Source organism: Chionomys nivalis, chromosome 6, assembly GCF_950005125.1.
Source record: "Chionomys nivalis chromosome 6, mChiNiv1.1, whole genome shotgun sequence".
In the NCBI taxonomy this organism is placed as follows: domain Eukaryota; kingdom Metazoa; phylum Chordata; class Mammalia; order Rodentia; family Cricetidae; genus Chionomys; species Chionomys nivalis.
Window position 1 is genome coordinate 13,079,930 of NC_080091.1, and position 265,802 is coordinate 13,345,731.

The 265,802-nt window shown below is 42.5% G+C and overlaps 2 protein-coding genes and 1 pseudogene across 2 annotated transcripts; 1 reads left to right on the plus strand and 2 right to left on the minus strand.

Annotated features, from left to right (window-relative positions):
• Nucleotides 1–81,243: 81,243 nt before the first annotated feature.
• On the plus strand, nt 81,244–238,341 carry Acyp2 (acylphosphatase 2). Its single transcript, XM_057773208.1, has 4 exons — nt 81,244–81,428; nt 101,708–101,724; nt 102,843–102,952; nt 237,207–238,341. Exons 1-4 carry the CDS (start codon nt 81,293–81,295, stop codon nt 237,319–237,321), a joined length of 378 nt encoding a protein of 125 aa, XP_057629191.1. The 5' UTR covers nt 81,244–81,292; the 3' UTR covers nt 237,322–238,341.
• On the minus strand, nt 169,684–171,281 carry LOC130875583 (astrocytic phosphoprotein PEA-15-like; annotated as a pseudogene).
• Nucleotides 196,583–197,488, minus strand: Tspyl6 (TSPY like 6). The gene has a single exon (XM_057771612.1). The coding sequence runs from the start codon at nt 197,486–197,488 to the stop codon at nt 196,583–196,585; it is 906 nt and encodes a 301-aa protein (XP_057627595.1).
• Nucleotides 238,342–265,802: the final 27,461 nt, after the last annotated feature.

Below are 265,802 nucleotides of genomic sequence, written 5' to 3' on the forward strand. Positions count from 1 at the left end.
GTGGGTGAAGGGGAGGGAGTGGGAAAGAAATAAATAAAATTTTCAATATTTTTTTAAAAAGAAGAAATAATAAAAATGAAAATGATTTCTCTTTTCCCCTTCAAAAATGTAGATTTATACACATAAAAATGTAAATCTTCACTCCCATATGAAACCAACCCTAATATCTTTCTTACCTTTTGCTTTTATCTTGTATTTGTCCAGGTAACCTATCAAAAGGTGATATAGAATTTAAATAATGTTTCTTTCACCTCAAATTATTGGAATTTACTACTGCAGTCTCAACTGTGCTTATAATAGTGTTAAAACTGGCAGACTTAAAAAAACTGAAGTTACCCACACTTGGTATTTGTTTGGAGCTTTTTAAATTCTTATTATGCACATTGGTGTTTTACCATGAGTGTCAGGTCCCCTGGAACTGGAGTTTCCGACAGCTGTGAGCTGCCATGTGGGTGCTGGGAATTGAACCTGGGTCCTCTGGAAGAGCAGTCCGTGCTCTTAACCAGAGCCATCTCTCCAGCCCTTGTTTGGAACTTTGAAAAGGAAGAATTCGCGATGTACAACTTAAGCCCCTGTTTCAAACTGATCCTCTTCCTTCCACTTGCAAATGGTGTCCTTCTAATGAAGCAAAGTGCAGCAGAAGACCCTCCCCAGTTGGGGTTCCTCCTGAAGTCAGCAGGGCAGCTGCATCCTCGGGCTTCTCCGTGCGGAGTCTGAGGAAAAGTAAAGGAAAAGCAGCCTCTCCATTCCAAACCATGGAGGTATCTGCACAGAGACATACACACTCCACTAGGAGAAGCAACTGGATTCAAGAACCAGACTTCCCCACTGATAAGACAACATAGAAACTCTTGCTAAATCCTGAGTTCAGAATTCTGAGCTGAATATAAAAGCACCTGAGGTCACGAAAATATTTAACCTATGTGCTAAGGTTTCTCACATGGTCCCTCACAAGGTCCCACACAGCTCACAGTTGGTCTGTCCCGAGCCCAGAGGCTGGACCACCTCACTCTGCCATCTTTGCTCCTTCCTCATATTTATCCTTCAGGGCCAGGGTCCCCCTATATATTTCAGGTTGGCCTTGAACTCTTGGCCTTCCTGCCTCAGCTTTCCAAGTGCTGAGATTACAGATATGCATTATGACATCTAGCCTCTGTTTTAATTCTCTATTGTTACTATACCAAGTAACCACAAGCTTGGTCACTCCACTCAACATAAATTTAGTCTCTTAATAACCCAGGAGGTCAAGAGTCCCAAATGAGTCTTACTGTCTTCAGTCAAGTTAAGCTGGTGGCAGCTAGGTCATGAGGCCTAGTTGGTCAAAGTATGCTGTTGGTTCACGCCTTTGAAGAAATCTTTGTAATAGGCCCCAGACCTTAGTAGGCCCCACAACTGACTCCATAAAAAAGCACCACTCAGGTTATAAAACTCAGCATGCAGGTAGCACCACCTGCCGCAAGGAAAACAAAGACCTACTCCATCAACGTCTATAGTTCTGGGAAAGTCTCTAAATGTGCTAAACTTGCTTTTTGACTCCTGTTCGTAGTTCCACTTCTGGCTAAATGTTCTTGAAGTAGGTAAGCCCAGGATATGTTTTTGGTTTTTTGTTTATTTCATTTTATTTTGTTTTCCCTAAAAGCAAAGGTCACCTTGAGAAATGCTTTGGGCTTCCCTGGGATTATGAACACTTGGTATAGTTGCCAGCCTGCTAATAAAAGATGTTCTAACAGTTTCAGCCTCTGTCCAAGAAGTCTTCTCTGGTGGATAGCCCATGACGTTTTGTCCTGGCCTCTTGCCTTCCACTTCCTATTTCCTGTCTGCTGTGGAGTGAGCCAGCTTTTCCCTTGTTCTCTGCTTCACCCTGCGTGGGCTCAGAAACAGCGGGTCTAAGTTACAGCTGAAAATGAAATGGACTATTCCTCCTTTTTATGAGTCAGGGTTTCTCTTTATAGTGCTGACTGCTGGGCAGTGGTGGTGCATGCCTATAATACCAGCACTCAGGAGGCAGAGGCAAGCGGATCTTTGTGAGTTCGAGGCCAGCCTGGTCTATAAGAGCTAGTTCCAGGACAGGCTCCAAAGCTACAGAGAAACTCTGTCTTGAAAAAAACCAAAATAATAATATAGTGCTGACTGTCCTGGAACTCACTCTTTACACCAGACTGGTCTCAAACTCACAGAACTCTGCCTGCTTCTGCCTCCCAAGTGCTGGGATTAAAGGTGTGCGTCAGCACTGCCTGGCCCCATTCTTCCTTTTAAATAATGTCTGCCATATGTTTGGTCATATTGACAGAAAGTGACCAACAGTCCAGAACAAACGGTCACTCATGTAAGGGGAAATATATTTTTACCTACACATTCACACGCATTCCATATGATAACAGGTTCTAACTACATAAACTGGTGTTGATCTTGCTAGATAACCAGGCTGCCTTGAACTCATAATCCTGCTACTGTCTCCCAGCGCTAGGGTTACAGGCATGTACTACCATGCCCAGCTGTCCCCACACGCTTTTAAATGTAGAAAAAAGAAGCCTTTCGGATAGATTTTTAGTTACACTAGGCATAGTGGCATATACTTGTGTTCTTAGCATCTGGAAGGTGGATTGGAAGTTCTTTTAAATAGTGCGTACAAAGCCACCCAGGGCTACATAAGGCTTTATCTTCAAAAATGGTTCTGTAACTATTAGAGTTGAGTTTTTAATCCAAAGAATAATTATTATGAGCTCATATTTCTGGTAATTAGACAAAAAGTTCTTCCATGCACTGTAGTTCATACCTTTAATCCAAGGATTTGAAAGGATAAGGCAGGAAAACAAAGAATTTGAAGGTAGCCTGGGCTGTATTGAAAGACCTTGTCTTAAAAGCCAGGCGGTGGTGGCGCACGCCTTTAATCCCAGCACTTGGGAGGCAGAGGCAGGCGGATCTCTGTGAGTTCGAGACCAGCCTGGTCTACAAGAGCTAGTTCCAGGACAGGCTCCAAAACCACAGAGAAACCCTGTCTCGAAAAACCAAAAAAAAAAGAAAAAAAAAAAAAAAGAAAGACCTTGTCTTAAAGGACAAAAGTAAATAAATAACTAAAAGCTTATGATTTAAGTAATTATATTTTGTTTACTCATGATGCAGGGAATAGAACAGATTTATTCATATCTGCCCTTATGATTGCTTTTCATGTGGTGGCCTAGTCTTTCAGAGTTAACAAGGCCAGTTTCTCAAGTACCTGGAATCACATGGTTGCACATTTAGGCCTAACTAAAACACACACTTTTCTTTGTCTTCACTGTTGCAATGAAACCCAAAGTCTCCTGCATTGTAGGTAAATGCTCTACCACTGAGCTCTTACGGTCCCAGCCCGAACCCATGCTATTTCCTAATTAACAAAGTAAGTTAATAAAGCATGTGACAAAATTGAAATCAGACCTCCAAAGAATTTTTAGGTAGGTCTTATTGGCCAGGTTGGTCTCAAACCCATGTATTCAAGAGTTTGAAACTTTTAATTCAGCCTCTGAATGGTATGTGGGGTTGTAGGTGTGTACCACCATGCCCAGCATGGGGGTGGGGTGTGTGTGGGGGGGAAGGTGCTGGAATTTGGATCTAAGCCCTTAGCTGTTGTAGTAGGAGCAGCGGGGCTGTGTCCGGCCACCCGGCTAGCTTTACACCCGAAATAATTGCACGGAAACTGTATTCTTTTAAACACTGCCTGGCCCATTAGTTCCAGCCTCTTATTGGCTAATTCTCACATCTCGATTAACCCATTTCTAATAATCTGTGTAACACCACAAGGATGGTTTACCAGGGAGGATCTTAACCTGCGTCTGTCTGGAGTGGGAGAATCATGGCGACTGCCTGAGTTGGCTTTCTTTCTCCCAGAATTCTGTTCAGTCTACTCCGCCTACCTAATTTTCTGTCCTATTAAAGGGCCAAAGCAGTCTCTTTATTTAGCCAATGAAATTAACACAAAACAGAAGACTCTCCCCCATCACTTAGCATGTTAGATAAAGCTTTCTACCACTGAGCTGTACTGCCAGGCCTCAGAAAACTCTTTAAACAAATGAAATTTATTGTAACTCATTACATTAAACTGTTAGGGGTTATCCTAGAAGACTGGAAGTTTGGACATTTAAGAACCTGAAATTCTTTCAGGAATGTCAGGTGACTTACAGAGGTGGGTTTGTTTGTTTGTTTGTTTGTTTTTTCCACCAAGTAGACCAAGTGAATTGGGATAAACATTTTCTCAGGGTGTAAAAATTTCCAGAAGTTTCTCTCCTATACAATGAAATACCTATAATTTAATGTTCAAAGTTACCAGTACCTTTCCTTATATGAGGAAATTAAAACATATAGCAGGAAAAAACAAGCTGCATTTACTGAGACAACTTTGGATCCTCACTTCCTGCAAGGCAGGAGGACAGGTTTCTTTTTACCTCCGAACCTCCTGATTCAAGCATTTGCTCTTTGTCCTCTGCCTAGATGCAGGTAGCATATTTGTTACAGACTGTAGCTAATCTTATGCTGAAGGGCAGAAAGAATCAAGAGACTGAGTACAAGACCAGCAGCCAACCTTTCTATGGAGCCTACCAACATCATTTCTACATCCCTAAAACTTAAATATATCCCAAAATGTAACTTTGTATATCTCACTCTACCAACAGCTCATGCGTATTATGGCTGCTCCCTGACCAACATTTGGTTTTATGTGGTCAGGGAACTTAGTGAAAGTGGAGTGTGTGTGTTTGTCCTGTGGGATAATGCTCTTGTACACTGTGAAGACTGTTACTCATATAAGTTCAATCAATGCTGATTGGCCAGTAGTTAGGCTGGAAGTATGGGGGGGTGACCAGACTAAGAGAATTCTGGGAAGAGGAAAGGCAGAGAGTCAGTCGTTATCCAGAAGCACAGGAAGCAAGATGAGAATGCCTTACTGAGAAAAGGTACCAAACTGTGTGACTAAACATAGATAAGAATTATGGGTTAATTTAAGTTGTAAGAGCTAGTTAATAATAAGCCTGAGCTAATAGGCCAAAAAGTTTACATTTAATATAAGCCTCTGTGTATTTCTTTGGGACTGAACAGCTGCGGGGCTGGGCAGGACAGAAACATTTGTCTACAAGTTTGTGTGTGTTATTTTAAAATATTTGTCACCTAAAAAGAGATGTGTACAAATAGAAAATACATGCTTGCTAAGTTCAGGCTTGCCAAGCCCTAAAACTCGACTCAAGAAGATGGCAAATACATCTTGTACTAACACTGGGAAAAACGACCCAAGGAAGAATCAAAAGCAATTCAGTGTGTAGGTAGCCATTATTCATTCCAGCAATCTTCAACAACCCTGTGTTCTGTCCCTTTTTTGGATGTTGTTTGGGATTGGCGGCTGTATTTTTGGTTATCACAATGATTGAGTGCCTCTGAACTGGCATTTGGTGGCTGAGGATTAGGACTGACAGATGAGTGAAACAGTTCACAAAACAAAACTCTCCTGCATGACTTTCAAATGCCCTGCAGGGTATTCATGGAGCAGAAAGTCTGTAATTATCTCAACATAGACCTCAATTCTATTTTCTCTTCTCATTTCTGTTAATATTGAGGACATTATGTTTTGCTTTTGTTTTGCCTGTATGTAAATGGACAAATTCTGGAAGAGTGAGGGATATATACATATATATATATATATATATATATATATATATATAATTTTATTTAAAAATTGAATCAGATAGAGTTGAGAACTAGTTGTCCCAGATATTTGCATGTATATAGATATCCATTCCAGGAAACATTTTCAGGTCCTCTATAGCTTTATCCAATCTTAGCCATATGAGGTAGAGGGCCATCATTTCCAGCACTCTACATTTAAATCCGAAAGTGTGAAGAGTCTCAGTTCAGGGATGGCTGAGATTCCTTTTTACCCCATAGTAGGAGGAAACTAAAAATAGGAACCACCAAGTTTCATATGGAAAAGGAAACCATGGGGGCTGGTGTTTGGATGGAAAACTGGGATATTATGGGGAGAGGAAGAAGGGAAGAGAACTTGGGTTAGGTGTCAGGTTAAGCAGAAAGCTGACCAAGATGCAAACAGACCTGTTTGTAGTCCAGACCTTTGCAACCACAGAGGTTCACACAGAGCCTCTTCTTGTCTTCAGAATGTAAATTGTATGTCATAATTACTCTTCACATCCCACAAACAGCCTGCCTTTGTCCTCTGGATATGTGTTGGATGATAAAATATTTACATTAGTATGTGCCATCCAGCAAGTTCAACCTTTCCACTCACTGCAGTGTATTTGCTTGGGAAGATCTCCAAAAGAAAAGGCAGAAAAGCCAATGACTCACTAATCAGATCCCTGCAATTACTAAGATCTGAGGCCCATTCCTATCCTCAGGGTGAAGCAGATCAAGTAGTCCCAGGAAGGAGCAGGGTAGAGCAGGCCATGTTAGATCCTTAAAATGGCACTGGGAAACTGGCTGAAGTTCATTGGCGATGATTTTTTTTTTTGAGATGGCCTCCTTCTGCAGCTTAGCCTAGCTTCCAGTGTGTAGCAACCCTCTTGCCTCAGCTTTCTGTGTGATGGATGGAATTGTAGGTATGGACCATAGTACCAGGCTGGTTTGTTTTAAAAAGCAGAGGATTTTTTTATTCAGAACTTATTTAAAATTGTGGAAACAGTCTGCCACAGAGTGTAAGAGCAAACTATAATGTTTAGATTGATAATTCCAAGGATTATCTGAGATGTATGTATTTGTCTCCAGGCTGGTTCTACATGGGACATGTAAGCAGAATTATAACTTGAACAACATATTTTCTGAATTAGGTTGAGACATGAGGATGAGAACTTGATAAAGGGAATCAATTTGGTGTCAATGTAAAATAAAGACTCATAAGAAAATGCTTTTTGTTTTGAGTCAAAGACAGATATCTATGTTCAAAGAACACAAACGAATGTTGGCCTGAACGGTACTGCTTCATAACAGAAAGTATAGCAAGTTCTTATAGTTATAAAATAAAACTGGCAGGGGCCTGAGTGCATAATTCAATTGGTAGAGTGATTGCCTAGCATGCATGAGCCTGTGTTTTAAAAGCAAGCAAAATCATATTGGATCATCAAGTAGAGGAAGATACAGAGGAAGTCTCGATGGGAGTCAGATGCTATCTTAGACAAGAAAAAATAATCTTTTTAATTTTATTTTTGAAGCATAGTCTTACTATATATCTCTGGCTGCACTGGAACTCACTGTGTATAGACCAAGCTGACCTTGAACTCACAGAAATCTACCTTTTGGATAGAGAATCCTTTATAAGACTTCTTTTATGGAGTTTGGAGTCTATTATTTTTCTCAGCTTGGAAACTCAGGGTTTTCAGAGACTAGAGCTCTGTGAAATTTAAACAATAAAGAGCTTTATGTAGCAATCCCAAAATGCTATTTCAGATGCTGCGGTTGCTAGCATATGACTATGAAAGAAACTAAAGAGTCTGGAGGAATGGCGGACTCCTGCAAGTCTGGTACAGGGGTGGGCGATGCCAGAGAGTGGAGAGCTGGAGACCATTCTGGGCTACATAGGAAGGGGAACACAACCGCAAACAACTTTAACTTCTTTTCTTAAATATCTTAAATATTTATTATTTTATGTGTATGTGTAAGAGCTTGAGGGTATGGATGTGTGCCACATGTATGTCACATGTATGCAAGAGATTGCAGAGGTCAGAAGAGGGGTTAGATGCCCTGGGACAGGAGTTAGAGATGGTTATGAGTCATTACATGGGTGCTGGGAACTAATCCCATGGCCTCTCAAGACCATTAAGTGCCCTTAATCACCGAGCTACCCCTCCAGTCCCAACTTTGACTTTGTGGTCTGCAACATTCTATCTTTCCTTAGGCTGAAGCCTACAGTCTTGCTGCTCCAATTAGTCTGCAGACTCTTGAGTCTATGCGGCTTCTTAGGAGAACTTTATTCGGTTCATACTGCTTACAGGGTATATAACATAGAACAGTATTGAGAAGGGCCTCACGTCCTCTGCTTTAGTGTTTTGCTGTTGGTCTCTTGACATAATTAGTCAGTGGTGTGTGGTCTTGGGGATACAGCCAGCATTGTGCGTACTAGATAAAAATTCTTTACCAGTAACCCACTAGTAACCCATTAGTACTTTACCAGTAAACCTCTAGTCTTGAAATCATTAATAATTTGTTTTTGAACAAGAGGTCTTGAGCTTTTGCAATGCACTGAATCCAATTATAAAACTAGTCCTGCTCTAGGGAATGAAACTAAGTCTTTGAGACCTGGTTCTAATCCAGACTCCACTATCAGCCAGTTGTATTATCTTAGGAAATTTATTTAAATTGCCTCCTTCATCTACAAATTAGGAGCCACAATCAGACTATTATGACAAAAAAAACCCTATGTAGCAGTTTTCAGTAGGTATTATTAGTCTTGACATTAATGACAAAGGTTTAGATGACTTTGCAAAGCCGTCATAGCAGTCCTAGAACAGAGCTGCTTTAGAAGGTGATGGTTACTAAAAACCCTTCTGATCTAGATGCATAGACTGACATCACCATCCTGCGGTAAGTCAGGCCAAGATAATTTTACTAATTGCAGACTTTACCGACACATCTCATGCCCAAACTGATGGAGGTGTAATTTCAAATCTGAATCATCACCAAACACTCCTGCATAGCATTCTTCTTATAGATTTAAAAGAGCTGAGCTGTATCAAGACAATGGAGACATTATTTTAGATTGGGAAAATGTGCCCATATAAAGGCATTTTGCTACAGTGTGGGCCAGTCATGTCATTTTATTTGGCATGTAATTATTAAACTTAATATTCTTAACCAAAGAAGGTATAAATAAAAAAAATATATCGAGAGAGCCATTTGTTAAAAGCTCATGCTAATTGATACCTTGCTGTGCATAAAATGATTGTGTTGTATTAGGACTATGACTTGGGCTAAGTTAGGAATGGAATGCGGAGGTAAGTCCAGGTAGAATAATTTTCTTTCATGTTGACTGAACATTCTCTGTAGTTCTTTGCTTATTACTATAATTAAAAGTTATATTTGGAGGCGCTTGTACTTTTAAACTGTTTCTGAAGTTGAGAACAAGTTTTTAAAATGTAAAATAGACATTTAAAATGAATGTCCTGGGGCTGGGGAATGGCTCAGCGGTTTGTACCACTCTTGTAGAGGACAGCTTGGTCTCAGCACCCACATCAGATGGCTCACAACTTTCTGTAATTCCAGCTCCAGGGAATCTAACACACATGTATAACATAATTAAGAAAAAAGAAATCATTTTAAAATAAGCATGTTGGCATATAGTTTTTTTTGTTTGTTTTTTTTTTTTTTTTATTTCCCTGCAATATCCCTGGACTTGGGAGATGGAGGCAGAGGATTGGTATGAATTCCAGCCAGCCTGTGTTAAAAAGTAAGACCCTATCTTAAAAACCATTTTAAGACTTGTAATACAGTATTATTCTAGTTTCTTTTTGTTGCTGGGATAGAACACTTCTGGTCAAGGATTTACTTGACTTGTATTTCTAGGCCAAAAATCCATCTTGAGGAAAGTCAGGACAGGAGCTCACAGCCAGAGCTTGCAGCAGAAATGAGGGGCGATCACTGCCTGCTGACTGGGTCTTGCTTAGCTATCTTTTTGTTTGTTTCTTAGTAATCAAGATAAGCCCACAGACCAACCTGACAAGATAATTCCTTAATTGAAGCTTCTCTCAGATGACTCTAGGCTGTGCCAAGTTGACGATTAAGGCTAACCCAGAAAAGTCTGTTTAATACATCGTGACTGTTAGTGGAAACAGCTTGGCTGCAATACTATGGTGAGAAAACCCTCACTTAAAGAGTTGAGTCATAATTCTGGAAGAAAACTTTTCAGTCGTGTTGGAGACTAAGATGCTCTGTGTTGTACAACAGGAGTTCAAGGTTGTTTCCCTGGGAGATGGTAAAGATCTTCAAGCCTCCAAGCATTCTAACTTTGGTGGGCTGAGGACACAGCTCAGTGGTAGAGCACAGACCTCCTAATCCCACAGTCCCAAGTTGGATCCCTAGTAACACGCATACACACACACACACACACACACACACACACACACACACACATTTATTTAAGAGTAAATGAATTCATTACATAAAGTTCACCTTGAGCTCCACAATCACCTGTTATTAGAGATAATCTGATAAATAGCAGTGTTATGGTTTTTCTAATTTTAGTTCTTTTTAAATTTTTATTTCTTGAGTATACTTTTAATATGGCCAGCCCGAATAATGTAAAATGCACTACCCAACCCTCTCTGTTCTTTGTGATGCTGGGAACTAAGCTCAGGCTTCAGCCTGCACTCAGCTGTAGAGGACTGCCCGCTACCCATTTGTTAAGCGTCAACTGAGTCATACTAAGTACACAAGCATGTCTTGCCTTTCAGTTTCTAAACCTTCCAAGTGTTGTTAAGACTTTGTAAATAATTAATGTGAATAATGACAGAACAGTGATTGCCTATAGCCACGTCTAAAGAACGAACAATTAATCTGAGTCTCAAAATTTTTCTGAAATGATTTGACATTCTTTAACATTGGGCTTCCACGTTTATTTTTCCAGCAATCAAACAAGGTAGGGATCGCTAGAGAGATAGGAAACAAATCTAGATAAATTAGGAAGATTGCTTGAAAATGTCCTAATAGTAGCGCACAATTCACGCATTGTTTTTAAGAAGCATTTCCTCAACCACAGAAAGAGCTGGCCTTGCAGTGGGTATTTTTATTCTTTCGTCTCCTTTTCCTTCTCTCCTCAGCTTGTTTTGCTTGAGATAAGTTGTTGCGCAGTGGGCCCACCAAAGGAGTAGCTTAGCTGTGGAGGGGGTTTTGACAACAAACAAACACCCAAAACCCCACTATTTAGGTGAAATCAAACCAGGCAGGCAGGGGTGGGAGACCTTTTGGGTTGCGGTCTTCTAGGCCACTCCAGGTAGGCATGAACTAGGAATCCAATTGGGTGCCAGGTGTAGTCAATTAAAATAAAGTAGTCCTCACTAGTTCAGAATAGAGTATAATAAAGGTCTCTTTATTTTGGAATAGACTCACAGATCAGCAGTCCTCTGCATGAGCAGGGAACAGGGATTGAAACCACAGCCAAGGGGCTGCACATGTTCCTATATTTGTTTATATCGTGATGGAGGAGTTACTTTCATTTAATAAAGAAACTGCCTTGGCCCATTTATAGGCCAGCCCTTAGGTGGGTGGAGTAAACAGAACAAAATGCTGGGAAAAAGAAGCCGAGTCAGGAGTCGCCATGATTCTCCCACTCCAGACAGACACAGGTTAAGATCTTTCCTGGTAAGCCAGCTCGTGATACTACACAAAATATTAGAAATGGGTTAGATCAATATGTAAGAGCTAGCCAATATGAGGCTGGAACTAATGGGCCGGACAGTGTTCAAAAAAATACAGTTTCCGTGTAATTATTTTGGGGCATAAGCCATGCGGGCGGCCGGGTGCCGGGGACGCAGCCCCGCCGCTCCTATTACAACAATATCGTACATATGGCCAGGCCCAGAGTGGGCCAGTATCTTAAAGGCTATTGGCTGAACCAGTTCCCACAGCAGGGTTTCATCTAACCTATGCTGGCTTTAAATCTGCTCTGTCACCAAAGCTAGTCTTGAATAGCTGATCCTTCTGCCTCCCCCTCCCAAGTGCAGGGATTGATTACAGACATGTGCCACCAAGTCCAGTTTACAATTGTTTTTCTTTAATAACACTAGGAGAACGAAACAGAGTTGTGAAGTATAACCTGACCTAGCCCAAGGAGGGAAAGAGGAAGGGCACAAGATCCAGGCCTGAGCTAACAGTGAGTTCAAGGGCAACACTGGCAATTAATGAGACCCTGTATCAAAACAAAATGTAAATCGAGGTCTGGAGAAATAGCTCAGAGGTAGAGAGTCCCCACTCTAGAGGCCGTGGGACCTGGAGAATGGAGCTGATCAGTGAGGGTGACTAAAACCTCATGCGATAGCCAACTTTATCCAGACAATTTATACTGACGGTTTATTTAGAAAGGTCACATGCATAAAGTTCTCAAGGGTTCAACCTGTGTACAGTCATAATAATAAGCGATATATGGTGAAAGCATTTTTCTACAGAGGCACATAAAAGATTGTTTAAATATTTAGTTGAGTAACAGCAGCAAGCAATAACAAGCAATTGGTAGGAAGACTCATTCCTACCTGCCACACCTGGGAGGAATATGAAAACACAATCCCAGAACAATCTGTTTTGAAGAAACGGAGACCATAAGACTCCCATCTTATTTACTTGTCATGTTCTCACAAGTTTCCAGAATTCTCATACAGCTCTCTTCCTGGACTGTGTTCCAACATCTCCCACTTTAAAAAATATTTTTTAAACACAGAATATCCGGAGTGGTTTTTATTTGAGATGTTGCAGATAAACCTAATTGTCATTTGATGCTTGAGTATCCTATAAACAAACAAATTAGAAACGCAATGAATATTATTAAACAAGTGAAAGCCTTGGGTATAGTAAGAAAAGGGTTGTAGTAAGAATTGGGTTCAAGGGCTGGAGAGATGGCTCAGCGGTTAAGAGCACTGACTGCTCTTCCAGAGGACCTGGGTTCAATTCTCAGCAACCACATGGTGGCTCACAACCATCTATAATGAGATCTGGTGCCCTCTTCTGGCCAGCAAGCCTACAGACAGACAGAACACTGTATACATAATAAATACAAGAGAGCTGACGAGAGGCCAAGGAGAATGGCACAGGAACTTTCATCTGGCGATGGATCGAGAGAGAGACAGAGACCCAATTTGGATCAACCGTCTGAGCTCTTAAGGTCCAAATGAGGAGCAGAAGGAGGGAGAACATGAGCAAGGAAATCAGGACCACGAGGGGTGCACCCACCCACTGTGACAGTGGAACTGATCTATTGGGAGCTCTCCAAGGCCAGCTGGACTGGGACTGAATAAGCATGGGTTGAAACTGGACTCTCTGAACAAGGCGGACAGTGAAGGCTGATGAGAAGCCAAGGACAATGGCACTAGGTTTCGATCCTAATACATGAACTGGCTTTGTGGGAGCGTAGCCTGTTTGGATGCTCACCTTCCTGGACCTAGATAGAAGTGGGAGGACCTTGGTCTTCATGTAGAGCAGGGAATTTGGACTGCTCTTCAGTATCGAGAGGGAGGGGGAGTGGACTAGGGGGTGGGGATAGGGGGAGGGGAGCGGGGGGAGGGGGCAATATGTGGGAGGAGGGGGAGGGAAATGGGAAACGGGGAGCAGTTGGAAATTTTAAGTAAAAAAGAATAAAAAAAAAGAAATAAAAAAAAATAAAAAAATAAAAAAAAAATAAAAAGAATCAGGTTCAAGCAGGAAGCAGTTCATCTAGGAATCTAAACCTGGTAGAACCCTGGAGGACAAGCACAGCTCTGGCCCGATCACTGGCACCAGGCAGCTGGGTACCATTATAATTCTTGGAAGCAGGGTTCTGCCCTGTACCCTGATGGACTGAGTGGTCAAGAAGGTCCACATGTGGTCCTGGGCACAAGGTCGCTGCTATGGTGAGCAACTATATGGTGTAACATGGGAGAGAGAGCCGGAATGGTTCCTGACCTGTAGATAGAGGCATATCTGAGGAGATGAAAGCAATGAGGAGCAGGCTGACATGGCTGGTGTGATTGCCACCCAGGGCCATGGTGATGTCTAGGCCTGGGTTGCAGCCAGACTGACGTCTGAGTTCATGGCCCTGATGTAACTGCAGTGTGTTTTGATGTCTGTGGTTCCTGCTACCACTGAAGGTCCAGAAAATATAACTCTACAGAGGTGCCTCCACTGTAGTGATATTTTGTTTTTATTCTAATAAATAAAGCTTGCTGGATGACCAGAGAAGCAGAGCAGTAAGTCACTAGAGAAACTTTTTGCCTCTACCAATGCTCAGACCAAAGGGGTGATCCTCAGACTGCATTATGTCTCTACTAAACCTCAGACTCCACACTCGAGTGATTTTCTGTCTCTTCCCCCTTTATACTCCTCTCTATGACCAGCCATATTGCTCCTGTCTCCACCTCCCTAGTGCTGGGATTAAATGTGCGTGACTCCCAACACTGGTATTAAAGGTGTGAGCCACCACCACCTAGATCTGTTTCTGCATCAATGTTGTGTAGCTCAGGGTGGCCTTCAACTCACAGAAATCTGTCTGCCTCTGGCTCTCAAATTCTGGGATTAAAGGTGTGTGCCACCAGTCCCTGCCCTCTAGTGGCCTAGATTTGCACTCTGATCCTCCAGCAAAGAAAATTTTGCCTTGTTGGGATTACAAATTGTTCCTGATAAATACAAAGAAGATATTCTACTAATTACTTAGGATATAAAGTAGGTTTACCAAAAAATTAACCTTAAAAGTTACAAATCAAGAGAGATCAATTGCAGACTCTTGATAATTTTCAAAAATTACTGGGAGATATTAACTGGCTATGACCCAAAATTGGATTAACAACTCAAGAACTGAGTATTTATTTCAAACCTTACAAGCGGACAAGGACTTCAATAGTCCAAGAAAACTGTCATCTGAGACGGACAGAGACTTAGCTTTGGTGGAAAACAATTATGAGCTGTGCATGTGGATGGTTTGGATCCGGATGTGGAATTTATTCTGGTTATTTTACCTTCTACACATTCCCCTACAGGAATTTTGATGCAAAGAGGAGATAATATCTTAGAATGGATATTTTTACCACAAAACAGAGTAAAAAATTTAAAAAAAACTTGTATAAAAATCTTGAGTTGATGCTAAAAGGAAAAATTGAGACTTCATCAATTAGCAGGAGTAGACCCATTAGAAATTGTAGTACATTTTACTAATGCCAAAATTTCCTCTTTATGGGTAGAAAATGAACATGGGCAAAGGGAGAGATTAACAACAAATATTACAAAAGCAAGAGATTTCATTTTATAAAGAAAACTAACTGGATCCTTCCTCACAGCCCCTACATTCTATGCTGATGCAAACAAATCAGGAAAGGCAGGTTATAAATCAGGAAATCTGAATAAAATGTCTCAAAGCCTGCTGAGGGAGCTCCTTCAGCCAATAGCCTTTAAGATACCCGCCCACTTTGGATGTGGGCTCATGTATTGTAAATGCAGATGAAAGCACGTGGGGGTCTCTTGGCTGCTGGATTCAGTTCCAGTTCCCAGAGCACACAGAGAACGGCAGATTGCTACTCTTTCTGTGAGTTTAACCCCAGATAAACTTTGTTATACTCCATTCTGGGCTATTGTGGAACTCTTCTGTATGTCAACAAATTGACATCCACTGTCTGGGGCATGAATCCTCATAAGACCTAAAAAAGCTTAAGGGTAATAAAAGAGGTTTCCCAGACCCACAAAAATGGGAACCAAGCACAGCTTCTTGGTGCTGCATTTATTTCCGATAGGCTCTGTTTGCTGGTGGTAACAGCAGTGTTGCTTCTTTAGAAGCCAGATTCCTGTTTTGTGCTGGTATCACAGAACTGTTCTGGGTCTTTTGGGAGGTCCTGTTATGGAGCATTTAAATAAAGTTTGTGAGCAGAGTGCTACAAGTTGCTTAATGCTGCATCCCTGAAGTTGGCCTGCAGAGTTGGTGGTAAACACACCTCCACCATGTTGAACTGGGTGGAGTCAAAAGGCAAAGCAGCCTTAGTCCCAGTCACACCACTTAGAATTTTAAGAGGTGCTCCTGGTGAGAAAATCATTATAGATATGCAAAGAAGACAGGTTCAGACATGAAAGAACTCTAAATGAGGTTTAAAAATGGGCATAAGCTTGGGAGAGAGAAGAAAAAGAGAACAGAAAGTTATAAAAAGAAATGAATAGTTTTAAAAAGTAAAACTAAGTCTTTAAAAAGACAGTAAAAATAATATAAAAGAGTATAGACAGTCATATAAAGATGGGATATACACAGAGCCTGGGTTATATATATTGTGTGTTTTCTTTAATTTTTTTGACTGCAGAGAGAGATCTCAGAATTCAAACCAGGATGTGTATTACACTGGGGAAGGAGTTTTGCTTTTGTTTCCATAGGAGACACAAAGCTATGAAAACCATCAAAATGGATAAAGATTAAATTTGAAAAAGAGAGACCTCTTGATTAGAAGAGGTGCTAGTTCATCAACCAGCATGACTATTCAATCTAAACTAACTTGTTTTTATAACTCCCCAAAGTTAGAGTTGAGACAGGGTTTTAATTTTGTCTTTCCAGAAGAATGAATGTATCCAACTAAGAAATCTGAAAACCACTGGACAGATGAACCATCTGAAGAAAATGGATGAATCATACAGAGAAAATACCCCAAGAAAAAGAGCAAATTGGCCTATTGGTATAGCATATTTCCAACATGATAAAATTTTGTAAATCTTCCCAAATATTTGTTTCTGCTGTTCTCTACAGACTTATAATGCAAATGGTCTTTTCATAGCCCCAGATCAATTAAAAATTAAAGCTGGCTTTGGAGTTGGAGTCTGGCTCTCTCCTTCTCTAAACCCAAGCTCTCTTATTTAAAGCACAATTTAAAATGTCTACTTCATGTCAGAAGAGCTACCTGATATGGAAGAGAAGAAAAACCAAAATTAAGGGACTGTTCTATTGTCACTAATCTCATAATTCTTTGGTTTTATTTTGACTCCTTAAAACTTTTCTTAAGGTATAAATATCTCAAAATTTATAATATATATATTAAATTCTTTGTTATGATATTAGTGATCATATAGTGTACTAATTCTAGAAAAAAATCCTTATCTAGCTTCCTGTACATGATTTTTGGTTTGAGTTTCTATTGAGTAACTTAGAATTAAGGTTTTATACTCTGGATGTACATAACAAATTATGGTCCTTTAACCTCTTTGAGAGCTGCTGCATATGACATTTTAAATGCTTACAGTTTCTGCAGTGCACCATGACAATTCCGAACAACAACCTTGGAAATCTTCAAAAGGAAGATGGGGCCCCAAAATGACAGTTCCACCTTTCCACCAGGACTATGGGAATGCCCCTAAGCTATCACTCACTACCCAAAGATTGGTTTTGGACTACAAACTGCTCAGGGCAATTTCAAGTTGGCTAGATAAAATGGTCCAGCCTCACAGACTACTCTAGCCAGGACTTGAGATAAGCCCTGCATTTTCCCGTTACACAGAGACTAGGTAGCAAACGATACAGCTAGCTCTTTCAGGACTTGACAATTATCCCAATTTTTTCTAGTTCTACTAAAGATGCCTTCACCCACAAACAGCAGGAAATAACTTTAAGAGCACAATACCCACATTTCCAAGAAGTGGGGTAGGTAGTCTTTGGTCATTCAGTGGGCTATGGATATTTGTCATTGTTTAGCAGCATTGATTACACGTTGTTATTGGTAATGGTTAGGGAAGAAGCTGAACAAAGGAGATTAGATTCATGTATCTTGTTCCAAAAAGAAAAGTGGGAGATATAGAAATGATATGATAAAAGGATAGATTATTGAATCTAAGTTTAAAACAAAAGAGCAACTACTAGTCTTACATATTTTATATTGGTAGGAATTTTTGTATTTTGATACAAATTTGAAGTTAATTTTGTTAAGTTGTACATATGTTTCTACTTTGTTTAAGTTATTTTGTATAATGATACAAATTTAAGGTTTTTCTTAGAACATATCATACATATGTTTCTACTTATTTAAGGTAGTGTACCTAAACAACTCACTTAACAATGTAAATTTCTAGTCTTGAAAGTTATTATTACAAACTATTTAGGATAATTAAGAAATTCAAGTTATTGGTCACTTATTACAATCAAACTTGCAGTCATGTTAGGTATATTTTAATGGTCTAACAGAAATAAATTTTAGGTAGATAGGTGGTCTTCAAACCTTCAAAGATCTACAGAATATGGTATTTAATATGTTTTAACAATATAAGGTTCTTTTTTTATGACAACGAGACTTGTCTGCTCCTGGCAGCAACAGTCTACTTTGGAGAAGATGATGGGAATCAAAGAAACTCCATATGGAGTTTACTTTCTTCATTGTAAAAGTTAGCCACTTGACAAGAAACTGTGCTTGCCTTGACTTCTGACAATATGCTGTCCAAATTGGACAAGCAGGACTCAAAAGAAAATGACTGCCGAAATTTGCCAAGACAAGGTAGGTCAGCTCTTTAGAATTTCCAGCTGTCAGATATTCTAGGCCTTTAGGCCAAAGATGGGTACCCCAACCTTACAGAGGACCTTTAATTGACTGTCCAGGCAACCAGCTGTTTCTGTCTTTTCTTAGTTTTGGAAGTTGTTTGCACTGCCCTTCCTGTTTACTCAGGTAATATTATATCCTTCTTAGGTCTCTGATGGAGTTGAAGACTAGATAGTTATAGTTTTCCTTGTTAACAAATTCAGAAAAGAAAGCCACAAAATGTGTAAAGTGTACAAAAATGAGACCTAAATGGATAGTTTTAGGTTGGTAATGCAGGTTAGTATAGAAAGTGAATTAGGTGCAACACTTTTGACTCACCAAGATAGGACAGATAGTGGAGTATTTTCTCTGAATTTTGTCAAATAAAAATGGACTTGACATTGTTAATGTAATTATTGCCTTATATATTTGTATATAGTAATTATACTTATTTGTATATAGTTTATTATGTTAGTTAAAACCTTTGCTTTTTATCTAGACATAAAGGGGAAAATGTTGTGTGATATTTTGTTTGTGTTCTAACAAATAAAGCTTGCTTGGAGTCAGACGGCAGAGCTTGCCCCTAATTAACTATAGCGGTCTAGAGGTCTGTACATAGAGGAGAGAGGAAGTGATAAGGTGAGACAGAGACAGGATTTTGGGCCTTTTGGACCAAGAAACTAAAGAGATAGGAAGCAACTTGCAGCTGCTTCTCTGCTTCTCTGATCCTTTGGGTTTTCACTCCAATATTTGACTCCTGGTTTTTATTGGTAAGATTAATTAGATTTATGCTTCAGGAAGTGATTTAAACCCTAAGGAAAAATTAAGTACAATCCCTTCTCCAGATGAATGAATGTGTCTATTACTGTCCCAAGGTCCAGGTATAAACAGAGTCATTAGTAAAGCTAACAGGAGCTGGATCCACCCAATCTATCAGTTGAAATAAAGGGGGATGTGAAAGATGAGACCAATGCACATGATCAGAGGCACTCACTGCAGATGCACAGGTCAAACCAGCAAGACCACCAGAAAGAGTTTTTCAGGTGACCTAGGTTCTGTGTGTTTCATAAAATAACTTCTCCCTTTGTGCACAGAGCCTTAACTTGGCTGCAGGTAGGCTGACTTGACTTCCAAAGATATAGCTGATATCTCCTTTTGCCTGCTGTGAATGTTTCACTGAATTCATCTGCAATGACAGATACATACAGATCCCCAATTTTCTTCAGCTATCTAGGGTTCCAAGTTTTAAATTGTTTAAACCACACAGGCCTGTCTAATTGCAGTTCAGAATGCTCTGTAGTGAAGTGTTTTGGGGCTCTTGGCATCATACATTAATTTCAGGAAAATTAAAAATTTAAGAGTAGATAAGGAAATTGCTAGGCTATCCATTGGAGCTCACTCCCCCTTTTATTTTATAATAAGTACTGTTTTAATATTCTATGTGTTTTTTCAGTTATACCCTCGCCTTGAGGATTGTAAGAAACGCGGGTAATATAATTAATATTCCATTCTTTACAGAAGTTCTTCACTTTTATACTACTATGGGCTAGTCCAGTTTTATTCTAAGTAGTCCCTCCCACAACACAAAAGTTTGTATAAGGGAAGAGCTATGACAGAAGCATTCTCTGAGGATGCTTGAGGTACAGACCAAAGAAATTTAGAATATGTACCAATGCAAACGTGCAGGTATGGCATCTGAGGCACAAGAGGAAGATGAATAACACCCATTTGCCATAACTCATTAGTGTTTTAACCTCTGGGAATAACTCCAGCTGTATGACTCTGGCAGCATAAGGGAGCACAAATAGGACGTTCCTGCACTATTTTTCTCACTTGTCTAAGTGAGATGTGCTATTGTACATGAAGTCTATCAGCGTTAACATGTGGGCGTTGATGTTCTTGTTCTGGAGAAGTAAAAATAGGGCAAGTCAATGCATAAGCTTGCTTATTTCCTTCTGCAATATAACCAGAGAGAGTAAAGTATGCATGAATATGAGTAATGAACGAAGGATGTGTACAGGCTTTAACCAGATGTTGTAGTTGCTGTAGTCATGGGAGCATAGCAGGATGTAAAGAAGAAATTAAAACAATTTCTATTGCTGGAAATGATCTTGCAACATAAGCAGATTCTGAAATGATATTTAAGGGTTTATGAATTAAGCATAGTAGATGATTCAAAACAGCCAGTTCCACCTGTTGGGCTGAGGAAAAGAAGTATTAATAGATTGTTGACTGTCTGGGCCATGAATCCCTCCTATACCCTTAGATGAACATCAGTAAAATAAGTATCTGCCTGAAGAATCAGAGAAGGCTAGACAATTTTGTAATCACAAATTCAGCATGTATGAGAAAATCCCATAGCTTGTCGGCTGGATAATGATTTCCTATACTTCCATGGTACTCTGCAAATAAAATTTAACAATCAACAGAGTTCTGTAACACTCTTAAAATTGGTTGTCAGAGCTGGGCAGTGGTGGTGCACACTTTTAATCCCAGTACTCGGGGAGGCAGAGACAAGTGGATCTCTGTGAGCTCAAGGTCAGCCTGGGAGGGTCGTACTGATCTGAGTGGCCTGTGCTATTATTTGAAGTCATGCTGATATCTGGGCTTGAGCTGCAGATGAAGGCCATGTCTGGGTCCATGGCCCGTCTTATCAATGAAGGCCCTGTGGTTGCCTGGGATGTATACCATCATCTAAGGCCACCTTGGTGTCTGAGGCTCATGCTGCTGCTGGGGCCATACTGATCATAGTGGCCTCAACATTGGCAGAGGGCCATATCTGGGTCTGTGGTCCTACAGCAGTCGGGGTCTGTGTTGATGTCTCTGACCCATGTTTCCACCATGGGTCATGGGAAAGCTGGCCTCTGTGACCTGGGCACCCCAAAACCGTTTCTGCCCCTTGTGGGCCCCTCATCAAGACAGCTTTCCCCACTCCTGGAAGAAATGGCCTCAGTGGAATCAGGACATCTGGCTCTGAATTTTGGTGGCCCTGGGAGAACAGCTTCTGACATCCTTGCCCATCATCAACACCACAAATCAGGCAAAACCTCATGTTCTTTCACAGATTTGTCAATAATAATAGGGAATTCAGGTTTCATCAAATCCATTGTCAAAGACATATCCTTGCTGAATTTCAAAGATGCACAGGGGTCTAAGTGATAAAGTTCAGGGGTAGAACATTCGCTCAGCATGTACAAGGGCATGAATTCAATCTCTAGTTTCAAATAACAATAATGTTACAATAAGAATATTTGTAAAGAAGCACAACAACTTAGGCTGTATTTCCAGTTATCTTACGTTTGTTATTACTGTTGATGTTAAGAATTTCCATTTGCAATCTGGGTGGTTGCATAGGATCAAAGCTACAAAAGTCCCCCAAAGCAATTCTAGATGGTTCAATCAGCCCAGGAATGCCATAGGAATTTTTTTTGTCTTTTTTGAGTTTGTGGTGTTTGTGTGTGTAGTCATTGGCCTGAAGGAACCTGTTGTGGTTTGAAAAAATGGCTGCCATAGGCCCATAAGGAGGTTTGGCCTTGTTAGAGAAGGTATGGATGGCCTTGATGGAGGAAGTGTGTCACTGGGGGATGGGCTTTGAGGTTTCAGGAGCTCAAGCCAGGACTAGTGTCTCACTGTCTCTTCCTGCTGCCCAAGGATCCAGATGTAGAACTCTCAGCTACCTCCCCAGAACCATGTCTGCTTGCATAACACCATGCTTTCTGCCATGATAATAATAGACTAAACCTCTGAACTGTAAGCTCCCCCAACTAAATGGTTTCTTTTATAAGAGCTTTGTTATTGGATCTTTCTCTCGTGCCGGTCTGTTTCCAAATACCCAGCAGCCCACTTCCCAGATTAATACACAGAGGCTTAATATTACTTATAAATGCTCAGCCAATAGTTCAGGCTCATTAATACATAGCTCTTGCATTTTAAGTTAACCCATATTCCTTATTTATGCTATGCCATGTGGCAGTACCTTTATTAGCATGATGCATTCATCTCCTGCTCCCTCTGTGTCTGACTGGTGACTCCTAATCCTGCCCTTCTTTTCCATACCATCCTTAGTTTAGTCACTTCCTCTATACTTCCTGCCTGGCTACTGGCCAATCAGCATTTTATTAAATCAATTCGAGTGACAAATCTTTACATTGTACAAGAGGATTATTCCATAGCATAGCTATGTGGTCATGGTGTCTCCTCACAGCAATAAAACCTAATTAATACAGACTCATAGCTGCTTATAACTATAAGAACAATTCACAAAGCCTCCGGAGTAACATCTTGTGTAAGACCACATGTGTTCTTCTGGGCTCGAAGACTTCATAATGTGCAGAGCCTTCTTTTTTATTTTTATTTTTTTTTATTGAAAAAAAATTTCCCACTTCCTCCTCGCCTCCCATTTCCCTCCCCCTCCTCCTGCCCCTCTCCCCTTCCCCCCACTCCTCTTCTCCTCCCTCTCCAGTCCCAAGAGCAGTCAGGGTTCCCTGCCCTGTGGAAAGTCCAAGGTCCACCTCCCTCCATCCAGGTCTAGGAAGGTGACCATCCAAACTGTCTAGGCTCCCACAAAGCCAGAACATGAAGTAGGATAAAAACCCTGTGCCATTCTCCTTGGCCACTCGTCAGCTCTCATTGTCCACCATGTTCAGAGAGTCCGGTTTTATCCCATGCTTTTTCAGTCACAGTCCAGCTGACCTTGGTGAGCTCCCAATAGATCGGCCCCACTGTCTCAGTGAGTGGGTGCACCCCTCATGGTCCTGACTTCCTTGTTCATGTTCTTCCTCCTTCTGCTCCTCATTAGAACCTCGGGAGCTCAGTCCGGTGCTCCAGTGTGGGTCTCTGTCTCTATCTCCATCCATCTCTAGATGAAGGTTCTATGGTGATATGCAAGATATTCATCAGTATGGTTATGGGATAGGTTCATTTCAGGTTCCCTATCCTCAGGTGCCCAAGGAACTAACTGGGGACATTGCCCTGGGCACCTGGTAGCCATTCCAAGTTCAAGTCTCTTGCCAACCCTTAGGTGGCTCCCTTAACTAAGATATGAGTTTCCCTGCTCCCCTATCCAAACTTCCTTTATCCCCAATCACCCCGATTTCCCCAGTTCCCCTCATCCTCTCCTTCACACTTTTTTCTCCCCATCTCCCCTCACCCCCATCCCACCCCACCCCCAAGATTCCAATTTTTTGCCCGGCAATCTTGTCTATTTCCCATAGCTGGGAGGATAACTATATGTTTTTCCTTGGGTTTACCCTCTTGTTTAGCTTCTTTAGGATCACAAATTATAGACTCAGTGGCCCCTATCCATGGCTAGAAACCATTATGAGTGAGTACATCCCATGATCTTCATGATCTTCTTTTGGGGTCTGGGTTACCTCACTCAGGATAGTATTTTCTATTTCCATCCATTTGCATGCAAAATTCGAGAAGTCATTGTTTTTTTACCGCAGAGTAGTACTCTAATGTGTATATATTCCATACTTTCTTCATCCATTCTTCCATTGAAGGACATCTAGGTTGCTTCCAGGTTCTGGCTATTACAAATAATTCTGCTATGAACATAGTTGAACAAATGCTTTTGTCATATGATAGGGCATCTCTTGGGTATATTCCCAAGAGTGGTATTGCTGGGTCCAGGGGTAGGTTGATCCCAATTTTTCTGAGAAACTGCCACACTGATTTCCAAAGTGGTTGCACAAGTTTGCAGTCCCACAAGCAATGGATGAGGGTACCCCTTTCTCCACAACCTCTCCAGCAAAGGCTATCCTTGGTGTTTTTGATTTTAGCCATTCTGACAGGTGTAAGATGATATCTCAAAGTTGTTTTGATTTGCATTTCTCTGATCGCTAAGGAGGTTGAGCATGACCTTAAGTATCTTTTGGCCATTTGAACTTCTTCTGTTGAGAATTCTCTGTTCAGTTCAGTGCCCCATTTTTTAATTGGGTTAATTATCATTTTAAAGTCTAGTTTCTTGAGTTCTTTATATATTTTGGAGATCAGACCTTTGTCTGTTGCAGGGTTGGTGAAGATCTTCTCCCAGTCAGTAGGCTGCCTTTTTCTTAATGACAGTGTCCTTTGCTTTACAGAAGCTTCTCAGTTTCAGGAGGTCCCATTTATTCAATGTTGCCCTTAGTGTCTGTGCTGCTGGGGTTATACATAGGAAGCGATCTCCTGTGCCCATATGTTGTAGGGTACTTCCCATTTTCTCTTCTATCAGGTTCAGTGTGTTCAGATTGATATTGAGGTCTTTGATCCATTTGGACTTGAGTTTTGTGCATGGTGATAGATATGGGTCTATTTTCATTCTTCTACAGGTTGACATCCAATTGTGCCAGCACCATTTGTTGAAGAAGCTTTCTTTCTTCCATTGTATACTTTTAGTTCCTTTATCGAAAATCAGTTGTTCATAGGTTTGTGGGTTAAAATCTGGGTCTTCTATACGATTCCATTGGTCGACTTCTCTGTTTTTATGCCAGTACCACGCTGTTTTCATTACTGTAGCTCTGTAATAGGATTTGAAGTCAGGGATGGTAATGCCTCCAGAAGTTCCTTTATTGTATAAGATTGTTTTGGCTATCCTGGGTGTTTTGTTTTTCCATATAAAGTTGATTATTTTCCTCTCAAGATCTGTGAAGAATTTTGATGGGATCTTGATGGGGATTGCATTGAATCTATAAATTGCCTTTGGTAGAATTGCCATTTTTACTATGTTGATCCTCCCAATCCAAGAGCAAGGGAGATCCTTCCATTTTCTGGTATCCTCTTCAATTTCTTTCTTCAATGCCTTAAAGTTCTTGTCAAATAGATCTTTCACTTCCTTGGTTAGAGTTACCCCAAAATATTTTATGCTGTTTGTGGCTATCGTGAAAGGTGATGATTCTCTTTTTTTTTTTTTTTTCTTATTTTACTTGATTTTTTTTTTATTATATATTTTTTTTATTCTTTTTTAATTAAAATTTCCAACTGCTCCCCGTTTCCCATTTCCCTCCCCTCCTCCCACACATTGCCCCCTCCCCCCTCTCCCCTCCCCTATCCCCACTCCTCTTCTCCTCCCCCCAGTCCATTCCCCCTCCCTCTCGCTACTGAAGAGCAGTCCAAATTCCCTGCCCTACAGGAAGACCAAGGTCCTCCCACTTCCATCCAGGCCCAGGAAGGTGAGCATCAAAACAGGCTAAGCTCCCACAAAGCCAGTTCATGTATTAGGATCGAAACCTAGTGCCATTGTCCTTGGCTTCTCATCAGCCTTCATTGTCCGCCATGTTCAGAGAGTCCAGTTTCAACCCATGCTTATTCAGTCCCAGTCCAGCTGGCCTTGGAGAGCTCCCAATAGATCAGTTCCACTGTCACTGTGGGTGGGTGCACGCCTCGTGGTCCTGATTTCCTTGCTCATGTTCTCCCTCCTTCTGCTCTTCATTTGGACCTTAAGAGCTCAGACGGTTGATCCAAATTGGGTCTCTGTCTCTCTCTCGATCCATCGCCAGATGAAAGTTCCTGTGCCATTCTCCTTGGCCTCTCGTCAGCTCTCATTGTCCGCCACATTCCGAGAGTCCGGTTTTATCCCATGTTTTTTTTCAGTAGCAGTCCAGCTGACCTTGGTGAGCTCCCAATAGATCGGCCCCACTGTCTCAGTGGTTGGGTGCACCCCTCATGGTCCTGACTTCCTTGTTCATGTTCTCTCTCCTTCTGCTCCTCATTATAACCTTGGGAGCTCAGTCCGGTGCTCCAGTGTGGGTCTCTGGCTCTATCTCCATCCATCGCTAGATGAAGGTTCTATGGCGATATGCAAGATATTCATCAGTAAGATTATAGGATAGGTTCATTTCAGGTTCCCTATCCTCAGGTGCCCCAATGAACTAACTGGGGACATTGCCCTGGGCATCTGGTAGTCATTCCAAGTTCAAGTCTCTTGTCACCCCTTAGGTGGCTCCCTTACCTAAGGTATGAGTTTCCCTGCTCCCCTATCCAACCTTTCTTTATCCCCATTCACCCCGATTCCCCCAGTTCCCCTCATCCTCTCCTTCACACTTTTCTCTCCCCATCACCCCTCATCCCCATCCCACCCCACCCCCAAGATTCCAATTTTTTGCCCATCAGTCATGACTATTTCCCATAGCTGGGAGGATATCTATATGTTTTCCCTTGGGTTTACCCTCTTGTTTAGCTTCTTTAGGATCACAAATTATAGACTCAGTGGCCCCTATCCATGGCTAGAAACCAATTATGAGTGAGTACATCCCATGTTCTTCTTTTTGGGTCTGGGTTACCTCACTAAGGATCGTATTTTCTATTTCCATCCATTTGCATGCAAAATTCGAGAAGTCATTGTTTTTTACCGCAGAGTAGTACTCTAATGTGTATATATTCCACACTTTCTTCATCCATTCTTCCATTGAAGGGCATCTAGGTTGCTTCCAGGATCTGGCTATTACAAATAATGCTGCTATGAACATAGTTGGACAAATGCTTTTGTCATATGATAGGGCATCTCTTGGGTATATTCCCAAGAGTGGTATTGCTGGGTCCAGGGGTAGGTTGATCCCAATTTTTCTGAGAAACCGCCACACTGATTTCCAAAGTGGTTGCACAAGTTTGCAGTCCCACCAGCAATGGATGAGGGTACCCCTTTCTCCACAACCTCTCCAGCAAAGGCTATCCTTGGTGTTTTTGATTTTAGCCATTCTGACAGGTGTAAGATGATATCTCAAAGTTGTTTTGATTTGCATTTCTCTGATCGCTAAGGAGGTTGAGCATGACCTTAAGTATCTTTTGGCCATTTTAACTTCTTCTGTTGAGAATTCTCTGTTCAGTTCAGTGCCCCATTTTTTAATTGGGTTAATTATCCTTTTAAAGTCTAGTTTCTTGAGTTCTTTATATATTTTGGAGATCAGACCTTTGTCTGTTGCGGGGTTGGTGAAGATCTTCTCCCAGTCAGTAGGCTGCCTTTTTGTCTTAATGACAGTGTCCTTTGCTTTACAGAAGCTTCTCAGTTTCAGGAGGTCCCATTTATTCAATGTTGTCCTTAATGTCTGTGCTGCTGGGGTTATACATAGGAAGCGATCTCCAGTGCCCATATGTTGTAGGGTACTTCCCATTTTCTCTTCTATCAGGTTCAGTGTGTTCAGATTGATATTGAGGTCTTTGATCCATTTGGACTTGAGTTTTGTGCATGGTGATAGATATGGGTCTATTTTCATTCTTCTACAGGTTGACATCCAATTGTGCCAGCACCATTTGTTGAAGATGCTTTCTTTCTTCCATTGTATACTTTTAGCTCCTTTATCAAAAATCAGTTGTTCATAGGTTTGTGGGTTAAAATCCGGGTCTTCTATACGATTCCATTGGTCGACTTCTCTGTTTTTATGCCAGTACCACGCTGTTTTCATTACTGTAGCTCTGTAATAGAGTTTGAAGTCAGGGATGGTAATGCCTCCAGAAGTTCCTTTATTGTATAAGATTGTTTTGGCTATCCTGGGTTTTTTGTTTCTCCATATAAAGTTGATTATTGTCCTTTCAAGATCTGTGAAGAATTTTGATGGGATTTTAATGGGGATTGCATTGAATCTATAAATTGCCCTTGGTAGAATTGCCATTTTTACTATGTTGATTCTCCCAATCCAAGAGCAAGGGAGATCCTTCCATTTTCTGGTATCCTCTTCAATTTCTTTCTTCAATGCCTTAAAGTTTTTGTCAAATAGATCTTTCACTTCCTTGGTTAGAGTTACCCCAAGATATTTTATGCTGTTTGTGGCTATCGTGAAAGGTGATGATTCTCTTATTTCTCTCTCTGCTTCTAGATCCTTTGTGTATAAGAGGGCGACTGATTTTTTGGAGTTGATCTTGTATCCTGCCACATTACTAAAGGTGTTTATCAGCTGTAGGAGTTCTTTGGAGGAGTTTTTGGGGTCGCTCATGTACACTATCATATCATCTGCAAATAATGCAAGTTTAACTTCTTCCTTTCCAATTTGAATCCCCTTTATCCCCTTATGTTGTCTTATTGCTATTGCTAAAACTTCGAGAACTATATTGAAGAGGTATGGAGAGAGTGGACAGCCTTGGCGTGTTCCTGATTTTAGTGGGATGGCTTTAAGTTTCTCTCCATTTAATTTGATATTAGCTGTCGGCTTGCTGTATATAGCTTTAATTATATTTAGGTATGACCCTTGTATCCCTAATCTCTCCAAGACTTTTATCATAAAGGGATGTTGAATTTTGTCAAATGCTTTTTCAGCATCTAATGAAACGATCATATGGTTTTTTTCTTTCAGTTTATTTATATGATGGATTACATTGATAGATTTGCGTATGTTAAACCAGCCCTGCATCTCTGGTATGAAGCCTACTTGATCATAATGGATAATTTTTCTAATGTGTTCTTGGATTCGGTTTGCCAGAATTTTGTTGAGGATTTTTGCGTCGATGTTCATGAGTGAGATTGGCCTGTAATTCTCTTTCTTGGTTGTGTCTTTGTGTGGTTTTGGTATCAGAGTTACTGTAGCTTCATAAAAGGAATTTGGCAATGACTCTTCTGTTTCTATATTGTGAAATACATTAAGGAGAATAGGTATTAGGTCTTCTTGGAAGTTCTGGTAGAATTCTGCATTGAAACCATCTGGTCCTGGACTTTTTTTGGAAGGGAGGTTTTTGATAACAGCTTCTAATTCTTCACGACTAACCGGTCTATTTAGGTTGTTCACCTGGTCCTGGTTTAACTTTGGTAAATGGTATTTATCTAAAAAAGCGTCCATTTCTTTTACATTTTCCAGTTTTGTGGCATACAGGCCTTTGTAGTAAGATCTAATGATTCTCTGAATTTCCTCTGTGTCTGTGGTTATGTCTCCCTTTTCATTTCTGATCTTATTAATTTGCAAATTCTCTCTCTGCCGTTTGATTAGTTTGGATAGGGGTTTATCAATCTTGTTGATTTTCTCCAGGAACCAGCTTTTTGATTCATTGATTCTTTCAATTGTTTTCTGTGTCTCTATTTTGTTGATTTCAGCCCTCAGTTTGATTATTTCCAGTCTTCTACCCCTTCTAGGTGAGTCTGCTTCTTTTTTTTCTAGAGCTTTCAGGTGGGCTGTTAAGTCTCCAATGTGTGCTTTCTCTGTTTTCTTTAAGTGGGCAGTTAGTGCTATGAACTTTCCTCTCAGAACTGCTTTCATAGTGTCCCATAGGTTTGAGTATGTTGTTTCTTTATTTTCATTGTCTTCAAGGAAGAGTTTAATTTCTTTCTTTATTTCTTCCTTAATCCAGGAATGGTTCAGTAGTTGACTATTCAGTTTCCATGAGTTTGTAGGCTTTCTGGGGGTAGCATTGTTGCAGAATTCTAGCTTTAATCCATGGTGATCTGATAAGATACAGGTGGTTATTAATATTTTTTTGTAACTGTGGATGTTTGCTTTGTTACCGAGTATGTGGTCGATTTTTGAGAAGGTTCCATGAGCTGCAGAGAAGAAGGTATATTCTTTCCTATTTGGGTGGAATATTCTATAGATGTCTGTTAAGTCCATTTGATTCATTACCTCCATTAATTCTCTTATTTCTCTGTTAGGTTTCTGTCTACTTGACCTGTCCATTGGTGAGAGAGGAGTATTAAAGTCTCCTACTATTAATGTGTGCGGTTTGATGGCTGCCTTGAGTTTTAACAATGTTTCTTTTACGTACGTGGGTGCTTTTATATTAGGGGCATAGATATTCAGGATTGAGACTTCATCCTGATGAATTGTTCCTGTTATGAGTAGAAAATGTCCCTCTCCATCTCTCCTGATTGATTTAAGTTTGAAGTCAACTTTGTTAGAAATTAGTATGGCCACCCCTGCTTGTTTCTTAGGTCCATTTACTTGATAAGCCTTATCCCAACCCTTTATTCTGAGTAGGTGCCTGTCTTTGTGGTTGAGGTGTGTTTCTTGTAAACAGCAGAATGTTGGATCCTGTTTTCGTATCCAATCTCTTAGTCTGTGCCTTTTTATAGGAGAGTTGAGTCCATTGACATTAAGTGATATTAATGACCAGTGGTTGTTAACTCCGGTCATTTTTTAAGTTGGAAATTTTGTGTGTTCCCCTTCTTTGTGTTGCGCTGGTGAAGGGTCTCTAGTTGTCTGAGATATTGTGTTCATTGTTGGACTCCTTGGTTAGTGATTTTCCTTCTATTACTTTCTGTAAGGCTGGATTTGTGGCTACGTATTGTTTAAATTTGTTTTTATCCTGGAAAATTTTGTTTTCTCCATTTATAGTGAACGAAAGCTTGGCTGGGTATAGTAGTCTGGGCTTGCATCCATGGTCTCTTAGTTTCTGCAGTACATCTATCCAGGACCTTCTGGCTTTCATGGTTTCCATAGAGAAGTCAGGTGTAAGTCTGATAGGTTTACCTTTATAAGTAACTTGGCCTTTTTCCTTTGCTGCTCTTAGTATTCTTTCTTTATTCTGTATGCTTTGTGTTTTGATTATTATATGGCGAGAGGATGTTTTTTTTTGATCCAGCCTATTCGGTGTTCTGTATGCTTCTTGAATCTTCATAGGTATATCTTTCTTTAGGTTGGGAAAGTTTTCTTCTATAATTTTATTAAATATATTTTCTGGACCGTTGAGCTGTGCTTCTTCTCCTTCTTCTATTCCTATTATTCTTAGGTTTGGTCTTTTTATTGTGTCCCATATTTCCTGAATGTTTTGTGATGAGAATTTGTTGGCCTTGCTGTTTTCTTTGATCAGCGTGTTTATTTTCTCTATGGTATCTTCAGAATCTGAGATTCTTTCTTCTATCTCTTGTATTCTGTTGGTTATGCTTGCTTCTGTAGTCTCTATTCGTTTACCTATATTTTCCCTGTCCAGCTGACCTTCTGTTTGTGTTTTCTTCTTTGCCTCCATTTCAGTTTTTAAGTCTTGAACTGTTTCCATTATCTGTTTGATTGTTTTTCCTTGGTTTCCTAGGGTATCATTCACTGATTTACTCAATTCTTCAAACTTTCTGTTATACTTCTCATCCATTTCTATAAGGGCATTTTTTACATGTTGTTTAAGGGCGTCAATCACTTTCATAAAGTCAATTTTATCTACTTCTTCATGATTAAGGTGTTCATGTCCACCTGTTGGGAGGTCGCTGGGTTCTGGTGGTTTCATATAGTTTTTCAGATTGTTAGGTGAATTCTTGCATTGGCGCCTGCCCATCTCTTTCTCCGAATGCTCCCCTCTGGATCTTCTTTTACCGGATCAGGTCTCCTTGCCTACTGATGTACCTTCCCAGTGATGGCTCTCTGCAGTGCTAGTCTCCTGGTGTTATAGTGATGTCTCTCCTTGCTTGTTGCAGGCAGGCCAGTGAGACAAAGGAGGTCTCGCCTGCCTACTTGCCCTGAGGATTTGCCCCCAGCACCAGACAGACTGAGCTGGATGGTGTTATGTGCCCAAAGAGGAAAGGGGACAGAAGGAAGAAGGGTTCTGGATGCAAGCTGGGTGGGACAAGAAGAGAGAGGCAGTATGGGGGGGTAGAGCCCCTGCAGGGAGCCCGGGGAGTATAGGGAGGGGGATGAGGAACTTCAGAGTTCCCTGTCCAGGGCTGCTTCCGCCGCCACTGGTCACAAACTCACCGCCCTGCTGTCTCTCCTGGTGCCGAGTTCAGATCTCCGTGCAGGTTGGGTAGTTCGTAAACAAAGCGCCTACCTTGGTTGGTGCAGGCGGGCCAGTGAGACAAAGGAGGTCTCGCCAACCTACTTGCCCTGAGGATTTGCCCCCAGCGCCAGACAGACTGAGCTGGATGGTGTTATGTGCCCAAAGAGGAAAGGGGACAGAAGGAAGAAGGGTTCTGGATGCAAGCTGGGTGGGACAAGAAGAGAGAGGCAGTATGGGGGGGTAGAGCCTCTGCAGGGAGCCCGGGGAGTATAGGGAGGGGGATGAGGAACTTCAGAGTTCCCTGTCCAGGGCTGCTTCCGCCGCCACTGGTCACAAACTCACCGCCCTGCTGTCTCTCCTGGTGCCGAGATCAGATCTCCGTGCAGGTTGGGTAGTTCGTAAACAAAGCGCCTACCTTGGTTGGTGCAGGCGGGCCAGTGAGACATAGGAGGTCTCGCCTGCCTACTTGCCCTGAGGGTTTGCCCCCAGCGCCAGACAGACTGAGCTGGATGGTGTTATGTGCCCAAAGAGGAAAGGGGACAGAAGGAAGAAGGGTTCTGGATGCAAGCTGGGTGGGACAAGAAGAGAGAGGCAGTATGGGGGGGTAGAGCCCCTGCAGGGAGCCCGGGGAGTATAGGGAGGGGATGAGGAACTTCAGAGTTCCCTGTCCAGGGCTGTTTCCGCCGCCACTGGTCACAAACTCACCGCCCTGCTGTCTCTCCTGGTGCCGAGATCAGATCTCCGTGCAGGTTGGGTAGTTCCTAAACAAAGCGCCTACCTTGGTTGGTGCAGGCGGGCCAGTGAGACAAAGGAGGTCTCGCCTGCCTACTTGCCCCGAGGGTTTGCCCCCAGCGCCAGACAGACTGAGCTGGATGGTGTTATGTGCCCAAAGAGGAAAGGGGACAGAAGGAAGAAGGGTTCTGGATGCAAGCTGGGTGGGACATGAAGAGAGAGGCAGTATGGGGGGGTAGAGCCCCTGCAGGGAGCCCGGGGAGTATAGGGAGGGGATGAGGAACTTCAGAGTTCCCTGTCCAGGCTGATGATTCTCTTATTTCCCTCTCTGCTTCCATATCCTTTGTGTATAAGAGGGCGAATGATTTTTTGGAGTTGATCTTGTATCCTGCCACATTATTAAAGGTGTTTATCAGCTGTAGGAGTTCTTTGGTGGAGTTTTTGGGGTCGCTTATGTACACTATCATATCATCTGCAAATAATGCAAGTTTAACTTCTTCCTTTCCAATTCGAATCCCCTTTATCCCCTTATATTGTCTTATTGCTATTGCTAAAACTTCAAGGACTATATTGAAGAGGTATGGAGAGAGTGGACAGCCTTGGCGTGTTCCTGACTTTAGTGGGATGGCTTTAAGTTTCTCTCCGTTTAATTTGATATTAGCTGTCGGCTTGCTGTAGATAGCTTTAATTATATTTAGGTATGACCCTTGTATCCCTAATCTCTCCAAGACTTTTATCATAAAGGGATGTTGAATTTTGTCAAATGCTTTTTCAGCATCTAATGAAACTATAATATGTTTTTTTTCTTTCAGTTTATTATTTATGATGGATTACATTGATAGATTTGCGTATGTTAAACCAGCCCTGCATCTCTGGGATGAAGCCTACTTGATCATAATGGATAATTTTTCTAATGTGTTCTTGGATTCGGTTTGCCAGTATTTTGTTGAGGATCTTTGTGTCTATGTTCATGAGTGAGATTGGCCTGTAATTCTTTTTCTTGGTTGAGTCTTTGTGTGGTTTTGGTATCAGAGTTACTGTAGCTTCATAAAAGGAATTTGGCAATGACTCTTCTGTTTCTATATTGTGAAATACATTTAGGAGTATAGGTATTAGGTCTTCTTGGAAGTTCTGGTAGAGTTCCGCATTGAAACCATCTGGTCCTGGACTTTTTTTGGAAGGGAGGTTTTTGATAACAGCTTCTAATTCTTCGCGACTAACAGGTCTATTTAGGTTGTTCACCTGGTCCTGGTTTAACTTTGGTATATGGTATTTATCTAAAAAAGTGTCCATTTCTTTTACATTTTCCAGTTTTGTGGCATACAGGCTTTTGTAGTAAGATCTAATGATTCTCTGAATTTCCTCTGTGTCTGTAGTTATGTCCCCCTTTTCATTTCTGATCTTATTAATTTGCAAATTCTCTCTCTGCCGTTTGATTAGTTTGGATAGGGGTTTATCAATTTTGTTGATTTTCTCCAGGAACCAGCTTTTTGTTTCATTGATTCTTTCAATTGTTTTCTGTGTTTCTATTTTGTTGATTTCAGCCCTCAGTTTGATTATTTCCATTCTTCTACTCTTTCTAGGTGAGTCTGCTTCTTTTTTTTCTAGAGCTTTCAGTTGGGCTGTTAAGTCTCCAATGTGTGCTTTCTCTGTTTTCTTTAAGTGGGCAGTTAGTGCTATGAACTTTCCTCTCAGGACTGCTTTCATAGTGTCCCATAGGTTTGAGTATGTTGTTTCTTTATTTTCATTGACTTCAAGGAAGACTTTAATTTCTTTCTTTATTTCTTCCTTAATCCAGGTATGGTTCAGTAGTTGACTGTTCAGTTTCCATGAGTTTGTAGGCTTTCTGGGGGTAGCATTGTTGCTGAATTATAGCTTTAATCCATGGTGATCTGATAAGATACAGGTGGTTATTAATATTTTTTTGTACCTGTGGATGTTTGCTTTGTTACCGAGTATGTGGTCAATTTTCGAGAAGGTTCCATGAGCTGCAGAGAAGAAGGTATATTCTTTCCTATTTGGGTGGAATATTCTATAGATGTCTGTTAAGTCCATTTGATTCATTACCTCCATTAATTCTCTTATTTCTCTGTTAGGTTTCTGTCTAATTGACCTGTCCATTGGTGAGAGAGGAGTATTAAAGTCTCCTCCTATTAATGTGTGTGGTTTGATGGCTGCCTTGAGTTTTAGGAATGTTTCTTTTATGTACATGGGTGCTTTTATATTAGGGGCATAGATATTCAGCATTGAGACTTCATCCTGATAATTGTTCCTGTTATGAGTAGAAAATGTCCCTCTTCATCTCTTCTGATTGATTTAAGTTTGAAGTCAACTTTGTTAGAAATTAGTATGGCCACACCTACTTGTTTCTTAGGTCCATTTACTTGATAAGCCTTATCCCAACCCTGTACTCTGAGTAGGTGTCTGTCTTTGTGGTTGAGGTGTGTTTCTTGTAAACAGCAGAATGTTGGATCCTGTTTTCGTATCCAATCTCTTAGTCTGTGCCTTTTTATAGGTGAGTTGAGTCCATTGACATTAAGTGATATTAATGACCAGTGGTTGTTAACTCCGGTCACTTTTTTAGTAGTAGATTTTGTGTGTTTCCCTTCTTTGAGTTGCGCTGGTGAAGGGTCTCTAGATGTCTGAGTTATTGTGGTCATTGTTGGACTCCTTGGTTAGTGATTTTCCTTTTATTACTTTCTGTAAGGCTGGATTTGTGGCTACGTATTGTTTAAATTTGTTTTTATCCTGGAAAATTTTGTTTTCTCCATTTATAGTGAACGAAAGTTTGGCTGGGTATAGTAGTCTGGGCTTGCATCCACAGTCTCTTAGTTCCTGCAGTACATCTATCCAGGACCTTCTGGCTTTCATGGTTTCCATAGAGAAGTCAGGTGTAAGTCTGATAGGTTTACCTTTATAAGTAACTTGGCCTTTTTCCTTTGCTGCTCTTAATATTCTTTCTTTATTCTGTATGTTTTGTGTTTTGACTATTATATGGCGAGGGGATGTTTTTTTTTTTTTTGATCCAGCCTATTCGGTGTTCTGTATGCTTCTTGAACCTTCATAGGTATATCTTTCTTTAGGTTGGGAAAGTTTTCTTCTATAATTTTATTAAATATATTTTCTGGACCGTTGAGCTGCGCTTCTTCTCCTTCTTCTATTCCTATTATTTTTAGGTTTGGTCTTTTTTTGTGTCCCATATTTCCTGAATGTTTTGTGATGAGAATTTGTTGGCCTTGCTGTTTTCTTTGATCAGCGTGTTTATTTTCTCTATGGTATCTTCAGAATCTGAGATTCTTTCTTCTATCTCTTGTATTCTGTTGGTTATGCTTGATTCTGTAGTCTCTATTCGTTTACCTAGATTTTCCCTGTCCAGCCAGCCTTCTGTTTGTGTTTTCTTCTTTGCCTCCATTTCAATTTTCAAGTCTTGAACTGTTTCCATTATCTGTTTGATTGTTTTTCCTTGGTTTCCTAGGGTATCATTCACTGATTTACTCAATTCTTCAAACTTTCTGTTATACTTCTCATCCATTTCTATAAGGGCATTTTTTACATGCTGTTTAAGGGCGCCAATCACTTTCATAAAGTCAATTTTTTCTACTTCTTCATGATTAAGGTGTTCATGTCCTCCTGTTGTGAGGTCGCTGGGTTCTGGTGGTTTCATCTTGTTTTTCAGATTGTTGGGTGAATTCTTGCATTGGCGCCTGCCCATCTCTTCCTCTGAATGCTCCCCTATGGATCTTCTTTTACCGGATCAGGTCTCCTTTCCTACTGATGTACCTTCCCAGTGATGGTACTCCCCAGTGATGGCTCTCCTGGTGCTCCAGTGATGTCTCTCCTGGTACCAATATCAGATCTCCGTGCCCAATGATGGCTCTCCTGGTGCTGAGATTAGCTCTCCCACTGATGGCTCTCCTGGTGCCGAGATCAGATCTCCGTGCTAGTTGGGTAGTTCGTAAACAAAGCGCCTACCTTGCTTGGTGCAGGTAGGCCAGTGAAACAAAGGAAGTCTCGCCTGCCTACTTGCCCTGAGGATTCGCCCCTAGCGCCCAGACAGACTGAGCTGGATGGTGTTATGTGCCCAAAGAGGAAAGGGGGCAGAAGGAAGAAGGGTTCTGGATGCAAGCTTGGTGGGAAAGGAAGAGAGAGGTAGTATGCAGGTAGTAGAGCCCCTGCAGGGAGCCCAGGTAGTATGGGGGGGGCGGATGATGAAGTTCAGAGTTCCCTGTCCAGGGCTGCTGCCGCGGGTCACAAACTCACCCCACTGATGGCTCTCCTGGTGCCGAGATCAGATCTCCATGCAGGTTGGGTAGTTCGTAAACAAAGCGCCTACCTTGCTTGGTGCAGGCAGGCCAGTGAAACAAAGGAAGTCTCGCCTGCCTACTTGCCCGGAGGATTTGCCCCCAGCGCCCAGACAGACTGAGCTGGATGGTGTTATGTGCCCAAAGAGGAAAGGGGGCAGAAGGAAGAAGGGTTCTGGATGCAAGCTGGGTGGGATAGGAAGAGAGAGGCAGTATGCAGGGAGTAGAGTCCGCAGAGACTTCTTAATGAACCTAACATTACCTTGAGTCTGACCACCCACACCAGGCACCTCTGTTCAGATTCTGTCTTATTCTCACTGTGACATTGGATATGAGTACTTTTAGATAAATGTATATAAAAAATAAATGTGGTTCTATTTCTACTTCCTGTAAGGATAACATTAGCATATTTTCCATATGAACAGAGACTGTCTTGTGCCCATATGTTCAGTACCATATGGTGCTGCGCCTGTTTGAAACCACTAATATGGCACAAGAGCAAAGAGATTTAGGCTGAAATATTTATTGTGCTTTGAGGCTTAAAGTTATTGAGCATTACAGATCTTAAATTAGCTTTCTACATATATGTCAAGGAATGAACTATAAATAGCTAGGAAAGCTAACTGCTCAAGAGCAACTTTGGGTAAAATAAAAGTAATCCAGTAGTATTAAGGTTTAATGTAGGCAAGATTTGAGAGGTCTTGAAATCAGAGGACATTTTAGTGGGTACACAAAGAAATCAAGCTGGGAAACAACATGGCTAACACAGATGCAGGGAACATTCCCCCTAAAAATGGCTCAAAAATTAGATTTGGCAGAGTCGTCAGGGTGGGGGTTGAGATAGGGTTCCTCTGAATAGTCCTTGGTAACATAGAATTCAATGTGTACTTTGGCCTTGCCTTGAATTTGTAGCAATTCTCCTGCCTCTGCTTCCCTAGTGCTAAGTTTACATGTTTGCTACCATGCTTGGTGAGGATTAATTTCTTTTTTAATCCTGGCTGACCTGATGTGCGCCACTACACCCAGCATTAGTTAGACATCTTCAGCATATGTTCCACACTGCATATGCCTTTCTGAGGGCTAGGATTATGGACATGTGTCACCAATCCAACTTATATGGTACCAAGGAAGGAACCCAGGTTATTCCGCATGCCAGGCAAGCTCTCTAACAAATTTAGCTACATCTTCAACCTCATTGAGATTCTTCTATATATCAGTCACTATGCTGGTTCCTAGAGAAGTAAGAGATGACAGATGAATGCTTGACCTCAAGGAGTTTACAATTTAGTGGGGAAGGAAGACAATAATTTTTAAATCACTTATAATTAGAAAGCTATAAGTAGAAACAAGTACTGCTAAAGAGAGAGACCATTCTAGTTGGCTTTCTGTTGCTGTGACAAAATACCCTTACCAAGAGCAATTTAGAGGAAGAAAGGTTTTATTCGTCTTCTAAATTCACTTCGTAGTCCATCATTGAGGATAGGTGAAGCAGGCCCCTGAGGGCAGGCCTGCTTGCTATTCCACACAGTATGACCCCTGACCAAGAAACTCATTTAGTCAAGAGGTACAGCAGGGATCATGGAGGATGCTGCTTTCTACGTGGCCTGAGGATTCGCTTATGCTTAGGTCGATTTTGTTTATTTACTTATTTACTTTCTTTCTTATATTTTTTTAGTCTTCTAGCTTTTTATACAGTTCATGACCACCTGCCGGGGAAATAGCACCACCCACATTTTGTACCTAGTCCTCCTACATGAATTAATATCCAAGTCAACCCCTCACAGATATGCCCACAGGCCAATCTGATCGAGGCAAGTCTTCAACTGAGGTTCTCTGAGGTGTCTCTAGGCTCTGTTGAGTTAAATCCAACCAGGACAAAGACCGACTGTAAAAGGAAGAACACTGGTTTATAATTCTTTTTTATTAGAATCTCCAGATTCATCCTTCATCTTTCTTGGTCTTACCTTGTTCCTGTAGCATCATGCTGGGTTTGACTTAAGAGACACGTACCAGTAGGAGAGGGAAGGAGAGACAAGAGGAGCCATGCTCTTTTCTTTCTGATTGAGGGTTCCATTCATTTCTTTTCTTTTAAAGACCAAATCTCTTTGGGCTCCAGGAGCCATCTTCTTACTCCACCAAGCTCAGGATGCTTGGTTCTCACATCAGTGAATATTCGCTCACTGAACTTACCAGTGCCTGTGCCATCCTCTCTTGTCAGCACTCTGATGTTGGCCAAGACAGGAAGTGGGGAGGGCTGCTGGTAGGAAAAGGAATATTTTTGACAGAGGAAAGAACATTTCATGTAGGGAAAGTGTTTGAAGAAAGGGCAGCTGGAATGTAGAGACGGATGAAGAAAGGTGGAGGCTGACGTCAGAACATAGGTCAGAGGATAAAGTAAATGACCTCCCTGCTTCATGTGTGTCCCCCTTTGGGGAGGGGTGCTGCTCAGCATTTGGTGAGCTCCTCACTTTGAGTCTTGCTTGATGACCAGCTGTCCTATTATTGCAACGGTCCAGTGGATAGTTCGTGAAGTGAAGAAGCCAGGGATCATGGTTAACTCTCAATTTTTGCTTCCTGAAATCCATGAATACCAATTGTTTTATTTAAATCCTCTATTGCTACCAAGAACTTAATGACCGATCAAAATTTTTTCCTTTTTTCCACAGTTTAGTAAATGAATAAACGTGTAGAAGTTGGATGACAAACTACACATAGATTTCCTTCAGCCCCACAGTAGAGTCAGGTTAAGCCTTTGGTAAGGAGTCCCGGCAGTCAGAGCCACAGAGTTCAGCACTCAGGAGTCATTGCCTTCAGTGATACATTCAGGACAGCACTACACTGATGTGGGTAGGAGGAAAGACCCTTGAGACAAGCCAGAATTGGTGTCCCATTTATCATGCAAGGGCGTTGCTCCCAAAACATAGCTGGTATAAAACATTTTAATAAGCAGTCGCTAGAGACTGACACGCAATATCTCTATTTATGAGAAGGTTCTTTGTTTTCTGTAGAAGGATTGTTGTACAGGATTTGAGTTAAGCTGCTGCTACCTTTACTTCTGGGTCTGCTCACAAAGGAGTTTCACAGCTAAGCTTGCTCACTATTTACTTTTCCTCAGAGAAGGAGGGGGCAGGGAGTGCTGTGGGACAATGGATTGTACCCTGTCAATAGTATTTTAATAAAATGCTGATTAGCCAGTAGATAGGCAGGAAGTAGAGGTGGGGCAATGAGAATTCTGGGAGAGGAAAGCTCAGTCTGGAGTTGTGATCCAGCCACAGAGGAAGCAAGATGCGACTGCCTCACCAAAAAAGGTACCAAGCCACGTGGCTAACATTGACAAGAATTATGGGCTAATATAAGTTATAAGAGTTAATAAGAAGCCTAAGCTAATGGGCCAATTAGTTTATGTTTAATGCAGACCTCTGTGTGCCTATTTGGGACTAAATGACTGTGGGACTTGGTGGGACAGAAACCTCAGTCAACAAGGGAGGGTCACGGGACCCTCACCTGAGTAGTCAGTCACCTTCCCAAACAGTTGTATGTTATTGTGCCCTATCTCATGTGGTATTGGGAAAGAGCTAGAGGATATAGGTAGGGATGGATAAGGGAAAACCAACATCCCTGTTTCTTTAAAGTTACCCATTAAAATTTTATGTTAGTATGGTTTTATTTTATTTTGTAAAGGACGTAAGATTTATTTATTTATCTATTTATTTATTTATTTTGGATTTTTGAGGCAGGATTTCTCCATGTACCAGCCCTAGCTGTCCCTGAACTAACTCTGTAGAGTAGGCTGGCCTCAAACTCACAGAGATCCACCAGCCTCTGCCTCCCCGAGTGTTGGGATTAAAGGCGTGTGCCACCACCACCAGGCTATTTATTTATTTATTTATTTATTTTAACATAATTCTTTATTGATTCTTTGGGAATTTCACATTATGCATCCAATTCCACTGATCTTCCAGTCCCTCCATGTCATCTCCTCGCCCCTGCAGTATGTCCCCCAATTAATTAGAAACAAAACAAAACAAAAAAGACGAACCATCCCCACCCCGATCTTCCATCCCTCCAACACCTCTTCATTCATCTGAGTGGCATCAGGAGCTGTGGTATGTCACACAGTATACCCTTTTGTCCAATCAGCACCACCCACAAAATGTTCATTTCAATGAGTCATTGGTCTGGTTCAAGGCATCTGGCACACCATTGTCACGGGACCCTCGGGAAAGCTCCTCTCAAATATCTCACTGTTGTCCCTGGTCCTGGAGTCCCGTGGCACGTTCTTCAGTAGGTCGTAGGTGGGGTAGACGTTAGGGAGGGTCAACTCAAGGCCAGGATGTGGATCTGGGTGGTAGCTGAGCTGGTAGATCTGGGCCACTGGAACCACTCCCTTCAAGCAAGGTGTCGTGAGCCATCCATTTGGGTGATATCTGTTGGGGTCCAGCCCCCACGGGTACATACATTCCAGGGTAGGGGTGTGTGGATTAGAAATGTTAGGCAGAATAGAAAGACATACAAAAGAGATACAGAGACATATGATAGTACCCGGAGGGCAACTCCATCTATACCCGTGTGTATTTTCCATAGGCTTATTTATATACTCCAATCCAAAAATGGGGGAAAAAGGCAAAAGACTGCTTTAACATGACACAAAGGACAACCAGAACAGTTACTTGCTTCAATATTTGAGGCCTCAAGCCATTATTTCCCGAGTTAAGCATTCTGCTGTTTTAGGCAGGAAATGCAGCAACTACACCTTAGACCAACTACGCTGTTTACAGCTACTCCCTGGGTCAAACCTCCTGTTTTTTTTTTTTTAAAGATTTATTTATTCATTATGTATACAACATTCTGCCTCCATGTATGCTCACATGCCAGAAGAGGGCGCCAGATTTCATTATAGATGGTTGTGAGCCATCATGTGGTTGCTGGGAAATGAACTCATGACTTATGGAAGAATAGCCAGTGCTCTTAACCACTGAGCCATCTCTCCAGCCCCCAAACCTCCTGTTTTAAAATGAAGGAACAGAATAGGATTGAATTCTCTGCCCTTTAGTCAAGGCGGAGCAGATCCACCTCTATGGGCCTTCTTAATGTCCAAAACACCAAGTCACCACACCCTAGGTCAGGATACATTATTTGTGGCCACAGGTTTGAAAGACTAAAAATAAGCGTAAATTCCCACCTTTAGTCAAGGTGGAACAGGACTCACATGTGTGGCCCCCGCAGCAAGGAACAGAGACAGTTCTTCTTAGGCCCATGACATTGGAGCCAGCTCTCCCATACCCATGGTGAGGGGTGGGGCCATTTCTCCCAAGTGCAGGAGTGGGTTCTCCCATAGGGGTATGGGGTCAGCTCTTACTGCAGTGTCCAGCGAGGGTCAGGGCCAGCTATATCAGGCCAGTCAGGTTGGGGCAGGCTCAGCATGGCCTTTGGATTTCAACATGAATGTTCCTATTACACCCACAGCAACACAGGGCATGGTTATCATCACAGACCCTAGCTGCAGCAGGAACACAGAACCAGGCATGCCCTCGGCAGCAGCTTGGGTGCAGATATCACCACGGCCCTGGGTGGCTACACAGACCACCCATATCAGGATGGCTCTGGTGGCAGCAAGGCTCTCAGGTGGTCTCAGATGGCTATTCAAATGCCAAGCATCTGCTCATTTCCCAGTGACATCAACCCAGACCCTGGTTGGTGCTGGGTCATGGTGGCAGCCTGGGCCCAGATGACACCATGGCCCCATATGGTAGTGCTGGCCCCCCAGCTCAAACATGGCTCCAGTGGTGGTATGGCCCTCAGATACCAACGTGGTCACAGGTTACAGCCTAGATCCTGGGCATCCTTGTGGCCTTTGGTGGTATCATAGCCCATGGACATCAATACAGACACTGGCTGTAGGCTATGGCCCCAGGTGACAATTAGACTACCTAGATCAACATGGTCCTGGAGGTAGCACAGCCCTTGGAAACCAACATAGCCACAGGATTTGGCCTAGATCCCAGGCATCCATGTGGCCTTTGGTGGTACCACAGGTCATGGACATCAACACGACCATGAGAGGACCATGGACCAGACATGGTCCCTGTCAGCATCCCAGGCTTGGACATCATCATGGCCCTAGGTGGCAGTGGAGGCCACTCAAAATGGCATGGCTCCATAGAAGAGTGGCCATTGGACCCCAACATGGCCCCAGGTAGTGGCCCAGACCTCTGACATTGCCTTTGATAGTATCATGAGTCACAGATATCAATACAGACCCTGACTGTGGTAAGGCCATGGACCTAGACATGGCCCTCAACAGCAGCCTTGGCCCAGATGATACCATGACCCCAAATGTCAGCTTAAGCCTCTCATATTGGTATGGCCCTGGTGGTGGCATGGCCCTTGTGAGCTAAACTGGCCACAGGTTGCCACTTAGATCCTAGTCACCCATTATCTTAGTCAGGGTTTGTATTGCTGTGAAGAGACCATGACCATGGCAACTCTTATAAAGGAAAACATTTAATTGAAGTGGCTTATAGTTCAGAGGTTTAGTCAATTATCATCATAGTAGGACAGGCAGTGTGCAGGCAGACTGTACTGGAGAAGGAGCTGAGAATTCTACATCTTGATCTGAAAGCAACAGGAAGTAGACTGAGATACTGAGAGTAGCTTGAGCATAGGAGATCTCAAAGCCCACCCCCACAGTGACACACTTCCTCTGCCAAGGCCATACTTCTTAATAATTCCACTCCCTATGAGATTATGGGGGTCAATTACATTCAAACCACCACACCCATGCTCCTGCCCTTAGGACTCTGGATAATTAAAATGAACTCATTGGCTCTTCTGGATGGACCTTGGAGGAATCATACTTCAGTTTGTTTTGGGGTCTTTCAGAGTAGGGTAGACATGGTTTATGTCTTCCAGGCAAGGGGTTTTAGCATTCAGGCTTTTGCTTTTCCTCTGAATTGAGCTTATGTACCCTCAGTTGAATAAATTATCAATCAAATTCCATGTTGTCAGCCCTTAGTCTGGAATATAACATGCAGAAATGGTAAAACCAGTGTTTGTTGCTTTCCGGTGTTCACAGCCTCCTCAGTGCAAGTCAATCTGTATTTAATCTTTTCCGAACACAACATATGTACAGATTTCCCTAGCTAATGTCACAAAGCTTCCATTTATTCTTTATCAACGACTCTGTAAACCACTAATGCAACACACACACACACAACACATACACACACACACACAGAGTTCTACATGCATGTTGCACATCACCCACATACTGATATTGATTTAGCTTTTACTATAACCTGTGAAATTAGTAGCTGACCCCATTTTACACACGAGGGAATTTAAGCCCTAATCTGAATCCAGATGCATCTGGCTAGACCTCTGCCGAACCATTGTATCACAAAATCAGCCGACTTGTCTTTCATTTCTCTATTCTGTGGTCTCTCAACTGTGTCATGTTTACAGTATTTTGAAATTAAAGACATCTTTACTTAATGGTGACAAAAGCATAAGAAAATATATAAGAGACAATGAATTGAAGAAATAGTTAAATAAATCTAAAATTTAAGTCACTAAAGGAAATTATGGGCATCTGGTCTATCTTTACTTATTTAATGCCTATGGTTGTTTTGCCTGCATGTGTATCTGTGTACCACATGAGTGTCTGGTGCCTACAGAGGCCAAGAAAGGGTGTTGGATTCTCGAGACAGTTGGAGTCACCATGTGGGTGCAGGGAACTGAACATGCTCCTTTCGAAGAACAGCCAGTTTTAACCACTGAGCTATCTCTCTAGCCTGCACCAAATGCTCTTCAATGAGTCTTCCCTTTGAGTAGATTGATGAGGGCTGAGGAGATGGCTTGGTGATTTCCGCTCATCTAGAGGATCAGAGTTCAGTTCCCAGCTCACAAACCACCTGTAACTCCAGCTCCACAGCATCTGAAACTCTCCTCTGGCCACATGTATGCACACAGATACACAGACATATAAATAAAGCTTTAAAATAAGGAACTGGATTAGGAGCTTTTTTAAACATCAGGAGTTTGCTAATGCAGTAAGCTGGATGCCAAGTCAGAAGGTAGGATTTGAAATGGAAATCCTAGTTTTTTCAAGGTTGAAGTAGGAGGATCACAGTGATTTTGAGGACAGCCTGGGCTGCATAGTGAGGTCCAGGGTAAGCCTGGGGTATGAAGTGAGAGCGTCTCTTAAAACTAAACAAATGAAAATAAAATAAAATGCCAGTCATTTCAGTTCTTGGCAGTAGAGGCAGGATGAGCTGGAGTTCAAGTTTGAGGCCAAGCTGGGATTCTTAAGCCTGTCTCGCTCCTCCATTTCTACTGTTACTATGAAATATATATATTTGGGCAAATAATTTAGCATATCATCTTAGTCCTCTGTCTTCTTAGGTGGTAAGCTTTACTATATAAATCACAGAAAACATTAAGGGTTCTGGGGCATTATAGAAGTGCAGGTGTTACTTACTTAGGGCTCTAGAGGAGGCCAGAAACAGAAGAAATAACACCTGTGTCCCTATAAGCAGACCACTGTCAGAATGACAGTTTTAACCATGATGACAATTTTTATATCTGTTCAATTTTCTCACTTTTGTATTCTGACAGGATGTGAAATCATGGTATATTTTCAGTACAGGAAGCTGAAATAAGTTATCCAAGGTCAGAGAGATATCAGACATAAAACTAGAATTTATTTCTCCCTTGCCTAGTGTATTCCCCTCTTCAGGATACCTTTGCTTAGCACCATTTATGGTGAAAAATGTAACTTCGGCATCTGTGGCTAAGTTTAGCAGACACTGTGCAAAGAAGAGATCGAGGGGATATATTTATAGAAAGGCCTGCTTAGTATGAATTGTTATCTATTTTGGGGTGAAAGGCCTTCCTAGAGCTCTCGCAGACTAGTCACCACTCAGGGGAAAGCCTGGGGTGACCTTCCTGAAATCCTTCCTAGATATCTCAGCTTCGGATTTATATCTAGAAGTGTCCATGCCGTTCACGGTCCAGCAAGTCCTCAGGAGACAGTAGCACCTGACAAGGCAACGGATGGTGTGGGAGGCTACAGAGAGTTGTTTGCCACTCCCATATAAAGCTCATGGTAGATATGACTTCAATCCCAGCATTCAGGAGGCTAAGGTAAGGGGATCGCTATTTGTCTCGGGCCAATCTGGGCTACAGTCAGTTTCAGGCCTGACTGGGTTACCTCAAAAAATAAAAATTCAAAACAGGACTGGAAAGATGGCTCAGCGGGTAAAGGAACGCACTGCCAAACCTGATTATCTGAGTTCAATGCCTGGGACACACATGGTAGAAGGAGAAAGCCCACTTCATAGGTTATCCTCTGAAATAAAGAAATAAATATCATAAAATTAAAAATCAAAAGATATGAAGACTAGAGGCATAAGTTGCTTGAGTGCTTTTTGGTTATCTTAAGTACAAAATAGTTTTTAGCTGTATTTGTATAACTGAAAGGATTTAAACAAAATATCAAGAGTAAGCACAGTGTTTTGTATGAAACCTTATAGTGTATTTTGTTGCTCTTTGTTGAGACAAGATCTGGTATAGGCCTAGCTGGCCTCAAACATTTTATGTAACCTTGATCCTCCTCAGTGTTGGGATTATAGTTAAGCCCCATTGTGCCTGGCTTTACTGTGTATTTTGACAGAGAAACCCAGTCAAATGAATTATTGATAAGATAGCGCAACTTAGTCTTACTTACACATGGAGAGGAACTGGTTTAATTTGCTCTGATCCTCCAGCTACTTCATCCTGCAAGAGAAGGGATGATTTGCTATTTTGTTGCACGTGAGGGAAGAACTGTATTTGTGTGGTTCTATCCCTATTTGTGGTAGGTATTATTTGGCACATCTTTCTAACCCCCAAGAACTAGTAAATACATATTTACTTGAATGCCTTGGGATGGTTTACAGGCAGTAGATTGCCTATGTCTGGTCTCAAGTAAGCCCATGGTTTAGTCAATGAGCCTTTTCTCTCTCTAGGGATTAGGAGAGAAAAATCTCAAAGGAAGTCAGTATAGACAGAGGCTTTACTTGGAGATGACCATGGCTTCCCTCTGCTGAGGACAGAAGAGACAATTGTCCTGCAGAAAGAGAAGTAGAGGGTGAGTCCAAATAGAATCTCTTGGGTTTTCACAAATTTTAGTCTTTTTCTAGGGCCTAGTTGAAGCTCTTAACTTCAGTAGTGTGAGATGCCTGTGTGTCCTTGTTACAAATGCCCTTATTTTGTTTATACTAAAGGAAGATTTTATTGTTTCCTGTTGTATTTATAAAGCATCTCAAGCAAGGCCTTGGTTAGTTGTGATTAATAAGTATGTAGTGGTTCACGAAAGAACACATAAACAAGGTGAAAGTAATTCTGCAATGTGATTTCTTTTTGTTAAAAGGATTCATTAGAACCCAAACAAAGCACACTTGGCAACAATAGCTTCTGTCGTTTATTCCTGACAGAGTGGGATGGTGACTGCATCTTATTCTGCTGGTGGGAGCTTGATTTTGCAATCTGACATAATTGGCTAATCAGAACAAAGGGGAAGGGGCAAGGTTCAGGAAGGTTCGGTTAAAGTAGTTGACTCGATAATGGTATATGGAACATGCTGGGGGCTGGGAATATCTCTCAAGCTTGTCAGGGACGTTGACAAACTGCTTAAAACAAGGGGAGGATGTGTGATGTTTTGGTAGTGCTGTTTTATTGACTATTGCATAATGCAAAATGGAACTAATTCTGTCTCAGTCTTAGTGTGTCTCTGCAGTCATGAGCATCTGTGCTGGGAATTAAAGCCTGGGGCTTATATGTGTTTATTATATACACTACCATTTTAATACTGAGTTACACTTGGGAAACTGATAGACTAGACCCAAACTTGACTTGTTTATTTCTTTGCTTTCAAATTTAGAGATAGAGTTGTCCCCAACTAGTCTGGTGACATTTGTGTATTTATCCATTAATATGGGCCATATTTGTCTTAAAAGGGAATATATATATGTGTGGGGGGGTGTCTCAAAAAAGAAAAAGAATGTTCATGGAGTTACCAAAGTTGGAACACAACTTTGACTTATTTTATTTTGAGACAGGGCTTCTCTATGTAGTTCTGACTGCCCTAGAGCTCACTAGACCAGACAGCCTCAAACTCACAAAGAGGAGCCTGTTTCCCAGGTGCTAGGATTGAAGGTGTGTGAAGCCTAGCCCAGCAACAGCTCAATTTTAATTTGGGATTCTCTTTAGCTGTGTGTACCACTGCCAGCCTTAGGCATGACTGGTATTGGATTGTCAGCACCACAGTATGTCCAAGCGCAGTCCACAGAGAAGTGAGATCAAAGGACAGTCAGTAGAGTTTTGAATTTCTCATATATATATAAACAAGCCAGGAAGTTGAACTATTCCAACTTAATGTGCCAGGCTTTGTTAACTCCCCATGGGAGGTCTTATCCTTTGGGAGGAATGGATAGAAGATGGGTTTCGGGGGGGCGGGGAAGACAGAGAAGCGAAGGGAGGGGGAACTGTTGCTGGTATGTAAAATGAAAAAAATTAAAGAAATAAATTAATTAATGAAAATTGCATTTAACTGGGCTGGAAAGATGGCTGAGCTTGTTTCTCTTTCAGAAGACCTGATTTTGGTTCCCAATACCCACGCTAGGCAACTCTCGACTATCTGTTCTCCAGCCCCAGGCAATCTGGCCACCATAGGCATCTGAACACAGCACACACTCACACAGGCAGAGATCTGCCTGCCTCCGACTTTCAAATTCTGGGATTAAAGGTATGTGCCATCATGCCCAGCTTGTTGTTGATGTTTAGAGACAGGGTCTCACTATGTAGCCCCGCCTAGCCTGGAACTCATTACATAGACCAACCAGGCTGGGCTTTGATGGAGGTGGGTCATTTGTCTATCTGTTGCTTTCATTGGTTAATTAATAAAGAAACTGCTTGGCCTTTGATAGGCCAGCCCTTAGGTAGGCGGACTAGACTGAACAGAATTCTCGGAGAAAAAAAGCCAAGTCAGGCAGTTGCCATGATTCTCCTACTCCAGACAGACACAGGTTAAGATCTTTCCTGGTAAGCCAGCTCGTGGTGCTACACAGAATATTAGAAATGGGTTAGATCAATATGTAAGAGCTAGCCAATAAGAGGCTGGAACTAATGGGCCAGGCAGTGTTTAAAAGAATACAGTTTCCGTGTAATTATTTCGGGTGTAGAGCCAGCCGAGTGGCAGACGCAGCCCCGCCACTCTTATTACTACAGGGCTTGTACTCAACAGAGGTTGGATTGCCTCTGTCTCCCATTGGTAGGATTAAAGGCATACTTCACTATACCTGACTAAAAAAATTTTTTTTTCCGAGACAGGGTTTCTCCATAGCTTTTGGTTCCTGTCCTGAAACTAGCTCTTGTAGACCAGGGTTTCAGATGCTCTAATCAGGTCCAGATTCTTTCTGCTTCCTTCTGCCTGTGGATACAGTTGTAAAACTCAGCTCCTTCTCCAGTACCATATCTGTCTGTGTGTTTCAGATAATGGACTAAACCTCTGAAACCGTAAGCAAGCTACAAATAAATGTCTTTCTTTATAAGTTGCCTTTGTCATCACAGCAAGAGAACATTCACTAAGAAATTTCTGAGGGAACAAGAGATCTCATGATGTACTGTCATAAGAACAGTTACTGTGTCTTCTCAGCAACAGGACTTGTTATTGTTAAAAGCATACATAGATGTTAGTGTTCTTCCACAACCCAGAGAGGAGTTAGCTTGCTCGTGGTGTCTCCGCTAAGGGCTGCACAGTAAGTATTTGACAGACGACAGCCAAAGGAAGCCCTGGGAAGCTTTGCCCATTCTGCTGGGACTGTCAGGATCACAAACCTTTCTAAGTTTAATTCCATCATATTGGTGACTTGGAAAGAGTCTCATTCTCATCACTGACCTAGAACGCCAGGCGGAGACAAGTCCCAGTGGGTTGGTGCGTTCAAGAGAAGTCAAGCCTTGGTTTATTGAGAACAGCCATGGTTGCAGGAATCATGAAAATACGAAATGGGAAAGAATAGTTACTCTAGGAGAATCAAAAAAGCCCAAACGTGAAGTACGGGGAACAACTTCCTCCACAAACAGTGACAAGAAGATGGCACAGGCTTCACCGTCCTAGAATCCTGCTCTAGCCTGGGTCACTGCAAAGGCACCGTCTGGATATTATATTCTCATGGTTTTCCTGAGGTCGGGGCAGAAATAACTTTAAAATAGAACTTAAATCCTACCCTCTAGGCAAAAGGCCGACCAGATGGACAAAGGTCACCCTTTCTCAAAACACAAGAAAGGTTTCTATATTTGCATATGCCAGAGCCTGGAGAGTGTGCCCTAGTTAGGGGCAGCTTCCCACAGAGTCCCTGTGAATCTCAGTAGCCAGTCTATGTCTTGCTCACAAGTAATGCACAGCTGATGTTTCTCTTACGGCACACTGACAGTACAACTAACAGTCACAGTTACTGAAGAAAGAAGTCTGACTGCCCCCAACCACCTTGTAGTATTAATCACTAGGAAATGAATACTCTCTGTGAGTCGGCAAACTTTCGCTGAGGAGTGGTTGGAGCATTCTTATCTTGTTTTACTCTTCGCTCTTCCTGTCATTCGTATCCAGTCACAAGAAAGGGCCTTAGAGACTGGGATGCTGGGCCCCTTTAATAGTTCTTCTTGTTGGGATGACCCCCAACCATAAAATTATTTCATTGCTACTTCTTACCTGTAATTTTGTTACCGTTATGAATCATAATGTAAATATAGGATATATAGGATATCTGATATGTCACTCCTATGAAAGCATTACTCAATCCCAAAGAGTTCAAGAGCCTCAGGTTGAGAACTGTTGCCGTAGGGTGATGCGGATTTAATCATTAATAATTAAGACAGCTCCTGGTACCATCATATCACGAACATGTAGCAAATAACTAGTTCTTTTTTTTCTTGACTTCCTAGCATTTAGTTCCATTACTGAACGGAGCTGAGAAGCTGCTAAAAGCGACTCGTGGGCTGTGAATATGGGAAATTCATCCAAGTCAGGATCTTGATTGATTAACAGTATGTCTATATTTAATGTTAGCCTATTGTTAATGAGTTTATTAGCATTTTCCAACCTAAGGATTTTATTCTATTAAGAATATTTCTTCAGTCAGGTGGTGGCGCACGCCTTTAATCCCGGCACTCGGGAGGCAGAGGCAGGCGGATCTCCGTGAGTTCGAGACCAGCCTGGTCTACAGAGCAAGTTCCGAGACAGCCAGAGCTACACAGAGAAACCCTGTCTTGAAAAATCTGATAAATAAATAAATAAATATTAGGGAGTTATTGGCAGGGGCCCAGGAAGGCTGGAATTTTGGCCAGTTCCAGGAATGGAGAGAGGAGAGGGTACACAAGAGGTGGGGGAGGAGGCAGGTCCCATCCTCAGCAATAGAGACTAGGCAGGGAAGCTTAGGCTGTTCGTTGATAGGATTGCTTGTTTGGAGTCCATTTGACCCATGAGAAGTGGTTCGAGGTTGAGACTTACTGAAGCTTATAAGGTTTTTTTAAGTTTATAGAAAGAGAAAAGTTTTAGAAATCTTAGCATTGCCATTGTTTGTAATCTGTATTGAAATCCACATTGTAGAAAAAACAGTAAATTCACACCTTTGAGTCATAGCAAAAGATAAAACAATGATTTGGGGTTAAAAACATGAATATTCTTTCCTCTGTCCAGAGGACCATATCTGTCTGTCTGTCTGTCTATCTATCTATCTATCTATCTATCTATCTATCTATCTATCTATCTATCTGTCTACCAATTGATCAGAAAGAGATGTATGTTTTCAGCACAATGAGAAGCACTTGTAAGTTTATACTTAGGGGAAAAAACCAAGGGAATTTAAATTTTTTGGTTTGTGTGTATGATAGTAGTCATCAGTGCTTTACCAGGATAGACTCACAGCTTATCAGAGCTCCTCTCATTGCTGTTAAAACTCTGAACTTCTGAAGTCTTAGCAAAACGGTAGCTTTGTGAGAAGGAAAGCTATCTGAAACATTTCTCATTTTAAATCACTTTTCTAGACCTTGTCTCAGTCAGGGTTTCTGTGGCTCTGACAAAACATCTGACCAGCAAGCAGGCTGGGAGGAAAGGGTTTATTTAGCTGACACTTCCATGCAGATGTTCATCACAGAAGAAACTCAGCACAGGAACTCAAACAGGGCAGGATCCTCGAGGCAGGAGCTGATGCAGAGGCCATGGAGGGTGCTGTTTCCTGGCTTCCTTCCTATAACTTGCTTAGCCTGCTTTCTTATAGAACCCAGGACCATCATCCCCAGGATGGCACCACCCACCAGGGGCTACGTCCTTCCCCATTGATGGCTGATTGAAAAGCAGCCTTAGAGCTGGATCTCACGGAGGCCTTTCCCCACTGAGGCTCCTTCCTCTCTGGCCACTCTAACTTGTATCAAGGTGACACAATACCAGCGCAACCCTCATCAACTTGCATTTCCCCCCTTAAATTGTTTTCCTGGCTCTCACAACTCACTTCAGCTTTTACATCCTTAGGCCTTTATAACTTGCATTCACACACTTTAAGACCCTCACAACTTACGTGAACTTCAAACCTTTTCTTTCCAATCAGTCATTTACCATGAGCACAAGTGGTTGATTACTAAAAGCAGTTGTAAATGTACTAGTTTAGAAAAGTGAGGCCTGATTTTTATATATGAGACACACTGACTAGGAAGCTGCAGTCTTGGGGTTAGGGGCTGGTTTGCTACTGTTAAACTGATAATGCTATAGTTAGCCATCAACACCATCACAGATCTGAAAAGGATAAGTGATAACAGGAAGTCTAATCCAAACAGCCTCTGTATCAAATAAAATATACCAAATAAAATAAAATAAAATGACAGAAGCTTACCCACTACTTAGAAGGTTACTTAGGGTCCCCATAGTAGCCTCCATGGTGATGTTGGGGTAGAGGATGGGATGGTTTTGGCTATCACACAGGACAATATTATATCTTCAGTTGCCACACAGGATGGCATTAACCTTCAGCTGGGAGGTTTTCGTATAACAGAGGAACTTGGGAAAACTTACCTACCTAGGAGACACAGAAGAGGAAAGTCACCCCAAAGTGTCCACAGTTTGGGCTGGACCCTGGTGGCAGGTGAGGGACAGGACGGCTTTTTACCCAGTGGTTAGCAACTCCACAGCCCAGGTGGAGTCATAGTTTTTGAGAGCTTAGGCTCACTGCTGAGAGCTGACATTTTCTATAACCACATGAAGATTTTTTATTAAACACTTTATATGCCGTATTCAACAGATCTCTGAGGAGTTTGAAGACCATCTATTAAGTATAACTGATTTTAAAAAGACTTTGCTTATCTTTAGCTACCTGTTTCAGGCTTAACTTGAAAATATAAGCAGGCGGCTAAATAAAGTTTGTGCCTGTTAATCAATTACATTTGTACCTAGCACAATTATGAGCATATTTCTGAGTACACTAAAGAATTCAATCTTTTCAAGAGTGATTTGTGTGTTTTAATAATCTTTAACAGTTTACAACAAGTTAGTAGCTTTTTATAAGATTAGGAATTTACAGCTTTATCCAAGTTAAATTGAACCTTAAAAATTCAAGTTGAAGATTTAATTGAAGGTTCCCTTAGCATCAAAATAAAACTGTAACCAAAAATACAGTCACAAAGACAGAGAGATTAGATAGATATCTTCAAATCAGAACTTAGGGACTTATAAAGCTTATTTATCTAATCTGCCGTATTCATCAAACCTATGCTTTTTATCTAAACATTTTTAGAAGCTTGGTGTTGAGCAGTTAGCAAAGATGTAGGTAGTTAGACATACATCTCTAAATCAGTTTCTGCTAGCAGTATACCTTTGTTACTTTAGGAATTTATCATCATACAAAAATCTATCTAAACCAAAAATATTTTTGGAGACCTGGTGTTGCATCCTTAGTCTAAAAGGAGATACGCTGACAAGCACAGGGCTCAGTAGGACTAAGAAGTTGTATAATTGTTACAGTAGTTTGTTTATACCACGTGGTCATATTAGTCAAGATAGTGCTAAGGTTACATTTCATGTACTCTCCTACCTTCGTGTAGATGGATGTCAGTCACATGGTTGCTGTTTAAAAACATCTATTTCCTAAACAAGAATTGAATTCAAATTATACACATAGTAAATCTATCTTTCTAAATAAGATTACATATGCATAGATTTTTAACTATCAGCCCTTTGTTACAAGTTTTAAGCTAGCTTTTGGTTACAGATTTTACAGATTTTTAACCATACTCAATAAACTTACAAATCCTAAGACAGTTTACAGCATAGTCTTAAGGGAAAAAAAAACCTTTCTGAGAGTAGAGAGCAAAGAAATAATAGAGATAAAAGATTTTAAGAGTGCAAAGTAGAAAAACCTTAGAGATAAGAGAATTTTGAAGTTTTAGAGCAGAAAAAGTTTAGGTTTAAGAGATTTTGTGATCATTTGTTTGGGAAGTGCTAGAAGTTGTTACTGTATGAGGGAATCTGAAATCCAGTGTGCCGTCGTTGGCCACCAAGCTGTCCTGAAGGCAAGCCTTTTGTCGTAAGACAGGGAGACTTTCATGAAATCACTGATTCTGAGAAGGAAACTGAGTCTGAGAAGGAAAGTATAAAGGGTTGCAGACAAGAACTCCTCTGGAGGGAGAGTTCCAATAAACTCCAAGGGAACTGAGAGACAGAGAAGAGTGTAGCCATGAGGGAGAAGGGTCATACGCCAATGTTACCATATGGGCACAGGAAGGCATGAGGAGAGACAGGGCAGGCAGCTCTGACGGGGAGATAAGGAAAGAGATGCAGGATATTCCAGGAGGGCATGGAGAGACCGGAGAACTGCAGGTCCTAGAGAGGCAAGGAAGCCCGAGGAAGAATCTGGAAACAGAGGGAGGAACAGAGATTAATTGTTGTGTTGACAAGAATTTCAACCCGGGGCATCCCCATGTAGACGGAGAGACTTGTCAGAGAGAAATGTCCCAAATCACAGAGAGGCATCCCTTTTCATGGGACAGCGGTCCAGTGGACTGAGAGGAACGTCTTGGTACACTGCTGTGGCTTTGGTAATAGTAGACAAAGCAGGTAGCTCCAGAGGGACACTCCGTAGAGGAGGCAAGAGGAGTGGTTACAGCAGGTAGAGGAGGAAACAGCTGAAGAGGTGGACTGAGAGAGATTTTGGAAAAAAGGAGAGTTCCAATAGAGAGAATAGCAATTGTCTTTGCAGAGATGCGCCCACGAGGGTACTGTAGACTGCAGGAGCCAGAGAGATACTATCCAAGTAGGTAAGTGTTGCAAGAAGGGCTGCTGTTGGTTCCTGTCTGCTCGGAAGCTCAGACCCGAAATAATCACACAGAAACTGTATTAATTAAATCACTGCTTGGCCTATTAGCTCTACCTTCTTATTGGCTAGCTCTTACATTTTAATTTAATCCATTTCCATTCATCTGTGTATGGCCATGTGGCAATGGTTTATGAGGTAAACTTCTGACATCTGTCTCTGGCGGGGCTGCATGACTTCTCTCTGTCTCTGCCATCTTTCTCCCAGCATTCAGTTTAGTTTTCCCTTCCTACGTAAGTTCTGCCCTATCAACAGGCCAAGGCAGTTTCTTTATTCACCAATGATATTCACAGCATACAGAAGGGAATCCCACATCAGGTGAGGAGAGATGGATCGTTAGAGCAGGTGGAGGGAAGAAGATGCTGTGGAGGTAGTCTCCAGAATTTAGAGTCAAATATGGTGGGTGACAGAAGCCAGAAGGAAAAAAAATGACCCTTACATACCTTGGGAGAGTCAGACAGCAGCTTGGTTTAGGTTAAGAGAGAAACTGAACCCTTTGGAAGGAGGCTTACACATGTTCCTCCTGGATTTCGTCACCAGACGAGGCAGCAGCATGAGATACTTTATTAGAACAGTTTTTTCTTACTCAGAAAAATTAGAACATGAACTGACTATAAAAGGTAAATAAAATTGCTGTCAAGTTATTTACACAATCCTGTAACCTGAGGTAGGCATGTAGTGGCATTTCAAATGTATTTTAATAAATAAAGCTTGCCTGAAAACCGGGGAAATAAAACAGCCACACTGGTCAGCCTTATAGCCAGGCAGTGGTAACACACACCTTTAATCCCAGTAGTCTACATAGTGAGTTTCAGGACTGGCTCCATAGCTACTGGGAAACTCTGTCTCAAACAAACCAAGCCAAACCAAAAAAAAAAAAAAAAAAAAAAAAAAAAAGAAAAAAGAAAAAAGAAAAAAGAGGGGTATGGATATGACAGAATAAAAAGTAGATTACTGAATCTTCTCTGAAAAGAAGAAGGGAAGAAGGGAGGATATAGATATAAGATTAAAAGATCTGAGATTTTTTTTATAACATCCTGTACATACATTTCTAATCTAATCTTTTCTAATTAAAAAATTTATTTAAAATGTATTTAAATTTTTTAAATAAAATTTTTTTATTGAGCTATATATTTTTCTCCATTCCCCTCTTTTCCCCGCCCCTCATTCTACCCTTTCCACGCTCCCAATTTACTCAGGAGATCTTGTCTTTTTCTACTTCCCACCTAGATTAGATCATTCCTAATCTCATTCAAGGTATTGCACCTATACATAGCTCATTTAGCAATGTAATGCATATCTCTAGTCCTTGAAAATTATTATTGCCAACTATTTAGGATAATTAGATAATGCAGGTTAGTAATTAGTCACCTATTTTAATACAACTTGTAGTCACATTAGGTAAGTTTTCAAGGTCAAACAAAGGTATATTTTAGATAGACAAGTCATCTTCGAACACTTCAGAAATCTACAGAATATGGCATTTAAGATGTTTTAATAACCTATGTTCTTTTTCATGATAATGAGACAAGTCTGCTCCTGGCAGCATCAATTTTCTTCAGAGAAGATAGTGAGCATAGAAGAAACTCCACATGGAGTTTACTTTCTTTGTGGCAAAAGTAAGCCACTGGGCAAGAAAATGTCCCTGCCTTGACTGCTGATAGTATGCTGTCCTAATTACACAAGCAGGACACAAAATATGCTGCTTCCCAGAAAAGTCTGTCAGATGTGCTAGATCTGTAGACTGGAGATGGATGCCCCAGTGTTGCAGAGGAACTTTGGGTGACTGTCCAGGCACTCAGCTGTCTCTGTCATTACTCACATTTTTTGGAAGTTGCTTGCTTGCACTACCTGCTTACTCAGTTAATATTATTTCCTTCTTGGGTCTCTGAGGGAGTTGAAGACTAGATAGTTATAGTTTTCCTTTGTTTGTGAGGCTTAAAGAAGGGTATATAAAGTATATAAAGTTGAGAGATATCAAAAGATAGTTTTGGATGGTAATGCAAATTATGATAGAAAGTAAATTAGGTACAAGACTTTGGACTCACCAAGATAGGATAGATATGGAGCATTTTCTCTGAATTTGTTGAATGCAAATGGACTAGACATTACTGATGTACTTATTACCTGTATATATTATATATATTTATTGTAATTATTGTATATTTTTTCTTATATTAGTTATAACTATCTTTTTATTTTAGATAAAAATGGGAAATGTAGTGGCATTTCAAATGTATTTTAATAAATAAAGCTTGGCTGAGGATGGGGAGAGTAAAACAGCCAGGCTGATCAGCCTTACAGCTAGGCAGTGGTAACACACACCTTTAATCCCAGTAGCCACACTAGTTGCCATAGAAACCAGGTGGTGCATGCCTTTAATCCCAGTGGTACACACCTTTAATCCCAGCCCTAGAGAGGATTAGAAGATGGGAGGAAACAGCTCTCATACATGGTCTCATTCTGAGATTCTTGGAGGCAGAATCACCATTTCAAACTGAGGTTGAGATAAGAGTCATTGGCTGGTTGCTTTGCTTTTCAGGTCCTCAGACTGAACCCCAATTTATCTGTCTGAGTCTTTATTAATTGTATTTCAGTAGGAGGGTCTCTCTCTGAGAAGGGTACACTCTAAAGGCCAGGCTGGCAGCCCAAACTAAGACATCTTCTTGGGTCAGCCTCCTGAGTGTTGGATTATAAATGTGAGCCCCCATTCACAAAAACACTAGTCCCAACCAGTCAATCAAACTTTCTTCCTTCTTTTCTTTTAAAGATTTATTTAGTTTTAAATATATATTTTTATGTTCACTGATGTTTTGCCTGCATATGTGTCTCTGTGAGGGTGTGAGGAGTCCTGGAACTGGAGTTATAGACAAATGTGAGCTGCTATGTGGGTGTTGGGAATTGACCCCAGGACCTCTGGAAGAACGGCTAAACCATCTCTCCAACCTCTTAAAGACTTATCTTTATTTTGGTATATATTTGCATGTGTGTGTGTGTGTTCATGTGTGCTCATGTGTGCATGATGCAATGCTAATAGATGTCAGAAGAGAGTGTTGGGTCCCCTAGAACTGGAGTCACAGGCAGGTATGAATCAACTGACTTGTGTGCTAGAACTTGGGTCCTCCATAAGACCAGTATGTTCTCTTAACTACTGAACTAACTCTCCAGCCCCAAATCTTTCTCCTTTTTTTATACTTCTTCAATTGCTCAGCATCATGTTGCATTTTATTTTATTCTATTTTTTATCCATGCAAGGGATGGTATCTGTTACTGTAAGGTTTTTGTTATTCTTGTTAAATTTTTTTTGGTGTGTGTGCATGCACACTTTCCAAGGCATACATGTAGAAGTTTGATGTGGAAGGTCTTCCTATTTGTTGTGAATATATAATGTAGAATTTCCCTCTGTATGCTATGAATATGTTTTATTGCCATTGATTAATAAAGAAGTTGCTTTTGGCCAATGACTTAATAAAATATAGCCAGACTGGAAGAAATATAAAAAGAGAGAGTAGGCAGAGTCAGGGAGAAGCCATGTACCTGCTGCAGGATGCTGGATGCTGGGTGAAACCTTACCAGTAGACCACAATCACCTGACAATATACAGATGAATAGAAACAGGTTAATTTAAGATGTAAGAGTTAACTAGAAACACGCTTAAGCAATTGGCCAAAAAGTATTGCAATTGATATAGTTTTTGTGTAATTATTTAGGGTGTTGGCTGCCAGGAAACAAACGAGCAGCATCTGGCTACAAATATGTGCTGCTGTCATTGGTTGGTAGATAAAGCTGCTTTGGTGTATGACAAGGCAGGAGAGAGCCAGGTGGAAAATCCAAGATACAGGAAAATAATGGCAGAGTCTGGGAGATGCCAGCAACCACCCAAGGAGCAGCATGACAGAGCACTGGTAAGCCACGGGGTGCATGGCAATGCATAGATTAATATATATGGGTTAACTTAAGATGTAAGAGCTAAAAAGTAATAAGCCTGAGCCATTGGTAAAACATTTATAATTAATATTAAGTCTCAGAGTGGTTATTTTAAAAGCAGCTGTAGGATCGGGCAGAACAAAAAACCTTCCAGTTAAAATGGCACACCAACATGAAACTCTCAAATTTTCATAGGGCCTAAAAAAGTTTAAATTTAAAAAAAAAAAGGGTTCTAGAACACATGAGTGGAGCCAAAAACAGCTTCCTAATTGTATCTCCCATGTGAACTGTGATACAGAGATTCCAAAACATATGGTCTTGAGTATAGCATGACAAATTCCCATCTTGGTACACAGAAGTGTCTTCAAGCCAAACAACATTCTATATAGTGAATTTAACTTTTGCTCACATAGACAAAGAAGGCTAAAGGAGACACAGTAAAAAGAGGTCCATACAGAAAAGTCTCTGAACAGGTTCCAATGTATTTCACAATGTGTGTGATCTTAAGAAAGAAAGAAAATGAGTATAGGCAGTTAAAGAAAGTAATAAATAGTTTTAAAAATAAAATAAGCTCTTTAATGAAAAAGTAAAAGTACTATAAAAGAAAAAATTCACATAAAGATTGAAAAATACACAGGGAGTCTGGATCCTATATGTTATTGTGTTGATTTTGAATTTTTTGATGGCTGGTGGACAAGAGATAGCTGCTGGGAGGCACGGGATTGAAAGAGAGACTGAAAATATATACCAACCTAAATATTTTAAAAATGCTTTTTCTTTAAGGCATTAAAATTAAAAAAGTAAAAAATGTATTTGTAAAATGGAACTTAAAAGACGCATTGCTTGGAGAAGGAATCCAAGGAATTCCATAGGAAACAAGAGGCTATGAATTAATTCTACATTAAGATGGACCAGCTTTGATCAAGGAAGACCTCCTGAACTTTGACAGAGATAGCTATCAACAGAGATTATAGGTGGTCTTCCCAGGGCTTGGCCTTTTTCTCAAATTTTCTCTGGGACCCTTGCTGTGGGACAATGTTTTGTTCCCTGTCACTTGAATTTTAAGTAAATGCTGATTGACCAGTAACCAGGCAGGAAGTATAGGTGGGACAACCAGGCAGGAAATAGAGGCATGGCAAGGAGAACAGGAGAATTCTGGGAAGTGGAAAGATTCAGTTTGCAGTCGTCATCTAGACAAAGAGGAAGCCAGAAACAGAGCAAGCAAGATGTGACTGCCTCACTGAAAAAGGTACCAAACCATGTGGCTAACACAGGCAAGAATTATAGGCTAATATAAGTTATAAGAGTTAATAAGAAGCCTGAGATAATAGGCCAATCAGTTAATAATTAATGTAGACCTCTGTGTGTTTCTTTGGGACTAAATAACTGTGGAACCTGGTAGGACAGAAATCTCAGTCAACAAATGATGTGCCAATGTGTAGCTGACTAAATCCACTTAAAAACCAAGAGAGCTTGGGAAATAATTCTAGAAAAAAAGTACAGAGTTAAGCAGGGCTTCTTGGTAGCATTTTCTCAGGTGGGTTCTGTTAGCTAGAGACAAGCCCTCTCATTTGAGAAAGGGTTCCTGACTCAGCTTTAGCTGCAAAACCTTGCAACTCTTTTAAGAGGCCCTTCCATGAAACACTTAAATGGTGTTGATGAAAAGCTGACTGCATGCTTTTTGGTGGTGGCAGGGACCTTGAAACACCATAGAGTTGTGGCAATAAACATGGCTCCAGCCAGTACCTCTGCCATGAGGCTAGAATTTCAGAAAGCTAAAAAAATGGGCTGGATCCAGTTGTCAAAGCCACAGCCTTAATCCTAGCCATATTGTTTAGCAAATTAAAGACTCATATGGTCAAAAAGAGAGAGATATAAAAAAAGATAGATTAAGATGAAGAAAATCTATAAATGGTTTACAGTGTGTTAAATATATATATAAGCTTGGGAGAGAAAAGAAAAAGGATAAAGTCTTTAAAATAAAAAAGGAAGAAAGAGAGTAGTTGGGTGTGATGGCACACATCTTTAATCCCAACACTTGGAAGGCAGTGGCAGGTGGATCTCTATGAGTTCAAGGACAGCCTGGTCTACAGAGTGAGTAGTGCCAGGACAGCCAAAGATACACAGAGAAACCTAGTCTTAAAAAGCCAAAAATTTAAAATAAAAATTAAAAAAATAGAGTTTAAAATAAAGCCACGTAAAGATGGAAAATACACAGAGAATCTGGATACTGTATGTTATTGTGTTGTATTTAAATTGTTTGATGGCTGAGGAAGGAGTAAAAGCTGATAAAAGACATTTGATTATAAATGCTGCTAGATTAATCCAACATATATATTTTGAAAATGCTTGACTTCAAAATTTAAGTCAAAAGGTATGTTACTTTGGAGAAGAGGTTTTGCTTTTGTTTCCACAGGAAATGAGAGGCTGTGGATTCATTCTGGATTGAGAAAAATAAGGTTTGATCAAGGAAGACTCCCTGAGAAATCTCTGATAGGAGCAGATGGCCCAGATGATCCAACATTTCAGAGGACCTCTGTTGGAGTTTCCTTTGAGTTCTACATCCAGAACAGTTTCAAGACTGCCAGCTGAGATGATCAAGCCTCACAGAATTTTCCAGTCAGGATTTGACCATAATTCTAAGTTTTCTTTAGTGTCCCCAATCAGCAGGAAGTACCCTGGAAAACTACACCCACACTTCCAAAACAGTGTGTTATGGATGTTTACCTTTGTTAAGAATGTTGATTACAAGTTGTTATGGATAATGGTCATTAGAAACGCTAAACAAAGGAGACTCAATTCAGAGTTTTTGTTTAAAAAAGGGGGTGAAGTGCTATGGGACAATGGTATCTACCCTGCCACTTGTATTTTAAGTAAATGCTGATTGGCCAGTAGCCAGGCAGGAAGTAGAGGTGAGGCAACCAGGCAGGAAATAGAGATGGAACAACTAGACACTTCTTGCCTTCTAGCCTCTTAATGCAGGGTCTCTCTTATTTATACCACTTCACTGTAAATTCCAGTCTATCTGGCCTGCAAGCTTCTGGATAAATCTCTGGCTCCGTCTTCCATATTGCCAAAGGAGTATTGGGATCATAGATGGGTGCCAGCACATATGACCCTTTATGTAGGTTCTGGGAATTAAACTCCAGTCATTAGGTATACACAGCTAATGATTTTAACCCTTGAACCACCTGCCATCCTGTGACCATAGTTTTCAATCTACATTTGCCAAACTTCATTTCAGACTATGTTAAATCGACCATTCTTATTCCATGCCTCAGCCCATTTGCTGGAGACCATTTTCTATTTTGGGACCATCAATAGAAGAAAAAGCACATCCAGCAATTTGTAAAACGAATAATCTTCTATTGGGCCAACATGAGGCTAGAGGGTTCTACAAGGGAAGGAGGGGAAGGATGACTTGAGCCAGGTTCAAGACAAGCCTCCACTGATAAAGTCTGACCCCTCTGCCACTACCTGTTGTCTGAGAAAAAAAAAGCTGGGGGCAGAAATTTGGTCTTTGTAGATTCTTCAGAATTTTTCAGGATAAATATCAACAAGATGTTAATGTGCTCAACTTTACGCTATGAGCAGACGACACCAGCTGAGTGACTGAGACAGAGGGAACTAGCTTGAATGCAGGATTTATTTCCTCGTGTCTGGATGTTGGCCCCAGGGGCTGATTTGATTCAAGGTCTCCAGTGCTGCAGAGAACTTCTGGGCTTTTCTGAAAGCACCAAGGCTTTTCTTCTGAAGAGAGGAATGAGGCTGAAGACAGGCTCATATCATTTTTTGTCAAAAAGGTATACAGGAGAGAGAAATCCTATTCTATGTAAAGGAGAGGTCATTTGAATGCCATTGCTAGGAACCTAACTTAAGCCACTTTAAGCAAAACGAATGGATCTGTGAATCTGTTGACTTGTGTGACTGAAAGTTTATGGGAGGGTTCTTTTAAAAATTAGCTCTTAAGAAGTTTGTCTAAGGGCTTAAACAGCACCCTCTCCCATTAGCTTTTGTCTTTATGTGACTCTTCCTGGGTGTGGCTCCAATCAGGCAAGTTTTCTGGGCCTCTTGGCAAGAAGCTTCTGGCAGCTCTGGCTCAAATATCTCAGCAGTCTCCTGAGTCTCAAAGAGAGCATTCTCTCCAGCTGGTCCAGCAACCGTCTGGAGAAGACTGTGCTTGGCCTGGACTTACCCCGAGCCAATCAATCACTGCAGCACACGGATGAAACACTACAATTATCTAAGCATGGACCTGCGGCCTCTCAACGAGTGTGAGGAAACGGATTAGCCCTAGCGATCACAAGGACCAGTGGAAGAGGCAGGTTTGCAAACAACAACAGAAACAGGAGAGTAAACACTGCACAAATAAAAAGAATAAACAACAGCCCCAGCAACTTTCCACACAACAAGCTTACAGGGTGAGGAAGACTTTTCCATGCAAAAAGAGAAGATGAGAAGGAATAATGAGGAGATAGGAGCATGGGTTCTCTAAATCTTTGCTTTAGTTTGTATGATATGTGTTAGCCATTTTGTGGGCTCTTTAAGGAGTTAGCTGCCCATTTTCTGCGAAGGCAGTATTTAGTGACAGAGATTTCTAACACACTGATCTTATCAACCCTTTCTGGTTGGCATGCTGGGGATGGTTTTCCCATCCGTTGCTTCTTAGCTTTGCTATGTTCCAGTTATATAATTTTAGATCTCACGTAGACCTGTGCTTTTATTCATTCTGACATGAAGTAGTTTTAGGAATCAGTTACTCTGACTTAGCTCCCACGATCCAGTTTCCTCATTTGTGAAATGAGGGGCAACCTTTCTTCCTGTGTTCTAAACATGTTTATGAAGATGAAATAAGGTCAATTTATTTCAAAGAGTAGGCCTCGAGACAGGGCTCTGAGCTCACACTGACAGAGGGTGTTCAGTGGTACCCATAGCAGACACTACAAGCAATTCATCTGCAGCATATGTTCCTTCTGCCAAATAGAGCAGGAGTCCCTCCTCCCTTGCCCCAGCCAGCCAAGGCCAGCAGCAGGAAAAGAAGGCACAGTAGTGGAGAGAAGTCAGATGCCGGTTAGAGCCTGAAGAAGACATAAGGAACTAAGGCAAACAGGTCACAGGCAAACGGACCAGGTTAAAGAAGAAAGTGGGAGGCCCGCCCTTTCCTGAGTGCGCTTGAAGGGGTAGCCTTTTTTGTGACAAAAATGTAGCCTCTTCCAATGAACTCTAAGGAGCTGCAGAGATGACCTGGTGGTTAAAGTGCTTTCAGTACAACCCCAAGGACCCGATTCAGCTCTCACAACCGTGTAACCAGTGAGGCACAGTCTCATGGCTGTAACCCCAGCAACGCAGTGGGAGGAGGCAGGAGAATCGCTGGGCCTTGTTGGCTGCCAGCTTAGGTGAAAAAAGCAAAAGCTCCAGGTTCAGCAAGACAACCTACCTTTACAAGGGAGGCTACCTGATGTACCTTTCAATACACAAGTGCACCCACATGCACACACATGCACAACACTCTTGCACTCACATCAACACACAAACTTGGAGCAATTCCAGAGACACAGATTAAGAACATTCTGGTCGTTACATTGGTCCCATGACTCCGGCAGGCTCTCCTGATGGCTCTCCTCCTGCCCACTGGCAGTCCGAGGTGCCTCAGGATTCCTTACCCACCCCACCTGCAACAGGCTCACCTTCCGGCAGTCCATCCAGCACCTACATGGGTAAGCTTTCCCTCTTCCTGACAGTGTAAATGCTTTCCGGGATTCACGGGAATGACCATCAAGTGTCTAGCACCCCTCTGGTATTCTCAGAGGTGGAGGAACACCCAGTCACTTTGCTGACACTCACCTCCGGCCACTTCCCATGAGTGATGCTTAGTCTTTTGAGTGTGGTCTTCAGTCTGGCTCCATTCACAATCTTGGTACTTGGTGATGGTGTCTCCTCCGGCTTTGCCCTTGGCCCTGCCCAGTGTGTGATGTGTGATGACTCACTGGACAGCTTGTGCCCACTTAACCTGGTTCTCTCTGAGTTCCTGGGATACCTCCGGCTTTCAGACTTTGAAGCCTTTCCCCTTCCTCATCCATGGATGCTTCATCCTCAATCATACCTCCAAGCTCCCCCGTGGGATGTCTTTCAGAGAACATCAGACTCCACACCTAGCCTCAGACTTAGGAGTTTCTAAACTTTTCTGCATTTGCAGTCAAATCTGGCCCCAGTACCCCATAATCTACCCAAATGGCTACCTGCCTGCATCTTAAATTCCAGTATTATACAGAACATTTACAACCTTTGCTGGCAGCCAGTTAAATGGAAGGAGGTCCCTATGCCCAAGCTTCGGTTTATCTTTTCTCCAAGTCTTCACTCCATTCTTCCTGTTCCCCACTCAGCTCCTTCTGCCCATGAAGCCCGAACCAGAGGGAACCTCCTTTACTCTTGCTTTGTGACCAGCACCTTATCAGCCACTACGCACAGCCCCATCTCCTCCTCGGCTCATTTGCTGTCTTTTCCTCCCCAGCACAGGGTGCTCTAAGCACCCCACTCTGGTACCCACTTTCAATTTATTCCACCAGCAGCCTTCAGTCCCCCAACTACTCGCTCCTGATCTGCAGTAGGACCCCCTTTAATTCTTCCCGCCTGGCCTAATCCAGCCTCAGTTTTTCTTTTTGTGGGAGGCTTCTGGGGTGGATGGCCGGATCAAGGTATATTTCCTCTTCTCATTAAGTAAATTCTCTCAAATAGAAAAAAAAAAAAACCTGGAGTCTTATACCTCTGACTCCTTTACTTTCACTGAAGAATTCCAATCCCAATCCTATAGTCTTATCTTCCACGACATATACATGATTCTATCAACTGAGTTCTCAAAGAGCACAGGCAAGTTTGAGAACAGACACAACACACCAAACTAACAGAGTACGTGTGATCAGGGCTGAGGCAGTCCCAGACCACGATCCCCAAAGAGACTACAGCACCCCAGGGAGCATTCTAGCTAGAGACTTATTTATAACTTGCCTTCTGAGTGTTCTCTGTAAGGCTGCCCTTGAACCAGTAAACTATGGGAAACTCCAAGAGGTCATCCAGGACAAACAGGAAAACCTGTCTCAGTTCCTAGAAGACCTCACAAAGGCCCACTTATACCATACCAGTCTAGACTCCAAAACCCAGATGAACAACTCCTTATGGCCTATTGCATCTCCCCAAATTTCCCTGACATTAGAAACAAGTTTAAGCCTCTGGAGCCCTCTAGCCCCACAGGCAGAAGTCTTAGCACTAACCATTAAGGTACCACGGGGAAGATGAAAAAGTCCATAAACAGAAATACCAATTGCTGGCCAAGGCCATTCAACCAGCTTTGGCAACTGCCTAGGCTTCCATGTCTCCTAAGGCTCAAGGACCACTGGGTTCCTGCTTCAAATGTGGTCAGGAGGGTCACTGGGCCTGGGCCTGCCCTGACCCCTGCACACCACATCCAAAGTGCCATCAAGAGGGACATTGGGCTCTTAACTGTCGTTTTGTCCTTCACAGTGCAGGGACATCAGATCCAGATCACCCATGAGGACAGCTGAATGGGCCTGAGCCCCCCAGGAATCATTACAGTGTCAGGAAAATCCTTCTCCTTCCTCTTGGATACTGGGGCCACTTAGTCAGTCAGTCCTGACAGAGTTTTGGGACCCACCTCTCCTTCTAATTTCCATATTGCCAGGGCAGTCTTACCGATCTTGCCAGTCCCCACCTCTCAGTTGGATTTCAGGGGTGTTCCCCTCACTCATTCTTTCCTGGTGGTGCCAACCTGTTCTGTCCCTTTGTTGGGAGGAGATCTTCTATTTCCTCTGCTCCCTCTGCTCCCTCTCATTCACCCGACCTCAACCTCTCTAGCAGCCCCAGTCCCCCTTCTCCTAGCCACTCAGCCTACTGGCTCCAGCACTCTAGTTCCTTTGCCAACTTCCCAGGTGGACCCCCAAGTCTGGGATGCCCAAAACCCTTCTGTTGCCAAACACCCCTGCCATCATCCAATTACAGGAGGCTACCCAGTACATCACCCAAGACACTGTTGTTCCAGTCTCTGAGGACGCCTTCTTTGTTCTATTCAACACTCGGGTTATAAAACATCTTTGCTTTCACCTAGGCCAACCCCGATCCTCACCTCTCTACCCAGCTCACCTGGACTGTCCTACTCCAGGGGTGCTGGGACAGCCCATACCTATTTGTCCAGGCTCTGTTCTCTTGCTCTCTCTCTCTCTCTCTCTCTCTCTCTCTCTCTCTCTCTCTCTCCCTCCCTCCCTCCCTCCCTCCCTCCCTCCCTCCCTCCCTCCCTCCCTCTCTCTCTCTCTTGTCTAAACTTATACGGTATGTAGTTGACCTTCTCCTCTGCAGCCCAGCCCTACGAATTAGCCAGACTGATACCTCTGCTCTTCTAAATTTCTTGTCCAGCTGGTACTACAAGAGCAGCCGAACACAAAAGGCACAAAGTCACCAGGCGGAGTTGGCAGCTTAAACAGGAGACAAGAAGCAATGCTACCCGCGGACAGTGCTCAACTCTGTGGCGGGTCAGAGAGTCTTCAGTTTCACTGAATAGCGGGTTTGAGTAGCGGAGGTGCGTGCAACTGTCCATAGGGGATGGAGCTGTGACCTCTGCGACTGTGCTGTGCAGGTGGCTGCCTTCTGCAGAACTGATCCCTGGCTTGGGAGACACTCCCCCACTTCCTCTTTCTCTTTTTCCCCTTCCTCCTTTCCACCCTCCTCCTCTTCCATCCTTTCCACCCCTCCTCCCTCTCCCTCTTCTCCCCCCTCCTCTCCTTTCTCTTTCTTTCCATTCTCTACCTCCCTCCTGCTATCATTTGCTGTATTTACCTCCCATCATCCCAGCCCCATGGTCTCCTTTCTCACAATACTTGGGCCACTTAGTCTGCTGTTGGAAGCTCTACCAGGGATGCCCAGTGGCAGGTGGGTTTGTGACAGGGATAGCAACCCCTCTAAAATGTTATCTTGGGTGTGGGGAGGGGTGTATGGTTGTATCTCTCTCTGGGTGTCTAAGCAGGAATGCCTGATGGTCACCTCATGGCAAGAGACGCAGTGTCCTCTGCAGAGCAGGCTGTCGGGTGGACGATGGATTCCGCTGTGTGACTCATGCCAGCCTCCTCTGTTCTTTTTGCAGCGGAGTCCTAGTACACCAGGGGTGGCTCCTTCACAGCGGCTCGCCCCATCTTGTTCCTGAGGGGCCTTTGTTGAGTTCTTCAGCTCCGTCTCTGGGCTACTTTGGCTTGTGAATAACAATGCAGGCGTGTGTGTGTGTGTGTGTGTGTGCATGGATGCGTGTGTGTGTGTGTACAAATGTTTCTTCTGTGTGTGGGCTAAGGCTGGCACCTCCCACTCTGCTGTTGTGGCGAGCTGCAAAATCTTCTGCAGGCTGAGGGAGTGGCACCAGCATGTGTGGTGGGATGCGTGGTCTTCCGCGGCTCTCCCCAACGATCCTTGGCTCCCTCACTGGCTTGGTGCTCTCTAACGATGAGTTTATTACTGGTCTAACTCAGGGCCATCCTTGATCTGAACTAAGGACAATTCCCTCCAGAGATGATGGGTTTTACCCTTTGCCAGTGGCTGATGGAAGCACGGTGGGGTCTCTCAGACCAACAGGCAGGCTTGCCATCACTGTTGGATGAATTCTGAGCTCAGTGCCCTTTCCTTGTTATCCAGAGTAGACTCAGAGCTCTGGAACACAGCCATCATCCGTCCTGTGAGTGCCTGCTGCTCAGCCTTCAGCTCCGCACATGCCCATTTCTAGTATAGGCACACTGTGCAGGGTACAATTCTGCAGTGTGCTCAGTAGCTATGCTGAGCTGTCCCCCTCCTTGGGAACAATGTTCAGGGCTTGGTAAGTCATCTGGTAAGTTTAGAAAGTTTCTTTCTACTCTCATTTCATTTAAAAATTCTCCAGGTTGCCATTTTAACTGATCTTCTTCATCATTACCTTAATGCAGACATCTTTTTTTCAACAAAAATTATCGGGTTTGTTTTTTTTTTCCCCCAGGAACTTCTTCCCAACCTCCCGGGGTGCTTACTGAAATGGCTATCTTCATTTTTATAACACAAATACCTTACTTTATGATTCTATCCAACTTGACAATGCAAACAGATAAAATTAATTTTATGTATATAAGACTAAAATAAAATCCATCATGGCACCCTATATAGAGACACCAAAACCCTCAATGATCAGGGGCTAAAATTTCAGAAAATCCCGAGATGAGTCCACTGAGTCGGCTCAAAGGTAAATGCAGTGGGAGACACATTCTTATTTTCTCGGAATGAGAACTATTTGATGAGAGTGTGGAATTTAAAAACAAAAAAATTTACATCAGTGTCTTGTTTGCATGTATGTCTGCCCACCATGTGAGTGCAGGGCCCATGGAGGCTAGAGGGTATCAGATCCCCCGGACCTGGAGTTACAAGTGGTTATGAGTCATCATGTGGGTACTGGGACTCGAACCTGGGACCTTTGGAAGAGTGACCTGCACTCATAACAGCTGAGCCATCGCTTTAGCTCCAATAGTGTGTGTGAAGTTGGGAGTGTAGGTCCCAGTCCCTTGCATCTATTCCAGTCCCCAGCCTGGTCTGAACTTCAAATCCCAGCAGGCCAGGTCCTGACCCCTCCCTGGGGGTGGGTCAGGACCACTCCCCAGGGTACTTAAGTGATCCCCCAAAAGAAGAACACATGGTCTCCCTTTCTTCCTCCTGGGGGTCGTGTTCCTGCGGCTTCCCGGTTTCCCCCTCGGGGCCACCTGAGAGCACAGATCTCCCATTAAACCTGGATATTTCTTAATTTGGCTTGTTTTGATTTGGCTTGATTGGGAATTTTTGCGTCGTTAGGAAGCTAATATTAGGAAATATTCCTAACAGTGTGGATTTTTGAAGTGCATATTTGAATACACATTTTTCCACCTAAAGAAAACGGTTCGACCTGCTCGGTGATTGACCTGAGGAAGTTTACTGTCAGGGATATGTTGGGTTAAGAGCCCTTCCTGCCCTTGGAGAGGACCCAGGCTTGAACCCCAACACCCACATGATCGCTCACAGCCATCTGTAACTCTAGCTCAGGGAATCTGGCTCCCTCTGCTGGCCCCGGTGGGCACTGCACCACAGGTCATCTTTACATCCACACAGGCAAAACACCCATATACACAAGCAAAGGAAAACAAAAGAAATATAAATCTTATTTGAGTGTGAGCTAGGGCTAGTTTGTAAACAGCCCTGGCTCAAACCCTTTTACAGGGCTTTGCCGTCCTTCAGGGTATTTTAAACATTAGAAGTAATTTGAAGCTTCTGTAGCCCCCAGACTTGAGTAATTCAGGACGATTTTCTCTTCAGAGACAAGAAAACTGGGGAATAGAAATCTTCTTCAAGGTGTTGGGAGACTTAAAACAGGCAGTGAGGAAACATGGACCTGGAATTTTGGACCACTCAGAAGCATGCTGGGCACCTTTTCCAGAAGGGCCTCTGAGGCTCAATGACACTGTTTATGTCTTTTATAGTCTGTTTGTTGTATGGAGCAGCTGGCTGTGTTCCTGGCTCCCGGACGCCCACCCGGCTAGCTTTCCCCCCAAAATAATTACACGGAAACTGTATTCTTTTGAACACTGCCTGGCCCATTAGTTCCAGCCTCTTATTAGCTAGCTCTTACATTTTGATCTAACCCATTTCTAATATTCTGTGTAGCACCACAAGCTGGCTTACCAGGAAAGATCTTAACCTGCGTCTGTCTGGAGTGAGAGAATCATGGCGACTCACTGACTCGGCTTCTTTCTCCCAGCATTCTGTTCTGTTTACTCCACCCACCTAAGGGTTGGCCTAGCAAATGGGCCTAGGCAGTTTCTTTATTAATTAACCAATGAAAGCAACATATTAGAAAGAAATCACTCCCACATCATCTGTTTCTAAAAATAGTTTAACCTTGCTCTAGATTTTGATTTTTGGGCACCTAGACACACGTCTCTTTCACTTTTCCTGCGTATGTACATATGTGTGCATGTGCGAGTGTAGGTCAGACGTAAACATTGGTATCTCAGCTCTTCGTCCTATTTTTGAGATGCAGTCTCTCACGGAACCTAACTTTGGGCTTGCTGTATCAGCTAGACTGGCCAGTGAGCCCCGGGCATCCTCCTGTTTCCATATCTACACTTGCTGGGGTTCCCAGTATGTGTCGCCATGCCCAGCTTTTACACAGGCCTTGGTGTTCCACACTCAGGTCCTTGAACAGTAAGCACTTTACCCATGCCTTCTGTTTCGTTTCCCCCTAGGGTTCCTTAGTGATACACATTAAATTATGTTTTCTCAAGCATAAGTTGAAGCCCCAACCTCCAGCATTGCAGAATAGGACTATCTGAGGTTTTTATAGATGTCAACAAGCTAACACTAGACCATAAGAACCGGCTAACACTAGGCCATGAAGATATGCTCAATCCTATGTGACCAGAGCCCTTCTTTATGAAGTGGGAAAATTTGGGCACCTAGACGGACAAGAGCCAGCTGCCAGGGTGACCCTGAGGTGAGGCCAGCTGGAAAGGCACCGTCACACCGAGCTGAGGGTATGAAGCGGGGCCTTGTGCCTGGCTGCTGCCTCCAGTTCAGCTTCTGGCTCCAGAGCTCTGAGAGAGTGAACCCCTCTGGCTAGCCTCTAACTTGGGGTTCTTTTCTTTCCTACTGCATGCAGAGAGAACAGCTCCACCCAGAAAGCAAGTGTGGGTGGGGCTAGAGAGTCTCTTTTTATTTTACATTTTTATTTATATTTTTGAGAACCGAGCTTCCTCTCTCTATTGGATCTCCCTTTGTAATCAGGCTCGCCTTAAACTCACAGAGCTCCTCCTGAGTGGGATTAAAGGAGTGCACCACCACACCCAGCTAGAGGGCCTGTCATGTGTTGAGTGAGCTCCAGGGACAGAGGACAGCGTGCAGGGACACAGCGCACAGCAGACAGGGCTGCCGAGAAGCGTGGCTCCCACAAATGCGTCTTGTTTATTATCTCTATACACAAAGAATGCATGTTTATTTGAGATTAATAGATGATAATTTCAATATCCAAGTGCCTGTAGGATTGCTTTTCTTATGTCTGTTTCCCCACATATTTTGTCTTCGGATGGTTACTGTCTGACAAACCTTGTGTTTAGTGTAGAAAGACTTCAAGATGTAGGAGGGCATCTTCCCCTAGCTGTGAGCCACACTTACCCTGCGGGCCACCAGGGGTCGCCAGAGCGCCATTGCTGGAGTCTTGCTGCCGTAAATAAGCGGTTTCAAAAGTGAATTTTCTTTCCCGTTCTAACCAAACCCATGGACAAGCTTCTGCAGCACTCCTACGCCAACATCCTGCGTCCCCACCAAACTGCAGCCCTCTTGCCCTTATGTGTAGAGCTGGTTTTAAACAGAAATGAAGTCAGAGGCATAGAAAAATATCATTAAAGATACTTTCAGACACACAAAAATAGAGTTTGGTTTAAGAAGAAGCATACTAAAAAATATCAAATGTCATTGTTCGGGCAAAGGGGTGAACTTGGATGAAGGCAAGAGACGGAGGAAGGAGAAAGTGCCGACCATGACGACCGCAGCTGTGTGCCGAGGCTGCGTGAACGTTTACATCAACAACAATGTCTTGGATTAAGAATACAGAGAGAGGGATGGGGCGTGGGGTGGTCTTCGCTGATGAAATGTTTGCTGCCAAAACACAAGGGTCTGAGTTTGGCTACCAAGCACCCGCTTAAAGCTCCGAGGGCTTGCCTGAGGCTGGGGAAGGAGCCTTCTTCAGGCAAGTGCACTCAGTGCTCTGCCAGGGCTGGGAATAGAGCAGGTCCCGCTAGCTGTATTGGAACCTCTCAGAGGTTCAGCCAGATCGTGGTGTAGGGTAAGAGACCCAAGAGGAGAAAACCAACTTGGCTCTGAAACCAGAGCCAGTGAAAGAAACACACCCTGGTTCTGAGACCTGAGCTAGTGAAAAACATAGTTTAACCTGAACCCAGAACCAAAGAAACATGCCCTGACTCTGAAACCAGTACCAAAGAAACACACTTTGTCCCTAAAGTCAGAGTCAGTGAAAGAAATATACCCTAGAGTCAAAAAGCTTAGAAAGGCCGGTGAAAGAAACACAGTTTGGCTCTGAAATCAGCCATCTCTGCCCATGACCAACTAAACTAGCCAATCCCTGAGCAGGGAAAAACTAACCAATCCCTCTTCTCCCTGGGAATACCACCCCTAAGAAACCCTATATAAACCCTGCACCTGTTCAGTGTGGGGCTGCTCTTCCGCCACCGTGGTAGAGGCAGCGGCTCTCCTGGATTCTTCCCTCCTAATAAATCTCTCGAGAGAGGTTTAGGTGAGGACCTTCTTTTGCCGGAGCAGTAAGCGGCTACGCTTACGGTGGTCCATGCTATCTCCTGACTCCCGACTGCCAGCGCGCTCTGCTACCTGAGCTGTTAAACTCCATATTCCCTGCCTCGGGACTGCCAGGATCCCGCTTCATCTGAGCTGTGCCACTTCCACGGGGGAGGAGCAGGCCTGGTCTCTATAGTGTGTGTGTGTGTGTGTGTGTGTGTGTGGTGATTATTTTATGATGAGCCCTGCTGCAGTCTTAAGGAAGACTCAAAAGAAGACCATAGTATTTTTATTTATGTATTTATTTATTGGTTGTGTTGAGTCAGATATTTGTCTGTGTAGCCTCGGCTGTCCTGGAACTAACTCTGTAGATCAGTCTGGCCTTAAACTCAAGAGATCGGCCTGCCTCTGTCTCCTGAGTGCTGGGACTAAAGGCATGAGCCACCACTGCCTGGCTATTTTATTTTAATTTTAATGGATGTGTATCTATGTCTGTGCAAGTGAAGGCAGTGCCTACAGAGGCCAGCAGAGGGCGTCAGATCCGCTGGTGTTGGACTTACAGGCAGTTGTGAGGTGTTTGACATGGGTACTGGGAACTAAACTCACGTTCTACAGAAGGGCAACAAGTGCTCTTACCCGCTGATCCATCTTTCCAGTCCTGATCATAATATTCCTGAGGACCTTCAGGGAACCTTTGAAAAATCATTTCCGGTGATAGGAATTACAGAGTACCCAGTGCCCAACGAGGTAGACGCCAGAAAGCTCGTCGTCTAAGCAAGAGTTACCATTCATAGAAGCAGCAGAGAGATAAACATAAGCTGTCATGAAGAGGAATATCAATGAACTGAAAGCAACCCGGAACTGACGAGAGGCTAGAAGTCATCTTTAGAACTATCTCGATATGCTCGAAAGGTGAGGGAGAAGCATGGAGGACTGACGTGACAGCGAACGGGCACCAGCAGAAGTTTAGATGGAAGAGCAGAACTAGGGGACACAACGGCAGAAGCCATCTAACATGGACCGTGGAGAAAGGAGGGCTGTGGCCCAGCAGACAGTGCTGGGATGCTGTCTCCCTACTTGCATGACAGCTGCATTGGAGTCCTGGAGCCGGGGAAGGCTGCAGCTTCCAGAGGAAAGCGTAGGTGGCAAAGGAGAATTTCAGTTCTTTTTTTTTTTTTTCTTTTCAGTTACAGCCCTAAGCAGAGTGGCGTGTCTCATGTGCTCCTACTGGCAGGCAGCTGTTCATATATGTCAAGAGTAGCTTGCTTGTGGCTTGCAGTAGGAGGCTGGATCCAAAACACCTCCCCCAAAATCAAGAGATGTCCTTGGAGTCAAATACTGCTCCTGGGTCCAGAGATGCTAAGAGGTGGTGGCCACTGTCCCGCACTTGCCTGCCATATGGAAGTCTCTTTCCCTCCAGCTGAGGTGCCTGGCACATTCTTTCTCCTTTTTTAAAAAAATCTTTTCTCCACCCATGAATTTCCTTGTTTTTTTCTATAATATCCATATCTAATAATAATTCATGGTCAAGATTATATTTAAGCCACCTATTGAGTGAAGGATCCTAACAGTGCTTAAATACGTTTCTCATTTAAGGGTTTAGTGTGTGTGTAGTTTGGAATAGTGACTTGGGGATGAGAGGCAGTGTAGGGGCCGCTTGCCTTTCCGCTTCTGCTCATAGCCTGCCTTGCCTTCAACAAGTAGAAGAGCAGAACTTACGCCTGATAACTAAGCAGCACTCTGGAAAGGTGCCTTGGTTTGTTTGGTTTTCGGTTTCCAAACAGGATTTCATTGGACACAGGCTAGCCTCAGACTTGCAGTGATCCTCCTGCCTCGCTCTCCCTAATCGGGGATTATAGGCGTGTACCACCACACAAACATTGAAAAGTAAGCCTCCTGCTTTTTGTTGTATTAACAAAGGGTCCCATGTAGCCCAGGATAGCCTCAACCTTGCTTTGTGGCTGAAAATGACCTTGAATTCCTGATCCCTCCCCCCCCCTTCACCTTCCGAGGCTCTGGGATTATGAGGGTATACCACCATACTTGGCCTACACAGTAAACTTTTTGAAGCAGTTTTAGATTTATACAATGATTGTGAAGATAGCACAGAGCAACCAAACCTTCCACGCTTCTCATGACTCCCATCTTAGCACTGGTGGCAATGGACATGCTTGTAACATCATTCACAATGCCACCTTTAGCATAATTAATCAGCCAATATCATTCTTTTACTATTTACCAAAGCTCTGACTTCTGATTTCCTTGGTTTATTTAGATTTCTTATCTGCTTCATGATCCCATCAGGAGCAGGTGTTATGTTCACCACCCCTCAGACTTCTGGAAGGTGTTTCTCAGAGTGTTGCTTCTTTTTTCATGACTTCAATCGTTTTGAAAATTGTTAGTCAGCTATGTTCAGCGAGTCCGGTTTTATCCCATGCTTTTTCTGACCCAGGCCAGCTGGCCTTGGTGAGTTCCCGATAGAACATCCCCATTGTCTCAGTGTGTGGGTGCACCCCTCGCGGTCCTGAGTTCCTTGCTCGTGCTTTCTCTCCTTCTGCTCCTGATTTGGACCTTGAGATTTCAGTCCGGTGCTCCAATGTGGGTCTTTGTATCTGTCTCCTTTCATCGCCTGATGAAGGTTACTGTTCAGGAGGATGCCTATATGTTTTTCTTTGGGTTCACCTTCTTATTTAGCTTCTAAGTTATGTCTGGAGGCCCACAAGGCTGAGCTGACATCTCTTCTCTAAGACTCGCCTCAGATCTAAGCTTTATATATTTTTTTCCATCATTCTAAGCATATGGATCTATGTCTAATGGTCGCAAGATGGCTGCTCATCAATCATAATAAAGTCACCAATGCTTAACGGAAAGTAATAAAGTTCTGGAACCTCAAAAAAAAAAAAAAAGAAAATTGTTAGTCAGGGTTTTTTGTTTTTTGGAGACAAGATCTTTCTACTTAGCCCTGACTGTCCTGGAACTCACTACATGTATAAGGTTGGCCTTGATTTCACAGAGATATATCTGCCTCTGTGTCCCCGTGCTGGGATTAAAGATGTACACCACTATGCCTAGCTATTAAGTACTTTCTAGTTTCTCAATGAATCATTTTTAATTTTCAAAACTTTACATAAGTTTCAAACACATACAAAATTAGAGAATAGTATAATGAAACCTCATACACCCAGAACTCAACATTCATAACCATCATCAGTTCGCCAAGATTATTTTATCTAAAATGTCTTGCTCCCTACCCTTGAGGATTTAAAAACAAATAACAAAAATATTCTAGTATTTTTTTATTTCAGCATTTACCACTAATATAGTACGTATGTGCTGTTCGTGACACATGAATTACCTGCTCGTGTGTTAGGGCTGTAACTCAATTTGTAAGGTGTTTGCATAGTGTGTGTTACTCCACCCACCTAAGGGATGGCCTATCAAATGGGCCAAGGCAGTTTGTTTATTGACAAATGACCTTCCTCCATCAAGTGTGTACAATGCCTTGCACTCAACCACCAGCACCACAGGGCCACCAAGCCTGATGTCCCGAGTTAGATCCCCAGAACCCTCAGAATTGAAGAAGAGAACCTACTCTATGAAATTCTTCTCTGACCTCCATACATGTGTCATGGCACACGTACAGATAGACACAGAGACACTTACATGGGGAAGACCGAAAAAGAAGAGGGGAAGAGGTAGTAGTTGTAGTTTAAGGCTGTCTCTGGTTACATAGCTAGTTTGAGGCTAGTCTGGGATACATGAAATAGCTATTGCCGCATGTAATAAGACACATGAGGTAGATACTTGCAACTTCAGCACTTGGGAGACTGAAGAAGGAGGACTACCATGAATTCTAGGCTACATAGTGAGACCCTGTCTGACCAACAACCGAAAAACACCCCAAACAAACAAATCAAAACAAAGCTGATGATTACTCTGTTATATTGAGTAGTCAGCCTGCATTCAAATTTTAACTGTCTAATTGGGCTCAAAGAAGTTCTATTAAAAGCTTTGACTCAATGGGAGGGCATTTGCCTTGTATGTATGACACCCTGGCTTCCGTTCCCAGCATTGCCAAAGTGTGTGTGTGTGTGTGTGTGTGTGTAGCGGGGGAGTCCTGTTCAATTAGCATATTCAAAGCTATGATCTAAGCAAGGCTTATTGATTGAATTTAGCCAACTGGAGAAAGGAAAATTTTACATCCATTTCTGCTAAGACCCGAAGCAGCAAAACTACTGTTATTCTTAAATTCAAGAGGAAGTGCTACATGCCCTGTGGAACATAAGGGGCATCTTAGACTATTTACAATGTTGCTAGTCCAGCACCTACCTCAAGCTGCAAGAACTGTTGCAGGGAGTCACTAGGTGCTGGGAGCTGTTGGGTCTGCTCTTTTAGTGATGACAAAAGTGTGTTAGGGACAGCAATACTGTGGCAGAGGCAGTCATTTCGGTTGCCTGTGATATCAGTCACATTTTAGTACCAAATTTCTGAGAAATCACTCTAGGAATCTTTCATTGATTTTTTGTGGTGATAAGGTGATCAATTAAGGAGATTAATATGTAGTATCTATCTCCTTAGGCCAATGACATGAGGACATGGAGACTGTGTTGCCTACCTCCATTTCACAGTTTCCAGGGCCTGGTCGTTACACTGACCCTGCAGGCAGAGTTTCCTTTTCCATGTATTAACCTAACAGGGCACTACAAAACAAGCAAGCTGTTTTTCTTCTACCCTCTCTACTCCTCCCCTTATCCCCCTTCCCAACTTCTCCTTCCCTTCCCTTACTTTTCTTTTCCTTTTGACAAGTTGTAGCCCAGGCTGGCCTCAAATTTAAGATCCTACTAACTTAACTTGTATCAGTTACTTTTCTCTAGTCAAATACTTGACAGAAGCAACCCAAGAGAGGGAGGGTTCACTTTGTTTTCGTGGTGTGAAGAAATAGTGTGCATCATGGTGGGGAAGGCAATGGGGAGAAGCAGGTCTGAGCTACAGACCTCAGCTGCCCCCTTCCTCCAGCATGGCTCTGTTTCCTGAAGATTCCATAAATACACTGAACAGGTGTCTACCAAATGTTTAACTACAAGAACCTGTCAGGCTGTTTCACATTCAAAGCAGTGTCTCTGAATCGGCAGGATTATGAGTACGCCACTACTGACCTACAAATTCCTTGGAGGATTGAGTATGAGGTGGCCACACAGAGACCTGTTTCCTGACGATCCCCCAAACAGGAGGGAGGTACCTATATACATATTTCCTTTACAATATTTTTTATGATGTGAAAAATAAGCAGCCTGAATGTACAATAATGGTTAAATTAAAATATTATGTAATAGAAATATAATGAACTAAAATATTCATTAGAAATACCATGATTTGGAAAAGACAACAAAAACTCAATTCATACTTAAAGCATGTATGTTTTATATTAATTTTATAGATGAATCCATGCTGTATTTAAATACACATATACATACACACATATGTATACACAGTACATAGAGAGAAAACAGTCAAAATGATAATGTGTTAAGATTATGGATGACTGATTTTTTTTAATTTTCTAAATTTTTCTAGATCTTTCCTATTTAAATTTACTTAATATCAGAAACATTTGCTTATGATTCTAAAGTTTTATGAAGCAAAGAATAAACAGCCTACAGTCCACAACCCAGAGAACCTAGACAACAAAGAGGACCCTGAGACAGACATACATGGATCCACTTAGGAAGGAGAAAAAGATAAGATCTCCTGAGTACATTGGGAGTATGGAGGGCAGGGGAAGGGAGGAAGGGGAAAGGGGGAAAATGTATAGCTCAATAAAAACAATAAAAAAGAAAACATTAAAAAACAATTCTAAAGTCTTAGAATCACATTTTATTAGGAATCCATGAAGAATGGTACATAAAAATTTTCATTTGCTAATGTTCAGCTGTTGGCAGACACAATACATTTTTTTTTTTTTTTAGCTAAGCAAATGTCAATAGTCACTATAACACTTCTGAAGTTACTACAGAGCTACATGATAACTGGCAGAGGTACTCCAGGGTAAAAGTGCAGAAGAACAGGAAAATGTCCACCTTCCCAGGCAACGGTGATTAAGGCACCCAACTAATGGGGAGGATGCCCTGAATGGGGAGGATGCAATCTGAGAGGAACTTGCAAGGCAATTGAGCAGGGAAGGGAAGATTTAGGGATACCTGGAGGTATCCCACGGAAAGTAGGTTCCAGAGAAGAGTTTTTTTTTATTACATTCTCCTGAAAGCGCTGGACAGTGGGTTACTGTCAGTACTGGGGAAGAACGAAGTAACAGGTTAAAGGAAGCTGGAGACTTAGGCTTGGTTCTGAATGTAATGGAGAGAATCTGAGGATATCTGAGAAAGACTCAAAATCTATGTGGATACACAGTCTTCAGGAAGTGACTTGGGAGTGGAGGGGAAGGAGTTAAATTGTGAAGTCTCTGAAACACTAAGCCCATCATCAGCTAAACTGATTGAGACTAGCAAATCTAGAACATATCTTACCTAAAAATTGATTTGACCACACTTTGTCCAAGATTCAGAGTACTCACTTTGATACAGGGTCTCACCCCGCAGCCTTAGCTGGCCTGGAAGCAGGCTGACCTCACACTTAAAACATCAGCTGGCCACTGCCTCTCCAGTGTTGGAATTAAACGAGTATGCCACCACACCTGGCCCTGAGTTTTGTGTGTTCCAGACAGAACTGGCATATAGTATTTAATCCAGTTGTAGCAGATTCTTCCATTCAGAAAGAGGCAAAAAAATGTCTAAATAACAAACAAATAAACTGAGAAATAGAAGTCCGGTTATCAAAAGCTGTATCCTGATTATTTGGAGTGATGGGTTAGTATAAGGTAAGACTTTAAATACCTCACTAGAAAATATAATTCTCTAAATATAAACGGTCTTAACTGTCCTAGGCAACTGAACTACCAAGACCACGAAAACAAAACTACCAAACATCTAAAACCGCATGACAACAGACAAGATGACTGTGTTTCCTTAGCACGGGAGGAAATTATTAGAAGCTCGCATCCTAGACAGTACTGCTTCTATTTAGAATGGGGATTCAGGCACAAACCTTCCTGAATCGGGAGCCTAACGGAAAAGGTCAAGCTTAACTGACGGGTTAGCTCACTATCACTGTGGATTTGGCAGCTGCCAGAACATTTCAAAATTAATTCGCTGACAGAAAGCCTTGAGCCACTAAGCTAAGCAGCTCTTCATTTCAAATGCAAACCCCGGGAGTAACTGAGGAGGGGCTGGAAATGGGGATCTCCTTTCCAGGGCACATTTGTTCATGTGGAGTGGAGGGCACCACATTTACAGAATGGCGAGCATAGTTAAGAACGACAAATATAATTTGAAAATGTGGAGATCTTAAAATGAAATCAAATGTGAGGTGAATGTTAACTAGTTTGAATTAATCTCTTTACAGGGTACCGATCTGAAAACATCTAAAACTTAGAAAAACTCCTTTGGCATTTTTATCCTTGTATATAATGAATTTTGGTAAATTTGTATCCGCTCTTACCCTCTCTCACCCTCTTACCCCTTCCTCGTCCCAACAAGTCCCCTCCGATTTTCATCCTTAAGGAAAAAAAACCCTAACATTTTTGTGTGTCTAATACACGTCAGTAAGTAGATGAATATATTCGTTCGTTTTAATCCCTCCGCCTGCCGACCTCGGGCACTTTAGAGAACCGGGTCCTGGGGACCGAGAGACGCCGTCTGTCGCGTGACTCGGCGCTCGCGTCCCGGGCCGTCGCCGCCGGGCACCCGTGCCAGCGCCCATGAGCCTCCTCCGCGCAGCCGCCGTCGCCGCCGGGCCCGCGCCGCACACTCCGATCCGGTTGCTCGCGAGAAACCTGGCCGCCATGGCGGAGCCGCTCAAGTCTGTGGATTACGAAGTGTTCGGGAGAGTGCAGGGTACAGCCTGACCCTGGGAGGGCGAGACGGGGCTGGGGGAGGGACAGGAGGAAGATATGGCCGTCCATCTTAGGGCTGCCTCTTCCTTCCGAGGCACGGACTTCCGCTCGGCCATGACACAGCAGCCGCGCGTGGGAAGCAGGGGCACTGCGCGTGCGCGTGAGGGCGGCGGCAGGGAGGCGCTGGGGGCGGAGGGAGGTCACCCAGGGTCTCGGAGGGGGCGGCCGCCACCCCACCGGAGAACGCTGCTGTGGGTCGGAAAAGGTTATCAGGATTGGGTTTAGCAAGGATGCTTAATGATACTGGCTGGTTTACTTTGTCCGAGGTTGTAGATCCCCTCCAAATAACTGGAGATTGAACGTATTTTATACTTATTTTTGCATTTGTGCAAATATATATATATATATTTTTGACGCGCTCATGCAATTTAAATGAAGTTTTCTAATTTTTGTTTTATTATAAGCGTAAATGGTTGCACAGAACATAATGTCTGACTTATTGTAAAGTTTTTGTATTTGTAAGTTAAAACGCTAAAACATTTTTTGAAATTTACCTACTGGGCTTGACATGGTGGCTCACGTCTTCGTTAGGCAAAAGCTAGTTGATCTCTTTGAGTTCGAGACCAGCGTAATCTACACACAGAGAAAATTATCTAAAGGATATAAATACCTTAAAGATTTAATATATAGGGGCTGGAGAGATGGCTCAGAGGTTAAGAGCATTGCCTGCTCTTCCAAAAGTCCTGAGTTCAATTCCCAGCAACCACATGGTGGCTCACAACCATCTGTAATGGGGTCTGGTGCCCTCTTCTGGCCTGCAGGCATACACACAGACAGAATATTGTATACATAATAAATAAATAAATAAATATTTAAAAAAAGATTTAATATATACTATTATTCATTTAAAGGAAGAAAGCTTTTTTGAGACTGAGAATATAGCTCATTTGGTAGAGCGCTTACCTAACTGGGTACCTGCACCACACCGATGTGATGTGGTGGTACATGCCTGTAATCCAGCCAGCTCCTGTGAGGTGGCTGTAGATGGAGTTAGAGCCAGTGGAGGGTGCATGAGACCCTGTCTCCAAAATAAAAACAAGGCTTTTTTACAGTTCTATGCCCTCATAACTTTATCCCATTATTTGGTATTAATGCTAAGCATTCCATCGCAAAGGTGAGTTTGTATTGAAAATTTATTTCTAAGCAGGAGAGCTGGGAGGTTTTTTGTTTGTTTGTTTGTTTTTAAACGGAATCCTGTTTAAGGAGGGAAATATTATCCTTTTATTTTGATATTTTATAGATATTTCCCACTTTGGATAAAGGCAAGTTAAAATGAATGGGAGTGTTTTATTGTTTCTGAGAGTCACCATGAAAGGGGAGGTGGGGGAAGGAAAACACAGCAGGCAAGTCTGAGGTCAGGTTTAGGAAAGAATGCACAAGGAAGCGGAAGGCTTGAAAAGCGATTCCGTCACGTCACAGTTCTTGGGTTTGTACCTTTAGAAAGTGCACAGGAGTTATGGCTGTAGTGCCCATCCCATCCTGTCTGATCCCAGAAGCTGAGCAGTACTGGGTCTGGTTAGTACTTTTGATACTGTGAAAATTTGACTCCACTTGGAGTTAACTAAAATCCCAAAATGGGTTTTAAAAATCCCCAAGAGACGTTTTTGCTTTATTTGAAGTGGGAAGACCCACTTCTAATCCAGATCTTTGAGGTAGAAAGACCTACCTCTCATCCAGGGCACACCTCTGGAAGCCTATATAAGGACATAGAAGAAGGAAGTTTGTTCTTTGCCTGCCCTCCCCTTGCTAGCAAGTCCATTCCCTCACTGGCATTAGAGCCCACTTCTTCAGGATTCTGGCTTATACTGGAGAGCAGCAGAAACATCCAGCCTCATGGACTGAGCAACTACCGAGCAATAATAGCCAGCCATTGTTGGATTAGCAAGACCACAGGCTGTAAGTCTAAAAAATCTCCTTTCTATATATATTCATTCTGTAAGCTCTAGAGAACCCTGACTAATACAGATTTTGGTACCAGAGGTGGTTCTAGAGCTCTTTTAAGTATAAGAATGGCTCTTTTAAGTATCTGGGATAGGCTCTCTAATCTGCCAACACCTACAGTTACCGAAGCCTCTCCTGGGAGCTGGGAGAGCACTAGAAGCCCATGGTAGGAACTGTTTTACAAACGTAAAGAGATAAATGCCTTCGATTATCCCGATTCACCGATTGTGAATGGAAAAAGATTTGGTAACTCAGTATGTAAAACTTTCGAGTTTGTGGAAAAATGGGGAAAATGATGATGCTGATTGATTGTTCCTAGATCTCTGTATAAATTGACAACGGAAAGGAAGAGTTATGTGATGAAATTAACTTATCTCCAGCATCTCAGAATAGGGTGATAGACAAGAATGAACTGGGTGATAAAATTGACTGGCTCCAGATATAAAGTTTTCTAAATGTGCACAGGAAGAGAATCTTCTCTCCAGCAGCCATAGAGTTCAAGTTTTGAAAAATCAAGCCAATGTCCTCATTATAAGGTTGACTGAATTGCAGTGAAAATTACAAGTCCCAGCTTTGGAGGGTGTCTTTGGTTAAGGTAAGGGCATTGCACCTTGGGATGGGAATGTGTGAGAGCACCCTATTGGAGGCTGAGACTTTGAACCCTCAGGATTTCAGGGGTTTATCTCCCTGGAGAAAGTAGTCTCTACACACTCCGCAGAAGATGTACTTGAATCCCACCCCCCTTTCACCTTTGATTGAGGAAATTAATCCTTTGTTATCTGATAAAAAGCAAACAAACCAACAAAGAACAACAAATTTTGCTGAAGGAAATGCCAGGCAAGACAATTCTGGTGTCCCACAGGGCCACCAATAGTTGTCTCTAGACTTACAACCAGACTTAAGGAAAAGAAGGCTCCTGATAGGAAGGTGGAAACATGGTCCATGGGGACTGCTAAACAGCTTAATGAGTTTGCCATTTTATTCAAGCAGACATCTGGTACTGTTTGTGGGAATAGATTTTTAAGGGTGTAGGATAATGTGGAATAAACGTAAAACTGGATCAGGCCAAGTTTATTGATCTGGGCCCACACAGTGGAGATTCTAGGTTTAAGATGGAAGCTCTCACAATTTAAAAAAAAGTGTCACACATGAGGGTGAATGGTTGCCTGAAACATTTGTGAAAAGTTGTCATACCGAAAAGGAATTGGAGATGCCTGATATCCCTTGTCTTAGTGTTGATGAAGGGAGTCTCCTCCTCCTCCTCCTTCTCCTCCTCCTCCTCCTCCTCCTCCTCCTCCTTTTTGGTGTGTGTGTTTTGAGACAGGGTTTCTCTGTGAAACAGTCCTGGTTGTCCTGGAATTTCCTCTGTAGACCAGGCTGGCCTTGAACTTACAGAAATCTTCCTGCCTCTGCCTCCTGACTGCCCCACCGCCCAGCTTGATGAAGGAATTTTAAGGTTCAGAGAAATGGCGATGCTAGAATGGGTGTGCTGTGTAAAATCTAATCCTCCACAAGGGGAAGGTGCAGAAGACGTGCCCTTCACTAATCCTATGAGACAAAAATGTTGAGGGGGCGCCAGCACACTTGGAGGGCTTTGTTGTTGCCCCCTTTCTTGTGTCATGCCTTAGGTTTAGAGACACTACTGCTTTGTTGTGTGGAGCGGCGGGCTGCTTCCTGCCACCCAACTTCCACACGGCTAGCTTTACTCCCGAAATAATTACATGGAAACTGTATTCTTTTAAACACTGCTTGGCCCATTAGTTCTAGCCTCTTATTGGCTAATTCTCACATCTTGATTAACCCATTTCTAATAATCTGTGCAGCACCACGAGCTGGTGGCTTACCAGGGAGATTCTTAACCTGCTTCCGTCTCAGAGAGGAGAGGTATGGTGTCTGCCTGACTCAACTTTCTTTCTCCCCGCATTCTGTTCTGTTTACTCTGCCTACCTAATTTTCTGTCCTATTAAAGGGCCAAGGCAGTTTCTTTATTAACCAATAGACAGATAACCCTTCTCCATCACTGCTTAATTGTAAGAATTAAATGCCAGCACTGAGTTATCAAAGAATGCAATGGCTTCAACTGGGGACCAGGCACCAACAACCGTGTGCCAGCACTGAGTTATCAAAGACAAGGTGATCTTGGTTATTGTAATGGGCAGCATAGACAAAGCAATGCCCATAATTGATCTAGCCCATAATGGTCATCCCAGGCAAAATGAATCTTATGGTATCATGACTCATAGACCTTTGGTACTGGCCAAACAACCGTAGTGTTTCCATACATGAAACAGATAAGAAACCTATTGAATTTTTGTTTGATCTATATATATGGATGAAAAAAGTCACAAATGAATGTAAAAAAAAGGCTGCATTGGATTATGGCAAAAGGCAATCAATTTCCAAACTTGAGCCAAATTGTGAATGAACAGTCAGATTCCACTGAGGAAGGACCTTGAAAAAATATCTAAAGATTTTATGGTTAGCCCTTCTCCAGTCCTTTCCAGAGGAATCTGCAGCTTTTTACCAGGGTAACTAAACATTGGGGGAAAGGAAATAACCAGACTTTCTGGGGTCTGTTGGATACTGGTTCTGAATTGATGCTGATTGCAGGAGATCATAAGAAACGTTGTGGCCCTGTAGTTAATGTAGAGGCTTATTGAGGCAGAGACTGATGTCCAACTTACAGTAGATCCAATGGGACCCCAAACTCGTCCTGTGGTTATTTCCCTAGAAAGCATAATTGAGATAGATATAATTAGAAGTTGGCAGAATTCTCACATTGGTTCCCCGATCAGTTGAGTGAGGGCTGTTATGGATGGAAAGGCCAAATGAAAGCCTTTAGAGTTGCTCTGCCAAGGACTCTAGTGAATCAAATCTGTATCACTTCCATGGAGGAACTGCAGAAATTGGTACCAACATCAAGGACTTGAAAGATGCAGGTGTGTGGGCTTTTATCACATCTTCTTCTAGCTTTCTTATTTGGCCTTTATGGAAGGACAGTAGAGAATGACAGTTGACTATTAAAAACTCGGTCAAGTAGTGGCTATAATTGTAGTTGCTGTACCAGATATGGTGTCCTTACTTGGGCAGATTAACACATCTGGTACATATTGATCCAGCAAATGCCTTTTTCTTGATACCTGTCCAAATGGACCACCAGAAGCAATTTACTTTCAGTTGACAAGGCCAGTAGTTTATACCTTTACAGTTTTATTTCAAGAATAATTTAACTATCCAGCCCTGTGCCATAACTTAGAAGAAATCTTAATCCCCTGTCTCTTCTACAGTATATATCATTGTGCCCTATATTGATGGAACTATGCTGACTGGACCAAGGGAACAGAAGGTAGCAATCTCTTTGGACTCATTGGTAACCCATATGTACATCAGAGGATGGGAAATAAATTCAATCAAAATCCAACGACCTTCTACCTCAGTGAAATTCTTTGGAGTTCAGTGGTGTAGGGCATGCAGAGTTATTCCTTCTAAGGATAGTTAATGCACCTGGCCCCTCCCACCACCAAGAATGAAGCACAATGTTTAGTGGGCCTGTTTCAATTCTGGAGACAGCACATTCCTCACTTGGTGTGTTACTCTGGCCCATATTCAGAGTTACTGGAAAACTGCTAGCTTTGTGTGGGGCCTGGAACAGGACGGCTCTTCAACAGGTCCAGGCTGCTGTGCAGGCTGGTCTACCTACCATTGAACCATATGATCCAGCAAACCCTATGGTACTTGATGTATCAGTGGCAGATAGGGATGCTGTTTGGCAGGTCCCTGTTGATGAATCACAGAAGACACCTTTGGAATTTTGGAGCAAGGCTCTACCATCATCTGCAGACAACTATTCTCCTTTTGAAAGATCTTAACTTGCTGGACAGTATCAAAGTACCACTTCTATTTGATAATTATCTTCTGCTGTACATGTCTTACTTCATGATTATTTTATTTTTAAATGGCATGCATCAGTGTATGTCTGTTTATGAGTATGTGCATGTAGGTGCAAATGACCTCAGAGGCCAGAGAGGCATTGGATCGCCTGGCACAGCAGTCATAGGCATTTGTGAGATACTGGACACAGCTGCTAGAATCCAATTCATGTCTTTTAGAACAGTGCCTGTATGATCTTAACTACACATGTGCTATCTCTCCAGCCCAGGGAGTTAGCTTCTTGCCTCCCACCATGTGGGTCCTGGGATTGAACTCAGTAGTCAGACTTGGAGTAGTCTTTTTTCCAGGAACCACCTTGCTGGTGCTTGTCTGATACTTTCGATATAAGAAGACCAGGTTAGGGATCTGACAGCAGAAGACCCAGAGGTCATGTGCCATTTCCATTGCATACTGCAAGTGTTCCCGAGACCCGTGATAGTGATAACTTACGATAGTGTTTGCTGGTTTGTCTACTGTAAAGTTACTTTGAATTTCTTCTCTTTTGCCAGTTCCACATTCCACAGAGGCTCCATGGGTTTTGTTTGTTTTTGTGTGAATTTCTGTTACCAGATCTGGGAGGTGAGGCTTTCCTAAGGCATAGGAACTGGGAGCTGAGTCTTTGCTAGCACATTTGTAGCTGTGCGTTGGATTACAATGTTTCTATGGATGTTTTGTTACATTTCCTCCATAGAATGAAAGACTATAAAGAATTGAAAAAGAGCCAGGTGATCTGGCACTAGCCTTTAGTCCCATCACTTTGGATGCAGAGGCAGGTGGAGCTCTATTAGTTTGAGGCCAACCTGGTCTTCAAAGCAAGTTCCAGGTCAGCTATGGTTGGTAGATAGAGAAACACTTTCTTAAAAAAACATAAGTGGGGGGGGGGATTGAAAATTGGTTAAGGGTAGGAATGATTTGATACTTTTGGTTAACTGTATGAATGACTTGATACTTTATCAGCTTTCTTCTGAACACTAACACTCTTAGAAATGCTTCCTGGACCTCTTGTGTGGGACCCAGACTAAGCAAGGGGCATCAGTGGGAGCAGGCCTGAGTCTGCAACCTCTGCCAGAGTAGGTCAGAGACAGCGACCTCCAAGGGACAAGTACAAGGGAGCGACTGCTGAGGGAATAGGCCCAAGCCAGAGACCTCTGAAGGACCAGGCCCAAGGCAGGGACATCTATGGGACCAGGCCTGAGCTAGCGACCTCCACAGGAGCAGGCCTAAGCCAGAGACCTCCACAGGAGCAGGTATAAGGAAGTGACCACAGAGGGAGCAGGCCTGAGCCAGAAAGCTCTGCGGGACCAGGCACAAATCAGGGACCTCCACTGGAGCAGGCCCAAGCCAGAAAACTCCACCAGAGCAGGCCTGAGCCTGTGACCTCTGCTGGAGCAGGCCCAAGGCAGCGACCTCAGCAGGAGCAGCTCCAAGCAAGCAACCTCCGTAAGCGCAGGCCCTAATGACCTCCAGGATTGTTAAGCGACACCAAGTGAACCTCCAGGAACATTAAGTGACCTCCAGGTGACTGGAACCATGGCCCTGACTGCACCACAAGGAGCAATCATCTGAGCCTTGGATTCACTGACACCTGAATGATTGGTCACCAGAGACATAGCCCCAAGTGCACCAATCAGAAAAAAAGATGGGTAGACAGGTAAGAACCCGACACCACAAAGAACAACACAACACCAACAAAAACTAGTGGCTGTACGAGAACAAGACTTGAACACCCAATTATAGGTGAAGCAGAAGAAAATGATCTAAAAAATAACTTTAGGAGAATGTTTGAGGTCCTTAAAGAAGAAATGAAAAATTCCCTCAAAGAAATGGAGGAAAAGACAAACAAAAAATTGGAAGAAATCAACAAATCCCTTAAAGAAAACCAAGAAAAAAGCAATCAAAGAGGTGAAAGAAACAATTCCAGACTTGAAAATCGAAATAGAGACAATGAAGAAAACACAAACTAAGGGAAATCTGGAAATGGAAAATATGAGAAAAAGATCAGGAACCACAAATGCAATAATAGACAACAGAATAAGAGAGATAGAAGAGAAAAATCTCAAGCGCTGAAGATACAATAGAGGAAATAGACTCATCAGTCAAAGAAAACATTAAATGTAACAAAAGCATGACACAAAATACCCAAGAAGTGTGGGACACAATGAAAAGACCAAACCTAAGAATAATAGGGATGAAGAAGGAGAAGTCCAACTCAAAAGTGCAGAAAATATATTTAACAAAATCATAGAAGAAAACTTTCCCAACCTAAAGAAAGATATGCATATGAAGATAAAGCTTACAGAACACGAAACAGGCTGGATCAAGAAAAAAAATTCCCCTTGCCACATAATAATCAAAACACTAACCGTACAGAATAAAGAAAGAATATTAAGAGCTGCAAAGGGAAAAGACCAGTAACATATTAAGGCAGGCCTATCAGTATTACACCTGACTTCTCAATGGAAACAACGAAAGCCAGAAGGTCCTGATCAAGCATTATGCAGACACTAGAGACCATGGATGGCAGCCCAGACTGCTATACCCAGCAAAACTTTCAATCACTATAGATGGACAAAACAAGATTATTTCATGACAGAACCAGATTTAACCAATACTAAGCCCCAAACCCAGCCATACACAAAGTACTAGAAGGAAAACTCCAACCCAATGAACTTGGCTACATCCACAAAAACACAGACAATAGATGATCTCACAGCAGCAAATACTAAAGAAGGAAAAAAAACACACACACAATAATATCACCAACATTAAAAAGTACAATAACAGGAGCTAGCAATCACTGGTCATTAATATTTCTTAATATAAATGGACTCAACTCACCTATAAAAAGACACAGGTTAACAGGTTGGATACAAAAACCGAATCCATCCTTCTGCTGCATACAAGGAACACACCTCAAACTCAAAGTGAAACATCGCCTCAGAGAAAAGAGTTGAGAAAAAATTTCCAAACAAATGGACCTAAGAAACAAGCTGGTGTAGCTATCCTAATAGCTAACAAAATAGGCTTCAAGCTAAAATCAATCAAAAGAGACAAAGAAGGACATTTCATACTAGTCACAGGAAAAATCCATCAAGAGGAAATCTCAATACTGAAGTCTATCCCCCAAATAAAGGACACCCTGATATGTAAAAGAAACACTACTAAAGCTTAAATCACACATTAAACCCTACACAATAATAGTGAGAGACTTCAACACCCGACTCTCACCACTGGACAGGTCTGTCAGACAGAAAATTAACAGAGAAATAAGGGAACTAACAGATGTTATGACTCAAATGGACTTAGCAGACATCTATAGAATATTCCATCCAAACATAAAAGAATATACCTTCTTCTTAGAACCTCATGGAACCTTCTCAAAACTTGGCCTCATACTAGGTAAGAAAGCAAATCTCAACAGAAACAACATAATTGGAATAACCCATGTATCTTATCAGATCACCATGGCTTAAAATTAGAATTCAATGCAACACTAATTCCAGAAAGTCCACAAACACATGGAAATTAAACAGTGCTCACCCGAATCATCAATGGGTCAAGGAAAAAATTAAAGACTTCCTAAAATTCAATGAAAATGACCACACAACATACCCAGAATTATGGGACACAATGAAAGCAGTGTTAAGAGGAAAGTTCATAGCACTAAATGCCTACATAAAGAAGCTGGAAATCCCACAATAGTGAGTTAACAGAACACCTGAAAACTCTCGAACAAAAAGAAGCAAACTCACCCAGAGGACTAGAGGGCAGGAAATAATCAAATTGAGAGCTAAAATCAACAAAGAAAACGATACAAAGAATCAACGAGACAGAGTTGGTTCTTCGAGAAAATTAACAAAATAGACAAACCTTTATCCAAACTAAACAAAAGGCAGAGAGAGAATATCCAAATTAACAAAATCAGAAATAAAAAGGAGAACATATCAGCAGACACAGAGAATCATTAGGTCATATTTTAAAAACCTGTACTCCAACTTAAAGGAAATGAACAATTTTCTGGATAAATATCACTTATCAAAATTAAATCAAGACCAGGTAAGCAAATTAAATAGACCTATATGTGCTAAAGAAATAGAAACAGTCATCAAAAGTCTCCCAGCTGGAAAAAGCCCAGGAGCAGATGGTTTCAGCTCACAATTCTACAAGATTTTCCATGAAGAACTAATACCAATACTCCTCAAATTGTTCCACACAAAAGTAACAGAAGGAACATGGCCAAACTCTTTATATTAAGCTACAATTACCCTGATACCCAAACTACACAAAGACATTACTAAGAAAAAGAATTACAGACCAATCTCACTTAAGAACACTGATGTGAAAATACTCAATAAAATACTGGCAAATCGAATTCAAGAGCACATCAGAAAAATCATCCACCATGATCAAGTCAGCTTCATCCCAAAGATGCAGGGATGGTTCAACATATAAAAATCTGTCAATGTAATCCACCATATAAACAAACCAAAAAATAAAAACCACCTAATAATCTCATTAGATGCTGAAAAAGCCTTCGACAAAATACAACATCCTTTCATGATAAAGGTCTTGGAGAGAGCAGGGATACAAGGAACACACCTAAACATAATTAAGCCAACATACAGCAAGCCAACAGCCAACATCAAACTAAATGGAGAGAAACTCAAAGCCATCTTATTGAAATCAGGAACAAGACAAGGTTGTCCACTCTCTCCATATCTATTCAATATAGCACTTGAGGTTCTAGGTAGAGCAATAAGACACCAAAGGGAGATTAAGGGGATACAAATTGGGAAAGAAGAAGTTGAACTTTGACCATTTGCTGATGATATGATAGTTTACATAGGTGACCCCAAAATTTCTACCAAGGAACTTCTACAACTTATAAACACCTTCAGTAATGTAGCAGGATACAAGATCAACTCAAAAAAGCCAGTAGCCCTCCTGTACACAGATGATAAATGGGGCTGAAAAAGAAATGAGAGAAATATCACCCTTTACAATAGCCACAAATAGCATAAAATATCTTGGAGTAGCTCTAACCAAACAAGTGGAAGACCTGTATGACATGAACTTTAAATCTTTGAAGAAAGAAGTTGAAGAAGACACCAGAATATGGAAAGATCTCCCATGCTCTTGGGTAGGTAGAATTAACTTAGTAAAAATTGTAGTCTTATCAAAAGCAATATACAGATTCAATGCAATGCCCATCAAAATCCCAGCAAAATTCTTCACAGACTTTGAAAGAAAAATACTCAACTTATATGGAAAAGCATAAAACTCAAGATAGCCAAAACAATCCTGTATAATAAAGGAAATTCTGGAGGCATCACAATTCCTGACTTGAAACTCTGCTACAGAGCTACAGTACTGAAAACAGCCTAGTATTGGCATAAGAACAGACAGGAGGACCAATGGAACCGAATTAAAGACTCAGATATCAATCTAAATACCTGAATTTTGACAAAGAAGCAAAAAATATAAAATGAAAAAAAATTTAACAAATGGTGCTGGCATAACTGGATATCAACATGTAGCAGAATGAAAATAGATCCATATCTATCACCATGCACAAAACTCAAATCCAAATGGATCAAAGACCTCAACATAAAGCCAGCCACACTGAACCTCATAGAAGAGAAAGTGGGAAGTACACTTGAATGCATTGGCATAGGAGACCACTTCCTAAATATAACCCCAGTAGCACAGACACCGAGAGAAACAATTAGTAAATGGGACTTTCTGAATCTAAGAAGCTTCTGTAAAGCAAAGGAAATGGTCAACAAGACAAAATGGCAGCCTATGGAATGGGAAAAGATCTTCACCAACCCCACATTGGACAGAGGACTGATCTCCAAAATATACAAATAACTCAAGAAATTGGTCATCAAAAAGAACAAATAATCCAATAAAAACAATGGGGTACAGACCTAAACTGAGACCTCTCAACAGATGAATCTAAAATGGCTGAAAGACACATAAGGAAATGCTCAAGCTCCTTAGCCCTCAGAGAAATGCAAATCAAAACAACTCTGAGATTCCATTTACACCTGTAAAAATGGCCAAGATCAAAAACACTGATGACAACTTATGCTGGAGAGGATGTGGGGAAAAGGGAACACTTCTGCACTGCTGGTGGGAATGCAAGCTGGTACAGCCCCTTTGGATATCAGTATGGCAATTTCCCAGAAAATTAGGAAACAACCTACCTCAAGACCCAACAATATCACTTTTGGGTATATACCTAAAGGATGCTCAATCATGCCATAAGGTCTTGTGCTCAACTATGTTCATACCAGCATTATTTGCCATTGCCAGAACTTGAAAACAACCAACATGTCCCTTGACTGAAGAATAGATAAGGAAAATGTGGTGTATTTACACAATGGAGTACTACACAGCAGAAAAAAATGACATCTTGAAATTTGTGGGAAATGGATAGATCTAGAAAACATCATATTGAGTGAGGTAACCTAGACTCAGAAAGACAAGTATCATATGTACTTACTCATAAGTGGCTTTTAGACATAAAGCAAAGAAAAACCAGACTACAATTCACAATTCCAGAGAACCTAGACAACAAAGAGGATTCTAAGAGAGACATACATGAATGTAATCGACATGGGAAGTAGAAAAAGACAGGATCTCCTGAGTAAATTTGGAACTAGGAGACCATGGGAGATGGCAGAAGGGGAGGGGAAAGGAAGAGAGTGGAGTGGAGTAAAATATATATAGCTCAATAAAACAATTAAAACAAAATAAAGTTCAGATACACAAAGGAAAAAAAAAAGAAATGTGTCCTGGCCTTGTGCTGGTTTACAAGTGCCAGGAGTTTGTTTTGGACAGTAGTAGCTGGGTTTTAGAATAGGACAGTTTAGTAGAATGTTATATAAATAGTTTTTCTCGAAGTTTGTTTCAGCTGGGTGTGTATAGTGGTGCATACATACCTGTAATCCCATCAATCAGGGTACTGAGGCAGGAAGGTCACAAAGTCAAGGTCAGCTCCATAGCTGGGCTACATAATGATATCTTGTCTCAAAGAAAAGAAAGGTCTGGGGGGAGGGGGTAAAAGGAGGGAAGAGAAAGGAATGAAAAGAAATATTACTTCCAATCTAAACCATGATGAATTACTAATGGTCTCATCACATGATCAACACATACATATCTTCCCTTGTATAGACAGACAGAGAACCTGCATTTTCAAAGTTAGAAATTTAAGTACATTAGAGTTAAGACGTGTAAGTATGCCGATTCTCACCCTTCACACTTGTTATTCTTCCATTTTGTTGCTAGTTCTGCTGCATTCCCCCCTGTCATATCCTTCCATCTGTACAATTCCCCACAGTTATTTGTGTACCCAGCTCCCTGTCTCTCACTCTCTCAGGAAGGGCGATATTTTGAAGGTCAGGCTGAGGGCTTGTGACATCGTCTCCCACAGGGCTTGTGCCTCTGGTGGGGACTTTAAATTGTCTTGAAGTAAACTGAGAAGAGGTGGTGTGGGGGCTGTTCCAACTGACTGAAAGATTCTGGAGCTCTAAGGAACAGCCCCTTGACCATGGAGAAGGTAAAGCAGAATTTTAGTCTTTAAAAGGCAGTCTTTTCTGGGAATTAAAGGTGCTCAAAGTTATTTAGGGAAGCTGACCAATCAGTGGGAAGTCTGCGAGGAGACAGGAAAGTGAGGGTTTTGAATATGTCCAAAAAATATTATACACATGTGAACGCACATAAACACATTTTATGTAATTAATGAACTCATGTTGAAATCATTAAAGGATGATATACAGAGCAGTGACTAGCTCACTTCCTGGATTCAGTCCGGCGTATTCATTCAGATTCTAAGATAGAGGCATGTGTTATAGTATGCAAATACGTCACAAAAAAAGGATACCAGTCTTAAATTCTTCATATGGTTTCTTCTTTGATTGTCAGTGTTTCCTTGAAGACTTACGTATATTTCTTTTGCAGATATTCAGTTTTCTCACCGTCTCACTTTTATCAAGTAAGGAGCCGGTTGCTGCTGACTGAGCCTGACTGAGCAACACATTGATTGCAATTGATTGCACTTGCGTCCTTCCCGACTGACAGGGCCTATGTCCGTCCCAGTTTCCAGAGCAGTGTGTCACAGCAGTTCCTCTTCTCTTTCCCCAGTGAGGTGGAAGCAGGGTGGGGGCAGGGAGCTTTAAAGCCTGTTCTACAGGGGCGTGTTCTGCTCCAGCCACAGCTGACGGACCACAGCAAATGTGTCTGCACATCTGCCTTTTGTTTCCGTTGAGATGGCTGTCCACTCCACAGTGCACATGAAACTAGGGTCAGGCCTCTCGGAAAGATTGCAGAAGACTTCACGTGGGCTGTGGAGCTTTGCTGGTTTCTACATGGCTCACTGCTTCAAAAAGTTAACGAACTGGAGATCCACTTGACACACATTCCTTCTAAGGGTTTAAAGTAAAGGGCCCAATAACCAATATCGTCCTTCATTCTCTAAAGTGTTGACAGGGAAGTGGCATGTATGTGTACACAAGGGACTTAATAATAATGTGTGTTACAGATTAAATGCCAGCACCTTCATGAGCATGAGAGCCAGGCATGTGTCTCCTGAATTCATGAGATGAGTCGCTGCACATCCCCAGGGAGGAGTCAGAACCGTCACTCTAGGGAATCCTGCTATGGCGCAAGAGGTTTTCTTCTCCAGCTATAAACGTAAAATGCTGAGAAATCCCTACAACTGAGTTCTGCTTCCGAAAGGCCACTTCTCAGCCCTGACTCCCATTGCGTCCCCGACTTTTGCCCCTGTTTCCTGGCCTATTGAAACTCTCAACAAGTCCCATCTGAGGTCTCACGGCTGCAAAGTGGCTGCGGTTGTTGCAGTCATCTATTCTGAGGTGGTCCCTGTGGAAGAGCTTCCCTAAGTCTTGCCCAGGGACTTCCCTTGTGGCTCGCTGGTGCCCTCTATGAGAAGAAGGCCAGGGAAGCAGGTCATTTCCTGCTTTAGGTGAAAATTAGAGTTCTCGTAAGAAGGCAGGGAGGTGGACTTTTGTATATGCAGCTAGCAGTGTCTGTCACATGCATTCATATTGTAAGTAAATTAACACCCAATTAATATTTAAGGACTTTACAGAACAGCCATGTGGTCTTAGCTTTGAAACATTAGGTATACAATGAAGACAACTTAAATTTCTATTAAGTATTTAACACTTATTTCATGCAAAAGTCATATGGTCCCCACTCCCCCAAATATCACTCAGCAGTGATATGGGTTGGACAGTTGCTCAAGCAGTATGAACTTGGCTCGAAACTATGTCTGTCTCTTAAATCCTGTAGTTATTTAGTAATTTTAAGATTGTGTGTGTGTGTGTGTGTGTGTGTGTGTGTGTGTGAGAGAGAGAGAGAGAGAGAGAGAGAGAGAGAGACCTTACCATTTATAGTTGCAAATACTTTTACATTTAAAACCTTGGAGTTTAAATCAAACTAACGTGTGTGCTTGGATTTGCAACAAATCAACGTCAAAGTGGCAATTCAGTAGCTACCATATCTTGTTCAATTTTCCACCTCAAGTTGTCTATATTCTACAAGACACCCAACTTAAAAATTTATTTGTGTGTGTGTGTGTATGTGTGTGTGCGTGTGTGCGTGCATGCCTAATGTTCTATATCTGCCAATGTCAATTTAGGCATTATTTAGAAACTTTCTGCTGTCTTTTTATTTTATGTGTGTAATCATGTTTGTATACAGATGTATACATTTACATCCGTATAAGTATAATAAGTATAGGCATGGATACATATTATATATTCAGTCACTGTGTTATTACTTATGTAAAGTTCTTCTAGAATAAGTATACAATTCTTGATGTTTGAGATTCATTTTAGAATTTTGAATGCAATAACTGTATTATCCTTATGTTGAAAGTCAGTTTAAATTCTAATTGATGTGGCAGAAGCTGAGAGATCTTGTCTTCAACTGTGTGCAGTAAAGAGTAACTGAACTGGAAGTGGAGTGAGGCTCTAAATCCTCAAAACCTGCCCCTCCCCCCTGTGACGTACTTCCGTATGTGGCGGACTTCCTCCAGTAAGGCTCCCCAAACAGCACCACAGCAGGGGAATGGCAGACTGAGAGGTAATGGGCTAGTAAGCTCATAGAGAATGTGGTGACCAGAATTCATTTTATTTTCAGTATCCTGAGGAGTCATTAGAGGATTTTAAGCTTAGGAAGGAGTGGTTTCGTTTTACTTGAGGAAAGAAAACTACCTTGCCTGGTTTGTGCCGAGTAAGTGGAAGGCGGAAATGGACGTGGAAATGAACACGGGATGCGGGGAGGGAGGCTGGGAGGTGCTTGCAGTAGATAAGTAGAGAAAGTACAGAAGCTTTTAGTGTAAAATACGATTTCTTCTAGAAAGAAAGAGGTGGAGCACAACTCAGCTGTCTTTTAGTTAGTCTTCAGTACAGTTTGGGGCTGGGATATAATTTTCCAAGGCCATGCATGACTTTGCGCATTTGCTGGTGTGTGATAATCTTAGCTTTAGACCTCTGCGCATCCATCTGTCATGTCCCTTTGCTCTCGCCGTACTGGAACTGTTGCTCATGAATGAAGTCTGAACTCTCAAAACCTCGTTTAAAAATTATTAGTTTGTCTTAAAAACTAGTTTACAAAATAACAGGCTTCATATGACATTTTCATAGATATTTCATTTTGAAAGCCCATTTTTTCAACGAGTGTGTCCAAAAGTCACCAAGATTGGTTTGTCTGCCCAATAAACTCTCATTTGCGTCCAGGTTTATGGATATTATCGCTAAAATTGTTTTTTTCCTTTATTTCTATTTTTTTCTCATTGACTTATTTATTTATTTGTGTGTGGGGTGTGGTGGTCTCCTTCCACCATGTGGATTCTGGGGATCAAACTCAGGTTGCTGATATTGGCAACAATTGCTCTTATTCACTGGTCCATTTTGCTTGCCCCGCTTTTTCTTTTTAAAACAGGGTTTCATTCCTACCTATCTAGAACTCATTGTAAAGACAAAGATGACCTGGAGCTTGAAGCAATTCTCCTGCCTTTGTCTTCCAATTGCTAAGATAAACAGGTTTATATTATTTGCCTATCCCAGCTGTAAATATTTGCTGATGTTGATCTGTTTGAAACAGACTCTCACGTAGTCCAGGTTGGCCTCAAATGTGCCCTGTCGCCAAGGATGCTGTGTGCGGCGGAGATTCTGGCGGCAGTGTGTTTCTGTCTGTGTGGGCTTCTACTTCCCCTACTGGATCTAAGCTCCTAGATGCAGAAACACTGGTCTTTCACAGTCACTTCCTCCTTTGGACCCTGAATTAAACTAACTTTTTTGTTACACGAATAATTTGTAAATAATAATTTAGATATATTTGAGTTATCTAATTTTTAGGTTTTATATGAAAAATCCACTATAAGATTATATATGTCATTTTCTTTTCCTTACAGTTGGATATGTCTTTGTTGTTTGATATTACTTTTGAGTTCTTGAAGAAACTGCAAGTTCAAAACCAGTGTGGTCTACACAGTGAATGTGAGCCTAACCTGGGCTACATGGTGGGACCTTGTCTCAAAAAACAAAACCAAGCCACATTAGAGTGCAAATTAGGGTTTTCTTGTGTACTGCTGAATTGTAAGCTAGCCAGGCCAACTCGATAAGGGATCAGATGATTTCTCATGCACACCAGCTGAACCACACCAGCGGGAAGCCACCGCTAGGGCTTGAACCCAGGGCCTTGATCACACTGGCCAAGTGCTGTGCCACTGAACTCCATACCTGACCTGAAGTGGGAACCCTTTGCAAGCCTCCCTGACACTGCCCTCCCTCCCAGCCGCTGGCTGCTGGCTTTGCTGCACAAAGGCAGGTTCCCTAGGTTCTAGGCATAGCTTCTATAAGTCTGAGATGAGGTCTGAGGACACTCCTGGTGACTGGTGGTTTGTGGACATTCATCCAAGTAAGGAAGAGATTGTGTCCTCCTTTTTTTTCCACTCTTTGTGATGCTGAGGCTTGAACTTGGGGCCCTGTGCTCTGTCCCCGGGCTACACCCCACCCTCCAGTTCCTTTTTCTCCAGTTGCCCATGGCCTTTCCTTTCCCTTGCTTGTGCATGGCTTGTTGAGGTTGAGTAGCTCCAGGTTGAGGCCTGGAGCCGTCAGACTGTGTGGTTGGTCAGTACTGACTGTGTTCTGAGCCCCTTGCTGTGTGGTAGAAGCCACCTGTGTGGCTTTCTGCTGTTTCCGTTTCTATGCACAGACAGATGGCTTTCCCTCTGTAGATAATAGATTGCTCTCTGGCTGTCCTTCCCATCAGTTCTCCTGCTCCTCATCCCTCCACACTCTACATGCTTGTCAAAAATATTTCTATCGTCTCATAAAATTTCACTGGTGAGATTACACTGTCTTTATTTCCTTACTGCTCTTTTTGTTCCTGTTCATTTGATTCCACAGTATACTGCCACCAGGAAATACTGCAACACTATAAAACACCCAAACTATGAAGCCTTCACATGCTCCTACACAGGGACATCTTCTGTGTGCAAACAGTGTCTTTTGACTTCCTTGGAGGTTGGTTTGATCTGTTCCCTGTGACTTTCCAATGAGTTTTTTCCTGGTTGTTTTCCACCAAGGTATAATTTACAACTGATACTATTTCTGCTGTCTTACACTCAGTTTGTTTTGGCATGCTATGGGGCCATGGAATCACCAGCACAGTTCAGAGAGCACCCATCACCCCAGAAAGTTCCCTTGAGTCTCCTGCTAACACTTGCTTCCCTCTCAGGCCTTGGCAACAGACAATCTATTTTCAGTCTCTATTGCTTTGCCTTTCTAGAATGGAATTATACCTAATGTGTGAGTCTAGCTTCTTTTGCGTAGCAAGCTGCATTTGATTCATATATGTAGGTCCTAAGGTTGTACGTGGTTTTTCTTTTTTACTGTTGAGTAGTATTCCATTATGTGCACCTATCGTGGTGGTGGTGATGAGTGTGTGTGTTCACGTGCGTGCGTACGCTTGGCAGGACTTTGTACTTATAGCTCAGGCTGGTTCCTTTAAAAATTAGAAGACTTACATTTACTTATTTTATGGTTGTACATGCCATGGTATACATGTGGAGATCATATAGGACAGTTCGTAGGATCTGGTTCTCTTCTGTGTATTCTTTGTGATCAAGGATATAATGTTAATAGCATTCCTTGTGGGGATGTGTACGTTTCTTTATCTGTATGAGTGCACCTTTGTGCACTGAAGATCTTACCAAGGGCCTCATGCATGCTACACAAGTGCCCTGCCATTGAGCCACATCCCCAAACCCTGGCATCCTTGACTTCTGTCTGAGATGAAGCTCACACAGCTTGAAGTTGGATAACTGAAGTGTGTGACAGCTTGGTCTGCCTCAGTCCAGAGAGAGAAACCATAACCAATACGAATGGTACTACCCAACATACGTGATCCACAGTGTGCACAGCTTGTCAGCTACGCCAGAAAGCTTCCGGGGTCATTTTCCTTGGCACTGATCTCCATTAAAGACGAGGCTCTGGAAGCCCAGCAGTGGTCAAGCACATGCCATTTCCTGATGCTGGCTTTGCCTCATTGGTTCTCGCTATATCTAGAAACAATTTAAACTTGAATTTAGTTCTTGCATTAGAAAAGAAATTCTAAAAGCTGAGGATAGGTTAATTTTATGTCAACTCCTCTCAGCTGTCCATTCATTCAGTTTTTGGGGAATTAGGGACTGTCTAGGACTTCATACATGCTGAGCAAATGTACCATTGGCCTGCGTGCATAGATAACCTTCTCCCCATTCTTATTATTTTGAGGCAAAGTTGCCCAGGTTGGTCTTGAATTTTCTATGTGGCCTACACTGAACTTAAACTCATTATTCCTCTGCCTCAGTCTCTCAAGTAGTCAGGATTATGGGTCTGTATCCCCAGATCAACTGTGTTTTTAATAAACATTTAAAAATATTATTATTACTATTATTTGGTGTTTCAAGACAGGGTTTCTCTGTGTAACAGTCCTAGCTGTCCTGGAACTAGTGCTTCTAGGCCAGGCTGGCCTCGAACTCATAGCGATCCGCCTGCCTCTGTCTCCCAACTACTGGGATTAAAGGCGTGTGCCACCACTGCCTGTGTAATTCAACATTTTGTTATTTACATTAGTTTCAAATATTGTATTTTTCCCCCAAAGTCTTCATTTTAAAAGAAAATTTTCAAGAAGACCCTTTGAGTACATTCAGAGCTGAGTGTTTGATTCATTTTGTTACTCACCCTTTAATAGATGCAAGTTATGGTAGGAAATTCCTAGTTTATAAAAGGCAGACAAGCTGACATTTCTTTTTGTTCTTCTTTCATTCAGGTGTTTGCTTCAGAATGGTAAGTGAGACCTGTCTTTTATTTTTATATCTTTTTTTTTAAACTATTGATTTTAATCATAGAGGCATTTCCAACCCATTTCTAACCTACAGCTTATATCCTGTTCTTGGCAGCTGATGATATTTTTCTTAAAATTACTGATTGTGATTTCTATGAAAACTGTCTTTAAGGTTTTCTTACGTTTCCTATATTTTATTATTTATGGAACTCCTATGAATTCCAAGCGTACTATGTACTGTTACCTGCTCACTATTTGAGGCTTCTGGTTGCTGACTCCACGAGTCCCACCATGTCCCCATCAGTCAAGTCCCTCTGTATTTTGGATAACTCTGTCCTTAAGAGTTCATTGCCCCAATTTTTACTGTGTTCTTGATTTTCAGTCTAGCTCCTGAATTTGTTCATAGCCAACTATATAGCAGAACCATCTAACTATGCACTAGCCCCCGGACCACTGTGTCTAGGCCAGTGTTCTTGCTGGTTTGATTTTATTAGTAAAATTGTGTCTGTTTTATTGGAATTTTAGAAATGATTCAGTACCCGTTCCTGCCTGTACGTATTTTATGTTGATCACAAACTTTTAAATCAGTGATCGAGAATCCTGGGTTCATCAGCCTATGAAGCCCAGATTAACAATGTAAATGATCATTAATGGATGTGAGGGAAAGCAATTGGATTGTATGTAGTAGAAACTATTGAAGCAGTTCTCACTGTTGGTCTATTTTCTCTGATTGCACCGATCTTACAAATAGTGGTGTGACCATAGGTCCACTATGCAAGCACATAGACTGTACTTTATGCGTGTTTTGCCTGCATGCATGTCTGTGTACCACTTGCATATTTAGTACCCACAGAGGCCAGATAGGGCATTGGATCTCCTGGAACCAGAGTTATAGATGGTTATAAGCATCCACGTGCGTGCTGGGAATTGAACCCTGGTCCTCTGCAAGAGCAGTAGATGCTTTTAACCACAGAGCTATCTCTGCAGTCCCAAAGACTATATTTTAGAAAACCAATGATGTCAGGTGAGAGGCTTGTGAATATTAGAGTTGTTTTATAAGTATGCACTTCTACTGATGCACTTGACCTCTTTTGTTTGTTTGTTTGTTTTCTGAAACCAGTACACAGAAGGAGAAGCTAAGAAAATGGGAGTGGTTGGCTGGGTGAAGAACACAAGCAAGGGCACCGTGATGGGTCAAGTGCAGGGTCCCGAAGAAAAGGTGAATTCCATGTGAGTAGTAAGACCAACAGTCTGTAACACTTATGAAGCTGTTCTGATATTTTGATGTTTCATTGGAAAATAGTGGTTCCAATGCCGGATTCCGCTCTCGTGACTCATAGCAAGGCTGGGGTAGTAAGCCACAGTCAGAGTGGCATTTCTCTGTTGGGAATAAACTTTCCTCTTGGGCAGGGTTCAAGAGCTGTGGCACTTCTTCCCAGTCTGTCCTCTCAAGTCTCCCCAACATGGAGTCCATGTCCAGGCCCCAAGTATTTATCTTTTCAAGTATTAGGATGGACCGCAGTGTCTGTAAGACGGTTCCTGACGTTCTTCATGTTGACTTCAAGGCAAAAGGATCGCCATCTCCTTTTTGTTTTGTAATAGTATGTTTACCTAATTGTAGTTTTAGTTTTACAGTGGTAGAATTGTTTAATGAATGGGATTGTTACCACAGTACAAGCCTTCACAGTCTAAAGGAGAGGGGACTCCGCAGTGAGGGTGACAGTGCGCAGTCTGCATGATACCGTTTTCAAAGGCTTTGACTTTCCAGCGTCACAGTTTCCACTGCTGTCTAGAATACTTACTTTTTTAATAACATAACTGACTTTCATTGAGCATTTGCAACACGTTGGGGATGAACTAACACATTGCATGAAATATTATATATAGTCTTTTCAACACAACCTATGAATTAGATACTAAATCATATTTTAATTACAAATTGTGGCGGAGCAAATGAATGCAGACAGATTATATAGATATATACAGCTTTAATAAGGAAATAGACTTACAGGACCACAGGTTCCCGCGGAGCACTGGAAAATCGGAGCAAAAGAAAAGGGCTGCTGGGCTCACGCCCGCCCAGCAGCTTTATCCGTAAACATTAGCCCGAGGCGAACACGCCCCCAATGGGTGGGGCTATGTCCCTACAACAAATTATCTTTTTTTTTTTTTTTTACTGTTTTCACACTCCGAAAGTAATATTTATTTTTGCTGTAATAAGCTTGATAACAGAATGTAGAGACAGGAAGGCGAAGCTCGTCACCACTCTTTCCTCTTTCCGTCTCCTGAATGGAGCCTGTCCCAACCCCCAACAGCTACCTCTTTTCCACAACATTTATGTGTACACTAAAAGTTATTATTTCACGTGGATGCGTGTTTTGTACGAAGGTATGTCTGTACATCATGTGCATTCCTGGTGTCCAAAGATTCCAAGGAGGGAGCAGATCTCCCGGAACTGGAGTTATGCATGGTTGTGAACCTCCACGTAAGTTCTGGGAATTGAATCTGGTTCTTCGGGAAGGATGGCCAGTGTTCCTAACCACTGAGCCATCTCTCTAGTCTCCTTGAAGTAGATATTATAATTCATATCTCATTGATTATTAACCACTGGAACTCTGGCACATTTTCAATAATATGCTTCCATTTGATAGGCATTTCTACAGTCAGTAAGTTTATAATGAATGAATTCTTAGTTTTCTAATTTATTTGTATATAGCTGTGTATTTGCATTTATCTGTAAAATTGTGTGCCCTTTCTTCATTAGTATTCTACTGTGAAAAGACACCAGGCCCAGAGTAACTCTTACAAATGGAAACATTTAATGGGGGACACACTTACAATTTCAGAGGTTGATGGGGAGCAGGCAGATGGTGCTGGAGAAGTAGCTGAGATCTGCATCCTGCTCTACGGGCAGCAGATAGAGATCCACTCGCCTGGCTTGAGCTGTCTCAGCGCCCACCCCCACTGTCAGTCTTCCTCCAACAAGGCCACCCCATCTCTGCCTTCTCATCCTTCCTCCTTCCACTGAGGACTGAACATGCGAATACGTGAGCCTATAGGGGCCTTTCTCATTAAAACTAAAACTTCACAGTCACCAACTTGAAAAGTGAGTCTAAAAGTGATCGCATATAAAATGTGAGTTAACAATTAACCATTAATGAACAGCAGGATGCTCATAAAACACAGAAACTTTGTGAGATACTGCACAGAACGGCAGGCGATTGTGACGTGGTTTAAGAGTGGAGACTGTGAGGAGGTGGAAGTTCAAGCCAATCATGTTGTGTTCCTCGTCCTCAGGGAAGCATGGATTTGATAAGTTGTCTAACCTAAGTGAAGTCATGTCACTGTCTTCCTCTTTAAAGCCGGCGCCGAGTGCCAGCAAGCTGGCCTGCAACCTCCTGTGCTGTGTCTCTGTTCCTCACAACCACACAGACAGACAGAATGGCAAAGACAGACATAGTTTGGCACATACACATTAATGATTTTTGAACAGGATTTGGTTTTTAACAATAAAACCATAGCATAGTTTCCTATATCACATTTTGTCACTTAAGATGCTTCTCAGAAAACTCTTCTGAGCCAAATGGTGTATATTCTTCTTCATGGCTGCTTTAACAATAATGTGTGCCATTATTTATTTCCTCATTGCTTCGAATGCTTGTTTTTGTTACTTGCTCTTTACAGTAGGAGGATGCTGCATCAACCTTGGATAGGTCTTTTTATTTTGTTTTTTGGGGTGGATTCCCAGGAGTGTGGTTTGTTGAGGTGTATTTGATGTAAAAACACTCACCAGACTCTGTAGTGGTTTCATTTCTGTTGTCATAAAGGGCCAACAAAAGCAGTGTACAGGAGACAGGGCTTGCTTTGGCTTGAAGTCCCAGAGGGTACCCAGACCATGTGTCGGGAGCACCCGGCAGCAGGACCGAGGACAAGTCGCATCAGTAGTCAGAAGTAAAGAGAGTGGGAAGTAGGCCAAGCTCTGTGACCTCAGTGCCCACCCGTGCTGATGTACGCCCTCCATCAAGGGTTCATCTCCTGAGCATAGCCACCCGCTGAGGACTATGGGAGACATTCCTCATTCAAAGCGCAGTGGACTGCTTTCAAAATTAGATGTAGAAATATGCACTTGCCCTCCTCATTCTGGTAGCAATTGCTTTTATTGTTTTATTTTTCTTTTATCTAATTAGCAGTGGAATGTGTTTTAATAATTTAATGGCGAAAGGTGCTTTAGCGGGTTGGAGCCAAGGGGTGGATGCAGCAGATCACACTTGAGAGAGGCTCATGGGGGTGGGGCAGAGGCAGCCTCTGAGCGCGAGTGGAAGGAAGGGGCTGGGAGAGAAGGCAGTGCTCTTTATAAGGGGACACAGGGAGGGCACATGACTTCTGGAGGGAGCGGCCATGGGTCACACCTTGGCTGCTGTCACTTGGTCCCCGAGGGCAGGCCAGTGTAAATGCTGAATGCTAAGTTATTATTTACATTGGTTACAGTTCTCTAATTAGTAATTGGCTGGAGCAGTATCATGCCTCTGGCTACACAGGTTGTTCTCACAAACCCCATTTTCCCGTTGTTTAATAGTCTCTTACCAATATTGAGGGCCTTTTGGTATACTGGTAATGGATACAGCCATAGAGGTAGCCTATTAACTTTGTCTATAATAGCTTTTGCAACAAAAATTATTTTTAACTTTTATGAGCTCAAATGTGGTCCTTTTTTTTTCTCATTGAGTAGCATGTTGTGCTGTGTCCTAGGTTTTTTCTCCCTAACTTTTGATGCTTTATTTATTATATTTAAGCATTTACTCCATCTGGAATTATTTTTTTATTCATATTTTTAGTGAAAGAACCATTTTCTACCAGGTGGGTAGCCAGCTGCGCCAGCATCACTTATTAACTAATTGTGCTTTATGCCCTTCAGTTGAGATATATTTTTGTCCTGTATTAGAATGTATAATGTAGCTCTTCCCCACTGACCTATTTATCTCCAGACCATGTCATTATAGATTTAATTACAGACACTTTGTAGCGTTTTTCTTTTCACTATTCTTCTTTGAAAAACTCTTTTAAAAGATTTATTTCCATTTTTTCATGAATGAGTTTTTTGCCTCCATGTAAGTCTATGTGACGCGTGCATGCAGTGCCCTCAGATGCCAGAAGGGAGCGCTGGACACCGTGGATCTGGAGTTACTGACTCTTGTCAGCTGCCATGTGGATTTGGGGAACCCAGCCTGAGTCCTCCCCAAGAGCAGCCAGTATTCCTTACCTGCTCAGGTGTTACTCCAGTTCCCAGTTTTTGTTTTAAACCTACTTTATTTTTTATTCCTTTCTTTTGCTTTTTTATATTTATCTTTTTTATTGATTCTTAGATTCTTCTCTCTAACAATATACTCTGACCACAATTTCCCCTCTTTCCACCCCTCTAAGCACTTCCCCCCCACTCTCCTCTCCCCCAGATCCACTCCCCCTGTACTATTTATTCTTCAGTAAGGAAATGACCTCCAAGAGATAACAGCCAAACAGGACAAAACAAGATACAGTCAGACAAGACAAAACCCTTTGTATCGAGGCTGGACAGGGCAACCCAATAGGAGGAAAGGAGTCTCAAAAGTAGGCCTATAAGTCAGAGATACATGTACTTCCGCTGCTAGGAGTTACACAAAAACACCAAACTAAGAGCCATAACGTGACTGGAGAACCTGTGGCAGACTCATGCAGGCCCTGTGATTGCTGCTTTGGTCTCTGGGAGCCCATGTGAGCCCTGCTCAGCTGATTCAGTGGGCCATGTTCTCCTGGTGTCCTCCATTCCCTCTGGCTCCTACAGTCTTTCCTCCTCCTCTTCCACCAGGGTGTCCAGATCTCCTAGGGAAGGAACCTGATGGAGACCTCCAATTTAGACTCTTTCTGCATATATAATATCTGGCTATGAATCTCTGCACCCACTCAAATCTGCTGCTGGAGAAAACCTCTCTTAAGACAATTGGGCGAGGCACTGATCTTTTAGTGTAGCAGAATATCATTAGGAATCATTTCATTGATTTTTTTCCCCAGTAGTATTTGGTTCTACCCGAGGCCTCTGGTCTATCCAGTCTTTTGTTCCTGGCCATCCAGGCTTTCTAGGGTATGGGCTCCCTCTCATGGCCTGGGCTTGAAGTTAAACTAAACATTGGTAGGCCACTCCCACAAGTTCTGCAACATGTCTTGCAGGCAGGACAGATTGTACCTGGATGGTTTTGTGACTGGGTTGGTTTTCAGGTTTCCCTTTTTGTAGCCTGCAGAGTATCTTCCCACACCAAAGATCCTGGAATGTAGGGGTGAAGGCACCACGTCTGCAGCATCTCAACCCGAGTTTAATGAGATGCGTGGAAGCTTCCCTCAGCAATAGGGCCCCACTTTCAGAGAGTGGCCCCCTGTCAGCATCAGTGTGGGTTGTTTAGGGGTCTCCATGGGACCTCCTTGACCAGCAACTCAACCTAATGCAATCCGGTCCCACCACTGGAACCTTGCATAGCTACAGAAGATGGCCAGTTCAGACTCTGGGTCCCCTATTACTAGGTACTTCGTGTAGGAAGTTAAGGCCTACAAGGCCAAGAGATGAGTCAACCTGGAGTCTGCCTGAGGGCCTAGCAACAGGCGCTGTCAGAGGGCTGATCATGCCTAGCCAATGAGGGGTGACAGATTGGAGCACAGCCTAGGTGCTGGGAAAAGGGTATATAAGGCTCCCCCATTGCTGAATAATAATTATTATATAAGAGGGTATATAAGTCTCTCCCAGAGACTGTGCCATTGACTCCGCACCTTCTCACCCCTCCCTTGAGTGATTCTTTAGGGTCCCCCTCATAGATTCCACTGTACTGGATATCCACATTGCCCCTCAAAGGCCCCTTAATTCCAGCTGTCTCCCTGCACTCCATCCTTCTCTTCCCCATCCAGCTGATCCCTCTCGCTCCCAGGCCTACCTGCCTCCAGTCCACCTACAGAACCTATTCTATTTCTCTTTCCCAGAGAGGCCCATGCTTCCCTGCCTATAGCCTTCCTCTTTACCCATCCTTTCTGTGTCTAGATTGTAACTTGATTATCATTCATTTAGCAGCTAATATCCATTTATAAGTGAATATATACCATATTTGTCTTTCTGGGTCTGGGTTACTTCACTCAGGATATTTTTCTGGGTGCATCCATTTGCCTGCAGATTTCATGATGTCATGTTTTTAAACTGTTGAGTGATACTACATTTTGTAAATGTACTACATTTTCTTTATCCATTCTTCACTTGAAGGACATCTAGGTTGTTTCCAGTTCCTATTTTAAATAAAGCCACAATGAACACAGTTAAGCAAGTGTCTTTGTAGTTGGTAGGAGTGTCTTTTGTGTATATGCCCAAGAGTGGCATGTCTGGGTCTTGAGGAAGATCAATTCCCAGTTTTCTGAGGAACAACCATATTGATTTTCACTATGGCTGTTTGCTCTCCCTCTAGCAATCCTCTCCAGCATGAGCTGTCACTTATGTAATTGATCTTAGGCATCTTGACACATATAAGATGGAATCCCAAAGTAGTTTTGATTTGCATTTCCCTAATGGATAAGGATGTTGAACATTTCTTTAAGCATTTCTCAGCCATTTGAGATTCCTCTATTGAGAAATCTCTGCTTAGATATGTACCCCATTTTTAATTAGGTTATTTTGTTTTTGAATATTTAGTTTCTTGAGTTCTTTATATATTTTGGATATTAGACCTGTACTGATGTGGAGTTGGTAAAAATCTTTCCATTCTGTAGGCTGCCTCTTTGTCCAATTGATGGTGTCCTTTGCCTTACAGAAGCATTTCAGTTGCATGAAATCTTATTTATTAATTATTGATCTTAGTGCCTGTGATTATGGTGTTCTGTTCAGGAAGTCTTCCCTGTGCCAATACATTCAAGACTATCCCTCACTTTTTGTTCTATCAGGTTCAGTGTATCATGTGTTATGTTGAGGTCTTTGGATAAACATAGGTCCATTTGCATTCTTCTATGTGCTGACATCCAGTTTGACCAGCACATTTTGTTGAAGATACTTTCTTTATTTCCAGTGTGTATTTCTGGATTCTTTACCAATAATCGGGTGTCCATAGGTGTGTGAATTTACGTCTGGGTGCTCTGTGGGATCCACAGGAGGCATGGATGGGCGGGGAGCTACAGCTGTTGTTGAATTGCAGCATTGGGGCAATGCTGAGAATTGGGTCAGGGGTAGAGAGAGTGGGAAAGGTCTGTGGGCAGTTTGTCTGGTGTTCTGGCAGGTGGTCTATGGTTGACCCGGGGGGGGGGGTGTCTACCTGAGTTGGCAGCTGGGACACAGGTGTGACCTGAAAAATCTCTTTCTTATGCACTTATCTGGAATTGTGTGTTGTGAGTGAATGGTGGAGGGGCTGCGTCCCGCCACCCGGCTAGCTTTAGACCTGAAATAATTACATAGAAACTGTATTCTTTTAAACACTGCCTGGCCCATTAGTTCCAGCCTCTTATTGGCTAGCTCTTACATATTGATCTAACCCATTTCTAATATTCTGTGTAGCACCACAAGCTGGCTTACCAGGAAAGATCTTAACCTGCGTCTGTGTCAGGTGGGGGAATCATGGCCACTCACTGACTCGGCTTCTTTCTCCCAGCATTCTGTTCTGTTTATTCCACCCACCTAGGGGTTGGCCTATCAAATGGGCCTAGGCAGTTTCTTTATTAATTAACCAATGAAAGCAACAGATTAGAAAGAAATCACTCCCACATCAATTGTGTTATCTTTACTTTTTAAAGAATTTCTGTCTCATGTATATGCTTATTTTGGTTTTGTTTTTTTGAGGCAGGGTTGCTCTGTTAAGGCCCGGCAGACCTGGCTATCCTGGCTCTTGCTTTGTAAACCAGGCTGACCTTGAACTCACAGAGATCTGCCTGCCTTTGCCTCCCAAAAGCTGGCATTGAAGGCATGCACCACCACCATAATTTATGTATGCATTATTTTAGAAGAGTTTAAAAAATTTATGAAGATAATATAGCTTCCATATATTCCTTACTAACACTTTTCATTGATATGCTATAGATGTTATAGTTAGTTAAATAATATTGACACATCTTAGGGGCTGAGGAGATAACTCAGTAAAATGCTTGTCAAGCAAGCATGAGGACCCCAGTTCAACCCTCAGAACCCTCATAAAAAATCTGGGCATAGTGACATGTGCTTCTAATGCCAATACTGGGTAGTAGGAACAGGTGGATCCCTGGACCTGCTGGCCAGCCAGCCTAGCCTACTTTGGGATATTTGTTCTTTGTTCAGGGTAAATATACTTTATCACATTGAGCTCTGATTGTTTCTGATCTTAAGGTTACAACATTGATGTCAGGAATTGTATTTCAGGGTTCTCTGAAAGAACAGAACTGACACAATGAATATATATTAAAAGGGAATTATTGCATTTGTCTGGAGATTTGGTTTGGAGAGTTCAACAATAACTCTCACCAGATAGGCTGAGAACCTGATAGCTGACCCTAATTTGGCTTTGAAAGTCTGGACGGTTCCTGGAGAGTTGCTCATATTCATGCTGGATGGCCAAATATAGGTCCCAAGTTCAGTGGGAGATGCAACAGCAGCAACAACAGCAAGATAAATGAGCTTACCAGCAAGAGTAAAGGCAAGTAGGCAAAAGCAAAGCTTTGTCTGGGCTGCCACTAGAGGGAGCAGCTCACATTTAGAGTGGGTCATCCCACTTGAATCATCTAATCAAAAAAAAAAAAAAAAAGAAAGAAAGAAATCCCTTGCAGCCAACATTCAGGCAGTCAGTGGTGGCACAGCCTTTAATCCCAGCACTCAGGAAGGAGAGGCAGACGGGTCTCTGTGAGTTCACAGCTAGTCTGGTCTACAGAGTGAGTGCCAGGAGTACACAGAGAAAGCATCTCAAAAAACAAAAACAAAAAGAACACAAAAATCCTCACAGGAATGCCAAACAGCTTGCTTGCCTTTTAGTCGATTCCAGATTCAGTCAAGTAGCAGACAAGAGAAATGAACTGGGAGGGAATTGATGGGCAAAGAGAAACTACTTGAAACTGTTCTTTCATTGGATTTTGGCTCTGAAGAACAGCTTGGCCAAGCCATGTTTGGAGCCAGTGCAGAGGGAAGGGACAGGAGAGGGATTATATGGGCTAGTACCAATCGGTGTCTCCGCTGAAGGGAAGTCGGGAGAGGCGGTTCTCACGGACACCCCGTCTAGAGGTTCTGTAACTCACATCATCCAGTGTTTGCTAGGTGGCACTCATCCAGACTTCTGGAATGTCATCAGAATGTTAGATATTTTGATAATATCATGCCTCCCCTAATTTTTAATATAGTTTCTTCTTGGACCTTGGTCTTCCCGCAGGGCAGGGAATTTGGACTGCTCTTCAGTATCGAGAGGGAGGGGGAATGGAGTGGGGGGAGGAGAAGAGGAGTGGGGATAGGGGGAGGGAAGTGGGGGGAGGGCAATATTTGGGAGGAGGGGAGGGAAATGGGAAATGGGGAGCAGGTGGAAATTTTAATTAAAAAAGAATAAAAATAAATAAATAAGTAAAAAAAAATATAGTTTCTTCTTAGTGTCTGCCTATATGCAAAGAACAGAGCAGTGAACCAAATGCCTATTATCCCGTTTCAGTAACAGCTCACTTTCGACATCTTGTCTCATCTCCAACATCTATTTATTTGTATTTATTTTTAAAATAGGGTCTCTCTATGTAGCCTTGGCTGTCCTGGAACTTGCTATGTAAACCAGCCTGGCCTTAAACTCACAGAGATCTGCTTACCTCTGCCTCCCAAGTGCTGTACCACACTTGCCCCTTTCATTATTTATGCATTTAAAAAATTATTTATTTGTGTGTGTGTTTGAGTATGGGGGTGCTTTTGTGCCCTGCATGTGGAGGTCAGAGGACAAATTGCACAGGTCAGTTCTGCCCTTTCGTTGTACGTTCCAGGGACTGAACTCGGGTTTCCAGGCCTGTACTGCAAGCACTCTTACCATTGAACCAGCTCACTGACTCTACACTTTCTTTTCCTTTTGTTATTGTTAGAGTATGTTGTAGTTAGGGTTTCTATTGCTGTGAAGAGACACCAGGAACACGGCAACTTCATAAAGGAAAACATTTAACTGGGGAGCTCACTTACAGTTCCATCATCACCATGACGGGAGCCTGACACCATGCAAGCAAACATGGTGCTGGAGGAGTGCCTGAGAGTCCTACGTCCTGTAGACAACAGGAAGTCGACTGAGACACTGGGCCGTATTCTGAGCATAGGAAACCTCAAAGCCCGCCCCCACAGTGACACACTTCTCCAACAAGGCCGTACCCACTCCAATAAAGTCACACCGCCTAATAGTGCCACTCATTATGAGATTATGGGGCCAATTACATTCAAACTACCACCAAGTATTTATGACAAATCTATATCATCATATTTTCTACCAGTAAATTTTGGTGAATAATTCCAAACTGGCAATATTTTATAAAAATTTAATCTATAGAACAATTTTATATTGTTTCATTTATATTTTATTATTTCTCTAACAGAAAATCTGCTTACCGTCAATACATAGTCTAAGCCCCACAGCAGATCTGCCTTGCAGTGCCAGAGTGCAACACAGGACTTGTCAGTCCTGGAGCCCAGAGGCCTGTCTGTTCTGGCGTCTGGGTCAAGGTCACTTGGACAGTTTTGCCCTGGGGCCTGCCCCTGTCTGAAGAGCAGCCTTTCTTAATCTTGAATGTTTGTCTTTGTTGTTTTAGCTCCTTGTTTTGTAGAGATATAATTCTCCATATGTGAAAAGAATTCTTTCAAGGAAAGACAGACAAGAGACAAAAGGTCATATCTATATGGTTCCTCGCCCCTATGCTTGATTGACTGATAGAGTCATACAATTCTACAGGCTGACAAGTTGGCTCAGGGTCAAGGCACCTGCCACCAAACGTGGTGTCCTGGCTTTGATCTCTGAAATCCACACTGTGAATGAATCACCTGCTCAGAATTTTGAATATATCACGTCATAACTTGTAATGTTGTTTTTTGAGACTTGATGTTATTGGAAACCAAAAGGCGAGAATCGGAAGTGTTCCTTCTGCTTAGAAGCTTGCTAGGTGTCAGTGTATCCCCCTTTCCCACGGTATCATGTCATCTGCTCCTGGACAGCTTTCCAGTTCTTTAAACGCTGGACTCTGGGAGGAGGAGGATGGTATGTGTGCATGCGTGTATACAACAGTTATACACGTTTACAGGGTATGTTGTGAAGGTTCAGTGTGTGCAAAGAGCGTAATGACCAGATCGAGGTGACTGGTGTATCTATGATGTAAAGTAATCATTTACCATTTCTTTGTATGTGGCAAAAACATAAAATCCTTGCTACTAGCTATATTGAAATATACAACCAACAATCAATTGTCGTTATCTTAGAATATTAGAAAATAATTCTTCTTTCCAGCCATACCCCTGTACCTCCTCTTTAACCACTTTTCCTAACCATTCATTTTCCACACTAGTCTATTTTCTACTTTAAAATATTTATTTACTTCTTTTGTGTATGCTTGCAAGCATGTGGACATGCCCGGGCCGTGACATGAATGTGGCTACCAGAAGACAACGTCTAGGAGCCAGTCCTCTCCTTCTCCCCTGTTGGTGCTCAGCCTTGGCAGCAGACAACTCTATCCACTGAGCCATCTCACCACCCTTTCTTCCATAAAATCAACTTTTCAGCTTCCATATATGTCTGATCATATGATATTTGTCCTTTTTCACTTAGCATCCTGCAATCCTGTCCATGCTGCTGTGAGCGGCAGCATTTTATTTCATTTTTACAGCTGAATAGTGAATATTTTTACAGCATTCCATGGTGAATATGTAGGGTCTTTTCTTTATCCGTTCACTGGGTTGCAGACACTTGGTTTTGTTTCTTGGCTGTGTGAAGGGTGCTGCTGCTGCAGAGAGCATGGGCGTGCAGACAGCCACGTAACACAGCGGGCCACTTCCTCCTGATGCGCAGTCTGCAGCAGGATTGTCTCCAGCTCTAGCTTTCTTTGTAGGGTGCTGCCTGACTCATGTTCTCACCAGCAGTGTAGAGGAGTGCCCACGAGAGACTTCTTTTCTTCCAGAGGCTTTCTTTTCTTCCACTCTCTCCTCTTGGCACTCATCTTCAGAACCTCTGTGTGGACCTGATGCCTTGGTCTTCAGCTTTACCTGCCCAGTGAGCAGCATTATTTCGGGCAGAGCCTGGAATCTGTGCTCTTGTCTTCCCATTGCTGTGTTTGCTCCCACTCTGTGAATTAACTGTTCCTGTCTCATGGCATGCTTTTTTTCCTTTTTTTAAAAAAGGTACTAGTGTGTTTTGTTTTGTTTTGTTTTGTTTTGTTTTCCTGAAAATGTCATCACTTTTTACAATGTTTCTGTTTCCTCTCTCCCTTTGCTTTTTTCTCTTTCTTTTGTTCTGCTTCTCTTAGTCATGGCCCAGGCTTCTCCTACAATCATATTTTCAGTAACTTAATCACACATAAAAAGCAGGCATATGTAAACAGGCCTTTAAGGAAACTTCCAACATGTACTTGTAGACATGTGACCGTGGAGGATGGTGCCGGCTGGGTGGAGACTGGACCTCTCGGGGGACCTCCAACGGCAGGTGTCTCGGGCCTCCCAGTTCCGAGTCTGAGTGCCGGGATGTGCGATGCCTCGCACTTCAGGTTCTGTGGATGCGTAGGCGGAAGTGTCCTTGGTCTTGCTGTGTAAAACAACTCCTCCAGCTGCTTTTCTGCTGACTAACTGTTGAAATCTCTTGTTAAGATTATAGTTTTGTATCATCTAGCAGTGGTTTAAACTTTAGGTTAGTAAACTATGCTTGAAAGAGATAAATCCCCTGAGTTCATTTACCTCATTAGAGTGAAGCCTAGAGGTATATGGTTATTTTGTTCAGTAGCCAAGCAATTTCAAGACCAACATGTCTGTAACTGACTTAGTCTTTACCCCTTGACCAGAAAGGTAAAAGTGATGTTCTGTCCACCTTTGTGGGGACAAAGGCAAGAAAAGCACAGGTTGTACTACTTTCCCTAGACCACTCCCAAAGTCTTTTGTTTCATTGTCCGATGTAGGGCCTTGTGGTTACTCCTTGATGGACTACAAGGAAAACTAGGCCATTGTTGTGAATTCTGATGCTCTGAACAGAATTGGTATCCTCTTAAGCAGGCAGAAGGAAAGGGGGATGGGCACTAAGCAGTTGGTGAACACTGTCTGTTACGTCACATTTCGACTCTGCCGTCCTTGTGAGATTTCAGGCAAAGGAGATAAACATGCCGTGTGTAGTTGTGCCGTGAAAATGAGGTGAGAAAGTCCACTGCAGCACTTTAGCACGACACCTGGCAGGTGCTCTCGTGGCAGTCGGACCAGCTGTCCACATATGCCAGCAGCTCCTGGCTGTTTCGGTTGTCGGCGGTCCGCATGCTTCATTAGGGTTACCCAGGAGGAGTTTGTGTGACGGCATCCAAGCAGGAAGAGGGCAACACTGGAGGACGGGAACTAAGCTTAACCAGCACCATTAACTGTGATGTTATCACAAATAAACACGTTTAGGTCTAACGGGATGAATTTATTCCTGTGGTAAGATGCACCAATTATCAGAAAATCAAAGCTCAGTAAGAGATGTTCTAGAAAGGCCATGCTTAGGTATGGTTGTTCATACTGCCCCATTGTGTTCTTGCTATTGAACAAGGAGTATCACTTTAAAACAAGGGCTACTTTGTAAGTTCTGTGGCTGTGAGGTACAGCAGTAGGGCTAAGCCATCTTTAGAGACAGAATTTGGTTTCTTCCCAAGGATGGGGCCATGACTTCAGAGAACTGGCTGTGGTTCCCATGGCCCAGCCGTGTTCTCACTAAAAAGCCTGCAGTCCTTGAAGGATGCACTGCAGATGCATGTTTGTTTCTTCTCCTTCTGAGTTTTATTTTCTCAGAGGGAAGTAAAAGGCTTTATTTTGAAAATTGCACTGTATGACTCTAATTGTATAACTGAATTCTGCCAACATTTTTGATAAGAACCATTTTGAATCTATTGTTTTATAAAACCTGGTTTTGGGAACAAAAAAATTTAAATTTCCTATTTTTATTAATAATTCTAAATTAATATACAGAGTTATGACAGTGGACATCAACTTTTTATTAAATACTTCTAAAATACATTTTTCTTAAACTCCAAATAGTAATTTTGTAAAATAAAGAACAGTTGTGTTTGAAGACAGTGAACCTAATTCTAAAATGAACACAACATCTTGGTTGGTACATGTCTCTCTCGCACACGTCAAAGGATTATCCTGCATTTGAGAGAACGATCAGATGGTTCTGGTGGTCTGGAGAGCTGCCCCCATAGCGGGGATGCTTGACAGCAAGGGGCTGTGGCTGGAGGAAAAGAAGTGTAACTTCCATCTGGGGTTGAAGAGCTCACACACAAAAAGGATCCTTGTCCCCTGTTGTTCCAGAAGACAGACATATTATTTGTCCCAATCACTGCATTTCCTGGTTTCAGTTCACTCTAGCAGACGAACTCCCTATAAAGCCGTCTAGTGGAAGAACCGTGTGGGTAACTAGTGGGCTGGGTCAGAGAGCGGCAGCCTCCAGCCTGGGCCCACCTGTGCCCTACTGCTTGTTTTGCGAGTAAAGATTTGCACAGCCGTAAACGTTTATTTATGTTTTGCTTATGGTTGCCGAAGCAGTCTAGATGACCATGTGACCTAAAATATTTACTATATATATGGCTTAATATAAAAGTTTTCTGACTCCTGTGCATGTATTTAGTGTAAAAGATCCAACCTATTCAAATATGTTTGCCTGGCTAACCTCCAGTATCCTGTTCAGCTAGGATTCTGTACAAAATACATGCACTTACATGTGTTCCCAGTTGAAACAAAAATTAGAATGTCAGTAGTCACCAGTGAAATTGTATGGACCTCTTCCATGGACAAAGTCAGTGGTCACCAGGGAAATTGTATGGACCTCTTCCATGGACATGCAGCATTTGTATAAAATACTTAACAGAAACAGTTGCTGCTTTAACTAGCGTATGGCATTGTTTTGAGTTTCTAGCTGCTGCAAAGGTAGATTGGAATGAAGCAATAGAATTTTTGGACAATTAGGTGGTGTGTAATTCAGTTATTTAACATTTTTAAAAGAATCTTTTCAGCCATGTGGTAATGCACACCTTTAATCCCAGCACTCAGGAGGCAGAGGCAGGTGGATCTCTGTGAGTTTGGCCCTGCTAGGGCTACAGAGCACAGGACAGCCAGAGCTACACATAGAAACCTTGTCTTGAAAAACCAACAAAACAAAATAAAACAAACCCAAAGCTTTTCTCTGGAAGACTGTTTATGGTATGAGTCTCTTTGTAACTAAAGATGCTAATTTCTCTAGGCTTTTTTTTTTGTTTGAGAGAATCTCAAAGCACTTTACTAACATTATTTTTTTTTTATAATTTTCTATCAAGGTTTTTGGTTTTTTTCCCAGACAAATAGGTGGGTTTTTAAGATGTTCCATTGGCTGTTTACTGAAAATATAGATAATTTGGATATTTTATTGTGGAATTGCTAGTCACCAAGGAGCAGTAAATCTTTCAATTGAAGTATGCAATTGTGTTTCTATGTGTGTTCACATGGGCATGGGTGCCCTTGGAGGCCAAAGGAGGGTGTCAGTTCCCCAGGAACTACTGAGTATGGGTGCTGGGAACTGAACTCAGGTCTTTGCAAGAATAGCAAGCTTGCTTTCCTGCTGAGCCATTTCTCCAGCCCTGCAACACTGAAAATGTTTCCTTCCTTCCTTCCTTCCTTCCTTCCTTCCTTCCTTCCTTCCTTCCTTCCTTCCTTCCTTCTCCTCCCCCCTCCTCCCTCCCTCCCTCCCTTTCCTCTCTCCTCCTCCTCCTTCCTTCCTCCTTCCCTCCCTCCTTTCCCTCCCTCCCTCCTCCTCCTCCTTCCTTCCTTCCTTCCTTTTTTCCTTCTTTCCTTCTTTTTTCTTCTTCCCTCCCTCCTTCCCTCCCTCCCTCTCTCCATCCTTCTTTCTTTCTCTCTCTCTCCCTCCCGTCCTTCATTTTTTTTCTTTCTTTGTATTTTTTTTTTTTTGGTTTGTTTTTGAGACAGGGTCTCACTATAGTCTTGGCTGGCCTAGAACTCACTGTATAGACCAGTCTGGCCTTTAACTCATAGAGAAATACCTACCTCTGCCTCCTGAGTGTTAGGACTAAAGGCATGTGCCACTACACATGGCCTTTTAAAAATTCATTGTTTTTATATTATAATTGTCTTTGGATGCATGTGTGTCAAGAGAAGACATGTTTACACTATGACATTTTTAAAAAAGATTTTTAAAAATTAGGTATGCATGTGTGCATGCACACATATGAAGCTTGGAGGCAACTTTTAGGAATTGGTGCTCTCCTCTGGTGGGTTCTCAGAACTCACCTCTGAGTGCCAGGCTTGTTTTTGCAGCACCAACTCCTAAAGGTTTGGGTGGAATGTTATGCAGATATCTGTTAAGTCCATTTGGGTCATGACATTTCTTAGTTCTGTTTCTCTGTTAAGTGTCTGTCTGACTGACATGTCCATTGACAAGAGTGGAGTGTTGGAGTGTCCTGCTATTAGAGTGTGGGGTTTGATGTGTGATTTAAGCTTTAGTAATGTTTCTTTTTCATCTTGACGAATGTGAAGTGCCCTTCTCCATCTCCATTGATTTTAATTTGAAGTCTATTTTTGTTAGATACTAGGTTAACTACACCTGTTTGTATCTTAGGTCTATTTGATTGGTAAATCTTTTCCCAACCCTTTACTCTGAGGTAATGTGTGTCTTTGAGGTTAAGGTGTTTTTCTTGTATGCAATAGAAGGATGGATCCTGTTTTTGTATCCATTTTGTTAGCTTGTGTCTTTTTATAGGTGAATTGAATTAATTGATATTGAGAGATATTAATGACCAGTGATTGTTGATTCCTATTATTTTTCAGTGGTAATATTTGTATGTTTCCCTTCTTTGGGGTGTACTGGTGTGAGGTTATCTGTTGCCTGTGTTTCTACAGGTACAGCTAGCTTTCTTGGGTTGGAATTTTCCTTCTAGTACTTTCAGTAAGGTTGGTTTTGCAGATAGGTATTTTTTAAATCTAGTTTTGTCATGAAATATCTTGTTTGTTCCATCTATGGTGATTGAAAGCTTTGCTGGATATAGCAGTCTGGACTTGCATCCCTGGTCTCTTAGCGTCTGTAGCACATCTGTCCAGGACGTTCTGGCTTTCATGGTTTGCATTGAGAAGTTGGGTATAATTCTGATAGGTCTGCCTTTATATGTTACTTGTCCTTTTTCCTTTGCAGCTCTGAATATTATTTCTTTATTCTGTATGTTTTGATTATTATATGGTATGGGTGTTTGGTCAAAAGCAAGACCCCAATCCTCTAACACCCCTATATCCAAAGAGGCTGGAATGTAATGTTGAGTTGGAGGTGTCACCCCAGCCTGCTGGGTGCTTGGATTCCAACTCCCAACCTGCCAGGCACTGGCTCCTTCCAGGGGAGGATTGGGACCACTCCCACAGGGTATTTAGGGTTGCACTGGAAAGGGGAACACGGGTTTTGGGTTTGCATGTATGCTCCCTCTGTCTTCCCCTCACCATGCTCTCCTGGCCACCCGGGAGTGTGTCGTATATTAAACATGGGAATTTAATTTGGTTTAATCTGGTCTGATTGGAGTTCTTTTGTGTCAGTGGAGTGGCTCGTCTTAAGATTTTTTCTAACAATGCGGACCTTTTTTTTGGTCCAGTCTATTTGGTGTTTTGTAAGCTTGTACCTTCATAGGCATGTCCTTCTTTAGGTTGGGAAAGTTTTCTTCCGTGATTTTGTTGAGTATATTTTCTGTGCCTTTGAGCCGGAGTTCTTCTTCTATTCCTATTATTCCCTTAGTTTGTCCTTTTCATGGTGTCCCAGATTTCCTTGATGTTTTGTGTTAAGAATTTGTTGGATTTAACGTTTTCTTTGACTGATGAATCTATTTCCTTTATTGTATCTATTTCCTCTATTGTATGCCTGATATTCTATCTTCTATTTCTTGTATTCTGTTGGTTATGCTTGCATCTGTATTTCCTGCTTGTTTACCCAGATTTTCCATTCCCAGATTTCCCTTGGTTTGTGTTTTCTTTATTGCCTCTATTTCAGTTTTCAAGTCTTGCACTGTTTGCTTTACCTGTTTGATTGTTTTTTCTTGGTTTTCTTTAAGAGATTTATTGATTTCTTCCAGGTTTTTCTTTTTGTCTTTTCCTCCATTTCTTTAAGAGAATTTTTCATTTGCTCTTTAAGGGTCTCTATCATCTTCATAAAGTTGCATTTAAGGTCATTTTCTTCTGCTTCCTCTGGGTTAGGATGTCCAGATCTTCCTGTTGTATGACCACTGGGTTCTGGTGTTGTTGCCATGCTGCGTTTTAGGGTTTTGAATATATTCTTGCATTAGTGCCTACTCATCTCTTCCCCCGACTGATGCAGGCAGTGTCTTTGAGTCTTGGTCCAATCCTTGCAGACAGTGTCTGTGTCTCAGAGATCCTATCTTGGGCCGATTTTTGCAGTTGCTGTCTGTTCTGTGTCTGAGCGAGACACTTTTGGTCTGCTCTGTGCAGTTGCTGTTTGTGTCTCGGGGAGCTGCTGAGGTTTCCGTGGATCAGTGGGACTTGTAAATTCCAGTGCTCAAGGTCAAGGAGCAAGTTCAGGTGGGAATGTCATCTCTTGAGTCTGTCCCACGATGTCTCCATATTGCTTTAAACACCAGCTCAACTTCTAGATAATTTGCCTGAAGGTAATTCTTCATATAAATACATATGCCTGACTTTTAGAAGAAAATTCGATACCAGACAGTGTGATAAATGATGCAACTTTCCTTTATTCTTTTGTAGTTTAGAAAATTAGTGGGTTTTTTTGTTTGTTTACTTCTATTGTTTCTTTGTAGATTTCTCATCATGCGTTCTATTGATCTCCTTGGCTCCTTGCAAGCATTTGCCTTCTGCTGTCCTTGCAACCTCTCCCCACAAATCAAAACCAAAAGAAAGAAAAAAAACAAAACAAAACAAAACAAAGAAACAAATTAAAACCAAAAAAGAATCTTCGTGGAAGTTGTAGTGTGGTCTGTTGAGTCACACAGTTTGCCCCGTAGTTCATTCATCTTTGCTTGCATGTTCACTGCCACGGGGCATTGGTCTAGCTCAAGGCCTCTGGCCTCTGCCACACCACCGATGGTGGGCTCTCCCTGGGACTTCTCTTGGAAATCCTGTTGTTGTCCTATGTCCTGGAGATCCTGCTGTTTTGGATCGGTAGGTTCATCTCCTTCACATGCTCCAACAGTTCATAGGTTCAGTGGACACTGGGATGGGCCAACTCATAGCCCTGAATCTGGGCCTGGGTGGTAGCTGGGTTGGACAGCTCACTAGCTCTCCCTCATCCTCATTGATCAGATGAGCTCTCCAGCACCCCCTCAGCCAGCTCAGCCTGGAGCAAGGAGCAGGGCCAGCTCACCTGCTCTCAGGCCTTTGGATCCAGATCCCCTCATTGATATCACCGGGGCCAGCTCTACTGTTTTGCCCAGGCAAAGTGCTGGGCCCCCTCTTCTAAATGCTGTAGGGAGAACATGGGGGGTAGGAGTGGGGCCAGGGCCCCTGCTCTCACCCCCCAGGGCTGGCTCACCTGTGCCTCCAACAATTGGGTCAGCTTTAGTGTGCTGCACAGGTAGGGTGTAGGGCCCACTCTCCTGTGTGCTGCAGCTGGTGAGGGGCAGGGCTAGTTCTCTCACTCTTGAGACCCCAGGGCCAGCTCTCTTGCCTGCCACAGGTATCAAGGGCAGAGGGAGGAGAGCATCTTTCCCTTCCCCATGCCACCACATGGCAGATGAAGGCTCTCCTGCTCTCATGCCCTCAAGGTCGGCTCCCCTGTATCATCAACCACAAGCTCAGCTCTAGTGTTCTTCCCAGGTAAGGTGCACACCTATGGTGAGGGCTGGGGCGATTTTTCTCAAGTGTGGGGGTGAACTCTCCCCTGAGGGGTAGGCCTAGCTTGCCTGCTGCCTTATCCAGTGAGTGGCATGGCCAGTGAAGGGTGGGGCCATCTCAGCACAGCATAGTTCCAATGACCCCTGTGCTAACATGGGCCATGCTGTAGCAGGCCATGGACCCAGACAGGGCCCTTGGCAGCAATTTGTGCCCAGATGCCACCTCAGCCCTAGTGGCAGGCAGCACAGGCCACCCAGATCAGCACTGTCCCAGTGGCAGCCTGGCCCCTGGGTACCAACATGATCCCAGGTGACTGGGCAGAGCCTGGGTATCCACAGAGCCCTCGGTGGCCACCATTCCAGAGCCCCGTCTTAGTGGGGCCATGACCCTAGGCCGTTACCGCTAGTCATTTCTTGGGCTCCATGTGCCACACCGGCCACCTAGATAAGCATGACCCCGAGTGTGACATGGTTCTCAGAGACTGACCTGGTCTGAGGTGGCCGAACAAACCCCTGCTATCTGCATGGCCTTTGGTGACAAGAGGAGCCCCAGACATCGACTCAGACCCTGGCTGCTGTAGAGCCACATTCCCAGGCATGGCCTTCTTCAGCAACCCTGACCCAGGTGACAGTGCTGGCCACTCATGGTGTCCCTGGTGGCAGCATGGTCCTCAGATGCCCTCATGGGCACAGGTGTGGTCCAGACCCCAGGCATCCATGTGATCTTTGGTGGCAACGTGGGCCACAGACATCAGCACAGACCCTGACAGTGGGAAGATTACAGATGCAGTCATGGTCTTATCACCATGGTCCCAGGGGGCAGCACAGACCACCTGGACTGGAATGGACCCACAGTAGTGTGACCTTCAGACACCAGCAAGGCCCCAGGTGGCAGCACAGACCCCCGGCATTGGCACAGTCTTCGATGGTCTCAGGAACCACAGACATCAACATAGACCCTGGCTTCAGTAGGACCACAGACCCAGGCATGGCCCTTGACCATAACAGGCCACCCTAATCAGCCTGGCCCTGGTTATGGCACAGCCCTTGGACACAATCATGGTCATAGGTTGTGACCCAGACCCAGGGGCTTCAGAGTGGTTCCTAGCAGTAACATGGGCCAGGGACATCAACCCAGAACCTGGTCATGGCAGGAGCATGGACCCAGACATGGTCCTCAGCAGCAGACTAGGTCAAGCTGTCATCATGGCCCTACGTGGCTGTGCAGACCACCCAGATTGGCATGGTGTCGCGGTCCCCCTCGTCCAGCAAGAAGAACGCGCAACACTGGAGCTCTTCCTGCTGCAGTTTTATTCAGGACCTTGTTAACAATTGTAAAATCTCTCTCTCCCACTCACTCACTCACTCACTCACTCACTCACTCACTCACTCACTCACACTCTCTCCCTCTCTCTCTCTCTTCCTCTTTCTCTTCCTCTCTCCCAGGGCAAACCTCTCCCAGCCCTTAAGTAGGCATGGGCTACCAATCCTCGATTGCCAGGTGGGCACTGCTCATAGGTCCACGCATAGGCAAGCAGCTGACAATCATTGCGTGATAATAGCATAAGTCAGGCCTAGTTGATATTAGGAGTTGATTATCACAGAGAGCACTTGCTTTTGGGATTGCGGAGGGCGGGAGCCACTCCATGCAGCTCTCTACACATAGCCATCAGGTGTGACTCCACAGGGCTCTCTACAGCACGGCCCCTCCCTGGTGAGATGAGCACATGGGCACCAATGTGGCACTAGGTGGCAGCATAGACCACAGGCCCCTGCATACCCCCCAGTGACAACAGAATCCACAGACATCAACACAGATCCCCTCAGCTGCTTCAGGGCCACAGATCAAGACCTGGCCATGGGTCATAGGCCAGGCCCAAACCTCTTCCTGGACTCAGGTGGCCTGCTGGCCATTCATGTCAGCCTGTTCCTCACTACCCTCACCTCTCCAGATCCACCCCTCTCCCCAGTCCACAAACCATCACAAACCCCTCCCTTTCTCCCACCCCCACAGCCTGTACTCGCTCACCACAGTGGTGCCTGACCACCCAGCACCAGGGAGCTTGGCTATCACAGGTGGTACTTGTTTGAGTATGGCCCGCCCCAGCCACAAGGAATGGGGTGGAGCTGATGCTTCTTCTCTCTCCTGTGTCCAGGCCTAGAGACCTCGGGAAGCACTTGGTATGATGATGGTACCTGATCCTGGTTGATTGTGACCCCCCAAAGACCAAAAGGTCGACACAGCCATCTGTGCCGACTGCTGATTCACGCCCATCTGGGAGCTGAGGCTCCTGGCTGATTGTTCAAAAAATAGTGTTTTCATGAGCACTTTAAAAAGGACTTTGAACGTCAGTGGAAGGCATGCCAATGTGGGCATAAGTACACAAACACGTCCAGACTCTAGCTGGAACCCTTCCACACACACACACACGTATATAATTTTATTTATAGTGTTGAGCCCCTGTTTTTGGAGATATTTGGAGATCTTTGTAAGCCTCTAAACACTTATAATGAGTGTTTTCAACATTCCCCAGTTTTCCCTTTCTGTTTGCTTCATTGCCACATAATTAGAAACTTATTTCGTGACTGGACTGAACGCAGTCATTTTCAAATTTGTCATAAACGTGTGCATTGTTTCATGACAATGAATATAGGGTGTGTTTCCCACGTATTTGTTTGCAATAAGCCTCAATGTTAAAATGGAATCGCTAGGAAAGTGCCTTCCTTTATGGATGGTGTCAGCAGGGGAAGCCCCAGGTGTAAGGCCCTGCTGCTTTGGTATTAATCTCCCTTCAGCGTTAACAGCTCTGCTCCCGGAATACAAGTGAATGTTTTCCTACGGCTTTCTTTTCTCTCCCCATTACCTAGCTCAGCTTTGTGTCTTCTGTTAGGACTGCTCTTAGAGCAGAGGTCCCGAAGATGAGGCAGGCTGCTTTTAGATAGCATGAGCTGTGGATGTGGTTCCTCAAGCCAGTGCCACTGGCGTCACTTGATTCCCAGAACCATGCTGGGAGTGTGGCGACAGTCTTTGGGGTACCAGAGGCGCAGTCTGTTCTGAAACTTGGTTCTTCCATGTTGTTGGTTATGCTCTTTTCGGGTTTGCCCAGTGCTTTTTCAGGTCGCTGGTGATTTTGTTTAAAGCCAAAGGTCTCCAATAAATTTCCCCCAGAGCCTCCTAAGAAGCTCCCAAGCAGTGCGAATTCTATTTGCCATGGTCTTGTTTAGAGCAGCGATAATCCTAACCAGGCAATAGCATTTGTTGAGACCGGCAGCCTTGTCTACTCATAAAAGCCATCTATCATTTAGTTTAGTGTGTTTAAAGTCAATGTTCTTTTCAACCACAGTGTCCGATTTCTGAGACAGCTTAAAGGGACAGAAAAAGAGAGGCGTTTGAGAGGGGACACAGTGAGGAGCATACTCAACTGTCAGGAAAAGTTGGGAAAAGATGGCTGCACCCTTTATAGGAGGTGAGGTGAGGTGAGGCACGGAAATAATTGTAAGCCATAACGCTCCATTCCTGCAGCCTTGGCTTGGCCTCATGGGCCTCAAGGGAAGCTGAGAAGTGCAGTCTTTCAGCAGGAAACTGTCATTCCAAGCCCCCAGGGGATCTAGAAAAGGGTAGGGCAGGGGAAGAGATTCTTTCCTAGGTATTTTCTGCTGAGGGGGGGTTATTGTCAGAGGGGATAGTTCGGGGGCAGTTGAAAACGGGTGTTAATCCCCTTGAAAAGGCAAGGATAAGACCACTACCTCAACTTTTGAACCAAATTTGAAGCGAACTTTATTAAACACTGGCAGGGATGATGGACACTGTTCAAGTACACACCCAGGCTTCCCAGAGAATGGCCACAAATTATGTCAGTTCCATGCTTCTAAAGGCAAAACCCATAAGGCTGCATACTTCCTACCTTCGTCCAACCACGGGCAAGCATACATTCTGACGTACTTCCTGCCTATGTACCTCCCACCTACTTGTGACCGAGCACATCCTGTGCAGCTGGGACAACCAGGCTTTGTGGAAGTGAAGATGTGGTTATCTTACCTGATCAACAGCCCCGGCATCCAGGAAGTTAAATGTCCTTGGGCAGGTGAGGCCTACAGGTTAAAGGCTTTTTTGTTTTATGATCTCCTAAGCACAGTAATTAAAACAAAACATAACTAGCCCTTACATTTACCTCTTGAGTTGCCCCCTGAATCAAATCCTTGACTCTGTGTTGGATGCCTGTTCACACTGGGATCCAATAACCATCAACTTAGTGGTACCTAGACGGGAGTTTACAGATCTCATTAGAGCACTAATGATGTAAGGGCCAACAGTGATTAGAGCAACAGAAGATGTGATGGCTGACATCAGTGTTACTATGCGAATGGGAACTAGTCGTTTATTTCACCTTCTTTTCGGTCTGCAATATTTATTTTGAATATAGTCAAATGGTTTCTAATGATTCCCAAGTGGTTTTATATGGAAACAACAATTTTCTCTTAAAGTCACACAGTACCTCCTTGTTATGCGTAAAGTGACCTATCATATTGCAGGGCTGTTTCAGCTAATAAATCTACCTGTTGATAGATCTGGGCCTATTTGGTTCTAAGAGGTACCTTTCCTAGCATGCCAAAATAGGCACTCTAGGAAGCCATTCTGTACCCTACGCAAAGGAGTTTGGTTTTGACTTTATATTGCAGCCTTTTGTAGAGGATGTGGGGTGATGTGCTCTTCTGTAACTTACCTTCCTGCTAACATAAGGACATGTTGTCGGGACCCAGGAAGGTAGAATGCTAGTCAAAGGCTCGGAGAGGATTCAGGCAATGGGCATGCACCAGCAGCATCTGGTTAGCACCTTGGCTGGACGGGTCCACAACAGTTTTTAGCAAGTTCAGAGCTCACAGGTATTTGTAACAGGCTATAGCCAGCAACTGATTCCTGGATGGCATCTGTCAGCCAAGTGGAAATAGGTTGAGTCAGATAGAGACTAGGGGCAGAAGTTAGCTTCGGAACTTAAAGGAAAAATCTTACATTGGGAATTTTCAGGCCCACAGTCCTGGTAGTTGGGGAAGGGAGGAGTCCCAAGACCAGAGCTGAGAGAAATCCCACCCTCAGGAACAGGTAAGTGGGGAAACTTAGGCTGTACTTAGCTGGAGTCTGTTTGACCTGTGAGAGGGGGATCCAAGGCTTATGACTCCCTGGACTCCCTGAAGCTTATGTGAATTTTTAGTTTACAACATAGGACTTACAGGTTAGAGGCATTATGTTTTATAAATCTCTTAAGTACAGCAATTAAAACTTAAAACATAACTTTAGCCCTCACAGGGGTCCTCTGGTCACTTAGCAGAAGGAGAGTTTTGATTTGATCTTATGCGGTTGATCATGCGATTGCTGTCCTGCATGTCAAAATAATTATTTTGAAAAATAATTATTAGAGGGCTATAAGAAGATGATTTGGTTATCAAGTAAAACAGAGATTGCCTAGGAGGGGGGGGGAGGAGTCGAGACTGGAGAGACAGAGTGAGCCAGTGAGATGCAGTGGGTGTAGAGCTGATTCTGGGTGGCAATGACTAGCCCCAGTCCGGAATGTTGTACCGAAATTAGTTGGCAGTAGCTGCAGGGAGCTGCAGAGCACTGAAGGAAGGGGACGGGAGAAAACAGAAGACTAATTTAAAGAATTGTATATGGCCTGGGGCGAGGCCATGAAATTCCCTTGTATCCAGTTTCTCAAAAGCATCTAAAAGGTCTTTTTGTAAATGTATCAGGAAAAAAAATGGAGTCAATAGATACATTGTGGGGTGACAGCCATTGGATATGGGGGAGCTCAGTCAGAAAAACATTTAAAAGTCAGGGAGGAACATAAGAATGAGGGTAGTTAGGCAGAATGAAGTAACCAAGGGGAGGAGCTGAAGAGGAGGGAATCAGAAGCCCGTATGTTAGAAGGCATAACATTTTTGCATCACTAAACAAATGTTCCACAGTATAAACAAATGCAACACACCTTCAAATAACACCCCACAACAGGTGGTAGGCTTATGTACAAGAGTCCCCTGTTCATAGCGTCCTCATATATTAGTTCAGGAGACATTGAGGATAGAGTAACTGCCATTTGTCTCTCCATTTTGTGAGACATTTAGGATGCAGGTGCAGAATCTAAGACCTTTTACTGGACAAGAGAATCCGTCTGCCTGTCATGTGAGACATGAGGAATAATTTCTCTTTCCTACACATAAGAAGGAGTTTTTCTGGTTTGGCCTACACAGCCATACTGGTCAGAGCTATGTAGCTAGGAGAAGGAGTGGCAGACTTCTGACAGGTCTTACTTTCCACACCTCCTTGTCCTGTTAGGAGGGTAGCATGCAACTTATTACAGTGTAATGCAACTTATTACAGTGGGATTGTGCTCAGGGGAACTACTTGAGCCTGGGGACATTGTGCCATGCAAGAGTATTATAAATTTAATCCATTTTACTCAATTTCTCATAACCAATTTTTAAATATACTTGATTTCAAATTTATTTTACATTAAACAAACTTTAAGTTAACTTTAAACTTGTTTTGAGTTGCTTGCTTTAGACTTAATCTTGAAAACATGTACAGGAGACTATATAATGGGGGATATAAATTGGTCTTTCGCTCTGAGCTTGGCTCTGTAAATTGATTACATTTGTACTTAGTATGGCTGCAAACATAAATAATCTGACCATTTACAAGGTGACTGACCATTGCTTCTATATCTTAATTATCTTCAACAGTTTATAGCAAGTTAGTAAATTTTAAAATTTATAGAATTCATAAAGTTAGGATTTCATAATTTTAATCTCTTTTAAGTTTGACCCTTAAAATTTATAATTATAGAGACCTTTTAATATCAAGATAAACTTTAAATCATTAGTATAGCCCCTGGGAAACTCAAAACTCATTTTCATTGCCCTTTTATCATGAACTTTTATAAAATAGCACAGTTTTTAATGCCTCATTTTCTCCAAATAGCTAAAACCTAACAAATTTAGCAAAGACATAAGTGGTTACATATACATCTCTAAGTGAGTTTCTGTTAGACTGAACAGATAGATCACTTAGGACTTAATTAAACTTAATCCTCAAACATGTGCTATTTCTTAGTTCTGTTTCCATAAACCTTGTTCATGATTTTGTTCTTATTTTTAATTCTCGGGACAAAATCATCAAACAAAAAATTTATCCTTAGCTAAAATGTCTTAGAGGCTTGATATTATCTCTTTATTCTAATTTAAAAGGAGGTATGGTGGTAGCCAGGGGACTCAGGAGAACTAGTTCTGTGGGTGCTGCCATAGGTGTGTCATACCATGTGGTCATTAGCCGAGACGGTGGTTAAGTAATGTGGCATTTTCCTTCTAAATATACAATGTTATAAACATTAGTAAAGATGGTGGCCAAGTCACTTGGCTGCTTCCATCCTCGTGAGGGCATTAGACAAGATTTGAATTCAAGTTACATATATGATATGTTGTATCAAACTAAGAGTACCAATACATATATTTTAATTATTAACCCCTTTATTACAAGTTTTAAGCTGTTTTTTTTTTTTTTTCTGCTTGAAATTTCACAGCTTTTAAAAACCATGCTGTAATAATGGCCTGGCCTGTCGCTTTAAGAGACAAGCCCTGCCCACTCTTACCCCCTCCACTGAGGCAAGCAACTCTTCCTTCTGCTTCTAGCCTGAGTGCCCTTCTTTTCCATCTCTCTCCTGAAGAGGTAGTCTTCTCTTCTCCATCCCCCCCCTCCACCTCTCTCTGCCTCTCACCTGCTGTGGCTCCTTGTGGGAGGGGCTGACCCTCTGAGGTCTTTCACCTGCCATGCGCAGCTCCCTGCCTGGGACCTGCTGCCCTTGTGGCCCACTGCCACCCCTCAGGGACTGGAGCCATTTTTTTTTTTTTTACTATTACACATGCCCCAATGTTCCTATGTAGATGCTGAAATATGAAAGTTTACATTTCAGTAAAAGCTTCAAAGATATCCACAACCTTGAATGGGAGAACAATTTTTTAAGCAAAACCATGAAGGGGGAGTATTTAGAGAGCTAAACATTTGTGACTACACTTACCCATTTGCACACACATACACACACACAGAGACACATACACACACAGATACACACACAGATGCACACACACAGACACACACACAGACACAGACACACAGACACACATACACTTCTCTTAGCCTTTATTGAAAATAACACGTTAAGATTTTTTTCCTAGGCTGCTGTTGTTCTCCCTGTCAGAGTCAGGAAAAAGGCTTTAGAGGAAACTTTTTTATTGTTTTTGGTTTTTCAAGACAGGGTTTTGCTGTAGCTTTGGAGCCTGTCCTGCAACTAGTTCTTGTACAGTAGGCTGGCTTTGAACTCACAGAGAAAAATGTCACACCCCTGCAGCCTTGTCCTTATTGTGTGCCGTTTGCAGTACCCAATAATGCAAGACACTCCGGGTGTACCAGCATCGTCTTGCGACCAAAGTCCCGCAAACACTGTAGAGCTCCTTCAGAAAAGGTCTATAGATAACAGAAAACAATCGCTAGTTTCCACAATGATTTCTTCAAGGTCGAAGTACTTAGAACCTATTCATCCTGATGTTTACCCTAGATACAGTGACTCTGCTAGATTTCTTACTACAGGGTGCAGTTGCAAACCGAAGAAGCTGAATGGCAGGGAGAAGAGTTGCGTTGAACTGAGCATTGTATGGGGCGAGGGGCTCAGATCATACTACCATTCCATCTTATGAAGTTCTCTAAAATCATTTTAGACACTAAATTAAAAAGTTCTAAATTTGAGCCAACAGTGGCTATTTGTCCAATGTATATTGAGGTCAGATTTGGACTTGGAGCCAAACAAGTGAACCTGGTATGAGGGCTCTCAAATGGAGGCTTTTGTGGATTAGACTGCAGCCAAGATAAGGGTGTATCCTTTGGATGAGACAATTTGGAACACATGAGAGGTTCAGGACCAAGGTAAAACAGGACTCAGAATGCAGCCACTTGACACATGCACTGAGCTCAGGGATTTAGGGATTGTGGGAGTTTGTATAAGAATGACCTCTTTGGGCTCATATACTTGAAAGCTCAGTCATAAGTTGGTTGGCTGTTGGGAAGGATTAGGAGCTGTGTCCTTGTTGGAGGAAGTGTGTCAATGGAGGTGGCCTTTGGATTTTCAAAAGCTCATACCAGGCCCTGTGTTGCTCTCTGCCTTCTGCCTGAAGATCAGGATGTAAATCTCTTAGTTACTTTTCCAGGGCCGTGACTGTCTGCTTCCTCCATGATAGTAAACTCTAAGCGAGCATCCAATTAAGTGCTTCCTTTTATAAGAGTTGTCTTGATCATAGTGTCTCTGTGCAGCAATAGAACAGCAACTAAGATATTCCTCTGTCTGGTTTTATTGTTTTATTACTATGACCATGGTAACTGTTAAGAAGGAAAACATCTAACTGAGGCTGGCTTATAGTTCAGAGATTTAATTCATAATTGTCATGACAGGAAACATGGTGGCACGCAGGCAGACATGGTGCTGGAAAGGTAACTGAGAATCCTACATCTGGTTCTTCAGGCAGCAGGAAGAGACAGTAAGTCATTAGGCCTGACTTGAACTTCTGAGACCTGAAAGCCCACCCCCTAGTGACACACTTGCTCCAACAAAGGCACACTTACTCCAACAAGACCACACCTCCTAGTAGTGCCATTCCCTGTGGACCTTTGGGGGCCAGTTTTTCAAACCACCACAGTCCATTCTAGAATGATGACTCTTTCTATTTTGAAGGTTTTGAGCAGACAACTACAGCTCCTGTGAGCTGATAAGTGTATTAGCAATGTCATATCCAGAAGACACTGTCTTAGTCTAGCCTCCCAACACCTCTGGCTCTTTCAACCTTTCTGTTCGCTCTTCTGCAATATTCCCTTAGTCTTGAGAGGAGAAGGTATGGTGTAGAATCCCACTTATGGCCAAACACTCCAGAGATGACAGACACTTATTCTCTGCTCTTGGACAAGTTGTGAATTTTTGAGAGCAGTCATAACCATTGACTTCTCGCTATTTATTTGGCCATCTTTCCAATTAGATCAAAATGTGCATGCTTCAATTGGTCATAGTAGTGTCTTGGACGTTGTCAAGTCTCTGATACAGTGTGAACTGATGAGCATGCGTTCATTCATGCCACATGTATAGACCCATGCTACTGTGGGTCAGGCGGTGTTGAGAAACAGATGTAAAGATTAGGAGTACAGATTTCTCCCTTACAGACTGCCTGGACAAAGAGTATGTGTCCATGATGACACAGAGGTTTTGAGCCAGAGGACCTTGGGAGCTATAGAAAGTACTTTCCTCTGCTTGGAAACAAACACCATCCAATTCTCAATGCCAAGTGACCTCAGTTCTGGTACTATGACATTTTACATGGCTCGTATCACTTTTGTATGTCCAGTTTTGCTGATACTTATGTCATTCTGTCAGACACAGGGCTAAGTGATCTCTGACTGTGGAGACCAAAGGCAGGAACTGGATGCTTGAATGGTATTCATGCTATCGCTCTAAGGTGGTTGGGCTACTGTGTGGTTCGCTTTGAAGTTTTCCTTTACAAGGGAAATGCATACTAAGATTTTATAGCAATTTAACATTTACCTCCTTCTCACTCACTTCACCTCTCTCCTCTCCACAGTCAAACAGTTGCTCAGTGATGCTCGTAGGTGCAACTCAAAGCCGAGAGGACAAGCCCCTTTTGCTAAGGACTTTAGAATTTTTGTTTTTAATGGTTCAGACAATTTCATTTGATCCATTCATCAAAATGCCACATGGTAATCCTTAGGACCCTCATGGCTTTTGTTTCTGGTTTTTAATGAAAGTCCATCAATGTATTGCCTTTCATTTCTTCACCAGTGTCTGGATCATCATCCAGGCATCTAATTCATTCCTTTTGGATCCTCAACTAAGAAGTCCAATAAACATCATTTTTATAGTATTCTCGAAATAATTGATTCCGATTCAAGAAGACATGGCCAGTAACACAGCCTAGACGTGTCCTCCTCTTAACACACATACATACACATTTAGAAACATGTAATGACGTACACTTTTGGACATTGTATTTTAAGTTTCTCATATACATAGAAATTGAGTCTGTAATATACTGAATGGCTCACATCTACTTTTCACAGTTGTAATATATTTCTATATTTATCTCATAAATACAGACACCCATTTCCTCCCCTCTGATTTGAATAAGCCAACTGTAAGAGACACAGAAAGACTATTGGAAATATTTGAATATAGCCAGGGTATTAAAGAATATTAAGGACTTAGTGTTAGATTTTTTTAGATGTGCTAATATTATCATCATTATATCAGAACAAATAGCTTTACTTTTTACAGATTTTTCCTGAAGTGTTGGGTGCAATGTGATAATGTCCATAATAATATTTTAATTTAAAATATTTTTAGACAATCATAAAAGTCCAATGTGAAGTCCCAGTTGGGTGGGAAGTATTTAAGAAACAGATATAATGGATACAAGATCATTTGTCAGAAAATGCTGAGTCTACAGTATTTTGATAGATTTTAAATAACAATTGTCAAGTAATATGTAAAATAGAGAATGTCATCCTGCCTGAGCTCCATGCCCTCCCTGAACTTTACTCCGTCACACTCCCTACCCTAATTGTTATACTTTAAAAGGAAAGTTATTTATTTATCTTGATGAAGATGTCTAGAATCAGTTTGTCAAAATATTCTCTTCTGTATTGGCTCCATCAAAATATTCCCGAGCCAAAAATCACTGTCAAATCTGCTACATCAGAATGCCCAACAAAGAACAAAAACATGAGTGGTGAATAGAAACCACGGAAAGATCACTAGCACCAAGGGAAGCTTTATTAATATAATTTGGATGTGTTTCTAGGGTAGGATTTATGTATAGTAATCCATAAAGTATAGTAGGGTCAGTTCTCATGTCTTTTGAGTTATTTTAAAATACATTGATGTTAGTTGTTGTATTAAACCAAGAAACCCCTGGAATCCAACAAAGAGAAAGAGCTGAGACAATGTAAGTATCCTTAGGAAAATGTAGAGTGTGTAAAGAAACTCTGGTGCTTTTGGGGAAGTATAAGGTGGATGGTTGTGCACTTAACACTGCTATTTTGGATAGCTGGGGATGGCACATGCACACTTCTGGTGTGGTCTTTAAGTGATGTGCGAATGGGCAGTAGCGGTGGAACAGTGGTGACGAACCAGAGTTTCCAGTCCTTTCAACTCAGAATTGGCCATTTGACTTTCCTACCAGCAGAGCTACTTAAGCATGCTATAGAAGGATCTTCTATGTGTGTCATTTTAGAAAATACGTTTGGAGAGTGTTTTACTCATTCCATGCTGGCCCATTTTATTTTATTATTCCAAGATACCGTTTTTTAGCAAAGGTCAGCCACTGCCACCTCCATGACTCCAGTCTCTAGCGACTCTAGGGCCAGTTGACATACATAGCGCCGTTTGTGTTAACAACAGATAGCCAGTGCTTTGTCCAGAGTGTGCCTGCCCATCTGGTTTCAGCTGTTTATCTGTTTTGTCTGTCTGGAGCACTTTTCTCCATTTCCTTGACTTCCACTTCTATAGACTTTACTGACCAGTGCACACATACTCATCTTTCTTTGCCTCCCACTGGAGAGTACTTGATCAGCAGCCACAGACTTTAGGAATTTAAGACTAACTGTGCGATGGTGGCGCACGCTTTTAATCCCAGCACTCGGGAGGCAGAGGCAGGTGGATCTCTGTGAGTTCGAGACCAGCCTGGTCTACAGAGCTAGTTCCAGGACAGGCTCCAAAGCCACAGAGAAACCCTGTCTCGAAAAACCAAAAAAAAAAAAAAAAAAAAAAAAAAGACTAACTGTGACCTACAAAATTTTATTCTTAGCAAAGTTATTAGCGGCATAGTAACTAATGCTTTAAAACAGCAACAACAACAACAATAACAAATCACTCCAGAGAAAAAAACCAGTGGTCATTCCTCTCCAACCTCCAATCCTACCTCTCAGCAGTTATTTTAATGATTTCCTTGGGAGTAGATTCTAATTTCAAAATGACTTGTAACTGGTAAATCATTTTTATACTTTATTGTTTTAAATTGAGCTATATATTTTTCTCCACGCCCCTTCCTGCCTCCTTTCTCCCCTTCCACCCTCTCCCCCCTGCCCCCATGCTCCTAATTTACTCTCAGGAGATCTTGTCTTTTTCTTCTTCCTAGGCAGATCCATGCATTTCTCTTTTAGGGCCTTCTTTGTTGTCTAGGTTCTCTGAGGTTGTACACTGTAAGCTGGTTATTCTTTGCCTTATGTCTGAAAGCCACTTATGAGTGAGTATATATTATATTTGTCTTTCTATGTCTGGGTTATCTCACTCAGTATGGCTTTTTTTCTAGTTCTATCCATTTGCCTGCAAATTTCAAAATGTCATTTTTTTTTTAATCACTGAGTAGTGCTTCATTGTGTAAATGTATCACATTTTCCTTATCCATTCTTTAGTTGGGGGACATCTAGGTTGTTTCCAGGTTCTGGCTATTACGAATAATGCCGCAGTGAACATGGTTGAGCAAATGTCCTTGTGGTATGATTGAGCATCCTTTGGGTATATGCCCAAGAGTGGTATTACTGGGTCTTGAGATAGATTGATTCCTAATTTTTTGAGAAATTGCTATACTGATTTCCAAAGCAGCTGTACAAGTTTGCACTCCCACCAGCAATGCAGGAGTGTTCCCTTTTCCCCACAACCTCTCCAGCATAAGTTGTCATCAGTGTTTTTGATCTTGGTCATCCTGACAGATGTAAGATGGAATCTCAGAGTTGTTTTGATTTGCATTTCTCTGATGGCTAAGGATGTTGAGCATTTCCTTAAGTGTCTTTCAGCCATTTTAGATTCCTCTGTTGAGAGTTCTCTGTTTAGGTCTGTACTCCATTTTTTTTTATTGGATTATTATTTTTTTTTGATGACCAATTTCTTGAGTTCTTTGTATATTTTGAAGATCAGCCTCTGTCTGATGTAGAATTGGTGTAGATCTTTTCCCATTCTGTAGGTTGCTGTTTTGTTTTGTTGGCCATGTTTTTGCTTTACAGAAGCTTCTCCGTTTCAGGAGATCACATTTATTAATCGTTTTAGTGTCTGTGCTACTGGAGTTATATTTAAGAAGTGGTCTCCTGTGTCTATGCATTCAAGGCTACTTCCTGCTTTTTGTTCAAGGAGATTCAGTGTGGCTGGTTTTATGTTGAGGTCTTTGATTCATTTGGACTTGAGTTTTGTGCATGGTGATAGATATGGATCTATTTGCATTCTTCTACAGGTCAATGCCCAGTAACTGGTAAATTATTAGCTGTAGATATTTTATAGTGACCTTCTCTAATGATAGATGATGATAGAATATACTTCTGTTACTTTTCCCCTCATTTCATGACTTTCTGTTAAGTGGACCACTCAGGCTGATGAGATGGCTGAGTAGGGAGGCATTGCCACCAAGCCTGACAATTTGAGTTTGATCCCCAGATCCCACATGGTGAAAGGAGAGAACCAGCTCCCACAGGGTGTCCTCTGACTTCCTCCTTTGCACTGTGTGTGTACACATGGGTGTGGGCCTGGGTGAATACTTGTATGTATACACAGACACACAAAACCCACAAATAAATGCATAAATATCAAAGAAGAATTATCTTTTATGTTTTTATTTTATCATATTTTATTTGTGTGCATTATACATGTGTATATACATGTATAATATGTGCATATTATACATGTGTATTCGTGTGTGTGTGTGTGTGTGTGTATGTCTGTGTCTGAAGTTGACATTTTCTTTGGGCTGCCAACCAACTCCCAAATAAGACATGGAGACTTATTATTAATTATGAATGCTCGGCCTTACTGAAGGCTTGTCCCATTAGCTCTTTTTAACTTACTTTAACCTGTTTCTATTCATCTCGGGGCTTATTTTTTTTTTTTAACCCTTCTTTCATTCTGTATGTCCTACTTTTCTGCTTCCTCCATGTCTGGCTAGCTGGCCTCTGGCATCTCTTTTTCTTTGTTTCCTTAAGCCTGAATTCCTCCTCCTCCTTACTCCCCCATCCCTATACCTCCTCCCTTGCTTTTGGCCATTCAGTTTTTTATTAGACCAATCAGATGCCTTAAGCAGACAAGCTAAAACACATCTTTACATAATTAACCAAATGCAACACGTCTTTATTTAGTTAAATAAATATTTTGCAACATAAACAAATGCAACACATCTTTGCATAGTTAAACAAATGCAACACATCTTTGCATAGTTAAACAATATTCTGCAACATGTGTGCATATGTATGTTGAAGCCAAAGGTCAACACTGGGTATTTTTCTCAGTTGCTCTCCACTATATTTTTTGACATACAGTGTCATTGTGATGTTAAGAAATACTGTTGCTCATTATCCCTCTAACATGTCACTAGGATAACATGTCACATGTCACTGGCTAAGACTGTTCAGTCTTCCTTTGAGAATTTGCTAGTACTTAATGAGATTGCCAATTATAGGCCATAGGAAAAATTTGTCTCCAAATTCTGTCACGGAAGTACTTACTAAGCAGCATCCATCCCTCCATAACCACAATCTCAGGTGTTAGAAGCTTGTTCGCATCTCAAGCTAGACTGTGAAGTCTCCAGGGCTGGGAGTATGTGATGGTTCCACAGGAATAGGGAGTTGAAGCTAGGCATGGTGGTATGCACACAGCTCTAATCCCATCTCTTGGGAAACGGAGACAGGAAGATCATTATAAGTTTGAGGCCAGCTTAAGCTTCATAACAACCCTGTCCATTCCCATATAAAAATATATCTATAGATGGAACTGAGAAGGAATTGGAGAGGGTATAGGAAGGATTGATAGGCTGGGAACTCCTGGAATGCAGTGGAAGGTGGGAAGGGAATTTTCTAACATCCTCTTTCTCTGTCCTGCAGAATCTGCTGTAGGTCACAGTATTTCTCCACTGCTGACATAGTCACTGCTTTGCCACAGTTGTGAGGTTCTCCTCAATCCCATGGGGAAAACCTCAGGGTTCACGGGTGCAGCTGGTTCTGTCAGGGTAGAGAAGAACATGTGGAGGGCTCTGCGCAGCACTGGTTTTGAGTTGCTTCCTATTTGATGCCCTGTGTGCTGCAGGCTCGGGGCTAGTAGTGAGCCAGAGGAAGTGTCTGCCTGGTTGACTTCCCACTGTATCTGTGGAGGAGTGGTGTGCCTGCCTGAGGACCATCCTAAGGCCCACGGGCTGATTGCATTTTCCTGACAATTCATACAAGCCTCCCTCACATCTGCTCTGCCCATCCCCAAATACAAACCCCCGTTCAAAACCAGAAAACTCCCCAAAGGGTTTTCAAGATAAAGAGGCACTTAGGCTCCATTTGCAGCCATACATTTCCTCTCCATACAAAACATATAGAGCAGAAGAGGGAACGGCATCAAAACCTGAGTTAAGCGGAACTTTGGTGAGACCTCTGATTCCCGATGACCAGGGACATATCCCCGTTATCAGAGTAATTTGCTTGCCAAGAACTGTTATGTTCTGGTCTATTGTTTGTCACCATGGTGACATTAGCCAGATGTCATGGATTAGAGTGCTCTTCACCTATTTAAGAACAACCTGGTTTTCTATTTGCTTATACAGATCAGCTTCCATGGGTAGAGGCATTGCAAACAAAATTAACCAGGGAATGCTCCCCACTCCTTAAATTAGTGATTCTAAAAATTTTGAACTGGAAAATTTAATAATAGAGTAAGTAGATCTAAGCTTTCTGGAAGCGCTTGTCAGGTCTATTTTGGGTTTCTTAGGAAACAAGTTAAAAGCAGTTTTTAGTCCTTGATGCATTTCTAATTACACTTTTTATTCTCCTCTGAAAGGCTTGCTTTCTTTTTTAAAAAGATACAGGTTTTTTCCTTGTACTAATTGAAATATTGGTTTTAAAAATTCATATCCTCTCCAAGCATGGTCATTAAAAATCCCTAGATAAACATTTTCAAAGGGCTGACCCATGGAAATGAGATGCTTTAGGCAAAGCTCTCATGCTCAGAGTTGTTTATTGTGCTCGTGAGCTTTATTTGTGAGTACATTTTTAGTAACTGAAGTGACAGCCAGGCTGAAATTCCTTCTCCAACCATCGGCCATGCTGTTTGATGTTGCCCTTGCAGAGAATGGGTTTGGAGACAAGCTCAGTTTCTACACGTAGAGAAGGAGCAGGATGCTGCTGATGGGAAGAGGAGGGGAGGATCTGGACATCTCTCATTCTTATTGCTGTACAGTAAGTTTGTAGCTTGTGGCATTTGCATGCCGGCAGCTTTACATCTCATCCTAATGGACTTCCACACAGTTACATGCTTTCTGAGGTATTTTAGACAGGAATGCTCAGGGCTAGAGAAATGGATAAGTTTGGAAAGTTCTAACCGTACAAGCCTGAGGACTGAATTTGGGCCCACCAGCTCACATTAAAAAGCTCGGTGTAGTCAAGCACACCTGCAAACCCAATCCTGGGGAGGCAAGACAGGAGGATCCCAGGACTTGCTGGCCGCCCAGTGTAGCTAAATTGGTAGGCTTAAGGGTCACTGAGAGAGCCTGTTTCAAAAATAAAATGAAAAGTGGCCAAGGAAGACACCCAGTGTCACATGTATGTACACACAGTGTAAACACAGGATCATGCACACAGATGCATATATACATAAACACATGCATACACACACATAAAGAGATGAAAACTTGGGAAAGATTTGCTAAGTGGTTGTCACCTCTCTCTGCGGTATGAACCAAGGGAAATCTTTCTTGGCCTCTTCCCTTCTGGTGCTGTCCTTGGGTCTTCAACTGCTACCACCAATTTTCAAAATAATTCTGATTGACCCTGATAATCTGTGGGGCTTTGAGGATTACACACACACACTCACACACACACAAACACACTCACACACACACACACACACTCATCTTCTGCCCTCTCTATCTTGTGCCGTAACAGTCCATGTTTGGAGAGTCCCCTTTGCGGCTTTACCAGGAACATTGTCACCCCTCTTCACACAGCTGTCCCTGTCATTCAGGTCTTAGCTCAGTGTTGTGCTTCTCTAGAACCTTACTGGTGACATTTCCCGTCTCTTGGCTTTTATTTTCACCAGCAGCAGTGGTTGCCTTCGATTGTTCTGTTCAGTTGTTTCCTGCCAGAACGTAAGCTCCGTGAGAGCTGAGCTGTCTCCTGACTTCTGTGGTGGAGTTATGAGGCAGTAGCCTAATTGCTCCTTAAAGTTTCCAGACTACTTAAGGCCATCCATCACATTAGCCAATAAGCTATAATACCTGAATTTTGGAGGGGACAAATTCATAGCATTCATCTTGTACGTAAAACTTACTCAAAACAGATCTGACAGTGTAGGAGCAAGATCCTGTGGTCAGAAGCCCTCTGAAATGAAACGAAAACCTCTGAGCTTGGCCTGTGCTGTGTGTATATGTGCATTTTATAATTAGAATACTGCTTTCCCCTAAATCCCTCGCTGTGTGTGCTCTAGTTGCTCCATATCCGCCCGCCCTCTCACTAGCTCTGTTGTAGAAGTCTGACCTCCCTGTCCTGTGACAGTGGACTTCCCTTCTCCTCTGCCTCCTCAGAGGTGAGAGGCCAGAAAGACAGGCCTTTATTTCTAGTGCCTTCCTTCCCAGGCTATGGTTTGAAAGGAGCGCCATACTACCAAAGCTCCAGCCCCCGACATGTCACCCTCCGCTGTAGCCACAGTATTAGAGTATTTCATTTGGTTAGCATTCATTTCATCAGTTCCTCCCTGCTCTTCAGGCCCAGGAGTGGTAAAGAGTCTCCATTATTGTAAGCCCTGGGATATTTCATCTTGCCTTCCTTTACCCCTCTTCGCAGTCCTGCAAGAGTTTACTCTTCTGCCACTTGGATTGCATGTGTCGTCTGTCCCTGACAGACCTGTGACTGACGTAGAGATGTACAGAAAGTAGCCTCCGTTTTGTAAACATTCTATGAGATTCAATTTATATGACCATGGCTCAGGATGGCTTCAAACTCAATCTTCCTGCCTCAGCCTCCTGAATTCTGGCCCTACTAGCCTATGCCCCTACACATGGTTGTGTTATTGAATTATATACTTCATTACAAAATAGGTTCTCATGTAACCCAGATTGACTTTGAACTATGTAGCTTCTCTGACCTTGGGTTTGAACTCTTGATCTTTCTGCCTCTCTTTCCCTGTTTACCACTCTAATTGGTGGTGTGAATGAACCTGAGAGAGTGGAGCCTAAAAATGAGGCAGATAAAAGTTTCACCAACTACCCAACTTTATTGAGCACACCAGACAGTTTACACTCTGAGGTTAAAAGTCTTAGGAGTAAGGCATCCAGACACAAGGAGAAGCCACGTGTGGCAGGCGAATTGCATGTGGCGAAAACATGGTTTTCCGTAGAGGTATGTAAATACATAACAATAGCCAGCTGTAATGAATAATCTAATGTAAACTTACTCCTCTCGGCCATACCTGGAAGAGGCACAAAAGCAAATCTAGGAGTAATTTTATGCTTTTGAAGAAATAGAAGTCACACTCTTCTTGTCTTGTTTTCTTGGAGTTTTTTCTCAAGCGTTCAGAATTCCTTCTGCACAGCTCCATTCTTGGACCATGTTCTGACACCTCACAAGAGATGGGATTACAGGAATGTGTCACCAAGTTTTCTTGTATGTTTAACTTTGTACTGATTGTCATCACGACATATCAAAGAACTTATTATGACATTAAAATTCCCAATAAATGCCTTCTTAAAGCATGACTACAGATAGATCATGTAGCTCAAATTGTTTGTTCAATGGTGACAGGAGGTTTGTGTCATTCCATCTAATTCCTGTTGTGCAGTATAAAATTTTTAAAATAGTTGTCTCATTTTATTTTGAGAGTACCATGGAATAAAGCAAGGCTGACCACCCCTGCTACCCGGACACACACACCTATATACTCCCCTAAACCCAGCACTTTAGGGTCCTGGTGTAAATGTACTTTAAAAAAAACAAAAAAGCAAAAACAAAAAAACTTGAATCCAATATCTTATGTTTTCTGGTCAATGCTTTGTTTGAATGTGACTCTTTTATATTCCTGTATTTTGTTATTCCAGAGAAAGTAGGAAGTGTTTAGTGGAAAAGCCTTGAAAGATAATATAGTTGGGTTGGCATTCATCTTCTGTAAGAACAGCACTGCAGCTGAAAACACCGCAGAACAGGTTTCTCAGGGAACCGGAGACTGGAACAAAGTAACCATGAACTTGTAAACTCTAGCCTGAGAGCTCTCTTCAGTACTCTGTGGCTCTTTATACAAGCTTGTCTTAATCTGTGTGGGCTAGTAGAACAAACCACCACAGACTGGGTGGATTGTAAACAACAGACATTTGCTTCTTAGAAGTCTGTGAGCTTAAAATTCCCAGGATCAAGGTTTCAGCAGATTCCTGGTCTAGTAAGGGGCCTGCTTGCCTTCATGGACAACTCTCTTCTTGTTGGTACTGGAGCTTCCTGGACCTGTTCTATAAGGACGACAGTTCCGTTACTAAGGGGGCTGCCTTCTTGCTTTACTCACATCTCAGCGGTCTCACTTCCAGGCACCTTCTCAATGGGGACAAGCCTTCAATATAGACATTTTACTGTGGGGTGAAAGTGGGGATACAACAGAGACATGAGCTTAGGACAAATATTTAGATAATAGCAAACTCTTTCTTAGGTCAACTTTCTTTTAGTATTATGGAGGGACTTGAACAGATTTATTTGTTCATTCATTCGTTCGTTCATTCATTCATTCAATAACTATTTGAGAACTTACCATGGTCAAAGCACCAGAATGTGGCTGTAGAAAGCTGGAAAAATCACTAATCTCATAGCAACCGAATCTCTCAAAGGACTCATATCATGAGCCCTAAAAGAAAATAAATAGGATGACAAAACAGAGTAAATACAACATGCACTCTGGATAGGATGGAAGAGGTAAATGTTCCAGAAGATACCATGCCCTGGTGGGCTGAAAGAGGACTTAAAGTCCAGCTTCATGACTCTGCAAATTCCCCAGTGTCTCTGAATACCATGACAGGCTAACAAAGAGATAACGAGAATGTAATAATTAACAGTCCCTATTAATAATATGTTGTAATAGGAGCGGCAGGGCTGCGTCCCCGGCACCCGCATGGCTTTACCCAAAATAATTACACGGAAACTGTATTTTTTTAATCACTGTCTGGCCCATTAGTTCCAGCCTCTTATTGGCTAGCTTTTACATATTGATCTAACCCATTTTTAATATTTTGTGTAGTACCACGAGCTGGCTTATCAGGAAAGATCTTAACCTGCGTCTGTCTGGAGTGGGAGAATCATGGCGACTCCCTCATTTGGCTTCTTTCTCCCAGCATTTTGTCTGTTTACTCCACCCACCTAAGGGCTGGCCTATAAATGGGCCAAGACAGTTTCTTTATTAAATAAAAGTAACTCCTCCATCAATAATAATTATAGAATTAAATTATAGAAAAATCCTAGCATTATTTTCTGCCTGGCACTAAATAAATAGTAGCTTCCCATTATTCCTTCCTAAAGTTATTATATAACTTTAAATCTGAATTCTGTAATAACCATTCCCTGGTGACCTGATTTCAGGGAAGTGTCCCATACATTCTTGAATCAATTAATTCATGAAATATTTATTGAGCACTTCCCATATGCTAGTCTCTGGTGATACAAAATGTTAAAACAGGCACCATCTCCTTATTGATCTTCCGTGGTGGTGACTCAGAAAGCCGTCTCTCATGCCGCCCATCTTTTCCTGAGCAGTCCTGATAGCTGTTCGCCCCATTAAGAAGCACATATATGTCAAATGTTTCTTAGAGCTATGAAATAGTTTTCTCCAAGATAGGGTTTTGCTTTGTAGCCCATACTAGCCTTAGACTTGCTGCGTAGCCCAGACTTGCTCCAAAATCAGAGGAATCTGACCTGCCTTAACCTCCTCAAGTGCCGAGTCTGTAGATATGTGCCACCATGTCCAGCTGCAATAAACGTTACTCATAATTCTTAAAATCCCAGTCATTCTCTAACAGAAATCTAAACGCTTAAATATTTGATTACTTTAAGTTCTTTGACAGTTGATTAAGTGTATATAACATTTTCAATAATATTCATTCCCCTCATTGCCATCTCTTTGCTCACTATAAACTACTGTCATTCCCCTAGAAATAACAAAAATATAAAAACATAAGAAAAAATTTTTGGCTGACCTATTTTGTCGGACAGTCCCACCTCTCCTGGATTATGTCTTGCTTAGAGGAACAAAGCAGGAACTTGGTCACACAGTCAGAACTGACATTGACCCTGTTCTAAAGTTTAACAAAATGGAAGTTTTCTGGTTTTGCACTTCCTTGGATTATTGTTTGTCTGTGTGGCAGCCCACGCCCTAGTTCACCAGAGCTTGAGACCTGGCCACAGGGCTTTGGAAACACTCTATGTGGAGTGGACAAGGAACATGAACGTGGTATTTAATGATGAACTGCTAAAGGGAGTCCAGCTCAGTCTAGGAGCACAGCGGACACCTGTCTCATCATTTAACTGGGGAGGAGACCGAAGGGTAAGAAAATGCAACACACGTAGTAAATGTTATAAATCAGGGCACAGGATGTCGTTGTTGGCATTTTATAGCATCATTTATCTAGGACACTCACAAAAACGAACTGAAAACTGAAAACCTGTTAGAACCAAGAAGAGTTCATAGAAACCGGTGCAATTCAGTAGCTGCCTGGGGTCAATGTGATGGGTTGCGTTTTCATTGCTACCACACAAAGCTGTTCATCCAGCCCTGGCTCTAGGTTCCATGGTCTGAAGAGAACAGTGTGCTTAGAGCCGACTAATAAGAAACTAATGAAGACAGCATTCTGCTGTGGCTGCTAGGCTTAGATGTGACTGGACTGTCAACCACCACCCCGCCCTGACATTTGCTCTTAGATCCTACTGTGAATGAAGACAACCCAGGTTCGGAGATTTCCCTAACAATTGTAGAGTCAGGGTAAGTGTATTAAAGAGGCCTACAAAAATGGCCTAGATTTAAATGTTGACTTTTTTGCCATGGGAGGAGGGGATGACAAAAATCTCACACAGCCATGTTGCCCTTGAACTCTCTGTGTAGCTAAGGATGACCTTGAATTTCTGATCCTCTGTTTCCACCTCCCAAGTACTGTGTTACTGATGTGTATATAGCACTTATCAAATGTTGACTTTTATTTATTTATTTATGTATCACATTATTTATTTGGTGATATGTGTATAGGCACACATGTGTCGGGCAATGGGTGGAGGACAGAGGACAACTTTGTGGTATTATTCTCTCCTTCCACTAGGAATTAAATTCTGGCCAGGGATTGGACTCAGTCAGATTCAATGACAAGTGTCCTTACTGCCAAACCATTCTGCTGGCTCCAAATGTTTACTTCTAAACAAACCAATTAACTGGTAAATAAAACATGTCCTATAGTCCTACGTTAGCAACAAGCCTTCTACTACAACAAAGCTGAAAAGGAAATAAAAAATTACAGTTTCTAAATGACTATAAGGTATGAAAAAAATTAAAAATTTTTAGAGGCTGGCAAAATGCTCAGCAGGTAAGGGTGCTGCCGCAGAGTGGGATTTGATCTCCCAAACCCATCTTGACATGCACACACTCTCATATATACATACATGAACACTGCACACATGCATACACAGACAGACACACATGCATGTGTAAAGGCAACTGAATAAATGGTTCTATTTAATGTGGTTCATTTTGTGTTGTGAGATTATCTCAGTCAAACATGAGCCAGAGAGAGAGAGAGACAGAGAGACAGAGACAGAGAGAAGCTAGTATTGAAAGTGTATGGGCAGTGTGTTATCCTCAGACATCTTCATTTGTAGTGTACATTGAAATGAGCATTTTGCAAGACTAAGTATGCAAACCATTAAGAGTATGCAAATTCCTTTCTTTTATTCTGTAATTACACTTTAAAAGAACATAACTTACAATAATCAGATATGCATGGACATAAACACATGTTAAAAACATGTGCTGTTTGATGTTTTCTTCCAGCTCTGAGGATGTGTATGTGTGTGTGTGTGTGCGCATGTGTGCGTGTGTGCTCATGTGTAGGTGCACTTGCCCTAGGGAGGCCAGAAGTAGACACAGAATCTCCCTCAGTGCTCTACACTATCTTCTGAGACGGTGTCTCTCTGAACCTGGAGCTCACCCATTGGTTAGGTAGACTAGCCAGCAAGCTCCCAGAATGCTTCTGTCTCCACCTGCTTACAGGTTGGACTTACAGGTACAGCAATGCCATCATTTTTTGTTGCTGTTGTTGTTAGTTTTTAAATTTTTTTTTAAAAATTTTTCTGAGATAGGGTTTCTCTGTGTAACAGCCCTGGCTGTCCTAGAACTCACTCTGTAGACCTGGCAGGCCTCAGATTCACAGAGATCCACCTGCCTTTGCCTCCCGAGTGCTGGGATTAAAGACGCCCCCCCCCCCCCCCCCGGCCAGCAATGCCAAGTTTTAATAGGGTATTTGGCATCTGAACTCAGGTCCTCACGCTTGTGCAGGAAGAACTTCACCAAACAAACCATTTCCCCAGATCTCAGTACAATGCTTTTAATAGTAAAAATTCTAATAAAAAATGATCACTATAAGTAGAAACAAAACCCTCTAACCAAGAAATGGTTTTGCAATCCTATACCATCAGCGGAAGAGAGCGAAAGCATTTTGCTTCTGAGTTTCAGATTCAAGTTTCTTTTCCTTGAGACAGGGCCTCATGTCTGCAAGTGCAAAATGACAGTCTGGGCCATTTTTTTTTTCCAAAAGCTGGAAGAACATGCCTGGGATCCTGAATTCAATCCCTGAACAAAACAAAACACCTCAAAAAGCAATGTAGTGAAAAAGGCAGGAGACCCTGCCATTGAAGGCAATGGACGTGAGCCTCTGAAAGCCTTCCTGCTAACTCGCCTCAGACTTTCTGCTTAGTGGTTTAGTTTGCTGATGTTATTTTAAGTGTACATAATTAAAGTTTAATATTATTAGCCTGACTTTATGGTTCATCTGTGTCATACAATGCTAGTGTTAATGCAATGTATGCGTTTAATTGTATATGTAAATTATCTTCCCTGTATCTTAAGCCTGTAACTTAAGACCCATAGCTTCTATATAATTCACACTATGTCAAGTCTGTTTGGTCTTGCTTTTCTTCTCATTAAAACTGCCTCATGTTTGGTGAGCTCCTTTGATCTGAACTTTCATGGTGTTTTCTTTACTTCATAGTTTCGCTGTTTGGTCATTGTTTCCATGCTGTTCATTCTTTCTGAGAATCCTGGTGTTTGTGTCCTGGATCTACCTGTCTCCTGTGCCTTGTCTGTATTCCCCAGTGACTGTGTGTGTGTGTGTGAGTGTGTGTATGTGTGTGTGTGTGTGTGTGTGTGTGAGAGAGAGAGAGAGAGAGAGAGAGAGAGAGAGAGAGAGAGAGAGAGAGAGAGAGGTCCTGGATCTGTTTCCTGTGCCTTGTCTGTATTCCCCAGTGACTGTGTGTGTGTGTGTGTGTGTGTGTGTGTGTGTGTGTGAGAGAGAGAGAGAGAGAGAGAGAGAGAGAGAGAGAGAGAGAGAGAGAGAGGTCTGGATCTGTCTCCTGTGCCTTGCCTGTATTCCCCAGTGACTGGCACTGTGTGTGTGTGTGTGTGTGTGTGTGTGTGTGTGTGAGAGAGAGAGAGAGAGAGAGAGAGAGAGAGAGAGAGAGAGGTCTGGATCTGTCTCCTGTGCCTTGCCTGTATTCCCCAGTGACTGGCACTGTGTGTGTGTGTGTGTGTGTGTGTGTGTGTGTGAGAGAGAGAGAGAGAGAGAGAGAGAGAGGTCCTGGATCTGTCTCCTGTGCCTTGTCTGTATTTCCCAGTGACTGTGTGTATGTGTGTGTGTGAGAGAGAGAGACAGAGACAGAGAAAGAGAGATGGAGAAAGTCTTACTATGTAGCTCTGGTAGGGCCAGAATTCACTAAGTAACCTGACTTGTCCTCGAACTCACGAAGAACCTCCAGCCTTTCTTTTCAGAACGCTGAGACTAAGGACGTGCAGCACCACACCCTGCGTCCTTTGTAGTGTGTTTCATGACGTAGTGCTGTTTTTGCTTCCAATCTCTCAATGTTCTAATTTGATTTCAAAACTTGCCATTCCTTTCACTCTCTCTGTTGAGATTTTGCATTGATAGTTATTCTCTGTATTTATTCCGCTAAGAATAATAATAAGAACAATAAGAAAACAAGTCTGTTTTCTTGACTTTATTTGTTCTTGGTGGAAACTTTCTGCTCTGTTTACTCTGGCTTTCTGACTTTGGACTTCCGAGTCGTCTATGTGCCCCAGAAGTTTCTTTGCTTTCTTAGGTCCGAGAGCAGCACACCCAGACGTTTGGACAGGTGCAGTGTGTAAAGTCTGAAGAGCTGTGCTAATTATTACTAATAATATACGGAAGCTGAACTAGAAGCTCATGAACAAGCTGGGCATAATAGTGTAAATCTATAATCCTGTACTCAAGAGGCTGAGGCTGCAGTTCAGGATGGAAAGCCAGCCTGGACCACACAGTGAGCTCCAGGGCAAATAAGACAGTCTGGACATGGTTTTAATCTCAGCACTGGAGAGGCAGAGGCAGGCAGTTCTCCATGACTTTGAGGCCTGCTGGGACTACACAGTGAGACCTTGTCTTTGAAAACAGTGTGAGAGTACATGAACCAGAGAACATTTGGTCTCGGGCATGGTGAACAGTTAAAGTGAGCAGAGGCATCGGCCACAGAGAGACAGGCAAACCATCTAAAAGGAAGACGGGGGCAGCCGCTGGTTTCTTCTATTGACCGCTTCTCACAGAACCTTTACATGTTCTCTTCTGTAATTTATGCTAATCATATGCTTCTCTTCTCATCTACTCACACACACATACACGCACACATGTGTGCACTCACACCATTCACTCACTCACATAATACTCACAGACACTAATATACACACTCATACACATACATACTCACAGACACTAACATACATACACACTCACACATATACATACCCACATACACAAACATACATACACACTCACACACATACATACTCACAGACACTAACATATATGCACACTCACATACATACTCACAGACACTGACATACATACACACTCACACATATACATACCCACATACACATACATACTCACACATGTACATACAGACACTAACATACATGCACACACACATGCATACTCACATATACTAACATACATGCACACTCACACACATGCATACTCACAGATACTAACATACATGCACACTCACACACATGCATACTCACAGACACTAACATACATGCAACTCACACAAGCACACACACACACCCATCCATTCCCTTTTTGAGGTGTCTTGAGCTAACTTCTCCCCCACACAGTTAGATGCTGCGCGCCCAGCTCTGCCACATTCTTTCTAAAGTTATTCAGGGTCACCTGTTCAGGTGTGACTTTCTTAGTGAAGCCAGACAAATAGCTTCATTCTTTTATACACCCCTTTTCTAGAAACTCCCCTCCTCCCCTGCTCTCCCCTCCTCCCTTCTTAGGGCTTCCAACAAGTTCAGATCCACCAGCGCCCCACGTGCTTGAGTCAGGTTCACTTTTGTGCTGTTCATTTGTAGTTTTCATGGGATACAGGCTTTTTTCAGGTTCAATACATAATAGCAATCATGAGTAATATACTATCAAATAGACAGTTTTAGAGTTCTGTGTTTTGTATGCGTATGTATATTCTCTTTAGCAATCTTTTTCTTTCTAGTTATGCCTCCTGCTTGGTTAAACAGCAAGCAGCTGGCGTTGTCCGCTGAGCTCACCTTGAGCTGCTGCCTTCCCTTGGGCTGTCACCTTTCTGCAGTTTTAGCTTAAGTTTTCCTCTTGAGGTGCCAAGAACAGAGAGCTGCTTGCTTCTTCTTATACTTGAACCTTCCTATTTTTTTTTTTTATTATTTCCATGTCCTTGAAGACAGTTAGGATCTTGGGCTCAAGACACTGTTGCAGTTTATTTGTTTGTAAATAGTTCCCTTGAGTCAATGAATGACAGAAATTGGAGCAGATGTCGTACACCGCAATGAAGATCTCTTCTGCACTGGCACTGGACATGCGTAGAATCCACTCTGAATTATTTTCTATCCAATTAAGTTTCCCTCCAAATCCTATGCTGTCTCTAAAATCATATTATTATGTTTTTTGTTTAATTAGGGTGCTTGTCTAAATTATACTTCTCTTGAGGTCAGCTAAGAAGGCACCTCCCAGACAAGATAAACTGCCTCTCTTCTTTGACGGACGTAAGCCTCAGTTTTCACAGGTGACAGACGTTATATTCACTAAGTGCTCACTAACATGAAGTAGAATCCTTCATGGTCTCGGCATCTTCTTTCCTATCCCCTTGAACTAGGTGTGTTGGCCCGTTTTCGTTAGTTCTGTCTAATCCTCTTTGTGATTGTAAATAAAATCCATTATTTGCTTCAAAGTGTAGTTTAGCTAAGTGTTGCAGAGGATGCATCCTGCTTTAACCACGAAACATGCGCAGTGAAAGCTATGAGCCGTGCGAGGGACGGGAATAGGCTCTCTCCATGGTGTTCAGCATAGGTTCTTTAAGTGATTGAAAACTGTATATTTGATTGCAACCAGTTTCCCTCAGATTATAAATCTACAAACTTTTAAGATAAAGACAGTATTTGAAAAACTGTTCCATTGAATTTTTTCATACAACAGATTTTGCTCATGATTTTTTCTCCTCCCCCAATTCCTCCCAGATCCTTCCCATTTCACTACCCATCCAACATTATGTTCTTTTTCTCTTTCTTCCAAACAAACATAAAACAGAGCAACAAAATCAAGAAACACAAACAAAACTACCCCTCACAAAACAGAAATCAATATAAATAAGAAAAATGCCAATAAGACAAAAACTGCCCCAACAGAGCAAAATGAGACCATAATTCTATAAAAATACCACTGAGTTCCCCTCCCTGACTCAGAGAAAAATGTAGAGCTCAATACAAACCAGTAAAAAGAATACCACTGAGCTAATTTTGTGTGGACCAACTACTCCTGATAATGAGAACTGCCCTCGGGCATTGTCAATATAACCAGTAAGACTCCATCAGAGAAAATGAATTCATCCTTTGCCAGTAGGTATCAATTGCAGATAGCCTCTTGATTAGGGGTGGGAGTCCATGTCTACATCCCCCGTTAGTGCTGGGACCCCATCTTGCTTGAATCCGCGCAGGCCTTGGACAAGCTAGCAACATCTCTGAGCTTATATGTGCCTTGGTCCTGGTGTATCTGGAAGACACCGCTTCCTTCGAGTTATCTGTTACTTCTGGCTCCTAAAACCTTTCTGCTTCCTCCTCCACATCCGACCCTGAGCCTTGAAGGGACGGCTAGGATGAAGACCTTTAGGACTGACTGCTCCAAAATCTCCCATTCTTTGCGTGTTGTCCAGTTATGGGCCTCTGTGTTAGTTCTCATCTACTGCAAAAGCTTCTCCTGTGAGTGCTGAGCGAGCCACTGCTCTAGTAGTGTGCCATCAAGAGCTGTTTTACTGCTGGGTTCTTTTAGCGGAGTGATAGTATTTCCTCCTAGTTCCATGTCCTATCTAGATTTAGGTTCTTGGCCACTTTAGCAGTGTCAAATATGGGTTCCATCTCATTGACTGAGCCCTAAACACGATTTTAGAAAGTAATTGGCCACTTCTGTAACCTCTGTGCACTATTGCATTAGTATACTTGTGGGCAGGTCCCTGTTATAGGTCATGGTTTGTAGCTAGGGAGATTCCTCCTCCAGTTGTGTGCAGAGTCTTCTAGCACCATGAAAATTAGTCAGTAAAGTGAAACCTCCAGCTAGGCAGCAGCTCAACCTCTCTATGTTCAATGGCATACGTAAATGGTTTTAGCAACAGGGCCTTACCATCAGGTTGTATAGAGTAACCACTAGCCTTGAAGGTAGCCTGTTATGCTTGGGAGTGTCCAAGGGGCCCTGTTGGCCAATGACTCAACAAAATGTGATACTCCTGGCACTGGAGATTTGACTTTGTAGTATAAAATGAAAGAAACTAATTTTTTGAGACAGTCTTATATTATTATTATTATTATTATTATTATTATTATTATTATTATTATTTGAGGCAGGGTTTCTCTGTATCTTTGGAGCCTGTCCTGGAACTCGCTCTGTAGACCAGGCTGGCCGCTAACTCACAGAGATCCGCCTGCCTGTGCTTCCCGAGTGCTGGGATTAAAGGCGTGCGCCACCACCACCCAGTCAGGCCAGTCTTAAATGTAGACCAGATTGGCTTAGGACTTGTGACCTTCCTGTCTCCACCTCCCAAGTGCAGAGATTATAGGAATGTAATACTCTGCCTAGTCTAATAAATTTGGGTTTTGTCATAACTTTAGATACTATATTCATCGGTGTTCTCCAGAGATGTAAAACCAGTCTATATCTATATCTACATCTTAGTTCTCTGTCTCTTCCTCTGTTTATTAATATACATTTATAATAAATATATTATGTATGTATATGTGTGTATAGAGAAAGATGTAACTCTAGCTGTAAATATATGCAATGTTGTTTTATTTTTTATATACAGTGTATGTGGTATGCATATATATGTGTGGGTGTATGGAGGCCAGAGGCTTATGTCAGGTGTCTTCCTTCCTCAATTGCTCTCCACCCCCTCCCTTCTTCTTTCTTTCTTTCTTTCTTTCTTTCTTTCTTTCTTTCTTTCTTCCTTTTTTTCTCTCTCTCTCTTTCTCTCTCTCTCTCTCTCTCTTTCTCTCTTTATTTTTCATATATTCATACATATTTATTTATTTAAGACAAGGCTTTTCACTGGACCTAGAGCTCACCAATATAGTGAGACTGGCTGACCAGGTTTAAGTGTACACTGGGGTCCTCAGGCTTGCACACAGTAAGCAGTTTATTGATCAAACATTTCCCCACATCCTGCTTGTTGTTGATGCACCCTGTGTATCGGCACAGTCATATCTGATAGGGATGGCAGAAGTCATAAAGCCAGCACAGCTCTGTGACAAAGATCCAGCAAAGCTGAGCGGTGGCCACCACACCATCTTTGCTTTTCATCTCCACCTATTGCATTCTGAGATACTTTTAATATTTGTACAATTTGAGAATATTGGATTGATGGAAAAATTTTATGAATCATTTAACCCTTCTTCAGGAATGCTATTTCCAGGCTTCCGCAAGACAGTCCTAAACATGCTATCACCCCTGCTTTAGGGAGATATCCTTATCTACTTGAAGGTCTTCCTTATGCCTTGGAGGTTGTGGCACACATAAGAAGCTGGAGGTCTCTTTATGCGGCTAGGAGACATTTTGGAAACATCTGTCCCTTTGCTTACTCATGAACAAGATAACCAAACAAAGTCAACTTAAAAAGTCAACAAGATTCGGTGGGCTAGAGGAGCTGGCCACAGTTCAGATCACAAGCCTCTTCCTACTGTACACCCAGGCAATTACATGACAAATACAGCAATGAAGTTAGACTAGCTGGAGCTACATTTGTCCTACACAGAGACTTACACTGATGGGCAAAGAATAATGTAAAAAAAATGGTAAAGGTATTCTAAAAGATATAAAATATAAACATTGTATTATGCCAACATTTAAATAACAGTTGTAGCAGCTTGGGCCCGAGGACATTTCTTGGGCACTGTGACCATCAAGAGTTAATAATACACTGCTTGGGACATGGCAGTCTACCCAGGTGGCCTGAGGATTGTTTAGGTCAAATGTCCCTGTAGTCAAAGAAGTAGCCAGCCCAAGAACAACTTGTCATATGCCTCTAGATTCCTAAAAATTGGGTTATGGGGTTAATGAGTAAAAATAATAACTCTGTTTATCAATGATGTCAAAACTTGAGGGAAAATGATTGGAAATTATAACTCTGTTCTGTTATAGTTTATTAATGATGAACAAAAGGAAGTGAAACACATGTCTAGAAGCAAAAATGATATTATCTGTATTTTGAAACAACGTAAATGTATCCCTACTCACTAAATTTTGTCTAAATACAAAAACACTCGGGCTGCTAGTCAGGCTGCAAGATTCTTCTGACCCTCATGGCCTGGCTCCCTCCCTCCCTGCCAACTCCTCACATCCTCTGCTGGGACCTGTCAACCGTTGGGGATGGCTCCTGACAGTATATATATAAATATATACGTATATATGTATATGTATATGCATGAAGAATGATGTTTAAGAAAATGGCTTGTGTATTTGTGGGAGTTGGCAAGTTGAAGTTTATTGGACAGTTCTACGAAGATAGAAGTTCTGTTAAGATTTTTTAAGTATGAAAACTATACACTCAAAATTTGTTTTTTTGCTTTTGGTTTTTGGAGACACTGTTTCACTCCATAGCCCTGGCTGTCCTGGAACTAGCTTTGTAGACCAGGTTATCTTCAGAGACCCACTTGCCTCTGCCTCCCAAGTGCTGGGATTAAAGGCTTGCGCCACCATGCCTCACTTACACAGAAAGCTTTAATGTCACAGTCTAGAGGCAGATTCTTTGTCTCAGAGTTCTGTCTTTCCTTTCAATTCCTCCAACTGTTGGATAAACTTCCCTCACATTCTGTAGATTTGTTTTTCTTCATATAAACTAGTTGCAAATGTTAGTCACATCCAAAAAGTGCTTCTACAGCAAGACCCAGCCTAGATGGCCCAAACAACTGAGAACCTTAGTCTAGCCAGGTTGACAAAAGTCACCACCCCAACAATCTTGTATACATTGTGGCCAGATTAAAGCTCCTGGTAGCTGGAGTTTTTTCTAACTTGGACTCAATAGTCTATACAGCACTACAGTAATACAGATGCTGAATTAGACCTTACTACTGTAAAGTTGAATGAACAGCATATGAAACACAAAGCATAACCAAACTTTTTATTAATTTGTTCATCATTATTCAATAATGGTGTGATACTTTATTCTTTGAAACTTGGCTTTCAAATCCTTTGCCCAATTCTGTGTTGGCCAGATTTGTATCCATACAATGTGGATTAGAGAGTGAAGACTAACCCACTAGCCTGCGTGATTTCTGCGGTGCTGAAGTAGGTGCAGCGCAGAATGTTCCAGGACCTCACACAGATCCACATTTCTCTCCTGGGGTGTGTTCCTTGTGTGGTTTGTGTCTGCCTCCAGACCAGGGAGACACTGTGCCTACTCCCCTCTGGCCACCGTCTAGCTAGGGCCTCCTAGGCGGGCTCTCTCTCTAACATTGTTTTTGTCTCCACATTGCCTTTTGTCATTTGACTGACATTTTTAAAATTCCTTTTAATCATCCTCTTCTGTAGCCCCAGCATGGCCTCCTCCGTTCTCTTTTCAGATGTCTGGTTTGCTTAGCTATGATCCTGGCATTGGTGATCAGCTGCTCTGTCTTTATTTCTTGTTTTCACTTTACATGGCCGCCTTCATCTCCTCTGTTTTATACAACATTATTTGTTTGTAGGTTGCTAGTGCTTGCTTTGTAGATCCTTGGAATGGTGAGTGGTAGTTTATCGCATGTGTTTCTTTTTCATTGTAGAGTTTGACTTCCATTAGTTTGGCATTATGTGGCTTCCATGCTTGGCCAGGAAATTAGATTTTGTCCAGAATAGCAAGAAACAACAGAAATGACTTTCTTAGCTCTGGAGACTTCTTACTGCTGAGGACCAAATTGAATTAGTGGCCCAGTGATTGGCTTAACTCATCAGATAGCCTGCTGATGAGAAATTATGTTTGGACTTTGGAAGAAAGGATATTTTGTTTTTGAGGCTCAGTGTAGATTCCTGTTAAAAAGGAAAGCAGAAGGAGCCGTGTTCCTTGCCTAAGGTGTCAAATAAGTTCTGCACCATTAATTAGCTTTATGGGATGAGTTATTTGTCAAATTGTGTCCTCACACTTCACGCTATGGATGTGTGTATGGACAAATCCTATTCTTCATAAAAAAAGAAAAGTTTACTGACTTTCGCTTTGATTTCTCTTGAAAAGTATTGAGGAAATGAGAAAAACAATTTCTTTTTCTTTTTTTTTTTTGCTGCTACTTCAAAAAAATTTTTGGCAAGCTCAGTTTTCAAACTGTTTGTTTTTGCAGATGTATTTCATCATTCTTAAGAATGAAGCCAGGAATGTTTGCTGGCTTCTAGGTTTGTACCACCCAGAAACTGAAAAAACAATCTGTTTTCTTAAAATATGGTATTTGGTGTGTGTGTGTGGGGGGGTACAGAATAGTTTCATTTTTGTGAACTGTTAAATTTAAGACTTTTAGGTAATACAGTTTGAATGTTTAAGTAATATTTACGTCTTTGAAGCAAAGTAATGCTGTTTCTCAGTGTGAACTTAATTCTTGATTGACTTTTGACTCTCATTTTGGGCTGTGTGTTTGCTGTTCTAAAGCTAATAATTTACATGGAAAGAAGATGAAAGTGGTTCACGGTTAATCTTTCCCTTGAAAATTTTAATATATACTGTTCATACCATCTTACAGCTGCCCTTATTCAAAGAGTCTCCCGAAGGGTGTTGATTCGTAGCACTCCCTGGGACTTGTGGTTTGACTAGACAACATTATACCTCTTATAGAACATCTCTTAAACAGTTAAAGTGGTTGCTCCAATGCGTTTCCTTAGGTTATACTAGAGGAATGTGAGTAGAAAGAGCAGCCTAGCTAGTTGTTTCCTTCATCTGGCAAATAACTTTTGTTGAGCTTCCAGTTGTAACAAGCATTGAAGCTGGCCTGTCTCCTTATAAACTGACAGAAAAACCTTAAAGGTGTTCAGTATCATAACTGCTGCGGAGTGGGTCCTTGCAGAAGTGAGTCGTTTTCTAGTGTGTCCTTCAAATGTTCTTGATGGAGCTGTCTGTGCAGCGTTGAGCATTGAAGTTAGGGTGTAACTTAGAAACAAGGACAGAAAAATTTAAAGTGAAGGAATAGAATTTATCCAACATGGTTCCCTGTTTCTCATCCACCAAGACCTGAATAATCACACAGAAACTATATTGATTACAAAACTGTTTTGCCTATGACTCAGCATATTTCTGGCTAGTGCTTACATCTTAAATCAGCCCATTTCTATTAATCTGTGTGTCACCACGACACTGTGGCTTACTGGGCAAGGTTCTGACATCTGTCTCCTTCAGCAGCTACATGGTATCTCCTTGACTCCACTTACTTTCTCTATATATCTCTGTTCAGTTTTCCCACCTGGGTGTCCTCTGCTGAGCCATTGGCTGAAACAGCTTTATTCATTAACCAATTAAAGCAACACATATGCAGAAGAACATCCCACATCATCTCCCTTTTTTCTGTCTAAATAAAAAGTAAGGTTTTAGCTTTAACATAGTAAAATTACATATAACAAAAGAGTTATAAAACAAGAATTACAGTTACAATATTTCTTTGCGAGTCTAAAGTTTCATATCTAATTTATCTTTTATCATAACTAAGGAAAACTATAATTATCTGTCTTCAACTACATCAAAGACTCCAGAAGGGTATAATATTACCTAAGTAAACAGGAAGTGCATTGTAAGCAACTTCTAAAGTTTTTTTTTTTGACACTTTTTTTTTTTTTTTTTTTTTTTTGGTTTTTTGAGACAGGGTTTCTCTGTGGTTTTGCTGGTCTCGAACTCACAGAGATCCGCCTGTCTCTGCCTCCCGAGTGCTGGGATTAAAGGCGTGCGCCACCACCGCCCGGCAGCAACTTCTAAAGTTTTAAAATTGAGAGCGACATCTTGATACCTGGACAGTCACCTAAAGTCCTTCTGTACTGTTGGGGCATCCATCTTGAGCCTACAGGCCCATAGTATCTAGCAGACTTTTCCATGAAGAATGAAATTTGAAGATCTGTTTTGCCTTGTTCTGGAAAAGTTCATAAGTTGCTTTCTTCCATGTCCTGCAGAATGTCTGACAGTTTCTTCTGTGAAGCAGGAACCCTGAAGAACCATCCCATCTTTTGGACAGTTCAGCAATCACTTTTCTGTGGGTCCTGCATGTCCAGTTCATACAATATAAAGCAGTCTAGGCAAGAGCAGTTTCTTGCCTGAATGGTTAGCCTTATCAACGTTGAAGGTAAATTCCATAATGATTTTCTTTGATGCCCATCAACCTCTCTGAAGTAATTGGTGCTGCCAGAAGCAGACATGTCTCACTATCAAAAAAAAGTCTAAGTTCTTAAAACATTTTAAATGCCTTATTCCGTAGGTCTTTGAAATGTTGAAGATTATCTAACTGAAATATATCTCTGTATATCTAGAAAACCTAACATGGCTAAAAGTTTGATTATTATAAATTACTATCTATTAATCTATATTCTTAATTATACATTACATTTTTAAATGAGCCACACAAACACAATACCTTAAACAAGAGCAAAAATACATATACCCAGTTTAACAAAATTGACCTTTAATTTGTATCAATAGACCAAGATTCAATGTAAAATGCCAATGTAAAGTATTCATTTCTATAGCATATCCCTCTTTAAATGCAAATAAACATTTATAAACAATCATTTTGGGAATTTGGGCATTGTTTTCTCCAAACTGCTTCTTGCTGTTTGTTGGGCAAAGTATTTTTTATAGTTCACGGAAACTTTTCAGGGGGATCTTGTTCTATCAAACCACATTAGCCTGGAAGGAATCCACAGGTTCTCACCTTCGGTGGAAACAAAAGCAGAAACTCTTTTCCAAAATAACATATCCTTAGAGTCAGTTGCATGTGGTCATCTGAAAGGTATGGACTATCTTTAAATCTTAAAATTTTTATGTTGAATTATTCAACCCTTAAATATATTGGTTTCATTAATTATTCTATTTATATTATCAAAAGAAAGTAGCACAGGCATTCCCATTTCCTTTTTCCCTTTACAGATGAGAAAATTGTAGCTGAGAAAGATGAAATGATGTTTAAATTATAACCACTTGGAAAACTAGTGGGACACGAATCCTAGGTTATTGTCATCAAGACTTTACAGTAAAGATCACTGTCTAAATTGGGTGCATGATAAAGCAGATGTCTTTTGAAGGCAGGAGAGGTGGTAGAACAGGTGATGTGAACTGGGTTCCAGCATCCTTGCCTGGTGACTCCCAGCTGCCTGTAACTCAGCCCCGAGGAATCCGACACCCTCTTCTGGCCTTTGCAGGCTCTTGCACTCACATGCAGATATTACACAGCCATGCACACATACACACACAGAAATCTTAAAGAGTAAGCTTCCATATCTACTATAAGACATTTTAATGGCATTGTCTTAGGGTTTCTATTGCTGTGAAGAGAAACCATGACCACGACAACTCTTATAAAGGAAAACATTTAACTGGGGCTGGCTTAGATTTTCAGAGGTTTAGTCCATTATCATCATGGCAGGAAGCATGGTGGCATGCAGGCAGACATGGCTCTGGAGAAGGAGCTGAGAGTTCTATATCTTGATCAGCAGGTAGCGGGAAAAGATCTGCATGCCTGGACTTAAGCATCTGATACCTCAAAGCCCAACCCCACAGTGACACACTTTCTCCAACAAGACCATACATACTCCAGCAAAGCCACACCTCCTTACAGTGCCACTCCCTATGGGTCCAGCATTCAAACACATCAGGTGGGGGCCATTCCTATTCAAACCATAACAGGCATGGTCACATTTATTTATGTTAAATAAAATTACATATATATTTTTACACTCACTTTTATATTTAATCTCAGCAGCTTCATAAAATATATTAATGCCACTTTCATTTTGTATGTGAGTAAATCAGTGCAAGGAAACCTGAATGATCCACAGTACATCCTGTATAGTTCATATTTATGGATATACTTTAGTTTTTTCCGGTTTTGGAATGCTTGCATTATACAGTGAGATATCTTGGAAGAAAGCACCCAAGTCTAAACCATAAAATCCATTTATTGCTCATATTACCATACACACTTAGTGTTATATTTTGCAGCATTTCAGTGCTCATGAGTTGGCTGTGACCCATCACCGAGGGTCAGGTGTAGAAATTTCCATGTTGAAGCTCAAAAAGTTTGGGAGTTCAGTGCCATTTTGGATTTCAAATTTTGAATCAAGGATGATTCATCTAAATAGTATGACTAAAATGTTCATAATTGTCATCATGAGTAATTTTTATTGAATTTGTTTCCTCTTATAAATATCCCACAACTTAAAAGTCAGCATAGATCAAGCACTGAGCATTTGTCCAGTCATGGTGAATAGACTCAGTCTCAGTTTCTGACAAACAATCTTGCCAGGGGGATGAGACGGGGACCAGTGAGATCAGGGGACTGGGGAATCAGGGTATCCAGGAGGACCAGGGGAATGAGGGGGTCCAGGGGAACCAGAGGAATCAGGGAGATCAAGCATTGTCTTCCTGAATGATGACAAAATTTAGACATCATGTGTTGTAACTTTTGCTGGTGATACTGAAATATTGAACTTACCCTAACACTTTAATAGTCAACGTCACTTATTCTTGACAATTTACTTTAAGTTAATTTTTTGTTGTTGAGTTGTACACACATACACAGGGATTGAGTTTTGGAGTTGTAGACATGGCTTTGTGGGTAAAGTATTTGCAAGCATGAGGCTCTCACTTACTATTTCCTGTACCCACGAAGAAAAGCCAGTCCTGGACCCGCACGCTTGTAACCTCAGCACTGCAGGTTGGAGACGAGCAGACCCTAGGAGTTCTCTGGCTTGCCAACCTAACCAGTGAGCTTCAGGTTCTGTGAGAGATCTCTCAAGGGAATAAGGCAGAATATACATGACACTCAGGGTCCTCCTCTGGCTTCTGCATGTCAACACACTCACACAAACAGGTTAGCACACAGGTACACCCCACAGGAGTATTGGGTGGGAGAGATAAGCTGGGGTAATGTGTTGGAGGGTTTGGATGACACCATGTATTTGCAATCTGAAGTTATTTCTGCCAGCAGATCCACTGGAGAGTTTAGAAAGAAGAACAGACTGCAGATCCTGTAGTAGAGTCTAAAGGAATGTTGCAGATGTGTTCATTATAATTAATACCCAGACTTTCTCTACCCACTAGTGAAATTCATGATAGTTTTTACCAACGCAGTCAGTTATCAGGTTCCCAACACCCCGTTTAGATGCTTGCGACTGTTGACTGTTCTGTCACAAAACAGTGAAGTCCTAGCAACAGACTCCTGCGAAACTCAGCTTCACCATTGCCAAGCAATGCTTTGTTTCTGTTATTATTCTGACAAATATTTTAAATACTGCCAGTCTGTTTTCTCATATTAATAACTAAATATAATCTCTTAATTAAAATCAGTTTGCATTGAATAACTTATGAAATGAATGAAAATACTCTGGTATAGTTTTGACTAAGTATGTTTTGTTAGCTATTATTTTATAAGTCTAATGTTTTGTTTATTGAAGGTACTTAAAGTTCAAAACACATGTGTTAACTTATGGCTTCCTATTTATTTGATGCTTGGTTTCTTTTTCTTTTCCTTTTTTTTTTTCTTTTTTGAGAATGGTCTTATGTAGTTCAGACTATGAAACTGTGGTTTCTCCGGCCTCAGTCTCAGTCTCCTGAGTGCTGGGATTACAGGCATATGCCACCATTCCCCAATTCATTTTCATTTTAAAGTCAGCCTTTATACATTTTGTAGTTCCTTTAGAATAAGTGAGGCATGTTAGCTCTTTCCTCTAATGCACTTATGAATGTTTTTAAATGATAATTGTTCAAATGCAAATCACATAAATCTGCCATGTACTGCTTTAATAACAGCATCACTTGCTGTAGATGGTTTTAGTAATGAGACAATTTGAAAACACATAAAATTTGCTTAAAATTACTTTATAAACAAACAGCTGAAGCCTGACTTTAATTTCTTTAGCAACTAGAATATCAGAGAATTTTTTTTTCAAAATACCTAATGTCTCATCTTTCCAAATTCTTCTCTTTAATTATCATAGGACCATTCTATCAGAATTTCCCCAGTAGGAATTTAACTACGAGTTAGGACATAGATCACACAAATGTTTACTAGCTAGTTAAAATGTAAATACCCATTGTTGGAAGTTACTGTTCAGTCCCATTGCACTGAGACCGGATTCGGCCCTGGGACTTTGTTGCTTTGTCCTACCAAGCTGCCCCTTGGGAAGGGGGCAGATAGACTTGAGGTCAATGACTCAGATACTGGGAGCCAGGCTGAAGGCAGCAAGCTCAGCTTCTTCAGGAAGAAGAAAGCCTTATATACCTTCCACCCACCTGGGGGGGGGGGGGGGAGCAGCTGCACTGGCACCAGGTCGTCTTTCGTGGCAGCTGAAGACTGGGTTTAGATCATCTTGTCTCAGCGCTTGACAGTTGTTGCTGAGGCCCCTTGGCAGACCTAAGTTGGCTCATGAGGAAGTTACCATAGCACATGCTCATCTAGTCAGTTTAGTCCAGTTTAGACCAGAGACGGCTGTTGGCCATCAGGCCCTTTGTACCTGGCCAAATATCACCCCATATTTCTACCGTTTTTATTTTATTTTTCGGGATGCCCAATGGGCGTCAGGGTGTTTTCACCTGGCCTTGTTGTCTTCACCTTAGGAGGGCTCAGCCTTATGGACCATGTTTGTCTTAGGTTGGCTTGCCAAGTAAGCTCTTACTTGTCTGAAGGTGTAAGTCACAAAACAGTCCTATACCAGTTTGGAATTATGATTAATAAAAGGGCTGTTTATTTAAAGGAAAAACTTACAGATCACCATCCTAGACAACAGCCCTCTGCATGACCAGGAAAGGAGTCTAGTAGCTGGAAGCGGAGTCCGAAGCAAGAGAGAGAGAGAGAGCTTGCATGGCTACCGCTGCTTTTTAAAGCAAAAGAGACCACGGCCAAGTGGGCTGGTATTTTAAAGGCTATTGGCTAAAGGAGCAGAAGGAGCTCCCGCAGCACTTGTTATTGACTTCTAACCCTCCAAGAGCACCATACCTGGAGAGTAGTCTGGTATAGAGGTCTTAGTAGCACTCTGAATTTCTATGAGCCATAAGTATGTCACCTCCTTTGAAGAGTTTTGTTCAGGATGTCTAAGATCTATTAATACCTATAAGGTCACCTTGGTAGCTGCCTGTTGACTTCGGATGTGTGTAGGAGACACTTGAACAGAATACTGTTTAGGAATGCCACCCCACCCAACAAAGCATATGTAAGCAGCATGCAGGGAGGATTAAGGAGTTTCTTATTATCCCAAATATTCATTAGTTAGGAAGTCAGTATCCAAAGACATGACCTGAAACCTAGTTATATTTAATTGATGAATTTGTTCTCAGAGTAATATGGAATAATTAAGGAACATGTCTGACCAGGTTCCTTTAATATTTTGAGATAATTGAAGTCTTTCCAGGGAGGCAATAGAAACCTGGTAGGGGGTGAGACATATCGCTTGATATCGAGGGTTGCAAGCCAGCAGTGACATGTCTCTTACCAAGGTTAGTTCCTCAGCCCAGAGGTGAATTTATTGTCACAATATGTGTGTGGCCTGATAGAGGTGATACCTCTTGGGCATGTAGTGTTTCAGCAGACTGGCAACCATGTGTCAACCGTGGGGGCTTTGTGTTAGTGATACCATTCTAGCCTCTGCTTCTCCTAATTGCAGGTACAATGGCCACAATAATAGCGGTTATGATTCCAAGATCTCTTTTTATTCTATTTATGTTTGCTCAGTGTGTCTGAGGCATAATGGTGATGGCATGAAAAATGGGTAGCGTTGACAACAGGGGCCCAGATGGCTGCTGGTTCTCTCGTTAGAATGGCTGTTGTTGACTGTCCCAGCCAGCAGGCTGTTAGGGAACATGTCTCATGAGAGCAATAGGGGGTGTCCATTTGTTGCCAGAAAGAAGAAGGGGGACTGGACACAGACTGGGGTGGCCTTCTAGCTGATTTGATGTGTTTGTGTCGTGTATACTTTACTTCTTTTTGTAAGCATTCATTAGTTAGTATACCTTCTGGAAGTAGGTCCCATTAAAGAGACAGCCACCCTTTAAAAGTGTTAAGAAGCACAAATCAAGACAATTGGAGGGGACACATAAATACCAGTTGCCCATGATAGGGTCAGATTGAGATTGTATGGGATCCCTGAGAACATGTGGAATAATATGGGAGACATCAGTTGAAGTGAGTCTCCACATGTCAAGTTTGAGATTATTAGGCTGTACCTGATAATCTCCAGACCACTGGGAACCTAGAGCAGGTTAGCAGTATTCCCAAGGGATAAGGAGTGCTATGGAGGTGGGCAGTCGGTGCATCTGTGGACATCGAGGTAAAAGTGGTTGGGATATTTCTGGAGGATCCCTTGGGGATTTGTAATGTGGGGGGCCAGAAGCTCCATGCCCACCATGGTTCTGTTGGTGGCATTGCCATGAAAGTCCCCTGTGGTATATAGTCGCACACAGGGACTGGTGGAGGAAGCCTTTGTGGTGCAACAGAGAATTTTATTTGTGGACCAGGTGCCTCCTAGTTTTTGGGTTGTATTTACCAGATCCATGAAAAGCAACCCCAGACTTGCATTACAGGAGAACAGATTTGGGTATACAGGGGAGTCAATAGCTACCGTAAGAGAGCAGGGCAGGGGGACAAGGGCCCACAAACCCTCCGCTAGGGTGGGGTGAATTATGAGCAAGGAGTAGACAAAATATATTACCCCTCCATGGCAGGCCACACATCTCTCGAGGGTACCCATATCAGCCCAGTGACACCCTGTGATGTGGGAGTCCTTTCTTTGTGTTGCTTGTATTGGTTAATGAATAAAGAAACTGCCTTGGCCTGATAGGGCAGAACTTAGGTCGGTGAAGACAGAACTGAATTCTTGGAGGAAGAAAGCAGAGTCAGAGAGAAGCCATGGATCCTCCTCCTGAGACAGATATCGGTTAGAATCTTTGTCGGTAAGCTGCTGCCATGTGGCGATATACAGATTAATAGAAATGGGTTAAATTAAGATGTAAGAATTAGCCAGTAAGAAACTAGAGCTAATGGGCCAAGCAGTGTTTTAATGAATACAGTTTCAGTGTGATTATTTCTAGTGTAAGCTAGCAGGGCGGCCAGGACTAACAAGTGGCTCTGCCCCCTACAACAACCCTGTGGAAAGACATAGCATACCTTCGCCCTTGAGTCTGGAGTGGGGCCGGGGTTTGCCATTGAAGAGTGATGGGGTCCTTCCATCTCACCAGCAGCAGGGGTGTGTCCTGTAACAAGTAAGCCCAATGTTTGTATTCCAGGCTCAACCCTGCTTCATCAAAACTGAGGAAATTTATATGGAAGAGTACTTTCACCAAAGTCAACTTGGGGTCCTGCTTTTCTTCGGGAGAGATTATCCGAGCCAAGAGCTCCTTAATTGTGTGGTTTGCGCACTCAGCAAGGGCTCAGCCCTGGGGATTGTAGGGAATACCTGTAATGTGAGTGATCTTCCAAGAACCCACAGAGTCAGTGAATTGCTGTGATGGAAGGCCATTATCTGTTTTCATGGCCCATGTCACTCCCATTATTAATATTGCTGATTTTAAGGCTTTAATAGCATTAGTTTCTTTTTCCCCTGGCAATGCAAGGGCATAGGTAAAGCAAGAGCAAGTGTCAATCGCAGCATGAGCATATCTAAGGTTGCCAAAAGACACATGATGAGTGACAGCCATCTGCCAAATGGCATTAGGCAGCAGGCCATGGGGGTTAACCCCTGTTCTCTGGAGGGACCCCAGAAGGGCAAGCACAGGTCACTCAGAACCCGGATAGGTGTTTGCATTGGGAGACTGGTAATTCAGGAAGACGCTTATGTAGGTTTTGAGCAGAAAGGTAAAATTGTTGATATGACATCCTGACTTGCTAGAACATGTCCTTGTGGCACGATTGAGCATCGTTTGGATATGTACCCAAAAGTGGTATTACTGAGTCTTGAGGAAGGTTGTCTCCTAATTTTCTGAGAAATCGCCACACTGACATCCAAAGGGGCTGTACCAGCTTGCATTCCCACCAGAATGCAGAAGTGTTCCCTTTTCCCCACAACCTCTCCAGCATAAGTTGTCATCAGTGTTTTTGATCTTGGCCATTCTTACAGGTGTAAGATCGAAACTCAGAGTTGTTTTGATTTGCATTTCTTTGATGACTAAGGATGTTGAACATTTCCTTAAGTGTCTTTCAGCCATTTTAGATTCCTCTGTTGGGAGTTCTCTGTTTAGGTCTGTACCCCATTTTTTTTATTGGATTATTTGTTCTTTTGATGACCAGTTTCTTGAATTCTTTGTATATTTCCGTGGTTTGTTAGGCCATGGCCATATGCCCACACAGTGTCTTTGGACAAGGATGACGTTTGGGGGTCAGCCTTTGATTCCACTCCCTGGGAGCGGGGGTCAGTCCTTATATGGAAGTGCCGGGTGAACTGGGTCAGAGAAAGTGTGCCTCCCTGTTCACTGGAACAGACAAACAAACAGCAGAGAGGAAGAGGGGTCTCAGCACTTACCCAGGGTGTGACCAAGAGAATACACAACACATTGGGGCTAACTCACCATCAGACACCAAAGAGTGGCGTCTCGGCACACTGCAGATGAGAGAAGGCGGCGCAGCAGGATGGGCAGACCCAAGTGAAAGCGGAGACAGCAGAAACGGGCAAAAATAAAGACCCCAAGCAGGACAGCAGCAACAAGAGGAGTGACCCTGATGCCTCTGCCAGGGCCGCACCCTGTTTGGGCGCCAGATGTTGCTTTGTCCCACCCAGCTGCCCCTCGGGGAATGGGGTGAGTAGACGCCTGGTCAGGAGCCAGGCTGAATGCAGCAAGCTCGGTTTCTTCAGAAAGGCGAAAGCCTTATATACCTTCCCCCACCTGGGGCAGGGGAAGCTGCAGCGCTGGCACCAGGTCGTCTTCTCTGGTGGTTGGAGCCTGGTTTAGGTCATCTTGTCTCATGGCTCGGCAACTTTTGCTGGCCTTGGCAGACCTAGGTTGGCTCAGGCGGAAGTAACCACAGTGCAGGCTCAGCCGGTTTAGTCTAGTTTAGGCCAGAGAGGGCCTGTTTCTCCCCAGGCTGTTTGTGCCTGGTTTAATATCATCACCCCACAGTATTTTGCTTTGTTTTTTGTTTGTTGTGGTTTGTTTTTCATAGTCAGTCACCTTTATTCCAGGGTTAGAGCAAGGCTGTGCAGGCTGCAGACAGTGGAGCCCAGGCAGGGCCAACCTGACAGCAGCTTGCAGGTGGCCATGTAGTCAGTCTCTCAGGAAGGTTAGTCTGTTTAAAGTCTGGGGGTTTTGCTGTATGGAGAAACTGCTGAAGCACACCCTCTCTTCCCCTGCCTCTCCCATGAGGAAAGCTCCATCTTGCTCCGGCTCACCTATACCATCCTAGATGGAAAGATGGTTTATGCTTATTTCCTTTCCCCCAGCTGTACAAGCATCTCTTTTCTTAAAGGAGAAGCCAGGCAGGACTAGGGAGACTTAGAAAGGACCTTTAAGGCAAAACTGGAGTCTTGGAGGTGTGTATGCTAAAGCAGAGGGGATGAGCAGATTGGGCTAGGAGTTGATGGGGTACTAGCCTGCCTAGCTTCTCTCTTTTGACACTGGTCCTCCCCTCCCTGTGAGGCTTTGCTTCCACATCCTAGAAGCTCCTACCTTCAACTTCCTCTAAATAGTCTCTGAGCTTGCATGTAAATATAATGTTTATTGTGATTTGGTTTAATGCTTTCTTCTCTGTTTGGGCTATGTAACAATTTGGGTCTGCCACTCCCTTCACTGTGGCAATCCCCTCCCACTCCTGCTCTGACCTAGGCAATAAGTTAATGCTAAAAAACTCAAAAAAGGGGGCAGACCTGGCAGTGCAGGTTTAATATACATGTATGTAGAACACACACACACATCAGCATGGTCAAGATGGGGAAGGAGCCTGGGCTCGGCCACTGTACCCTAATGACTTGGCTGTGAAGCATCCCCAAACCCAAATGAGAAAGGTTACCAGTCCCTTCCTGCACTGAATTGTGGTGGTAAACAGTGCAGAGGAAACCACTGTCATTAACTTCTTTTTTGATTGGGGTTTTCAAAACTGTAAAATGGGAAGGTTGCCTACAGTATCCATATTGGAACCCTGTAGGTGTGGGCAGGTTGAAGTTAAAACCTCCCTAGGCTCGGGGTCAGTATATTCAATAGTCTGTGTTTAGGAACAGAGGAGTAGAAAGTGGGCCTGTCTGCCTGCATCCCTATCGCAGGCTCAGTAGTACATGGTCCCCGCATAGTCTCTCCAGAGCAGAAGCTGAGGACAGCGAATGCGGGATCCCCATGGGGTTTGGTCTTTGGGGCCAAGAAAGGATCTAGTGGCCTTCTCATTATGATTTCTGACTCAAACCCATCCCAGGTCCATGACAAGGGCATAAAAGAGGCTCTGCTGGTACACAGACCTTTAGCCTGAGGAATAGCTGGAAACTGGAGGCTAGCCAGCCCAGCCCAGCCATACAAACACTGAACTCTGGCTCTTCTTTGGCCTTCCAGGTGGAGGCTGAGTAGCCTCTTTACCTTCCTTCCCCGCTGCTTCATTCTCTTTAGCTCTAACCATCCCTCTCGTTGTCACCTGAGCTCCTCAGTGTAGGAAAATACAGGTCCTTTCTGCTTTCATACTTTAAAGATGTGAGGGAAGAGAGGAGGAAAGGGGAGGGAGAGGAGTGTGCCAATCACACAGCCTCCACTTCTCCCCCACCTCCCTGACTCCAGCCCCTTCACGAGGAAGAGGAACTAGGTGAGCCAGAGGACAGCCAGACAGCCAGAGCTCACGCATAGAAACACACAGGCACATAGTAAGGGGGTTAGCACGAAGTTAGTAAGTGGGTACCGGGCAGGGTGTTGCACTAGCCCTCCCATTGAAGATGGTGAAGGATATGATGCAGATTCAACCTTCTTCCTCTTCTCCTTGCTCAGGTAGGAGAGCCAATTTGATGAAGTCTTTCTCAGAGAGCTGCCCGTTAATGTCTTTGTACTTTTTGGCACTGAGGATACCAATTAGCTTGGTGTCCAGCTCATCGTCCTCCGAGATCTTCAGCACACGGGTTCTGTAGTCAGCCACCATAGTGAGCAGGTCAGAACAGTGGCATATCTCAGAGATGTGCTCCATGAAGGAGAGGTTGTCTTTCTTCAGCTTTTGTGTGGCTCTCCGGGAAGTTATGCCAGGCACTGCGGGTGGTGATCTTTTCACTCTCCTCCTGGAGTGTCCTTCTTGCAGGATGACGTGAGCTATTTCAGATCTTCAAGGGTGATGTTGTTGGTCAGATCCTGAAGAAGAGTACCATACTCTGTCTACCGTGATGCCCGCAGAGCCGAGAGCCCAGGGGTGGGCATTCTGGTCCATGGCTCCTAAGCTCCGTCTGGATCCTGCTCCTTGGCTCCGGCTGCCACCGTCTCTCCCGGCCATGGAGCAGAGCCTGAGCACAGCACTAGGGTTTTGGTTGGGTGGTTTGTTTTTGTTCGTTTGGTTTGGTTTTATTTTTATGTGAATGATTGTTTTGCCTGTATGTGTGTATGTGTTCCATTTGTGTACCTAGTGCCTATGGAGGCCAAAAGGGAGTGGGGGTGTCAGGTCTCCTGGAACTGGAGTTAGAGATGGCTGGGAGCTGTGGTGTGGCTCTTCTGTAGGTAGCAAGTGCTCTTGCTGAGCTGTCTCTCCTGCCCTCGTCCCCCTTGTTTTGTGACTAGAATGTATTAGTGGACATAACATGAAGCCTAAATAAGCTTGCTTTCTTCAGCTTGGGGTTCACTGGTAATTAGTAACGAGAAGGGGTTTTTGCTTGATAGTTCATGATCAATCATGTTGGGGCCCCAAATCAGCACAGGTGGAGAAAACTACAGCCCAGCCTACATTTGAACAATATTATCTCATTTAATCCTAGCCTATGCTGGCTGATCTATAGTCATTGTAGAGACATGTGACCATGAGGATAATGGTTGTTATTGTAACATTGTATACAGTGTTGTTATAACGACATTAACAATGTAATATTGTTATTGTTTTGTTATACAGGATCACTGTGGCAATAGCTGACAAAAAGTTATTACCCTAAAAAACATGTATATATTCTTTAAGAAAAAAAAACACTGCAAAATTAGTTGAAAAATAATAGTATGCAACACTAGTTGAGAGTTTCTCTTGGATGGTAACAGCTACAACTGTTATAGAGTAAAATGCCTGGACCAAGACATGTTTTCCTTGTTTTTATTTGCTTGCTTGTTGTTTTTGTTTGTTTGTTAGCTAATCTCATCCTCACGACAAGTCTTTATCAAATAGCCTTCCCACATATCAGGCAGTCATTTCCTCTGTGACAAGCACCTGCTGCTGTTTACTGGGCCTTGCTGTGGGCCTTACCCTATGCTTTGCTGGACTGAGAAACAGGGTGAGGAGGTTCAAGTTTCATAGCTAGGGAAGGGCAGCCTTAGGATCTGACTAGATGTGTTTCCATAAAAAGATCGCCCTGTTATTACAATTGCATTCTTCATGGTCAGCATGGTAGAACTAAGGGGAAATGGAGTCTATAAAGTAATGCATGCAGATTTGAAAGTGTGATCCCTGCTCACGTCCCACATGATCCAGATGACACCAAAATTCTCCTCAGCATCTAGAACTCTCTATGTGCTTAGTGCAACCCCTAGCTCCTTCTCTAGCCTTGAAGGCTCTCCCCCATTCTCGCTGATTCCCAGGACTTGCTCTCTAGTGTTCCCTCCCCGTGCCCTAGCAAGCTACCTTAGTTTGGGCTGTAATGCAGGCATGCAGCCCACCCTTTCTGGTCTTTACAATTTGGTTTTGCTAAGAATCTCTTCATATATGATCTTCCACACTTTGCCCCTGAAGCCAGTGTCCTTACCTCTTCAGATTTCTCTTTCGCTTCCCAGCATAGCTTCCTTTGAACTCACATTCAGGAGCAACAACCCCAGCTGGGTATCAGTATGTATCTGCATCCACTGTCTGTATCCCATTAACTGCACAAATAGTGAGACTCTTGGGAAAGAGTGTGAGTTGGAATTAGTCCATTAGTCTGACAGTCTCCACAGAGCTCGATTTTCATTTTAAAATTGAATTGCACTGAATTCTCAACATTGACTATTGTGTTCAATTAACCTTAAATGGTGAGAAGTAAAGCCGGCTAATATAAGAAAGTGCTACTCTGTTCTCAGATTAGAAACGATACTTGCTTTTACATAACTAAGAGAAAACCTTCTTTAGAATGTGCTGGCTTCCCACCTCTTTTCTAAAAATGGGTTTCACAAAAATTACCAAATCAGTCTGGATGTCAGCTTTTTCTGTAACTGTTTCCAGTCCACATTCCCCATGAGCTATTCAGAGCGAATGTCAGGAGTTTGAGAACTGGGTTTGTTTGTAAGACCGGAATTTAGACACTACACAGTTTTAGATAGTCTAAAGCACACTGCTCTGTAGCACTGAGAAGTAGCTGGAGATTGCTCTCTGCCTCTGGACAGGACAGGCCCAGGACTCACATCATGGCATTTGCTACTGAAATTTTAATTCCTGTCAGGATTATTTTTAATGGGAAACAGCTGAATACCAATTGACAAAAAAAAAAACCTTAAATTATATCTCATATCTAATATAATTTTAATTTATTCATCTTTAACTTCTGGAACAATTTGCCTGGTAATTGGCAGGCGTTAGTTTCTTACCTAAGGTACTGCTTTAATGGATTTTTGAGAACTCATTTGTCTCACATTCCATGAGCATAGAAGCCTGGGTTTTCTGATTGTGTAAACACTATTCTGTTTACTAAACAAAGCATTGCATTTGGGGATATTTGAATATATAAACAATAATAAAAAACAGAACATGAAAGATGAGGTGGCCCCTGCATGTGAGATGCGTTTGGAAGATGTGTTGTAAGATTCCATGTGGAACATCGCAGGGAAGCCCGCTAGTTGGGTCAATACTAAGACTGTAGACAAAGTAATTTCGCTTATGTGAAACTTGGCCAAACTTGTAAACTACTAACCCTCATTCCCTACATGTCAAAAGTGTGCAGCTCCCCTCTCTTTTAAAAGTGTGGTCATGCCGGGCAGTGGTGGCCACACCTTTAACCCCAGCCCTCAGGAGGCAGAAGCAGACAGATCTCTGCTGGTCTACAGAGTAGGTTCCAGAACAGCCAGAGTTACACAGAAAAAACATGAAAAGAGAGAACTCCTGTAAGTTGCCCTCTGACCTCCACACCTGTCTCATGAAAGGTACATGCACACATCTGTGTACACACACACACAGACACATAGTGCATACATATAAAATAAATACATAAAATACAATAAAATAATTTAAGAAGTGTTGATAAGAATCAGATGCAAAGGTTAATGTGAGTGACCATGGTGGGAAAGAAAGGTCATTCTGATAGCCACTCTTGCAGAGTGACTGGAAGTCGACAGGCCTCACATCCTAAACATTTAAAAGATGGTCCAGAGACTATAGAGATAGTTCTGTGGTTAAGAACACTTGCTCTTAACCTGGGTTCTGGTTCCCCGCACCCCATTGTAAGATCACAACTGCCTGTGGCTCCAGTTGCAGGGCATCTGATGCCCTCATCTGTTCCCCACAGGCAATAGGAAGACAGGTGATACACAGATGTACGTACGTACGTACAGGTACGTACATACGTACAGGTACATACATACATACATACATATAAAAAATAAATAGAAACAAACCTTTAAAAGCTGGCATGGCAGAAACCACCAGCCTGGCATAGCCATGGTTAACTGACCCTGGTGGCACACAGGTTTCTGCTGTGCAGGTGGTAGCTCAGTATCTGCAGTGTGCTCAACACCCTGTTTTTGTGACTGAGACACAAAATGACAAGATCCTGAGCTTGGCCTTCAAACAAGTCTTCATCTGGCCATGGACCCATAGGCTCCATACAGGCTAGACTGAGTGTGGTTGGAGGCAGAGAAAGAGTTACTCCCACCCGGCGAGAATGAGACCACTACTACAATTTTTTGTAGCAAGCTTTATTAAACACTGGCCAGGACAATGGACCATAACCAGGTCCGTAACAGAGAATGGTTACAAATTACGTTAGTTCAGTGCTTACAAAGGTAAAACACACAAGGCTATGCACTTCCCACCTTTGTCCAATCGGAGGCAAGCATACATCCTGATGTGCCTACTGCCAACTACAGATTTGTCCAATCAGGGGCAAGCATACATCCTGATGTGACTATTGCCAACTACAGATTTGTCCAATCAGGGGCAAGCATACATCCTGATGTGACTATTGCCAACTACAGATTTGTCCAATCAGGGGCAAGCATACATCCTGATGTGCCTACTGCCAACTACAGATTTGTCCAATCAGGGGCAAGCATACATCCTGATGTGACTATTGCCAACTACAGATTTGTCCAATCAGGGGCAAGCATACATCCTGATGTGACTATTGCCAACTACAGATTTGTCCAATCAGGGGCAAGCATACATCCTGATGTGCCTACTGCCAAATGAAGATTTTGAGAGCACATGAGCAAGTTTGTGAGAAAATGAAATCCTGTGTGATTCCCACCTCCCACCTACGTGTGACCAAGCACATCCGGTGCAGTGGGGACCGCCAGCCTGTGCACAGAAGTGAGACAGGCGGCTGATTCCCTTACATGAACAGCCCCAGCATCCCGTGAAGTCCTCTGTCCTTGGGCAAGTAGGGTTTACAGGTCAGGGTCATTTTTGTTTTATAGATCTCTTAAGCACAGTGATTAAAACTTAAAATATAACTTTAACCCTCTTTTAAACTTTTTAAGGCACTCAGATTAAAAACAAAAACAAGAAAAAAAATGTCTGTTGAGCTTACTGCTCTTCCAGAGGACCTGGCTTGGTGACCAGCACCCACATGGTGGTTCACAACTGTCTGTAACTCCAGTTCCAGGGAGTCCAGTGAATCAAATGCCTTATTTTGACCTACACTGTCACGGCACGCAAATTGGGCACACACATACACATAGATCAGTATTTTTAAATGTTGCAAATATTTAAGACAACAAAATTCTATAACTTTTTAAAGAATAATAAATGAGTAACAGCATCAGCATAGTCCTTAGAGTTGTCATGTTTGATTTTTTTAATATGATCTTTTCACATTTCATGGACATTATTGTCACAACATATTTCTTTTTGTTCTAGTTTTACCATGTTAACTCTTTGGCCATGATTTTTAACTTCATATTTTGTATTAAGTTTCTTTACTTGCTAGTGATACTTAGTGGGGTGTTTTGTGTTTTGAGTCAGAGTCTCATGTAGCCTAGATGCCTCTAACTTGCTCTGGATAACCTTGACCAGTAGCCTAGGATGACCTCTACCTTGTTCTGGATAACCTTGACCAGTAGCCTAGATGCCTCTAACTTGCTCTGGATAACCTTGGCACCAGTAGCCTAGGATGACCTCTACCTTGCTCTGGATAACTTTAGCCTTCTGGTTCTTTCACCCTCTCCCCCCCCCCCCCCGAATGCTGGGATTACACACAGGCCACCACATCCAGTTTATGCAGTATAGGATCACATCCAGGGTTTAGTGCACACTGAGCCCCATCCCATGTTATCTGATAGATAGGCTTTACAGGGAATGTATAGGTCATACAGTAGCCATACTGAAGAGAGAACTTAGGAACAAGAACTTCTCACAACCAGTAGTGATCAGCTTTTACTCCAGAATGCCTTAACAATTGCATTCTGACTTACCTTCTCTCCTGAACAAATTAGAAGCTTTCACTTTTCTTGTGCAAATGCAGTGTGTGGGAATTGGGAAGAAGACATTCTGAAAGAAGCCAAGTAATCAGAGGCACTAATCTAGGCCAATCCAATATCGAATTAAATCCCCTACTGGATCTGGTTAAAGTCACTTTTGGTGCCCACCGTTAGAAATGAAATCTTTTATTTTTATTTTATTTTTAATTTTGGGGGGAAGATGAAATCTTGTGTAAGCGTGCTGGTCTTCCTTGTTTTTCTTTGCTACAGAAATCCCAGCGTGGCACGTGTGTGGTCGAAATCCTCATTGTGTTACTATAAATTCATAGCATGTATGAGCTCCTTTGAATCCTGAGCCCCACATTCAGGATTCAAAACTTCAAGATAAGTCTGGACCCATCTTTGAAGAGGTTGAGCATTGGGAGTTTTGTGCGTTTGGGAGGACTTGGCTTTTTCTGGTAGACAGCCCCTTGTTATTTCTGGCAGGCTTGAAAGGGCAGAGTTGGGAAGGACAAAGGATTTACAGTACTGAACTTTCAATAATGTGTTGATGTCGGGAAAGAGTCGAGCCACTACTGATAAGAAACAAGCGCTAATTTTAAGCAGCAGTGAATATGCTGTCTGTGCAGGCTCCCGAGCAGGACAGCAGAGTGATTCACGGTTCTAGTAACCAATCCCTCAGTGAAACCAAAGAGAGAAGGAAATACTGGAGGAGGTGGCAGAGGTCAGCCCTGGAACGGGACACAGAGTCCTTTACAATCCAACGACCTGCCCCAGGTTTTAGAGTGAGCGGTGGCTACTTCCCCTTCAAGACCCCATCACACCCCAACTCCCATACTGTGAGTCAATACTTCAGTACCCTTGAGAGCAGCATGGGTCAGAATTACTTCTAAGTCAGGCTTGAGATGTAGTTAGTATTGAGAATCATGTGTCATTCCTGGCATCCAGCTGAGCCCAGTACACCCATTTTGATGCTTAGAGATTGTGTGTGTGTGTGTATGTGTTCTGGTTTAAAAATTTTGTCAAGTTTGGCTGGTATACTGAAAAAAACTGCTTGAGTTTGTAGAATTGTTTGACAGTTTGATGTTTTATTATATTTATTTTTATGTTATTGTGCATATTTTCTGGAAAATTATGCAAATGTCTACTGTTGAGTTTAATTTGAAAGTTGAGTACTTGCTTCAGAGTTTAAGTTGGGAAGTTAGTGTTGGGCTATGTGTAACTTTAAATCCTATGCATTTTGAGTACCTTTTTCTGTTTTTTGGTTTTTGTGTTTTTTTTCTCTCTTGAGACAAGTTTCTCTCTGTAACAGTCCTGGCAGTCCTGGAGCTAGCTCTGTAGACCAAGCTGGCCTTGAACTCACAGAGATCCACCTGCCTCTGCCTCCCAAATGCTGGAATTAGTGGTGTGCGCCACCACTGCCCCGTCTGCACAGCCCTATTTTCCCAAGGGCAGTTAGCTAGGCAGGTGTCGAGACCGGATTCTGGTTCAGCTCTTCGTGGGAATCTGCAGCTCAGGCACTTTATCTCTCACCCTTTTACTCCAGCCCTGAAATACACGTTAATTCTGACCTCCTTGCTTCCAGTAAAGCCATATACATAATATTCTGTGATAAAACCTTAAAATGTCAGAGGGAAGCAGTATATCTAAGGCTTTATCAAACCACAGTATTTATTGTTCTCTGTGTGAATAAGGGTAGAGACATTGCGTAGAATAGAATCATGAAAGTGACTATTGTTAGCATTAATCTTCACACATATTCATATTTTTAAAATGTATCCATTCATATTTGGTAAGTATTCCATGATATGTTAAGGTCTGTAGGTCTCTTTTATAGGTTCAATCTCTTAGTCACAGGCTTAAAAGTTCCAGGACTGAGACTCAAAATAACCATGTAGGAATGGAGCAGGCCAGTACTAAATATAATAATAATAACAATAACAATAATAATCCCTATGTAATATATAGTATATTATATATGCAGCACGAATAATAAAAACTCAGAGACAGATATTGGGTTCAACCTGAAGACCAGAAAAGCAAAGCAACCAGCCACTGGCTCTTACCTCAACCTCAGTTAGAAATGATGATTCTGCCTCCAGGAATCTCAGAATGAGACTGTCTGAGAGCTCTTTCCTCCCATTTTATATTCCTCTCTGGGGCTGGGATTAAAGGTGTGCACCACTGGCATTACAGGCATGCACCATCCAGTTTCTATGGCAACTAGTGTGGCCTCTGGGATTAAAGGTATGTGTTACTGCTGCCTGGTCTGTAAAGCTGACCAGTGGGGCTCTTTTACTCTCTGATCTTCAAGCAAACTTAATTTATTAAAATACACACGAAATCCACTATATAAATATATATATATTATAATTTCTTTGATTTTGCATGACTTTCAAATTGTACTCTCTGAAAATGAAGCCCTAGCTGTCCTTCTAGATAAGCCAAGATGACGGACTGTCTACGAAAGTAGCATCTTTTACATACAAAGCAGTATAAACAGGTTCAGAGAGTTGACTATAGCCTACTTATTTTTGAAAGAAAAAATAGCTCAAGCAACAAATTGCCTTCTTTCTTTAGGAAATAATCCCATTCACTATAACCTCATTACAAAGAATAGACCTTCATCTTTGAAGCAGATCTGGAAGGAACAGACATGCGGAGTCAGGAGATCTCCGTCACGGAGCCGAGTGGCAGGAGTGTGGCCTACGAAACAGATAGACAGAGCCATGGTAATGGCAGCACCCAGCATTTATTGACTACTGTCTGTTTAACATGGCATTGCAGATTACATGTTTGTGTATGAGAGGTCTGCCATTACCCTCATTTTGAAGATAGAAAGTCAAAGTGTATAAAATGTGTACAAAGTCATGCATACACGTGCTCGCTTCAGACTTGGGACCTGTATGTAGAAGCCACCCTTGACCAAGATGCTATGCTGCCTTAAGAATTTGAGAATAGATTCATAATTCAGTTAGAGGCGCTTGTGTCAGCAAGTCTTGAATCTTAAGTCCTAAATTGTTGAGGAAGTGGCCCAAACATTCAAGTAGTTCTAAAATTGAAAGAAAGAATAAATAAATAACAGTAAGAAGAGAGAGGTCCCTTCCAACAGGCACTGAGTCCTGCGCACTGCTGTGTCTCCCGTGGACTGGTAAGCCTAGCAGCTGTGGCGCTAGCCCAAACTCAGTAAGTGGAAACTGAGGTGCAGGCAGAGACACCTGTCACCGCAGACTGGACCGGGATAAAATCCGAGGAACTGTAGTTCAGGACAGGGGCGGGGTGCTCCTGATAAGGGGTTTATGTTATCTCTCCGACTTTGTCTGGCTCCAGTCAGAGGCACAGCTGTGAGTCAGGGTTAATTTAATAGAGTCTGCTCAGGAGAAGCAAGGGCAGTAGGCCAGGTAGGCCATTAGAGAGTGGCCCAACTGGGTTACAGTTCCAGACAAAAGAGTAATTTTACTAAGGTTGTTTTTCACCATGACAGCTTCCGCTTCTGCAGGACATGGCATCAAGGAGCAGTGACATTAGATGTCCAAGGGCTATAGAGCAGAAAGATTAATTTTCATAAGCACATACTTTGATAGACTTGTAATACATATATGTTATGGCCCAGTTTAAGTTAATATTCGCTTATTTTATAAACGATATGTAAGCTTATATTTAAACTTATTTTTGAAACTATATAAATTTACTGACTATAGATTTCATACGTAGATGTGAAACAATAAAACAGGTTTAATGCCTGAACGGATATGTCCTTGTACATTTTGTTCTTCCTTCCAAGCCCCTGTTTTCTGAGAATCTCAAGCAAGACTACTAACTTTGTTTCTGCTACAGATAACCTCCCCTTCTTAATTCTGTGCTCCAAAGCTTTACCTCATCCATTGTAGTGAGTCTCGTGCCTCTCAGGAATGACCCAGAGGTCTCATCTAAGTAGCTCTTTGAAGACAATTACTTTAAAACCCAACAAAATCATGTCTATGGCTATTGTAAAGACAGTAAGGCAACGGGGGCTCCTCTCTGAGAGGCCCATGCCTGGATGAAGGCATACCTTACCCTTCCTGGGTGCCCCTGTTTCTCTTAGCCCTTCTTCCTAAGATCCATGCTAAAGGGTCTTTAATAAACTCCAACTTTTCTTCACAACACTGATGAGTCTTCAGGTTCTTTTCTGCACTGAAGCCACAACTTCTAGATTTGCCTGAATTAAGGTCTCTAACATTAAGGGAATTCTCTTAAGCTGCTGAAGGTGACAGTGTCCATCTGCCTCTGTGACCTCTTTATTTGACCCATATGTTATTAGTAACCATATTGAGTGGTTTATTATAGGTTTTCTAAGTATCTCTTGGTATTGGCTTTCAGTCTAATTCTCTTTGCAATCAGAGATTTTATTTTGCGAGGGTTTGAGAGCTGGAGAGATGCCCCAGTAGTTAGAATATTTGCTGCCCCTGCAGATGACTGGGTTTTGTTCCCAGTGCCCACATGGCGGTTTACAATCATCTGTAACTCCAGGGAATCCTGTAGGAAACAGAGGAAGTCCTGAAATTCTGAGTGACTGTGTTGTTGATATGGTCATAACCTTGTCAAGGACCCTAGGGTCAGACCAAGAAGGAAACAACCAAGCCCCTCCCTACCCCTTGTCCCACCAGAGACTCAGAGGGAACTAGCAAAGCTCTTCTCCCCTTCCCCACCCCTCACCGCCGCCCCAGGCTCAGGGAAATGACAGCCTTCCTCTGGTCCACCAGAGCTTTCTCTGCCAGACATTTGCTGACTTAGGACTGCTCCCTTACAGAGAGTGCTCCTGCAGAGATGAATTCACCCAGCCTCCTTGATCCAGCTGTGCACTTAAACCCTGCCTCCCTACTTATCTCTACACAACACCTGCACTTACTTGTTCAGATGGATGCAGTAACCCTCTTCACAAATGATTGATTTTTTTTAAAAAAAAAATAATAATGATCTATGCCTATTCAAAATCAATGTGTACATTCTGCAACTTTAGAGTATGGTACATATGACTATTGAGTCACATGTCCAAATCTTATTCATCCTATAAATCATTTTGTCTGATATATCTGAAAGATACTATGTTCCAGTTTCTCACTATGGTTTTTTACTTCTGTTTTATTTCATCAATATCATTTAATATGTAACTTTAGAATATGTTATTAGGTACATTAAAATGTGGAATTATTATTTGTTTACTGTTGAGCTCAACTTTTTAAATTTAATTTTATTTATTATTAGTGTGTGGGGATTGTGCAGAAGCTCAAGTGAGTATGATATGTGCATGAATGTGGGCATGCCTATGCTGAAGCACACATGTGGTCAGAGGACAGCTATGGAGCCTGTTCTCTCCTTCCATGGCGTCTAGAGATTCTCTCCTCTCATGGTGGTATCTAGAGATTCTCTCCTCCCATGGTGTCTAGAGATTCTCTCCTCCCATGGTGGCATCTAGAGATTCTCTCCTCCCATGGCATCTAGAGATTCTCTCCTCCCATGGCATCTAGAGATTCTCTCCTCCCATGGTATCTAGAGAGTCTCTCCTTCCATGGTGTCTAGAGATTCTCTCCTCCCATGGTGTCTAGAGAGTCTCTCCTCCCATGACATCTAGAGATTCTCTCCTCCCATGGTGGCGTCTAGAGATTCTCTCCTCCCATGACATCTAGAGATTCTCTCCTCCCATGACATCTAGAGATTCTCTCCTCCCATGGCGTCTAGAGATTCTCTCCTCCCATGGCGTCTAGAGATTCTCTCCTCCCATGGCGTCTAGAGATTCTCTCCTCCCACGGTGGCGTCTAGAGATTCTCTCCTCCCATGGCGTCTAGAGAGTCTCTCCTCCCATGGCACCAAGAGATTCTCTCCTCCCATGGCGTCTAGAGATTCTCTCTTCCCATGGCATCAAGAGATTCTCTCCTCCCATGGCGTCTAGAGATTGAACCTCATCAGGCTTTCATGGCAAATACCCTCATCTGCTAAGTTTTCTTGCTGGCCCAGAACTCAGTGTTTATAATTTTTAAATATGCCTATTTCTAATTATGTTTTCCCTTATTGTCACCTTTGTCTGCTATACAAAAAAGTCTTATATGATATTGACATATTTTCATCTAATATATACTTAAAATCTCCTAAAATTATAGCAATTATAATATTCATCAAACTCAGTTATCCACATATGGCCTTTTCACTGTTCTTTATTCCTTCGTGTGTCTTAGCTGCTTCAACTTGGGAGAGGAGTATTCTCCTTAGAATAGAGTGTTGATAAAACTCCTCTACATAACGTGAAAATACTCCCCCATTCTCTTCTAAGGGGTAAGTTCACAGGTTGGAAATTTGGAGCACGTGTGTTTGTGTGTGTGTATTAACAACTTTAAACATATCCTTCCATTTTCCTTTGGCTTCTCTAACTCTGTTTGCACGTTAAATATATTAAACAATTTTGTTAGAATATTGTGAGCACCTAAAACACAAAAGCTAAAATAACAGTACCTGGGTTCTTACCGTCTGGCCTTATTTCTTTTATGGCTTATGGGGCTGTTATTTGTGTATATGTATTTAGGGACTCATATGACTTTGTCATTTATTATGGGCAAAAAGAAAACCCTCTCTGATCTCCAAAAACATCTTTGTAAATTCCCTTTCTGAAATTATAAATTCGCCTCTAGTGCCTAGATCTATACACGACATTGTGACATTCCTCCTTGGAGGGAATCTGCTAGCAAAGCTTCCTGACAAACATCTGCCGAGAATGTTCCTGACCTCACCTCAGTGGCGCTCATGGTCCTCTGTAGGGTTTCCAGAGGTCAGCTGCCTTGCTGATCTTCATGGGTTATGCAGCTTTTTCAGGAATGTCTCAAAGGGATCCTGCTTGAAAGAAGTGACGCCACACTGTGACTCTCAGCTGCTTAAAAGAGAACAAGAATGGTCTCTGTCTTATTCTTTTATCCAGCTTCAAACAAACGCGCTGTTTAAAAACAGAAATGGAGCTGATGAAGTCATCAACCGAAAGCCTCACCCACCGCCACCCATTTATCTTCTAGTCTAGAATAAATCTCATGACAAACACTTCCTAGAAATGTTAGGAGACCAGCTACCCACACGCGCAACCCCCATTTTCCACCTCTGCAACTGGATTGTTGGAGTCTGATGTGAGTTAGTGGAGCATGTTCAAGGGTGTGCTGTGTTTCCCTGCTACAAATACTGAGCTTATAATGGCTAAGAGGGGGCTGTCTAAGCCACCAACGTTATAAAGGACAGGATATCACCACAACCAAACTAATACTTAATATAATTCTTACTTTACCACCCATGGTGACATGGGCAAGTCAATCAAAAAGCCAAATGAGCTATTTTCATAATAGAATAAAGAAGAATTGATAGAAATGTAGTTCTAAATGCCATGTTTTCTGTGAATTTATTTTTAATTTCTCCTGAGAAGTACTTTTTAAAAAATCCTAAATCTAAAATATTTAGGACAAAAATTGCATGTATGTACATCATTTAAAAATTAGAGTAATCCCTAGAAGAAAGTGTGACTCAGGTGGTTCAGGGACCTGGAGTTGTGTTATGAGGTGGGAATTTCTCTTCATAATGAAGCTCAAGTGTGGTCTTGTCTGTGTGGTCAGTAGATGAAGGAAAGTGGAATGAGCATGCTCACAGGGCAGGGTGTGGTCAGTAGATGAAAGTGGAATGAGCATGCTCACAGGACAGAGTGTAGTCAGTAGATAAAGGAAAGTGGAATGAGCATGCTCACAGGGGTGTGGTCAGTAGATGTGGTCAGTAGATGAAGGAAAGTGGAATGAGCATGCTCACAAGGGTGTGGTCAGTAGATGAAAGTGGAATGAGCATGCTCACAGGGGTGTGGTCAGTAGATGTGGTCAGTAGATGAAGGAAAGTGGAATGAGCATGCTCACAGGGCAGGGTGTGGCCCTGTGATCTTAGTGCTGTATTTTAGAAATGAAATTTAGGTCACATTCGCCCAAATGAGAAGAGAATAATAGCTTGTCAGTTTCGAGTGAACCTAGGAACCCATCCACAAGTGTAGTTAGCCACCTTGACAAGACGAGGCTCAGGAAACTGTCTCCCAAGAGCAGCACACCAGACTCTCGTACTCTGAAGAACTCGCTCGCCAGCCACTCTGAGACTGCCCTCATTATCTGACCACGCTGTTCGTTCTCATTTCCCAACACTGAGTTCTTCCATTGTTACTGTTCTTCGGAACAAACCCACCCCCTACTTCATCATACATGCGATGAGTTAAAATTCCTGGCTGCACAGGGATACATTTGGGAAGCAACTGGCTGGTGTTGTGAATGGCTTTCCAGTGGATAGACACCAACAGTGACAACGGAGTTAGAAACGCTGGGGCTTCTGTTACCTAACAGTGCATTGGCTTCTCTCCACCCCCTTTCCCCCTACTCCAGCTTCTGTGGCTTAAACTGCAAAATAGGCTCACTTTATCTTCTATATGGGAGCTTCCTGATACTTCATGTTCCTCTAGGCATTTGTGCAGGTGCTTAGGCCGAGTGAATACATCTGTTCTTGTTTGGGTAAAGAATTTTGTCCATTTTCTTTTTTTCTTCACTTTAATATAGAAGTCCTTATTTGTGGAGGGTTCATTTTGTTTTCCATTCTTCTTTTGGCTAAATGGAGAGCAAGTGTCAATGGCACTGCCTGAAGAACTTGTTTCAGCTTTTGAGAAGGAATACCAGATTGCACTTGCTGCCAAGCCTGACCGCCTGAGTTCAATCCCCAGGCCCCATGTGGTGGAAGGAGAAACTGGTCCTGCAAATTGTCCTCTGACACTGCCCACCTCCCAAATGCTTCTGATTGAGAAGTAATGAAAAAGCATTTTAACGAAGCCAATTCAATTATAAATGAATTAATATCTAATTTAGGCATATGTTGACAAACTATAGTAGAAGCCAGCTGAACCGCATCCAGACTTCCATAAAATTAACAATCTTATAATGCGGTGTGTTCTCAGACTGTTCTAAAATTACTGCCTTATTTAAGGAAACATTGACCTTAAAGGTAAATCCTCTCCTAATAAAATGTGTTGGCGTTTGTACTCGGGTGCTCAGGAAGCACACGTGAAAAACGATCCCCTGAGGAAGAGTCACAGCACTCTGGGCCCTCTCAGACTGTCTCAGACTGCCGTAAGGTCTCTCCTACCATGTTGTTCCTCTAACATCAGCAGTAAACAGGAGCACAGGAAGTAGTTCTGTGATTTTTTTCCCCCTCTTTTTCCTCCTTGTATTTCATGAGCATAGTAGTCACAATCTTTTAAAAAAAAAAGATTGACATTTTCAAAAAGTTGTGTGTAGATGTCTGGATCCATGCATGTGAATGCAGGCACCTTTGGAGATCAGGGGTGCCAGAGCCCCTGAAGCTGAGGCTACAGCTGACTGCGAGCACCAAATTCAGGTTCTCTGCAAGACCAGTGCGTGCTTTAACCACTGAACCATCTTTCTAGCCCCCACACTCATCTTTTGAGTAATCAAAGTTTTAGTTTTAAAGGATAAACCAGTGCCAAATCTTTTCATCAAATATGTTTCAATTATGAAATCACTTCACATGGTACAGGAAAAGAAATGAGCTGTGCACTTACCATGTGCACAATAAGTGTGCATAATTATTGCATGCCTGGAAAAGGGCAGGTTGCTGTGCTCATTATATTTCAGTTAATGTCGTCAAACCCATGCTCATCATTCTAGATGTCATTTTTACAGAAGAATAAGTTACAGTTTCATTTTCTACACAGCAGCAGAAAGGATGAAAACAGGCTCAGGAAATGGTTTGATGAACAAGAGCACTTGCTACACAATCACAAGGACCCGAGTTCAAATCTCCCAGAACCCATGGAAAAAGTTGGGCATAGTTGTGCACACTTGTGACCCCAGTCCTGGTAGATGTAGCATGAAGACAGGAGGATTGCTGGGGCTTGCTGGCTGCCAGCCTAACTCCAGGCTCAGTGACAGAGAATGTTAGAAGTGGACACCTGACATCCTGCTTTGGCCTCCACTCAGGTGTGCACTGCTACACACATACATGTGCCCATAAAATGTGCACACACCCCATGTGCATGCATACAAAAAATAGAAAAAAATAAAACCAGGCATAGTAAGTAGATTGTCCTTCCAGGGTTTAGGAGTCCTGAAAGACCGTGTCCGTCACAGGTGGGGTTCACATACTGGTCCACTCATGTGCTTTGCTGCCATTATAGTTCTCGGTTTCTTCAACTAAAATGGAAAATAAGATTGTATTTGTCAGGATGCACATATAATTTTGATGTTTTGGTTCAAATACACATGGAACAATCTGAAGGCAGCTTCCTTCTTCAACCAATCCCTGGATTACTAATTTGCAACCTTTTGTTTCTCCATATGAAGTTGCAGCTGACTTCCTTAAGTAGGATTTTTCCTTCTAGTACTTTCTGTATAACTGGATTCATGGATAGGTATTGTCTAAATTTGGTTTTGTCATGGAATATCTTGTTTTCTTCATCTATGGTGATTGAAAGCTTTGCTGTGTAGTTGTCTGGGCTGACATACATGGTCTCTTAGTGTCTGCAAAACATCTATCCAGGACTTTCTGGTTTTTAGAGTCTCCATTGAGAAGTCAGATGTAATTTTGATAGGCCTGCCTTTACATATTACTTGTCCTTTTTCCTTTGCAGCTCTTAGTGTTCTTTCTTTATTCTGTATGCTTACTATTTTGATTATTATGTGGTGAGGGGATTTTATTTTTTGGCCCTGTGTATTTGGTGTTCTGTAAACTTCTTGTACCTTCATAGGATTTTCCTTCTTTAGGTTGGTAAAATTTTCTTCTATGATTTTGTTGAATATATTTTCTGTGCCTTTGAGCTAGAATTCTCCTTCTTCTATTTCTATTCTTCTTAGGTTGGGTCTTTTCATGGTGTCTCAGATTTCCTGGATGTTTTGTGTTAAGAATTTATTGGATTTAACATTTTCTTTGACTGGTGAATCTATTTCCTCTATTGTATCTCAATGCCTGAGATTCTCTCTCCATCTCTTGCATTCTGGTGGTGATGCTTGCATCTGTAGTTCCTGTTCACTTACCCAGATTTTCAATTTCCAGAATCCCCTCAGTTTGTGTTTTCTTTATTGCTTCTATTTCAATGTTCAAGTCTTGAACTGTTTCCTTCACTTGTTGATTGTTTTTCCTTGGCTTTCTTGGTTCTCTTTAAGGTATTTGTTGATTTCTTCTAATTTGTTTGTCTTTTCCTCAATTTCTTTAAGGGAATTTTTTATTGTCTCTATCATATTCATTAAGTTATTTTTAAGGTCATTTTCTTTAACTTCATCTGCATTGGGATGTTAAGGTCTTGCAGTTGTACAACCACTGGGTTCTGGTGGTACCATATTACCCTTTATGTTGTTGACTATATTCTTACACTGGTTTATAACCACCTGGGTTTGAGATAATTATAGGTACAGTTGTTGATTCTTGTGATGTCTTTATTAGATGGCTCTTTTGTTCCATTATTATCTGTTTCCTTTATTGTCTTTTGGCCTGAATAGCCAAGGGTTCTGGTGATTGGCTGGTCATCAGGCCCAGTAGGGTTGTCTCAGCTGAGGTTTATGGGGGTTTGGGTGTCTAAATACATCATATCGTCCAATTCTTCTGGCTGGTATGAGCCTTGCTTAAGCCCAAGAGTCTGTTCTTTCTACTGGTGTGGTTTGTGCCTGTGCCTTTCCTTCCATCTGTTTTACAGCTAATGTAGATGGTGCTTGTGCCTATAGGGGCTGCTGATGTTGTGGCGGGCCAAGGGAAAAATGATGGATCGGTGGGTTTGGGCAGCAGAGGGGGTCTTTGAGGTTACAGGGTACGGTGGGTAGTGGAGGTGGGGTGTAGCCTGCCTGCAGGGCTTCCACTTTGTAGCCTGCAGCTGGGCCTGCCCTCCCTTGTTTTCTTATAGCATTTTTATTGTTTTCATCCTTTAAATTTAAGTCTTTCTGCTTTGGTTAGGGTAGAGCAATGGCATAAAAACAGCACGCTTTGTAAAACATCGCTGGTTTTCTCAAGAAAAGTTTGCTCTTGAGATCGGAGGTGTGATGCCATGCTTTTCAAACGTCAGATTCTGTACTCATGGGTCTGTTTTGAGATTCGCCATCCTATTATTCTATTCATTCATGTGTCTACTCTTGTTTTAATTATTTTGTAAGTTTAGTATTTTATATTGAGTGTTAGGAATATCCCTTTTCCTTTTTTTGATGAGCAGTGCTTGAAATTATTGTCTTATTTTTAATGTATACTCTAGGTTTTTTAAAATTTGACTCCCACCTTTCCTCATTATTTAGTATTCTTGTGGTGATTACAGTAAATATCCAGGTTATCTTAGGAAAGACTGAGAGCTTTATGATGTTGAATGTTCCTAGAAGCAGGCCTTTCTCTTTATGCAAGTCTTCATGCCTTTCAGGAGTGCTTTTGAAATATTTATAAATGTAGCACACATCTTAAGTGTTTGCTCAGAGATTCCACCTTTTCTTGCTGCTGTGGAGTCTTCCCCACTTCATCTTCTAGCTCACTGTTTTATGCACCTGAAGTTTGCTGATGTTTGCACAGTAACTATGTACCTAGCTACCTTACTAAATGTTATTGTTCATAGTACATTTTTAGCCAAATACCTTAGGTTTTCCATATGAAGCCTAAATTATAATAGTTGTATTTCCTTCTCTAAACTTTTGTACTTCTAAACAATTTTTATAAATTCAACACTATTAATTGCTCGTTCATTCTACTATGACGGATGTCCTATAAAAACTGTTTTCATGCAACCCATAAAAGTACCTCCAGAGATTGTTCTCTGCCCACCGTTTCACTAATTTCTAAATAGCAAGCAAAGATGGTCCTCCAGTTACATTGAGGCTATACCCTCACCAGTTAGAAGTACCATTAGATTGAAAGTGTGTTGAGTGTATCTCATCTGCCAAATGTCAGCACTTAGCCTGCCTGCCTTAAATATACTTAGTATACTTCCACTACCGTTAGTTGGGAAAGTTCCCTATCAAGTGTTGAATATCTCATGCAATTTATTGACTGTAGTATGGTAATGTTGGTGAGTTCTTTGACATTTCTGGTCACAACACTAGAGAGGATGGTATGGCATAGGAAAGATTCAAATAGCATTCTCGCCCTCTGTCCTATCTTAGGGTAGCTGAGTGACTGCTTCTGAGGCTTAAGAGGCTGTGGATCCTCATGAGGACTCCTTGGGGAACCGAGATTGCTGCAGCCTTCTTCTCAGGAAGCCCAGCATCAGCTGTCCTATAAATTCCCAGAAGAATGTGCCAAGGCATAGAAATAGGGCCAAGAACATGACAGATTTCTAGGCACTGAAGGGTTTTACCGCCTAAAAGATGAGCTGGTGAACTAAGGGACACAAAACACATTAATCAACAGATTTGACTTTATAGAGAATTAAATGTTACCATGAGGGATGAAAAACAAAATACTGGATGGTACAGGGAGGGTACACTAGAGAAACTTGATCAGGAAAGGATGCTCCAAAGACAAAACTGAGGATTAAACAGCACATTCTGGAAAGAGGGAAAGTGTGATTCAAGAGTTGAACCAGGAGTAAAGAAGGCCAGAATGCATGAAACATTGGAGGGAGGGACGGTGACACAGGTGAATGACACTTGGCAATGTGACTCCTAAGAAGGGCGGAAGTCAAATTCCACATAGTGAAAAAAAAAATCCAATTTCAAGTGTGGTTTCTGCTGTATTTGTTCTAGTTTGGTTTCTATTGCTATGATAAAATGCTCAGACAGACAACAACTTGTAGAGGGAAGAGATTGTTTGGCTTACACTTACAGGTCACAGTCTCCCACTGAGGGAAGGCAAGACAGGAAGTTAAACAGGATCCCAGAGCAGGACCCATGGTGCCACCCACTTTGAGCCCTCTTAGTGCATCAGTAGTCAAGATAATGCACCACAGACATGCCTCCAGCCAACATGATCTATGGACTCCTTCAATAAAAGCTCTCTCTTCCAGATGACTCCAGCTTATGCCAAGCTGATAATAAAAGCTAACATGCACAATACCACTATCACACTAATATAAATTTGAAAAATTTAAGTTGAATCATATTCTAAATTGGGATTGTTGCCACACTTAAACTGTTGTAAGTAGACTAACTAAAGACTGCGCAGCAGGGGCCTATGAGTTAAAGTTCCCGTCTCTCCAGCTACTGTTGTTATGTTGCATTCTGATGAGGGAAGGAGCCACACAGTCCAACTTCATGCATTCATTGGACTTTTCAATGAGTGGCTGTTACAGGAAGCTGAAAGAACACAACTAAAGATCTTGGCACTTTTAAAGATCACGCAGTGATTTTCCAAGATCTCATACTGGAGCTGACTCTTTCAGGGAACATGCCTAATACTAAAGACTCCTACTTACCAGGTAGACCCACTGTTTCCTGTCTCTGCTCTGTGACCAAGGAAGCAGGCTTTGCCGGTCAGGATACCAGTTTCTGACTGCTGATTGCTTAAACTGATTCAAGGAAGCAGAAGGGAAATGACCATTTACTTCTGTTACTAACCGGAAGTTATAGCATCTACTCTCCTGGCTACCACTCTAATCCCTGTAGAGATGACCACCCTATTTCCTTTGACTATAAACCACAGCTTCTGCTGAACCAGCTTTCACAGTCTGCTGAAGTCACAATCTCCCCAGGTTTTGGAAACTTCCCTGGTCTGATGCTCCGTAGAGGCTAGAATAAATACTCAATCCTGATATTGCTAGACTTGTGCCACATACCACATTCACCTAATTAAATGGCATTCATACTTGTGTGAAATGCACCTTCAACAGTCCTAGACTCAGTGTAACTTTGAGTATATCCCTCATTTCTCTTAATTCTGTCTACAAAAGCCCATCTAAATAGATTCTATTATTAATTGCATTGTTTAATCTCACTTGGACTCTTTGAGTGTGTATTCTTTGTCCTCAGCCTGCCATTGCTGAGGAGCCAAGTCTACCAAAGAAGATTTCTAGACAGTGACATAATCCCTTTCCCACCCAAAGTACTTCTTTGCTATTCATTTTTCCTGGACAAAGTGCACTGTCTTCCAAATGCTGTTGGTTTATCCGGAACAAAAGCAGAAGTCTCAAGTAAGCCACTGACTGCCGTAAAACCTGCTTAAGCTTTGATGGTTGCTTTAGCGAAGTGGTTTCAGTGAGCAGTATTTGTGTGATAAGTGCTGCTGTGGCTAACATTTGTTTGTGCGTCACATCCAGACATCAAGAAGAAAATTGATTACAATATGTTGTAATATTTTATCTTTTATTTTAAAAAGTAGGTGGCATATTGTATATAATCCCAGTCCTTGCTGAAGGTCATCAGTCCCTGGCCAGCCAAGAATACATAGTGAAACCCTATAAAACCAAACCAAACCAACAGTAGCTATCTCCAAACCAAAAGTAATGATTATATATGGCTAGTCCTGACTTCTGATTTTACAGTAATCCACTGCCTCAACTTCATTACTACAGAATATAAAAATTATTAAATCGTTCATGTTAAGAAAATTGTTGTAGTGGTTTGAATGAGAATGGCCTCCAAAGATTCGTATGTTTGACTGCTTGGTCCTAGTTAGAGGAAGGGAACTATTTGGAAAGGATTAGGAGGTGGCCGTGTTGGAGGATGTGTGTTGGAGGAGGTTCTCAGTTAGCTCTCCATGTCTGCCTGCCTACTGTCATACTCCCCACCATGACGGTCATGAATGCTAACCCTCTAAACTCAAACATAGGCCCCATATTGGCTTTCTTTTATAAGTTGCCTTGGACATGTTGTTTTCTTCAAAATTGAAAAGTAACTAAGGCAATTAATAGGAAACTAAGGCAACTTGGAAAATCTAAACCAATTATTATTTTATTGTAGTATAATTTTCTACTACAAAACAAAGGCAGCATCTCTGTCCATATGTAGCTGTCACACTCTGGGGTCAGATAGGCATGGGTCGAAATTGGAGTTTTCCACGTCCAGGCTGGGTGACCAGACTCAAGTTATGTGCGAGCTGAGTATCTTTGCTCATCTGCAAACTGGACTCCATATTACCTCATGAGATTGCATGAGAACTAAGAAAATAATGCACATGAAGTCTTCAGCACAGTGCCTTGCAGAAGGCTCAATAAGTGGTGGATACTATTCTAGGTGATTGTTCCGAGCTTAAGAAAGCCTGTTGGTCTCCTTTGTTTTATTCATGTGTCACTTCAGAGATTCAGTTGAAGCTTGGCTCAATTTGGGCCTATAACTGCAACGCAATTATTTAACTGCATAGCCTCCTTGAATTAGAACTAACCTTTGTTAGAATTTAACAGTGTTCTCCACGCTGGCTCTGCTTTCTTAAGGAATTATTCTAGAAATCATGTCAGTTAGTGTTTCTCTAAATCCTTAAGGGCTAATGTCGCCGCCTCGACGGGTCACTCTGTCTAGGGTTTGTAACCCGCCTGGCTGGTCAGTTATTCCAGGGTCACGGAGAGGCACCACCTGAAAGGCATAGGCTGATAAGGGGAAGGAGGCTAAGCATATTTGTCAAAGCCTCCGTTTATTAGAGTCATGGTTACAGCTTATATAGCCCCTGGATGAGGAGCTTGGGGGGCTGGGGCATGGGACCTTGCCACGTGGTCCACGCCCGTCACGTAGGCCAGGTCACGATTCCTTGGTCAGGAAGTCACAAGGTGACCCACCTAGTTCTCTAGATAGTTTGGAATGTGAGGCAGGTTCCGTTAACAGATAGCTCTCTATTAGCAGTTAATTTGGGTGTGAGATAGGCTTGGTCAATAAGACTATTCTCAGTACAATTGGGAAGTGAAGCCCTCTGCAAAAACTCCTCACGGCGGTGCTTCCTGTAAATTTTGGGGGGACACGGCTCCTGACAGGCTAAAGGTATGTTGTTAACTTTTTGATTAACTTTCGTCAGCCAATTAATATCTGTTGATCTCACAAGAAATGGGACATCAAGACTAACAGGCTTCCTATTCTACGGGAGTTATAAAGTGTTTATTACATATTATTTTGACTGTGTATTTTGTACTACACACTACACAGCACCATGTTTTAGGGATGTGCAGATTAAAAGATAAAGCTGAGTGAGCATGGGGCACATGTCTATAAGCCTAACGTGTGGATGCCTGAGGCAGGAGGATCATCACAAATTCAAAGCTAGCAGGGTTACATAGCAAGGCCTTGTTTCAAGAAAGAGAGGAGGAAGAGGAAGAGAGGGAAAGAGGAGGAGGCAGCCCCTTTCTTTGAAGTAGCTCAAGGTGTAGTTCAGTGTGTAGGCTGTGACTTGAGAGCCACCCTTTGACACCCCAGATTCTGAGATGTGGGAGATTCCTCCTCATGTGGTCCCGTTGTGCTCAATGCTTCGGGGACTGTGTATTTCTCATGTTGTTAGCTGCTTGTCCTCTGGGCTAGACTGTGGGCGGAGGGTAAGAATTGTGTTTAGGAAAGATAACTAAATTATAATGTTAGCTCTTAAAGAATGAAAAGTTGGGTGCATGCAAAGCATGAGCTCCAGTATAAATGTACACGGAACAAATGCTGCAAATGTAGGGACAGTACTGCATTTCCTCACGTGGATTCCTAAGATATGGAGGAGGGCCGCAGATGAGGAAAACCTGCGAGCCAAGGTACACAGGCAGGTTGCTGGAGGAGCAGTAGGTTCAATGGGAATGGATTCTGGGAACAGCATTGGGCAGAGCTTGGTTGCAGTTGCAGGGATTATTTATGACCTTGACCTGAAAATCTGAACAAAATGTATCGAATCACTGCCAATGGTGTAAATGATGGAGAGACAGAGAGGGAGGGAGAAGCTTCAGGAAGGGTAGTCGGAATATTTCCAGTCATGCAGAGATATCGAGGGCAAAAATAAATATGCAATGAGAGAGAACAATGCTGAAGACACGTCAGAGGGTCCGCTCCAGAGTTCTTACCTGGAGAGGAGGTGGGATAAACTCTGCCGTGGCCAGGTCACATGCCAACAGTGCAGAGGAAAGCCAGAGGAGGCCATAGAGCCAGCAGAGATTTAGGATAGTTAAATCCTGAGGACAAGAACTTGTATTCCGTGTCTTTTGGGATTAAATGTTTTACTCAAGTGAGTGCCTACTGTGTGGCAGGGCCCTGATTTGTAGCTCAGGGCACTTTCTGTTCTTCCTGATCCAGGTTAGCACGATGCTAAATGTGAAAGGCTCCCCTCCTGTCCTATCAGGCCAATGCAGGAAAACAGACTACACCGTGACCTTTTATATAAGTTAAAGTAGGCACCATCTCTTATCTTATAGCTACCAAGAGCGACCAGAAGATTTTGCCATTGGGAGATATAGATATTAGGTGTGAGGGCAACTGGTAATAAATGTTACAAAAAGTTAGTAATGTCTGTGTTTCAAAGGCAGTAATTAAAGTTTTTAAAAAGCAGGCATAGTGGCACATGGTTTTAATCCCAGCACTTGGAAAGCAGAGGAAGGCAGATCTCTGTATATTTGAGGCCAGCCTGGCCTACATAGTTGGTGCATGAACAGCAAGGACTATCTAACATAGATTATCCTTATTAGCTCTCAGATACCTTGCTGCATAGAGACACAGAAGATTGTGCTCAAAAACGTCAAATAAAGTGATTATTAATAAAGTGCCACAGATTCTGTTGCTGTTGACACCAAAGTCCCTCTGTATGTGCTAAATTGTTTTTAGCTCCTAATATTGAGTGGAACAGTCTGTCTCAAAGAGGGGGCCTGAACTTTGGAATACAAAGCGTCTCTAAAAAGGTATGTTAGAAATGGTTCCTTAGTTAAGAGTGTTTGGTGCTCTTGCAGAGGACCCAGTCTGATTGCTGGCATCGTCACTGGGTAGTTCACAGCCACCTCAAACTCCAGCTCAGGGACGTCTGCTGGTTTTCATGGATACTAGCAGCCAAGTGTACATGCTCCCACACTGTCCCCCGACACACAAGTGCACATAATTAAAAATAATCTTCTTAAAAGAATATGATAGGATAATTTTCTACATAAATTACCTTTGATGAGCAGAACTTAGCTATGTGTGGATTTTACAGTCTATTCGCCAGAACTGTGCTCTGAAATGAACCAGTACCACATTACTAGTGAACCATCTGCAGCTAAGTGAGCAGAGCATGGTAAATGCTAAATAAAAAAAAATTAATGGTCCATGTCTAGAAAAGAGAACAGTTTAAATTCTTACAAAATTGACGTAGCCATTTAAATGTGGTACAGTATATGATCTTAATTGAATTCTCATCTATGGATTATTGTCCTACTCAAAGAGATCTGAAACATGGTTTTAAGTTGGACATTTTCTGGCATATAGGTTCTGGAAAATAGGTTCTTTTAGCCTTCTTTCCTTACTCAATTATAATTATACACACAGAAAAATGCCCTAATAAGACAATTAGAGCCACAAACATTTTATAAATTGTTTTTCCATGAAAATGACAAAATCCAATTTTCAAGGTCTGACAAATCAAGCTATTAAAATTAAGGATACTTTTAAGAATAAATAAAAAGGATAAAATTAAAGATATAATTTTAACAGGAATCAAAACAATGAAAACTGTTATGAATATTCACATCTTTATATTACACAGAAATGATTTTTCCCTAAATGTTCCCAACTAAAAGAAAAAGAAAATCTGCATACTTTTCTTCCTAGTAAATAGAAACAGATAAGAAAAGTTTACTAACTACTTGTGATAGTTTTAATCTCTTACCAGATGAAACCAGAAAACCCCAATGAATGACATGTTGTCCTTCAGAGAACCCTTCTCTAGGTAGCACATTTAGTACTCCAACCACCATTATTTTCTCATCTCAGCCCTGAGAAACATCTCTTTTTTTCGGTGCTAGGGCTGGAACACAAGGCCTAGATGCTAGTGCTCTTGCTATTTAGCTACTCTTCCAACTCCAGAAAATGTATTTCTCTTCCTATCGCCCTAACAGTAAAAACTTGTCACAAGCTATCCATCAGTCTACCTTATTTCTGCTTCACCTCTGGTCTCTAGTTCACACGTGGCATTGAGAAAGGGTGTGGGGGGAACAAGGTGTTGGAAAGAAAGCAGAGGGTGCAGTAGTGAGGCACCAAGTCCACATGCCTCTCTGCCTCTGGAAATGAAAGCTGAAAGTTGAACTAACAGGCCCACTTTCACAGATGCTTTGGGGCCATCAATTTCTTTAAGAGTCAGAAGAGATTGAAGATTAATTATATCACCACCACCCTTGCAACATTTATTTTCAGGTTGAGGAAGGGAGGCAAATAAAAGTGCCTAGCTTTTGTATCAATTCACTGGTTGGGATTAAGAAAGTTTGTTCCTTGAGAGTAAGGTTTACTTTGTCACCCAGCCACTTACTTTACCATCAACAGGATTTCTGGGTGATGAGGATGGGGGGTGGTGGTGATAGTGGGTAGAAAAGGGGGGAAAAGTGTCCCCACCCCCCCTAAGGTGGAAAGGATCATACTCTGGTAGAAAGACTTGCTCCATTACCAGTTCTGGAGATCCTCGTTTACCAGACAACAGAAAACAGTAGCTGATTGTGGTCAATGGTCTGGTGTTTGTTCATCCACTAATGGCAACTCAAGTGGGAAGATTCTGTAGCAGGCAACAGTCTGGAACCATGAAAGCTGCACAGACCAAACGGTCTGTTACTATGCTCTCTTCAGCAGATGTTCACGGCAATATGTCTATACTGACCAATGCAGAGTGACCAATGCAGAGAAGGGTCAAGCAGCTTCCCAGTCATCTAGGTGGTAGACCAATGGCCCTGGAAAACAATCTGTGTCCAAATGGTCAGATGAAGAAGGTGAAATGTACAGCGTCACTTACTTGGCTTAGAACGGATGAACTAGGCATCATGTGATACAAATTCAAAGAGCATAAAGAGGGTGTGGAGATGAGACAAGAGAATTGTGGAAGTTTCAGTCTTATAGCTGAAAACTTTAAAAGAGGGAGGGTACAGAAATGTCGACACAAAGACATACCCGTTTCTGTTGCTCAGTCACTAGTCCAGCAGTTAAGTCCTAGATGACTCACGTGGGCAATGGCTAACCAGACTGGAAACCAAAGGGTCTAGGAATCTCCACAGGTTCTCTGATCTGGTGACGTCTGGCTCTAGGAGCCCCTACGTGGAAGGGGTAATACTGGAGTGGGTTTGGCCAGAGGTCCTCTTTGATAATCTGGGCAATCTTGTCACGCTCTGGATGGCTGTGGTCTGAAAGCCAGGTGAAGAAACTACACGTGACCTCCTGGTTCCCATAAATGAAGGGCTGCGGTTCATGGCCTGGGCGCCAGATGATTGGAGTGGAGAGCGATACCACTTGGCCAGTGGGTCTGACCTCGTAGTCCTTGACGATCAGAGTGTTTCTAAAGAAGGGGTTTCTTCGGAAGAAGAACTTGAACCGGCAACTTGACCTAGAGAGTCTGGACTCCTTCACCTCCAGGTTAGTTATGTATCTTAGCATCTCCGCATCTCGGCCTGTAATCATCTCGAACAGCTGCGGGTGGTTGCGAAGGGCCGTGACCCAGAAGCCGGGGATGCTCTGGATCACGTAGTTCCTGCGCTCCAGATAGTACTGTCGGAGCTGCCCATACTTGTGCTGCAGCTGCTGGAGGGCGCGGTCGGCCTGGGCATTCACTGCGTTCAGATCCAGCTGGATGGCCTCCAGGGACCTCATCTGCAGAGCCACATTCGGGAGGCGCGGCCGGGCCTCTGCATCCTCATCTGCTGGCTTCTCAGCCCCCTCCTCCCCTGCACTCCGGTCCGGGGCGGCTTCCGGGCCTTCGGGCGGCGGCAAGACCGCCTCCTGCCCCAGCCCATCGATGCGGACCTCGACGCCGGGCCCAGCATCCCCGCCTGCTCGGTCCTGGGGAGGCTCCGCCGCCGCTGCGGGCTCACCTGCAGGCCCGGGCGCCTCGCTGCCGTCTTCAGTCGGCCCTCCGAGAGAGCTCATGTCGGGAGCGCCGGACTCCGGGGCAGCCGCCGACCGTTGGCCTGGGCAGTTAGACCCTGGGCAGTTGGGCTGTGGTGCCCTGCACGGGGCGGCTCTCGGGCACGCGTGTGAGTCTTGCGAGACCTGTGCCGCAGCCGGAACCCGCCCCCCTCCTGTCCCACGGTTTTCAGAGAAGCTAAGGGAGGGCACCGCAGAATAATTTAAATATGTTTTGATCCAAGGGATTGAGACCCTCATAGGTGTTCTGTAGTTGTTTGAATGCCTTGGGGTTTTTGTCTGTCTGTAGCCCAGGCCAGCCTTGAACTCTCTCACCTGCCAGGCTCAGTCTGCGGGGTGTCACCCTGCCACTCCTGGCCACTTCTCTTGAGCGTTGGCCACTTCTCTTGAGCGTTGGCCACATGAGGGACCCAGCTATGTCCTCGGCTCTTCGTATTTTTTTTTTAAATCTTTCATACATCTTACATGTGTAGTCAGTTTCAGATGTGTGCAGTATAGATCTCCCACTTGGTGTGTTGTTTGTATCTGTGAAATAGTGTCTTGCTTTTGTGTGTGCGTGTTTGATCAAAACAGGATTTCACCCTGGCTGCCCTGGAATTGATTCACTTTGTTGACCAGGCAGGCCTTGATCTCACAGAGATCCGCCTGTCTCTGCCTCCCACGTGCTGGGATTAAGGGCGTGCACCACCACCAAGCTAATGTCTCATTCTTTAACCTAGACTGGTCTTGAACTCACAGCAGTTCTCCTACCTCATCTTCACAAGTACTAAAATTAACAGTCGTGTGCCACAACACCCATTTTTCCACTATCGTGTTTCATTTCTCTTTAGAGGATTTTGTTTCGTTTTGTTGTTGCCTTGTTTTTTGTTTGTTTTTAAACTGCCTGTCTAAGATCTTTTACGTTTATACCTGTCATCCATCTGGGCATGTTTGTAAATGGTGTTATATGGATCTTGGTTTATTTTATCCATATAAATATCTAATTGACCCGCCTGTGTTTACTGAAAAGACAGTTCTAGTTCCATCTAAAAAGGGTGCATGTCTTCAACCATTAGTCAGATGACCTCACGGAGTCAGGGAGGTAAAACCCCATCCCACCCGCTACCCCCAGCTCCACCCCAATGTCCATCCAGGAAAAGTGTGGAGAGGACCCAGACCCTTCAGACTCTAACTTGGGTGATGTGTAAAAGACCAGCAGAGTTTTACAAAAGGCAAAGCAGAGCATCGCCAATAATCAATACAAAAAGGCACAACAGAGAGTGCATAAGCCGTGTTTTGAATGTCACGGTGCTGCTTTACAGAAATTAAGAACAAATTTGAGCAGCTTTGTGCCAATACATTTTCAAACTTAAATGAAGGCTGTAACTTGATGGCAATAATAGCTCATTAACACTGATGACCAGGCATGCAATCAGAAACTTATACAGACCTAGGAGTAATAAATAAATCAGGAGTTTGGGGGAAAGTCCACAAAAATCACATGAAGTTCCAGTGATTGTGTGAAAAATGCTACCCGCCCTTTAAAGACACATCATTTATCTTTGTATTCATTAAACATCCAGTAGGTGTTTGTTGTACACCTCCTGTATGCCTCCAAAGGTTTATGACCATGAAGAGAACAAAGGCATTTTGTAGACACAACTTTCTGTCCCACCCAGTCCCACAGCTGTTCAGCCCCAAAGAAGCACACAGAGACTTATATTAATTATAAACTGTTTGGCCTAGTAGTTCAGGCTTATTACTAACTACCTACTACAACTTAAATTAACCCAGGATTCTTATCTATGTTTAGCCACGTGGTTTGGAACCTTTTCTCAGTGCAGCATTTTCATCTTGCTTCCTCTGCATCTGGGTGGTGGCTGCAGACTGAACCTTTCCTGTTCCCAGAATTCTCCTACTCTGGTCATCCTACCGATACTTCCTGCCTGGCTACTGGCCAATCAGCATTTTTATTAAACCAATACACAGGACAAATCTTTGCAGGGTGCAAGAGCATTGTCCCACAGCACTTTACCTTTTTCCTTTCAAAACAAGAGCTTTGAATCTAATCTCCTTTGTTTTGCTTTTTTTCCTGACCATTATCAATAACAACTTGCAATCAACACTCTAAACAAAGTCAGACATCCATAATTCATTTTTGGGGAATGTGGGCATGGTTTTCTGGGCTACTTTCTGCTGATTGGGGGCACTGATAATCTTATGGGGACCTAAGGAAAATTTAGGATTATGGTCAAGTCCTGACTGGAGTATTCTGTGAGCCTGGATGATCTTAATCAGCAGTCTTGAGAATGTTCTGGATGTAGAACTCAGAGGAAACTGCAACAGAGGTGCTCTGAAACATTGAATCATCTGGGCCATCTTCTCCCATGGGAAATTTTTCAGGGGGAGGGGGGTGTCTTCCTTGAACAAACCTTATTTTTCTTAACCCAGAATGAATTCACAGCCTCTCATTTCCTGTGGAAACAAAAGCAAAGCCTCTTCTCCAAAGTAACATATCTTTTGACTTAAATTTTGAAGTCAGGGCATTTCAAAATATATATGTTGGATTAATCCAGCAGCATATGTAATCAAATGTCTTTTAGCAACTGTTGCTCCTTCCTCAGCAGTCAAACAATTCAAAGACAATGAAGTAGAATACAGAATTCAAATTCTTTTTGTATTTACTATCTTTATGTGGTTTTTTTTTTTTTAGTCTATTTCTTTTATTTTTATTTTTGGGTTTTTGAGACAGTTTTTCTTTGTTTATCTTTGGCTGTCCTAGAACTCACTCTGTAAACCAGGCTATCCTTGAACTCACAGAGATCCTCCTGCCTCTGTCTCCCAAGTGCTGGGATTAAAGACATGCACCACCACATCTAACTATTCTCTCTCTCTTAAAGACTTTCTCTAACCTTTTCTTTTTTCTCCCAAGCCTATGTATATTTTTTAACACACTGTAAACAGCTTAGAGGTTTTTTTTTTTTTAAATCTGAATCTGTTTTTACTGTTTATCTCTCTTTTCTGACCACATGCTAAGCGATATGGCTAGGATTAAAGTCATGACTTTGGCAGCTGGATCCACCCACTCCTTGTCTTCCTGGGAGTCTAGCTTCATGGTGGAGGTACTGGTAGGAGCCATTTTTTTTTAAACCACAACTCAGTAGACCAGGAAGCATGCCTGCAGCTGCTCATAGTCACCATTTAAGTGTTTGGTGGCAGGGCCTCTTAAAAGAGTTGTTGAGTTTTTGCTGCTAACACTGAGTCAGGAAGCCTCTCTTAAAGTAGCCGCACCTCTGTTCACCTCTAGAGAACACAGGGCTTGTATACTTTTGTAACAGTTTTGGATTTTATTCTTAGTGAACTGAGAAATCACTACAGGATTTTGAGTGGAGGACCCAAAATCAGCTTTATTTATTTTGTTTTATTTTTATTTTGGGGGTTTTCTCTGTAGCTTTGGAGCCTGTCCTGGAACTAGCTCTTGTAGACCATGCTGGCCTCAAACTCACAGAGATCTGCCTGCCTCTTCCTCCCGAGTGCTGGGATTAAAGCTGTGCGCCACCACTGCCCGGCTCTACTTTATGTTTTCTGCAGATCACTCTGGCTCATAGGTAAAATGTAGGCTGTGTGGAAGCAATGACACACGTTGAGGGAGTCTTTCAGGAGATGAGTCCAGTAGTCAGAATGAAACATGCTTCTCCCATCAGATGGTAGCAACAGCACTAGATAGCAGATGTAGGGATACAACTAGAATGATTTTGATATTAGCTGGATAGTGGGGTATAAAAAAAAGTCGGGGATGACTCCCTAAGATTTTGACCAGAGCAGCTAGTACAATGAGTTTATAGAAGAAGGCTTTGGGAGAAGTTGTGATGGAGGAGCTTATCTTTGCAGGAACATTCTCTGCTTTGGACACCCCAGGCTGGAGGTGACTTGGGCAGTAGAGTTCTGATGCCAGTGTGCATCATGAGTTTGGAGGTTAGAGCTGAGGACATTCATATCAGAGATAATGGGCATAAGTGGTCACAGAAGGCCTGCAGCCTCAAGTTATGAGGACGAGAAAAAGATGCAGCAAAACTACCATAAAAACTGAGGAGTGATGTGGAGTTGGGGGGAAAGCCAGGAGATGGAAATGGGAGTGCTCAAGTGTGGGCTGCAGCTGTGTCGACAAGGAGAAGTCGGAGAAGTCACAGCTGGGATTTAGAACCGAAGTGTCCCTTGTGAGAGACTCTTCGTTACTTTCCAGTTGCCACAATAAGACTCCATAGGCAAAGGAACCAGAAGAAAGGATTTATGGTAGAGCTCACAGTTTCAGATGAGCCCATGATGCGGAGCATAGCAGCAGGCAGTTGGCATGGTGATGAAGTAATGGCTGAGAGCTTATCCTGAGCCATAAACAGGAAGCAGGTGGCAGGGCAACTGGGAATGAAACCCCCCAAAACAACCCCCATTGACACACCTTCTCCAACAAAATCACACCTTTTAATCCTTCCTAGGTGGTCCCACCAACTGGGGGGACCACGTATTCAAATATATTAGCCTATGGGGGCCATTCTCATTTAAACCGCCAAAGTGAGTCAAGAGTCCTTTCAATGGTTTGCTAAGAACTAGACTAGGTTTTAAAAGAATGGAAGGAAAGAAACTGGCAGCAGTGTACACTGACTGTTCTTTTGGATAATTTTGTTCCAAATGGAAACAAAGAAATGGGTCATGACAGGAGCAGTCTCAGTGGAGGTGACAGTTTGGAGAAAATAGGAATTGGGAAAATTAAAAGAGAAAATATAACCAATTCTTTTGAAGGCTTACTTTTTTTCTTCTTCAAAGAAATGGGATGACAGTTGGTAGAAAAGTGGGTCAAAGAAAAATTTTCTGTTTTGATGATAGAAAAAGAGGCTGGCGAGATGGCACACTGGATAAAAGCTCTTCAGAGTCCTAACTGGCTCCAGCTCAGACCCTGAAACCCTTGGGTATAGAAGAAAACCAGCTCAGGAAAGTTCTTCTCTTGCTGCTGGTGGTTGGGATCTGGGCAGTGTGTTCCAGATTCTTTGTCTTTCATCTGAAGCACTGGAAATTGGGGTATAGAGAGTTCTAAAAAGAAGTAAGACAACTTTGTTTGGGGCAGAGTGACGGTGAAATCTACAAAGGAAGACAGTCCAGACTGATAGGAGCCCCAAAGTGAGGACAGTCAAGGTCCCTGACTGTCGTTTGGGGGCTTTCTCTAATGGGGCTGGAGAGAGGGATGAGTTGGTTACTAAGGGGCGTGGTTTGAATGGCCCTGGATTTTGATCAGAAGATGAGGTCATACATTTATTCTTCCTGCAGCACATGCCCTTTCCCATAGTCATGTTCAAAGCCGTGTTATTCATAGGCATAAGACAGTAAACAGGGAAAGCGTCCTTAAAGAATGCTGGAGGACACAGTGCATGTGAAGGAATCAGGCTGCCAAATGCATCACTACAAGAATGAAAGACGCATAACCCAAAGCCAAACAAAGCTCCCAGGTTACTGAACTGTCTCCTCTATCTGTCTGCTTCACTCTGACTACTGTGGCGCACACTCTCATACATAACACATCATATGCATTCATCATACACGCAATAACACATTTTTAAAATAAATGTGAGAAAAAGATGCATGTGTATATGCTTCTGTGGATGAACTAACAGAGAGCAAGGACCAATGGTGTGGGAGATGGAAGGAGAGTTATGGAACACATGCCTTGATAGATGGGGAGAGAGAGCCCATGCCCAAGCGCAGCAGGAGTCATGGCAGCTTCACCTCCGAGAACTGTCAGGGTGACAGGGTGTGAGGACGGCAGAAATAATAACGAGGTCCATGGAATTGTCTCCTGATTGCTTCAGTGTTCTCAGAAAAGGAGAAAGCAAGATTGTGGAGGAACCATGAGGACAGGAGCCTGTGGGGGTCTGAGGGGAGAGAAGAAAGTGTGGTAGAGTGTCCATGGGACTAGATGGGTGGCTGGACTACGGGGTCATCTTCAGACAGCACTGAGGTTATGAATCTGAAACTTAGCCCATCCCCATGGCTGTGAATCTGCCACAGGCGGTCTCCAGGTGCAGTGCAGAGCTGTATTTAAATTGATCTTAGGATTCCAACTGTCAAGACAGAGGTGCACAGAGGAGAGGGTCAGTGAAAAGATGGCCTGAGTGTGGGGCAAGACCCGGATACTGGAGGGCTACAAAGGTGGGCTGGAAGCGGAGAGAGAGTGGCTTGCGGGGAATTCCTCAGAACCCCACTCCTCTGACCATGTTGGGCTATCCTGAGACCAGTTGAAGTCAAGGCTATCACAGGCTGGAAGGGAGTAAGCTGTGATGACAGGGTTGGAAGGACCCCGCTGTGTGCATATTGAAATCGCTGGAGTCCAGAGGGAAGCAGGAATGAGCACAGAACCAACCTTTTCGCTAAAGGTGACGAATGATACATACAGCAAGAATGCGCAGTGGTCTGAGTCACCATAACATTCAGAGCTGTGTTGTCGAGCTAAGGTGCAGGGCCACCACTTCCGGGTCAACATTTACTAGCAGGAAGGCAGACACTCAAGAATTTTATATTTCTAATGTCACAGACCCTGTTATATGCTACTTTATTTTCTTTAACGAATCAAAAATACTACACATATATAATAGGCACTCAAAAATAGGAGTCATAGATCCTTCTTGAAATTAAAAACCGAAAGCTGGTAACAGCCTTGAATTGGGTGTGAAATGTCACTTCCTTGTGGAGTTCCATCCTGCTAGCGCCATAGGGGAGGAGCCAGAAACTGTGGAGAGGAACAGCTGTGGCCCTAGGGAAACACATTCTGCTCACATTTTATTGTTGTTGCTCTTGTGTTGTTGTTAGGGTTAGCAAATAAAACTAATACAGAATTTCCAAAATGCAGTCAAAAGGGAAGAGAAGTGGCAAAAGGGGGAGAAAAATGGGCCTTGGGAAGATTTCTGCTGAGTTACACATTCATCTGCTTGCAGAATTGCTGGCATATTTAAAGTCTTTGGGAAACAGAGAAGGCATGACTTTATAGAGGCAGAGGGGATGTAAGAAGAGTCTGTGAACTGCAGCCTGTTTTCCTTTGACTCCTCAAACACTGTTACTCGCTTCCAGTGTGTTTTCAAAGGGATCCCGCAGAAGCCACTTGACTCATTCAAACAGTCTTATTTGTTCAGAACTATTGTTCTCTGGACTGGGCCACCCAGCGTAGGAACTAAGAAATGAAAAGCATTTTGGTAGGCCAGAGAAGAAACGCGTTGCTAATCTGTTTCCCTCGGAAAGTCTATTAAATTGTTTGTAAAGGGAATGGTTACATAGAAGCCTTAAGTGGTTTCCGGATTGGCTTTATAGCTGTGGCAGAGGCTCCCACCTCTTAGAAAGGACTTACAGCTCATGCAAATGTGGAAAGAAGGGGAAATGTTGCCAGGATCTGGATACTGACTTATCTTAGGTAAGTTAACAATTATGATGAACTGTTCTCAAATATGCTCAAACAGCAGTACAGCGACTGCCTCCTGAAGATGTAAGCTACTGGCAGTCTGTGGAGTCCTGGTCCAGCTGACTGGCGCCAATGTGGCAGAGACAGATGACAGGGCTAGCCCAGGATAGCCAGGAGTAGACAAAGCCATAAGTCCCTGACTGGACCTGTGTTCTGCCCAGTACCAAGGCCCTCCCCTAGGGAGTGCAATAGAGTAGCAAAACATTAGTGTTATAGTATTCATATTATGTGCATAGTGCCCAAACATCAGCCTTGATATCAAGTGTTATTTTAGAGTTTCTCAGAATTCATAACAGTGTAACTATATAGACTAAACAAGGAATTCTTTAAAAATACAGCATAATATAAGTATACATTTAGATGACAGATTGTTTTAAGAAAACCTATAATTTCGGTTCAAGACAGCAGGCAGGGAACTATAAAAGACACTGATTACAGTGGGGAAAATACGAGTTTTGATTGAATATTATATTTGAAAAATTACTTGTTTTATGTGTGTGTGTGTGTGTGTGTGTGTGTGTTCACACGTGCATCACATTGTGTGCTTGGAGCCTGGGGAGGCCAGAAGAAGACACTGAATCCCCTGGAACTGGAGTTACAGATGGTTGTAAGCAGCCGAGCCAGAGCTGGGAACTGAACCCAGGTCTTCTGCAAGAGCAGTAAGTGCTCTTAACTGCTGAGCCATTTCTCCAGCCCCAGTGAATAGTAGATTTTTTTCAATCGAATTATGGAGGAAATGAAAGCAAATACAATAAATGTTAACTGGCAACACAGACACACACGCATGCACACGAGTGTGCGTTCACACACAAAACATATAGAGCCATTTCATCCTCCTATTCCTTCTGTGTTCTGGTATTGTGTGTAAACATTTGTATTAGAATGAGAGTCAGCATATAATCACCATTCTCTTTTTTAAATTTGTGCACCGAGCACTTTTACCGACTGAGCCATCTCACTGGCCCAAAGAAATTGTTTTGTTATTTTGGTTTTGGGTGGTCCTGGGGATTGAATCCAGGACCTTAGTCGTGCTAGGCAAGTGTACTTCCCCAGCCCTGTAAGCACCATCGTCTTGATAGAAGCTGCATGAGGCAAATGGAAGAACAGCAAGGAGAGGGGAAGAACAGAGATGTGATCTGCTGGGCTTAGGCAAATGCTTTGCCTAGTTGATCCTAAGTTTCCTTCTGTTTTATATGTGCTGTCTGCAAGGGGTGATATGATGATTAAATTAATGACGACATGCATTGCAGAGATTATGTTATCTGGCTGTGTTTGTTCCTTGTCCCAGAACCATCCTGCCTTTAAAGCCTCAGAGAGGGAGGAAGGGCGCCCCTCAAAAGACGGGGCACGGTAGCAGCAACTGCCTGGTTATCGCGCCGCCCAAAACCCGGCAGCAGTGCTCTCACCTGGAGTTCGTGGGATAAACACAATTTCAAGACTTCTCGGAATTCTCTAAATCGGAGCCTGCATCTTCACAAGGTCCTGGGGCAATTCACCTATACGTGAAAGCTGAAAATGCTCAGACCTATGACGAGGCTCAGTGGATAAAGGTGATTGTTGCCAAGTCTGGTAACCGGAATTCAGTGACCCTGCCTCACATGGTGGAGGGGGAGAACCATCCTCTGTTGTAGCGGCCTCGACGGGTTACTCTGTCTAGGGTTTGTAACCCGCCTGGCTGGCCAGTTATTCCAGGGTCACGGAGAGGCACCACCTGAAAGGCATAGGCTGATAAGCAGGAAGGAGGCTAAGCGTATTTGTCAAAGCCTCCGTTTATTAGGGTCATGGTTACAGCTTATATAGCCCCTGGATGAGGAGCTTGGGGGGCTGGGGCACGGTGGTCCACGTCCGTCACGCAGTCTGAGAGGTTACGATGGGTCGGGTCACGATTCCTCGGTCGGGAAGTCACAAGGTGACCCACCTAGTTCTCTAGATAGTTTGGAATGTGAGGCAGGTTCCGTTAACAGATAACTCTCTATTAACAGTTAATTTGGGTGTGAGATAGGCTTGGTCAATAAGACTATTCTCAATACAATTGGAAAGTGAAGCCCTCTGTAAAAACTCCTCACGGCGGTGCTTCCTGTAAATTTTGGGGGGACACGGCTCCTGACACTCTGTAAGTTGTGCACTGACCATACTTGTGCTGTAACACACCTACCCACGTGTTAAGGAAGCAAAAAAAAAAAAAAAAGCAGCTAGACGCCTCCTCCCTTCTAGCCACTAGCCAGAGGGACTATGTCTCCTCCCTTCTAGCCAGAGGGACTATGTGAAGAAGATAGAACGGAAACACTTATCTGCTGAGGATGAACTAAGAGAAAGCCAGGAGCACAGGAGCATCCATGCATTTCCAGCCGAAGACCTGTGCTCCCACTTGTGAGAGGAAGCAGAACAGGGAGAGAGCAGCTGCAGTCTGGTGGGCAGAGGGAGCCTGAGCTGCCCTTGATTCTCACAGTGGAAAGATGTAGCAACCGTAATTCAGAAGCTGACTAGGAAGCCAGTGCAGGGAGGGAGAGTGTAGCGATAAAGCTTTCCCAGGCCGGTGAGCACGATATTGACCATCATAACCCAAGAGCTGCTCTGAACTGCGAAACATCATCTGGGAAGGACCTTTGCCAGTCAGGAATTTAAGCATCAAGACCAGCAAGGCGGCTCCAAAGATCCAGATTGGCACAGGGCCTTGCCATGGAGCTCAGAGTTACTGAGAACCATACAAGTTTCTTCTCCCTTAGAGCCAGGAGATCACTAAACCATTCCCCACCCTAATACTCACACACCATCACAGAGAAAGGTGAAGAAAATAATAAAGTCCTGACCATATATCCAAGCAAGAAGAGTCCCTTAAGGAGGCTGCTACAATTACAGAACCACGGTGAATTTTCCACAAAAGGGAGTATTTTATTTATTTATTTGTTTGTTTATTTGTTTATTTATTAAAGATTTCTGCCTCCTCCCCACCACCGCCTCCTATTTCCCTCCCCCTCCCCCAATCAACTCCCCCTCCCTCAGCAGCCTGAAGAGCAGTCAGGGTTCCCTGCCCTGTGGGAAGTCCAAGAACCTCCCACCTCCTTCCAGGTCTAGGAAGGTGAGCATCCAAACAGCCTAGGCTCCCACAAAGCCAGTACGTGCAGTAGGATCAAAACCCAGTGCCATTGTTCTTGACTTCTCAGCAGTCCTCATTGTCCTCTATGTTCAGCGAGTCCGGTTTTATCCCATGCTTTTTCAGACCCAGTCCAGCTGGCCTTGGTGAGTTCCCGATAGATCATCCCCATTGTCTCAGTGTGTGGGTGCACCCCTCGCAGTCCTGAGTTCCTTGCTCGTGCTCTCTCTCCTTCTGCTCCTCATTTGTACCTTGGGATTTCAGTCCGGTGCTCCACTGTGGGTCTCTGTCTCTGTCTCTTTTCATCGCCTGATGAAGGTTAATATCCAGGAGAATAACTATGTTTTTCTTTGGATTCACCTTCTTATTTAGCTTCTCTAGGGTCATGAATTATAGGGTCAATGTCCTTTATTTATGGCTAGAAACCAATTATGAGTGAGTACATCCCATGTTCCTCTTTTTGGGTCTGGCTCACCTCACTCAGGATAGTGTTTTCTATTTCCATCCATTTGCATGCAAAATTCAAGAAGTCATTGTTGTTTACTGCTGAGTAGTACTCTAATATGTATATATTCCATACTTTCTTCATCCATTCTTCCATTGAAGGGCATCTAGGTTGTTTCCAGGTTCTGGCTATTACAAACAATGCTGCTATGAACATAGTTGAGCATATACTTTTGTTGTATGATAGGGCATCTCAGAGGGAGTATTTTTTAAAAACACACACTAATACAAAACTTGCAGAAAACACAAGGGTAGAAACTCAATAGCAGAATGTAATTTTCTCTCTCTTACTGCATGACAGAATGTGGAAAATAAAGTGACAATATCAAGCACCTATAAAACGGCAAAGCAGTTGATGTTGATACATACTGGCAAGCTCCAGGAAGATGCAGTAACTAGGAGCCGTAGCCCCACACGCTCATCCCAGGACACAGGTATGCAGATTCAAAGACAGCCTCAGAGAGTCGATTCCTCCATTGCACTTTTGCGTGAGTTCTGGGGAATCATGCCAACAGTTGGTGTGACAATTGCCTGTTTAGCTGCTGTGCCATCTCACAGGATCAAAAATTCAACTTTTTCTGGACAACAGTGGTCCACTCCTCTAATCCTAGCACTGAGAGGTAGGGACAAGTAGATCTCTGTAAGTCCTAAGCAAGCCAAGGCTACATAATGGAACACACCTCCCTGCTCTGGTGTGTGTGTGTGCACGATCGTGCGTGTGGTGTAGATATAACAAGGCTGGGGGAAAGGCTTTGATGCTGTCGTTTTCTGCTTCTGTATTGTCTTGCTTGTCACAATCCTTATCTTTGTATATTCTTCATCAAGAACGTGTTTAACAAAGCCCTGTAAGGATCCCTGGTTTAGAAAGACACCCTGTGAAGTCATTGTTACTATGTCTGAAAACTAAGTCAGAGTTTCCATTTGGCTCAATATGAATTCCTCAGCTCTGGAAACTTGGATGTGCAGGAAAGATAAGATGGGGCAATACTGGAGGATATAATTCAGTGAAAGCTTTTCCTTTTGAATGAGAAAGCCTTGCACATCCCAAGGTAAGGAGTGGGATGTCATGCAAAGGCAGTTTGGTTCAGGCTGGTGAGAAGTACAGCCATTAAAACAAGGGCCCAAAGACTTGAGGCTGGGGTTGACGAAGCTTTTGTAGAAGAATTGAGCTATTTAGTAGAAGGTTAACACTGACTATCTACTGACATATAAGCCCCCCCCCGCCCCCCACCGCCCGGATAGACTCTGTAAATGAGTCTCCCGAGATAACAAAATGTTGAGATGGTTTCAGAAAAGAAGAGGAATTGAGAGCTCTGTGACTCTGCATGTCTACCTGGTTCCAGGGACTATGAGAACAGGTTCTCTGAAGATGAACTAATAGCCCACTTTTCCACTCGTGGGCTACACTAGTCAGAGGATTGTGAGCAAAAACGCATCTTCTCAACCAGTTTCCTTGGCATGGGTCAGAGGGGCCACAAGAGAAGCTATTTCCACAGCCAGGAAAAAGACTCAGGACTGACTTCCTGGAATTGCTTCTCATTTCAGAATCAAAAATAGCTTTGAAATACTGTGCTATTTGGGAATCGGGGCCTATTCAGTCTAAGAGCATCTGTTAGTAGCTGTTCAAATTCAAATAAGGTCCAAGTAAAAGTTGTATCGCACTCATCGATTTCGAGTTCAAAGCACACTCACAGACTTGTGCCGCAGTTGCTGTCGTAGCCTAAGACCCACGTGGAATATTCCTTGGGTTTCTGCTTCCATCCCTACTTTGAACGTGAGCCACACATTGAATTTCTTTAAAGGTGTTTCTTCCTACCTATCTGAACTTTTCAAGTGAGATTCATTTTCATATTCAAAAGATTAAGCGTGAACTCCACCAAACAGTTCTGCATCTTGGTTTTGATTATCCTACAGCTTTCTTAGTAGGAATGAAGCCTTTAGACTGTTAAAGTCATAAAGCCAGGATTGGGTATATGGATTTTCCTCTTTGTCTTCATGCCAGTTTTAGTCAGTGAGATCCTTGACTTAGGTGCTGTAAGGAAGGAAACTTCATTTATTGTTTAGATGTGACTCTGTAAAGACCCTAAGATGCCCTTGAGAAGGGGAAGGGACATGACAGTAGGCTGAGCTCCACAGGTAGGTGGCATCAGCAGCTCTCCCCACACACAGGGCCCTGGACTGGCGAAACAGCACTAGGAAGCTATTTATCTTTGGAAACCGTAGCCCTCATATTTTGTTTTTTTCCTTCTTTTCCTTTATATATGGAAAAATACAATAAAATCTATAATATATTAAATACAGTAAAATCTGTAATATATTAATACAATAAAAATATGTAATGTTCCACTACAATTTTATCTATGAAAACTAATAATAGTGGTTTTCATTTTGCTGTTCCCTGTGTGCCTAGTATACACAGTGAGTGGAGTTATTAAGATTCATTTCCATCTCTGAATAGCAAGCTTTTCCTACCTGGGAGTTGTAGTTGTAAATTTTAATGGCTACATGGTGGTATGTATGGTATGAACATCTTGTTTACAGGGTTTTTTTTTTTTTTGGTTTTTTTTTTTTTTGGCTGCTATCAATACTTTAAGAATGTCCTTATGCACCTAATTTACTTGAGTTTCTTATATGACTGTGTAAACGGAGATTGCACATTTGTTTTCTGGCTGCCCAGACCCTAAAAATCACACAGAAACTATATTAACTACAATACTGCTTGACCAATGACTCAGGCATATTCATAGCTAGCTCTTACATCTTAAATTAGCCATTTCTATTAGTCTGTGTATTGCCATGAGGCTGTGGCTTACTGGTAAGGTTCTGGCATCTTTCTCCTTTTACAGCTACATGGGGTCTGCCTGACTCTGTCTTCTTTCTCCCTGCATTCAGTTTAGTTTTACCGTCTTTCTATATTCTGCCCTGCTATAGGCCAAAGCAACTTCTTTCTTAACCAATGGTAATAAAACACATTTATAGCATCCCATATCATCTCCCCTTTTTTGTCTAAATATAAAGGAAGGTTTTAACTTTAAAATAGTAAAATTGCATATAACAAAACAAGTATCAGTTACAAAATTTTTGTGAGTCTAAAGTTTTATTTCTAATTTCTTTTATCATAACTAAAGAAAACTATAACTACCTGTCTTCAACTCCATCAAAGACCTCAGAAGGATATAATATTACCTAATTAAACAGGAAGTGCATTATAAGTAACTTCCTAAATTCTAGAATTGACAGAGACATTTTGCTGCCTGTACCCAAAGTTCTTCTGTAACATTGGGGCACCATCTCCAGCCTACAGGACCATAATATCTGGCAGACTTTTCCATGAAGCAGGATGTTTGAAAGACTGTTTCACCTATATTGGCAGTTCGTCAGTCACTTTCTTTAGTGTTCTGAGTACATCTGGCAGACTCTTTCATAAAGCAGGAAACTTAAAGGACTGTCTCACCTTCTTTTGGCAAGTTCAGCAGTTATTTTTCTATGGGTCTTGCATGTCCAGTTTATACAGCATGCCATCAAGCAGAACAGGCAAGTGCAGTTTCTTGCCCAAATGGCTAGCCTTGTCACATTGAAGGCAAATTCGATAATGAGTTTCTTCAATGCCCATCAACCTCTCTGAAGTAATTGGTGCTGCCAGAAGCAGACATGTCTCACTGTGGAAAAGTCTAAGTTCTTAAAACATTTTAGTTTTTGTTTTTTTTTGTTTGTTTGTTTTTGTTTTTTTGTTTGTTTGTTTGTTTTGTTTTTCGAGACAGGGTTTCTCTGTGGCTTTGGAGCCTGTCCTGGAACTAGCTCTGTAGACCAGGCTGGTCTCAAACTCACAGAGATCCGCCTGCCTCTGCCTCCCGAGTGCTGGGATTAAAGGCGTGTGCCACCATCACCCGGCTCTTAAAACATTTTAAATGTCATATTCTATAGGTCTTTGAAGTGTTGAAGATTATCTGTCTAATTGAAATATATTTCTGTATATCTAGGAAACCTAACAAACATGACAATGACATTATTATAAATGACTGTCTTTTAATCCATAAATGTGTGCATCACATTTTTAAAATGAGCTTTATAAGCATAATGTCTTAAACAAGAATAGAAATATACATATAACAGAAGTGACATTAAGTTTGTATCAATAAACCAGAGTCTATACCAATGTAAAGTATTCATTTTTATATTATATCCCCTTTTTCTTAAGAAAGACATTGACTGTGACCATTAACCTCTTATAATCAGCCACCTTTAAATAAAAATAACAATAATGAACAATCATTTTGGGAATTTGGGCATAGTTTTCTCCAAATTGCTTCCTGCCGTTTGTTGGGTGAAGTATTTTTAGGGTTCAGGGAGACCTTTTTATTGGGTCTTGTTTCATCAAACCACATAAGCCTGGAAGGAATCCACAGTTCTCATCTTCTGTGGAAATGAAAGCAGAACTTCTTTTCCAAAGTAACATATCCTTACACTCAAATTTTGAAGTCAAGATACCTTTAAAATAAATGTGTTGGTTTAGCTTAGCAGCCCCAAGAATCAAATGTTTTTCAGCAGTTAACTCATTAACAATCAAAAAAATTGAAAGAGCCAGGGCCATTTGTGCCAACAGCATGAACTAGGAAGCTGTCTCTTAAAGGAGTCTTGCAGTTTTTGCTGCTAAGGCTGAGTCAGGAAGCCTTCTCTTAAAGGAGCCATGCCTCTGCTCACTGCCAGCAAGCAATGCCTGTCTGAAAATATGCAACTTCTAAGAAACTCCTACTGAATCCTGTTTTTGTGGATCTAGAAGCCCCCCCCCCTTTTTTTAGCTTTCTTGGGCTTTATGTGGATGCTAAATGTTTGGGAACCATTTGTAAACAGAGGCTGCACATTTGTTTTCCAGCTGCCCTGATCCAAAAGCTCACACAGAAACTATACCAATTACAACACTACTTGGCCAATGGCTCAGGCATATTCATAGCTAGCTCTTACATCTTAAATTAACCCATTTCTATTGATCTGTGTATCACCATGAGGCTGTGGCTTACCAGTAAGGTTCTGGTGTCTGTCTCCTTCAGCAGCTACATGGCATCTGCCTGACTCTGCCTTCTTTCTCCCTGCATTCAGTTTAGTTTTCCTGCCTACCTATATTTTGCCCCGCCATAGTCCAAAGTAGCTTCTTTATTAGCCAGTGGTAATAAGACATATTTATAGCATACAAAGGGGAATGGCATGTTTTTATCCTTGGCCTCTTTATCTCTTAGCTTGAATTTTTTTTTTTTGAAAATCTGAGTAAGCTATTTGTTATATGCCAACTTTCTGTGCCATTATGAACATTTCTCATTTGTGTTTCTCTTATTCTCCAGTTTCAACATTAAAATTATTTTTCTTACAGTTTTTGAGCAATTTATTTTTGCCTTATTAAATTGCCTTATGACAATTTCCATTGTCATAAACTTTTGAAAGATAATTGTCCATTTTGCAAGTGTTATAACTCTGGAGGGAAAGCTATCCTGACTTGTTGGGAAGTCAGGCTATACCTACAGCTGTGAAGGGAAGGTATCCTGGATACCTACTGCTGTGAGGAGAAAGGTGTCCTGACTGTCAGGAATTCAGGCTATACCTGAAGCTGGGGTGTGGTGGAAGATGGTCTTCCTGCATGATGTGGCAATCCTGCTCCTCTCTGAGACAGAGTCACTACAGCTGAGCTCTGCTCAGCCCCCTAAGGGAACTCCCTAAGGTATCTGTTTCTTCTTAGCTCTTGCCCAAGTTGTTACTTCTGCTTCACTCTGCTAGGGGGGAACCCCTGCAGAAATGTAGCAATCTGCTCTGGCTCTGGCAAAAGGTTATTACTTCTTCTGCTTCACTCTCAAGGGAGTTTCCCATCAGAGATCCTGCTCCACTCCTGTGAAAGAAGAGCTTTACTCAAAACCCTTGTTTCTAGAGGTTTATTTGTGAGACAGGAATCTAGGAGACTGGCCGACTCTGCCAGAGTGAAGGACAGCTGCCGACTAAACAGGCAGGGGAGCTTCTTAGGGGTGGAGTTTTTCCAGGGAGAAGATTTTCAGGGAGAGAATTGGTCAGATTTTGATCCACTTGAGCTTGGACAAGCTCAGATTCGCTAGATTTCATGCTCAGGGATTGGCTGGTTTTCTGCTCCAGGATTGGTTAGTTTTCCTGCTCGGGGATTGGTTACCTTCATGTTCAGAAGGAAGATTTGACTCTGGTTTTAGGAACAAAATATATTCCTTTCACTGGTCCTTTTAAGCCTTTGGTTCTGGTTTCAGGGTCAATATGTGTTTCTTTCTCTGGCTCTGGTTTCAGAGCTGGCGGGTTTCTTTCTCTGGCTCTGGTTTCGGGGCCAGGGTGAGTTTCTTTTGCTGGCCCTTTTACTCTACACATGTAAAGACTTCCTAAATATTTGATTGTTATTTTTCTCTTAACATGGAAAAAATTAAAGGAAACAGTTCACTCTTTAGTCCACTAAGGGCTTACTTTGATATGTGATATAAGAGCTTATCTAAATTTCCTCTTTTGTTGTTTTGTATTTAGATGTTAGCCAGTTACTAGGGTATAATTAGGCTATTTCTTTTTAACATAAATACAGTTGTAATTACACAGAAAGGTAAACTCAATATTTCTGCTATCTTTCCACCTAAAAATTAGAAAACAGTAGAGTTCCTAGTCTGCATATAAGGAGTTAAATAAGAAATCAATTTCCAAAGACTTATCCTGTTGCTAAATGTGTATTCTAAACACCTTAAAGATTGCAAATTGCTTTCAACAGCCATACTTTCCTTATCTTGGGTTGTTCCTGTTACCCTCGCCTGTGACCCTAGTTTGTTTCACCTTTCAATATTGATATTCTAAGCTTTTTTATGCCTGAATGCTCCTCTGTATTCAGCATATACCGGCCCTCTATTTCATCCCTAGCCAATGGAAGCAGAGAGGAATTGGCTGTATCACCAGTAGTTACAGAAGTTATTTTAGGAATTAAAAACAAGACTATGCAACATGCACAAGTGTTTGGTTTTGTCTTCTGAGCTTTATAAAGATCAGCATCATACTGAGACCATAGAAACCATTGTTCTCTAAACTAAAAGGAAGTCCAGAGGATTTGAACATTTCTTGTTGAAAAATGATTTAACTTTACGATAATTTTTTTTCTACCAAGTTCCTGCATAAAAGGATGGATAGAGGGGAGAGCAATAAAGAATCAAGCTGTTTCATACAAGCCGCTTTATATGTGGGAAGAGAAAACATTACATAAGCCTGGAGCAGTGTCTAACAAAGACACAAAGGATGGTGGTGGTGCAGGTTTGTGCGTCCACAGGGTTGGTGGTTTCAGTATCATGAGGCAAACTGAAACATTCAGAGCAACTTGCCAAGGTAAAAAAAGTTGACTTTGTTAGGGAGGATGTCAGTCTCCCCCTCCCCCTCCTGCGAGTTAGTCCATACAGACACCAGATTCTCAGCACAGAGGAGATGTATTACCCCGAGGGGCAACCAGGGTGTAGGCTGCAAAGGCTGATGGCAAAGAGCAGCAGCAGCAGCAGCAGCAGCAGCAAGCAGGTGTTTTTGCAGGAGTGGGTTTTTAAGGACAAAAAGGGGGAGTCTGTGCTAGGGTGAGCTGATAAATCCTGGTTGGACATGTGAGCCAAATTATGAATATTGATTGCTGGACCTTACGTCAGTGGCCAAATAAGGGCATGGGCCTTGAGGGCTAGCTTTCGGAATGTAATCTAATGATTTTAGCAAGAGAGAGAAAAGGGGAGAAAAGGGCACAGTGGCCAAGCCTGTCAGTGCCGTGTTTGCTGTGCTCAGGCCTGTTAGGGAGCCCTTCGGGCTTTACTTGCCAAAGCGTGTTTACCACATTCTAATGAGTTAAACATTCTTGTCTAAGAATAGGAAAAGGAAACGCATTAACTAAATCTGAATAATAAAGTATTTATAATATGTACCAGTTTTATATTTTCAATGTTAGCTTATGGTGCCAAAGAAATTGATGGCTCAACTATTTAAAAATAATAGCACCATGGCAACCTGAACTGAAGTGGTCCAGAATTCTCTAAACCATATTGAAGGTTTTTAATATTAATTTAAAGCTCTCTGTAAGATAGGGCATGAAAAAAAATTGATTTTACCAAGTGCTCTAATCAAATGTGCTGTTGACCTTGATTTGAAATGATCCAGCTCTACTGAATGACTGTGGTGTGGCCACTCTTCCTGTGTTTACTCAAGTTAAACTTTTTGTAAATTCCTAAATTTTAGCCTAATGATGCATGCTTGTAATTCCAGCACTCAAGAGATAGAAGCAGGAGAATCAGAAATTTAGGTTGTCCTCAACTTCATAGTAAGTTTGAGGCCCTCCCTGGACAAATGAGACCTTGTCTCAAAAACAGACCAACAGCAAACAAAAGAACCAGACTACTGTTAACCATCATGCAAGCACGTTTTCCCCAGAACGGTAGAAATTGACGTGGGTAAGCCTCAACAACTAGTAACTTAAAGGGGGAACAGTGTCCCGGACTGTTTCTAGCTTCCAATATTAGGTCAATATTTGTTTTAATTTTCCCTCAAACTGTGGGCTAATTTTTGAGTGGCAGTTCTTGTGCTGACTGTGCTGCCCGGGAGTCTGAGGGCTGCCGAGCCAGGTGGACTTGGGATAGAACCTTCTTTTTCCTAAGGAATGCCAAGCACAGACGTGATGAAGCACACTTACAGAATCCAACACGCTCAATGAATTTTGTGCACATGAATATGGAGTTTCAGCTATACTGCTTATAAATGAATGTCCAAGCCTGCTTGGTTTGCCTAATAGAATATTTGGTAAGAGCAAATAAGTTCTAACTTAATATAATTTCTTATTTGTTAATACTTAGCCAATAAAATGCAACATTAAGCATATCCTTAGTTTAACATATGGCAGTATCTCATAAAACAAATGCTATATTGCATATAGATTATGTATCCATCTCATATTTACATCTATACATTCTTTCTGTAAGAAAAAAGTGAAGCTGGAACTTCAATGACTGACAGGTCCCGCTTTCTCATCTTTCTGTGGAAAATTCCTTCAAAGAGGTTACAGCTGTAAATGTCCCAGATAGAATCCTTGTCTACAGATGTCTAATTTATCCTCTACAGGAATCCTAACTTTTCTTCCCTCAATACAAGTCTACCAGCATAAGTTACTGCGGTAAGGATGAGCACTGGGTGGAGGTTCCCCCGGGCTCACGCATGGCACGCACGCTCTGTCATTGTGTTTATCTTGCCAAACCGTAATCATTTGTCTCTCCCAACAGACTAGAGTTCACTGGGGACAGGCAGCCTTGCTGTTTGTTTTTGTGTGCCCAGCACACAGTAAACAATAGGCATTCAATGACTGCTTTTACATGTTTCACATTTGACTTGTCTTCTTCTGTGGTTATTTTAAGACAAATTTTAACTGCAATGAAGAGGATAATACAACTTGTAATTTATAGTTTTCCCTTCATTTCTGAGACTCCATCCCAACCCACTGAGATCCAGCAATAAGAGATGTCCAGAGCCAAACACTGGTAGGAGAGACACAAATCCCAAATCTTTTCGTAGCACCCGCTACAATTGCCCCAAGTCTTAGAAACAAGTTTAATCTGTATTCCCAGCAAACAGCTCAGAGCCTGACATAAGTAAGGACTAATAAGGATGGAAAAGAAAAGAGAATGAAAAAAAATTCAATCAAAGTTGTTTGGCTGTACAAGATGGCTAACATCCTATAGCCACCAAGATTCTGTCAGATTCCAGGATGCAGGAGAACACATGGTCAAGGGGTGAGTGGCAGAGGCATGGAGGCAGAGAGAGGTGGGAGATCTGAACGATCGCCTGAATGCAGTGGGCATATACTTTTCTGAAAGTGTCATGCTAAATCATTCAGAGAGTTAAGATGAAGACAGAATTAGGCCTAAGACAGAGCACGAAAGGATCTCAGCAGAGTGAAAACTCCCACCAAGAAGGATTGCCTGGTACCAGAATCCAGTCATACTTAACCGTATTGTCACAGCTTCAAAGGAAAGATTCAATGTGAATTTCCTAAAATCTCATTCTTCAGATGCCGGAAGACTTCTTACCTAAATGAACTCAGTCCATCAAGTTAAGTAGCAGACCTAAAGTCTCTACCAATGGTGGCACCACGGTGCGTATGCACAGGTGCATTGTTGCTTTGCTTTGCTTTTATTTTCCGAGACAGGGTTTCTCTGTGTAACAGCCCTGACTGTCCTGGAACTCACTTTGTAAATCAGACTGTCCTCAACCTCAGAGATCCGCCTGCCTCTGCCTCCCAAGTGATGGGATTGAAGGCATGCGCCACCACCACTCCAGATGCATTACTGATATGTGTTAGGGGCAGCATAAATGTCTGAATGAACAGACTATGAGATGGACATAATTAGCCTGTACAGTACCCAAGCCAGATGAAGATGGGTTGAGAGGAGGCTGGACCAAGTTTATCTTGGAACTACAACAGCGAAGACATTATGCGGCAACAGTCATGATAGAGTTTGGAGAAGCCGTTGTGCTCAGTATTTCTGATGTGGGGATTAATTCTAGACTCTAGTACTATGAAGTAAAATTTTACAAAAAAAAAAAAATAGAGCCTTATTTTACGAATGCGAGTTACAGTGCCTGGTGAGAAAGCCAGGAAGATCTCGGTGGAAAAACCAACATGACCGAGGAAGATCTTCACCATGCTCTACATTTTTCCACTACACAGATTCACTTAAAGGTATTTGAACAAGAGTTATAAAAATAATAATTAATCCCTACAAACGAATTATTTTATTTGTTAGACTCAGTGAGTTGTAGCAGAGCAAATAAACTTCCGTTTTACGGCTTTGATTTATGTTTGTTGATTAGCATCTTATGTCCTCTACAAGGGAGCTAAGATGACCTCGCTCTGCACTCTTAGTGTTTTATTTATAACCTGCCACCCAGAAGACCCCAGTTTCCCTGGGAAGGAAGCATATGTTATTGAGTATTTTTATCTCAGAATTGGACTTGAGTTGTGTTTTCAGTATTTCGTACGTTTGGAGCTGAGTATGACACATTCGGGGCAGAATAGAACATTTGGCCTGATGTGTGACACATTTGGAGCTTAATGATTGGACTTCAAAGATTAAATGTATGCACATAATGATCGTATATAAACTATCTGTTAGGGCGTACGATTCTTTGAAAAGGAACAGAGGCAGCTTAGCATACAAAGGCACTTGACCTGTTCTTCTGATTCATTTTTCTGCAAACTATTTTCAAAGTGGTTACCAAGGGGAAGCACGCCCTTGCATACAGGCACATCCCCTCAGATGTGACTCCACCCTTGCTAGATCTCGGGAAGCCAGCTCTCAGTCCAGAAATCCATGCCATCAACAGGGCTGCAGCCGCAGAGCCCACTGCCCTTAAGATACATGGTCTTGCAATAGAAGAACATTGTGATCCTTGTGTTCATGGAAAAGGATCTCTAGTAAAGTCAATCACAGAAGCCAGTCTATAGGTAACCCTATCCTGTAGCTCCCACTGAGAAAGTAATGGAATTACTGTCAGGGAAGGAGAAAAGACCGTAGATTCATATACTTATTATACCTTGCTTTGCTCCCTACAGAACTTAAAATGATTTGTAAGAACATATTAAACATCAACCAGAGAGTGGACAAAAAGAATAAGAGCAGGGCACAAGATAGAGTCAGGAAGAAGGCCATGAGAATACAATAGGACCTCTGTAACAATAAGAATAAGGGCAGGGCACAAGATAGGGTCAGGAAGAAGGCCATGAGAGTACAATAGGACCTCTGCTGTGGGTGGCTCAAAGTTTGGCTCTAAACAGTCCAGTAGCCTTCATCTGCTAATGCCATTAGCTCTGTTTGCCTAAGAACATTTTTAAGGGAAGTGGAGAAGTCAGGGTAAAGGATGAAAATACAAGAGTGTCTGGCCAACTCGTTTTTCATTTGGCTTCCTGTAGGAATAGAGCTTAACATATTTAGAACAGAGAACATGCTGAACCATGTGTCCTTAATACGGCCTTTCTCAGTACACTTCTGAGACAGGATGTTCACAAATACCCAATGGCAATGAGTTCAAAATCTAGGCTGTCTGGACCGGCCGTCAGCAGAACCCTAGAACTCTGTAAAGCTGTTCTATCTCCTCTTTCACAGGTAACTCAAGCTTTATCTTATCTGTTCTTGCTGTCTCCATTTCTTGCTCCGTCCTCACCCTTAAAACTGTTCTAACCTCCTCAACCACATCACTGATGCTATCTTGCTAAGGTTACAGACTACTTTTCAGTTTATATTTTACTTGGCCCCAGCAGCATTTGGAAGTCGCCTACCGTTTCCTTACAATACTCTGTGCCTTGGTTTTCCTAGCGCCACACTTTGACCCTCTTCTCTGCTCCTTCAGCCATGTGTTTCTGCTTCGCTTCTGTTGATCCATCAATGTTGATGTTCCTTTAGATACAAGGAAATGGATCCAGCAAAATCATATACTAAAACTGTGCACGAGCAACAAACAAAAGACACTTGCTACTTCTGAAGTCCATAGCATAGGGTTTTATGTAGTTCTTGTTAACTGAACAGCAGCAGCTGAGGTAGGTGTGGTATGTCAAGCTGGTCAACTTCTAGTCCAAACTCTTTCTGCCGTCTTTCATTTTAGATCCAGCAGAGTTAGGTACTCCATTTCCCTGAAGTCAAGGTTTCAAATGTAACTTATGCTTTCACAGTCAGCGATAATTATGTGAAATTTGAACTTGGACTTGTGTTATGTGAGCCAGGGACAGGAATGCTGAGACATCCATGACTCTGGGGATAACACACCCTGGTGGGGCTTCCTGCTGTGTCCATGTGTCTATGAATTATTTCAGTGGCGGCCTCCTGGCCCCCTACAGGGTGTGTTTCAGGGAAGTTCTAGTAATTCCTTCATGCCCTACAACCAAGCATTAATATCCCAAAGTTCACTTCCATTGCTACGATGCTAGTGCCTTCTCACCCCTGAGTAAGACAAAAGTAAGAGCCTGTGTGTCACTTTGCCAGAGGAGCTAGAGGTCACAGTTATGGCCTCTCTTGTTCCACCTTCTCCATTCCTAGCCCTTGGACTGGAGTTTCTCGGGATTCTGGCCACAGCTCATGCCTGGAATCCTTTCCCAGACTCACTCATTTGAAGAGGCTGAGGAGCACTTCCGCCAAGACTCAGCGGCCTTGTGAGCAGAATTCCCCGGGAAGTATGTGGTGCCGGGGATTCCAGAGATTACTCAATGGGCAAAAGCAGAGGACAGATACACTTCAGTAACTGTTATTACGAGCCTGCGATTTGACCTAGTTGGTCCATGAGGTTTAGCAAGCCACCCTCCTCGTCAGTGTTTTCAGGAGCTCTGTGGTGACAGCAGTAGCTCCCTTTCCAGAGATGAGGAATCTGGTCTCAGGTTATTATGCAGGGCCTGGGGTTTTCTGGATACAGCTGGCGAGGGTTCAGACATGCTATTAAAATACCATTTAAACATTTACCTTTATAATAAAGTGTTATTTGTCCACGCACACCTAAATGACGAAAGCTGTTTGGGGGAAGGAGAATAGCAAAAGTGCTATTCACTGTCTTTCCATTATTAATGCTAGCTTAAAAGCTTGAGATTGGCAAGCCCCACGTCAGCTTTTAATTCATTCGCCGTCTTTTCCTCCCGACTGCTTCCTCACTTCGGCCCCTGTTTTAGAGCGGTGCTGCAGAGATATCAGAAAGGATAATTCCCCCAGGAAAGAGAACTGCTGTGAATTGTTAATAGTGTTGGCTTTCTAGTGTTTTAATTTCACCCCTTTGTCTCAGTCAAGGATATTATCTAGATGGCGTTTTTCTATCATGCTAGGAGCTCGCTTGTCCACTTTCTACAGGCAATACCGACTTGAGCTACAGAGGAGATGGGGCAGCTGGTTTCCGTTTCCTCCTAGGGTGGATCCTCCACACATTCCACTCTCTGTGACTTTGCTTAGTGGTAGGCTAATGGGGCAGGCTTCAAACTGAGTTTCTCAGAGCCCATGGGATGCTCTTGAGATGCTCGAGGCCAGTGAACCCTGTGGTGGATGGGATTTCCATATATACCCACACATGAGTTCTTCTCTTGTATCAGAGAAAAACATTGTACCAAGAGCGTGCGGTTCTTATTTAAAATGTTGGAAAAAGAGATATTTTCTGTCAAAGGCTTGAAAATCCTGAATTAATACAACAAATACATGAGTGTTTGTCTATCTGTCAAGATACCAAGGGAAATGCCCCAGGACTTTTATATGTCAGCGTTAACAGTCAGGCACGGTTCTCTGCAGAGGGCAGCGTGCCTGTGACTATGAACTTGCTACCCCTGCTGTGCTGTAAGAATTCTCTGGACACCGAGCAAAGCCAATCACTGTGTTTATTTCTATCCTCTGTAAACTTGGTCACAAGGAACACTGAAAAATTGGAGTAGCTGTTAAAAATAAATGAAGCAGTTGCAATGAGTTATGCTCCACAGGCTGAGAGGTGGGTCACTCGTCAGATCCCAAGGCCCCCAGCACCCTTTAAGATGACTGTACCCACTACTTGTGCTATTTCTTAGGCGAATCCCACAGGCAAACTTTTTTAAAGCAACTTTCACAAAGTATTTTAAAAATAAGGTTTTTGTTTCTTTGCTATAAAATCAAAATTGAGTCCATCCTCAGGGTTTCTGCTCACAGGCAATGGTGTAGGACCTAGAATGGGAGCCATAGACCTGCAGAAGGCATACAGGTGACAAAGACTCAGTCTTCCAATATGTTATTATCGAGTAATGACATCATTATTCAATAATAAGGCTGAGCCTGTCTCAGAACTTGCATGCTAGGGAGGCATATGAAAGACATACAAGCAATTACATAAATACAGCAATTTACAAATGTCATTGCCATGTCACACAGTGGAGACAGGGCCCTTCATGCCGACCCTGAGAGATCAGTAGCCTAAGTCCATTTTCAAAGGCGCAGCTGGATGCTTTTCTGTTGCCAAGGCCATGAATGTGTGGCACTTACTGTATCTGATGGTTAAATATGTACCGTCTGCCACAAGAATTATAGAGAATGTCATGGAAACTCCAAGTGGCCCAATGGTTGATGACTGCCTGAATGATAACACACACACGCACGCACGCACGCACGCACGCACAAACACACATACAAATAAAATAATAATAATAATAAAACAGCACTGCTAATTTATTAGACAAAGAGATCTTTCCTTGGTCATTCGATATTCAGCAGCTCTGTGTTTTATTTATTCATAATGCAAAGATGGCCTGAAGGTGCTTGGAAATCATTCATGCAAGATCATTGTGGTTTTTCCCTTCCATAAAAATTCTTTTCACAACATGTATAATCCTCATCAAATATGTAAGAAATACATTCATAATGAAACCCCTTCTGTTGCTCCTGTGTCTTTGTTAAAGCCAATATGATTTTGGTAATGAAATAAAAAGCCTCACAAAAATTAGTTTTATTTTTTTAAAACTCTACATAAGACACTTAGAAACACATTTAAAATACATTGCAGTGAAAGGAGGCACATGCCTATCAAGTAATGACTTCTGTCAACAGGATTTTCCAATTTGCACTATTATTTTTATTACTTGTATTTTGAACTTTCTAATGATCCTATCAGAGGGTAACATTTCTTAAATAAAAATGTCTAAAATACATATATAAGTGAATTCACTTAGATTTATAGCGGTAGCATTAGACTTCAGTTTCTCTCAGGTGTATAGGATCCATCCGTCCATTCAATGATCCAGTCGCAGCAGAGAGAAGGATCCTCACCGTGCTTTCCACTCATCTGGGGATGCTGCCCTTGTCTCTTCCTTTCCCTGCATAGTTACTGCAGCAATGCTCTAGAATGCAGTGAGTGGGGAGTGTGGCAAAGGAGCCCAACATGCGGAACAACTTGAAATTATTCAGTCAGTGTAGAAATAACTGACAAACCAGAAAAACATCACACGGATGGTCCCTAGGTAAATCAGAGGAAACCAATGAAAACAAGGAATGTTACACCCCAGCAAAGCTCACCAGCCACAGCTTTAGAGCTCCCTAGAAGCTCCACCTACATGATTAAAATATTACTCAAAATAGCAAGAAAGGTCAAGCTTAACTAAGTAGGAATTTATTGAGAGGTGCAGAGACCCCGAGCTAAGCAAACTGCAAACTTTGAGTGAGGCGCTTAAAGATGTGAACAAAAGTAGTAAAATTTTTACTCTTTTTTTTTTTTTAAATAATTTATTTTTATCTGCATTGATATTTTGCCTGCATGTGTGTCTGTGTGAGGGTGTCAGATCTTGGAGTTATGGACAGTTGTTAGCTAGCTGCATGTGGGTACTGGAAATCTTCTGGAAGAGCAGTCAGTATGTTCTTAACCACTGAGCTATCTTTCCAGCCCGGAAGTTTTCCTCTTGATAAGATTGCTACTCAAACACACTGTGATTTGAATAGGTAGTGCCCCTCAGCCCCCAGAATCACATTTTAACATCCAGATCTCCAGCTAGTGGCCCTATGTTGGGAAATTATGGAAACTAGGGTTAACTTAACAGCCTACCCAAAGGAAGTGGATCTTTCTTCAGGGCATCTTGTCCTTAGCTCCCTTCTGTCACTCTGTCTGCTTTTTGTCCATAATGTGGCAAAGAAGTTCCATGTTTCTGACACCATGAAGTTCTGCCCAAGTGTATGGGACCACGAGAGCCTGGACTGAAACCTCTGAAATCATGAACCAAAATAATTCTTTCCTCTTTTAAGTTGTTTCTATAAAATATTTTGTCACAAGTAACTAATACAGAATGTGAGTTTTCTCCCAATGGGTGTAACATTTAAAAGGGAATGCGACAGGAATGGTTAAAATTATGCTATGATCTAGAAGACTCTATATGACAACATCCAAAAGTAATTGAAGGAGATAGAGACATGGCTGAATTAAAATGTGCTCTACTGTTATTGTGTTAACTTTATTATTATTTATTATTTCTTTTTTTTTTTTTTTTTTTCTTTTTTTTTTTATTTTATTTTTTTTGTTTTGTTTTTTTTTTGTTTTTTTTTTTAATTTATTTTATTTCCTGCTCCCCATTTCCCATTTCCCTCCCCTCCTCCCAAATATTGCCCTCCCCCCACTTCCCTCCCCCTATCCCCACTCCTCTTCTCCTCCCCCCACTCCATTCCCCCTCCCTCTCGATACTGAAGAGCAGTCCAAATTCCCTGCCCTGCGGGAAGACCAAGGTCCTTCTATCTACGTCCAGAAAGGTGAGCCTCCAAACAGGCTAAGCTCCCACAAAGCCAGTTCATGTATTAGGATCGAAACCTAGTGCCATTGTCCTTGGCTTCTCATCAGTCTTCATTGACCGCCATGCTCAGAGAGTCCGGAATCAACCCATGCTTATTCAGTCCCAGACCAGCTGGCCTTGGTGGGCTCCCAATAACTCAGTTCCACTGTCACAGTGGGTGGGTGCATCCCTCGTGGTCCTGATTTTTTGCTCATGTTCTCCCTCCTTCTGCTCCTCATTTGGACCTTAAGAGCTCAGACCGTTGCTCCAAATTGAGACTCTGTCTCTACCTCGATCCATCGCCAGATGAAGGTTCTAAGGTGATATGCAAGATATTCATCAGTATAGGATAGGGTCATTTCAGGTTCCCTCTCCTTAGTTGCCCAAGGTACCAGCTGGGGACATATTCCTGGACACCTGCAAACCCCTCAAGAGTCAAGTCTCTTGCCAACCCTAAGATGGCTCCCTTAGATAGGATATATACTTCGCTGCTCCCGTATCCATCCTTCCTATATCCCAACCATCCCAATCCTCCGAGCTCCTCCCTTCCTCCCCTTCTCATATTTCTCATCCCATTTCCCTTTTGCCCCATGCCACCTCACCCGCAAGTTCCCAGTTTTTGCCCTGGAATCTTGTCTACTTCCCCCTCTCCATGCGGATGACTATATGATTTTCTTTGGGTTCACTTTCTTATTTAGCTTCTATAGGATCACACATTATATGCTTAATGTCTTTTATTTTATGGCTAGAAACCGATTATGAGTGAGTACATCCCATGTTCCTCTTTTTGAGTCTGGGATACCTCACTCAGGATAGTGTTTTCTATTTCCATCCATTTGCACGCAAAATTCGAGAAGTCATTGTTTTTTACTGCTGAGTAGTACTCTAATATGTATATATTCCACACTTTCTTCATCCATTCCTCCATTGAAGGGCATCTAGGTTGTTTCCAGGTTTTGGCTATTACAAACAATGCTGCTATGAACATAGTTGAACAGATACTTTTGTCATTTGATGTGGCATCTCTTGGGTATATTCCCAATAGTGGTATTACTGGATCTTGGGGTAGGTTGATCCCAAATTTCCTGAGAAATCGCCACACTGATTTCCAAAGTGGTTGCACAAGTTTGCATTCCCACCAGCAATGAATGAGTGTGCCTCTTTCTCCACAACCTCTCCAGCAAAGGCTATCATTGGTGTTCTTGATTTTAGCCATTCTGACAGGTGTAAGATGGTATCTCAAAGTTGTTTTAATTTGCATTTCCCTTATCGCTAAGGAGGTTGAGCATGACCTTAGGTGTCTTTTGGCCATTTGAATTTCTTCTGTTGAGAATTCTCTGTTCAGATCAGTGCCCCATTTTTTTATTGGGTTCATTAGCATTTTAAAGTCTAGTTTCTTGAGTTCTTAATATATTTTGGTGATCAGACCTTTGTCTGTTGCAGGGTTGGTGAAGATCTTCTCCCAGTCAGTGGGTTGCCTTTTTGTCTTAGTGACAGTGTCCTTTGCTTTACAGAAGCTACTCAGTTTCAGGAGGTCCCATTTATTCAATGTTGCCCTTAATGTCTGTGCTGCTGGGGATAAACGTAGGAAGTGATCTCCTGTACCCATATGTTGTAGAGTACTTCCAACTTTTTCTTCTATCAGGTTCAGTGTGTTCAGACTAATATTGAGGTCTTTAATCCATTTGGACTTGAGTTTTGTGCATGGTGATAGATATGGATCTATTTTCATTCTTCTACACGTTGACAACCAGTTCTGCCAGCACCATTTGTTGAAGATGCTCTCTTTTTTCCATTGAATACTTTTAGCTCCTTTATCAAAAATTAGGTGTTCATAAGTTTGTGGGTTAAAATCAGGGTCTTCTACTCGGTTCCATTGGTCGACTTATCTGTTTTTATGCCAATACCAAACTGTTTTCAATACTGAGGCTCTGTAATAGAGTTTGAGGTCAGGGATGGTAATGCCTCCAGACGATCCTTTATTATATAAGATTGTTTTGGCTATCCTGGGTTTTTTGTTTCTCCATATAAAGTTGATTATTGTCCTCTCAAGATCTGTGAAGAATTGTGATGGGATTTTGATGGGGATTGCATTGAATCTATAAATTGCCCTTGGTAGAATTGCCATTTTTACTATGTTGATCCTCCCTATCCAAGAGCAAGGGAGATCCTTCCATTTTCTGGTATCCTCCTCAATTTCTTTCTTCATTGACTTAAAGTTCTTGTCAAATAGATCCTTTACTTCCTTGGTTAGGGTTACCCCAAGATATTTTATGCTATTTGTGGCTATCGTGAAGGGTGATGCTTCTCTGATTTCCATCTCTGCTTCCTTTTCCTTTGTGTATAGGAGGGCAACTGATTTTTTGGAATTGATCTTGTATCCTGCAACGCTACTAAAGGTGTTTATCAGCTGAAGGAGTTTTTTGCTGGAGTTTTTGGGGTCGCTTATGTACACTATCATATCGTCTGCAAATAATGAAAGTTTAACTTCTTCCTTTCCGATTTGAATCCCTTTGATCCCCTTATGTTGTCTTATTGCTATTGCTAGAATTTCAAGCACTATATTAAAGAGGTATGGAGAGAGTGGACAACCTTGTCGTGTTCCTGATTTTAGTGGAATAGCTTTGAGTTTCTCTCCATTTAATTTGATGTTAGCTGACGGCTTGCTATAAATAGCTTTTATTATAGTTAGGAACGACCCTTGTATTCCTAATCTCTCTAAGACCTTTATCATAAAGGGATGTTGAATTTTGTCAAATGCTTTTTCAGCATCTAATGAAATGATCATATGGTTTTTTTCTTTCAGTTTATTTATATGATGGATTACATTGATAGATTTGCGTATGTTGAACCAGCCCTGCATCTCTGGGATGAAGCCTACTTGATCATAATGGATAATTTTTCTGATGTGTTCTTGGATTCGGTTTGCCAGTATTTTATTGAGTATTTTTGCGTCGATGTTCATGAGTGAGATTGGCCTGTAGTTCTCTTTCTTGGTTGTGTCTTTGTGTGGTTTTGGTATCAGAGTAACTTCAGCTTCATAAAAGGAATTTGGCAATGACTTCTCTGTTTCAATATTGTGAAATACATTAAGGAGTATAGGTATTAGGTCTTCTTGGAAGTTCTGGTAGAATTCTGCATTGAAGCCATCTGGACCTGGGCTTTTTTTGGTGGGGAGGTTTTTTATAACAACTTCTAATTCTTCGTGACTAACAGGTCTATTTAGGTTGTTCACCTGGTCCTGGTTTAACTTTGGTATATGGTACTTATCTAAAAAAGTGTCCATGTCTATAACATTTTCCAATTTTGTGGCATACAGATTTTTGTAGTAAGATCTAATGATTCTCTGAATTTCCTCTGAGTCTGTGGTTATGTCTCCCTTTTCGTTTCTGATTTTGTTAATTTGCGTATTCTCTCTCCGCCGTTTGATTAGTTTGGATAGGGGTTTATCAATCTTATTGATTTTCTCCATGAACCAGCTTTTTGTTTCATTGATTCTTTGGATTGTTTTCTGTGTTTCTATTTTGTTGATTTCAGCCCTCAATTTGATTATTTCCAGTCTTCTACTTCTCCTAGGTGAGTCTGCTTCTTTTTTTTCTAAAGCTTTCAGGTGGGCTATTAAGTCTCCAATGTGTGCTTTCTCCGTTTTCTTTAAGTGGGCACTTAATGCTATGAATTTTCCTCTTAGCACTGCTTTCATAGTGTCCCATAGGTTTGAGTATGTTGAGTCTTCATTTTCATTGAATTCAAGAAAGACTTTAATTTCTTTCTTTATTTCTTCCTTGATCCAGGTGTGGTTCAGTAGTTGACTGTCCAGTTTCCATGAGTTCATAGGCTTTCTGGGGATAGCATTGTTGTTGAATTCTAACTTTAATCCATGGTGATCTGATAAGACACAGGTGGTTACCGATATTTTTTTGTAACTGTGTAAGTTTGCTTTGTTACCGAGTATGTGGTCTATTTTCGAGAAGGTTCCATGAGCTGCAGAGAAGAAGGTATATTCTTTCCTATTTGGGTGGAATGTTCTATAGATGTCTGTTAAGTCCATTTGATTCATTACCTCCCTTAATCCTCTTATTTCTCTGTTAGGTTTCTGTTTGATTGACCTGTCCATTGGTGAGAGAGGAGTGTTGAAATCTCCTACTATTAGTGTGTGTGGTTTGATGACTGCCTTGAGTTTTAGTAACGTTTCTTTTACATAAGTGGGTGCTTTTATATTAGGGGCATATATATTCAGGATTGAGATTTCATCCTGGTGGATTGTTCCTGTTATGAGTAAAAAATGTCCATCTCCATCTCTTTTGATTGATTTTAGTTTGAAGTCAACTTTCTTAGAAATTAGTATGGCCACACCTGCTTGTTTCTTAGGTCCGTTTGCTTGATAAACCTTTTCCCAGCCCTTTACTCTGAGTAGATGTCTGTCTTTGTGGTTGAGGTGTGTTTCTTGTAAGCAGCAGAATGTTGGATCCTGTTTTCGTATCCAATCTCTTAGCCTGTGCCTCTTTATAGGTGAGTTGAGTCCATTGATATTAAGTGATATTAATGACCAGTGGTTGTTAACTCCGGTCATTTTTCCTTTCTTTCTTTCTTTCCTTTGGTAGTAGAGTTTGTGTGTTTCCCTTCTTCAAGTTGTGCTGGTGAAGGGTCTTTAGATGTCTGAGTTATTGTGGGCATTGTTGGACTCCTTGGTTTGTGATTTTCCTTCAATTACTTTCTGAAGGGCTGGATTTGTGGCTACGTATTGTTTAAATTTGTTTTTATCCTGGAAAACTTTGTTTTCTCCATTTATAGTGAACGAAAGCTTGGCTGGGTATAGTAGTCTGGGCTTGCATCCATGGTCTCGTAGTTTCTGCAGTATGTCTATCCAGGACCTTCTGGCTTTCATGGTTTCCATAGAGAAATCAGGTGTAAGTCTGATAGGTTTACCTTTATAGGTAACTTGACCTTTTTCCTTTGCAGCTCTTAATATTCTTTCTTTATTCTGTATGTTTTGTGTTTTGATTATTATATGACGAGGAGATGTTTTCTTTTGATCCAGTCGATTTGGTGTTCTGTATGCTTCTTGGACCTTCAAAGGAATATCTTTCTTAAGGTTGGGAAAGTTTTCTTCTATAATTTTATTAAATATATTTTCTGGACCATTGAGCTGTACTTCTTCTCCTTCTTCTATCCCTATTATTCTTAGGTTTGGTCTTTTTATTGTGTCCCATATTTCCTGAATGTTTTGTGATGAGAATTTGTTGGTTATGCTGTTTTCTTTGATGAGAGTGTTTATTTTCTCTATGGTATCTTCAGTGTCTGAGATTCTTTCTTCTATCTCTTGTAATCTGTTGGTGGTACTTGTCTCTGTAGTTCCTGTTCGTTTATTCAAATTTTCCATCTCCATCCTTCCCTCGGTTTGTGTTTTCTTTATTACTTCCACTTCGTTCTTCAAGTCTTGAACCGTTTCCCTTACCTGTTTGATTACTTTTTCTTGTTTCTCTTGGTTTTCTTGGGTATCTTTGAGAGATTTATTCATTTCCTCTACCTTTTTGTTTGTAATCTCTAATTGGTTGTGGCAGTTTTTCACCTCCTGTTTAAGGTCCTCTATTATTTTCATAAAATTCACTTTTGAGTCGAATTCTTCTAATTCTTCTGTATTAGGGTTTAGACTTCTCATTTCGGGATCCCTGGATCCTGGTGATGTCACGTTGCCTTTCAAGTTGTTGGGGGAATTCTTGCATTGGCGCCTGCCCATCTTTTCCTTCAAATGGAGCCAGGAGAGGCCTGATGTCTTGGACCAGTCTTTGCTGTGACTAACTCTCTAGGTGTATCTCCTCAGTGTAGGGGCAGGAACCGTTCCCTTCCAGGTGAACTCCCGTCCCAATGAAACTTCTTGGCACCTACACAGGAACTCCTGGATGCCCCAATGAGCCAGGGACTAATGGAAGTAGGGCGCAGGCAGAGCAGGTCCAGCAGATCACAGCAGAGACTGCAGCCCCAGCAGCAGGGGCCCGCTTTCCCTGGCGGGGACCTTGAGGCCTGCCCTCTAGTCAAGAACTCACTGCTCTGGGTTGGTAGCCTTAGTGAAATGGCAGGAAACTGTTCCACAGCTAAGGACCTTGCAGACAAGGCAGGTTTGGGGGTGGGGGTGGGGGCGGGTGTGTAGGAGAGCAAGCCCTGCAGCAGGAGCTGGGGGAGGGGTGTTTGTGCTCTCTACCTGGACAGTCCGCCCCAGGATAGCACACACTCACCCGTCCCGATGAAACTTCTCGGCACCTACACAGGAACTCCTGGATGCCCCAATGAGCCAGGGACTAATGGAAGTAGGGCGCAGGCAGAGCAGGTCCAGCAGATCACAGCAGAGACTGCAGCCCCAGCAGCAGGGGCCTGCTTTCCCTGGCGGGGACCTTGAGGCCTGCCCTCTAGTCAAGAACTCACTGTTCTGGGTTGGTAGCCTTAGTGAAATGGCAGGAAACTGTTCCACAGCTAAGGACCTTGCAGACAAGGCAGGTTTGGGGGTGGGGGTGGGGGCGGGTGTGTAGGAGAGCAAGCCCTGCAGCAGGAGCTGGGGGAGGGGTGTTTGTGCTCTCTACCTGGACAGTCCGCCCCAGGATAGCACACACTCACCCGTCCCGATGAAACTTCTTGGCACCTACACAGGAACTCCTGGATGCCCCAATGAGCCAGGGACTAATGGAAGTAGGGCGCAGGCAGAGCAGGTCCAGCAGATCACAGCAGAGACTGCAGCCCCAGCAGCAGGGGCCTGCTTTCCCTGGCGGGGACCTTGAGGCCTGCCCTCTAGTCAAGAACTCACTGCTCTGGGTTGGTAGCCTTAGTGAAATGGCAGGAAACTCTATTTATTATTTCTTATTGTGACGTAGAGAGCAGAGATCCCAGTGCAGCCAAACAGAATGTCGTGGAAATCATCAGGAGCTTGTGCAAGTCTCGAATGTGCTGGGAACTGCGTTTTAAGTGTGTGGGCAAAGTTAAGCTATTCAGTGAAAAGTACTGGAGAAAATGTCTAACTATGAAAAAGCAGGCGATCCTTTACATAATTCTACGGAAGCTAAAGACACCCTTTTTAAACATCTCAGTGGGGTAAAGGAGAGGGGAGGCAGGGAGGTCAGCGAGAGTTGTGGGGCACACATCACTGCACACACGTGGATGCCTGCGAGTGTTGTGGGACACACATCACTGCACACACGTGGATGCCTGCGAGTGTTGTGGGGCACACATCACTGCACACACGTGGATGCCTGCGAGTGTTGTGGGGCACACATCACTGCACACACGTGGATGCCTGCGAGTGTTGTGGGACACACATCACTGCACACACGTGGATGCCTGTGAGTGTTGTGGGGCACACATCACTGCACACAGGTGGAGGGCAGAGGACAATTTTCAGGCATCATTTTTCTCCTTTCCAAATGTGGATGCTAGGCATTGAACTCAGGTTTTCTGGCTTGATGGTCAGTGCCTTTATCTACTTAGCCATCTCGCTGGCCCTAAAGCTGTAAATACAAAGGATAAAACCATATTTTAAAGATGTTACATTTTGAACACGTGCATTTACTTTTACCCCTACATGAACTCCGCTTACTAGGAAAAAAGGATTTTCTTGAAGGATTAAAAATCTATAAAGTCTAAAAAAGGGAGAAAAAGTTATATCAACTTTGAGAACTGGGATGAGTGAGGTAGACTTGCACATCTTTGTCAAAGAGATACTTAAGATCTAATGTGCACCGGGCCTGTCAGGGTTTCCGTTGCTGTGATAAGACACTGACCAAGTTCAAACCTGGGCGGAAAGAGTGTATTTCATCTTACAACTTGTTGTCCAGCATTCAGGGGAGTTACAGCAGAAACCTGAAGGCTGGAACTGAAGTGGAGCCTTGGAGGAGCGCTGCATACTGGCTTGCTTTTCCTCGCTTGCCAGTCTGCTTTTTTATATAACCCAGGACCTCTTACCCAGTGGTGGGCCCACCCACAGTGAGCTGGGCACTCTCACACCAATCGAGAAAATGCACCATAGCCCCACCTGCAGGCCCGTCTGGTGAGGGTGTTTTCTTTACTGAGGTTCTTTCTTCCCTAAATGACTAACTTGTGTCAAATTGGCATAAAACTAGCTGGCGCAAGGCCATAACCTTCACAGACTCCCAGGACAGCCTGTCCAGGTCTATGCCCTGTGGGCAGGAATATTGGGTGTGTTTTTCCTGGAGAATATAATAGATCCAAGAGGAAAGGTGTTCAAAGACCAACAATCGGACTGGAAAGGGAAACCGGTTATTTGGCTCATCCTAATCAATACAGAAGCAGAACTCAGGGACAAGCTGGTAGACACGTCCATTTTAGGTGAAGGGAGGTGGGATTCTCATACAAAAATATCTGTTAAAATATTTGAATCTCCCCCTCAGATGGGTTGTCACTGTTGAGAAACTATTGGCCCAGACATTGACCCCTGGCTTAGCTGGCTTTGGCCAGTTTAGCAGGACCAAACATCCAAGGAAGCACAATGTAATCTTAAGGCCTCCCATGGCTCTGTTGTGCACCTGCTAGAGTGCAGTAAATTAGCTTAACTCCCACATTGCTGTGAACTGAATATGGAAGCTGTTTCAGGTAGATGTCTCTTTACACACAAATTGCTCTTCAATTTATATATATAGTATTCCTTTCTGGAAAGAGAAGATGTATCTTCTTTATTTTCTAAAAAGCAGGCTGGCAGGGTTGGATAGATAGCTCAGAGGTTAAGAGCACTGGCTGTTCTCCCAAAAGTCCTGAGTTCAATTCCCAGCCAGCTCACCACCATCTGTAATGAAATCTAGTGCCCTCTTGTGGCATTTGCTAAGGTGGATAGGGGGAACCTCTCAAGGCCCCACCCCTAAATAAAGAGCAATGGGCAATTAAGGGCAGTTGAGAGAGGACAAACCAGTCTTCTCCAGGGACAAGGCCCTGAAAGGTTATTTAAACCCAAGTGGTCTACCTTCAACACTTATACATAGAAGCAATACTAAATGGACTCACCAGTTCTATTTATAAATTGCAATTTATAAAGCTTAATTTTTTAATTTATAAAATTATTGAAATTTATAATAGAGAGAGGTCATAAATTTGAGGGGGAGGGATGGGAGCATGGGGGAAATTGGAAAGGAAGTGGTAAAAATGATGCGCATTCAGTTCTCATGTATGAAATTCTGTAAAACAAAATTCAAATTACTGAGAGTGTTATAAGGGCTGGCAAGATGGCCTGACAGGTAAAGTTACCAACTGCCAATCTTAATGGCCTGAGTTTAGTCCCTAGCCCCAGTGTTGTGGGAGGAGAGACCCAACTCAGCCACATTTCCCTCTAATCCCCACACATGCTCGCTCTCGCTCTCGCTCTCTCTCTCTCTCTCTCTCTCTCTCTCTCTCTCTCTCTCGCTCTCGCTCTCGCTCTCTCTGTCTCCTTTTCTCTCTCTGACTCTCTCTCACACACACATGCACACACTAAATAGTATCTCATTCTTTATTTGAGTTTTTAACATAAAACTGTGAACATTTTCAGATATTTACCAGCATTATTTATATTTTTTAAGCGCTCATAGTTTTTGCCCATTTTTCTATTGTATAAACATCTTATACATCAGTTTAAAGTAGTCTGTACAAGAAGAATATTCCAAATAAATCTTCCATTTTACTACTTGTTCATTGAAGACTTTCTTTCTTTCAGTTATTCAAAACCTGAACATTTTTATATATTTAACATTCCCAGCAGCTCTTTGTTCCAATTATGCTTATCTGAAATTTGCAAATTTGCTAGCATTTTCTTAAGAATGTAATTGAAATGCTCGTTCTCTCACGGTGATCTACCCAAGTGCATTCCAGTGTGCATGCCTTTGGTGCATCTCTCCTTTGTACAAAGCACTTTGCATGTCATATTCTACCTTATAGCCATCTTTATTCTCCAAACTTACCCAACAGACGTAAGTTCCTGAGAGAACAAATTGCATTGTAAGTAGCTATGTATGCAATCAAGCACCTAGAATATGCCACGCATGAAATGCTTCCTAAGTACTTAGTGAATTGGTCACCTATACCACTTGACAATGTGGTATGGTATGTATATATGCATACATTTATACATATGTGGATATTATGTAGATGTGGAATGTATGGGAATATGGTAACCATCCTTTTAACTAACATACATTAATATGAAATTTTATGACTAGTTTGTTTTTTCCTAGAACTCATAGATCATTTTTATAAGTTGCCTTGACCATGATGTTTAATCACAGCAAGAGAAATGTAACTAAGGATATGGAATTTTCACTTTTAAGATTTTAATTAGATGAAGAAAAGAAATGAAATCTTCAACTATTGATGATCTAACCTAAGGGGGGGGGGGAGAGCAAAATTGACCTCACTCAGCAAAAGTCACAAGTAAGAGCCAATTTGAGTCATTAGAATTCTTTTCCCTGGTTAAGAGTCGTTTTCAGACAATTGGTTTTGCCCAGAAAATAGTTTTCAGTTCAAGATTTAATTCAGTGTGAGATTCCGCTGCACATCACCATCCAGTGGTGGTTTCACAGCAAGGAGCACCTTCAGGATGGGGAGGGGCCGTTCTCTGTAACAGCTGGGCTCCGGCCATCACTTGTCTATGACAGCCTCATTCTTACGGGGGCGGGCGAGTGTCAGATGGTAAAGTGCCTGCCTGCCGACACGAGGACTTGAGCTTCATCCCTAGAGCCCACATGAGGAAAATGCTGATCATGGTGTTCATGCTGGTAACCCCAGGGCTGCAGAGGCAGAGACTGGGCCCATTGGCCAGCAGAGCCTACCTGGCGAGTTCCAGGCCTCTTACAGACCTTGTCTTAAAAAAAAAAAAAAAAAAAAGAAAGTGTAGGCACCTGAGGATCAATACTCAGTTGTTCTCCAGCCTCCACATGCACACACGCACACAATGCACACACGCATGTGCGCATGCACACGTACATATAGGTTTACCATATACTTGGTAATGAAAAGAATCGTGAATTAATTGCTTTGACTACTAACCACTTTGTAAAAATATTTTGAATCTTAAGAGAGCTAAGTAATAATGGTCTTGAAGTGTTTCTTTTAGGGCAGGGATAACGATCTTACTATAAAGTAAGTTGCTTAAATTATTACCTTTCCTTTACCCATGTGTAACTGTATATTGTATTTTGTAGTATTCTTAGAACATCATATACAAAGTAAGCAATTTATTTGTTTTAATTAACGTTCTGTATGCAGGATAACGCCCTTCATTGTGGCATTATGTGCAAATGTGCATCGCAAACGTGAACCCCCTTATTACCTCTCACGGGTCTGGTGCTGTGCGTGCTGTACGTGCTCATTTCTGTTTGTTTCTGTTTTGCAGGAAGGCCTGGCTGAGCAAGGTTGGGAGCCCTAGTTCTCGCATCGACCGGGCAGACTTTTCTAATGAAAAAACCATCTCTAAACTAGACTACTCTAACTTTAGTATTCATTATTAATGGAAGAAAAATAACAATTGTAATGCCTACATTGCAGAAGATAAAACATATTCTTAAATTTGTAGTAGTAGGATTAAAAATGGAAACTTTCTGTTCTGGAAACCTCAGAATTATATGTTACTAAAATGTCTGAAATTGAAAAAAAAATGTTACCCACGTATGTTTTTAGCAAGCAGAAGCCAAGTATTATAAAATAAAATGTTGCTGTAAAATATCTGCTGTGAAGATTCAAGTGAAACCTTGTCTTATGGAGGGAGTCACTAACTTCAGAAAACATTGTAGTGTATACATGTTATTCAGCTAGACATAAAATAAAGTTAACTATCTAAAATTATCTTTAGATATTGTTGCCTAATAAGGTGAATTTTAATGTTATCTGAAAATAATTTACTACTAAAGTTGAGTAATTTGTATTCTTATTGAAGTCTTAGAATGGCTAAAAAAAATTTGTGTGATGATCACTGTAACCAGAAAGTAACAGCAATAAAGAGTTAGTGTGTAAAATTCTTGTGAAATCCAGGCCTGATTCGGGACTAAGCTGGAGCTACTTGGCATGTTCAACCTCACTGTTCTGTGGAGTTGGAGAGGCAGGCTGGGTGACAACCGCTAGAAGACCCTGCTTCAGTCTAGGAAGCTTCAAGATTCACATCTGCTCCCTTCAGCTGCAATCCTTTGACTAAAAACACTGAGAGTCTAAATGAGTCACCTAAACTTGGACTATCATTTGGGGTCTTCAAATGATAATCAGCCAACATAATATTTGAAGGAGGGGATTAGTTTCTATACTATGGAATTATAATATTGAATAAGAAAGACCTTTAATAGAAAATAGTATTTCAAATGTGCATATAATACATATGTTCTTCAATGATTTCTTTATTGTGTTTCGAGATTGGGTTGCTCTGTGTTGCTCTAGCTGTCCTGGAACTTGCTCTGTAGACCAAGTTGGCCTCAAACTCAGAGAGCCACCTGCCTCTGCCTCTCAAGTACCGGGATTAAAGATGTGTGCCACCACCGCAATTTTGTTTCTTTTTATTGTGTGTGCATGTTCATTTGTATGTGAATGCAGAAGTGCATTTACTGGGATGTGTGTGGAGATCAGGTGACATCTTTTCATAAGTCATTTCTCTCCTTATAACTCGTATGTGGGTCCTAACCCGTCAGGATTGTGTAACAAGCACCTTTATCACTGTGGTCCTGATTTTCACATTTGTATAATGGAAGCCTCCATTAAAACACAACTTTATGTAGAATTGAACACATAAACAAAGTTGGTTGCTGTGTTTTGTTGTTGTTGTTGTTTAGTACAGCTGGTGTGATCGAAACAGAGTGGAGGCCCCTCGCGCTTGGCCTTTCCTTCCTTGACTTTTGGTCTGTTTCAAATCCGTGGGAATGCATGCTGGAAACCACCATGCTATCCATGTGGCAGATGCCACTGCTCTCTGTAGTCTAAGGCATGGCCTTTGCCTCCAAGTCTGTATATTCAGGCCTCTCCTCTACCTGCTGCCGGGTGAGAATTGAGAGATGGGAGCAGAGAGGAATGTCTGTCAGCTTGAAAAGTTCACCCCACGGATTATAATAACATAACGTATCATATGTACATAAGACAGTGCAATGGTGGGGAATGACCTTCCAGATAACCAAAAAGAAAAGGAATGTTCCTATTATTTGAGACTATCATAATGACAAGCAGTATATTTATTGGGTAGTATAATTTTATTCTGTTCTATTTCCCTATTCTATGTTAAGGAAAGAAAACGTGATTTTGTGTTCCCTTTCTTTGGGAGGGTTTTGATGCCAGGTGCATCTGAAGACTTTTCTTCTAAGGTTTCATTTTAAGAGAGCATCGTGGGTGGTGACACATGTCTTTAATCCCAGCACTCAGGAGGCAGATCTCTGAGTTCAAGGCCAGCCCCAACTATAGAGTGAGTTCCAGTACAGCCAGGGCTACACAGAGAAACCCTGTCTTGAAAAACAAAATTGGGAGAAAGAGAGAGGGGAGAGAGAGAGAGAGAGAGAGAGAGAGAGAGAGAGAGAGAGAGAGAGAGAGAGAGAGAGAGCATTGTGCCGTGGGTGCGGACTAAGATATGCACTGGGTCTTCAGTGGGTAAAAGAGAAGCAGAAATGCCGAGACCTAGGGAGCAAAGGATTCTGTCAGACTTTGGAAATGGTCAAGAAGCTGCACTTTTCCACGTCATGAAAACCTGTGTCTTTCTTCCAGCAGCCCCTCCAGGGAGATCAGTGGGGTGCCAGAGGAACTCCAGGCCTACCAAGATTCCTCTCCCCAAGTACTGCAAAGCATCTACAAGAACTGATGTATTTTAGGCAGCAGTCATGGTAACTGATAGGCACTCGAGACCAGAGAGATTGACCTGGGATGCTTTCTCACCTAAGGCCTCTTAAGTGTTCCTTCTGAGAAAGAATGCAACACACATGGAAGCAGACTTCGCTTCCCAGCTCTCAGGCAGGTTTAGAAAGAGGAAGGTAGATATATCTTCCCATTCAACGTTTTGGAATAAAGATCTGTATTTCTCTATATACATAGGAAGGTTCAGTGGTTTATAAAATGTGTATATATGAGCAAAGGTGAGACTGATACTTGGCATTTTATTTATATCCTTTGGTAGTTCTTTTAACTCTTAAAATAATTACATTTTGCTGAAGCAATCTTCCCTCTGCACAAAGTGAATCATATATTAATAACTAGCCTCTACTAGCTGGTAGAAATGCTGTAGGTGTATATGAATGGGAAGAAAAAAGATAAATAGGATAAAGCAATATACAAATATGTTCTAGAAGTGAGATAACACACCTTAAATTTTAATTTATTGAATTTCATGTTTAATTTATACAAGAATTTTTAATTTATATACAGTATTCTAGACATTATAATAAGAAAGGTTTTATCAGAATTAGACATTTTAAAAACCTAGAAAGATTTAAGAGAAAAATACTTAATTCCATGACTATCAACTGGTGCCTCAACACTCCTCATACCCACGTTCCCTGCCCTTTAAAAACCCAGAATCCCAAGCAGTGTGACTGACAAAAACTTAAGATCATTTTCATATTTATATAAAAATTCCTATCTTTTTAAAAACTCAGTCAAAATGCTGCTACATTAGCAATAGCTCATCATTTATGACTCTTTGGAGGATCTAGGTTTAATTCTCAGCACACACATGCTGACTCAGAACTGTCTGTAATTCCAGGCAAAACATAATGCAGACAAAACACCCAGATGCATAGACCAAGGAAAGCTCAGCAGGAAGCTGTTGAGAGAAGGGAGTGTGATAAAGACCTCCTCCTATCCAGGAGGAGAGACCCAAGGAACAGAAGAAAGTTCTGAGCTGATTCTATTAGGAGGGGCATGAATCTATGGCTCACTTTGCAATTAAAATCTGCATGGCTTTTTTATGATTATATATCCTATAATTTAAAAAAACACCTAAAGATACTAAAAATGCCTAGCACAGTATGGATTAGGGCAGATCAGCCACTGTAAGACTTTGAATACAAGAGGAAGATACTTTTCTTTTGGAAAATACCAGTCAGTTTATAAATAAACTTTCCTCATTAAGATATGAATGCTAATGAAAACAAGCCTTACAAGGCACACAAAGCCCTACAGCCCAAAGTAAAAGGTGCATTGTCTTTTAGAACAGCAGACGCGCATACCTCGGGAAAAGATTTGTTATTGAAAGAAAAATTTCAGGAAACATCTGTTGTTTCAGTCCATAGTACACAATGAAAATTGACCTCTGCAAGAGAAAAGCAGAAGGCCTCTGAAGAGAATCTGTACATGTTACAATAAAATAGATGGTTAAGAGAATTGTCTGCAATGGGTGAGTGATTGGCCTGCCACAGAACTGGACCCCTCCCTGCATTCTGTACCCTGTGACCCTTTTTCAGGCCAACTCCATCCTAGCTCCTCCCTAATCCTGCTGATGCTGGGAGGTCCCAGCGGACTTCTACCTCTAAGACTCACTCACAACTTATTAGTGACCCCCCTGTGGCCAGCACCAGGGTTACTGCTGGTCTCTGTCCCCAGCTCCAGAGGAATCCCACAAACTTGGGTATATACTCAGTCAGAAGTGGATCCTAGATGTAAAGTAAAGGATAATCATGCTGCAATCCACAGATCCAGAGAGGCCAGGGAACAAGAAGGGCCCAAAGGGGACACATGAAGAGACAGAAGAAATCTCCTGAGTGGAATGGGGGTGGGTGGTACAGGAACTTGGGGGTTTGGGTTGTAGAGTGGATAGAGAGGGAGAGTATTAAAAGACATGACTGGAAAGAGGCTCCATTTGGGGGTCAGGTAGAAACCTGGTGCAAAGGAAACTCCCACAAATCTACACAGACCCCAGCTAAGACTCCCAGTGGGGCTGGAGAGATGCTTCAGTGGTTAAGTGAATGGGTTGTTCTTCCAGAGGACCTGGGTTCAATTCCCAGCACTCACAACTGTCTATAACTCCAGTTCTAGGAAATCTGGCACCCTCAAACAGACATACATGCAGGCAAAACACCAATGTACATAAAATAAATACATCTTTCAGAAAAAAGAAGAGAGCCTATGTTTAGGCCCGGTGGTGATGGTGCACGCCTTTAATCCCAGCACTCGGGAGGCGGAGGCAGGCGGATCCCTGTGAGTGAGGACAGCCTTGTCCACAGAACGAGTTCCAGGACAGGCTCCAAAGCTACACAGAGAAATCCTGTCTTGAAAAACAAAACAAACAAAAAAGAATAAGACTCCCAGTAATAGTGGAGAGGTAGCCTGAACTGGCCAACTCCTCTGATCACTCACATTGGTGACTATCCCAATTGTCACACAATCAGAAGAGAACCTGATGTTCTCTGATGGAAACAAATACAGAGATCCACAGCCATTAGGCAGAGCTCAGGGAACACGGTAGAAGAGACAGAGGAAGGATTGTAGGAGCCAGAGGAGTCAAGGACTTCACAAGAAAACTCACAGAGACAACTAACCCAGGCTCATAGGAGCTCATAGAGTATGAACCAACAACCAGGGAGTCTATACAAAACTAAAAAAAAGGAAGGAAGGAAGGAAGGAAGGAAGGAAGGAAGGAAGGAAGGAAGGAAGGAAGGAAGGAAGGAAGGAAAAAATTAGCTAAAGGCAGGACCCGGTGGCACTCGCCTTTAATGCCAGCATTGCAGAGGCAGTTGTGGGATGTAAAGATTATACCTGAGGAACAGGCTACACACACACTTACAGTACAGTCTCAGTCCATTGTGGAATTATTACAGCAAACTGTATTACCACCACGGAGCTGTGCATGCCAAACCATCTGATCATCAGAAGTCTGGGGATGGTAGGGGACAGGACTAAACAGAAGCCAGATCATGCCCTACCGTAGCTCAGAATGTTCTTGGTATCATCTTCTTGCCCTCTGTAAATTCCAGGGTCATTCCAAGTGCCCACCAGCCCTACACCATCCAGCCTGCCCCTCTGGCTTTGCAGTCATTGTTTGCTCTGTCCTCGCTTGTTCACACCACTCCGGCCACAGGAGACTCTTAGTCATGGGTTACCCCGGGCTTTTCTGCTTACGTCTCACTCACGTGTGAATGCTTTAGTAACCACAGGCATGGCTGGGCCGCTTCCTTCTGGCACTTTGTGTGCCCTACCTATTACTACATTTGACTATCGGTCTTCAGTCTCTCCTCAGCATCTTCATTTTCCACATGGACCTCATGTATCCCCATTCACCCCCCAAAACAAAAGTGGAGGGGACACAGCTGGATGCTGGATGCACCAGCAACACCTATGACAGCATTTAGCCATTACCAATGCTCATCAGGAAATATTAAATACAAGACTCAAGGACTTAACGTAGATGACAGAAGTCAGACCACATATTCATCACAATCAATAAGACATGACTAAGCTGATGGCTCTGTGAGCTGAAGTCCCCATGAGAAAACCTCACCTGTGAGAACACCTCCACACGCTTGCTAACGCAACAGAACTTCTGTGGCTGTGGACGGTTGGAATGTTACAGGCACATTACCCTTGGTTATCTTTAGCTCTGCGTTTGACCTAACATCTTTGTGACCACCAAGGAAAATTCTTTTTGGAATGCACAAACAGACCTCTTAGCTTTCACCAAACCAGAAGTTAAGAATGTCATCTGGTAAAATCTAAGGCCTATATAGCAGAGATTTCCCAGCTTTGTGTCACTGCCCAGCCTGATGTTCCCAATGATGTCTTTAAAAAAATACTGTGATTCCTAACTTTTTGTTGCTAACATTTTGGGACACGGTATTTGGGGCAACATGAGCCAGTGTTCCTGGGCTCTGGTCATCTATATTTGGCTCCAGAATAAACTGTGCCTAAATCCCTTTTGAGCAGAGAACTGTGTTGTTGCATCAATTGTGCCAGGAGACATAAAGTGTCAGCATCCCCCACTGCCAACCACAGTGTGACAAACTCGAGGGTAACTCTCTTTCGGTAAACAACTGAACAAAAATATTTAAAACAGTTCTTCCCACACATTGGGCAGCAGCCAGTACAGGCCTGGGACTTCCATGACAGTTCCCTCCCTGTCTAGAATTTACCTCTAAGCAGAAACTCATATCAGAGCCATGGAAAGGGTACTTGGAACAGTGCCTGGAGATTTTGCTGAGGGCAAGTGACAGAGAGGAGTCTAGGGAGTCTCAGGTTGGTGGAGCTGGCAGGGCAGAGCCCTGGAAAGAAAAAGGCTAAAAGAAAGAAGAAGGAAGAGGAGGAGGAGGAGGAGGAGGAGGAGGAGGAGGAGGAGGAGGAGGAGGAGGAAAGAAGAAGAAGAGAAGAAAGAAGAAGAAGAAGAAGGAGGAGGAGGAGGAGGAGAAGGAGGAGGAGAAGGAGGAAGAAGAAGAAGAAGAAGAAGAAGAAGAAGAAGAAGAAGAAGAAGAAGAAGAAGAAGAAGAAGAAGAAGAAGAAAGAAGAAGAAGAAGAAACAGCAGCAGCAGCAACTTCCCAGGTATTCCCTAGAGTTTTCCATGCCTGTGAACCACACATGTGCAGAATGAATTTCCACAAAGACACAAGGGGAACTGTAGAAAGAGGAAAATGCAATGTTGGCACAAAGCTGGGAAAAGAGAAGTCGGAAGTAGATCGTGCTCTGGAATTGTTCTAGACCTATTACAGGAAACCCAAAAGACAGCACTGGAGGAAGCCAACTAATCTGCAAGTAACTCCTACTGGCCAAAAGAAGCGTAACACTGAAGGGGGAAGAAAAACCAGGTTCTCCATTCTTCGGTTTTAGAATACCCACTGTCGAAATATGGAAGGAAAACTGGAAACTATCAACCTAGTTTCTACATCTAGCGAAATTCCAAAACCAAACAAATAGATAAAATATCAATTTTCCAGATGTTCCAAATCTGGAAAAAAAAATAGTTTCCAACAGATCTGTGTTGTAAGGACCCTACCAGCCCCCAAACAACACTAAGTACAAACTCTTTACCTCTCCCCCAAGAAAAGCATTAAAAATAGTGAATCGGGGAGTGTTTTTCTCATTAAACTAAAGAAAGACCATGCTGAAGACAGCCGAGGTAAAGCACATGGGCAGACGGGCTCCAGGCACCGGAGCACTGTTGGACTGCTCCTTGCAGAGCTCCATGCTGGGGCTGAACTGGCTGCCCAGTGCTGTGCACTGCTCAGGCTGCACATACGGTACAAGCAGTGCTTCTCACTCCGTGGAGAGCAAATGACTCTTCCACAGGGGTCACATGTCAAATATCCTGCATATCAGATATTTATGGTAGCAAAGTTACAGTACTGAAGCAGAAATGAAATAGTTTTACGGTTGGGCCACCGTGACATGTAGAACTGCACAGAAAGACTGCAGCAGCAGGAGGGCTGATAACCATGCAGTGTGAACACAGGCTAGGGTAAATTGGTGCTTTGCCAATGCTAGACTTTAACAGGCTACAAATTTAAATTTTTAGTGATGTGTCATTATGTCCCCCCGCCCCTCTCTTGACAGGGTCTCTCTGTGTAGCCCTGATGACCAGGAACTCACTCTGTAGACCAGACCAGCCTCACTCGGGGCCACCTGCCTCTGCCTCCTAAGTGCTAGGATTAAAGGTGTGCACCACCACTGCTCAGTTATATTTCTTAATTTAGCCAGAAATTACATGTGTGTGGATATTTGTCAAAATTCAAGGAATTATAGTCTCAGACGCATGTTACTCTACATAAATTTTCCCTTGAATGTCTTTGAGACAGGGTCTCAGCCTGTGTTCTGGTGGCCCGGGACTCTGTCTCCCAGCTCATCCTGCCTCTCAGGGGCCAGGATCAGAGGTGTGTAGCGCTGTGCCTACATGAGGTTTGGCTTGGTTAGGTTTAAAATTAAGGAATTTAAAAAAAAAAAAAAACACACAATGGAAATATAAAAAAGAAAGACTTAATTGCTAAAGTTATAAGTATAGAGATCACATCAAGCAGTAGATTAGATGCCACTGAAGAGAAAATTAGTAAGCTACAAATGGCTGGGTGAGATTAGACACACCATTGGTGGAAAGCAAAGCCTTTAAAATCTATCATCAATTTCTCAGGAAGAAAAAGATGGCGAAGGGATGGTCATAGTGGGGGTAGTTCTGTGAAAATGAACCCCAGCTCCGACCTACCGGGAAAACAGAACAGCACTTTAAACACTTGCAGGGGAACAGGGCGGGACAGTGTGAATAGCAGACATCTTCAACAGTGACTCAAGTACTGGCCACTGTCTTTCCAGAAGGGATTGCCTTCAACCAGAACTTTCTAAGTGTGGGAGAACAAAGAACAGTGACATTCTCAGAAATGTTAAATCCGGTACTATGACCCACATGTCGGTAAAAATCCCGAAAGCAACGCTGTATGCACGTTTTCATCAAAACTATGCATGGGTTACTCTGTTTATGTGTATATAATTTTGTGTATATATACAAAATATGTGTATGTATTTCATCCTAGTTAGGGTTTCTATTGCTGCAATGAAATTCCATGACCAACAAAGCAAGTTGGGGAAGAAAGGGTTTCCTTGAACTACACTTCTACATCGCAGTCCATCACTGAAGGAAGCCAGGACAGGAACTCCAGCAGGCCAGGAACCTGGAGACAGGAACTGATGCAGAGGCCATGGAGGGGTGATGTTTACTGGCTTGTTCCCCATAGGTTGTTCAGCCTGACTTTTTATAGAAACCAAGACTATGAGCTAGAGATGGCGCCACCCACAATGCCTGGACCCTCCCCCATCAATCACTAATTAAGAAATGACCCATAGGCCTACAGTCTGACCTTCAGGAGCCATTTCCCAGGTGATGCTCCTTTCTCGCAGATCTTTCTAGATTGTGTTGTTGACATAAAAGTAGCCAGCACATATGTAAAGGAGACACACAGGCAGGTTCTGTGTGGCTAGAGCTGCAGAGAGAACTGTCTGCAACAATAAAATGTGCTCTGTTTGGACTAACTTAATTTTTCATTTTAGTTCAGGTAAATGTAAGCAGTCACGTATGGCTACTGTTATTATGCCATACAATGCATCACAGGTCGATGGCAGAGATACAGAATGAAATCCACTAAACCACGACCTCCAACTGGGATGCTTGCTTTTCTTACATGGATGCTTCCAGGTTGTTTGGTAGTAAAGCATTTATTCCTTTAAAATATAAAATAATTCAATGAAAACCGTGTGTTAAATTCCTAATGCCGAATTTAAAAGTAATGATTTCACTAGAATTTTTTAAAAATTAAACTCTACCAGAATATAAATTCAATTAGAACTTAATCCTTCAAAGCTATGTTTAGCTCTAGCTCTTTGTTTAACAGAAACCTTTACAATCATTTCATTTAAATTAGTAAATTGGTTTTAAGTTTTAAAAACCGTTTAATGTGCCGTGTGTGTGTCTGTGTGTGTCCGTGTGTCCAGATGAATCACAATGCACATGTAGAGGTCAGAGCACAGCATCATGAAGGGCTCTCTTCTACCATGTGGGTCCTGGACCTCAGACTCGGGTCAGCAGGTTAGTGTCAAGCATGCTATATGCTGAGCCATCCCACATCCCAATAGTTTCCTTATAACAATATTTAATTGTGATTAATCTGATGGATTATAAGTCAGAAATGACCTTTCATCTCAAGGACGTAATAGATTATTCTGAAGAAGAAAAGAAAAAAAGAAAGTTAAAGTGTTGAAACTTCCAATTTATTGTCTATAGTAATTTTAACAGGAGGAGATTTGGTTTTATACAGTTTAACAAATACATCACTAAAGTTGAAAATACAATCAGATGGATTTAAGTTGAAATGAACAAAAGATTTAGCACTGGAGTTTTAGGAAACAGAAGGGTCAAACAAGAAACCTCTTTTTTACTGCCCTCCCCATACCGATTTGTTGGAATTTAGCAACAGTAAGGAGTCTCTTCGTGGGCCCCGTTAGGGCTTACAGTGCTCAGTGTGCTAACACATCTGAGCTATCAGCACTCTATTTAGGCTGTAGCTTAACTCTGATTAGAAAAGGAATGTCAACACTCCAGCATTCTATTGTTTCATCCGTAGTTTAAAGTCAGAGTTGGGGAATATTTGCTCTGTTCTCAAACGTCAGCAGAGCAGTCCTAGGCAACACTTTCTGTTCTGAGCTGTCAATCCACAACACAGCACAAGAATTTAACTCAGTATGGGTGTTCCTGGGCACCACTGCATCCCAGCAGGAAGAGTCTGTGACTGTGATTTCACTCTGCCCCACTCACCCTTTAAAACTAACAGTGTCACTACGTTTTGTACCCGTGTGTAAAGACAAACTTTCAGTATGTGAAATGATTTTCATATATATAAATTTTGAAACATCTCCTGAAAATGTCAAAATGGATCATTTTGTTGCTAATCATGTTTTTGCATACCACAATGGTCATTGCTTTTCATTAGGAGACTTAAATACTGGCTGTACCTGAGTAACCCACAGTTTAGAAATAAGACATTAATAGACACATCTCAAGTAAAGCTCCAAGGCAATAAGTAGGTGATGCTATAGACTGCCATAATGGCATAATCTTAAGGCATTGCTTTGCTAATAATCTAGGGGAAGGGTCTGAAGTACTCTTCCCTCTAATTCTGTCCCAATGAAGATGTTCTCCTAACCAAACAGCCCTCTGTATCAAAGGACGGGACATGCTGCCTGTATCTTAGTGAGTAGCAGGCTCCCGCTTCTTACCAACCTGCAATCACTCAAACAAGCTAACACGTCTTCTATTAGAAACATGGAATCACACCCGATCCTGCTTCCCACAGCCTCTGGTTGTTCACGTACAACCCTCAAGTAGTTCTCTTGCTAGTGTATATGGCTGTGAACTGGGTCAGTCTCATCTAGCCATCTGCAAAACTCCACAGCAGGAGTCTCTCACTCATCAATGGGGGAGCATAGGCCATTGTAATCGGTGTTTATCTCTTGGTATTCTAAGAAGTTTAAGAAAACAATTCATAGATACCACTTAAAAAGCTAGTGTTAAGGCAGCTTAGCCTGAATGGAGAATGGTACAGGGATTTGGTTTTGCATGTGGATCCTGTCTTGTTTCTAGAATTCATTGCAAAAGGATTGGATAAACTAGAAATTACAGTCAAAGGGCAAACAAAGCTCTGATTCCCTTAGCTGGGCAAGACCTCAGCTCCAGAATGAAGACTCAGATGATTCTGAGTGAGGGTAGGAGGCAGAGTGAACTGTCTCACTGTCTTTTGTGCCTTGCGCTCTCCTCCAGATCTCTGGCTGCTTGAAGACAGCTCCCCGGTGACAGCAGTATGCAGAGCTAAGACCGTGAGGCCAACTAGAGCAGCTCCTTAAGAAAGTACAGGTTATAGATCTGTACCCCATTTGTCAATTGAATTACTTGATTTTTTGGTATCTAGTTTCTTCTTCTATATATTTTGGAAATCAGCCTGCTTTCAGATGTGGGGTTGGTGAAGATCATTTCCCATTCCGTAGGCTGTCATTTTGTCCTATCAACGGTCAACAGTGCCCTTTGCCTCACAGAAGCTTTTCGGTTTCAGGAGGTCCCATTTATTAGTTGTTGCTCCCGGTCTGTGCTACTGGTCTTCTATCCAGGAAGTTGTCTCCTGTGCCAGTGCACTCAAGACTATTCCCCACTTTCTCTTCTATCAGGTTCAGTGCATCTGGATTTATGTTGAGTTCTTTGACCCACTTGGATTTGAGTTTTGTGCTGGGTGATAGATATGGATCTATTTGCATTCTTCTACATGCCAGCATCCAGTTAAGTCATCCTCCTTAGCCATCAGGGAAATGCAAATCCATCTTATACCTGTCCAAATGTGGTGAGGGAGAATTGTCTGTATTCTGTCAATCATATTTTAAATAAACGCTGACTGGCCAGGCAGGAAGTATAGGCAGGTCAACCAGTCAGGAAGTAGAAGCAGGGCAATGGGAACAGGAGAATTCTAGGAAGGAGGAAGCCCATTGCTCCCAGTCGTACCCAGACCACAGAAGAAGCAAGATGTAATCTACCCTGCTGAGAAAGGTACCGAGCCATGTGGCTAATATAAGCTACAAGAGCTAATAAGTAGCCTGAGCTAATGGGCCAATCAGCTTTTATTTATTTATTTATTTATTTATTTATTTATTATTTATTTATTAAAGAGTTCTGCCTCCTCCCCGCCACCGCCTCCTATTTCCCTCCCCTTCCCCCAATCAAGTCCCCCTCCCTAATCAGCCAGAAGAGCAGTCAGGGTTCCCTGCCCTGTGGGAAGTCCAAGAACCTCCCACCTCCTTCCAGGTCTAGTAAGGTAAGCATCCAAACAGCCTAGGCTCCCTCAAAGCCAGTACGTGCAGTAGGATCAAAACCCAGTACATTGTTCTTGACTTCTCAGCAGTCCTCATTGTCCGCTATGTTCAGCGAGTCCGGTTTTATCCCATGCTTTTTCAGACCCAGTCCAGCTGGCCTTGGTGAGTTCCCGATAGATCATCCCCATTGTCTCAGTGTGTGGGTGCACCCCTCGCAGTCCTGAGTTCCTTGCTCGTGCTCTCTCTCCTTCTGCTCCTCATTTGGACCTTGGGATTTCAGTCAGGTGCTCCAATGTGGGTCACTGTCTCTGTCTCCTTTCATTGCCTGATGAAGGTTAATATCCAGGAGGATAACTATATGTTTTTCTTTGGATTCACCTTCTTATTTAGCTTCTCTAGGGTCATGAATTATAGGGTCAATGTCCTTTATTTATGGCTAGAAACCAATTATGAGTGAGTACATCCCCTGTTCCTCTTTTTGGGTCTGGCTTACCTCACTCAGGATAGTGTTTTCTATTTCCGTCCATTTGCATGCAAAATTCAAGAAGTCATTGTTTTTTACTGCTGAGTAGTACTCTAATATGTATATATTCCATACTTTCTTCATCCATTCTTCCATTGAAGGGCATCTAGGTTGTTTCCAGGTTCTGGCTATTACAAACAATGCTGCTATGAACATGGTTGAGCATATACTTTTGTTGTATAATAGGGCATCTCTTGGGTATATTCCCAATAGTGGTATTGCTGGGTCCAGGGGTAGGTTGATTCCGACTTTCCTGAGAAACTGCCACACTGCTTTCCAAAGTGGTTGCACAAGTTTGTATTCCCACCAGCAATGAATGAGTGTGCCCCTTACTCCACAACCTCTCCAGCAAAGGCTATCATTGGTGTTTTTGATTTTAGCCATTCTGACAGGTGTAAGATGGTATCTTAAAGTTGTCTTGATTTGCATTTCCCTGATCGCTAAGGAAGTTGAGCATGACCTTAAGTGTCTTTTGGCCATTTGAACTTCTTCTGTTGAGAATTGTCTGTTCAGCTCAGTGCCCCATTTTATAATTGGGTTATTAGTTTTTTAAAGTCTAGTTTCTTGAGTTCTTTATATATTTTGGAGATCAGACCTTTGTCAGTTTCAGGGTTGGTGAAGATCTTCTCCCAGTCAGTGGGTTGCCTTTTTGTCTTAGTGACAGTGTCCTTTGCTTTACAGAAGCTTCTCAGTTTCAGGAGGTCCCATTTATTCAATGATGCCCTTAATGTCTGTGCTGCTGGGGTTATACATAGGAAGTGGTCTCCTGTGCCCATGTGTTGTAGAGTACTTCCCACTTTCTCTTCTATCAGGTTCAGTGTGTTTGGACTGATATTGAGGTCTTTAATCCATTTGGACTTGAGTTTTGTGCATGGTGATAGATATGGATCTATTTTCTCATTCTTCTACAGATTGACATCCAGTTATGCCAGCACAATTTGTTGAAGATGCTCTCTTTTTTCCATTGTATACTTTTAGCTCCTTTATCGAAAATCAGGTGTTCATAGGTTTGTGGGTTAAAGCCAGGGTCTTCTACTCAATTCCATTGGTCGACTTCTCTGTTTTTATGCCAATACCAAGCTGTTTTCAATACTGTAGCTCTGTAATAGAGTTTGAAGTCAGGGATGGTAATGCCTCCAGACGATCCTTTATTGTATAAGATTGTTTTGGCTATCCTGGGTTTTTTGTTTTTCCATATAAAATTGATTATTGTCTTTTCCAGGTCTGTGAAGAATTTTGATGGGATTTTGATGGGGATTGCATTGAATCTATAGGTTGCCATTTTTACTATGTTGATCCTCCCAATTCAAGAGTAAGGGAGATCCAAGGTATTTTATGCTATTTGTGGCTATCGTGAAAGGTGATGCTTCTCTGATCTCCCGCTCTGCTTCCTTATCCTTAGTGTATAGGAAGGCAACTGATTTTTTGGAGTTGATCTTGTATCCTGCCACATTACTAAAGGTGTTTATCAGCTGTAGGAGTTCTTTGGTAGAGTTTTTGGGGTCGCTTACGTATACTATCATATCATCTGCAAATAACGAAAGCTTAACTTCTTCCTTTCCAATGGCCAATCAGTTTTATAACTTATGGAGATCTCTGTGTGATTTTCTTTGGGGATTCCTGGCTGTGGGGTACCAGGTGGGACAGAAACCCCAACAAGTAGGCCCCTCATGTTACACAAATGGCTAAGGTCAACAACACTAATGATGGAGAGGATGTGGAGCAAGGGGAACACTTCTCCACAGCTGATGGAAGTACAAACTTGTCACTGCCACTTTGAGAATCAATATGACAGTTTCTCAGAAAATTGGAAATTGATCTATCTGAAGAGCCAGCTATACCACTCTTGGGCATACACTCAAAGGATGCTCAATCATAGCACAAAGACAGTTGCTCAACTATGTTCATAGCTTTATTCATAATAGCCAGAACCTGGAAACAACCTAAATGCCCATCACCCAAAGATTGGATAAATAAAATGTGATACATTTACACAATGAAATATTACTCAGCTGTAACCAAACAATGACACCAGGAAATTTGAAAGGCACATGAATGAAACTAGAAAAAATTTCTTGAGTGAAGTAACACAGACCCAGAAAGACAAACGTGATATGAACTCACTCATAAGGGGATATTAGCTATAAAGGATAACCATGCTACAATCTACAGACCCAGAGAGGATAGGTAACAAGGGGGCCCACAGGGTGAGGTATGGATCTCCCTGGAAAGGGGAAATAGAAGGGATCTCCTGGTTAAAATGGGGGCAGGTGGGCACAGGAACTTGAGAGTTGGGTTGTGAGGTGGATAGAGGGGAGAGTACTGAGAGATGACTGGAAAGGAGGGATGCGTAGCCTGCATTGGCCACCCTCTGCGATCAGATTGGTGACTTCCCCCATTGTCACTGGAGAGCCTGCATCCAGATGGAGGTGACTGCTAGAGGCAGATTCAGAGACCAAAGGTCAAGCATTGGGCCCAGCTCAGGGATTCCTGCTGAGAAAAGGGAGGAGGGATTGTAGGAGCCAGAGGAGTCAGGGACATTGCAGAAAAACCTATGGAAATAGCTAGCCTGGCTCATGAGAACTCAGAGTCTGAACCAACAACCAGGGAGCCTGCGCGGGACTGACCTAGGCTCTCTGCACATATGTGACATTTGTATAGCTTGATCTATTTGTGGGAGTCCTGGCAATGGGAGCAGTGGCTGTCACTGGTGCTTTTGGCTCCTTGGACCCTATTCCTCAGGCTGGATTGCTGTGCCCAGCCTGAATCCAGGAGGAGGTTCTTGGTCTTGTGGCAGCTTGATATGCCATGCTTTGCTGATGCCCATGGAGGCCTGCCCCTTTCTGAGTTAATATGGAGGAGGAGTGGACTGAGGGTGGTGTGGAACGGAGGTGGGGGGGAGGGAGAGAGAGAGGAGGCTATGATTGGTCAGAATGTAAAATAAATAAAGAACTAAAATTTTAGAAAACAAAGTACAGGGTCATGGTGTGTGCCATCCCTGAGCACTGGTATGGAGTACATGCTATTAGCACAGTCAGAGTCCAGTATTGACAAGTTGATTAGGAAGTCTGTCCCCAATGGATGAAAGCAGGCAGGGGTTGGCATGTATCTCAGCTGGTAGAGCGCTTGCCTTTTGTGCTCACAGCTTGTGTTCAATCCCAGCATGGCATCAGACTGGGTGTGGTGCTACAGACCTGTAATCACAGACCGTGGGAGGTTGAGGCAGGAGCATCAAGGCCGCGAGAGACCGTATCTAAGAAACAAGCAAAAACATGTGAGTGGCGGGATGGTTGCTAGAGAAGGAGATCCAATTTCCTTACAACCCAACTGAGGCTAAAATAAGTTCCTTTTCCCAGATAAGGGAAAAGTGTGCAGATCCGCAGAATAATGCTGGAATGAGGACGGTCTGACTGGGTGGAAGGATCTGATCTGGAGATGTGTGGCCCTTCCTGGGAGTGTGAGTTCATGGCAGAAGAAAGAGGCTGAATAAGCCAACCAGCTATGAGAAAGGGCACAGACTGGGGGAGGAGAAAGAGCGTTTTCTCCCAACCACCAAGGCCTTTAGGTATATAGTAACTAAAACTCCTTGAGAAGAATTCACAAGTAGGGAAATACCAGAGGGCTGGAAGATCCAGGAAATAATCACTGAGACCAGTACTATGCCTGGAGCTGGGCTCAGCAGGGATGCAAGAGACCCTCCAGGCTCCCACAGCACTATTTGATAAGAGCAGCTGGTGGGAAGCAATGAGGGAGCCCTTACTACTTTCCGGGCAGCACACAGGGGCCACCATGCCGCCTGAAAATGCTGGAGGAGAGATCTAAAGTTGGCACCTAGAAGACATTGTTCAAAGCACCCAGCCTGGAACCACTATGCCGAATGAGGAGCGAGGAGGCGGATTAAAGAACCAGACCAAGGTTTGTGCTGTGTCTGCATTTCAGTTCGGGGGCGGGGCATGCGCTGCATCTAAGCAAAACAAGCAGAAACTTTTCCAGAGAAAGAAAAATGAAAGGTTTGGAAAGAGCAGTAGTCATGGATTGTCCCATAAATCTCAAATGACCAAATAGGAACAAAAGTGAGGGAAACATAGTTTGTGCCACAACTCTGTGAATTATGACTGAAATGGAACTATATGCCTTCCCTGTAGTTTTAATCTCAAGCGTTCACTAGGGAAGAAATACACTGAGGATCGTTATATTTCTCTGCTCTGTGCTTATCCAAACTAATGACACCCATACTGAAGCTTAAGCAAAAGTCTAAGATGAGTTACTTGGTCCTGTCTTCTATACAACTCAGGCTCATGTTTAGAGAGACAAATGGGAGCCTGGAATGGATTATATTGGGAGGAGACTGTCCTCAGCCTTACAAGCATTCTTACAAAGATGATATCTAGTTTAAAGTGAGGATTAACGACAAATCCAGCAAACACCTAGAGCCTAAATGATGAACAATGAGCAAATGTTAGTTTTGCAGGGCAGTTGCCTGTCAAAGTGCACATTGACAGATATGGTATTGCATCTGCGGGGAGCTCCTCCTGTGAAGCTCCTCCCAGGAGTATGACTTACATCAGACCGAGTCAAGGGGACCATGGACCCAAGCAAAGGCAGGTTCTGCTCTACTGTGCTGTCATCCCAGGTAAAGTGTGGCCATCTTTAGGAGTTCAGCTGGGCCGGCTCACAACTCCCTGATGAGTATTGACATTCTATCATAGAAAGGAGGGATGGAGAGAGTCACGGGACTCTCTCTCCTCCCAACCAGTTACATATGCAATTCTGCCCTAGCTGCTCATGGTCTGGGGAAAGGTCAGAGTATATAGGCTGGGAAGGACTAGGAAGGATGGATGGCTCCATCTAGGTGGCCATGTGGAAATCATCATCCATCTGGGTACACACAGCTTCCAGCCTTCTTCCACATAGCTGCTCTAGCCTGTAACCTCTCACCCATTGCTCTGAAAGTGTAATAAACTTATTCTTTTCCCCAGGGTGAAGTTTGGTGAAATTATAACTCAGTTTGTCTGTCCTTGGGACCTTTTCCCCAGGAAAAGACTTTTAGCAACAATTTCACAAAGCTCTTTCCCATGGAACTATTTCCTGAACTCTGCTCATACAGGCAGGGTAAATGATGGCACCCAGTGGACAGGAAAGCCGAAGAGACTCAGAGGGATCAGATTTGCCAAGGATCTCAGGAATAACAAACAAGAAAAACCATCTGCATTAGCATTTCCAGCAGGGGAGAGCAGACCCTCCTCCACCGTCTCTGCTGGCAAAGCTTCCCGCTGACCCTACTTGACCATCCCTGATCCAGAAGGAGCAAGGACTGCAATGCCTTGCCTCTGTAGCTATTCCTTGAGTGACAGAAAGTGTTGAAATATTATGACTTCTTTCTAACACACTTTCTTCCCTTAAAATATAAGAAAAATGTTTCTAAGATTTCTTTCCCTGAATCTAGTAGACAACTATTAAATCCCCATCGGTTGGCAGAGAAAGCAACAAAAAGGGAAACTTAAGTCAGGCTTGCCTTGGGCTTATTATAAGAGGATTAAAGTCACGACGAGTTTCCGAACTCTGGAGAAGCTTGTGCATGCTGCAGCTATTAACTTCAGCCTGAAACACAAATTCCATTACAGTTCCGTAAAGGAGGAGGGGCAGGCTAGAATATTTAGTTTTATACTTTTATAGACTTATGAACATTTAGCTTATCGAACTATTTTCAAGACAATGACATTGACCTAGGAGGTATCAGAGGTAAAGTTAACTATTAATCAAGGGTCTCCCTTTTTCTTCTCAAACTTCTCAACTGTGTTTCTTTTTCAGGCATGCTCAAACTTTTAGACTTTTTTTTTCTTAATGGAAGCTCAAGCTGCCTCTCAACTTCCCTTGTGCTCCAGAAGGAAAGGGTGCACCCAGCCATATCAAAACGGTCACTACTGTTCACCAGCTGAGTGGCCGTCTCAAACTGTGGCACTGCACGGTCACAAACAGTAGTCATGGCCTTGGCCGTCACATGCTTAGTCTTGAATCCTTACTCTTTCTCCTCAGCTGACCATGGCACCTGTACATCTGTCAGAGCTCACTGTGAATGGTGGCTTTCCCCAGTGAAGGCAGCACACCTAACCCTTTGCCCATCACCGAATTATCTATCCTTCCCCGTGGCCACAACCCTTCTTCTGCTCCCCGTTCACGCCTGCCACACAGTTTGATTTTAATTGTTACAAATCTGTAATTGAAGTGATTTGACCAAAAACATAATCTCATAACACACGGCTTCCTAATCTTTCCAAACTAGTCTACAAGGAGAAAAGCCTTGTGCAGGGTATCCTGTCCGTTGTCACTACTGTAGCTTAGAGCAAGGGGTAGACGAGAGTGCACGGGAGACCATGAGGTCTTATGGGGTGGGGTTGACTGGAGCAAAAGCAAGTGGAAGCTGCTTCACTTGCTGGCTGGGCACCCTCAGGTGAGGTTGAAGATGCTGGGTCGGCAGCGAGATGGACTTACTCAGTGCTATTTTAGGTTTTGTTTGGATTTGAAGTGTGGTTTTTTTTAAAAAACCTTTTTTATAACATTTTATTTTATGTGTTTGCGTTAGGCCCAGATCTGTGAAGTCCCCCAAACACCAACAAGGAGACTGAGTCCCATATGTAAAAGCAAAAAGCCTTTATTTTATACAAGTTTGCAAACTCGGACTCTCAGCATGCCCAATGTATTGGAATAATCGGAGAGCCCCTACTCAGTTAAAGTTGGTTTTAATAGTAGTAAAGGTGGGGGTGAGGGGTTTTTAAGGTTCAGGACCCCTGATTGGCTGACACTTGTCTAGGGCTGTCCTGGTGAGTATGTGCTGGCAGCTGATCCTGTCTACAACTGTTGGAACATTAGACACTTTCTTTGGATGGCCTGTTCTTGGGTGGTGCCTGGGTAGTCTCAGTTTGTGGTTCTTCCTGCAACCAGGTATTGCTTCAGGGTAAAACTACTGAGACTCAGGCCTCCTTTAAACTTATCCATGGCTGAGTCCTTCTCTGGCAGGTGATGATGGTTGGAAGTAAAGAACTTCCTTGGGTGGTCTGTTTCTATTTAGCTTACCAGGGGTGCCTCCTACATTGGCTTGGAACCAGGCACGTGCCGTGGTGTTCACGTGATGGTCAAAGGACAGCCTGGGGGATTCCATTCTCTCCTTTAACCATGTAGGGTGCAGGGATCAAGCTCAGGCTGTGGGTGTAGCAGCAAGAGCCTCCACGTGGGGAGCCATGCGGCCAGCTTCTTTTTTGTGTTGAGACGGGGTCTCACTCTGCCATGTGTAGAGTCCAGGCTAGCCTAGAACTGTGGCGTGCACATGAGCTCAGCTTCCGGTCCTCCAGCCAGTGCTCTGAGCACTGCGCCTCAGGCTTCAGCCTCACTGCGGTCGAAGCACGGTACACCAGCTAACCCTACAAGGCCTTTCACTACCTTCCATTGTTTAATCATTTTAATCTTATATTTTGGTTACTGGTAAGAATTCTACCTTTAGCCCTTGATTGATTGACTGACTGATTGGTTGACTGATTTATTTATTTTTATGTATTTATCGTTGGTTTTTCTAGACAGGGTCTCTCCGTGTAGCTCGGGCAATTTGCACCATCAAAGAACACAAAGTAGATTTTCTGGGCAGGTGGTGAAGAACTAAAGTTGTTCAGCTTAAAAGAGCTTTTAATTACCATGTTTAAAATGTGGAGATTCTCTAAGGTATACAGGAACAGTTATTATGTGTGTCGATTAAAAAAAAACTGGAAACAGTATAGATTTAGTAGGATATACACACTTCCCTACAAAGTAAATAAAATGAAAAATATTTGTAAAAGAAAGGGTTTTGATAGGTCAGTCTCATCCAAGGCTTTTTGTTACAGAGGATTCTTTTCTAGGGCCTGGGATTTTATGAATGATTTAAAGCCTCACAATTCAGTAAGAATGGGTCAGAATATAGAAGTCACTCAGTAATTCATTAAACAAGGTGTTGTAATTAGATAAACCACTGTGTGGAAGAGGACTATACCTCTGGAATTCTTTAGACTTAACAGGAAAAACAGCTTTAAAATTTTTAGCTGGAAGCTTTTCTGTGTCCTGCCCAGTACCACAGCCATTTCTAAAATAATCACTTAATATTAATATTAATCACAGTTGTTTGGCCAATGGCTCGCACTTATTACTGGCTAGCTCTTACATTTAAATTAGCCCATTTCTATTCATCTGTGTATTGCCACATGATTTCTTTCTTACTGCAAAGGATTTCCAAACTAGTGACTTCTAGCAATTGCTTTTGCAGGTACTCGTGTATGGTAGTTGTCATTTCTGGAGATTTCATAAGCTATTTTAGGCATTGCTTATTTATCTGCATGCCTATCATACGAACATCCTTATGCATACACCGAGGACCGCTGTGCCAGAAGCGAGCTATTTTGCATGAGAAGTTGACTTTTAAGAAATGGAACATCACATATTTGCTTGCTTCGTAGTAACGTCAGTCTTAAAAGCCTGGCAGAAATTACTTGGCTTTGAACTTGATCCAGGGGAAGACTAGGTGACTCTTTTCTACCTGTGACTCATTTGAGCCCGTCTCTTCTCAAAGATAAGCCACCCGATCATTTCTTATTCCCTTTGCCTTACAATTAGTCTGCTTGGCCATAAACTCTTACAGCCCACGTTAATGAAGTAAGCATGAGGTAATGCATACTTTTTAAGATTTTCCATCTCAGTCATCATACATATAGGAAGAATACTGACAGGTGGCTTTTAATGGATGTCACCTTTTGCCTGGCCAAGTTCTACACCATGTGTGCACTAGGCAAATTAATGATGTGGTTTTTTAAAAATAGAATTCAGGCTAGCTACTGTTTGGGTCATGCATCTGAGAGCCAGACCTGTATCCCAAGCACGTTACTAGGGGAAAGGAAGTGTGTCTTCCTCTGCTGCAGTTTTCATAGGATCTGGCACTGAATCACTCAGTATTTTTAGCTCTTTGCTATGGTTCAAAAATGATCAACCTTTTTCTGTATCTTTAACATTGTGGGTGGTCAAGTCCCTCCTCCTGTGGTCCAGCCAACACCCAAATCAGTGCGTTTCTTGTTGCCCGATGTGAAGTCCTGTCTCAAGGCAACAAGCAGGAGGGCTTTATTGCCTTGTCTTCAGAGGAAGACACATGGCATGCTCCTTTGGTCCCTGTGTGGGAATGCAAGGTGTCACACACCCACACAGTTTGTTCAGGCTTATATTGTGTGTTTATCACATGCGCCCCTGTACCTCCGCACCCCTCTTTTTCTCATCCCCACACAGTCGTCATTTAGATGATTTTATTTCTACTTTTGTTTTATGCACATATGGTTTGGGGTAACTATATAAAATGTAGGAACGAACCACAAGGGAGAGAAAAACGCATTAATTTTGCCTGAGACTGGCTTAATTCACTTGCTATATCTCTACTTGCCTCCATTTTCCTGCAAACAACATTACTTCATTCATCTTTATGACTGAAAAGCTCCCTCAGCACCACGTACAGGTCACGTGACTTGATAAAGCCGTACAAACTAACGCTAGCTATTAAACCATCTATACTGGATGTTTCCTGATTCTGCTCCGAGATACTAAATGTCTTCCCTAAGGGCAAGCTTGTAAGATGGGTCTGGGTCCACAAGTCAAGCACCTGCTGCTCCAAGGGCCAATGTGCCCAGTGTGTTTGGCTGTTAGGATAAAACTAGGCATCTCAGTGTGGATTTGAATGTGCGCTAGGACCCCCTTCCTTCTTAGCTTTCCAGTTCTCCAACCCACTTCCACTTCCTCCATATTTGCTTACCCACCCCCTCCCTCCTCCAGAAACACACACACACCACACCATCACGTACACACCCTTCCAGCTTTTTAACAACACAGTCCACACTCAAGTATATAGGTTGCGCAATGTCAAATCTATCTACAATCTATTTTCCTAAGCCTGAGCGGACCTTAGGACATGCGTACAAAGATCTAAGGGCAGTCTCCACTAGCCCACACCGGTCCCAAGCGAATATAAATATGCAGGCTGACTTCTGCTTCCCATGATCACACACACACTCCTCATACACAGCAGAGCTCGGTTCAACAGAAACCTCTCTAATCCCATTTCCTCCTCTATGCAGGAAAACACTTCAGTTATCACATGTGCCAAAGACGTTTGGCTTAGGTAGTGGAAACTGGGAAGCAATGGTAAAATGAAGTAAGAAATTCCAGGGCCAAGGTGAACGTCAGGTTCCTCCCACCCCACCCCAGAGCTTGCTCTTGGGGAAATGCAGGCATGCTAGTCTGACTGCCAACTGCCAAAACCTGCAGTCCCCTGCACCCACCCTGAAAGCCCCCCCCCCCCCCCCCGACAGGGCAGATGCACGCACCATAGGAAGCCTCATTTGTAGGGAGCGTTCCTTTGTTCTATTTTAAAGCTCGCCACAGGTCTGGCGACAGAGATTCTGTCATAAACCACGGTAATGTGGCTGCCAAGCTTCCCTAGGGGAATCAGGACTTGCACAGCGCGCAGAAAGGCTCATGGAAGCAGGTTTCCCAGGCGGCGGGGAGGCCTGGAAGCCATCCTTACTCACTCAAGACCAGCCCGGTCCCCGCTAGGCTGACTCTACAGGGCTCTAGGATTGGCTAGGTCCAACCCGAGGCGGGAGATAGGAACTAGAGACTTGCGGGCTCTTTCCCTTCCCACCGGTTTGGGGCCAGCCCCGCCCGACTGCGAACTCCCTGCAGAACGCAATTACTGCGCCTGCGCACAGTCCCCAGCCCCTTGCAGCTTCTCCTGAGCCTGTGTCGCTTAGCAACACAGAGTCACAGTGGCCGTGCTCTGGAGCCCCTCTCTGAGCAAAGGTTGGTCAGTGTTCTCTCCAGACCTTCCTGGCCGCCACGTGCCAGGCCGAAGGGGGCCATGGAGGGAGAAGAGAAGCAGCAGTAAGTCCCAGGGTTCGGCTTTCTGTTTCCCTTTCTGAAAACCATTTCCTTTCTTGCAAAATGTTAAGCGAGACCCAAAGAGGGGCTCAGCACCTATGATCCAGGCCACATACTTCATCCAAAATGTTCCTCACGCTGCTTTCCAGGGGTTGAGTGATTACAGTATTTTTTTTTTTTAATGCACCGTTTACTGAGCACATACTGTGTGCCAGGGACTTCACACGCATCGCCTGGTAAGATTCTTGAGGCCATCTTGAAATAATCATTCCTTACACTCCGCGTTTAACGCATAGACAAATTTTGTGGGCTTTACTTTTGAAATTATCCACTCTACTGCTGTTCATCACTTCCTCTCTTGTCCTCACCAGTGTCAGGTACCAGCTTCTCAAGGATATGGGCATCACTCGGCTTCCCTTGTCTCTCTGCAGACTTTTCAAGAGACAGCCTCAAAACAAAAAAATGGTTTGGCTCAGGTCTCTGTGTGCCACCTTCAGAGCTGCTGCCTTCTCTGAGAGGACTCTGCTCCCGCATGCAGCAACTCACTTGCGAATCTTCTCTGGTGATCCTTATAGTAACCCCCACACCCGGACAAGCATCCGCATCACCTAAGAATGTGCAGAGATGAAATCTCTTGGGGTCTCCTCACACCAACACATTGAATCAGGAACTCTGGGACCAACAATCTCCTGCTTCACAAGGCCGTTGGGTGGTGACCTTGGAGGTCGTATGGTAGGAGAGGTGTGATGCCAAGGATAACTGCTCCCAAAGTGGCTCTTACTGTGGGCCAGCTAGAGAACTAACTGAAACAAGGCCCTAGACACAAGCCTCTGAGATTATAGGGTAAATTACACCTACAGAGCCCTATGTTTGACAAGGTCACCACTGATACCAGGGCTATTACTTCAGAGACCATGCTTCATGTCCTAAGGATGGGTACCTTTCTGATAGAGAGTTCTGACAGTTACGGTAGGCTCTGCTGGAATGTTCTTTCCTCAAATATCCACTTGGTTGTGCCCATTCCTCCCTTTCTTTTTTCAATTACCACCTTCACAATACAGCCCCCGCCCTGCCTAAATACGCAGTCTCTCTCCCTACATACATGCATGCCTTTTCTTCCTTACCATGTGACACAGTCTAACAGACAGTTTTATTTCTCATCTGCCGCCACTAGATCGTAAGCCCTGTGAAGACAGGAATTTCACCTGTTTTCTTCCTGTGTATCCTCGGTGCCCGTGCAGCACCCGGCAAGAAAAGACCTGCTAGATGATTTAGTTTTATTCTTCCTTTCTTCCTCTCAAATCCTTCGCAATAACTATTGTTCTTTGATATAAGTAAAGGAATGGAACCTTAGATATTAAATGGCAGAATTGGGATTCCAATCAAACCTAACTACTGTTTGATGTATTTTGGGTGTCTTTTTTTTTTTTTGCTATTATTTGCATTACTGGTATAGAACCTAGGGTCTTGGACACATTAGTGTTTTGTTTGTATTTTTTTGTACAAAGATGCTACTACAGAATCATGTATTTCACATTTATTTGTCACCTATAGTCATTCACACCATGCAATGCAGTACTCAGTAAATGCGTACACATGTAAGCTGCCATCCATAGTTCTTCCCTTCAAGGATCTAATTCTAGTACAACTGTGTTGCTGGGTTACAACCAACAGATGGAGAAAACCAATGCCAAGGAGTTCACAGTGATAAAGTAACTGGAAAGTCAAAAGTTTTAGATAAAATCTGCATCTCTGGGAATGTCCTAGAAACATCTTAGAAGATACTTTCCCTTCGCTTTTCTAAATCCTTTGCAGAGGCATCTTTGTTATGAAGCAAGGAACTGAAATCACAAAGACTCTGAATAGTGTTTTTATGTGGAGAAGAGAGAGGGTTAAAGGTGTACAGCTAAAACAAAGCCAAAATGGATAACAATTCTCATGCATTCACCTGAAATATGTAATCACAGGGCATGCATCTGGGTGTCAGGCAAACAGTCATCAACCAAAATAGTCCCCATTGCATGGGACTTACTGATGCATAAGGGTATTTCTGGTTGGTGCTTACTGAAAGCAAAGAACTAGGTAAATGGAAATTTGAGTTAGAGTAAAAGCCATGGGAAGATTGTACATGTCTAGAAATCATGTGGAGGGAGATATAGGAAGTGTCTGGGGACGTAACTTTTCAGCTGCTCAGGAACTAGGAAAGAGCACTGGTAAGGAAGAGCATGAGCAGGTGCCATAAGGAGAAGAGAGAATGGAAAACGGGGGATGGAGATGCTTTGATGAGATTGAAGAGATTAGCTGTCTCGCTCGCTATAATCAGGCCACCAGATTTTATTGTAAATGCAATGGAAATCCATTTGAGGATTTTAATTGAGAAATGACACAACAGAAGGGATGGGCTGGCTTTGATTTGTAGTAAGGTAGGGATGTATTTTAAGAGTTGTGTATAAGGCAAAGTGTAACTACCCATTTTTCACTATAAATCTGGAATCACTGTCATTGTTGTTATCGTTGCTGACAATAATGCATAGTTGGTCTTTCTTGTTAGACTTTCTTTGGGCCACCAAATGATGTCATGGAGACTTCTTATTAATTATGAAAGCTTGGCCTTTAACTTAGACTTGTTCTGGACTAGCTCCTATAGCTTAAATTGACCCGTTTCTATTCATCTACGTTCTGCACATGGCTCTCTACCTCTCTTCAGTACTGTGCAGCCAACTCCTTCCATTTCTTCCTGGCATATCCTGACACACCCAGACTCATCCTGAGTTCCTCTCTTTCCACAGAAATCACACCTATTCTCTCTCACACAACATTTCCCCCCTTTTGTTTAAATTAGAAGGAAAAGTTTTAACTCTAACAGAGTAAAAATATATACAATGATCAAGTAAGAATTACATTCACAATGTTCAGTCCATTTGTATTTGGGAAATTTGGAGAAAATACTCTATATTCTATCCTATCTTGGTGAGTTCAAAGTTGTGAACCTAAACCATTTTCTATTATAACTTGTATTACCAACCTAAAAATATCTGTTTAGACATTAAAACGTTTTCTTAGATAAAACAACTTAAATCTTTATGTCTATAAGCCTTTATAAACTTTACATCTCTTGTGTAATTTTTTTGAATTTGGTAACAAAAAAGAGAGCATAACTATTTAGTCTTCAACCCTCATCAAAGACCTGAGAAGGATAAAGTATTACCTGAGTAAACAGGAAAAGCAGAGCAAACAAATTCTAAGACATTAGAAACAACAGATACTTCTGTTTGCCTGGACAGTCATCAGTGGTTTCTCTGCAATGTTGGGGCATCCATCTCTGACCTACCCGCCTAGAATATCTGACAGTCTTTTCTGTTAAACAGGATTTTTGAAGGACTTTCCCACTCTGTCTTGGGAAAGTTTGGCAGTCATTTTCTTTTGTGTTCTATGTATCCAATTTGAACAGAATATTGTTGGCAGTTGAGGTAAGGGTAGTTTCTTGCCCAGTGGCTATCTTTTGACACAAAAAAGCAAATTCCATATGGAGTTTTTTGGTGCCCATCATCTTCTCTGAAGTAGATTGGTGCCGCTAAAAGCACACATGTCTCGTTGTCATAAAACACCTTGTATTATTAAAACATCTTAAATGCCATATTATGTAGATCTCTGAAGTGTTTGAAGACCACCTGTCTATCTAGAATATATCTCTGTTTGACCTTGAAAACATCCTAATGTGGCTACAAGTTTGATTCTAATAGGTGACTAACTACTAACCTATATTTCTTTATTAACCTAAATAGTTTGTAATAATAACTTTCAAGGCCTAGGAATTTACATTACATTGATAAGTGATCTACATAGATACAATACCTTAAACAAGAATAGAAACATACATTGATTATGTTCTAACAAAAATGACCTTAAATTTGTATCAATATACAAAAATATCTTAAACAAGAGTAGAAAATATATATAGTATAAGAAAAATAACCTCAAATTTATATCATATATAAAAATCCATACCAATTGTTAAACATTTTAAAATATTTAAGACTAGTAATTGGGTTTTTTTTTTGGCAAGGGAGGGTTAAAATTAGATTCATTAATCTATTCTTTTATTCTAAATATAATCTCCTTTGTTCAGCTTTTTTTCCCCAGACCATTACCAATAACAACTTGTAACCAACCCCACTAAACAATGACAAATATCTATAAACCACTGAATGAACAAAACCATCCACCCACTTCTTGGGAATGTGGGTGTCATG

Coding starts and splice junctions, on each gene's coding strand:
- Acyp2 (XM_057773208.1), top strand. CDS start 81,293: ATGAGCCTCCTCCGCGCAGCCGCCGTCGCCGCCGGGCCCGCGCCGCAC. Junction 102,953..237,206: donor GAAGAAAAGGTGAATTCCAT/GTGAGTAGTAAG, acceptor TCTGTTTTGCAG/GAAGGCCTGGCTGAGCAAGG.
- Tspyl6 (XM_057771612.1), bottom strand. CDS start 197,488: ATGAGCTCTCTCGGAGGGCCGACTGAAGACGGCAGCGAGGCGCCCGGG.